General features: G+C 44.3%; 10 protein-coding genes and 1 long non-coding RNA gene across 18 annotated transcripts; 10 read left to right on the top strand and 1 right to left on the bottom strand.

The window, feature by feature from the left end:
- The first annotated feature begins 19,465 nt into the window (after positions 1-19,465).
- On the top strand, positions 19,466-23,175 carry LOC102454150 (interleukin-8). The gene is made up of 4 exons (XM_006125396.4): positions 19,466-19,605; positions 20,514-20,649; positions 21,504-21,587; positions 22,363-23,175. The coding sequence occupies exons 1-4, from the start codon at positions 19,542-19,544 to the stop codon at positions 22,391-22,393; spliced, it is 315 nt and encodes a 104-aa protein (XP_006125458.2). The 5' UTR covers positions 19,466-19,541; the 3' UTR covers positions 22,394-23,175.
- Positions 23,176-31,745: 8,570 nt separating this feature from the next.
- On the top strand, positions 31,746-36,523 carry LOC142818155 (interleukin-8-like). Its single transcript, XM_014574756.2, has 4 exons — positions 31,746-31,869; positions 32,804-32,939; positions 34,827-34,910; positions 35,692-36,523. Exons 1-4 carry the CDS (start codon positions 31,806-31,808, stop codon positions 35,696-35,698), a joined length of 291 nt encoding a protein of 96 aa, XP_014430242.2. The 5' UTR covers positions 31,746-31,805; the 3' UTR covers positions 35,699-36,523.
- An 8,337-nt stretch (positions 36,524-44,860) lies between these two features.
- On the top strand, positions 44,861-48,850 carry LOC102454632 (interleukin-8-like). The gene is made up of 4 exons (XM_006125397.4): positions 44,861-45,251; positions 46,193-46,328; positions 47,214-47,297; positions 48,061-48,850. The coding sequence occupies exons 1-4, from the start codon at positions 45,188-45,190 to the stop codon at positions 48,089-48,091; spliced, it is 315 nt and encodes a 104-aa protein (XP_006125459.2). The 5' UTR covers positions 44,861-45,187; the 3' UTR covers positions 48,092-48,850.
- Positions 48,851-55,357: 6,507 nt separating this feature from the next.
- Positions 55,358-58,862, top strand: LOC102454894 (interleukin-8-like). Its single transcript, XM_006125398.4, has 4 exons — positions 55,358-55,516; positions 56,701-56,836; positions 57,703-57,786; positions 58,568-58,862. Exons 1-4 carry the CDS (start codon positions 55,453-55,455, stop codon positions 58,596-58,598), a joined length of 315 nt encoding a protein of 104 aa, XP_006125460.1. The 5' UTR covers positions 55,358-55,452; the 3' UTR covers positions 58,599-58,862.
- Positions 58,863-70,100: 11,238 nt separating this feature from the next.
- LOC102453911 (interleukin-8-like) lies at positions 70,101-73,247 on the top strand. Its single transcript, XM_006125395.4, has 4 exons — positions 70,101-70,235; positions 70,652-70,787; positions 71,618-71,701; positions 72,357-73,247. The coding sequence occupies exons 1-4, from the start codon at positions 70,172-70,174 to the stop codon at positions 72,385-72,387; spliced, it is 315 nt and encodes a 104-aa protein (XP_006125457.2). The 5' UTR covers positions 70,101-70,171; the 3' UTR covers positions 72,388-73,247.
- A 1,294-nt stretch (positions 73,248-74,541) lies between these two features.
- On the bottom strand, positions 74,542-192,436 carry LOC112546177 (uncharacterized). Of its 3 annotated transcripts, XR_012903950.1 has the most exons (5): positions 192,297-192,436; positions 177,235-178,462; positions 145,289-145,369; positions 97,652-97,693; positions 74,542-74,720 (listed from the first exon to the last, which is right to left on the bottom strand). It is a non-coding gene; the product is annotated as an uncharacterized LOC112546177 (long non-coding RNA). The 3 variants fall into 3 exon arrangements; XR_012903951.1 differs by lacking the exon at positions 97,652-97,693 and having other exon boundaries at positions 177,126-178,462; XR_012903952.1 differs by lacking the exon at positions 97,652-97,693.
- LOC102459718 (alveolar macrophage chemotactic factor-like) lies at positions 124,421-126,995 on the top strand. The gene is made up of 4 exons (XM_075929378.1): positions 124,421-124,526; positions 124,733-124,859; positions 124,945-125,028; positions 126,574-126,995. The coding sequence occupies exons 1-4, from the start codon at positions 124,445-124,447 to the stop codon at positions 126,593-126,595; spliced, it is 315 nt and encodes a 104-aa protein (XP_075785493.1). The 5' UTR covers positions 124,421-124,444; the 3' UTR covers positions 126,596-126,995.
- Positions 139,962-142,176, top strand: LOC102453751 (growth-regulated alpha protein-like). Its single transcript, XM_075929379.1, has 4 exons — positions 139,962-140,277; positions 140,589-140,715; positions 140,811-140,894; positions 141,282-142,176. Exons 1-4 carry the CDS (start codon positions 140,196-140,198, stop codon positions 141,298-141,300), a joined length of 312 nt encoding a protein of 103 aa, XP_075785494.1. The 5' UTR covers positions 139,962-140,195; the 3' UTR covers positions 141,301-142,176.
- LOC142829514 (growth-regulated alpha protein-like) lies at positions 143,338-147,993 on the top strand. Its single transcript, XM_075929380.1, has 4 exons — positions 143,338-144,532; positions 144,678-144,804; positions 144,895-144,978; positions 145,457-147,993. Exons 1-4 carry the CDS (start codon positions 144,451-144,453, stop codon positions 145,473-145,475), a joined length of 312 nt encoding a protein of 103 aa, XP_075785495.1. The 5' UTR covers positions 143,338-144,450; the 3' UTR covers positions 145,476-147,993.
- On the top strand, positions 192,391-249,910 carry MTHFD2L (methylenetetrahydrofolate dehydrogenase (NADP+ dependent) 2 like). Of its 6 annotated transcripts, none has more exons than XM_075929377.1 (9): positions 192,391-192,526; positions 200,705-200,801; positions 210,971-211,155; positions 215,209-215,331; positions 218,397-218,549; positions 220,177-220,284; positions 237,377-237,469; positions 242,509-242,634; positions 248,306-249,910. In XM_075929377.1, the coding sequence occupies exons 3-9, from the start codon at positions 211,050-211,052 to the stop codon at positions 248,416-248,418; spliced, it is 822 nt and encodes a 273-aa protein (XP_075785492.1). In that variant the 5' UTR covers positions 192,391-192,526; positions 200,705-200,801; positions 210,971-211,049; the 3' UTR covers positions 248,419-249,910. The 6 variants fall into 6 exon arrangements, with proteins under 6 accessions (XP_075785492.1, XP_075785490.1, XP_075785491.1 ...); XM_025185809.2 differs by lacking the exon at positions 192,391-192,526 and adding an exon at positions 192,557-193,328; XM_025185811.2 differs by lacking the exon at positions 192,391-192,526 and adding an exon at positions 197,303-198,300.
- Positions 249,911-253,306: 3,396 nt separating this feature from the next.
- On the top strand, positions 253,307-277,197 carry EPGN (epithelial mitogen). Its single transcript, XM_006125394.4, has 5 exons — positions 253,307-253,445; positions 254,216-254,305; positions 263,606-263,723; positions 265,669-265,821; positions 266,223-277,197. Exons 1-5 carry the CDS (start codon positions 253,409-253,411, stop codon positions 266,254-266,256), a joined length of 432 nt encoding a protein of 143 aa, XP_006125456.1. The 5' UTR covers positions 253,307-253,408; the 3' UTR covers positions 266,257-277,197.
- Positions 277,198-286,681: the final 9,484 nt, after the last annotated feature.

The following is a 286,681-nucleotide window of genomic DNA, read 5'->3' as shown; positions in this document are numbered from 1 at the left end:
ATGCTGTAACCTTCCTCGTTAATAATGAGCTAATTCAATACCAAAATTGTTACCCTTGGCCTACTTGGATTTGCGCAATAACAAGACTCAACATCCTGTGCTAGCATAACTTCCTGTATTAGCACGAACCACAGCGCCAGAAGTCCTGCGGCCAACTGCTCTGCAGTGAAATCTGTGGACTCTCTCTCCCGTGCAATGCTGTTAGCACAGAACTAGAGCTGCAACTGGAAAATACCACAAGAAAGAAGGTGGAGATGGGATGGGGAAAGGAAATGAACTTCCAAAGCTTTAGGGGAATTCCATAGTGCCTTATCAGCATGCACGAGCCTGCTCAGCAGAAACTAAGTACACATCTGGAAAGGGAAGTATCACTGGAAATGCCAGAAATTGTGTCAGGTTATAGATACATAGCACCCTTTGGGACTACATTGGGATGGGGTGGGGTGGTGGGTGAGTACAGAGGAAGTTAATAGGGACTTCGGGTTAATAGAGACTTCGGGTTTCACAGTGTAGACATCCACAAGAAAGTAAAGTGAGATAACCTATTGAGATGCTTGGTCCATAACAGCATCATAAAAATAAATTATGTTAAAATGAAAAAGGTTCAATCTCTCCCATCCAGCCCAAAGGCAGCAGAGCACTGCCTTGTCCTTTAGAAAGGGCTTTCTGCAAATTACATAAACTACCCTTCAGGTTGCTGGCATCCTCACAAGCTTGTTAGTATAACTACATAGGTATTAACAGCTTGGATTTGAGAGTATTTCTTCTCTAAGGATTAACCAGAGTGTCTATCTTTTTTTTTTAACCCTTACCACTGAAATTGGTCACAACATAAAGAGTTATCAAAAAAGTGACCAAATGAGGTACCTGCATGTGGTCAAAAGTTTCTACCTGCCAAGACAGAGAATAGCCATCAAGGCCTTTTAAATTGACTGGACCCATTTTGTCATTGCACCAGTTGATATTATTGTTCTAATTGGCACTCCCACAAGCGGATAAAGTCTTTTCTTGCAGCTATATAATGGCCAAAAAGGTGTGACATTCTTTCCAACCTGTGAAACCACAGGTGATGCCTTTCCTGTTGCATCAGTCATGCTGGTAAAGTCATGCATGCCAAAAATTATCTAGCTTTTGGCAGGGGTTGGCCTAGACTGGAACACCAAATCCACTGACTCCTCCAAATCTGGAGCAAGAACAGATATGAATCCATTGCATCCAACACCCTGAGTGACATGAAAGGCCACTGCCTAAACCCAGTTTGCGTGCAACAGTTCTTATACAAACCAAACACCCAGTGCATTTCTGCCAACCACCCCCCCAAGTCCATTTCCTACACTGCCAAGCAGAACCAGCCCATCTACCACCGTCCCACAGAGGGTGTTACAAAACACTATGTTCCTCGCAGTGCAAAAGCTTTTTGAATAAAAAGGGAAGTGAAGGAATGTGCTTGTCCCCATGCACGTCTCCACTGTCAAAGTGGATTACAGACAGGCATTAATATATATCACATGGATTCAAAACTAAGACTTTTAAAATAAATTCTTTATTGAAAGGTATTCATAGAACAGCAATGAGAGAAGGTACAGTAACTGAGGCCATGTTTTCACCAAGCAGAAGATCAATGGTGCTGACCTTCTGTTGTTCGATTTAGCAGATCTAGTAAAGACCCATTAAATCGAACCCAGAAGGTGACCCCGTCAGTGGCTGGTACTTCTACTTTTGTGTTTTCTCCTATTTGCCTCCCACTGGGGGAGGAGGGGGTGGCAGAGAAACTTGAAAAAAGATATGTCGACTCCTGCTACATAATTAATGTTGCTGCATATCTTGATTTGACCTTACCCTTTAGTGTAGACCTGGACTGAGCGGCTGATTTACTAATCGCATCTCTTATGCTCCTTCCTGTATCTATCCAAGTTTAGAGAAAACAAGGTATAAAAATAACGATAGAGGGAGCCAAGAAAGAATAGCAACTCCTGAAATGTTAAGTGACAGCCTACAATTTTTCAATACAACACAGATTCAACTGACTAAGGCCCAATTTCTCAAAAATATTTAGGCTCCTAACTCCCATTGATTTCAGTTGGGAGTAAGGTACTTAAATGCCTTTCTGAATCTGATCCTAAGTATCTTAGGTACTTCTCAAAATGACCTTGCATGAACCATCCTAGAATTCAGGTTACAGGTCAGTCACCCAGGAGCTCCTACAGTTGATATCCATCCCCTGAAATATTCATCCCCTGTCCCTTCTCAGGTCTAATAGTCTAGTAAATTTCTAAGGGTATGTCTAGACTAGAGTTTTTTTTAAAAAAAGTAGCCTTCACCTGCAGCTGCATTCTTTCAAAAGTAAATTGAAAGAAGACGGCAGTTTTTTTGATTGTGGTAAACCTCATTTTATGAGGAATAATGCCTTTTTTTGAAAGTACTCTTTCAAAAAAAGGCACTATTGAATGCAAACTGTGCTTTTTGGAAAGAGAGCGTCTAGACTCTCTTTCGAAACAGTGGTTCGCTTTTTCAAAAAATCTGTTTGTAGTCAAGGCACTCTCTTTCAAAAGAGGCTTTTTTGAAAGATTTTTTTGAAAAAGCCTCTTTTGACAGAGGCTTGTAGTCTAGATGTACCCTTAGGGTACCCTAAGAGAAAAGGCTGGACAAAGACATGTGGCACAGAATATGGCAGGGGTTTTCAAACTCTGGGTTATGGCTTGTAAGGGTAAGTCGCTAGCTGGCCACAAGACACTTTGCCTGTACCTATGGAGGCACAGATAAACAATCACAGCTCCCATTGGCTGTGAATTGCCATCCCCAGCCAATGTGAGCTGTGGGAAGCGATGCTGACTGAGACACCATGCCGTGAATGGTGATCTGCGGACAATGAACGCTGCAATTGCCCGTACCTATGGAGGCATAGGTAAACAAAGCGTCTCACAGCCAGCTAGCAGCTTTCCCTTACAAGTCACAACCAGACTTTGAAAATCCCTGGAATATGGCATCAGTGCTTAATGAAATAAAGTAGATTTGATAATACAGATGCAGAGATACTTGACTGACGGGCACCAGTACAAAACCCTAACAAACAGATGGAATCAATTATTATACTAGTTGGTCTGCAGCCAACTTTCACTTTATCAAAATATACCACTGTAAAACTTTGCTATAGCAATACATCTTCATTGCTTTTCTTGCCATCATATTCCATATCCCACAGTCAAAGGCCATTATGCTGGGGGGAAATTTTCTCTCAGACCAATAAAAGAATAAATTACAAATGAGAGGAAATAAAAGCAGTCACACCCATTTGTACATTAATGTTTCTATTCTTAGCTATTTATCATTAAGAAAAGCCAAGGCTCAGAGATCATTATAACTGCTGCTTCTGTTTTGGAACCACCTAGAGCATTAGCTGGAAAAAGCATCTGGTGAAATAGGATGCAAAAAAGCCTATAGGAAATGATTGTTGATAAACAAGAGAGACAATTAAAATGAAGAACTTGTTCTCTGTTATTCCTCCTCTGTTAAACCATTAGCAGCCATCGTTTCAAAGTGTTTATTATAAGTGTTTATTATTTTATTGTATTGCAGCCCTAGTCTAAAGCCCTAGTCAGGATTGTGTCTGTGCTCTTGTTATTTGTATTGCAGTTTTGCACTTGATCTGGGCCACATGATGGTAGGTGCTGTAAAGCACAGCACAAAAACACTCCCCCAAAAAGCTTTACAATTAATTTTTGAAAACTTAATAAGATGCTTTGCTCATGTGTTTAAAATGATCATGTCAAAGAAGCACGTATCATCATATTGTCTGGAGCGGTGCATGACTGGGAGTGCCAACTTCAGGGCAGACTGAAAAAGCAGGACAGACACCCCAGACCAGTGGTATGTTCTATAATTAGATTTCACCAGCCCAATAACAAAATGTGAATTCCTGGATCACTGAAAGTGTCTTGCCATGGAATCACAGTCTCCTTAGGGTCTCCCATCTATCTTGCTGCCCAGACAAGCTGGACTTAGTGATAATTGGTTGCTAGACACTAAAGATCTCAAAAGATTCAGGTTGCTTCCAGTTGCAAGAGATCAGACACTTCCAAGTTCATTTGTAACTCAGATTTCACACCAGAGACAATGCTTGTGGCCAATCGATAGCAAAACTAATTAAGGGTTTATTTCCTCTCTCTCATTTATTTTTCCTTGTTATTTACAGGTTAATACAGGCAAACATATATGCACAAATGAGTTACCATCTATCGGTCCAAAAAGCGACAAGGGTTGTAACAAGCTGTCAGCACTGAACACCTTTCACAACTAACCCAGGTTTACTCTGGGAATCTCTGTTTATGTTTTGTAGCTCAGCGAGAGGCTAAATAGCAAGGAATGAAAACTTTTCTTGTCCACTACCTTTATTTCCTTTTTCCCGAATTCAAGCTGATGAAATGAGCCTTTCTGCATGTAGCCTCATTATAAGTTTGTAATTGTTTGTAAACACAGTACAGAAACATTTGTAGTTAGCAAAGCTTTTGTATTGTGCTGGCCCATTTAGTTTGATAGTCTTTCCTAGTAGATAAATCCCTTTTATAGGAATTTAGCATTTTGCATTAGATATAATTTTTTCTTGTTTGATGAACTACATAGTTTAAAATGAACAAACATTTTACAGCTATTTAGCAAGCTCTTAGGTTTTACCTTATAGCCTGGGATAGAGGCATAATTCAGATTAACACATGTAGCAACCTGGCAAGCAGTGCATAAAGCCTAAATAAGTTGCTGAAAATTCTATAGCCATCTTAGCTACCGGTGAGCTGGACTGGCTTCCAGCAATGCATTTGTCAGTGCTTGACTGAGGCTGAAGGTCTGGATCAGAGTGGGAGCTTGGTTGCCAGTATTGCAGCCCATAGGGTTATGGGCTTGGATAGTACAGTAAGCATACGGAAGGGTGAGACTTCAGTTACTGTTTCTGCAACACTTATGTCCATGATTATGGCACACAAAGGGCATGTGTACACTTCAGAGTTTTGTCAGAAAAACGGCCATTTTTCTGACAAAACTTGAGGAACATCCACACTGCAATTGCGTTCTTCCGCAAGAAAATCGAAAAAACAGAAGGGTTTTTCTAGCATTGGTAATTCTCATTCTAGGAGGAAGAAACCTTTTTGTGAAAGAGTTCTTTTGCAAAAAGGCATGTGTGGATGGGGAAGAGGGAGTTCTTTCAGAAGAAGAGGAAATAGGAAAAAGCATAGGTGCTCTGATGGCCATTCCATCCATAGCAATCACAGCTTACATGTGAGAGAGCGTCCATTCAGTCTGGACACTCTTTCAAAAAAGCAGATCTCTTTTTCGATGCACTTCTTACAGTGTGGACACTCTCTTTCGGAAGTTTTTTTTTCAGAAGATCTCTTTGAAAAAAGCTTCTTCCAAAAGAAGCCTGCAGTCTAGATGTAACCTAAGCTGACATGTGATTTTGCTATGAAACTGATATTCAGGCCTCCTCAGAAAAACGGAAATGTAGCACTCTGGATATCAATTCTTCCACTCTGCTCTGCACTGATTAAGCCTCATTTGAAGTATTATGTCCAGTTCTGGGCAAAACATTTCACAAAAAAAAAAAAAAAAAAAAAATGGAGAATTTGGAAAGGGTGCAGAGAAGAGCAACAAAATTGATGAAATGTCTAGAAGACATGATCTGTGAGGGAAGATTGAAATAACTGGGTTTATTTTGTTTGGAAAAGAGAAGACCGAGAGGGGACATGAAAGTACCTAAAAGGGTATTACAAAAAGGAGAGAGAAAAATTGTTCTCCTTGACCTTTGATGATAGGACAAGAAGCGATGGGTTTAAATTGCAGCAAGGCAGATTTAGTTTGGATATGAGGAAAACTTCCCAACTGCTGGGTGGTTAAGCGCTGAAATGAATTGCCTAGGGAGGTTGTGGAGTCTCCATCATTGGAGATATTTAAGAGCAGGCTAGATAAACATCTATCGGGGATGATCTAGATTAGGGCGAGGAACCTTTTTTGGGTCAGGGGCTGCTGACCCACAGAAAAAAAAAATCAGTCAGGGGCCAAGGACTTTGGGGGCACAACAGGCTCCCCAGTGCTGGGGGAGCCCTAAGCCTCGGGGCTGCATCCAGTCCCAGGCTTTAGGTTCCCCACCTCTGAGCTAGATGGTGCTTGGTTTTGCCATGAGGGCAGGGGACTGGACTTGATGACCTCTCAAGGTCCCTTCCAGTTCTAATGTTCTGTGATTTGCCATGTTCGATCTAAATGCAGGGCATGATCTTGATCACTCGAAACTGAATTTACAGATGATGATCCACTGATGTTAACTGAGTTTCTCCTGATTTACGAAATTGGGTATAAAATCAGAATTGGACCTAAACCTGTAAGGGTGTGGGCCATCCATCTCCCTGTAAATCACCAACCCGATAGCTGATTTGGAGTATGGCCTAGTTTCAGTTAGAAATTATTTTGATTTCATCATCATGCGGTGTAGTAGCTGTGGCTGCAAGCACAATTTTTGTAATAAGAATTTCACAAACATGCATAAATTAAGAACACACAGGCCCCAATCTACATGATAAGAAATTCAGCCCATGGTGCACACAAAAGACACTGAGCAGATACAGGAAATCTTTGAGTATCTTTTCCCTGCAATATTTAAATGAGCAATTTATCTGAGGAATGCAGAGTTTTTTGACTTCCAAAATGTTTGATATTTAAAAAAATATATATTTTAAAATCCTCTAGTCCTACCTTGGATTTTCTTTGATTATGTGCATAAAGAGCTCTGTATTTGATTTGATTCTTTCTGAAGCCACTTACAGAGGAGACCAAATTAAATCTGATCCCCACCCCTTTTTGATTTCAGAGAGGTCAGTCATTTGAACACTGAACCCTACAACTTATGATCTGCTCAGCTTCTAGATGGGCACCCTGTACAAATCCTACTACCTTTGTCTGTGAGGAAAGAGGCAGCAAAAAGCAAGGAAGGTGCTAGGGACAATTCTAGGCAGAAATACAGTAATGAGGCAAAACTCCAGCTGACTTCAGTTAGCCTGGAGTGCCTACTGATCTTTAGGTATAGAATACCCTTTTCCTTATTCTTTTCCTTATTCTAAGGAAGTTCTATCTTCAGAATTCTGTTTTCCTGATGTCACCCTCTCACAGTTTTGTATTGAAGTGCTGTGTCAGTGCTGTCAACAAGTACCGTTCCATGTTACCATAAATATCTGTAGCAATATTTGGTTCATCTCACTAAGGGCTTGTCCATGCAGTAGGGTAAAGCACTCTATGGGGGTGTGATTTCTGAAGTGCTTTTGTAATGTAGACCCTACGTATATGTTTGAATATAGTGCTGTTTGAAACAAATGATACCATGTTAAAGCACACTAGGGAGCCTTTTGGGTATGCCAGCACAACCTACCAGGACCAATCTACTTCTTCAAGACAGGCCCAACAAGGAAAACAACAGAACACCACTGGCCATCACCTACATCCCTCAGTTTAAACCCCTGCAGTGCATCATAGACAATCTACAACCAATCCTGGAAAATGATTCCTCACACTCACAGGCCTTGGAAGACAGGCCAATCCTAACCTACCAACAACCCCCTAACATTCCAGTAGCAACACATCACACCTCAGACACACTCACTCAGGAATCTACCCCTGCAATAAACCCTGTTGCTAACTCTGTCTACACATCTATACAAGCGACACCATCACAAGACCTAACCACATAAGCCACCACATTAGGGGCTCATACAACTGCACATACTCTAATGTGATCTATGCCGTCAAGTGCCAACAATGCCCCTCTGCCAAGTATACTGGCCAAACTGAACAGTCACTACAACAAAGGATAAATGGACACAAATCAGATATCAGAAAAGGTAACACATAAATCTGTAAGGGAACATTTTAACCTGCTGAGGCACTCAATCATGGATTTAAAAGTAGCCATTTATCTACAAAGGAATTTCACCAGCCAACTACAGAGAAAAAGTACAGAATTGGTATTCATCTACAAATTTGATACTATTTCTCTGGGCTTGAACAAAAACATTAACTGGGTGTCACATTACAAAGCCAGTCGCCCCAGCTTTTAACATCACATTTTTAAACATAAAAAAGCTAAATATGGGACACTTGCAGCCCACATAATTAGCCTCATTAGCACCAGTCCTACAACTGATATTTATAACAGAAAAAAGTACCTAACTTGGTTTCTGTTATTTCCACTCCAGGTCATTGTCTGATGAAGTGGGTTTTACCTATGAAAACTCATGATGCAATAGATCTGTGGTGTCCAACCGGTTCCGAAGCAGTAGCCACTGTAGTGGCTACTACTATAGTGAACTAGGCACACGCAGTTGGCCAAATAGTCACATGCTTAAATATTATTTTTTTTAAATCATAAAATGTTCTTGTAATGGAATTTTCTTGCGGAACACCTTTTGGGAAACACTGGTCTAAGGTGCCACAGGACTACTCGTTTTTCAAATTATGCATGTTAGTGTGCTTTAGAAATCACACCTCCATAGACAACGTTATTCCACCATGTGGACAAGCCATACCTCCCTACTGCCAAGTCAATTAATCGCATCCTCTAAAATTCCCCTGCCCTTATCTCTTTTCCTTCACCATCTCTCCATTCTAAAGAAAGGAAAGACAGAGCAGCAAAATAAGGACAATGGACTTTAAAAAAAAGCAGACTAAAATTCACAAAACTGATAGATAACGTCTCACAGGAAGAAAATCTAAGTGGAAAGGAGTTCAGAAGGGCTGGCAGTTTGTCACAGCCAATATTAAAAAGGCACAACTGTAAACTATCCCAGTATGATGGAAAGAGAGGTTGAACAGTAAGAGGCCAATATGTCTCCCTCAAGATCTCTTTAACCTAAAAAAATCAAAAAGGAATCCTACAAAAAGTGAAAACATTTTCAATTTCCTAAGGAAGAGTACAAAAGGACAGCACAAGCACACAGGAAGAAAACCAGAAAGGTAAAGGCACAATATAACTTACACCTAAAAAGGGGCTAAAGAGGCCATAAGGAGAGGTTCTTTAAGTTTATTAGACGCAAAAGATGAAGAAAAAGGTAGGTCCCATCTTTAGTGGGGAAGGAGTCCCTAATAATTGATGGCACCAAGAAAACAGATGTTTAATGCCCATTTTGCCAGTCTTCACTAAAGGCTAATAGGGACTCAACACAAGTAATATTAACAAGGGAGGAGGAATGGAAGCCAAAATAAGTGAAGAACAGGTTAAAGAATATTTAGATAAGTTAGTTATATTCAAATCTTCAGGGCCTGATTAAATGAATCTAGAAGTACTTAATGAACCAACTGAAGCAATATTACAACTATTGAAAAGTATCTTTAAGAATTCCTGGAGGACGTGTGAAGTCCCAACAGGCTGGAGAAGAGCAAACAGTTTCCATCCTTAAAAAGGGGGAACAAAGAAAACCCAGGGAATTACGTATCGGTCAGCCTAATTTTGATAACTAGAAAGACACTAACATAAATGATAAAAGAATCAGTTTGCAGACACTAGGAGGATTATAGAGTTATATCTGAATATGGATTTGTCAAGAAAAATTCATGCCAAGCCAGCCTATTTTTCCTTCTTTGACAGAGTTACTGGCCTAGTGTATGGATGGAAAGCAATAGATGAGATATATCTTGATTTTAGTAAGATTTTTGATCCAGTCCCATTTCCATAAGAAAACTAGGGAAATGTGGTCTAGATGAAATTACTGTAAGCTGAGTGCACAAATGGTTCAAAATCCATACCTGATGAGTAGTTATCAATGGTTTACCGTCCAAATGAGAGGGCATATCTAGTGGAGTCCTGCAGATACTAGTCAATATTCTTGGATAAAGGTGTGCTTACAAAATTTGGAGATGACACCAAGTTGGAATGATTTGCTAGCACTTGGAAAATAGAACTAGAATTCACTGAAACTGGAGAATTGGTCAGATGAGACTCAGCAAAGACAAGTGTGAAGTATTTCACTAATGAAAGAAAAAAAAAATCTAGTGTAACACTATAAAATGGGGTGAAATTGGCTAATCCTCCTGAAAAGGATCTGTGGGTTATAGTAGATCTCAAATTGCATATGGACCAACAATGGGATGCAGCTGCTAAAAAGGTAAGGTACTCTGGGAAGCATTAACAGGAGTCATCTGTAAGACATGGTACAGAGCTGTTTCACTCAACTCAGCAATGGTGAGGCCACTGTGTTCAGTTTTGGGGACCTCATTTTAGGACAGATGTGAACAAATTGGACAGAGTCCAAAAGGAGAGCAACAAAAATGGTCAAAGGGTTAGAAAGACTTAACTCATGAGGAAAGGTTAAACAACTGCACGTGTTTCATCTTGAGAAAAGACTGAGGAGGACTGCATAACAGCCTTCAGCTATGTTAAGAGTTGTTATCAAGAGGATAGCGATCTGCAGAGCCACTGAAAGGAGGACAAAATTAATGGATTTCATCTGCCTTGCTGCAGGAGTTAGGTTAGATACCTGAGGAAACATTTAACTTTAAGGGTAGTTATGCACCAGAACAAACTTCTAAAGGAAGTTATGAAACCCCTATCCTGGAGATTTTTAAGAACTGGTTTGACAAACATCTGTCATAGATAGATGGTCCTGCCAATTCTCAAGGTCCCTTCCAATCCTGCATTTCTGCAATTTTACCTTTCTTCTGCATCCTCCTTTAATCACTTTAATTCAGTTGAAAAGGATACACCACCAAAACAAACATAAGTAGCCACCTAATCTTATTTAGGTTCTATGCTCCTTAACCTCCAGTTCTATGCTCCTTAGCCCCCAGAACTATTTGTTGATATCATTTGTCATGCTATGTCTATAGTGATATTGTAAGCTCTTTGAGGGCAGGGACTATGATATTTGTTCTGTCACGTGCCTAAATATATAGGATACTTTATAAATAAAATAATAAAAACATATGGATATGTAATGCAAGAGTCTTGGAGGGGAAGTCAGTGAAAAAGAAATACTGGAAAATCCAAAAAATTTTCAGTGATAAGCTTTTTTCTTAAAATAATGCAAACACCCACGTAATCAGGTCAAAGGATTATTTGTTCTTTTCCCTTTTTTTAAAAACTGTTGCACGCATGAATACATGCCGACCAACACAGGCATCCTACTCATGTATCAAGCAAGCCCAGCATTTTGCCTATTTTTTTTAAAGCTGCTTCCTCTTTTTGAGATAACACCATAGGAAATGTAGTCATCACACAACAGAGGGAAAAACCCAGGAACACACTGACAGATATGACACATCCTGCAATAGCTGGATTAAGTTTAAGTGTATTAAGGAGTTTATTGTACTAAAAATGCCCCAGTGTTTATGTATCATGGTGGGATAGTATGGCTAATGTAAACTCTAATGGTGTGTCTAGACAACATGGCTCCATCAATGGAGCCATGTAGACGAGTTTACTCGATAAAGGGAAATGAAGCAGAGATTTAAATAATGTTTCACAAAGCATAAAGGATCTGCCGACAAAGGGTTCTGGGGTCAGCAGATCCCCGTCTAGACTGATGCGCTGTGCCAACAAAAGCTGATCGGCACAGTGTGGTGGCCATTTTTATGTAAATGAAGTGGCGATTATTTAAATCGCCGCTTCATTTCCCTTTGCAGAGTAAACTCATCTACGTGGCTCCGTCGATGGAGCCATGTAGTCTAGACACACCCTAAGATGTATTATGTACTTCAAAAGACTCTGAAACCACATACTAGACAAACAAGGGGAGATTCCTGAGGAGTACTTGGGAGGAAGGGAATGTAAATGACTTTCCTTTGGATCCAGCCTTTTGAAGCCGTGCCTTGAGCAGAAACTCATTATTCCAATTACTTATTTACCGTCACTTCAAAGACCCAAACTGGAGGGCTCTCAGTGAATCATGCGTCTGAGTTCTGAATGAAGCTGTTATGAACTGGTGACCACAGGGGAAAAGAACACCTGTGTGTGGGGACTGGAGTACTAAACAACAACAACTAAAGGCTGAGTTGGTGTTAAGGGATGATCTCGGTCAGCTGATTAGCATGTGTGTAGGTTCTTGTGTTTTTAATGTTTTCTGTAATGCTTTCACTTTCAGAATAAGAGTGATAGCTCTTTTTTAACTATGTGCTAACTCATAACATCCTAAACTCAAAATTCCAGTCATCTGAAGAAGTGGGCTGTGCCCATAAAAGCTCATGATACCATCTACATGTTTTGTTAGTCTATAAAGTGCTACCAGACCATTTGTTGTTTTTTAAATTTAATCATAATGGATGGTAATTGTCTTATCTGTTGTCTCTGAAGAGAGATGGAAAGCTGGAAATACCCTGGTCAGGAGGGAGACACACCTAGGATGGGTACTTTGTGGCCCACAGAGGAGGAATACAGGCGCAGTCGCTCTGATTTTGTGACACAAACCAAGCCAGATATGGTTCTGGTTTTCACCTTTTTCTGTCTGACATGAGCCGGAAGTTAAGTCTAATGATCTCTCTAATAGGACATTTGACCTCAATGCAAGGACTGACTCTTCAGGAAGTGGGCTCTGTGCTCTTGAATAAGTCTGAAAATTTCCCAACAGAATTCTTAAGTCAGCAAATAAGCATGTTGACTGAGTCTCCACTTCTGGTAATTTTCTAAAAATTAAGACCTTGTTCATAGTCAAAATAAGTCTGATGTTGTGGCTATTACTTGGGAGACAGGCAAATTAAGCCCTATGGATTGTAATAAGGCCTCCTTGGGAAGTAAGCTACCATTCAAACTGAGTAAGCAGCCTATGTAAATATCAATAAGCAAGCATTATAAAGGGGGTAGGTAGATGCAAAAGGGGCCAAATTAAAAGTCTGTTGATGACAAATGGCTAGCCAGATTTTGTATCTCTCTCTAAGTACAGGAGCTTGCACTGTACCTTTGGCACCAGAATTTTTTCAGCCTGAAACTTGGCACACTCCTTCATGGAATTTTCCTGTTGTCAGTTTAGCAAAAGGAAATAGACTAAAGGAAATAGCAATTGGACACACCTAAATTATTTAATTATAGGTGTGCCAGTCCCAGTCAAGGCAGGCAACCAAGTTATCTTGCTGTAGCTGAGGGCAGAAATTGCTTCACCGCTACAAGAAAATACGGCCTTTGGTAGAGGCAGAACAACAGGCTAAGAAAGAAAAAGGCACAAATCCAACATTTTTCTCTTTGGCAGGTCATTATTATGCATAGGTTTATGTGTTAAAAATATATGGACGTTCCAGATAATTTGAGAAATAATTTGCTTGAAAGAAACCAGTTGATTAAGTGAACTCATCTCTTGTTTATTGAATCTGCCATTATTTCTGAAGATTAAAAAAAGGAATTAATTGTATTCACTGACTCGTCTATTGTACCACTCCAGAATTTCTAAACGAAATCAGTCAGCTCTGAAAACCCAGAAAGGAGGCACTTTGGTCAGTAGCATTCTACAGTTTTATTGGAGCAACTGTACCCAGAGATGAATGCATGCTGGTCACCTGTCATGTGACTGTGATAGTAATAGAAGCAGCTGTAGCCATTTTGACAGCCAGGATAGAAAGTGTTTTGGGGGGAAGAGGAGTGGAGGCACCCTGGAAAAAATGCCCTGCTTGCCCACTCCTAGAACCAGCCTATGATAGAAACTTTCTCACATTGAGCTTAGTCACTTGACTATGGCTGGGAAATACAGTTCACTTTCTCCTTCTAAAATCCCTGCATGTCACACAATCCCACTGTTGCTTAATTGCTCACTAAAAGCAACAGGCACAATTGGATTTAATATGTATCAAGGTGCTACTGTTTCAGCTCTAAGGAGGGTGTAGAATATGTTGGCAGGGAGCTTTATTTTTCCTTCAAGGAGTGGCAATCACTTGATTTTTACAAAAAGTTTAGGGAGTTGGAAAGGAATTTTGTCTGACACTAGATGACACGACAAAATTTAAAGAGACCGCCAAAGCTAATTATAATCCTTGAAAGTTCTACCAAAAGGTGTTTGATTCTGACACTTTACTAGCCTCAAGCATTCAAAAGTCACAACTCAGATCCCCCAAAATCATGAGAATTAAGAAATAATAATTTGGGGATTCTTTTTATTTGCCTTCCGGCTCTTAAGCCTGGGAGGTTGGGGTGGCACATTCACAGGCTGTTTTCTGCAACCATGAGCACAAGAAACTCACTGGGTTTTAAAATGAAAGCTCCGGAAGTGATAGTGACTTAGTCTCTATAGTGGTTATATCTATGTACCACATTCGTTAATCATTAAAAATACATCCTTCATGATTGATTCCTGGGCTGTGTGCGATATATTTACACAAATACTGCACTAATGAAGACCTGCTAAATCAAATGCTGCGAGCATTCATCTCGGCTCTGGTACTCCTTGCATTTTGAGGAGTAAGGAAAGTCAACAGGAGCATTTCTCCCATTGACCTCTTACTCAGCTTAAGGCACATTGACTCCAGCTATGTTATTTACATAGCCTGCTTTCCAGGTGTAGTATGGACTGACCTAAGAGAGTGTGAAACAGCTCTTCCATACAAAGGGTCCAGTCAAAATTGTAGGTCTGGAAGGACTTCCAGAGGGCATCTAGTCCAGTCTCCTGCACCCATGGCAGGACTAAGTATTATTTAGATCTCCAAACGGTGACTAATAATAATAATAATAATAAATAATAATAATATCTGGCAAACTTATGAACTGAAGACCAGGCAGCTGTGCTACATATTTCCTGTACTGGAAGTTTAATGTAAGCATGCAAATCACAGAGCTTGATTTCTGGTAGAGTTCAGATGTTTGACAGAGTATTGTTCTTAATACCGGAAGTAGATCCAGTACCACCCCCTACCCATTTTGAAAGTCTTAGTGATGAAAAATTTACCATGAACAATGAAAAAAGGCCTTGATGTTTTAGGAAAAAATTAGTTCTACCTAATACAGACCAATGGCCTTCCGACTTAGAAGATAAGTAATTTAGAGGCAGAAAGTGAAGAATGAGAGTTTTAGGGAAAAAACTGGAAAAATGAATGAACCGATCACTATCAGATTTTTATATCACTCTTAGAATTAAATTACAGGTGTGGTCTTGTAATTAACTCTATCCACCTGAAAAAAATATGGGAATAAAGCACGACATTAAAGTCCTAGAATGGAGAGGATCTCTCTCATGGGAATAAAAATGTGGTCAAGCCCGCTCATAAAGTTGGTTCACGGGCGGATGAGAGAAAAGCCTGGCCCCTTCTACTGAAGGAAGAAATGCTGATATTGTTGCCAAATGGTCTTTGATTGAAGTGGCAGATATCTTTAAAGCTTTTAGGACTAAGAGGTCATTTGTACTAAGATCATCTTTAGACATAGACCATAAGGATTTTTTTTTCATTTTACAGTGCTTCTAGTCCTAGTAGATAATATTCTGCAAGGGATAAGAATGGTCTGAAATCTCTGTCTACAGAGTATTTCCAGCTATCTTCCTGGTCTTGATACAGAGCAGCTGGGTTTGGGTAGAAAGCCAGGCCAGTATTCTGTGATACCATCAACCTAAAGTAGGAAGTGTGACAAATTGGTGATCTGAACCAAAACTGGTGAGGCCCAGCAGGACCCACCTCTGTAATTCCAGAATTTTCTTGGCTTATTTTCTGTCACACTCTTTGAATCCATGGAAGTAAAGGGATGACATGTGTGCTTGCCATCACAAGTAGGTGTGATCAGATCATGACTGTGTCTGCTGGAGATCCACATCACTTTCCTGCTTCAGAACAAAATATCAGATTTTTCCTGTTTTGAATCATCACAAATAAGTCAGTCTGGAGAAGTCCACATTCTTGGAAAACGTAGTATTGCATTTTTCAATTCCCATTGGTGGAATGAACACAATTTCCTGCTCAGGGAGTCTGCTAAACTGGTGTTCTCTCCTGCAAGGAGAAGAGCTGAGACAGTCATATGATTCTGAATGCATCACTCCCGAAAGTTCCCCGGCTTCTTGGCAAAGAAGGCCTGATTTTCCTGTTTGTTTATGTAATGTGTGTGTGTGTGTTTGTGCACGCACCACAATTGTCCCTGAACTTGGATCGAAGAAAACGTTCTGCAAGCAATTTTCCCTCCAGTTCCCTTAACTAAACAGGCTAACCAAAAATGACAAGTACACGAAGTATAAAGTCTCAGAGGGGTAGCCATGGTAATCTGTATCTGCAAAAACAACAAGGAATCCTGTGGCATAAGAACATAAGAACAGCCATACTCAGTCAGACCAAAGGTCCATCTAGCCCAGTATCCTGTCTGCCGACAGTGGCCAGTGCCAGGTGCCTCAGAGGGGGTGGACCAAAGACAATGATCAAGCAATTTGTCTTGTGCCATCCCTCTCCAGCCTCTGACAAACAGAGGCCAGGGACACCATTTCTATCCCCTGGCTAATAGCCTTTTATGGACCTAAGCTCCATGAAATTATCTAGCTTCTCTTTAGTCTGTTATACTCCTAGCCTTCACAACCTCCTCTGGCAAGGAGTTCCATAGGTTGACTATGCGCTGTGTGAAGAACTTTCTTTTATTAGTTTTGAACCTGCTACCCATTAATTTCATTTGGTGTCCTCTAGTTCTTCTATTATAAATAACTTCTTTATTCACCCTCTCCACACCACTCATGATTCTATATACCTCTATCATAACCCCCCTCAGTCTCCTCTTTTCTAAGCTGAAAAGTCCCATTCACTTTAGCCTCTCTTCTTAAAAGAGACTTAGATTTTAGAGCCTAAGGGTATGTCTACACTACCCCGCTAGTTCGAACTAGCGGGGTAATGTATGCATACCGAACTTGCTAATGAAGCCCGGGATTTGAATTTCCCGGGCTTCATTAGCATAAAGCCGGCTCCGCCATTTTTAAAAGCCGGCTAGTGCGAACCCTGTGCCACGCGGCTACACGCGGCACGGGCTAGATAGTTCGAACTACGTAGCCATTCCGATCTATCTGTACACCTCGTTCCACGAGGCTGGAAGGAGGAGGAAGCCTGAGGCCTTTGCTCTTCAGGCCTGGAAAATAGGAGTGGAGCTGGGTGGGTCTTCATTTCCTGTAGTCTTCTCAGTAGCCCCACCCCCACCTCAGAGAAGAAAGGCAGCTTTCAGAGATACTGCTCCATTCCCCTGGGCAAGGTGGTTGTAATGGGAAGGTGGGAGCGTGGAGCTGAGTGGGTGCCAGCAGTGGGGGTGGGTACTGACAGGTTCCTCCGCGGGCAAGGCTGACAAAGCTGTGCTTCCTGATGTCAGCTACAGAGAGTGGAGGCTCGGCGGGTGCCAATCCTCTTTCCTAGGACGAAGGAAGTGGGTGACAGGCTGGGATAAAGGAGTTTGGAAGAGCTCTTGCTGCCAGGTGGCAGAGGGTGGTGTTGGCCCAGGGCACAGCTGTGTGAGGTGCTGGGGATAGTACTCCTGGGATCAGGAGTGGCTGACTCCCACGCCAGCCCTCACACCACAGCTCTCCAAAGCCCCATCGCTCAGAGACCCGCTCTCTGCCTATTGCACCTCGGACAGGTCCCATGGGAGACAAAAGAAAGCTGTCAAATGTGTATGGGGGGGATATTCCATGGGAGGGACAGCGGGATATGGGGGGGGGGCAAGGCAAAGCTTTAGCTCTGGGGAAAGACTGTTTTTAGAATAAAAACACACTTTCTCTTCTTGGAGAAATATCAAGACTGTCTGCTTGCCTGCCTTGGGGACCAAATAGGGATTTGTTTGCTTCAGCTACTAAGCAAATTCTTAGGAGAGTCTAGCCAACCCAACCACTACTACAGTGGGACAATATTAAAGGAAAATTGGAATGTAATGGGGGGCAGGGAGAGGGAGGAGCAGAGGCGCAGCATCCATGCAAGGCCCCTCATCCGGGCAACGGGGGCAGCACCATGCTCCTAGAAGATGCAGAGCTGAGGGCAGAATGGGTGGGGCTGGGAGCAGACAGCTCTCAGTGCCACCTGGACCACAGCACACCCACCATCCCCAATACTGCCTGGAATGTGCCATGTGGAACCCCCGCTTTCCCAGGCAGCCCTAAGATCAACCTGGACCATGGCACATGTCGCTCTGGCAGCAATTTAAAGAGCTCAAAGCCCCAGGCCCTCAAGCAGTTGCCCCTTTTATCCCCTCCATCAGCAGGCTTGCTGATAGAAATCCCCGTGATGCTGAAGTTGACCCAAATGGACGTGAATTTGGTTATTTACCCTCATTATGGGAAAGAATGAGCTGGCCCCTGAGCTGCTGTGATCAGGCCTGTGGCCACTGAGTTCAGGGAAGCTAGGCTGAGACTCTACAACTGAAGAGCTGGCCTGAAGCCTGCACTTTGGAGAGCCATTTGAGTGGCAGGAAATTCAGGACTCTCTGAAACAGCTGGGCAGAACAGGTGTGTGGGGTTACTCGCTGTCAAAGCAGAAATCTGCCCAGCCCCTGGCGACGGGAGGTCCCCACCGTGCTTCATAGGGACCAGGCGGGTAACCCCTCACTCCAAGCCCCACCACCCTGTGGGCGTTTGCTCAGCAGAATCCCTGGCTGCGCGCTGCGGTCCCCTTTCCAAGCCAGCCTCTACCCCCCCAGCATCGGGGGCGCTTCCTGGAAGGGCACAAGCCCCGGGCAGGCCAGCAAGGATCCCCGTGATGCTCATGGGCTCCCACCGCAGAGTAGCACAGCTGCAAGAAATCGGGGGGTCATTCCCCTGGGCCCCTCGTGTGTACTTGGCACCGCTTGTTACAGTCAGTCCCTTCCAGGCAAGGCCACATCCCCAAACGCAGCGGGCACTGCAGCGAGGAGCTAGCCCTGCCCCGGCCCGCCCCAGTGCCCCACCTGGGAGCGGGGGTGGGAAGAAGGGCTGGACACCTCTAGCGGCCAGGTGAGAACAGCCCCTCAGTGACAGGTGGCGAGTTGCGCGGAGGCCGGAGGTGGAGTGAGGGGATTTCAATTCTCCCACGCAACGGGGGAAGTTTCATCCCGACAATTTTTCCGCCAGACGGGCCCCTGCAGTGGGGTAATCCCCTTCCATTGCAGCGAGGGGCCAGAGTGGGGAGGGAAAGTGCCACTTGGAGGAATCTCAGGAGTTTCCAATCCGAGAGAGGAGCGGCTAAATCCGCTTTCCAAAAAACCCGGTGCTACCGCCTGTACTGAACACAGTGTCACAGACAAAGAAATGTGGAGGGAGAGCCAGGAGTCCAAGGTGTCCTCAACAGGAGAATACAATACAGAAAGTGACACAAGCCTGCCTGAGCCAGCTGCGCGGCGACTTTGCACAGCCTACTGATAAGGAGCTTGATGTGAGGGATGGTCTAAAGCCAGCTCCATGGTTATCTAGGAAGGGGTTTTACCCATGGCCACGTGATTCTGTTTGCTAGAGAGTCTTGCCTGCTTTGGGAATTTCCTCTGACACAATCTAGAAGGGGCACACCCAGGGCCGTGTATAAAAGGGGCTGGGTTACTAGCTCAGACATCAGACATCAGAGAATAAGCGAGCTCTCAATTCCTCACAAGCAGAGGCAGAAGGAAGAAGGAAACCTCCCCTCTCATCATGAACGGAAAAGTCCTTGTTGCTGGGTTGGCTCTTTTCCTGCTCTACGCAGCAGTGGCAGAAGGTAAGCAAAACCCTCCCTAAGGCTCAGATGACTTGGCTTAGGCACCTATGGTGCACCCTCCTATGTGGAGACATTTTTAGGCTAATTTTACAAAGGTGATGTTCAGTGAAGATAGTTGAAAAGAGAGCTCGACTAAAAGAGTTCTGCTTTTAAGAAGAGTGCATCAGTAACTGCTCTGCAGAGCTGCTGACACCTTCTGGAAAAGAATAACAGAAGCATAATTTTCTGTAGTATCGACCTCACTATATGCCTTTCCCCTAGATCTAAAGGTATTTGATTGCACACAGGATCGTCTTCTAAAAATGCTCACCAGCACCTCTTGCTTTGACCCTGCATGGGGTCACCATCCTGTTTGCCACCATCCTGACACATTCTGCAACCTGCATAAGTAATAAGAGCAGAGCATGTGAACAGAGAGTTGCCTCCAAATTGAAAAGAGGACAGATCTTGTCCTAAGTTACAGGATATAACAATCTAGGCTTATTGTAAATAGATCAGAATCTGGCCACAAATGCAGGTTTTAAATAAAAAAACAAAAAAACCAACAGACAGCACCCTGGATACTTCCAATAGTCTTTGCCAAAAATACAAACACTAGATTGCAGCATGAGCCTCTCTCTAGTCCTTTGGAGAAGGAGAGGAATTAGGTAGAGTCCTGAAAGGATAAAAATTGATCCATGGATATCTTCAGTCACGTAAATAGATGACTGCAGTAGCTTAGCGGTGTAGAGTCAGGTAGCTTAGAAGTGAGGACAAAGGCAACATTTTAGCCAAGACCTTTGGGGGAAAAACTAGAAAGCAAGTAGGTCTAATCAATGCCCCCCAGAAGCAAGACCATGAGTGCTGCTTCACAGGTCTAGACACTGAAATACTCGGCTGAGCCTGACACAACTCTTGTTCTTTTTCAGGGATGAGCCTGTCCCGGATGGCAAGTGAGCTCCGCTGCCAGTGCATCAGCACGCACGCTAAGTTCATCCCCCCCAGGAGCATTCAGAATGTGAAGCTGACCCAGAGTGGCCCTCACTGCCAGAACGTCGAAATCATGTAAGCACTTTTGTCAAATTCTAACTGCTGTCAAAGAGGAGGAGACTGCTGCTTTGCATTGTGCTGCTCCAGGAGCTTTTAAAGCCCCAGTCACTCAGGGAGAGTCCCCCAAAAGTGTTTCCTTTTAAATTCTTAAGAGATTATTTTAGGTACTGCACTTTTCATTTCATAGTGTCCAGTACCTCTGGGGTGGAAATATGAATCCCAGTGAGGAATAATGTACATTAGCTATAAAGTACTAGAACCTGCATTAACCCAATTCCTGAACCCCCTCTGCAAGTAAACCTCCCACTAAAAATCCTGATTGACCTAGTGTAAAACAGAGGAATGAAGCCATTGTGCAAGTCTAGGCAAGCTGTGATGAAACAATGAGTGGTCCTCCTGATAAGGACAAGTGTCCTGGACTTGGTTCTGCTCCCATACACTCTGTGGGAAACTCCCATGGACTGGAATGATACAGGATGAAGCACCTCATGCTTCAGTCCTTGCTCACCCAACATTCCCCACTGTGTCCTCAGGAGATTTCCCTGAAGGAGCAATGCAGATATCAGCCTCTGCCATGAAAAGCAACATCAGTATAGATAAACACACACTTTATATAGAATTTGAATTCATTAGAATATATAAGCAGGGCTTTTTCTGGCAAGCCTGGAATGCTTTCTGTCAACAAATGATTTGGGGCTAGACCCTAAACTGTGTAAATTGGTGTAACTCTCTAGTGAGATCAGTGGAACCCATGTCAATCCATACCAGCCATGCCTTGGTCTTAAAAGGTAGAAAGATCCCCTGATGCGATTACAGAGAGTCCACCAAGTAGGTAGATACTTGACCATCTTTGTTTACCTTCTTTGCAGTGCTACTCTGAAGGATGGCAGAGAAGTGTGTTTGGAACCCACCGCTCCATGGGTGAAGCTGATCATTAAGGCAATTTTGGACAAGTGAGTTGTTTGTCCTCAATTAGTTTAAAGGAATAACTAGGTACTTTTTAGCACAAACTGTTTGAGGGTTACTCGTCAGAGCATAGCAAGTTGTCACAGAACTTGTCTCTCCATCCAGACAAACAACAGCAATGTCCTACCTTAAGGGAGGGTTGGTGGTTAGATTTTAGACCTGAGGTTCTTCCTGTTCTCTTCTCTGCCCCAAGCTTCCTTGGTGAGCCTGGGTAAGCCATATGCATGTGGCAGGCGAGGGATCTTGTGAGGATTGCCTATTGAGATCCCTCTCCTTGGGGCATCTGGCATTGGCCACGTTCAGCAGACAGGATACTGGGGTATATAGACCTTCGGTCTGACCAAGTATGGCCGTTCTTATGTGCCATTAGCAATGCAGGGCTGCTGGTAGTATTTCTGGTGACAGTGCAACTCACAAGTGCTCAGTGCTTCTCAATATCAGCCCCCACTCTCCAGCCTGATTTCCCTCTTGGAGAGAAGCAAGAGTAACTATGCGAAAGTTAATTAAGTTTCACCATTGTGGTAGAGAGCAAGAGTTCTCATGTTCAGGTCAGCAAAATAGGGTGCTCATCCCAGCATCAGTACTTGTGAAATGTGGGTCTCACCTTCTGCCCCACTGAGGAACCAGCAGTACAAAGAAGCCGATAATTCTCGGGTCTTCAGCTAAGCTATTCGTATGCCTTCTGTTGAGCCCATGTGATTCTAACTAATGATAATTGTCCTGTCACCAGGTTTCTAAACTGTTCCTTTTCTTCCTTTACAGGGCTGAAGCCAATGGTGAAACAATGCTCTAAGAAAAGCCAAAGAAGAAAAACCACTGTTGTTCTCCAGTTTCCTCTTGAAGGAAACATCTCTGTGAAAATACTGGCTAGTCTATAAGTAGCCTGTTTCCATCTGCTAGCATCATCTATTTATTTATTTATTGAGAAGCATCGTTAAGAGACTTTTTAAAAAATGTCCTATAGAATATGGTACTTTGTAAAGCTGAGAACACTGGATAGGGAAAAGTGATTTGCTGATGAAATGAAGACTCACTGGAAATGACTTAGGCAAGACACAGTTTCAGGCGTGCAATGTACTTGCAGCGCAGCTTCATTTATTCTCAGCCAGGCTCTTTTGCCATTACAGCAGTACAGTGGCGACACTTACCCCTCCCCTGCACAGGCATGTTGAAACAGCTGCACTGAGTCTTGGCTAACCTGAGGCTAGCTCCTGACTGGGGTTTTGTGGTTTCAGAAATGAAGCTGCCAAAGTGCTGTTCTCGGGTGGGCATTATTTATTGTGCTGTAGCACATTGACTATTTTATAGCGGTCTCTACTTAAAAAGTTAATATTTGAGTCTAAGAACTCAAACTTTATTTATTTAAGTTATTTTGATTCATCTGGATTTTTTATGTAATATGCTAATTCCTTATGAAAAGGAAATATGTGAAGTTCCTGCTGTTATGTGAGACTTTTATGTTAATTTATTTAATTTTGTTCAACGAATGAAAAAATGTCAAGGCTCATATTTGAATTTTAATGTTCTTTTTGGAATTCCATCATTTTTACATTAAAGTGTGTGCTTAAAAACTGATGCATTTTCTTTTTCCTGGTTGTTGGCACTTGGCTTGATCTTTGTCATCAAATGATCAGGGTTCAAAAAAGAGCTAGATGAATTCAAGGACACTAGCCATCCTGGCTAATAGCCATTGATGGACCTAAAGATGGTTTCCCTACCCTGTGTTTGTCAGAGGCTGGGAATGGGTGACAGGGGATGATCACTTGATTATTCCCTGTGCTGTTCCCTGCCCTGGGGACACTTGGTCTTGGTCACTGTTGGAAGACAGGACACTGGGTTAGTCTGACCCAATATGTCCATACCGATGTATTTCTACCAGAAATCTGGAATCTGATAGAGCCACACTGCAGATCTGCAGCAGGTGGATGTAACCCAGTTAGGAGTAAGTTGGCATTTCTCAAACTGATGGCCAAATGTAAGCTCAATAAGCAGACAGCAGCAGAACTCATAGGACCTGGTCAGAGACACATGGGGATCTGTGTTGGCTCAATGTCATGCATACGCCAATTTTCTTCTCTGGGTGGTCTATGGGGTTTGGTCTCCACAGTTCTGAAATGGGTACAATCATGTTGTGGGAATGGCTGCTCTATACTTCAGCAGCTCCCAATCTTTCCAGACTACTGTACCCCTTTCAGGAGTCTCGCTTGTCTTGCAGGCTGCCAGTTTCACCTACCTTAAAACCTACTTACTTTAAAAAAAAAAAAAAAAAAAAGACTAGTCCCAGAGGGGTAGCTGTGTTAGTCTGTAACCAAAAAAAGTTAAACAATGAATGGTCCTGCAGCCCCTTAGAGACTAACCAAAAAATATTGATGGTATTACGAGCTTTCATGGGTGCAACAGGAAAATACAAAAGTGCCACTGCCCACTAATACTGAGCAATTGCTTATTTTCTCATAGCATTATAAAATAAATCAACTGGAAAATGCATTGATATATAAAATCAATATAGCATACTTACAGAATAATAAAGTCATTGTGGTATGAAGATTTACTTTGTACTCAATTGTGTGGTTTTTCTGTAGCCTATTATAAAACTAAGCAAATTTTTAGATAAGGTGATGTACTTGCTAGAGCTCTACAATCCCCCATTCCGGGATATACACATCGGCTGTGTCTACACTGGCCCCTTCTTCAGAATAGCCATGCTAATTTAGAACTTTGGAATAGGGAAATGCACGGGGGATTTAAATATCCCCTGCGGGATTTAAATAAACATGGCCACCACTTTTTTTCCGGCTTGGGGAAAAGCCGGAAAAGAGCGTCCAGACTGGCGCGATCCTCCAGATTAAAGCCCTTTCAAGTAGGAATAAGAGATCCTCCGGAATAGGGCTTTATTCCGGAGGATCGCGCCAGTCTGGACGCTCTTTTCCGGCTTTTCCCCAAGCCGGAAAAAAAGCGGCGCCCATGTTTATTTAAATCCCGCGGGGGATATTTAAATCCCCCGCGCATTTCCCTATTCCAAAGTTCTAAATTAGCATGGCTATTCCGAAGAAGGGGCCAGTGTAGACGTAGCCATCCTATGTTAGTATATAGATTCGTTTGTCAGCCTGAGATAGAATTGGGGTTTGTCTTTTTGATACTCTTTCACATTTACATTAATATGTGAACAAAGCCATTGTGTGCATTGCTTCTGCCTGGTCAGATGGGGTTGTTAATACAGGTTGAATGTCTCTAGTCTGGCAAAAAACCACGGGAGGGCAATATTGTCTGGCAGCATCACCAATGCTTCCAATGCTTACTGGGTTCTTAGAAGATATTTAAAGGTAAGATAAAGTTAAATAAAAGCACAGAACACAGAGAAGCAGGACTGATGGCTATAAAGAAAGTTTTATGAGATTGCAAAAGCTTGGCTGCACCCATAACAAGTGGACATCAAGCTAACTAAAATCATGCCGGACCAGAGAGTGTTGGAGAAGAGAGGTTCAGCCTGTATAATGGGAAAAAACAAAGGCTAGAACTAAAGTGTTACGGATATGGTGAGAGTGTAATGTATGAGCATAGGCAGGAATCCTCTCTCAAGCCACGTTCAAGCAACCGGTTGGGAGAGGCAAGGAATGCTAGGAAAGGCAGGCATAAGAAACCCCCAAAGCCCAAGGAATACCCGCTCCTGATGAAAGCATAAGCTTGCTACTTATGCCTCCCATGGGGAACAAAAGAGGTGGCAGGAAGACCCTAGAGTCATGACTCTCCAAAATGGAACAGGACTGTAGGTTGAAAGGGTTGGGACTGGGGCGTACATGGCAGATGTACTTAGGGCTGCCAAAAAGGAGGAGAAGGGATGAATGGGGACACAGGCAGGGCTCTGGTGTCACAGCTGGGAAGAGGGATAGAGGGTAAAGGTTCTGAGCATCAATGCTGGGAAACAGACTCTGCTGCTGTGTAGCGCAACAGATGTGCTTACTTGGAACTAACCCCAGTAATGTCGCTTTGTCTGAACTTCAGACTTCGGGTTTTCTGTTTTCTGTCTGCCTGGCAGGAGGCGATGAAAGGCAAGCATCTAACACGCTGGCTAAGAAACACTGCTTGACAGCATTATTCCTCCGCCTGAACTCACGGGCAAATGTTTTTATTGCAGGTGACCTCCATGAATCAGGTAAGCAGAGGACGTGTTTCTGGCATCAGGGCAATCAGATGTGGTGCAGTGGAGTGTTTGTTTTCAGGCAGGCACATTATTAGTAGTTGGAAAGGTTTTATCTTTGGACTTTAAAAAATTGCAGCCTGCCTACCCCAGAATCTTGCCAAGCACTGTTGAAGTCATGGGAATGAAAGGACTATACCTAATCAGTAGCAGATGCTTCCTAATACTATTTTTTGAGGGAATATGATGACAACTATTTCTGACCAGTGATGTAGTGGTAAAAAGGAGATGAACACCTAAAATACCTCCAAAGAGAAAGGCTAAACTCCATTTACCCTCACCTATGCTAATGTTTCTGACCCTGCCCTTCTTACTCTGACCACATTCAATGTATTCAGAAATACTGTGATACCTTTGGGGGCAGCCCCCAAAGAAGTACTAGTTAGCAATAAAATTCAGAGATACAAAGGAATGAATAAAGAAACATTAGTCAGAGCAGTTCCAAAGCGTTTGCAACAGATGTGCAAAAAGAACATTAGTTAAGCATTGTGCTGGTGAAATGACCAAGTTTCACAACTGTAATTGCGGACACGAGCTGGCCCAACTGACACTTTGCTCCCAAACTTAGCTATTGGTCCAGAGCGGGGACATTCAAACCCCAGACCTGAATGCCTTGGAACTTCAAAAAATTCAAAAAGCCAGATGTGATTGCTGCAACCGTGGCTTGAGTATCCTCCATCGTATTAGTAAGCTGCTGCAGTGGAGGGAAAACTTGAAGATCTGTGTTATGCCAGACCCTGGGTTTCTGTCTCTTCCTTTCCCCCAGATGCTCTTCCATCAAACTCTAATCCCCCCCCCCCATCACAACATACCAACACACAAAGAATTGTACAGCTGTGCTGCATTAACGGTGCACAACCCAACAAGTCCTTGCTCCAACTTCTGCCCTTCCCACTTGAGAAACCACTTCTGGTCTGTAGAGTGCAGCAAATCTGCAGATATCTGTACACACGTCACTCCATCAGGAAGAGAACGAGGATGAACCTGGAGATCCCATGGACTCACTGTAAAGATAAGCCCTTGTGCTGGTGGAAACGCTGCCACCAGTTGATCCTCTGGACATAGTGGAATGTCATTCTGGTGCCATTAAACAAGCACAGATTGGTGGAACCACACAGTGCTGCGGTTATGGGATGATCAGCCATGGCTGCAAAACTCTTGAATGCACAAAACCCCTCTCGCGGAACTTTGTGAATGGCTTTCCCCCATCCTGGAGCCCAGGGACATCTTTATGAGGTCTGCTCGGAACATGGGGAAGAGCGAGGCAATAGCCCTGTGGAAGCTCGCAACACCAGATTGATTCCCAACTGATTGGTAGCTATCTGGAGTGGGGAAATATACAGTGGGGATTGTTATACAAGTAGCCAAGGCCGTCAATACCGTTCTGTTATGGAAGTTAGTGACTCTGGGAAATGTGGATATCATAGTAGATGGTTTTGCCACAATGGGGCTCTCTAACTGTGGTGGGGCAATAGACGAAATGCACATCCCTATCTTGGTACCTGACCACCTTGCCAAAGAGTACATACACCACAAGAGGTATTTCCCAACAATGCTGCAGGCACTGGTGGATCACAAGGGCCATTTCACCGACATCAACATGAGATGCCTGAGAAAGGTGTATGATGCTCCTATCTTTAGGAAGTCCTACTGCTTCAGAAAGATGCACCCTGGAACTTTCCCCCCAGACTGGAAAATCAGAATTAGAGAGGTGGAAGTGTCAATAGCGATCCCTGGAAGCCAGCCTACCTCTTGTTCTTGTGGCTCATGAAACCATACATGGACAGCAGGGACTGCAATAAGGAGCACATCAACCACAGGCTGAGTAAGTGCAGAATGATGTGAACTTAAATGTGCTTTGGGGCATTTAAAGGGTGGGTTTAGGAGTCTCCTTACTAGGTTGGACCTCAGGGACTGCAACATTCCCTTTGTGGCACAGCCTGTTGTGTGTGCCACAATGTTCGTAAGAGCAAGGGTAATGTTATCTGGCAGGGTGGGAGCTGAGAAAGAATGCCTAGCCAGAGATTTTGACACCTAGGGTACGTCTAAACTACATGCCTCTGTCGGCAGAGGCATGTAGATTTGTTTGTTCAGCAAAGGTAAATGAAGCCGCGATTTAAATGATCGCGGCTTCATTTACATTTACATGGCTGCCACGCTGAGCCGACAAACAGCTGATCATCTGTTTGTCGGCTCGCCGCTAGTCTGGATGTTCCCCCTGTCGACATCAAAGCCCTTTGTCGGCATCCCCGGTAAACCTCATTCCATGAGGAATAACGGGGCTGCCGACAAAGGGCTTTGATGTCGACAGGGGGAACATCCAGACTAGCGGCGAGCCGACAAACAGATGATCAGCTGTTTGTCGGCTCAGCACGGCAGCCATGTAAATGTAAATGAAGCCGCGATCATTTAAATCGCGGCTTCATTTGCCTTTGCTGATCTGTCTAATCTACATGCCTCTGCTGACAGAGGCATGTAGTCTAGACACAGCCCTAGACACCAAGATGATGAAGAGATGACAGTGCAGGGCAGTGCAAATCAGAGAGGCCTTGAAAGAAAGTTTCATATATGGCCAGTTTTGAGATTCATGCACGTTTCTCTCAGTGAGGTGCCCCTGCTTTCAGTGTATTTGCCTGCAATCTCTGCAATACAAGCAATAGACTCTTGTGCAGAGATCATGCATTTGTATTTAGGGAAGACAGCAGGGACAGAAAAGAAGTTCATGATGGGACCCAAAGAAGGGAGGGGAAGGAGATCAGCAAGGCAAGAAAGACAGCATTTTGCTTCCTGAGGTCTGGGAGGTTGAATGTGTGGCTGCCCATTAAGTCACTCTCCCCCCGGGCCGTGTCGCGGGGTCTCTGAGGGTGAACGCTATGGAACTGGGTGAAGAGGGAAAGTTGTTGTGCACAGGATGGGAGGGTGACTCAATGGGCAGCCACACATTCAGGATCACTGCTCACTCCATTACAGTTTTCAGGGATGAAAAAATATTGTGCTGTTTCTTCAGGAAATCCTCCTGATGTTTTAGTTCCCTTCATGCTTTCTGGTCTTGCCTTTCCTATCCTGCCACTCCACTCATCTCTTCTAGGAGAGTAATCCTCCACTCCATGTGCTCCATTCGCTCCTTGAACATATATCCATTTTCGCTGGCAGGTATGAGAGAGACGGACAGCTGCTGGAGCTTGGGGAGGACATAGCAAGCTGCCTGCTATTCTGATTAACAAAAAGTTACAAGGGTACACATTGCACAGGGTCCATGTATGCCACCAGGGCAGGGTAGCAGTTCATGCAGTTTCCCTCCTGTGTGTCTGGCACACTCCTCTTCCTGGAAGAGTGCTACTTTCCCATTCCAGAAGAGTCTGAGGGGGCATAACAGGGTCCAGTCATGAAGGCCGAAAATCAGGAGGGAGGAAGGGGGTACCAGACGCTGAAGCCATTGTAGCAGAAGAGGCATCAGCCAACAACTTCCCCTCCTCCTTCATCCAAGTTGCCATGCAGGATATCAGTCTTATCTGAATCACACAGGTAGGGAGCTAATGCTGACTGATTGTGGCCAGAAACCTGGGCTCTATGCTGCAATGCTTTGTGCTGCAGTGACGCCAGACTGCTTACTGATGGCTTAGCATAAGAAAGTATCCTACCATGGAGAATGGAGTAAGGCAGGCTGTGACGACGCATCGGGGTTCCCCTGACTCCTGCACCCCTGTAGTGGCACGAACAGACTCTACCAGCCAGTAGAATAGAGGAAGTTTACTGCTTCTCCAGGATACAGCACAGTATAGATGTAATCCAGTTACAGGGCCAGGCCTAGGATGCCTCAGCCCCCCTTGAGATGGGAGAGACTGGGTCCCTAAATCACAGCCCCCTAGTTTAGGCTGCTTCCTCCATTATTCCAGACAAACTGACTCTCTTCCAGCCATGCCCTCTGGACAGGTGTTGGTCTCCGCCTTCCTCCCTTTGCCTCTCTCCCTGGGAGGCAACCTGTTGGACAGGTTGTGAGACCCTTGCCTAGTGACTCATCTGCTGTCCTGTTGGGCAGTGCTACAAATAGCTGCCAGTGGAGGTCACCCACTGCCCAACCCCAGCAACCAGAAAGGCACCATCATACCACCCTGGGTTATAGAGCAGATAGCATGCTCCCACTATGTCACAGCCACACAGGCCTCCACAGAAACCTTGTGAGAAAGATCAAAGTTTGTATCTGAGAGCTACATGGGGATATGCAGAGAGGATTCCCGCTCTATCTCCAGACATGATAACAAGCTGTTTCGGGCTGCCGGCACTGTGCAGACACACAGTATGCCACACATCACACCGAACTGCCTTAATCTGCTTGTAGTAAGAAAAAAAATATGAACTCACCAGAAGTGTCTTCCCAGGGATCAGTGCTCACCTGGGATATGTCCTGGGGGGAGAAGGGGGAGAATTGGCTCCAAAGCTATGAAAAGTTCTTGGCTCTCACCAGTTGCCAATTGGCCATTCTCCTCATCTTCCTCCTCCTCCTCCTCCCACTCTGCCACCGTGCTATCCCTCACGCTGCTGCATGTAGTGCCTTGGGAAGACTCCACTGTCTCACTTGAGAAACTGGTCAGGTCATCCCCTAGAATCGCATGCAGCTGGTCATAGAAATGGCATGTGTGGGATGATGCACCAGACTGTCCATTTGCCTCCTTTGTCTTGTGGTAGGACTGCCCCAGCTCCTTTATTTTAACTCCTCATTGCTGGATGTCCATGGAGTAGTCTTTGGTCACCATGCAGTTTGCAATTTTCATGTAAATATTGGCATTTCTTTTGCTGTTTTGGAGTTCAGAGAGAATGGATTCCTATCCCCACAACTCAATGAGGTCCAAGATCTTCTGCATGCTCCATACTGGTGTTCTTTTGTGCCCAAGGGAACTGGAGTTCATGGGACTTGAAGTCATGTGCTGATTACGTATGCTGCCTGCTCTAAAATGTGCTAGCAACCCTAGCTACAGTACATGGGAAATGAAATCGACACTTTCCTGGGACTTTATCTGTTCTCCTGGAGAGCAGTAAAGGTGCACGTTCTGGGCAGAGTGGTCAGAATGGGGCACTGTAGGATGCCTCCCAGAGGCCAAGAACCTTAACTTTCACACAGCTGCATCTACACTACCATAAATTCAACTAGGCAAGGCCAAAAAATTTCAGAGCTTTTTGTGAAAACACCAAAATGGACTTCAGTGGCCCTTGAGGTCAACAGAACAGGCTTGGTAGCATGGACACGTTGTTTAGAAAATTGACCTTCTGTGGCTATATTTGATATGAACTCCTAGTGTAGACAGGCCTTAGAAATCCTAACCCCATTGAAGTTGCTGTGAGTGTTGACATCAGTTTCAGTGGGGCCAAGATTTCAGGTGTTTAAAAACAAAGTAAGTAGAGAAGTAGAAGCTGACGCCACTTTAGAAAGAGAAATTTTATTTTATATGTATACTTTCGGAGTGTATGATAGGACACTGGATTGAAAGTACAATTTTATCATTTCTACTAAAAAAAAAAAAAAAAAATCACAGCCAAAGAAATGCTGAGGGAAAGTCAGGAGTTCAATGTATCCTTAACTAGCCACATGATAATAAAAGAGAATATAAAGGGACTGTAGGTTACAAAACAATAATAAGTTATACAAACCTACCTCTTCTCCTGAGGTAACTACACAATGATTTTGTACATCTTATTTTTTATTCATTTTTTATTCATTAATAAGGAGCTTGCTTTGAATGATAGCCTGCTTTGAATAATAGCCAACTCCTTGTTCATCTAGGAAGGGGATTTACCCACAGCCATGTGACTCATTTTGCGATAGCTTTTTGCATGCTTTGGGAATTTTCTCTGACACAATCTAAAGGGGTGGTGTTGCTGCTAATTATATCCCAGGAGGACAATATATAACGCTGGTTTACACAGCTCCAACATCAGAAACTGGAGACAAGTGAGCTCTCCACTCCTCGCAAACAGAGGCAGAAGAAAAAAGGAAACCTCTCCTCTTATCATGAACGGCAAGGTTGTTGTTGCTGTCTTGGCTCTTTTCCTGCTCTATGCAGCGGTGGCAGAAGGTAAGCCAAACACTCCTAAGGCTCACTTGACTTGTCGTATGCACCTGTCGTGCACACTCAAAAGGAAAGATATTTAGACTTTTTTAAAAAAAATTGATGTCCCGGTAAACTTTTTTTCAGTCTAACTTTCTTTTCAACAAGTTCTGCTTCTTAGAAAGCTGAAAATCAGTATCTGTTCTGTAGAGCTGCTGACACCTTTTGGACAACATTGAGACATAGTCTAGTTACAGGAGCATAATTTTCTATAGTATTCTCCTTACTATGTGCTTTCCCCTTCATTCTGAAGGCATTTAATTGAAGACAGGGTCCTCTTAATAAAATGCTGACCTATGCCTCTTGTTTCTATCCTGGATAGAGTCATAATCCTCTTTGTGTCACCATAGTGACACATGGAGGATGCAATCCCAGTGAAGAATAGAAGAGAACAGAACGTGATCAGAAAGTCGCCTCCAAACCGATGAAAAGGAACGGGCCAGATTGCTGTGTCCTTGGGTCCATGATTTTAAAATCTAGGCTTACCCTTGCAAATAAATCAGACTTTGGCCAAGAGCAGGTTTTAAAAAAAGCCCTAGTTACATAGAATTCTTAAGAAAACTCCCCAAACATTACTTTATAGAATGAACCTCTCTCCATTCCTTTGGAGGAGGAGAGGTTTTAGGTAGAGTCCTGCAGGAATACAAAATTAGTATCCGCAGAAATGATCCATGGATATCCACAGCCACATACATAGATAGCTGCAGTAGCTTAAAGGTGTGGATTCAGGTAGCTTAGAAGTGAGGACAAAGGCAATGTTTTAGCCAAGACCTTAGGGGAAAACCCAGAAAGCAAGCAGCTGTAATCAATGCCCCAAGAAGCAAGACCATGTACTCTGCTTCACAGGTCTAGACACTGAGATACTCGGCTGAGCCTGACACAACTCTTGTTCTTTTTCCAGGGATGAGCCTTTCCCAGATGGGCAGTGAGCTCCGCTGCCAGTGCATCAGCACGCACTCCAAGTTCATCCCCCCGAGAAGGATTCAGGATGTGAAGCTGACCCAGAGCGGCCCTCACTGCCAGAACGTCGAAATCATGTAAGCACTTTTGTCCAATTCTAACTGCTGCCAAATAGGAGGAGACTGCTGCTTTGCATTGTGCTTCTCCAGGAGCTTTCAAAGCCCCACACACACAGTGTTGTTTTTTTTTTAATTCTTTCTTGAGACATTATTTTAGGTTTTGCACTTTACTTTTCGGAGTGTCTAGCATGTCTGGGGTAGAAATGCAAATCCCAATGAGAAACAAAGGGCATTAGCTTTACAATATTAGAACCTGACAGGTTCCTGAAGTCCCTCTGCACGTAAAACTCCCACCAGAAATATTGATTGATTCTAGTGTCAAACAGAAGAATGAGGCCATTGAGCAAGTCTGGGCAAGCTCTGATGAAATAGTGAGCAGTACTACTGCAAAGGACAGGTATCCTGGACTTGATGCTTCTCCCATTTCCTCTGTGGGAAACTCCCATGGACTGCAACGGAACAGGACCAAGCGCCACATGCTGCGGTCCTTGCTCAGACAATATTCCCCACCATGCACTTAGGAAGTTTCCCTGCAGGAACAATGCAGATATCAGCCTCTTACATGAGAAGCCACATCTGTGCAGATGTAAGGGGACTGTTACCCCTTACTAAAACTCTGTGGGAGTTTTTTGGTTTACCAGCTTCAGAAGGGGAAGGGTTCATGAGACTGACAGACCCCAGAGACAATGGAAAGCAGTCAACACTCCAGCTCAGCCTGACTGACAGGTTGTAAGTGGGGATTGTTCTGGCTCTGTCTCTGAACAAACAAGCTGTGTGCAGAAGAGGTCCTGCAAAGACAGAGAGCTGAAAGAGGAGTACAAGAAGAAGTCCTGCAGCGACAGAACCAGACACAGACAGGCCAAGCAGGGCAGACCCTGTGTTGAGCAGCAGACTGGCAGTGCTCAGAAAGCCAAAAGGAACAGAGAAGCAACACAAGGAGCTGGAACTGGCCAAGCAGCACAGCCTGCAGCTGGATGTGGTGAGCTACTGGGACCTGCAAAGTGTGGGGAAAGGCTCTGGACTGGGAGAGGGGTCTGGCCACTTAGAGACTGAGGCTGTGTGGTCACTGCCAGTGCAAGTGTGTCCAGCCTGCAGCCCCTTGCAGCACATCCAGGGCTTCTAAGGAAGAGACTGTGAACTGTCCTTACACTCTGCAGACTGCTGTGTTGATGTCCCTGTGCTACAGAGCAGGGCTGTGTGTTCTCATTTAACCATTCTCATTGTTTCTTATTCTATTCTCTTTAATCAGTTGATGTTTAATAAATTGTATTTGCTTTGAACCTTATGAAGTGATCACTGGGCCAAGAAGGCCTGCAGTGTAAAGAGAGCACCTCGGAGTGGGGACACCCTAACTCCTGCCCCTAGTGACTACAAGGTCAGGGATTAAGCCCCAGGAAACCTGGGCCCAGCCTTGTTGGGGTTTCAAGGGCTCTGCTACTCAGGAGAGTGGAGGGGGAGCCCTCAGGATCAGGGAGCCATGGGGTAAAGGAAGTGGGAGCGGCGACTCAGATCCTTTCGCTGGTTCATTTCACCGGGGTGTATAGAAGCCAGGAAAGTTCCCCACAATAGCGGGACCATTCCCCCGCTTACACAGAGAAACACACACATACGCAGAGCGAGATACCAGGCAATATTCAAGACATAAATGCATTAGAATAGATATAAGGAGAGAGCTTTGCACTTTTATTCTCCTTCAAACCTGGACCACTTTCAGCCAAAAAATGACGTGGGACTAGACCCTCTGCTGTGTAAATTGGTGTAACTCTCTAGTAAGTTCAGGGGAACCCATGTCAATCCGTACCAACAATGCATATGTCTTAAAAGGTTGAAAGATCCCCTGAGGCAAGTAGAAGGAGTCCACTAAGTAGGTAGATGCTTGACCATCTTTGTTTCCCTTCTTTGCAGTGCTACTCTGAAGGACGGCAGAGAAGTGTGTTTGGAACCCACCGCTCCATGGGTGAAGCTGATCATTAAGGCAATTTTGGAGAAGTGAGTTGTTTGTCCTCAGTTAGTTTAAAGGAATAACTAGGTACTTCTTAGCACAAACTGCTTGAGGGTTACTTCTCAGAGCATAGCAAGTTGTCACAAAACCTCTCTCTCAATCCCGTCAAAAAACAGCAATATCTTACCTTAAGGGAGGGCTGGTGGTTAGATTATAGACCTGAGGTTCTTCCTGTTCTCTGCTCTGTCTCAAGCTTCCTTGGTGAGCCTGAGTAAGTCATATGTGGGTGGCAGGGGACGGATCATGTGAGGATTACCTATTGAGATCCCTCCCTCTGGGGCATCTGGTATTGGCCATTGTCAGTAGACAGGATACTGGGGTAGATAGACCTTTGGTCTCACCTAGTATGGCGTTTCTTATGTAGCCATTAGCAATGCAGGGCAGTTGCTAGTCTTTCTCGAGACAATGGGACTCACAGGTGCTCAGTGCTTCTGAATATCAGCCCCCACTCTCCAGACTGATTTCCCTGAAGCTGCTAAGCAAAAGTAACTATGCCACAGTGAATGACGTTTCACCATTGTGGTGGAGAGCAAGAGTTCACATGTTCTTAGCAGCAAAATAGGGTGCTCACCCCAGCATCAGTACTTGTGAAAATGTGGGTCTCACCTTCTGCCCCACTGAGGAACCTGCAGTACAAAGAAGCTGATAATTCACGGGTCTTGAGCTAAGGTATTCATATGCCTTCTGTTCAGCCCATGTGGTTCTAACTAATGATAATTGTCCTGTCACTAGGTTTCTAAACTATTCCTTTTCTTCCTTTCTTTACAGAGCTTAACCCAATGGTGAAACAATGCTCTAAGAAAAGCCAAAGAAGAAAAAACACTGCTGTTCCCTGTTTTCTCATCTCTGTGAAACATCTCTGTGAAAATGCTGGCTGGTCTGCAAGCAGCCTGTCTCCTTCTGCCGCACCATCTATTAATTTATTTATTGAGGAGCATCGTTAAGAGACTTTTAAAAACATGTCCTAAAGAATATGGTACTTTGTAAAGCTGAGAACACTGGATAGGGAAAAGTGATTTGCTGATGAAATGAAGACTCGTTGGAAATGACTTAGGCAGGACACAGTTTCAGGCGTGCAATGCACTTGCAGCGCAGCTTCATTTATTCTCAGCCAGGCTCCTTTGGTATTACAGCAGTACAGTGGCGACACTTACCCTTCCCCTGCACAGGCATGTTGTAACAGCCGCACTGAGTCTTGGCTAACCTGAGGCTAGCTACTGATTGAGGTTTTGTGGTTTCAGAAATGAAGCTGCCAAAGTGCTGTTCTCGGGTGGGCATTATTTATTGTGCTGTAGCACATTGACTATTTTATAAATTCCTCTATTTAAAAAGTTAATATTTGAGTCAAAAAACTCAAACTTTATTTATTTAAGTTATTTTGATTCATCTTGATTTTTATTCTAATATGCTAATTCCTTATGAAAATGAAATATGTGAAGTTCCTGCTGTTGTGTGAGGGTTTTATGTTAATTTATTTAATTTTGTTCAATGAATGAAAAAATGTCAAGGCTCATATTTGAATTTTAATGTTCCTTTTTGGAATTCCATCATTTTTACATTAAAGTGTGTGCTTAAAACCCGATGTATTTTCTCTTTCCTGGTTGTTGGCACTTGGCTTGATCTTTGTCATCAAATGATCAGGGTTCAAAAAAGAGCTAGATGAATTAATGGACGATAGCTATCCTGCCTAATAGCCATTGATGGACCTAAGGATGGTTTCCCTACGCTAAGTTTGCCAGAGGCTGGGAATAGGTGACAGGGGATGATCACTTGATGATTCCCTGTTCTGTTCCCTGCCCTGGGGACACTTGGTCTTGGTCACTGTTGGAAGACAGGCCACTGGGCTAGTCTGACCCAATATGTCCATACCAGAAGTATTTCTACCAGAAGTCTGGAATCTGGTAGAGCCACACTGAAGATCTGCAGCAGGTGGAAGTAACCCAGTTAGGAGTAAGTTGGCATTTCTCAAACTGATGGCCAAATGTAAGCTCAATAAGCAGACAGCAGCAGAATGCTGGGAGACTTGGTTGGCTCAGTATCATGCACACTCCAAGTTTCTTCTCTGGGTGGTCCATGGGGTTTGGTCTCCACAGTTCTGAAAGGGGTGAAATAATGTTGGGGTTGTGGGAATGGCTGCTCTTTACTGCAGCAGCTCCCAACATTTCCAGACTACTGTACCCCTTTCAGGAGTCTGGCTTTTCTTGCGTGCTGCCAGTTTCACCTCCCTTAAAACTTACTTACTTAAAAAAAAGGACAGGTCTCAGAGTGTTACCTGTGTTAATCTGTACCCTAAAAAAACAATGAATGGTCCTGCAGCCCCTGAGGGTATGTCTACACTACCATCCTAGTTCGAAATAGGGTGGTAATGTAGGCAACCGGAGTTGCAAATGAAGCCCGGGATTTGAATTTCCTGGGCTTCATTTGCATAAAGCCGGGAGCCGCCATTTTAATATGTCCGCTAGTGGAGACTCCGTGCCGCGCAGCTACTCGCGGCACAGACTAGGTAGTTCAGACTAGGCTTCCTAGTCCGAGGAGTAACAGTAGTTCGAATTAGAAAGCCTAATTCGAACTACCTACTCCGTGCCGCATGTAGCCGCGGGCACAGAGTCCGCACTAACGGGGATTTAAAAATGGCAGCGCCTGGCAAGATGCAAATGTAGCCCAGGATATTTAAATCCCGGGCTTCATTTGCAACTTCGAATGACTACATTAACCACCCTAGTTCGAACTAGGGTGGTAGTGTAGACATACCCAAGAGTATTACACTGTTCTTTCCCATCAAAAGAGGTTTTTGTTTTGGGGTTTGGTTTTTTTTATATCGTCTGTGTTTCATACACAAGAGATGTGATAGAAGAGTAAATATAGGAATGAATAAGTTATTTCTTAGAGCTATTTGGAAGAGAAGGGTTTTGCTGCCTGTAGGAAAATCTCAAGCTTTTAGTTAAATAAAAATCAAAAGTCAAAGGATTGCATCGGAAACCAAAATACTTATTTGGAAACATCTGTGTAGGCAGTAGCTGTTGGCGGTTGTAGTTTGGGTGCCTCTAGCTGCCATTCTCAGTAGGCCGCCTGATCTGGGGATGTACCCTGGCCAATCATGTACTCTTTTGTTACATCTGGGAGAAATCATATGAACATGCTCAGACTTTGCTGGGCCCTGGGACAAAGCAGAAGAGATGGCGGTGGCTTTGGGTCTATGAAAGGGGTGGGGTCTTAGGCAGTAGAGCAGAGCTTTGGGCTGGCTTCCCCCACCCAGCCCTTCAGCATCACTTAGGGCTCCAGCAGAGATTTAAAAGGGCTGGGGAGTCTGGCAAAATCCTGCTAGGGAGGCTCTGCCCATATCGGAAGATGAAACACCTAAACTGCAGCTCCCAGGGGGCACTACAGTGTCATTCTCTAATTAAAATATTTTGGTTTGTAGCCAAAAAAACATGTTATTCAATTTTTGGTTGATAGATTTTTTTTCACAGGAAGTTGAAATTTTTATGGATTGTTTTTTAAAAAATACCTTATTTTCAATGGAATATAGTTTCTTGCCAACCCTATTCTTTCTGCACCTTGCAATGGAATCACCTTTGCTTCTCTCTTCATCACCATAGAGCACAGCTATCCTTCTGCTTACTGAATGTTTGTTTGCTCAGATAACAGCGACAGGACTCAAAAGTTGACAATTTATAAGTGATAGTGCTTAGTATCTATAGTGGCTGTATCTACGTACCACATTCATTAATCATTAAAAATACATCCTTCATGATTGCTTCCTGGACTGCGTGCGATATATTTACACAAATACTGCACTATATAGCTGTGAGAATTTCAGACAAACTTTGATGTAGGGTTAAATAATTCCATCACAATCAGAAAAATTGACTTCTGCAACACAGTCAGGGCTCTCCATGGTTATAATCCCTTCCCTTGACCGTCCAGCCTTTAAGAAGATGCAAAGAATGGTCAGTTGAGTTCCCTAGTGGTGTTTCTTGGAGATTACAACACATGTGGATTTCCCAGTGCCCATGCGCCCGAGCACAGCAGACTGAAACATTTTCTCTAGCAGTGGCCAGTAGTGGTCTCACATGCACCCAGCATACCCTAACACCGCCTCCTCCCCACAGAACGAAGGTACAGTGACTTTGAACGCTAGTCAGTTCCTGCATAAGACTCTCAGCTGCCTGAATAGATCTTGGGTTGTGGGAGCCACATGTGTGGAGCATTTCAAAGAGCCACAGTTACTATCAGGTAAATAACAGTTTTCTGTTTCTATTTACAGCACATGTGAAATCCATTGAGGGCAATTAATCACCTTTAAGCACCTAGGAACTAGGAGTTATCTAAGGCCACGTCTCCACTTATCAGAGGATCAGTGCTCTGGCGATCAATCTTCTGGAGTTTGATTTAGGAGGTCTAGTGAAGACCTTCTAAATCGAATGCTGAGGGCATTCCTGTCAGCTCTGATACTCCTTGTAGTTGTAAGGAGTAAGGGAAATCAACGGGAGCATTTCTCCCATTGACCTCCTACTCAGCTTAAGGCACATTGACTCCAGCTATGTTATTTACGTAGCCAACCTTCCAGCTGTAATGTGAACCTGTCCTAAGAGACTGTGAAACAGCAATTCCAAACAAAGAGTCCAGTCAAAAGTGTAGGTCTGGAAGGACTTCCAGAGGGCATCTAGTCCAGTCTCCTGAACTCATGGAAGGACTAAGTATTATTTAGATCTCCAAGCGGTGACTAATAATAATATCTGGCAAACTTATGAACTGAAGACCAGGCAGCTGCGCTACATATTTCTAGTACTGGAAATCCAATGTAAACATACAATCCACAGAGCTTGATTTCTGGTAGAGTTCAGATTTTTGACAGTGTATTGTTCTTATTAATACCGGAAGTAGTTCCAGTACAACCCGCCTACCCATTTTGAAAGTCTTAGTGATGAAAAATTTACCATGAACAATGAAAAAAGGCCTTGATGTTTTAGGAAAAAATTAGTTCTACCTAATTCAAACCAATGGCCTTCTGACTTAGAAGATAAGTAATTTAGAGGCAGAAAGTGAAGAATGAGAGTTTTAGGGAAAAACCTGGAAAAATGAATGAACTGATCACTATCAGATTTTTATATCACTTTTAGAATTAAATTACAGATGTGGTCTTCTAGTTAACTCTATTCACCTGAAAAAGGTATGGGAATAAAGCACTACATTACAGTCCTAGAATGGAGTGGATCTATCTCACGGGAATAAAAATGTGGTGAAGCCCGCTCATAAAGGTGGTTCACGGGCAGATGAGAGAAAAGCCTGGCCCCTTCTACTGAAGGAAGAAATGCTGATATTGTTGCCAAATGGTCTTTGATTGAAGTTGCAGATAGTCCTAAATGCTTTAAAGATAAGAGGTCATTTGTACTAAGATCATCTTTAGACATAGTCCATCAGGAATTTTTTTCCGTTTGACAGTGCTTCTAGTCCTCGTAGATAATATTCTGCAAAGGATAAGAATGGTCTGAAATCTCTGTCTACAGAGTATTTCCAGCTATCTTCCTAGTCTTGATACAGAGCAGCTGGGTTTGGGTGGAGAACCAGGCCAGTATTCTGTGATACCATCAACCTAAAGTAGGAAGTGTGACAAATTGGTGATCTGAACCAAAACTAGTGAGGCCCAGCAGTACTCACTTGTGTAATTCCAGAATTTTCTTGGCTTATTTTCTGTCACACTCTTTGAATCCATGGAAGTAAAGGGATGACATGTGTGCTTGCCATCACAAGTAGGTGTGATCAGATCATGACTGTCTGCTGGAGATCCAGATCACTTTCCTGCTTCAGAACAAAATATCAGATTTTTCCTGTTTTGAACCATCACAAATAAGTCAGTCTGGAGAAGTCCACATTCTTGGAAAACGTAGTATTGCATTTTTCAATTCCCATTGGTGGAATGAACACAATTTCCTGCTCAGGAAGTCTGCTAAACTGGTGTTCTCTCATGCAAGGAGAAGAGCTGAGACAGTCATATGATTCTGAATGCATCACTCCCGAAAGTTCCCCGGCTTCATGGCAAAGAAGGCCTGATTTTCCTGTTTGTTTATGTAATGTGTGTGTGTGTGTTTGCCACAATTGTCCCTGAACTTGAATTGAAGAAAAAACTTTTTAAGCAAATTTCTGACCAGCCCCTTTAACTAAACATGCTAACCAAAACAGTGACAAGTACAGGATGCATAAAGTCTCAGAAGGGTAGCCATAGTAGACTGTATCTGTAAAAACAACAAAGAGTCCTGTGGCACCTTAGGGACTTAAATTTATAGGGCATAAGGTTTCGTGGGTAAAACTCACTTCATCAGATGAAGTGAAGTGGAAATTACAGAGTCAGGAGCATATACAAGAACAACAAAAGAAAGAAGTTACTTCTGTTAATGAATCTAATCAAGTCAGGGTAGGAGTACCTCATTCACACCATTTGGTGTGGAGATATGAAGACCAAGAGTGGGGAAATTCTCTTTCTAGTATGTAAACCAATTAAGATTCTTATTCAATTCTAAAATGATTGTACTGAATTTGCAAATGAACTCCAGTGCACCTGTTTCTATCTGTAATCGGGTTTTGAAATTCTTTTGGAGAAGGATGGTTACTTTCAAATCCATTACTGAATGTCCGGGGAGGTTAAAGTGTTTCCCCTATAGGTTTGTGTATGTTACCTTTCCTAATGTTTGATTCGTGTCCATTTATCCTTTGGCAGAGGGACTGTCTGGCTGGCCACTAGACATGGCAGAGGGGCATTGCTGGCCCTTGATGGCACAGATCACATTAGTGAAGGTGCAGGTATAAAGAAATTACTACCAGCTATCCGACTAAGTATTAAACACCCACATAACTGGAGGATTGGGGGAACAACACTGTGATATTGGGTGCACTGCCTAAGGAGGATACTGAGTGACAGATGGGAGGGGCTGTGAACTGAAAGCTGCCTGGGATTATTGATAGTCTCCTGCTGCCAAAGCTGGAGAATACAGAAAAACACCACAGATAAAAGCCTGGTCCCGCTCAAAGCAACACTCAGGCAGTATTGGCAAGATCTGGCACCACTGCATCTTCCTGCCGTGGAACCTGACTCGTAGGCCAAGATTTCCCTCAGTTCTTTCATCTTCTTAAACAAGGCGGAGGCTGGAAGGAGGAGGAAGCCTGAGGCCTTTGCTCTTCAGGCCTGGAAAATAGGAGTGGAGCTGGGTGGGTCTTCATTTCCTGTAGTCTTCTCAGTAGCCCCACCCCCACCTCAGAGAAGAAAGGCAGCTTTCAGAGATACTGCTCCATTCCCCTGGGCAAGTTGGCTGTCATGGGAAAGTGGGAGCGTGGAGCTGAGTGGGCGCCAGCAGTTGGGGTGGGTACTGACAGGTCCCTCCGTGGGAAAGGCTGACACAGCTGTGCTTCTTGACATCAGCTACAGAGAGTGGAGGCTCTGCGGGTGCCAATCCCCTTTCCTAGGATGGAGGAAGTGGGTGACAGGCTGGGATAAGGGAGTTTGGAAGAGCTCTTGCTGCCAGGTGGCAGAGGGTGGTGTCGGCCCAGGGCACAGCTGTGTGAGGTGCTGGGGATAGTACTCCTGGGATCAGGAGTGGCTGACTCCCATGCCAGCCCGCACACCACAGCTCCCCAAAGCCCCATCGCTTAGAGACCCGCTCTCTGCCTATTGCAGCTCGGGCAGATTCCATGGGAGACAAAAGAAAGCTGTCAAGTGTGGTGGGGGATGCCCCATGGGAGGGACAGCGGGAGGTGGGGGAGGGGGAAGCAAGGCAAAGCTTTAGCTCTGGGGAAAGACCGTTTTTAGAATAAAAACACACTTTCTGTTCTTGGAGAAATATCGAACTCTGCTAATGCTCCGTATTATTCCCCCTGGAGAACAGAGTTAGTCAGGTGAGTGCTGCCATGCTGATTAGCTCATGCATGCAGCAATGGTCTAGTCTGTAAGCTGCATTAGCACTGGTGGGGACTGTCTGCTTGCCTGTCTTGGGGACCAAATAGGGATTCGTTTGCCTCAGCTACTAAGTAAATTCTTAGCAGTGTCCAACCAACCCAACCACTACTACAGTGGGACAATCTTGAAGGAAAATTTGAATGTGATAGATGGGGTGGAGGGAGGAGGAGGAGAGGTGCAGCATCTATGCCAGGCCCCTCATCCGGGCAATGGGGGCAGCACCATGCTCCCAGAAGAGGCAGAGCTGAGGGCAGAATGGGTGGGGCTGGGGGCAGACAGCTCTCAGTGCCACCTGGACCATAGCACACACACCACCCACCACCCTCAACACTGCCTGGAATGCGCCATGTGGCACCCCCGCTTTCCCAGGCAGCCCTAAGAGTCAGCTGGACCATGCCACATGGCTCTCTGGCAGCAATTTAAAGTGCTCAAAGCCCCAGGCCCTCGGGCAGTTGTGCCTTTTGCCCCCACCATCAGCAGGCCTGATAGAAATCCCTGTGATGCTGAAGTTGACCCAAATGAACATGAATTTGGTTATTTCCCCTCATCATGGGAAAGAATGAGCTGGCCCATCAGCCGCTGTGATCGGGCCTGTGGCCACTGAGTTCAGGGAAGCTAGGCTGAGACTCGCCAGCTGAAGAGCAGGCCTGTAGCCTGCACTTTGGCAATCTGGAGAGCCATTTGAGTGGCAGGAAACTCAGGACCCTCTGGAAGGGCTGGGCAGAGCAGGGCAGGTGGTAAGGGGTGGGGAACCTGAGGTTTAGGGGGCCAGATTCAGCTCCCAGATGGCCTGGATCCTGCCCCACAGGCTCAGGGAAACCCCTCCCCACACTAGCATTGGGAACCCCGCAAAAGCATTGCCCAGATCCTCAGCCCCTAGCCCACTCCTGCCAGACCCCACAACCTGCTCCTGCACCCCCTCCAGTTCAGCCCCCTCCCCTCATTTTTGGGCCCAACCCAGAGCCTAGGGGGTCACAAAATCTACTAGTTTGCGGTGTGGGACCCCAACTGATTTTCTGTGGGGCAGCAGACTCCGACCCCCCAATAGATTCCCTACCCCTGAGAGTAAAAGCACGGGCCCTCTGGGAATCTGGCCAAGGAGGAGCTAGGTGTGCGGGGTTCCTGGCTGTCCAAGCAGAAATCCGCCCAGCTCCTGGCGACGAGAGGGACCAGGAGGGCACCCCCTCCCTCCAAGCCCTGCCACCCTGCGGGCGCTGGCTCAGCAGAGTCCCTGGCTGCGCGCTGCGGTCCCCTTTCCAAGCCGATCCCTGCCCCCCAGCATCGGGGGCGCTTCCTGGAAGGGCACAAGCCCCGGGCAGGCCAGCGAGGATCCCTGTGATGCTCGTGGGCTCCCACCGCAGAGTAGCGCAGCTGCAAGAAATTGGGCGAGTCATTCCCCTGGGCCCCTCGTGTGTACTTGGCACCGCTTGTTACAGTCGGTCCCTTCCAGGCAGGGCCACATCCCCAAAGGCACCGGGCACTGCGGCGAGGAGCCAGCCCTGCCCGGCCCGCCCCAGTGCCCCACCTGGGAGCGGGGGAGGGGGAAAGGGCTGGACACCCCCAGCGGCCAGGTGAGAACAGCCCCTCGGTGACAGGCGGCGAGTTGCGCGGAGGCCGGAGGTGGAGTGAGGGGATTTCAATTCTCCCACGCAACGGGGGAAGTTTCATCCCGACACCTTTTCCGCCAGACGGGCCCCTGCAGCGGGGCGATCCCCTTCCGCTGCCGCGGGGGGCCAGGGCGGGGAGGGAAAGTGCCGCTCGCAGGAATCTCAGGTGTTTCCAGTCCGAGAGAGGAGCGGCTAAATCCGCTTTCCGAAGGGCGTTTTCTGTGTACACACAAGCCGAGTGGGTGGCGGGGCCCTGGGCTGACAGCCCGGTGCTACCGCTTGTACTGAAAACAGTGTCACAGCCAAAGACGTGCGGAGGGAGAGCCACGAGTCCAAGGTGTCCTCAGCAGGAGACTATAAAGGGAGAGTCAAATACAGAAAGTGACCAAACCCGCCTGTTACACTGAGCCAGCTGCGCGGCGACTTTGCACATCCTTCTGCTAAGGAGCTTGATGGGAGGGATGGGCTAAAGCCAACTCCACGGTTATCTAGGAAGGGGTTTTACCCATGGCCACGTGATTCCGTTTGCTAGAGCGTCTTGCCTGCTTTGGGAATTTCCTCTGACACAATCTAGAAGGGGCACACCCCAGGGCCGTGTATAAAAGGGGCTGGGTTACCAGCTCCGACATCAGACACCAGAGAATAAGCGAACTCTCAATTCCTCACAAGCAGAGGCAGAAGGAAGAAGGAAACCTCCCCTCTCATCATGAACGGCAAAGTCCTTGTTGCTGGCTTGGCTCTTTTCCTGCTCTACACAGCAGTGGCAGAAGGTAAGCAAAACCCTCCCTAAGGCTCAGATGACTTGGCTTAGGCACCTGTGGTGCATGCTCATATGAAGAGACATTTTTAGGCTAATTTTACAAAGGCGATGTCCAGTTAAGCTAGTTGAAAAGAGAGCTCGACGGAAAAAGTTCTGCCTTTAACAAGAGCACATCAGTAACTGCTCTGCAGAGCTGCTGACACCTCCTGGAAAAGAGTGACAGCAGCATAATTTTCTGTAGTATCGGCCTCGCTATATGCCTTTCCCTCACTCTAAAAGTATTTCATTGCACACAGGATCGTCTTCTAAAAATGCTCGCCTGTGCCTCTTGCTTTGACCCTGCATGGGGTCACCACCCTGTTTGCCACCATCCTGACACATGAAGAATGCAATAGAAGTGCAGAATAAGCAATAAGAGCACAGCATGTGAACAGAGAGTTGCCTCCAAATTGAAAAAAGCAAGGGGACAGATCTTGTCCTGAGTTACAGGATATAACAATCTAGCCTTTCTGTAAATAAATCAGAATCTGGCCACATAAAAGCAGGTTTTAATTAAAAAACAAAAAACCCAACGCACATCACCCTGGATACTCCCAATAGTCGTAGCCAAAAATCCAAACACTAGATTGCAGCATGAGCCTTTTTCTAGTCCTTTGGAGAAGGAGAGGAATTAGGTTGAGTCCTGCAAGGATAAAAATTGGTATCCACAGAAATGATCCATGGATATCCTCAGCCACATATATTGATGCCTGCAGTAGCTTAGAGGTGTAGATTCAGGTAGCTTAGAAGTGAGGACAAAGGCAACCATTTAGCCAAGACCTTTGGGGGAAAAACTAGAAAGCAAGCAGGTCTAATCAATGATACCCAGAAGCAAGACCATGAGCACTGCTTCGCAGGTGGAGACACTGAGGTACTCAGCTGAACCTGACATGACTCTTGTTCTTTTTCCAGGGATGAGCCTGAGCCAGATGGCCAGTGAGCTCCGCTGCCAGTGCATCAGCACGCACTCCAAGTTCATCCCCCCCAGGAACATTCAGGACGTGAAGCTGACGCAGAGCGGCCCTCACTGCCAGAACGTCGAAATCATGTAAGCACTTTTGCCAAATTCGAACTGCTGCCAAATAGGAGGAGACTGCTGCTTTGCGTTGTGCTGCTCCAGGAGCTTTCAAAGCCCCAGTCACTCAGGGAGCCTCCCCCAAGAATACCTAACCCTAACCCCACATGCATCTGACGAAGTGGGTCTTTGCCCACGAAAGCTTATGCTCCTACACTTCAGTTAGTCTATAAGGTGCCACAGGACTCCTCGTCGCTTCCCCCAAGAATGTTTCCTTTTAAATTCTTAAGAGATTATGTTGGGCACTGCAATTTGCTTTTCATAGTGTCCAGTACCTCTGGGGTGGAACACAAATTCCAGAGAGGAATAAAGTACATTAGCTATAAAGTACTAGAATCTGCAGTAATCCAATTCCTGAAATTCTGATGAAATAGAGAGCAGCCCTACTGCAAAGGACAAGTGTCCTGGACTTGATGCTGCTCCCATTCTTTCTATGGACTGGAATGATACAGGATGAAGCGCCACATGCTTCAGTCCTTGCTCACCCAACATTCCCCACTGTGTCCTTAGGTAATTTCCCTGAAAGAGCAATGCAGATATCAATCTCTTACATGAAAAGCAACATGAGTGCAGATAAACACAAGCTATATACATAATTTGACTGCACTAGAAAATATAAGGAGGGCTGTGCTTTTTATTTTTTTGGCAAGCATGGAATTCTTTCAGCCAAACCAATGATCTGGGTCTAGACCCTCCGCTGTGTAAATTGGTGTAACTCTCTTGTGAGGTCACTGGAACCCATGACAATCTGTACTAGCCATGCCTCTGTCTTAAAAGGTTGAAAGATCCCCTGATGCGAGTACAGAGAGTCCACCAAGTAGGCAGATGCTTGACCATCTTTGTTTCCTTTCTTTGCAGTGCTACTCTGAAGGACGGCAGAAAAGTGTGTTTGGAACCCACTGCTCCATGGGTGAAGCTGATCATTAAGGCAATTTTGGACAAGTGAGTTGTTTGTCCTCAATTAGTTTAAAGGAATAACTAGGTACTTCTTAGCACAAACTGTTTGAGGGTTACTCCTCAGAGAATAGCAAGTTGTCACAGAACTTGTCTCTCAACGAGTCAAATAATAGCAATATCCTATCTTAAGGGAGGTCTGGTGGTTAAATTATAAACCTGAGGTTCTTCCTCTTTTCTGCTTTGCCTCATGCTTCCTTGATAAGGTTGGGTAAGTCATGTGAGTGGCAGGGGAGGGATCACGCAAGGATTACGTATTGAGATCCTTCTCTCTGGGGCATCTGGTATGGGCCACTGTCAGCAGACAGGATACTGGAGGAGATAGACCTTTGGTCTCACCCAGTATGGCCGTTCTTATGTGGCCATTAGCAATTCAGGGCAGCTGCTAATCTTTCAGGAGACAATGGGACTCACAGGTGCTCAGTACTCCACTCTCCAGACTGATTTCCCTGTTGGTGTGAACCAAGAGTAACTATGCCAAAGTCAATGACGTTTCACCAATGTGGGAGGGATCAAGAGTTCTCTTGTTCTGGGCAGCAAGATAGGGTGCTCACCCTAGCATCAGTACTTGTGAAAATATGGGTCTTACCTCCTGCCCCACTGAGGAACCAGCAGTACAAAGAAGACGATAATTCTCGGGTCTTCAACTAAGCTATTCAAACCTCTTCTGTGGAGCCCATGTGGTTCTAACTAATGATAATTGCCCCATCACCAAGTTTCTAAACTATTCCTTTTCTTCCTTTCTTTACAGAGCTGAAGCCAATAGTGAAACAATGCTCTAAGAAAAGCCAAAGAAGAAAAACCACTGCTGTTCTTCAGTTTCCTGATGAAGGAAACATCTCTGTGATAATGCTGGCTAGTCTGCGAGCAGCCTGTCTCCTTCTGCTAGCACCATCTATTCATTTATTTATTGAGGAGCATCGTTAAGAGACTTTTTAAAAAATGCTCTATAGAATATGGTTCTTGTAAAGCTGAGAACTGGATAGGGGAAAGTGATTTGCTGATGAAAGACTCACTGGAAATGACTTAGGCAGGACACAGTTTCAGGCGTGCAATGTACTTGCAGCACAGTTTCATTTATTCTCAGCCAGGCTCTTTTGTTATTACAGCAGTACAGTGGCGACACTTACCCCTCCCCTGTACACGCATGTTGTATCAACAGCGCTGAGAGTCATGGCTACTGTCTGGGGTTTTGTGGTTTCAGAAATGAAGCTGCCAAAGTGCTGTTTTCGGGTGGACATTATTTATTGTGCTGTAGCACATCATTTTTATAACTCTCTCTCTATTTAAAAAGTTAATATTTGAGTGTCAGAACTCAAACTTTATTTATTTGTTATTTTGATTCATCTGGATTTTTATTCTAATATGCTAATTCCTTATGAAAATGAAATATGTGAAGTTCCTGCTGTTGTGTGAGGGTTTTATGTTAATTTATTTAATTTTGTTCAATGAATGAAAAAATGTTAAGGTTCGTGTTCCCATTTTCATGTGCATTTTGGAATTCCATCATTTTTACATTAAAGTGTGTGCTTAAAACCTGATGTATTTTCTCTTTCTTGGTTGCTGGCACTTGGCTTGATCTTTGTCATCAAATGTTCAGGGTTCAAAAAAGAGCTAGATGAATTCAAGGACAATAGCCATCCTGGCTAATAGCCATTGATGGACCTAAGGATGGTTTCCCTACCCTGTGTTTGCCAGATGCTGGGAATGGATGATAGGGGATGATCACTTGATGATTCCCTGTTCTGTTTACTGCCCTGGAGACACTTGGCTTTTTTCACTGTTGGAAGACAGGGCACTGGGCTAGATTGACCTTTGGTCTGACAGAATATGGCCATAGTGATGTATTTCTGCAGCAGGTGGAAGTAACCCAATTAGGGGTAAGTTGACATTTCTCAAATTGATGGCCAAATGGAAGCTCAATAAGCAGACAGCAGCAGAACCTGGGGGGGTCTAGTCTGAGACAAATGGGGTACTGTGTTGGCTCAATGTCATGCACATTCTAAGTTTCTTTTCTGGGTGGTCCATGGGGTTTAGCCTCCACAGTTCTGAAATGGGTGAAATAATGTTGGGGTTGTGGGAATGGCTGCTCTACACTTCAGCAGCTCCCAACCTTTCCAGACTACTGTACCCCTTTCAGGACTCTGGCTTGTCTTGCAGGCTGCCAGTTTCACCTCCCTTAAAACCTACTTACTTAAAAACTTGGCTGCACACATAAAAAGACATCAAGCTAACTAAAATGATGCTAGACCAGAGAGTGCCAGAGTAGAGAGATTCAGCCTGTAGAATAGGAAGAAATAAAGACTAAAACTAAAGGGTGTTACAGAGTATGGTGAGAGTATAATATATCAGCATAGGCAGGAACCCTCTCTCAAGCCAAGTTCAAGCAACTGGTTGGGAGAGGCAAGGAATAGTGGGAAAGGCAGGCATAAAGCCCCAAACTCCAAGAAATGCCTGTTCCTCACTAAAGTACAAACTTGATACTTATGCCTCCCATGGGGAACAAAAGAGGTGGCAGGAAGACCCCAGACTCATGACTCTCCAAAATGGAACAGGACTGTAGGTTGAAAGGGTTGGGACTGGGGCGTACATGGCAGATGTATTTGGGGCTGCCAAAAAGGAGGAGAAGAGATGAATGGGGACACAGGCAGGGCTCTGGTGTCACAGCTGGGAAGAGAGATAGAGAGTAAAGGCTCTGAGCATCAATGCTGGGAAACTGACTCTGCCACTGTGTAGCGCAACAGATGTGCTTACTTGGAACTAACCCCGATAATGTCGCTTTGTCTGAACTTCAGACTTCGGGTTTTCTGTTTTCTGTCTGCCTGACAGGAACCCCGGGAGGCGATGAAAGGCAAGCCCTCTAGCACTCTGGCTAAGAAACACTCCTTGACAGCATTATTCCTCCGCCTGAACTCACGGGCAAATGTTTTGAGTGCAGGTGACCTCCATGAATCAGGTAAGCAGAGGAGGTATTTCTGGCATCAGGGCAATCAGATGTGGTGCAGTGGAGTGTTTGTTTTCAGGCAGGCACATTATTAGTAGTTGGAAATGTTTTATCTTTGGACTTTAAAAAATTGCAGCCTGCCTACCCCAGAATCTTGCCAAGCACTGTTGAAATCATGGGAATCAAAGGACTATACTGAATTAGTAGCAGATGCTTTCTAATACTGTTTTTTGAGGGAATATGATGACAGCTATTTCTGACCAGTGATGTAGTGGTAAAAAGGAGATAAACACCTAAAATACCTCCAAAGAGAAAGGGTAAACTCCATTTACCCTCACCTATGCTACTGTTTCTGACCCTGCCCTTCCTACTCTGACCACATTCAATGTATTCAGAAGTAGTATGATAGTTTTGGACTGCCCCCAAAGAAGTACTAAGTAGCAATAACATTCTGAGATACAAAGGAATGAACAAAGAAACTTTAGTCAGAGCAGTTCCAAGGTGTTTTCAACAGATGTGCAAAAAGAACTCTAGTTAAGCATCACGCTGGTGAAATGACCAAGTTTCACAACTTTAATTGCAGACATGAGCTGGCCCATATTGACACATTGCTTCCAAACTTAGCTATTGGCCCAAAGTGGGGCAAATTCAACCCAGAACTGAACACCTTGGAACTTCAAAAAATTCAAAAACCAGATGTGATTGCTGCAACCATGGCTTGAATAGCCTCCATCATGTTAGTATCAATGTGCTACTGTGTGAGCTCGTAGGAGGGTGTAGAATATTTTGGCAGGGACCTTTATTTTTCCTTCAAGGAACGGCAATCACTTGATTTTTAAAAAAACAGTTTAGGCAGTTGGAAAGGAATTTTGTCTAACCCTGGATGACATGACAAAATTTAAAGAGACAGCCGAAGCTAATTATAATCTTTGAAAGTTCTACCAAAAGGTGTCTGATTCTGACACTTTACCAGCCTCAAGCATTCAAAAGTCACAATTCAGGCCTCCCAAAATCAGCAGCAGCTGAATCAGGAGGCCTGGGGCAGAGCAGCTGGGGTGCTGCTGGGTTGGTCCAGTAGTGCCTAGGAGGGGCGCTACTGGACCAACCCGGCAGCATCCCAGCTGCTCTGCCCCAGGCATCCCCAAGTCAGCCACTGCTGAAACTGACCAGCGGCTGACTACAGGAAGCCCAAGGCAGAGCAACTCTTTTATAGACAGGTATAAACAACTTACATCATTTCTTTACGTACCAGGTTACCACCCTCTGTTGTCTAGTTACCATCCTTCACCTTATGGAAGGGGGGCTTACTTACTATCCTTCATGCTGTCAATTCCGACCTGGTCCTGAACCTAGGTCGGTATGTGCATTAGTTTTTAGGGAGTTTTTGTACCAAGACATTTCTTATTACAATGATCCATTACTCCCCTTTGGCTTACAGTCTGTACCCAGTGCCTCCCTGTGTCCTTCCATGCTTGACCTAACTTACACAATCACACAATTATCAATAGGGCTTTTTTCTTGGCTCCTGTTACTGAACCAAAGTCTTGCTCACTAGATTGCAAGGCCTGTTGCTGTTTTCATGTTACAGGCCTCTATTTAGGCCTGCTGACTCCATGTTACTGACCCTCAACTTACTACAGCTGCCTGCAGGAAAATCTCTAGCTTTTGGTTAAATAAAAAAAGCAAACGCCAAAAGATTGCATCTGAAACCAAAAATACTTGTTTGGAAACATCTGTGTAGGCAGACGCTGTTGGCGGTTGTAGTTTGGGTGCCTCTAGCCGCCATTCAAAAGTAGGTTGCCTGATCTGGGGATGTACCCTGGCCAATCATAGAATCATAGAATACTAGGACTGGAACAGACCTCGAGAGGTCATCGAGTCTAGTCCCCTGCCCTCATGGCAGGACCAAATACCATCTAGACCATCCCTGATAGACATTTCTCTAACCTACTCTTAAATATCTCCAGAGATGGGGATTCCACAACCTCCCAGGGCAATTTATTCCAGTGTCTGACTGTCCTTACAGTTAGGAACTTTTTCCTAATGTCCAACCTAAACCTTCCTTGCTGCAGTTTAAGCCCATTGCTTCTTGTTCTGTCCTCAGAGGCCAAGATTAACAAGTTTTCTCCCTCCTCCTTATGACACCCTTTTAGATATCTGAAAACTGCTATCATGTCCCCCCTCAATCTTCTCTTTTCTAAACTAAACAAACCCAATTCCTTCAGTCTTCCTTCATAGGTCATGTTCCCTAGACCTTTAATTATTCTCGTTGCTCTTCTCTGGACCCTCTCCAATTTCTCCACATCTTTCTTGAAATGCAGTGCCCAGAACTGGACACAATACTCCAACTGAGGCCTAACCAGCGCAGAGTAGAGCAGAAGAATGACTTCTCATGTCTTGCTCACAACACACCTGTTAATGCATCCCAGAATCATGTTTGCTTTCTTTGCAACAGCATCACACTGCTGACTCATATTCAGCTTGTGGTCCACCATAACCCCTAGATCCCTTTCTGCCGTACTCCTTCCCAGACCATCGCTTCCCATTCTGTATGTATGAAACTGATTGTTCCTTCCTAAGTGGAGCACTTTGCATTTGTCTTTATTAAACTTCATCCTATTTACCTCAGACCATTTCTCCAATTTGTCCAGGTCATTTTGAATTATGACCCTACTCTCCAGATTAGTCGCAACCTCTCCCAGCTTGGTATCATCTGCAAACTTAATAAGCATACTTTCTATACCAATATCTAAATCGTTGATGAAGATATTGAACAGAGCCAGTCCCAAAACAGACCCCTGCTGAACCTCACTTGTAATGCCTTTCCAGCAGGATTGTGAACCATTAATAACTACTCTCTGAGTAGGATTATCCAGCCAGTTATGCACCCACCTTATAGTAGCCCCATCTAAGTTGTATTTACCTAGTTTATTGATAAGAATATCATGTGGGACCGTATCATGTACTCCTTTGTTGCATCTGGGAGAAATCGTATGAACACCAGCCCGGACCCCCTAGTTTGTGGTGTGCCCCACAACAGATTTTTTTGTGGAGCAGTGGCCTCTAACCCCCCAAAAGTTTCCCAACTCCTGATAGTAACAGCACGGGCCCTCTGGGCATCTGCACCAAGGAGGAGCTAGGTGTGTGGGGTTCCTGACTGTCCAGGCAGAAATCAGCACAGCCCCAGGCAATGGGAGGTCCCCGCCTTGCTGCACAGGGACTAGGTGGGTACCCCCTTGCTCCGAGCCCTGCCACCGTGTGGGCACTGGCTCAGCAGAGCCACTGGCTGTGCGCTGTTGTCCCCTTTCCAAGCCGGCCCCTGTCCCCCAACATTGGGGGTGCTGCCGGGAAGGGCACAAGCCCTGGGAGGGCCGGTGGAGATCCCCGTGCTGCTCGTGGGCTCCCACTGCAGAGTAGCACAGCTGCAAGAAATTGGGGGGGTCATTCCCCTGGGGGGCCCCGTGTGTATTTGGCACTGCTTTGTTACAGTCGGTCCCTTCCGGGCAGGGCCACATCCCCAAACACAGCAGGCACTGCAGCCTGAAGCCGGGGGGGGGGGGGGACTGGACACCCCCAGAGGCCAGGTGAGAACAGCCCTCTCAGTGACATGCGGTGCAGGCGGCGAGTTGCGCGGAGGCCTGGGGGATGTATTTCAATCCTCCCACACAACATGGGATGTTTCATCCCGATGCCTTTTCTGCTACATGGCCCCCTGGAGAGCCCGTTCTGCTGCTGCGGGGGGACCAAGGCGGGGAGGGGACGTGCTGCTCCGAGGAAACTAAAACTCCCCTTGGAGCAGAGCCTTGCAGGCGATGAATTTGGACTCCGATTTCAGCGGTCCGGGATCTCAGGTGTTTACAATCCGAGAGAGAAGCGGCTAAGTCCGCTTTTCAAAAGGGACCTTTTCTGTGTACACACGGGCTGAGTGCAGGGCAGAGCCCTGGATTGGAAGCCTGGTGCTACCGCATCTAGGGTGTGTCTCGACTACAGGGTTTTGTCGACAAAAGTGGACTTTTGTTGACAAAACTCTGAAAACAGTATCACAGCCAAAGAGATGAGGAGGGAGATCCAGGAGTCCAAGGTGTCCTTAACAGGAGAGTACAGGAGAATATAAAGGGAGAGTCAAATACAGAAAGTGACACAAACCCGCCTGTTACACTGAGCCAGCTCCACGGTGACTTTGCACATCCTTCTGCTAAGGAGCTTGATGTGAGGGATAGCCAACTCCACAGTTATCTAGGAAGGAGTTTTACCCGTGGCCACGTGATTCAGTTTGCTAGAGTGCCTGCTTTGGGAATTTCCTCTGACACAATCTGGAAGGTTTCGGTAACCAGTGTTTGGTTCTTTAAAGGATTTTAAACCACAGACAGAGGAATACTTCCTTTTGAAGTTAAAGAAGGACTTAATTTCTACTTATGATTATTTTTTCATTTGAATCAATTCACTATCTTTGATACTTTTAAGACAGTGTAACATACAAATAAAGAGTAGAAAACCAGTACAACTAAGACAAGAATAATAACCCCTTCTACAGCTATACCCTCCAGAGTTACCTTTGAACAGTTTGTGGAGTTATCAGTCATACCTATATAATACTTACATTAAGACGGATAGAAGCATTGTTTAGATTCAGGAGATATTCTTTTCTTTATGTCTTTCCTTTTGGATTTTTCGTTGCAACTTACAATCAGTGTTCCCCTTTCGGAGCTAACAAGCAGAAGCAAGATTCAGTGCCGGGGAGGGAGCCCTGGTTGATCAGACCTGGCTTTTTCGGATTCACAGCCCATCCGCTCTTGGCCTGTTTAGTTCAACCTTATATGCCCTTGCCTGACTATGCTGACGTTAGTTTTTTGTTGTCTCATTTTGCCTTTTTTATTTTGTTTACCTCTTATTTGGGTTTATCAGCTCTTTGTTGCTTTTGCAATCTTTAATTTTTTCCTTCCCTAAAAGCAGGGTTATTGTCGGTCATCCAATCAAATTTTGGTTTTTTGCTCACGTCTCCTGTATCTTGACAATGTTGCCTTTCTGTTACTTACAACTAAATTAGTGCTTATTAGACATTTCATAGAAGAGTCACACCCCAGAGCTGTGTATAAAAGCGGCTGGGTTACCAGCTCCGACATCAGAAACCAGAGAAAAAGCAAGCTCTACTTCCTCACAAGCAGAGGCAGAAGACAGAAGGAAACCTCCCTTCTCATCATGAACGGAAAAGTCCTTGTCGCTGGCTTGGCTCTTTTCCTGCTCTACGCAGCGGTGGCAGAAGGTAAGCAAAACCCGTCCTAAGGCTGAAATGCCTTGGCTTAGGCACCTGTGGTGCATGCTCATATGGAGACAGATTAGTAGGCTAATTTTACAAAGGCGATGTCCAGTTAAGCTAGTTGACAGAGAGCTCGACGGAAAAAGTTCTGCCTTTAACAAGTGCACATCAGTAACTGCTCAGCAGAGCTGCTGACACCTCCTGAAAAAGAGTGACAGCAGCATAATTTTCTGTAGTATCGGCCTCGCTATATGCCTTTCTCCTCCCTCTAAAGATATTTGATTGCACACAGGATCGTCTTCTAAAAATGCTCACCTGCGCCTCTTGCTTTGACCATGCATGGGGTTACCATCCTCTTTGCCACCATCGTGACACATGAAGGTTGCAATGGGAGTGCAGAATAAGCAATAAGAGCACAGCATGTGAACAGAGATTTGCCTCCAAATTGAAAAAAGCAAGGGGACAGATCTTGTCCTGAGTTACAGGATATAACAATCTAGGCTTATTGTAAATAGATCAGGATCTGGCTACATAAGAACAGGTTTTAATTAAAAAACAAAAAACCCAACACGCACCACCTTGGATACTTCAAATAGTCTTTGCCAAAAATCCAAACACTAGATTGTAGCATGAGCCTCTCTCTAGTACTTTGGAGAAAGAGAGGATTTAGGTAGAGGATTTAGGTAGAGGATATAAAATCGGTATCCGCAGAAATGACCCATGGATATGCGCAGCCACATATATAGATACCTGCAGTAGCTTAGGGTATGTCTATACCTCATTTCACGAGGAGTAACGGTAGTTCGAACTAGGAAGCCTAGTTCAAACTACCTAGTTCGTGCCCCGTGTAGCCGCACTGCACGGGGTCCGAACCAGCGGGGTTTTAAAAATGGCGGCTCCCCGCTTATGCAAATGAAGCCCGGAAAATTCAAATCCCGGGCTTCATTTGCAAGTGCGGAATGCCTACATTACCCCGCTAGTTCGAACTAGCGGGGTAGTGTAGACATACCCTTAGAGGTGTAGATTCAGGTAGCATAGAAGTGAGGATAAAGGCAACCTTTTAGCCAGGACCTTTGGTGAAAACACAGAAGGCAAGCAGGTCTAATCAATGCCCCCCAGAAGCAAGACCATGAGTGCTGCTTCACAGATCTAGATACTGAGATACTGACACGACTCTTGTTCTTTACCAGGGATGAGCCTGTCCCAGACGGCCAGTGATCAATCCTGCCAGTGTATCAGCACAGACTCCAAGTTCATCCCCCCCAGAAGGATTCAGGACGTGACGCTGACCCAGAGTGGCCCTCACTGCCAGAACATGGAAATCATGTAAGCACTTTTGCCAAATTCTAACTGCTGCCAAATAGGAGGAGGCTGCTGCTTTGCATTGTGCTGCTCCAGGAGCTTTCAAAGCCCCATGTGACTCAGGGAGACTCCCCCAGGAATGTTTCCTTTTAAATTCTTAAGAGATTATGTTGGGTACTGCAATTTGCTTTTCATAGTGTCCAGTACCACTGGGGTGGAAACACAAATCCCAGGGAGGGGTAATGTACATTAGGCTATAAAGTACTAGAACCTGCATTAAACCAATTCCTGAAGTCCTTCTGCAAGTAAAACTCCCACTAAAAATCCTTATTAATCCTTGTGTATAACAGAAAAATGAGGCCATTGCACAAGTCTGGACAAGTGCTGATGAAATAGTGAGCAGCTCTACTGTAAAGGACAAGTATCCTGGACTTGATGCTTCTCCCATTCTCTCTTTGGGAAACTCCCATAGACTGGAATGGTACAGGATCAAGCGCCACGTTTCAGTCTTTGCTCACCCAACATCCTCCACTGTGTCCTTAGGAAGTTTCCCTGAAGGAACAATGCAGATATCAGCTTTTCCAGAAAAAGCAACATAAGTGCAGATAAACACACCCTATATAAATAATTTGACTGCATTAGAAAATATAAGCAGGGCTGTGCTTTTTATTTTCTTGGCAAGCCTGGAATGCTTTCAGCCAAACAAATGACGTGGGGCTAGACCCTCCGCTGTATTAATTGGTGTAACTCTCTAGTGAGATCAGTGGAAACCATGTCAATCCGTACCAGCCATGCCTTGGTCTTAAAAGATTTAAAGATCCCCTGATGCGAGTACTGAGAGTCCACCAAATAGGTAGATGCTTGACCATCTTTGTTTCCCTTCTTTGCAGTGCTACTCTGAAGGACGGCAGAGAAGTGTGTTTGGAACCCACCGCTCCATGGGTGAAGCTGATCGTTAAGGCAATTTTGGACAAGTGAGTTGTTTGTCCTCAATTACTTTAAAGGAATTACTAGGTACTTCTTAGCACAAACTGTTTGAGGGTTACTCCTCAGGGAATAGCAAGTTGTCACAGAACTTGTCTCTCAATCTAGTCAAATAATAGCAATATCCTACCTTAAGGGAGGGCTGGTGGTTAGATTATAGACCTGAGGTTCTTCCTGGTCTCTGCTTTGCCTCAAGCTTCCTTGGTGAGCTTGTTTAAGTCATATGTGGCTGGAAGGGGAGAGATCACATGAGGATTACCTATTGAGATCCCTCCCTCTGGGGCATCTGGTATTGGCCACTGTCAGCAGACAGTATACTGGGCTAGATGGACCTTTGGTCTCACCCAGTATGGCCGTTCTTATGTGGCCATTAGCAATGCAGGGCAGCTGCTTGTCTTTCTGGAGACAATGGGACTCATAGGTGCTCAGTACTTCTGAATATCAGCCCCCACTCTCCAGCCTGATTTCCCCGTTGGTGTAAATCAAGAGTAACTATGTCAAATTTAATGATGTTTCACCATTGTGGTGGAGAGCAAGATTTCTCATGTTCTGGGCAGCGAGATAGGGTGCTAACCCCAGCATCAGTACTTGTGAAAATATGGGTCTCACCTTCTGCCCCACTGAGAAACATGCAGTACAAAGAAGCTGGTAATTCACGGGTCTTGAGCTAAGCTATTCAGATGCCTTCTGTTGAGCCCATTTGGTTCTAACTAATGATAATTGTCCTGTCACCAAGTTTCTAAACTATTCCTTTTCTTCCTTTCTTTACAGAGCTCAAGCCAATGGTGAAACAATGCTGTAAGAAAAGCCAAAGAAGAAAAACCACTGCTGTTCTCCAGTTTCCTCATGAAGGAAACATCTCTCTGAAAATGCTGGCTAGTCTGTAAGCATTCTGTCTCCTTCTGCTAGCACCATCTATTCATTCATTTACTGAGAAGCATCGTTAAGAGACTTTTTAAAAAATGTCTTCTAGAATATGGGACTTTGGAAAGCTGAGAAAACTGGATAGGGAAAAGTGATTTGCTGATGAAATGAAGACTTGTTGGAAATGAAATAACAGACGCTGTTAAGACACGGTTATTTTGAAAAAAAACCCTTCTCTCGAAATAACCCTTATTCCCAGGGCTCAACAATTAATGTAATCTACACGCCCATGTTTAGTAGATTTTAGCCTGGCGTGGCCAAGCAGAGCAGTTAGCGCATGCACAGCGCGTGGAAGTGCGTGGCTTGCGAGCGAGGCTTGCTGTTGTTTGGCGAGTCCTGCTTATTCCTCATACAACGAGGTTTACCAGTTATTTTGAGAGAAAGGTTTTCTCTTGAAGTAACCACGTCTTAACAGAATATGGGTATGTCTACACAGCAAAGTTATTTCGAAATAACAGCCCTTATTTCCAAATAACTTTCCTAGCATCTACGCAGCCAAACTGCTATTTTGAAATAAATAAGCGGGCGCTTATTTTGAATTTGGTAAACCTCATTCTACAAGGAATAACGCTAAATTCGAAATACCTATTTTGAAATAAGTGCTGTGTAGACACTTATTTCAAAATAGGGTGCCTCCAGTATTCCGAGGGAGCCCTGGTGGCCACTCTGGCCTCCACCAAGAACACTCCACTCCCTCCCCCGCTCCCTGGAGCCCTTAAAGGGGTAGGCTGTGGCCACAGTGCCTGTTCCACCTCCAAGCCTGCCAGCCCAGAGCCAGCAGTCACTGCCCCTAACCCAGTGGTCCCAAAACATGAGCTAGCAAGCCACTGGCATCAGCCCTCCACCACTCCCCAGGAGCAATCTGCCAGCTCCCAGGAGCTTGCCAGGTCCAGGAGAACGTGGGCGTCTTCCTGGTCTAGGGTGGAGATCATGGACCTTATTCAGGTTTGGGGGGGTTGCCCCCAATGTCCATGATCTCTGCACTAAATGGAGGAGTGCGGCCGTCTATGGCAGGATAGCTGCCAGCCTGGCCACCAAAGGCCACATGCGAACCCAGGAGCCTGTTCGCATGAAAATCAAGTTGGTCCAGTGAGACCCTGAGCCCTGAGCTTCCCCTCCCCCTTCTGCTCCTTGCTTCCCCCTTCCAGGTCCCTCCTCCCAGGTTTCCCCTCCCTTCTCCCACCCTCTCTTCTCCCCTCCCCCGCCTCCTTTCCCCAGTCTCACTGGAGTTTCATTCCCTCCCCCCAGTTTTGCTAAATAAAGAGAGCTTCTGTTTATGAAAATACGTGTATTTTATTTGACATCAGGAAGGGGGGTTAGGGAGGGATAAGTGGACGCATGTGAGGGAGGAATGAGGCACAAGCCCCCAGTGCAGAAGACCAGGGAGGCTCTTAGTGCTTCTCAGTGTGGAAGCTCTCCCGCAAGGCCTCTTGGATACTGACAGCCCCCCGACGGACCTCCCGGATGGCAGCCTGCAGAAAGTGCAGCCAGGCTCACAGCAACACATCCAAGAGAAGCACCAGAGTGCCCAGGGGCAGCTCTGGCTCCATGTTGCAGAGTGCTGTGGTGTCCCAAGTGAGGGCAACCAGAGCACGCAGAGACAAAATGCTTTGCTGCCCCTCATCAAGGTAAACAAGCAAGCAGGGAAACCTGAGATATGGCTGTCCAGGCGGGTCCCTTTAAGCACAGATCTCAGATAGCCTCAGGTAGCAGCCCCACACAGTAAGTCCTGACCTAGTACTCTGCTGGACCTGGTTCTGGCCGGCCTTAAATACGATTCAGAGTCCACTCAGTGTGGACGCGCTATTTCAAAATGGCAAAATGCTATTTCAAAATGCATTTTGTGTGTAGACACGTTATTTCAAAATAAGCTATTTCGAAACAGCGCCATAACGCGAATATGCAAATGAAGCGCAGGATATTTAAATCCCAACTTAATTTGCAATTATGAATGTCTTCATTTGCAACCCTCTCTCGAAAGAGGGTGTAAGTGTAGACATACTCTCCGGGTACATCTAAACTACATGCCTCTGTCGTCAGAGGCATGTAGATTTGTTGTTTTGGCAAAGGCAAATGAAGCCGCGATTTAAATGATCGCGGCTTCATTTACATTTACATGGCTGCCGTGCTGAGCCGACAAACAGCTGATCAGCTGTTTGTCCGCTCAGCGCACTAGTCTGGACACTCCCCTGTCGACATCAAAGCCCTTTGTCGGCAGCCCCGGTAAACCTCATCCCACGCGGAATAACAGGGCTGCCGACAAAGGGCTTTGATGTTGACAGGGGAGTGTCCAGACTAGCGCGCTGAGCAGACAAACAGCTGATCAGCTGTTTGTCGGCTCAGCGTGGCAGCCATGTAAATTTAAATGGAGCCGTGATCATTTAAATCGCGGCTTCATTTGCCTTTGCCTATGTGTCTAATCTACATGCCTCTGACGACAAAGGCATGTAGTCTAGACACAGCCTCAGAGACCAGCTCTCCGCCTATTGCAGCTCAAGCAGATCCCATGGGAGACAAAACAATGCTGTCACGTGTGTGTGTGGGGATGCTCCGTGGGAGAGACAGTGGGAGGTGGGAGGGGGGAGAGAGAAAGCTTTAGCTCTGGGGAAGGAACATTTTTAGAATAATAACATGCTTTCCATTCTTGCAGAAATATCAAACTCTGCTAATGCTTCATATTATTCCCCCTGGAGAACAGAGGTAGTCAGGTGAGTGCTGCCGTGCTGATATCTGGTGCATGCAGCAACTGTCTAATCTCTAAGCCACATTAGCACTGGTGGGGACTGTCTGCTTGCCTGCCTTGGGGACCAAATAGGGATTCGTTTGCCTCAGCTATTAAACAAATTCTTAGCAGAGTCCAACCAACCCAGCCACTACTACAGTGGGACAATCTTAAAGGAAAATTGGAATGTGATAGACGGGGGGGGGGGGGGGGGGGAAGAGGGGCAGGAGGAGAGGGGTGGCATCCATGCCATGCCCCTCATCTAGGCGGGGAGGGGGCAGCACCATGCTCCCAGAAGAGGCACAGCTGAGGGTAGAATGGGTAGGGCTGAGGGCAGACAGCCACCTGGACCATGCTGCATGGGGCTCTGGCAGCAATTTAAAGGGGTCAGAGCTCCAGGCCCCTGGGCAGATTTGTCCCCTTCATCAGAAGGCTTGGCGAGAGAAATCCATTCTACTGTTTGCATGCAATCGTACAGAGAAGTGGATGGTTGCTGGATGTTTCTTTATTAAAACATTATGGGAAGGGCCCTACCAAATTCACAGCCATAAAACTGTGAAATCTGGGGTCCTCCTATGAAATCTGCTCCTTTGCATTCTTTTACCTTGCACTGTACAGATTGCACGGGGAAGACCAGAGTCTCTCTCAGGGTATGTCTACACTACAACGTTAATTCGAACTAACTTAGTTCGAATTAGTTAATTCGAACTAAGCTAATTCGAACTAACGGATCTAGACTAAAAAACGCTAATTCGAACTAGCATGTCCACATTAAGTGGACCCTGAACCGGGCTTAAGGATGGCCGGAAGCAGTGCCGGCAGGGCATCAGAGGAGGACTTAGAGCGTGGAGATGCTGTCTCAGGCTAGCCGAGGGCTGTGCTTAAAGGGTCCCGACCCCCACCCCGGACAGACAGTTCTCAGGGGTGCCCCGCTTGCAAAGCAGTCCTGGCTTGGAGTGCCCGGACGACCCATACTGGGCACATCACAGCACTCGGCCATCAGACTGGCTGCACTTGCCGCAGGCTGCCATCTGGGGAGAGGGGAGTGAGTTGTTTGTCCTCAATTAGTTTAAAGGAATAACTAGGTACTTCTTAGCACAAACTGTTTGACGGTTACTCCTCAGAGCATAGCAAGTTTTCACAGAAATTGTCTCTCAATCCAGTCAAATAACAGCAATATCCTACCTTAAGGAACGGTTGGTCGTTAGATAATAGACCTGAGGTTCTTCCTGTTCTATAGAATATGGTACTTTGTAAAGCTGAGAAGATTGGATAGGAAAAAGTGATTTGCTGATGAAATGAAGACTCGTTGGAAATGACTTTGGCAGGACACAGTTTCAGGAGTGCAATGCAGTGCAAGCGCAGCTTCATTTATTATCAGCCAGGCTCTTTTGCTATTAGAGCAGTACAGTGATGACACTTACCCCTCCCGTGCACAGGCATGATGTAACAAAAGCACTCTGGAGTCATGGCTACTGGCTGGGGTTTTGTGGTTTCTGAAATGAAGCTGCCAAAGTGCTGTTCTAGGGCGGGCATTATTTATTGTGCTGTAGCACATCATTTTTATAACTCTCTCTCTATTTAAAAAGTTAATATTTGAGTCAAAGAATTCAAACTTTATTTATTTATGGTATTTTGATTCATCTGGATTTTTATTCTAATACGCTAATTCCGTATGAAAATGAAATATGTGAAGTTCCTGCTGTTGTGTGAGGGTTTTATGTTAATTTATTTAATTTTGTTCAATGAATGAAAAAATGTCAAGGCTCGTTTTCCAATTTTCATGTGCATTTTGGAATTCCATCATTTTTACATTAAAGTGTGTGCTTAAAACTGGATGTATTTTCTCTTTCCTCGTTGTTGGCACTTGGCTTGATCTTTGTCACCAAATGATCAGGGTTCAAAAAAGAGCTAGATGAATTCATGGATAATAGCCATGCTGGCTAATAGCCATTGATGGACCTAAAGATGGTTTCCCTACCCTGTGTTTGCCAGAGGTTGGGAATGGGTGACAGGGGATGATCACTTGATGATTCTCTGTTCTGCTCCCAACCTTTCCAGACTACTGTACCCCTTTCAGGAGTCTGGCTTGTCTTGCAGGCTGCCAGTTTCACCTCCCTTAAAACCTACTTACTTAAAAAAAACCAGACAGGTCTCAGAGGGTTAACTGTGTTAGTCTGTACCTTAAAAAAACAATGAATGGTCCTGCAGCCCCTTAGAGACTAACCAAAAATGTTGATGATATCATGAGTTTTCGTGGGTGAAACAGGAAAATACAAAAGTGCCACAGCCCATTATTACTGAGCAATTACTTATTTATACATAGCATTATTAAATCAACTGGTCAGATGGGTTTGTTAATACAGGTTGAATGTCTCTAGTCTGGCACCAAACCACAGGTGGGCAATATTGTCTGGCAGTATCACCAATGTTTCTACTGCTTACTGGGTTCTTAGAACACATTTAAAGGTAAGATAAAGTTAAATAAAAGCAGAGAACACAGAGAAGCAGGACTGGTGGCTATAAACAAATGTTATGTGATTGCAAAAACTTGACTACACCCATAACAAGTGGACATCAAGCAAACTAAAATGATGCCAGACCAAAGAGTACCAGAGTAGAGAGGTTCAGCCTGTAGAATAGGAAGAAATAAAGATTAGAACTAAAGGGTGTTACAGGGTATGGTGAGAGTGTAATATATCAGCATAGACAGGACTCCTCTCTCAAGCCAACTTCAAACAACCGGTTGGAAGAGGCAAGGCATGATGGGATAGGCAGCCATAAGAAACCCCCAAAGCCTGAGAAATGCCTGTTCCTAACCAAAGCATAAACTCGCTACTTAGGCCTCCCATGGGGAACAAAAGAAGAGGCAGGAAGACCCCAGACTCATGTCTCTCCAAAATGGAACAGGACTGTAGTTGTAAGGCTTGGGACTGGGGCGCACATGGTAGATGTACTTGGGGCTGCTAAGAAGGAGGAGAAGGGACGAATGGGGACACACGCAGGACTCTGGAGTCACATCTGGGAAGAGGGATAGAGGATAAAGGCTCTGAGCATCAATGCTCGGAAAAAGACTGCCACTGTGTAGCACAGCAGATGTGCTTACTTGGAACAAACCCCAATAATATCGCTTTATCTGCACTTAAGACTTCTGCTTTCTGTCTGCCTGACAGGAACCAGGGGAGGTGATGAAAGGCAAGCCTCTAACACCCTGGCTGAGAATCACTGCTTGACTGTATTATTTGTTATTCTGAACTCAGGGGCAAACATTATGAGCTCAGGTGAACTCCATGAATCTGGTAAGCAGAAGAGGTGTTTCTGGCATCAGGATAATCTGGTGTGGTTCAGTGGCGGGTTTGTTTTCAGGCAGGCACTTTATTAGTAGTTGGAAATATTTTATCTTTGGACTTTAAAAAACTGCAGTCTGCCTTCCCAAGAATCTTGCCAAGCATTTTTGAAGTCATAGGAATTAAAGGACTATACTGAATTAGTAGCAGATGCTTTCTAATACTGTTTTTTTGAGGGACTAAGACTACAATTAAATCTGACCAGAGATATAATGGTAAAACAAGGAGGTGAAGACGTAAAATAACTCAATATTCTCAGAAAGAGAAAGGGTAATCTCCATTTATCCTGAACTCTGGTACTGTTCCTGGCACTGCATCCTTCAAGTGACCAAATTAACAGTATTCAGAAGTTCTACGACAATTTTGAACTGCCCCCAAAGAAATAACAATCAGAGATACAAAGGAATGTTTATTCAGAACAATTCCAAGGCAGTTGCAAAAGATGTGCAAAAAGATTGTTAGTTAATCATCACACTGGTGAAATGACCAAGTTTCACAACTGTAACTGCAGACATGAGCTGGCCCATACTGACACCTTAATCCCAAATTTAGCTATAGATCAAAACATAGGGGCTGGCCCCACTTTCAAAGTGGGGCAAATTCAAACCCCGGACCTGAATGCCTTGGAATTTTAAAACGTTCAAAATGCCAAATGTGATTGCTGCAAACATGATTTGAATAGCTTCCATCGTGTTAGTACACTGCTGCTGTGAAGAGAAAATTTGACTATGCATGTTTTGCCAGATCCTGGGCTTCTATCTTGTTTTTCCCCCCCCGATGCTCTTCCCTAAAACTCTAATCCTTCCATCACGACATACCAATGCACTGTGCATGTGTCTACACAGCAAAGTTATTTTGGAACGATGTCTGTTATTCCAAAATAACTATGCGAGCGTCTATACAGCAACTCCGTTATTTCAAAATAATTTTGAAATAATGGACGGCTTATTCCGGCTTCTGTAAACCTCATTCTATGAAGAATAAGGTCTATTCTGAAATAGCTATTTTGAAATAAGGCACATGTAGATGCTTCACTGCTGCTATTTCAAAATAGCCCCTCACCAGGACCATTCTAAGTTATCCTCCTGGGACTCTAAATAGAGATAGCACATCTACATTAGGGAAGCCAGCCTCAGACTCATTTTGAGTCTTCCCTGCAGTGTAGATATTTTATTTTGAAATAAGCTATTTCAGACTAACTATTCCAGAATAGCTTATTCCAAAATAACTGTGCAGTGTAGCCAAAGAGAATTGTACAGCTGTGCTCCATTAACCCAAGAAGTCCCTGCTTCAACTTCTGCCATTCCCAATTGAGAAACCACTCCTGATGTGCAGAGTGCAGCAAATCTGTGGATATCTGTACACACATTACTCCAGCACGAAGAGGACGAGGATGAACCTGGGGATCCTATAGACTCACTGTACAGACAAGCCCTTGTGCTGGTGGAAACATTGCCACCAGTTGATCCTCTGGACACAGTGGAATGCCAATTCTGGTGCCATGAGACATGCACAGACAGATGGGAACGCACAGTGCTGTAGGTATGGGATGATCAGCAGTGGCTGTGCAAGGCCACTCTCATGGAACTTTGCAAATGGCTATTCCTGGCCCTGAGGTGCAGGGACACCCACATGAGATCTACTCTGACTGTGGAGAAGCATGTGGCAATTGCCCTGTGGAAGCTTGCAACACCAGACAGCTACCAGTCAGTTGGGAATCAATTTGGAGTGGGGAAATCTACAGTGGGGGCTCTTGTTATACAAGTAGCCAAGGCCATCAATACCATTTCGGTAGTGACTCTGGGAAACATGGATACCATAGTGGATGGCTTTGATATGATGTGATTCCCTTACTGCGGTGGGGCTATAGACCCAATGCACATTCTTATCTTGGCCCCCAACAACCTTGCCAAGGAGTATATAACCAGCAAGAGATAACTCTCGATGGTGCTGCAGGTGGTGGTGGATCATATGGACTGTTTCACCTGCATCAATGTGGGATAGTGAGGAAAGGTGCATGATGCATGCATCTTTAGGAACGCCTGCTTCTTCAGAAAGATGCACTCCAGAACTTTTCCCCCCTGACTTGAAAATCAGAATTGGAGAGGTAAAAATGCCAGTTGTGATCTTTTGGGATCTAGCCTTCCCCATGCTCCTGCAGCTCATGAAGCCTTACATGGCAGCCTGGCCTGCAATAAGGAGCAGTTCAACCACAGGCTCAGCAGGTGCAAAATGGTGGTTGAATGTGGGTTGGGGTGTTTAAAGGGAAGATTCAGGAATCTGCTGATTACATTGGATCTCGGCAAATGCAGAATTCCCTTTGTGGTGCAGCCTGTTGTGTGCCCCAAAATCATTGTGAGAGCAAGGGGGAAAGTTCTCTGGCAGGGTGGGGAGCTGAGGCAGTGTGCTCGACCAGAGATTTTGAGAAGCGAGACACGAGGGCGATAAGAAGAGCACAGCACAAGGACAGTTTCAGGCACAAATTAGGGAGGCTTTGAAAGAAAGCTTTATGAATGGCCAGTTTTGAGAGTGCTCTCAGTGAGGTGCCCCTGAATTCAGTGTGTTTTCCTTCAGTCTCTCGCCCTATCCTTACAATACCAGAAATATAGAGACTGTTGTTCAGAGTTCATGCATTTTTATGTAGGGAAGACAGAGAGAGAAAAGAAGTTCATGGTGGGACCCAAAAGGGGGTTGGAGGGGATCACAAATGCAAGAAGGACAGTCTTTTGCTCCAGAGGTCCTGGAGGTTGAGAGTGAGGCTGCCCTACAGTACCCCCTCCTGCCCTGTGTCCTGGGGCCCTTGAGGGTAGAAGCTATGGAACTGGGTGAGAAGGAAAAGTTGTTGTGCATGGGGTGTAGGGTGCTCCTCTCCATGCTCTCTGCAATGCACTCCATTACAGCCATCAGGCACAAAAAGATATTCTCCTGTTGCTTCAAGATATTCTCTGTAAAACCAATAGAGATGTGTTCCGTAGAAGACCAAAGTTAAGCTATAAAGCCGCCACTGTACAGTAGGTACACGGCAGAGTTGCCAAGGGAACCTCTGGCGGTTTTGTGGCAGGCATGGTAAGAAGCCTGCCGGATAATGATCCTGCAGGCAGGACTTGGGTCCATTTATGCTAGCAGGGCAGGACAGCGGCTCATGTGGCTTCCCTCCTGTGTGTCCAGCACATCCCATTTCTTGGGAGAGTGCTACTTTCCCAACCCACAGGAGTTGCGGGGGGAAGCTGGAGTTATAGTGTCTGGTCATGTGGGCAGGAGGGCAGGATGGATGGAGGGAGTGCTAGAGGCTGAAGCCATGGTAGATGCAGAGGCCTCAGCTAACAACTTCCCCTACTCCTTCATCCAAGTTGCCATGCAGGATAGCAGCCTTATCTGAATCACACAGGTAGAGAGCTGATGCTGACTGAATGTGGCAAGAAACCTGGGCCATATGCTGCAATGTTTTGTGCTGCAATGACACCAGACCATTCACTGCTGCCTTAGTGTAGGAAGGTGTCTTACCATCGAGGATGGACTACGTCAGGTCTCCCCAGAAACCTTGTGTGAAGGATCAAAGAGTTTGTATCTGAGAGCTTCATGGAGATATGCAGAGAGGATTACCACTCCATCTCCAGACATGTTAACAAGCTGTTCTGGGCCCCCGGTGCTGTGTAGGCACAGATTACGCCACACATCACACAAAATTGCCTTAACCCACTTGTCGTTAGAAAAATATTATGTACTCACCAGAAGTGTCCTCCCCAGGTTCAATGCTTGACTGATAGACATCCTGGGATGAGAGGATCAGTTCCTAGATTATGAAAAGTTCTTGGCTCTCACTGATCATTGGCTGGCCATTGTCCTCTCCCTCCTCCTCTTCCTCAGCCACTATGCTGTCCTCCATTCTGCTACCTGGAGTGTTTTGTGAGGACTCCATAGTCAGGTTTGGGAAGCTGATCAGGTCCTCCTCTGCAATCACATGGAGCTGGTTGTAGAATCAGCATGTTTGCTGCAATGCACCAGACTGTCCATTTACACCCTTTGTCTTGTGGTAGGACTGCTTCAGCTCCTTTAATTTAACTTGTCACTGCTGGACATCCATGGAGTACCTTTTGGCCACTGGGCAGATTGTAATTTTCACCTAAATATCAGCATTTCTTTTGCTGTTTTGGAGCTCACAGGGAATGGATTCCTCTCCCCATGCTTTGATGAGGTCCAAGATCTCCTGCATACTCCATGTTGGTGCTCTTTTGTGCCCAAGGGAACTGGAGCTCCTGGGACTTGAAGTCATGGCCACATGTGCTGCTCAGGCACGTTGTCTGCTCTAAGGTGTGATTAGAAGACTGGCCAGATGGGAAATGAAATTCAAACTTTCCCGGGGTTTTACCAGTTCACCTGGAGACCAGTAAAGGCACAAGTTCTGGCCCAACCAGGACACTGTGGGATGCCTCTCAGAGGCCAGGAACCTTGACTTTTGCCACACTTCATCTATACTACCGTAAATTCAACCAGTCAAAGTAAAACATTGTGTTACGTCTTGTGGAAAGCACCGAAATTAACTTCAGCAGCCCTTAAGGTCGACAAAATGAGCTTGGTAGTGTGGACAAATAGTTTAGAAAATAGATCTTCTGTGGCTAAATTTGATCTAAACTCCTAGTATAGACCAGGCCTTAGAGACCCTAGCTCCATTGAAGTTGGCATGATTGTTGACATCGATTTCAGTGGTACCAGGATTTCAGGTGTTCTTTGATTTACAATCAAAGTAGAAAAGTAGACGCTAACTCCGCTTTCACAAAAAACAATTGTATATGCATGATAGATAGATAGATAGATAGATAGATAGATAGATAGATAGATAGATAGATAGATAGATAGATAGATAGATAGATACCTTTACACTGTGTGTATGACAGAACACTGGATTTAAACAGAATTCTATCATTTCTATTATTAAAAAACCATAGCCAAACAACTGCTAAGGGAAACTCAGGAGTTCTTTGTGTTCTTAACATGCCACATGATAAACAAAAGAATATAAAGGGATAGTCAAATTAGTAACAAAACAGAAATAATTTATACAAACCCACCTGTTACACTGAGCTAGCTACATGGTGACTTTGTAAATCTTATTTTTATTAGTTGATAAGAGACTTAATTTGAATGACAGCCAATTCCATGGCCATTTAGGAAGGGGTTTTACCCACAGCCACGTGACTCATTTCACAACAGTGTCTTGCATGATTTGGGAATTTCCTCTGACACAATCTAAAGCACACCCTCGGACAGTATATAAAGCAGCACGGGTTACACAGCTCCAACATCAGAAACCTGAGACAAGAGAACTCTCTGCTCCTTGCAAGAAGAGGTATAACCAGCAAGAAGGAAACCTCACCTCTCATTATGAACGGCAAGTTCGTTGTTGCTGTCCTGGCTCTTTTCCTGCTTTACGCAGCAGTGGCAGAAGGTAAGCAAAACCCTCCCTAAGGCTGAGATGACTTGGTTTATTCACCTATCATGCACACTCATATGGAGACATATTTTTAGGCTTATATTAAAAAGTTTATTTTCTGGTAAAATCTTCTTTCTTTCTTTCTTTCTTTCTTTCTTTCTTTCTTTCTTTCTTTCTTTCTTTCTTTCTTTCTTTCTTTCTTTCTTTCTTTCTTTCCCAGAGATGTGGATACCTGCAGATTTGTAGGTTCCAGTTTTCAGTAGCTTAGAAGTGAGGACAAAGGCAACCTTTTAGCCAAGACCTTTGGGGAAAAACCCAGAAAGCAAGCAGGTCTAATCAATGCCCCCAGAAGCAAGACCATGTGAAATGCTTCATAGGTCTAGACACTGAAATACTCAGCTGAGCCTGACACAACTCTTGTTTTTTTCCAGGGAAGAGCCTGTCCCGGATGGGCAGTGAGCTCCGCTGCCAGTGCATCAGCACGCACTCCAAGTTCATCCCCCCCAGAAGGATTCAGGACGTGAAGCTGACCCAGAGTGGCCCTCACTGCCAGAACGTCGAAATCATGTAAGCACTTTTGCCAAATTCTAACTGCTGCCAAATAGGAGGAGACTGCTGCTTTGCATTGTGCTGCTCCAGGAACTTTCAAAGCCCCACATCACTAAGGAAGACTCCCCAAGATAATTTAAATTCTCTCTCAAGAGATTATTTTAGGTATTGCAATTTGCATTTTATAGTGTCCAGCAGCTCTGGGGTGCAAATACAAATACCAGTGAGGAATAATGTACAATAGGTATAAAGTACTAGAACCTGCATTAATCCAATTCCTAAAGTCCTTTATTTTAGTGGGTAAAACTTCCACTAACAATCCTTATAAGATAGAAGAATTAGGTCATTGTGCAAGTCTGGGCAAGCTCTGATAAAATAGTGAGCTGTCCTCCTGACAAGGACAAGTATCCTGGGCTTGATTCTGCTCCCATCCACTTTGTGGGAAACTCCCATGGATCAAGTGCCACATGCTGAGGTCCTTTCTCAGACAAAATTCCCCACTGTGGACTTATGAGGTTTCTCTGAAGGAGCAATGAAGATATGAGCTTCTTCCATGAAAAGCAATATCAGCGCAGACAAACACATACATACACATATATATAGAGAGAGAAAAGAGAGCGAGGGAGCTTTTCACTTTTTTTGTTTTTTGCAAACCTGAAACCCTTTCAACCAAACAAATGATGTGGGGCAAGAGTGAATTGGTGTAGCTCTATAGTGAGGTCAGTGGAATTATTTGATCCATACCAGCTATGCCTACATCTTTAAAGGCTGAAAGATCCTCTGACAAGAGTATAGAGAATCCATCACGAAGACAGACGTTTAACCATCTTCCTTTTATTTCTTTGCAGCACTACTCTGAAGGACGGCAGAGAAGTGTGTTTGGATCCCAATGCTCCATGGGTGAAGATGATCATTAAGGCAATTTTGGACAAGTGAGTTATTCATTCTCAATTTAGTTTAAAAGGAGAATTAGGTAGCTTCTTAGCACAAACACCTTAAGGGTTACTCCTCAGGGCATTGCAATCTTTTCCCAAAGTTGTCTGTCTCAATGCACTTAATAAATAACAATAATATTCTACCTTGAGGGTGGACCGGTGGTTAGGTTATAGGACTGAGGTGATTCCTGTTCCCTGCTCTGCTCCAAGCTTCCTGAGTGAGCTTGGATAAGTCATCTGTAGCCATTAGCAATACAGGGCCACTGCTAGTCTTTCTGGAGACAATGGGACTCACAGGTGCTCAGTGCTTCTGATATATCAGCCCTCACTCCCCAGCCAGATTTCCCTGTTGTTGTGAACCAAGAGTAACTATGCCAAAGTTAATGAAGTTTCTTTCACCAATGTGGTGGAGAGCAAGAGCTCTCATGTTCTGGGCAGCAAGATAGGGATGCCTACCCCAGGACCAGTACTTGTGAAAATGTGGGTCTCATTTTCTTTGTACTGCGGCTTACTTAAAGCGACAGAGACAGGTTATACATGAGTTTCAACAGCTTGGCTTAAGACTTTTTTTGTTGACCGCATGTGTTCTAACATATGATAATTGTGCCATGAACAGGTTTCTAAATTATTCCTTTTCTTTTTCTCTCTACAGAGCTCAAGCCAATGTTGAAACAATGTTCTAAGAAAAGCCAAAGAAGAAAAAACCACTGCTGTTCTTCAGTTTCCTCATGAAGGAAACATCTCTGTGAAAATGCTGGCCAGTCTTCGAGCAGCCCATCTCCTTCTGTGATCATGTTTTCCAGCAGACTGCTGCTAGCAGCATCCAGTTCCTATTTATTTAATTTATTTATTTATTTATATATATATATATATATATTGAGGAACATTGTTTTAACAGACTTTTTTGAAAAAAGCTGTTATCTATAGACTATGGCACTTTCTAAAGCTGAGAACACTGAATAAGGAAAAGTGATTTGCTGATGAAATGAAGACTCGTTGGAAATGACTTAGGCAGGACACAGTTTCTGGAGTGCAATGCACTTACGGCACAGCTTTATTTATTCTCAGCCAGGCTCTTTTACTATTACACCACTACAGTGTCGACACTTACCCCTCCTCTGCACAGGCATGTTGTAACAACTGCACTGTGAGTCAAGGCTAACCTGAGGCTAGCTACTGACTTGGGTTTTGTGGTTTCAGAAATAAAGCTGCCAAAGTGCTGTTATTGGGTGGGCATTATTTATTGTGCTATATCACATCGACTATTGTATAGCTCTCTCTATTTAAAAAGTTAATATTTGAGTCAAAGAACTCAAACTTTATTTATTGACGTTATTTTGATTCATCTGGATTTGTTTCTATGATGCTAATTCCTTATGAAGACAGAACATGTCAAGTTCTTGCTGTGGTGTGTTTGAAGATTTTATGTTAATTATTTTATTTATTTTTGTTCAATGAATGGAAAAATGTCACGGCTTATGTTCCAGTTTTCTCATTTTGGAATCCCACCATTTTTACATTAAAATGTGTACTTAAAACTAGATTTATTTTGTCTGTCTTTGTTGTTGATGATCTTGGTCATCAAATGATCAGGGTCCAAAGAAGAACTAGATAAATTCATAAAGGACAGGCCCATCAATGGCTATTAGCCAGGATGGGCAGGGATGGTGTCTCTAGCCTCTGTTTGCCAGAAGCTGAGAATGGTCTTGAGGATCACTTGAGGATTCCCTGTTCTGTTCACTCCCTCAGGGGCACCAGATACTGGCCACTGTAACGATGATACCAGGTACTGGCCACTGTCAGAATAATGGACTAAATGAACCTTTGTTCTGCCCCACTGTAGCCATACTGATGTATCTCTACCAGGTTTCTGAAGTCAGGTGGAACTCAAGTGCAGATTTGCAGCATGTGAAAGTAACCCAATTAGGAGTAAGTTGGCATTTCTCAAATTGTGATGGCCAAATGTAAACTCAATAAGCAGAATGCCGCAGAATGTAGTGGGCCTGGTGTGAAACACATGGGGGACTCTGTTGGCTCAATGCCATTGATGCTCCAAAGCTTCTTCTCTGGGTGCTCCATGGGGTTTGGCCTCTACAGTTCTGAAAGGGATGAAATAATATTGGCATTGTGGGAATGGCTGCTATTTATAGCAGTGGCTGCCAACCTTTCCAGACTCCTGTATCTCTTTCAGGAGTCTGGCCTGTCTTGCAGGCCTCCAGTTTCACCTCACTTAAAACCTACTTGTTTGAAAAATCAGACAGGAAAATACAAAAGTGCCACGGCACACTATTAATGAGAAATGCTTATTTTCCCAATTTACCATTTAATTAAAACAAATCAATTTGAAATTACCCTGAAATATACATACAATATTTATAGCATCCTGGACAAAATAAGCAAGTCATTTTCTATATGGAATTTTACCTTGCACTAAGTTCATGAGTACTTTTTATGTAGCCTGTTATAAAACTAGGCAAACTTCTAGATGAGTTGAGATACACCCTGGATCTCTACATAGCACCCCGTCCCCCGGGGTATACATAACCCTGTGTTGGAGTATAGGCTTATGTGTCAGCTTGAAGTAGAATTTTGGGTTTGACTTTTTGATGCCCTTTTATATTTACACTAATATATGTGACCAAAGCCACTGTGAATGTTGCTTCTACATAGCTAGATGGGTTTGTTAGTACAGGTTGAACCTCTCCAGTTTGGCATCCTCGGGACTTGTCCAGTGCCAAACCAGAGAATTTCCCCAACCACAGGAGGTCTATATTGTCTAGCAGCATCACCCACACTTCCACTGCTTACTGGGCTCTTAGAAGACATTTAGGGGTAAATTAGAGCTAAATAACAACAGCACAGAACACTGAGAGCCAGGACTTGTGGCTGAACACAAACTTTATGGGGCTGTGGGACACTTGGCCACACCCATTGTAAGTGGACATCGAGCTAACTAAAATCATGCCAGACCATCGATGTTGCCGGACCAGAGAGTGCAGGACCAGAGAACTTCAACCTGTATAATGAGAAGAGATAAAAGCTAGAATGAAAGTGTTACATTCTTACCAAAGCCTGTAATATATGAGCATAGGCAAGAAGGCTGCCTGACTCCTCTCTCAAGCCAAGTTCAATCAACCAGTTGGGAGAGGCAAGGAATGATGGGAAAGGCAGGCATAAGAAACCCCCAAAGCCCAAGAAATATAGGTAGCTAGAAATATTTTGTCTTTGGACTTTGAAAAATTGCAGTTAGCCTACCCAAGAATCTTGCCAAGTATTTTTGAAGTCATAGGAATTGAAGGACTATACTCAATTAGTAGCAGATGCTTTCTAATACTGTTTTTTGAGGGAATAAGACTACAATTATTTGTGACCAGAGGTGCAGTGGTAAAAAGGAGATAAACACCTAAAATAACTCCAAAAGAAACAGGATAATCTCCATTTACCCTCTACTATGCTACTGTTTCTCATTCTCTAGTCATTGCTCCTCCCCACTCTCAGCCCCCAAGAGCTCTGATTGCTTTCCTTATATAAGGAAGACCTGAACAGCATAGCATACAAGTTATTCTATGTGGAAGCACGTAACATTTTCATTCATTAGCAATAACAATGGGATTTTACTAGAGAGGTACAAATAGAAAAAGTAGGTTCTAAATGTCTCCACATTTGGGGAAATTGAGGTATCGGATGTTTTTTCAGACTCAGTTTTGATATTTGAAATTGGATTAGTTTAGCTTTTCAACTTCCTGAACTTTGCTTTGTGAGTTGTTACTACTGCACTTATGTGGAAATCCGGTAATTCTTTTAGTCACATGGGATACATCTCAGAAACAGTCTTTTATGCTTTTGCTCTCTTTTTTAAAAATGTGACTCAGTGGCTAGATTGCCTGACATGTCGTGGAAGGCAAAGTCCTCTCTCCTGCAGGCCAATATCAACAAGGTGCTTGACTCTTATGATCTTACTGAAGATAAAATGCTTTGCATTGCAATGTTGGAAATCCAAAGTTTTCTCCGTCTAAGGATAATTCCCAAGATAGCCTCTTAAAACTAGTCAAGTGGGCTGAGTCACAACGCCAATTTCTAAAATCTTATGTTCTCTCTAGCTATTTTGTTTGCTTTTTAAAGAGTCCGGTAGCTCAAGAGGAATCTGATTCAGATCGCAGCTATGCTAATATAATTCAGAAGCGTGTTTCCGTTGACATCAGGAGCATTCAAGGGAAGATTTATGAGGGCATGACACTTCTCATGGGATTTTCACATGCACCCAACCAGGCTAAATGTCTAATTCTGTTGGTTTCAATGAGAGTTAGGAATTTAGCCTGCTGCAAAATTCCAGCTAGGCACCTCTCTTCATCTTTAGGTCCCTTAGGACTCTTGTGTTGTGCCTGTCCCCTGGGATATAGGCATCGGGGAGATTTTGAAAATTCTTTTAGGCAATGTTAGGGGCTTAGATGTCTTCAAACAGTTGTCCCTGAGTGCTGGTTTGTAGGGAGAGTTGAAAAGGTGACTTCACACACTTTTACGTCATCACACCCCTCCCAAACTGGAAGCAGAGCTGAATTGAGCTGGTGTCCAGCCGCAAATAAAAGTAGCCTGAAATGCACAGGCAGTACCAGAGACCCTCCGTTGCAACTCTTGTCATATAAGAGCTGCTACAAAGGCTTTGCATGGATCACAGCAATTCCCCAGTGAATGCAATGATCTTTCTGGGAAGGCACTGTTGTAGGCAGGTGCTCATCACAGGTGACACACAGCTGCCACAGCACAGGAGAAGATGAAGGCCACAAACTCATGTGGGAATCAGATTCCGTGTGATGTGCTTGCCCTTGGCCCCACTATTCTTTCCATCTTAGACCTTCTTCCATTAATTAAGAACTGTGGTTGAGGCCATTAATAGGGTTGACATTCTGAGAAGAATAGCTTTTTCTAAGTTATGCTTGGGACTTCAGCTCCCAATACACTCTATGGAAAAATAAACTTAAACAACAACAAACAGTCTGGTATCACTTTAAAGACTTACAAAACATGTAGATGGTATCATGAGCTTTCGTGGGCACAGTACAAGCTCATGATACCATCTACATGTTTTGTTAGTCTTTAAAGTGCTACCAGACTGTTGTTTTTTAAGTTTATCCTGTACAGACTAACTAGGCTACCCCTGAAGCTATGGAAAAATAGTTCACATTTCTGGGCCCTGGATAGGAATGGACTATGCAACAGAGAGCTGATTTACCATTCTCCTCTAAATGAACCCTAGTAAAGGGATCTTAATTGTCCATTACCTGCAATAAAGAAGACTAATTCCTTAAGTAAATACTTACAAGGGGATACAGCAGAGAACTGATATGTTTCATAATCTAAATGCACCCTGATTAATAGCTGATAAACACAGGCATAAAATAAACCATCTAAAAGTATTAACCAAAGGCAGCTGTTCAATGTACAGATGCTTATCAGAAGTTTTTGATTGTACTTAACTTTACTACAGTTACCCTAACATAAGTAGGATTACTTGTGCTCCTATGAATATATCATAGGTGTTTAGCTTGTGAGCTCGTTTAGCATCGGTAAGATTACAGCCAGGTCTACACTAAATGCTAAAGTCACTTAGAGGAATGATGTTTTTCCAACATTTCTAAGCTGGCAAAAGCCTTAGTGTAGATTCAGTTATCTCAGCAAAAATGTCCTCATGTCAGCATTAGCTGATTTTGGTCCTGGAACGAGTATAAGCTTCACTGACCACAGCCCCTTTTTGCCAATATAATATTCTTCTTCACTAGGACTACTTGGCAGTGAAGCTCTTCCGGTGCAGCTACAATAGCAAGCCTAGCCTAAATGCTGAGCATACTCCTTTCAGAATACCAGCAGTGAGCTGGTAAAAATGGAGGAAACGCACAGGTTGTGTAGCTTTGTAGAATCTGCATGGGCCATACTGAGTCATCGAGGGGCAGATGCTTTCCACTTGCCCAATACAGTCTCATCCCTTCACTACTCCTCACACTCTTTTGACCAAGTTGAATATTGCCCTTTAAGCACTAAATTTGCCTTAATCTGCATGAGGAGATCAAACACACATTGAAGGCACTAGCCAGCAACAGTTCTTGGTAGCACCCCCTTCTAAACTTTCATTGGAACACCCAGAACAAAAGAATTACTTTGGGAATAACAGTCTGCAGGCCAGATTCCCCCTGGTATTACATGGGTTCATAAGGCGCTTTACAGATGTAACCCACACACCTAGTGGGTGTGATTCACTGTTCCATGTAGTGGAGATAAAAATGAGTTTGCTCTACAGCCTTAGCTAAGCACCAGCTAGCTTTATAGCTCAAGCTATAGAAGCCTATGCACTAAGCTTTAGAGATTCCAGGTTCAATTCTGCTAGCCCATGGTTCCACAGGGGACTGCTTCTTCCCTACTTCTTTGAACATGAGTAGCATCTGAGAAGGGTCAGGTAGGAGGCTATAGATATAGCATCCTGCAGAGGTGGTAGGTCATTGCTGCACCTTATGTAGGGGATTTAAAAGCATACAGAGTTTTGGGTGATTGGAGCTCTGGGAAATTTTTTTCCTCATATAATGAGTTCTACCTCATGGACAATGAATTCTATTTGAGAGAAGGAAGCGTTCCCATTTTATGCCAGGTCTGAGGTTATGAAACATAGACTATTATTCTCTCCTCAAAAACCAACAACATCCACCTCCGTAAAGGAAGAGACACAGAGAAATCTTCAGCTTGGGAAAATCCCAAATCAGATACCGAGAGCAGAGGGAGTATAAAAATTATGGCAGTGTTGACTATGGCATGTTTCCAAGCCTAATTCTGATTACATAAATACCGACGCAGGAAACAAGTGTTCTATTGTTCAATTTATGCTCTAATTTAGATGTATACAAAAAAAATAGCAATGAATTATAAAGCCTGAAACTTTTATTTCCATGCATCTCAAAGCCCTTTATGAAAGCTGGGGAGCATGAATACATTAGTTCTATTTTTTGGGAAATGGAATTATAAGAAAGTGAAATGACTTGCCGTAGATTACACAATTAGTCTGTGAAAAAAATAACTCACGTTTCATGACTCAGTCTTTTGCCTGATTGATTATGCATGCACCCCTGCCCAAAATCTTCTTGGAAATAATGTCCCCAGTCAGAGAAGCCTTCTACACTGCCCTCCTTCTCCTCAGTTTTCCTGCTGCACCCTTTGTTGCCAATAATACAGTGCTCAACCTAGGCCTTTAATGTATTGCTTGGACTGTAACCTGTACACTACAAGGCTTCGCTAGCATAGCTATGTTGGTTAGATGTGTGAAGAAGAAAACCCCCAATTCCCTCTAACCTGATTTAATTATGCAAGCAAAACGCACAGGCTACATCTACACTATGAGTTTTCTTGGCTAAAAATATGCTAATGAGGAACTCATTTGCATGAGTTGTGATCTCATTTGCATATTTTCTTCCAAACCATTTTTGCACACGGGTTTTTGTGCAAACACAAGCAGTATGGATGTTTTCTTTTTGTGCAAAAAGCCCTTTTTCCACAAAATCGGTAAACTTTTTTTGGGGCACTGCAGAAAATATGCAATGAGATCGAGACTCATGCAAATGAGCCCCACATTAGCATATTTTTTGCCGAGAAAACTCATAGTGTAGACTTAGCCCCAGTATAGATGCCATATGCAGAAGAGTGCTTTTGTCAGCATATCTAATGTCACTAGGAAGGTGGTGTTCTTATGCAGCCAGAAAAACTCCTTCTGTTAGCTTACACTATGCCTACAGTAAGGAATTCCGCTAGTGTTAGTATAGGCCTGTGACTTTTCTCCTGTTTCTGCCTTCCTTCAGGTCAGGAAACAGGAGGCCATCTCCTTTGTTTTGCTCAGCTGTGCTTGGCACAGAACCAAAAGGAGGGAAATAGTTGAAAGCCACCTTAGTGTTCCCCGGGTTGGCTAGATTAAAGTGTCACAAAACTACCGGTTCGCATCTTTAAATTGCAATCTATTTAATTAAGTTCCTGATCCAAAGGCTGTTGTCATGTTTTGGTGGGGGTTTTTAAATGAAAGTTGAGAGTCCCACCTAACCCCATGATTTCAGGAGCTGTAGCTTTAAGAAAAAGTTTCTAGGCCCCTTGATGGCAGAGGGGGAAAAAAGAAACCTGAAGCACTTGAAGCAAACTAAAAATCATGAGATTTAATAAAAATAGATTCAGGGCATTAGTAAGCCAATCTCATGATTTGTAGGGGGAGGGAGGCATTTCCATTTTTGAACACATGAGCTTGTAAATTGAGGCCCACACTGACTGAAGCCCACTGAACACACCGAAAAACCTTTGCCCATATTAAAACATTTTTTTGCTCACAAACACTTTTTTTGCATTATAACCCATAATGAAATCCACCTGGCTTACTATTAACATTTTGGGGGTGGAATCTAACCTTCTGGATGGTCTTTCTTCAAAGGACTCTTTCAAGAACGGTCTTTGAAGGTGATAAACGAGATCTTCTCTGCCAGAACAGTCAGCAAGCACAGGGAGGGAGCTACAAGGAACAGGGGTGAAGGGAAGAAACCTCCTCCAGGCCTCAGAGTAGCAACAGAACTGCTTTGCAGTCACATTAGCCTGAAGATGGGTCTAGCTATCACAGGTTTTCTACCATCCCAAGTCCCAGGTTTGTACTTACATGGCCACCTTTTCATGGGGGAGAAAGTGAATCTGCACTGATGTGGATTTTTCAAGCCACATCGTGGTCCTCCACTTGGCCAGCCCCAACCCTCTCGCTTGCTGGGGTTCAGGAAACTGCTGTTTAGCTCCATAACAGGCTTGGGTTTCAGAACCTTTGGCCACAGTCACAGCTTTCTACTGATCCTCAGACACCCTGAAACACAGCAGCCAGTCTATTGCAGCCAGGGACCTCTATGACCACAGTGGAGGGGAGATAGGATTTGACCCTAAATCTTTACATCAGCCATGGGCAACCAAAATGAGTGAGTGAACTGCATGAGTGGACCTCCTTTGTCTCAGTGTGCCACAATGGTAGGCAACTTGTGCCCTGCAGCCCACTGGGGTTTTACCTGCAGCCTGCATACACACTCTCTGGTCCCTTCCTTGACATGCCTCTGGGGCCCTGCACTTCCTACTCCTCCCCTCCCTCCCAGGACTTTTGGAGCACCAGGAATGCACTGATACATGCTCTGTCACTGCTCCTCCCCCTCCGTCCCAGAGGTTGGACAGCCATGAACAGTGGATTCATGGTGCTCTGAAAGTGCTGGGATGGAGAAGGAGGAATAGGAAGTGTGGGGCTGCAGTGTCCCAGTACCTGAGAGGCACGTGGGGTAGGAGGACAGATAGGAGGTACGCAGGCCACAGAGTGTCCACCACTGCTTTACATTGCATCTGTTTGGGAAGTGGTGCTGAGCTTCTGAGGGACTCAAAAGGAATTAGCCAGGGCATGAGATGTCATGGAGATCTCGGAAACAGCTTCATTTCTTCACCAAAATCTTCCCAGTCATGGTTGGGAAGTAAAGAAAAATAATCCTACGCCTCAGCAGAGTAGTTTACATAGTGGAGTATGTGCTTCTTCCTGAGCCAAGAACTTCCTCTACTTACAGGCTATTGTGACTGGCTTTGGAAACAAATGAAATTGGATCATGATGCTTTCCACAAGAAACCAAGAAACTCATTTGCATGTAACGGAAATGGTGCTATCTTGTAATTTATAGTTGGGCCCTACCCAAATGTCAAGTTGAATAACCTAAGCCTGAGAGTTTTATTTGCACAATGAAAGGCAGGACCAACGGTGTTCAGAGAAACGCCTGACTGTAATCAGCCATACAAATAACCATTTCCAGTTAGCGGCTTAGCTTTGATGCTAGAAATACGACCAGAGTACAATCACCACGTCCAAACAAATGCTCTTGTTTGAGCTTTGAACGGACGCTTATTGGTGCACGGAGGGAGTCACAGGAGAGGTCATGAGCAGTTCATGTCAAGCAGCCAGCCTGTGTGTTTTGCGCTTAAAGCTCTGGCTGGCATTTTCAGAAGCTCGCATTGTCCAAACTGATAGTTTTGGTGGCCTACAGCATCCTCACACTCATCTCCTTTAGATGCTCAAGGCATTTTCAGTTGTGTATATACTTGTCAAGCTCCTGGGTACTGGGCACTCTGTCTGAGGGCAAGTCTAGGGCCTGGTTAAGTGCCCATTGGCACCCTGTGAGAATCCTTTGCCTAAAGCACAATTACCCAAGGAGTCACAAGTAAACAGCCATGCCTCTCCCCTCTGAGCTGCCCACACTAATTCATGAAGCAGGACATATGGTATGTTGGCTCAACCCTTCCTTTAACACCAAGCAGCCATGCACGGCAAAAGGGGTAGTAGAAAGCAGCCATTTTATTTAAAACATCAGGTTAAAATACATGTGCATTCTGTCTGAATCGAGGTTAAATTTACACTTACTGAGACTGACCTTCATCTTTTTTCTTTCTTGTGGTTGTCAACTCCATTCCCATGTTGAGAGTCATGGTTAACAGCCTGCACCTGATGTGTCATCCAGGCAGCATATGTAGATTGGGGCACCAAGTGCCTTCTAAAAGTGCCTCACCTTCTCCATGAACTTCCCTTCTTGCACAGACCTCGTTAGCATATAATGATGAGTGATTTCTATATGATAATGAGTTTCAGATGGGTGAGACATGCAGGGATGTGCGTCTCAGTCATTATCTTCTCTTTTGACCATTTTACCTCTCTTAGCAAAGCTGAGTGTGTCTACAAGTGCTGAAATCCTAGCACCCCATCATCCTAAGAAATCGCACCCTTGGGCTTCAGCTTCTTACAGCTCTCAGTGCATCCAGGACAATCAGTGCTGCATACCCATATTAGCCACCTTTTCAAACCCTTTATGCTACCTATTGGTAGCCTGTATACACAAGGTTATAGTCAGGGAACACTTGGAGAGCTCATTTCTAACACATGAGTTAGATATTGGCTTATTACTCCATCGTAGGCTATGACCATCCTATAGTGTCCCTTAAATACAGTACTGCCAGCACTCCCTGCCTCCCTTTCCTTCCCCAGGATGGGTCTCCTCAGCATTCCACACAGGTCAGTGATGAAGATATGGCTTAACCCTCTGGCTAAGGCTATGCCCCAACTACCACTTATGCCGGCAACACTTAAGTCACTCAGGGGTATGACTATTCTGTTCTCTTAAGCAGGGAAGTTGACAAGGATCACTGGGCTCCTTGGAAACGTGTGTGGGCAGGAGCTCTGCACTCCCAGAAGGAGCAGGGCCTAGCGCAGAAGGGCTGGGGCAGGGGCAACCAGCCCCCAAAGCTGCCTGGATGCCACCTCTCCATAGGCCCTCAAAGCCAGCCAGAGTACGTGGTGCAGGGTTCTGGAGTGTGCTGCATGATGCTCCAGTGGCAATTCTAAAGGGCCTGTGGCTCCAATCATCACTTCTTGTGCAGTAGCAGCAGTGGTGGTTGAGAGCCCCAGGCCCTTTAGAATCATCTAAGTCCTGGGCAATTGCCCCCTTGGCCTCCACCCCGTCAATGGGTCTGCTTCTGAGCAACATACGTGTCACCATAAGCACTGGTGTGCTCAGCACTACGTCAGTGGAAAAGCGTTTCCCACCAGCATACCTTCTCCCACTGGCAAGGAGGATTTTTTACTGTGGAGAGGAGTGCTCTCTCCTGTCAGCACAGAGCATCTTCATCTCACTCACCACAGCAGCACAGTATGTGCAAACCTGCCCTATGCCACAAACAAACGTAACCCCTTCTGGGGCAGCACCAGTAAGTCCCAATGCACCACAGGTTCTCCCACTTGTCATGGGCTTCTCAGCCCCTTTCTGGGCTCCCTTTCGGTGTGTCTACACTGCACCATAACTCAAAATAAGCTTCGAAATAAGTTTCGAAATAGCTTATTTTGTCATTTGGTGCTGTCTATCCAGTGCAAAATTCCGAAATAAAGTGCTATTCTGAAACGCCCCTTGCTCTTGGTAGAATAAGGTTTACAGGGATGCTGGAATAGTGATCCTGAAATAACGGGCTTTCTGTGAAGATGCAGGACAGCTATATTGGGATACTTTGGTATCCTGAAATAGCAGTGCAGTATAGACGTAGCCTTTGAATCTTTCCTCTGTTTCTCTACAGAGCGCTTGGCCCTCTGGCTGGCCCCCAGGCTACTGTACACTTACAGTGTCTTTCTGGGTTCTGTGCCTGGTGTTTTTCTCTGCTCCTGGCCCCCAGGTTCCCTTCCTGGGCTCAATCACTTGTACCTTTCCTTGCTCCCGTTAAGAGCACTGGCTCCCCTGGAGTACCCCATCTCTTACAGAATTTGACTCAGGGCCTTCCACAGGAGCCTGCCTACCCCTTGTGGCTCTGTAGCCCAGACTGCTCGCTCTCTGAGCCCTCTTCTGAGGCCCATGTGTTCATTGCCAGATGGCTCTCCTTAGTGCAATCTCCATAGGCGGTGAGTACTTATGACACAGGCGGGGCTGGTCCTACCTCCCTTTAAAGGGGACTATCACCCAGTGCTAACCTCCCATTGCCCAGACCATGACATGAACATACGGAAAATTAGAAACACCGCCCCAGCCAGGGTGGGTAACTTCCAATTGGTATTCACAGAGACCGCTTCAACCCCCAGCACGAAATCTTTGGTAAGTCCAGTGTGTCCCAAACTGAGCACTCTGTTCCCCTGCTTTGAGCTTATTTCATCACTAATCTCTCTCTTAATCCATATTCAAGGATTGTTCATCAATGATAATTTAATATTCATTCTTCCTGAGATCTGTGTAAGTTTCCATTGATCTTAGTGATTTTGCCAAAGCCTCCTTAATAATTAACCCAATGGGCCCTTCTCCAGAAAGAAGATTTGTTGGCCGAGTCTAGTAAGGGAAGGAAAAGAACTGAAATCAGTTGCAATGCAATGGTTATTCTTAATAGTGTGGCTTTTCCTCGGGGGTACACTTATTACTGGACTCTTCTAGTTCACTGTTATCGTTGCTCTTCAAGAGCTTTCCCCCTTTTTCATACAGCTGTTGCAAATTAGTAATGTGACCATTTTACTTCTGGGAAATCTTCCCCATCCAGCTTTACAAGATGGTACAAAGAACTTCCCTCGCCTGCCTCTCCTATGCAAAGAAAATTGTTGGGAAAAGATGGGCTCCTAGCTGTCCCTTCCTTATAACAGCCAGAAGAGCTGGCTTGGGTCAGAGAGGAGCCGGCTGCAGCCTGCACACTCCCGCTCTTCTGCCTGGAACACTGAGATTGTGGAGCACTGATGTGGCTTGTGGCTAAATGGCTTATCCATTTAATTGACTTGTCCCAGGTCATGGGAAGTCAGAATATAGCCACTGTTTGTTTTTTTTAACTCAGAACCTGCCCTGAGAATTGCACGGGCTAAGTTTCATGCTCTGCTGCCAACGATGAGTAATACACAATATTTACTTTCTGTGATTTTATTTTGAAGAAGGAAACCAGGTTGAAGTAGAATAATAGTCCTTTGTAAACACAAATTCTAATGGGCTAATTCAGACAGTGTGCTTACCCTCTGGTAGCATGAAGGGATTCAAACAATGTAAAGTTAAACATGGGAAGGCTAGTGAGGGTTTTCCAAATGCAGGGAAGAATATTTATTTTAAAATAAGCAAGAACAGTCTTTCTTCATAGAATCACAGAATCATAGAATACTAGGACTGGAAGGGACCTTGAGAGGTCATCGAGTCCAGTCCCCTGCCCTCATGGCATGACCCAGTACTGTCTAGACCATGCCTGATAAACATTTATCTAACCCACTGTTGAATATCTCCAGCGATGGAGATTCCACAACTTCCCTAGGTAACTTATTCAAGTGTTTAACCACCCTGACAGTTAGGAAGTTTTTCCTAATGTCCAACCTAAACCTCCCTTGCTGCAGTTTAAACCCATTGCTTCTTGTTCTATCCTCAGAGGCCAGAAAGAACAATTTTTCTCCCTTCTCCTTGTGACACCCTTTTAGATACTTGAAAACCGCTATCATGTCCCCTCTCAGTCCTCTCCTTTCCAAACTAAAGAAGCCCAGTTCTTTCAATCTTCCTTCATAGGTCATGTTCTCTAGATCTTTAACCATTCTTGTTGCTCTTCTCTGGGCCTTCTCCAATTTCTCCACATCTTTCTTGAAATGTGGTGCCCAGAGCTGAACACAATACTCCAACTGAGGCCTAATCAGCACAGAGTAGTGCAGAAGAATGACTTCTTGTTTCTTGCTCACAACACACCTGTTAATGCATCCTAGACTCATGTTTGCTTTTTTTGCAACTGCGTCACACTGTTGGCTCATATTTAGCTCATAAATCCCTTTCTGCAGTACTTCTTTCTAGACAGTCACTTCCCACTCTGTGGCTACGTCTAGACTGGCCACATAAGACGGAATAGGCATGCAAAGTTTTCAAGGAGGAATAAGAGATCCTCCGGAAAAGGGCTTTATTCCGGAGGATTGCGCCAGTCTAGACGCTTTTTTTCCGGCTTTTCCCCAAGCTGGAAAAAAAGCGGCGGCCATGTTTATTTAAATCCAGCGGGGGATTTCCCTATCCTGACTTACCTGATTTGCATGGCTTTTCCGGAAATTGTGGCCAGTGTAGCCGTAGCCGTAATGTTTACATTTAAGAATCCTTGTATCTCAGGGTATGTCTACACTACAGCACTAATTCGAACTAACTTAATTCGAATTAGTTAATTTGAACTAAGCTAATTCGAACTAGTGCATCTAGACCTAAAAACTAGTTCGAATTAGCATTTTGCTAATTCGAACTAGCATGTCCACATTGAGTGGACCCTGAACCAAGGTTAAGGCTGGCCGGAAGCAGTGCTGGCAGGGCATCAGATTAGGACTTAAAGCGTGGAGCTACTGTCTCAGGCTAGCCGAGGGCTATGCTTAAAGGGACCCAACCCCCACCCCGGACAGACAGTTCTCAGGGGTTCCCTGCTCGCTTCTATAACTCGATGAGGGGCAGCAAAGCAGTCCTGTCTTGTAGTGCCCTGAATGCCCACACTCGGCACATCACAGCACTCGGCCATCAGCCCGGCTGCACTTGCCGCAGGCTGCCATCCGGGGGGTGGGTGTGAATTGGGGGGCTGCAGGAGAGCTTCCACCCCAAGGAGCCTGCAGAGCCAACCCAGTCCTCCCCATCAGGGGCTCATACCCCATTCCTCCCTCACCTCCTTCCACTTACCCCTCCCTAGCCCCCCTTCCTGATGTACAAAATAAAGGACACGTGTGTTCAAAAATAGAAACTCTGAACAAAACTCGGGGAGACTGGGAAAAGGAGGTGGGAGAGGGAAAGAGAGAGGGTGGGAGAGGGGAGGAGGAAACCTGGGAGGAGGGAGCTACAAGGGGGAAGCCAGGGGAAGAAGGAGGAGGGGAAGTATCAAACTATGGTAAGCCATAACTTCAGTACTGTGTACAGATGTGATCTTCTCTCCCCAGAAAAGATATTTTGGCCTTGGAAAAGGTTCAGAAAAGGGCAACTAAAATGATCAGGGGTTTGGAACAGGTCCCATATGAAGAGAGGCTAAAGAGACTGGGACTTTTCAGCTTAGAAAAGAGGACACTGAGGGGGGATATGATAGAGGTCTATAACAGCACGAGTGGTGTGGAGAGGGTGCATAAAGAAAAGTTCTTCATTAGTTCCCATAATAGAAGGACTAGAGGACACCAAATGAAATGAATGGGTAGCAGGCTTCAAACTAATAACAGAAAGTTCTTCTTCACAAAGCAAATAGTCAACCTGTGGAACTCCTTGCTGCAGGAGGCTGTGAAGGCTAGAACTAGAACAGAGTTTAAAGAGAAATTAGATAAATTCATGGAGGTTGGGTCTATGGAATGGTATTAGCCATGGGGTAGAAATGGTGTCCCTGGCCTCTGTTTGTGGAAGGCTGGAGATGGATGGCACGAGACAAATGGCTTGGTCATTGTCTTCAGTCCATCCCCTCCAGGGTACCTACTGTTGGCCACTGTCGGCAGACAGGCTACTGGGCTAGATGGATCTTTGGTCTGACCCAGTACGGTCATTCTTATATTCTTATGTTCTAAGCTCAGGGCTCAGGGTTGGGGGTCTCACTGGACCACCCTGATTTTTATGCAACCTGCTCCTGGGTGGCCAGGCTGGCAGCTATCCTGCCCTAGACGGCCACTTTCCTGTGCCTAGTGCGGACATCGTGGTTGAGGTCCACGATCTCCGTACTAGACCAGGCGGGCGCCTGCCTCTTGCGGCTCTGGGCAGGCTCCTGGGAGCTGCCAGCCTGGTCCCGGGAAGAGGCAGAGGGCTGGGTAGCAGCGGGTGGCTTGCTCATGCTGTGCCAGGTGCAGGGTCTGCTGGCTGGGTGCTGGCAGGCTTGCACCTGGCACGTGCACTGTAGCCAGACAGTGCCCCTTTAAGGGCTCTGGGGCCGGGAGGGGGGCAGAAGAGTTTCCCTGGTAGTGCTCAGAGTGGCCACCAGGGCAAGCTGGGGAGGGCTAGCCTCCCACTAGTTCGAATTAAGTGGCCACACAGCCCTTAATTCGAATGACTTAATTCGAACTAGGTGCTAGTCCTCGTAGAATGAGGTTTACCTAGTTCAAATTAAGCGCTCCGCTAGTTCTAATTAAGTTCAAACTAGCGGTTTGTATGTGTAGCGCCTATGAAAGTTAATTCGAACTAACCTCTGTTAGTTCGAATTAACTTTGCAGTGTAGACTTACCCTAAGAGACCAGACATCATAAAAGAGATTCAGTTTCTCCTTATCAGGAATGTTTATCTTTTTCTTTCCAGAGTTCAAAGCTGATAGGATGAGTTCTTGTGTATGTCTCTCCTTCCTGGGGGGAGTTAGATTTCCATCAGAAAAGTCTCTGTCCTTTGATGTTACACAGTGGGCCATTCTTGGATGCAGGTAAAGCACTTTATCTTAATCAGAGCCTTTCTTTCTTATATAATGACAGGGGTTTACAATGCAAACACTCAATATAACTTTATACCATGGGCTAGAGAGATCATAAGTGAGATCATAAGTGAGATCAGTGAGAGCAGGACCTTATAAGCATTTTATAAAGTCTAAAACTAACAACTTTCTTGTCAAATTCACCTATAATATCTATTTTGATGATGCTAACACACTGGTAAAAAATACTTATTTCTAGCTAGGCACTTATAGGTGTTCAGTGGGGCCTTGGCATGAGCTGGCACCTGGTCCGCCAGCACCACAAATGAATGACAACAGCCTCTGTGGTGGATTTCCCAACTCCAAATTGATTCCTAACTAACTGGTAGCAATTTGGTGTCGCAAGCGTGATCCACGGTGTGACCACTGCTCATTTCTCCACTGTCAGCGTGGCTCATTTTAGTGTCCTGGTGTGAGGCACAGTTTGGTCAGATCCGGTTTGTGAAGCCAGAGTTTTGTCTGGAGTTACACCTATGGGCTGTGTCTAGACTGCATCCCTTTTACGGAAAAGGGATGCAGTCTAGACACAGCCGTAAAATCTGACAAAGGAGGCGTGCAGGCTCCACTGTCAGACAGGTGGTGAAAGTTCACCGCTTACTTCACCTCGTTTTCACAAACATCATGACTCTGGAACATGCATTGCACTGAAAATGATTACTCTGCAATTTCTTATATATCCCCAGTTTTACTTATGCTTATTCTGTTAAACATTATCAGAAGAATGTTATCTTAATATGTACTGCAGGCTTCTGTCAGGCCTAAATAAGCTTTTACTCCCAACACTGGAGCTTTAAGAAAAAATACCAAATATCCTGAAATTCACAATGAAATCATGAGAATTGTAATTACTCCAGTTATATTAGTTCATATTAAAAGCCAACCTTTCTTTCAGGGTTGAGTATTCAAAAGTATTTATCTCTAGTTCCACTACATATAATCAAATTATATTACAAACTGTCAGAAACGTTCAGCAGCTGTGAAAGCAGTGCATCCTAATGGAGTGTGTCCTGGCTCGGGCCCCCCAGAGACTTGGTTTCTACTCCTTGGCCTGCTGGATGACCTTGAAATGAATTGCTTCCCAGCTCAGTTTTCCAATGTGTAAAATGATGGTTGTGATGCCTAATTCCAGGTGACCAGGGCTCAACCCCACACCTCTGTGCTCCAGAGGCTGATGCCCTAGCCCTAGATTTACTGGAGATCCCCCTTTCCCTGCCTACTGTCAGCTGGTCCCTTATCCTGCGTTGGCTGTCTGGTCACAGCTTTTTCCCTGGATCCCTTCTGGGACTGATTTATCTTCATTAATGAAACTTTTGCATAGCTTTGCTTTGTTGAACTTCACGGGCTTTTTTCTAACAAGGGGTTCGAACTAGGGGGGTAATGTATGCATACCGAACTTGCTAATGAAGCCCGGGATTTGAATTTCCCGGGCTTCATTAGCATAAAGCCGGCGCCGCCATTTTTAAAAGCCAACTAGTGCGAACCCCGTGCCGCGCGGCTACACGCGGCACGGACTAGATAGTTTGGATTAGGCTTCTAATCCGAACTATCTGTACGCCTCGTGGAACGTGGAACGAGGTGTACAGATAGTTCGGATTAGGAAGCCTAATCCGAACTATCTAGTCCGTGCCGCGTGTAGCCGCGCGGCACGGGGTTCGCACTAGCCGGCTTTTAAAAATGGCGGCGCCGGCTTTATGCTAATGAAGCCCGGGAAATTCAAATCCCGGGCTTCATTAGCAAGTTCGGTATGCATACATTACCCCCCTAGTTCGAAGTAGGGGGGTAGTGTAGACATACCCATAGAGTAGGAACACAATGTTACTCTTCAGATAACCCATTGCCTTCTCATGCCTTTTCAGTCCCTAACCTTTCCTGTGACCAGTAATAAGGATTAGTATTACTGCCAAATGTGCTTATGGTTTCAGTGATGGACACTTGCCCATTAAAACCACTAAAAGGCCAGTAATGGTGGCCAGGGCTTTCATGTGGTTTCTCTGGGAAGCAATCCTGCTTCCAGGGGTGGGAGAACTGTGAGCTGCAGTCCTGCTCCTTCACACTGCCATGCTGCACTGAGCAAGGATCCTCCCATCCCTGGTGACAGGCTTCACAGGCTGACTGTGCCCAGAGGAGCTCTTTAACCCCTTCCTGCCTGGGATGGGGAACTACCTTGTCCCATACCCGAGGAGCATAGGATTCCACTGACTGAGACTGACTCCCCCAAATCCCACAGGAAGAAACTCTCATGGCTGTTTTTTTCCTATGTGGTGATCACCGGGTCAACTAGTCTGACCTCCTGTTTAGGTCAAGCCACCAACACCAGCACCTGCATGTTAAACCTAACAACTGAAATTAGATCAAGGCCCTGACCCGTGCTCTGGACTAAACAGCTTCTTGGTGTTTTGTGCTTTCTCTTTTGATGGAAGGAATTTGCAAATTAGACATGAGGCATATGTTCTGTTTTAGAACTGTCCATTCTGAGGTGAACTGTTCAGGTGAGGTAGGAGCTCAGTCACACAACACAAATGCTGAATAGTAGACAGCTTACAAGGAATTCACAAGCCTCCTGGATTCTGAAAGTTGCACATGCAAATTATTCACCTGCCATTTACAAAGAATACAAATATTCAGAGAAATCTGGAGTGGTTCATGAATTAGTAACCATCACACTGGTATGCAGAGCTCTGCTCAGCCAATAATGCTCACAGCCATAAGACTCTCCTTTCCCTTCTCTCCCCAACAGAAACATTCAAAATGCCAAAGCAAAAGTGATAACTGACTCACTTTACATTTCATAGCCCATATAAATATTTATCCATTGGGTGAATTCAGGTTCCTAAAGTTTGGGAATGTCTATGTACTTAAAGGTCCCATTATGAGAGGTACAATACTCAATCCTGGGATTTAATCTTGACCTGCTTAGAGCTCAGCCCTGGCACAATTCCTATCCTGCTGGTATGAGCCTCTTTTTGTTTTCCCTCTCTCGTCCTTCTCTATGTCACTTCACCTCTGTTAACAAGGAGCCCAATTCTGTAACCAATGGGGCTATTTGCAGGAGTAAGCAATGCTCATCCTCAGCAAGGTTTGCAAAACAGGCGCTAACCAACCTGCATGCATATGTAACAGCCGCACTGAATCCTATAACACGGCATGAGACCAACGACCTGATAATGAATTTCTTACATACCCTAATCTGCCACTGAAGTCCATTGAGGTTTGGGAAGAATATGGAATACAGGACAGAACTATAGATCAATATTATTATGAACTGTATTACAGGAGCACCTATACCCTGGCTCTATTGTACAAGGTGCTCTGCAAACACACAGCAAGATACAAACCCTGAGCCAAAATAATAACAATCTCAATAAGACAAACCAAAAAAAAGAGAAACACAGACACATGGTGATTTTGCCCAAAGATACACAGGAGATCACTGATAAGACCAGGAATCGATTTCCTGATTCCCAGTCCTAACCCACTAGACCCCAGATCTGTTTTTGCCTCTCAGTAAGGTTTCTTTCTCTCAGATCCCTCTCTCCTGCCCTTGCAGATGTACGGATTCACTGAATGCTGCAGGTTTACAATCTGGGGAAGATAGACACTGACATGATCAATCATCCAGAGTTTGATTTAGCAGGTCTAGTTAAGACCTGCTAAATCAAACTCATAGGGTGCCCCTGATAGAAGCTGGTACTCCTGCTCCTGCAAGGAGTCTGAAAGGAGCAGTTACTATCGTTGGCCTCCCACTGTGGGGATGGCAGCAAAACTTGAGTCAAGGTATGTTGAATCCAGCTCCGTAATTAACATAGATGGAGTTGTGTATCTTGATTCCACCTTCCTTTTTAGTGTAGACTTGGCCTCAATCTCATCACTTCTGCTCTCAATCGCTTTCCATCTCTCTCTAGCTCTATTTCCTTGTGAAACACTTTCATGCTCTGTAAAGGATAAACACACTGATGCTAATTATGGGATGAAAGGGAAGAGTGAGGCTACAGGGAAAACAAACCCAGATCTTTAGATCTATTGTAGAAGACACAAGTGCAGTTCTGATTTGCTGAATGGCCTGAGTTCATGCTTTTTCATCACCATGACAACGTGCACACAAGCCAGAGAGAGGAGCTCTTAAATCCTTTAGTACCCCCTCTTTGAGTAGGCTTGCTGGGCTGAGACAGAAAGCATGGAGAAATTCTAGCTATAGTGTACAGGGCTTAGTGTCTTAGGGTACATCTACACTACATGGCTATTTCTGGATACCGGTGGTAACCCAAAATAGCTACCCCACATCAAAATAAATCCACCTTTATTTTGAAATATTTTTTGAAATAACAGGCATGCTATTTTGCCATCCTGGGAAATCTCATTGCATGATGGTTAAGGGCTGGCTCAAAATAGCATGCTAGTTCAAAATTTGGTGCTGTGTAAATGTACCAAATTTCAAAATAAGCTATTTTGAAATAGATTTGAAATAAGACATGCAATTTCTGAAGGGCAAATTGCATGTTTTATTTCAAGTTTAACTGTGTAGACACACCCTCAGAGAACTTAGTTTGCCACACCCTAATGATGAACTTCTATGAATTTACAAGTTTGTAGGCTGGATCCCTCTTGTTTAAATGCTACTTCCTCCCTGAAGGGGCCAACAAAGTGTTTTCAAAACTAAAGAGAAGCAAAGGGGATACCATTCAGCTGGCCAATCAAGCAGCAATGCTTGATTAAAGAAGTCCTCTTAGGCCATGTCTACATGTCATAGTAAACATGTGTCTGTGCACCCATACATGCAAACCTGCGCTTTCCAAGCACATCTTTGGCCGTCTCCGCTGCATTTCCAGACATGCTTTATATCTGCTCTTAACCCAGCTAGCACGTTCATTCTGTAGTATGTAGACATGTGTCTCGTCCTGTGACTTCTAGGAGTAAATCCCAAGGTTCTTAGCATCATTGTGAGCTGTAGCTTCTCTAGGGCTTGGTTCAAGGTATATTGTGGGATAGCTTGTCTGGCATCTTTAGACACTAACTGCGGTTCTAATAAAAAGTTAATGTTTGCCATCTATTGAATTTGTTTTCCAGTCCCGGATTTTGGATCTCAGGTGGTACAGGGTTGGGTTCACAGAGATGTTGTTTTCATCCTCAAAAGAAGCAAAATTCACCATTCCCCTCCCCCCCGTACATAGTAATAATTGTATTAGTCATGACTATAGTCATCTCATTTCAACTTTTTCTATTAATTAATATACATAACACAACATAGAAGTCAGAACACTCCATTTTGATTTTATTGTTCTGACTTTTATCAAAACAAAAAGTTTTGATCTTATTCCAACAAGGTTTTAATAAAGTCAAAACAAAATATTTTAGAATTTTATGTTTTGTGGGGGGGGAAATTAGATTTCAAATTGGAGATTTCAGATTTCATCCTGATTTAGGAATAGACCAAATTTTGAAATCTCAGAATTTTCTGTAGGAAGGAAATGTCTTGTGTTTTGGCCAACTGTATTATTCTTAACCACCCCCGGAAAAATTACAGGAAACATCAAACAGATCTGTGATCTTAAATGCAGGGCAGTTTATTTCCTGTCTGTTAAGAAAGATATACAAGGTGCTGATGTCATCCATACGCTATTAATTTTGGTGCCTTCATGGCTGTTTGTAAGTTTCCTATTATTTTTGCCTAGAGAGAGTGCATGGATCCTTGTAAAAATGGGCAATTTTACGCTTAAATCTTAATTTAAATTTTCCCTAAGTGAAGGGGAAATGTAAGATAACCTGTAACTTTCCAGTTACAAGACTAACAATAGTGTCTCCGATCACTGTAATATGTATTTATAATATCTGTATTTTTCTCCAAATGAAATGAAACTCTTTGATTTCACCTAATTAAATCTCATCTAAACTCATACCTATAGCAGTGTGGAAGGAATTCTCCATTCTCTTTGTCAATACTGCACTTTGCATAAGGAACAGTGCATTAAGGGGAACTTTTCCCTTCCTTTAAGTCTAACATATAAATCATCAGTTACTGCCAGAGGCAGGTTGCCACATTAGACGGGCTGATGGTCCAATGCAAATCCTTCACTACATTCCAGAGGATGATCTCACACATCTGATTTACAGTAACTACCTTACCGTGTCCAAAAATGGCAACTTTGTTTTCTTATAATATGTATGAGTCAAGGTAAAGATATGATCCTCTGAAGCAATTCAGCTGTTCCCTCACTAGAGCAAACCACACTCAAGGACATGAACATTGTCAAAGGTGAAAGCCAAATTAAGAGTTCCCAGGCTTTTAGGATTGGGGGATTCCAATGCCCTTTTGGGCTGCACATTCCACTGACACTGGTTTCTCAACAAGTGTCATTGCTCAAAGGAAAGACCTAAGGGTGCAGAACAGTTTATCAAGATGCAGTCAGTTCCACTGGATCCGATTCCCTACAGGGAGTTGGCTCACAAGTTTGTGCCCAATATTCCACTCTTCCCCCCAATTTCCCTGTAACAGCCCAGTGTTGGTTCCGGCACATAGTGTGTGTGGGAAGAAAAGGGTGCGCACGCGCGCGTGTGTGTATGTGTGGTGGGGGAAGGGAGAATGCTGTGCTGGTGCTGTTCACTCAGGATCTTTGCTTCCAGGCTTAGCCAAAGTAGATAGGGAAAACTTGAAATTGTAGAGGCGATGGTGTGGCTTGCCTCTCACAGGGCAAGGTAATCGGGACGTTCATTTGTGATCTTTCAGTGCCTGATATTAAATGCTGAGCACTTCCCAGGGTCGTGCTGTACACGAGCCACAGTATAGACATATTTCAAAACAATTACAGCTAGTGGCTTATTCATAGAAGATATATTTGTGTCATGGGCTCTTCTCCTGTCAAGCCTATGCCGCGGAATGCAAGACCCGTGACCACAATCACTATCTGTCTGCGTCTGACATACAAACGACTATTCTCTCTGCCACCTCTTGCCTAAGCACTCGATTACTGCAATAGACTTTTTTCTAGTCCTGACACATGCAATCTTGTCTGCATTTGTATCCATTCACAATGCTGCTGCTGTGGTTACTCTCCTGGCCCGACATTTTTATCTTTTCTTGCTTCTCTTTGGAGTAGAGCAGGGGGATGAGCACGCCCCAGCTAGATGGGAAGTTGGTGCCTATCTGCATGCCCCAACTCTCAGTAACAGTGTGTTGCCTTTTGTCTTATACTTGGAATGTAAGCTTTTGGGCAGGGACCAGCTTTCTGTTCTATGTATAGCGCCTAGCACAATGGGATCCTGCTCTGTGACAGTGTCTCCTGGGCAGCCCAGTAATGCAAATAAATGACACCACAGCTCAAACACTGACCCTTGGCAGTCTGCACAGTGAGAGCCCCTCAGCAGCTTCATGATGAAGAGAGGTACCACTCCCCTGGACATTTTCACAAAACCTGAGGGGGGAGGTTTACTTCCCTGGGACTCATACCTGCAAGGTGCTGAGCAACTCCTGGAAGGTGCTGAGCACCCTCCCTGCTTGTTAAAGTCCCTGAGGACACTCAGTACCTTGTAGTAGTGTTGAGGACTTTGGATGTTTGAAGCTTACGCAGCTGTGCGGCACATGCACAATAACCAACCTCTCCCTCTCGCCAAGGGCTGAGTATATGACTGTCAGCCTGACTGGAATATGGAGTAACAGGTTGGAGTAACTGGGGCAGGCTGCACAGAGACTTGGGCAGAGTGTAGGAAATCTACTCATTTAAATGAGTTACTCACAATCCAAGCAGCTCTATATCATCTGCCAGCAAAATAGATATGAGTTCCCCCTCCCCTTTACCCACCATACCCAAATGCACCTAGTCACTGGTCTCATGTGTGCAGCCTTTGGAGGTTATACTCCTACACAAACACAGGAAGCAGGGCTAGAATTTGGCTTTGACAAAGTCCCATTTGCGAGAGAAATAAAAGCAGCACTTGAAACTTGAAAGGTGTGAGATGAGGGTCACCAAAGGAATTGCATTCCTTTTAGCTTTGCTAAGGAAATGCGGCACAATGTTAGCATAAGGTTTCCGCAGGTATTAGAAACACCTGGGTGTATTCCATGGCATGTTTGCTCAGGCTCCCATCCACACTCCAAAGCAGTGATGGTATTTGGAATTTCTGCTAAATCCCTGTTCCAAAGAGCAGTAATAACCTCTAGAATTTCCAGTGTGTTGAAAATATAGGAAGATATAAGGAAACAGCCAGTACTTTCAAGGGAAATTCCAAAACTCTCCATCATTTACAATAGCCCAGATATTAGCCTTCACTTCACAAGAGAGAAAAATGGGCACAAAAAGCCTTGCAATATATGAGACTGTATTTGACAAAACTGAAACAAGATCCTTCACAGTATAAATTGGACAGATGGAAAGTTTCTATGTCCATACAACTGAGCTGTTATTTACAAAGTAAGAAGAGTTGGGGACAGATCAAACTAATTTTTTTCCAATATGTAAGAGAATTACGAAGTAATCAGATTTTTGGCTAAAAAAACAACAACAAATAGTCACATTGGATGTTCTTTCTCCTACAGAACTGCAGAGCAACTAGATTGGGAAAAGGAAAAGAACCAGCAAATCTTTCCAGAAGAATGAAATGATACAATACTGGCTCTTTGAGTCAGGAATTGGCTTTGTTTGTGGGTTTATACTACGCTTAGCAAAATGAGACATGATCCATGATGAGGGCTCATACATGGTATATACAACCCCATCACAGATCAATATAGAAAAATAATATCCTTTCATGGAGCGAATACCAGCTGGCAACAGTAATTAGATATTTTCATAGGCCTGTCTTGCAAAATTAAACAGACACAAAATTCACATCAAAGCGGTAGAAGGGATTCTTGGCTGTTAGGAACCATCTTTGTATCTTCTGGGACTAACCCAAGTTAAAAGGGTTTTCATTTGATTTTAGAAAATTGACATAAAAAGTATTTCAGGGCTATATCCCTCAAACTCTTATTACTAAGCTATTAAGAAAATGGGGAAATTAAAAAACAGATACCTCTTTAGTGGTCCCATGACTGCCGCCACTAAATGTGTACCACTGTGGATGAAAAAACAAATATCACTTGTAGAAATGTGTTTGAGAAAAAAAAAGAATGAAGTCAAATGGTATGTCTTACTGCCTGTAAGAGCTTAACAGCTGAACAACTTGAAGAAAGATGAGTCAGATGGTCTGATTCAAATAAAATCATTGGCCTAACTTTAATAAGCACTCTGTAGAGCTAGTGTAACTCATAAACTCATTCCTTGGGGACAGCATCTTGACAAGCCTGGTGTGTACCAAAAGCCCCAAAGCCCAAAAGCTATGCTGGCAGGATTTTAAACTCACAATAGGGCCATTCTGGACAGGCCAAAAGGTAAACCACTTGGAAATTGGACTGTCCTTTTGGTCTGTGTTTGTACAGCACCTACACAATGAGGGAGTAGCCTATGACTAGGTGTGACAGTGCTGACAGCTAGTAGCTGATCAGCACTATGATCACCTAATCATTCATTAGTTTCACCAGAAAAGACTTGAGAGAGAAGTGAAGTACTTAATTACCTAATCAAGGGACTAATGAGCTAATAATCCCATTAGTGGAAAGGGTAATTCAAAAGCACTGGAGGGAAGTGTAATGGGGAAGCCAGGAGAGCCCAGGGAACTAAGATCTCAGGGTGATGGACAAGAGAAACCCGAAGCGTTGCTGCATGGGATTGTGACGGTGGTTAGGTGAAGGTAATGCAAATAAAGCTCACGGAGGTGCTAAACAGAAAGTATCCCAGGTTTTTGGGTAGGAACTCAGAACAGGAGTGGTGCCTTACCTGATACTCCAGGGACCTGATAAAAAGCGATGCACAGATCGCCGCCTTGCTGGGGGCTGAGCGATAGCCAATGACCTAGCCTCACAAAAAAAAGGCTACATTACAGAATTACTAGGCAGCCATTCCAGGAAACAGCAAGACAGGCAGGGATGGCAGATCCTCTTTTGTGCCCTAAGGTTAGATCTACTTGGCAATTAAAAACTTGTGGCTGGCCTATGAGGCTGACTTGGGTTTGCAGAGCTCAGGCTAAGGGGCTCTTTAACTTGGATTAGGGCCAGAGCTCTGTAAGTCTTAGAGCCCAGACTCCAGCCTTAGCCTGACTGTCTACATTAGGGATAGGCAAAAGGGCCTCCGTGGGCTGGATGCAGCCCATCAATCAGGTCAATCCGGCCTGCGGAGGCCCTGTTGTTCCCCCTTCTGCCCTCAGGCCAACCAGGGCTTGGGGGTAGGGGAGTGTGCAGTCTCCTCCCGCCCTGCCAGGGGCATGGGCGCCTAGAGGGAACCTGAGGATGGGGGGTATGAGCCCTCATTGTGGATCGGGGAGGCAAAGATTTCACTCTCGCTACCCAACCACCAGACAAATCATGGTCTGTGGATGGGGAAGCAGGAAAGTGTCATGGCCCCACCCCTTCTGGTGCAGCCCGGGGCCACTTCAAAAATTTCTGAAGTGGACCCTGGTAAAAAATGATTGCCCACCCCTGGTCTACATCATGGGTGGTAGATATGCTAGGATGGGGAAGGCATTGTCTTCCCAAACCACCAGCCTGGCCCACCCATATTCCAGCTCCAGAACACTTACAGTAGGCATACTGGGGGAGGAGTGTTGCTGCTCCTGAGTACCTGCCCTCCCCATGCTCTGGGGTGAGAGAGGCTTGGTCCACATGCTGCCCACCTTCCCATGATAGGGTGCAGGGACCTGGGATTGGGGTTGGGGGCTTTACTCCCCCAGTCCTACCTTCACCCACTGCCCCTGGTCTACATCACATTTAAACAGCCCCTTACTGTGAGCTCCATAAGCCCAAGTCAGCTGGCATGGGCCAGCCATGGATCTTTAACAGCAGCATAGTCATAGTGGCATCTGATGGGCAGGAAGAATCCAGATTCAAATCTCAAAGCTTACACTGCCCTAAGATGCGCTGAATTACCTTCCGATTTGTCCATGCCACTGTTTCAATACTGACTTAAGAAAATGATGTATACTGTTCACAGTTCAGTTTACCTTCTATAAAGTTACTAATAAAAAAGCACTGGACGCAAACACTCATGAGTAGCTTGTCTGACACCTTTCAGATTGAGAGAGAACTCCTAAGTGTATATTCTTCCTTCCTAGTGCTTTACAGGTGGAGGGTTTTCAATATTGCAAATGCAAATTAATACCCAGTGGGATTTGTCTAGATTTAAGGATCTGCTCCCCTCCCCATTGATGTCAATAACATAACTTCTGTTGGGTAAGATTTTGTTGAAGTGCTCACTGCTGACCTAATTCTGATCCTAATAACTTAAATGGTATGGACTAGTGTCACACCCTAGACTGAGGAGACGAATGCCTTCAAAAGCAAATATTTAAACTCAGAAACAAAGCAAATATTCGCAGATCTTTGAATGCCAAATATCTTACTGTAGAAATTACAGGATACTAGGACATTGTGGGTGGGGTGAATGTAAGATTGTCTTTATTTCCTGTGTACATGGATTCTTACCTCCTTATTATATGCTCCCTAGCAGCCATACTGAGTAGCATCTCTGAATATTCACTGCTAACACTACACTGACCTAGTGACAGAATAATGGAAATGAGCCAGGTGAATCTGAACATTCCATGAAAATGAGTAAGTACAAAAAACTCGCACAACAATGAAAGGGAAGAAAACACCAAGCTACCTAGTTCGTGCCGCGTGTAGCCACGAGGCACGGAGTCCGAACTAGAGGACATTTTAAAATGGCGGCGCCCGACAAGATGCAAATGAAGCCCGGGCTTCATTTGCAACTCCGGTTGACTACATTACCACCCTAGTTCGAACTAGCCGGCTTTTAAAAATGGCGGAGCCGGCTTTATGCTAATGAAGCCCAGGAAATTCAAATCCCGGGCTTCATTAGCAAGTTCGGTATGCATACATTACCCCCCTAGTTCGAACTAGGGGGGTAGTGTAGACATACCCCTAGAGCTTAACACATCTTTCTTTGGAAAATGCCATTTTAGTGGAGTCAGAAGACAGCATGGGGAGTGTTGATTCTAATTACATTTTCAGTGGAAACATTTCTAAACAATTCCTTCTCACTTCCTTGTATCATTTTGATAGTTCCTTGGGAGTGAGGGATCAAATTTTGAAATGTTGGAATTTCCCAGGAGGTAGAAATTCCATTTTCCACACAGTTCTATCCCTGGCAGGAATTCAGTGATGCTTATTCAGTCTACTGCAGGATCAGGGCCTAGGCCTCTGTATCCCCACTTACCCCCAACCTGCAGCTTATAGGTTAGATTCGTTTCATCTTGGAATTAGGACCTGTGTTTTGTTGACAGTTGTATTGGGTGTTTCCTTAGCTCACGAAATGTTGATGGTTGTTCAGGAATTCTAAGTTAGCCATTACTTTTCAGCCTACTGATTTTAATTCTCTCCATGTGGTATGATGGAATGGTATTGCTATGCTGTAGTATGTATTTGCCTTATTTGTATTGGCTGACCCATAGCTTGGTACATATGTTCTCATCACTCTAGAATATCCCAAGCTTGTGAAAGACAATGCATTCATGAATTCTTGACACAATGTCCCTGTAAATCAGAACACCAAACCTTCATTTTCCTTTTGAGAACAACAAGCAGTCCTGTGGCACCTGATTAGAGACTAAGAAAAATATACAGTCTCACGAGCTTTCATGGACAAAACCCACTTCATCGGATGAAGTTCAAGTTACAGACTAACGTGGCTACCTTTCTGACTTTTGAGAAGAATTTTCTTACCCTTCTACTTATGTTTTCAAAGGCCATATTTATCTCCCAGGGGAAAATGTACACACTTGTATTTTTATATTGTTCTGTACTGAAAAGAATGCAGGGAACCTATTAATAATCAGCAGGATAATATACTGTACTCTGAGTTGGAGGCTGCCAAAGTAAAAAGCAAAAGGAGATGTTAACACAGGGAGGGGAGTTTTTATTGTTGCATGGAATCACACTGCACAATCCTACCCCACCAAGAAGAATTTTCTTTAAAAACTGACAGGAAACAAATCTAAGGTACTCTGAATGTGTGACATGGAGGAGGTTTTTCAATTCTGGTGAATCAGTGAAAATTAGAGCCACAGCAGTGGCACAGCTTGACTCTGCACTGGAATTTCCAACACTTCCTCTGAGGTCACGTTGTTCGTATAATTCAGGTCACACTCCCAAAAAAATCCATGTGCGGTGCATTTTTCATTTCAGGAAATCATCAATCATGCAAGAAAAAGCTTTGCTATAGACAGACTGTGATTTTTCTAGCTAATCAGGAAGTGGCTATGAATATGTTGCTTCTCTTTTATTTCTGGCATGTTAACACTGTCATTCTTTCAAGCTATTTTATTCCCCAAAAGCTGAAGGATGTTAGGCCAGCTCAACTGATCAAAAATAGGGGTTATATTAGAAATCCACTTCCATCCTGTATTTCCTTGCTATAGACCATGTGATGCCATCTGCTTTTAAATAAAATGAACACCCCCATTGACATGAGTAGGGAATCCTGCTTTAAAACTGAAGACCTATATGAGCCCTTGATCCCATCATGTGAGACACAGACCACTAAAAGAAGTCATCTTCGATCCTCACTTCTCAGACAACTGAAATCCTTCTGTTAAACTGTGTGTGTTGAATTCTGCCAAGTGACTCTTTTCCTGAAGTGACAGGAGAGTAGTTGCTGTGGCTAAGAACAGGCAACAGCCCACAGGTACAATGAGGGAACTAATGGTGCAACAGCCATCGAGACATCTCTGTTGGCAGGGAAACCAGAAATCACCCAGAAGACAAGTTGTTTCCCATGTACACCCTGAGACTGAAGGGATGCAGCCATTCCTAGCAGACCCTTTGTTTTCCCAAAGTTGGCTGCATAAGCTCTCTTCCCACTCTACGTGGCTGCTGCTCCTCATAACGGGGGAGAATTCACTGGTTTCTCTGCAAGAGCATTGATGGGGACAGATGGTTTATCTGCCTGTGCTTGCACACACAGAGTTGAGCTGGCCAAACATGTGTAAGCAAAGTGCCACAATCCACAGGCACAAATTGTTTGTTGGCATGTGACCATGGCTGATTTGGCAGCTCAGAAGTTACAGGTGCATGTAAATGGTCACCAAGTTAATTTCTTAGATTGTCCACGCTTAATTTTGAAAGCTGGACCCTGAAGTTTTTTATACTTACCTTGTTTGCATTTTGTCTCCCCCGTCCCCAAAAAGGGGATGAGATAGTTTGTATAATTTAAAATAGTTCCATTAGATAAAAAAAATTCAATATTGGATTTATATGAAGCAGGAAATGCTAGAATTTATTGGAGGATCCAGCCCTGTATTAAAATGTTACATTGTTTGTTTAGTGTATTTAATAATTCCTCCATTAGTAAGTTTTTGTAGTATTGGTGTAAAACCCTTAAAATGCAAGGGGGACTGTAGAAATGGCATAGTGGGATTCTGTGAATGATTCCCAGTAATGGGTTAACTTTACTGGTGAGACGATGTCTTCTTGTAACCGCTGTTCCTGCGAACTGAACAGCTAAGCTGAGACTCAGACTGGGTTCTTTCCAGCTGTGTGCATCATCACTAATCAGAAAGGTTCTGTAGGCTGAATTACGTGCTTGCAGTAACATACATGCAGCCCCGCTGACTACTGCAAGTTTGCACAGGTGTAACTGACTGGTGCTTTGTAAATAGTGATTGATGATGATGATGATGATGTCAAATTCCAGGCAAATGTCATTCTCAGGTGCATTAATTTACACTTTCTGTTTCCACTTTTGGGCACCCCACTATAAGAAAGATACAGACAGATTGGAGAGAGTCTAGAGGATAGCAACATAAATGATATAACATGACCTATGAGGAAAGGTAGTTAAAATAATTGAGCATGTTTAGTTTTTAGACTAGATGGCTGGGGGGCAGGGGAGGAGGGATGTCAAAATACTGCTCAGATAAATAAAAGTATCTTACAAAGGGGATGGTGAATAAGAACTATTCATTTCCACTGGGGGTAGGACAAGAAGGAAAAGGGTTAATTTGCAGCAAGTGGGGTTTAGGTTGGATTCCAGGAAAAGCTTTAACTCTAAGCACAGTTAAACTCTGGAATAAGGTACCAACGGAGATTGTGGAATCTGGCATTAGAGGTTTTAAAGGACATATTAGACAGGTTAGACAAACATTTGATAGGGATGGACTAGGTATACTTATCCTGCTTCCCAGTGGTGGAATGCAAGATGATCTCTTAAGATCTCTCCTAGCCCTAGATATCTATGATGAACAAAAAGAACTAGACTAATTCACTCCCTTTTAGCTTGGCTGCCTCTATGGGGCTAGTACAGTTAAAATCAAACCATCAAACTCTAAGAATGTTTAGGCCCCATTCTGTAGCTGGGTGGTTGTAAGAAGCCTGCTGCTCCCTAAGGCCAAGTGTGTAGCTGGAGTTGGCTTATCTTAAGCTAAGTATGGAACCATCTTCACAGAGGGAGGCTGATGTGAGCAAATGCACCCCTCAGCTTCCCTTAGTCCTCGAAACTGCCAGGAGTACCAGTGCTGACTGGAGTCACTCTCAGCGCTTGATTTAATGGGTCTTGACTATACCCATTAAATCAAATGCCAGAAGATTGATCTCTGGTGTGGCAAGTGGCGATATGTCCTAACAAATTGTCCATGGGCCTTGTCATGAAATAGGAGTCTTAATAAAAGTAGTGGATCAGTTGTGCAATAAGCTGCCATTTTTATATTGTCACTTTCTGGAGAACAACCGCAATTAAAAAGTTGTTTTGGTGCTGCCTACATAAGTAAGAACTACTATAGTGTGTTTTATGCCTGGTTGATCATTCAGAATGTCATATCAACCGCAGACATTCCTTAGCTATTACCGTTTCTAGAATTTCCTCAACTATCTCCTGGAGTTTAAAGAGCAAGGCTGGTGGAGCAGCACGGGCTAGATAGTTCGAACTACGTAGCCATTCCGATCTATCTGTACACCTCGTTCCACGAGGCTTGTTTATAATAGCAGTATCCTGTGTTACAAAGTAATATGTAAGTGTTTGCTCTGTTATTCTAAGAATGTTTGCTATCAAACTGGAAAATCCACAGTCTGGAAAGGAACACAAGGAAGTATGAAATAGGAGTTGACCACAGGAGGTCAATGAAATAAGGTTTGTAAACATCAGACCAGACACTGGGGAACATCAGTGAACAAAGGACTTGGTTGATTGTTGTCTCTACACCCATGAACAGAGGACATCCATGAATGCTCATCCTATCACAACTGGAGCTCTGTGGGAAGGAGATCAATAGCCCTGATCCAAAGGAATTTTATATCTATGCTGCTTGAACCCTGATAGGTGAAACTTTCTAGGCATAAGCAAGAGACCCATTGCCTTTTTAGTGTGGGTTAGCCCTAAAGAACATATAGAGCTTATATGTTAGAATAGCATCCATTACCTTTCTGAAACCTCATCCTGTACTCATTTGTGTATGCTTACCTGCTTTAATTTTGCAAATAACTTTCATAAAACATTTCCTAGTTTATTATAGGATTCACTATAGGCTTTGTCTTTGATGTGAGATCTAAGGCACAAATGCTCTGGGATATGTGACTGGCCCTTTGGGACTGGGAGTAACCCGATTATTGGTGCAAGGCACAGACTACTACAAAGGCAAATTTGTAGATACGGGGACTCTCTGTGACTTCCTGGCAAGTCTGTTACAGTGCTGGGGGAATTCACACTTGCTATGTGATTGATGAAATCTAAGTATAGAACTCACAGCCAGTTTGGGATTCATGCCCTGGGGTTGGCATACATGGCAGTAAGCCACTCTAGGCAGCTTGACAAGTTTCACTGGACGCATGGGTGTGAAACACCGAGCCTCCTTACACTCCCTCACACTGCCTCGCATGTCATCTCTGAACCTGAACTGTACTTCCTCACGGATTTTCCTAGTCACCTGTGCACAAGGATTTACAGCAAATATTACAGGGTCTCCCATGGCAGATTATCTTTACCTTCCAGCTTCCACTTCTTTTCAGCAAAAGGGTGGAATAAAATTCACAGGTCAGCAGATGGCCCAAAAGGGCATCTGCCCAACGAACAAGAAGAAGTGCTGGATTAAAGGGATGAGGAACTGAGGGGGCAGCAAGCCCAGGCCTTCTGCTTTCCCAAGGCCTCCAATCCTTGAAACAAAGGAGATTTTGATTATATTCCTACTACCACTAAAAAGAAAAGAGCAAAAAAAGAAGTTACTCACCCTGTGAAGTAACGATTGTTCTTCGAGATGTGCCCCGTGGGTGCTCCACTCTAGGTGTCGGGTCCCGTCCCAGCGCCGCGACTCTGAGACTTTTCATAGCCGTGCCCCACCGGCTCGCGCATGCGTGGTTCAGCAGGGTAGCGTTCGTGCCTTTGATCAGCCGTGCACGAGCCGGCAACCGTCAGTTCTTCTCACCCGCTCATCTGAAAGACAAATTAAGAGAGAAAAACTCCGGAGCGGGGAGGACAGGCGGGTCGTGGAGCACCCACGGGGCACATCTCGAAGAACAATCGTTACTTCACAGGGTGAGTAACTTCTTTTTCTTCTTCGAGTGGCCCCGTGGGTGCTCCACTCTAGGTGACTCCGGAGCAGTACACGGAACAGAATCAGGGCGCTCCGGAATCAAGACTACCAGCACGGTATAGAACTGCCGTAGCCACAGAAACATCTGAAGCAAACTGATCAACTATAGCGTAGTGCTTCATAAAAGTCACATTAGACGACCATGTTGCCGCTCTGCAAATGTCACGAAAGGACACTCCACTGAGGAAGGCTGTAGTAGTAGCAACTGCCCTAGTTGAATGAGCTTTCGGAAGAGAAGGGAGAGGCTTCCCCCGTAATGAATGGCACATGGATATACATGAAACTATTAGTTTCGAGTTACGCTGAGAAGTTAGTGGTTGCCCTTTTGACTGACGTGCTAATGATAGTAGTAAACGGTCTGTTTTCCTAAAATCCCGTGTTCTGTCAATGTAAAACCCTAAGGATCTCCTCACATCCAGCGTATGCAGCTGTGCTGCTTGTGATGAGGAGTGGGGTTTCGGGAAGAAACATGGTAAAACCACTGGCTCGTTTATGTGGAAGTCAGAGGAAACCTTTGGAATAAACGCCAGATGGACTCTCAGTGTCACCGATTCCTTCGAAAAGACTGTATAGGGCGGTGAGGCCATAAAAGCTGCTATCTCACTCACCCTGCGAGCCGACGTAATGGCTAGGAGGAATACTAGTTTGATAGTAAGTAGGTGCAATGACACTGTAGCTAGGGGCTCAAAAGGGGGACGAGTCAGAGTTTGAAGGACTAAATCCAAATTCCATAAGGGAGGAGGAGGCCTTCGCGGGGGGAGAAGGTTCGAGAGCCCCTTCAGAAATCTTTTTGTAGTAGGGTGCGCGAACAAGGAAAAATCACCATCCCTGTGGTGGAAGGCATTAATTGCTGCCAAGTGCACTCGTAGAGATGCAAGAGCCAGGCCCTTGTCATGTAACTGCAGGAGGTATTCTAATATACAGGGTAGGGTTGCAAAACGAGAGTCCACATTGTTGTCCGTACACCATGCTTGGAACTTCGACCACTTAGCCGCATAAGCGGTTCGTGTGGACTCCTTTCGACTGTGCATCAGCACCTCCTTGACTCGCCGAGAACATGATTGTTCGAAGTCGGTGAACCAGCAAGCATCCATGCGGTGAGGTGTAGAACTTCGGGTCTCAGGTGCCTGAGGGCTCCGTTGTCCTGGGTCAACAGATTCGGAAGAGGAGGCAGAGCATATGGCACTCTCACTGACATCTGGTGGAGCATTGAGAACCAGGGCTGACGAGCCCATGACCGTGCTAGAAGGATCAGCCGGGCTTCGTCCATGTTGATCTTTTCCAGAACCCTGGGAATTAACACTACCGGGGGAAAGGCGTATAGTAGCGATGTGCCCCAGTGGAGAAGAAAGGCATCTCCCAGGGAGTGGCGTCCTATTCCGGCTCTCGAGCAATAAGCGGGACATTTCGAATTGAGTTCTGTTGTGAACAAATCTATTGTTGGAAATCCCCATCGATCGAAGATACGAGTCAGTACGTCCGTACGTACCTCCCATTCATAGTCGTGAGGAAAACGTCTGCTGAGAGAGTCTGCTATTAAATTGTCGATGCCTGGAAGGTAGGATGCTGTGAGAACGGTGTTGTTGGCAATACACCAATTCCATAGACGAGTGCTCTCTGCGCAAAGAGAACGGGATCGGGCACCCCCTTGTTTGTTGATATAAAACATAGTCGCCATATTGTCCGTTAAAATCCTGGTCGTTGTATTCTGAATGTGGACTTGGAAATGTTTGCAAGCATGTCGTACCGCTCTTAATTCGAGCACATTGATATGCAGTAGCATCTCTTGTGTCGACCAACGTCCCTGAACCGTAAGGTTGCCCATGTGAGCTCCCCAACCTGTAAGGGAGGCATCTGTAGTGATTTGTGTTGAGGGTTGTGGTCGATGAAATGGAACGCCCGTGAGAAGATTGGCCGGGTTGATCCACCACTGGAGGGAATCCCAGACATACCGTGGCACCACTAGTGGCCTGTGGACAGAGTGCTTTGACGGAATGTAAACCGTGGCTAACCAATGCTGGAGGCAACGAAAACGTAACCTTGGGTTGCGCACTACAATGGTTGCGGCGGCCATGTGTCCCAACAGCTGCAGACAAACATGTGTGGGAATTGTTGGAGCATGCACCACGGTGTGTACCAGCTCTTTGATTGCTGTAAAACGTTCTAGTGGTAAGTATGCTCGCGCTGCAGTTGAATCGAGTCGCGCACCTATGAACATCAGGCTCTGGGAGGGAACTAACGATGACTTCTTTGAGTTTATGAGGAGGCCCAGAGCTGCAAATTTGTTGGATACTGTCCGGACCATGTGACATGTTTCCATATACGTTGCACCCCTGAGGAGACAATCGTCTAAGTAAGGAAATATTGTCACCCCCAGTCTGCATAAATGGGCCGCGACCACCGCTAATGTCTTGGTGAAAACTCTCGGAGCACATGCTAGACCAAATGGTAGGACCCTGTACTGATAATGCTCGCTCCCCAACTGGAAACGAAGAAAACGTCTGTGTGCCACGTGAATCTCTACGTGGAAGTAGGCGTCCTGCAAATCGAGGACTGCAAACCAATCCTTTTTGTTCAACGACGGAATGATGGTTGATAAGGTTACCATCTTGAAACGGAGCCTTCGAAGGTACCAGTTCAGCTTTCGAAGGTCTAGAATGGGTCTCCAACCTCCCGACTTCTTTGGGGTGAGAAAATATCAGCAGTAAAACCCCCTTCCCCAGAACTGTTTGGGGACGCCCTCTATTGCTCCGATGGCGAGCAAGCGTTGAACTTCCTGCTTCAACAGTTTCTCGTGAGAGGGGTCCCTGAAAAGGGACGGGGGAGGGGGAGTGGTAGGGGGAATAGAGAGAAAAGGGATGGAGAGGCCGGACCGAACTTCTTCTAGTACCCATCTGTCCGTGGTGATTGCAGACCACCGGTGATAGAAAGAACGTAGGTGATGTTGAAAAAGATGATGATTTTCCGTGTTGATTAAAGGTAGTTGGCTTGCGTCCTCGACAATGAAGTCAAATTTGCTGCTTAGTCGATGACTGATTAGCTGTACGATTCTGCTGTGGCTGCTTGCGTTGAGGGCGCTGTTTAGGGCGCTGGTTGTCGAAGGGACGTGTCTGCTGTCTAGCAAAATTGAAATCATATCTCCGTTGATAAGGGAAATAATGTCTGCATTTGAAGGAGTGAGTGTACATCCCAAGCGTACGTAGAGTTGTACGGGAATCTTTCCCCAAATGGAGAACCTCATCAGTATTTGCCGCAAAGAGTTTTAGTTTGTGAAACGGCAGATCCTCGACCTTATTTTGCAACTCCTTTGGAGCCCCTGCCGATGAAAGCCAAGATGATCGCCTCATGGCTATACCTGTAGCAGCGGCTCGAGCTGCTGTGTCAGCCACATCTATGGCAATCTGTAGTGCAGTACTACATGATGCGTATCCTTCTTGAACTATTGCTTTCAGGAGTGGCTTTTTGCTGTCTGGCAGATGGTGTAACAGCTCTGTTAACTTCGAGTAATTATCGAAATTATGATTCGATAGATGGGCTGAGTAGTTTGCAATTCGTAACAACAGCGTGGCTGAGGAGTAGACTTTCCTGCCAAAAATATCTAATTTTTTATTCTCCCTGTCTGAAAGGGTATTTCTGTATTGTGGCGCCTTATTCCTACGTTGAGCCGCGTCTACTACCAACGAATTAGGTTGGGGATGATTGAATAAAAAGTCCAAGCCTTTTGCTGGAACAAAATACTTCTTGTCAGCCTTCTTACTCGTAGGGGTAACCGATGTTGGGGTTTGCCATATCTCATCCGCCACTTCCATTATTGCATCATCGATTGGTAATGCGACCTTTGCATGTTGTTGTGGACGAAGGTTTTTCAAGAGGCGATGTTTCTTAACTGGAACATCCTCCAGCTGTATTTCTTGCGTGCCTGCCACTCGTTTGAAGAGATCCTGAAAGTGTTTCAGATCATCCAGCGGAGAGATGTCAATCAGGCATATCGCCTCATCCAGGGAAGACGAGGAACAGTCTGCTGGAGGAGTCCCTGGCTTAGGGTCCTCTGTTTCAGACAACTGTCCCTCTTCGGGTTCAGATTGGTCCAGCTGGATCGTTGGACTCTTAGCTGGAGAAGGCGAATGTAATGGCTGTGATTGGTGAGGTAAGTATTTCGCTGTGGGTGATTGGCGGACGCAGGAAGATCCTCTGCGTGATGATGGAGTATAGTCACGTTGGGGACGATCATAATATGATCTATGATAGCGGTCATAATAGCGCTCGGAGCGCGACGGGGAGGAGTGCCGAGAGGAACGTGCACTATCATGATGGATATAGTAGACGCGGTATGGAGAACGTCTAACAGACCCGTACCTCGAAAAACGGGAGGGTGAACGGGACCGATGTGTGTCTAAGTACACTGCATCCCTGTAGTCATGGCGGCTGCGCCCAATTCATGAAGGAGATATGTAAATACGATAGCGATCATGAATTCCCGATGAAACAGCTGGAGAAAGGGATCTGTCCCTATAATGAGTCTTGGATAGTGACTTTCTAGGTGTAGAAGCCCCATCCATCCCCAGACGCATGGGGGAGCCAGGCACCGAATGAAAGTGAAGCGGTGCTGGAGAAGTCAGCTGTTGTGGTACGTCCGGTGCCGTGGTTAACAACGGTGCCGGCCCTGAAGCATCAGCCGGTTCTGGCTCAGGCGGTGCTGGAGGGGGCGATGTCGACGCTGGGGCAGGCAGGATAGGCACCGATGCATCAGGCGCTGCTGAAGCCGGTGCGGAGAGGCTGGTCAGTTGCAGTCCCGGCGTGTTTGTCAGTTTCAGGGAGCGCGCTGCTGAAGCCGGTGCAGACCTGTCGGCCAGCTGCGCTGCCGCTCCCGATGTCGGCGCTGAAGCCGATCTCCCTCTGGGCAGCGGGGGTTCTCCCCTATCAGCCCCAGCAGGGTTACCAGAACTCCGGGGGGTCTCCTTGGAAGCTCCTGCCGACGCTGTGGCTGCCGCAGGGAGAGAACGCGTCGGGGATGGCTTTGTTGACTTGGAGAGAGCCGACCCCGGAGAAGCCGCTCTCCTCTTATGCCCCGAGGCTTTTGTGGCTGCAGGAGGGATCGGATCAGGCTGCAGAGCCTTGTCAAACATTAACATCCTGACTTTCATCTCCCGCTCCCTTCGGCTCTTGAAGTTAATTTTCTACAATGAGTGCACTTGTCAGGGACATGAGTTTCCCCCCGGCACCTGATACAAGTGTCATGGCCGTCAGCCGTTGGCATGGCTTCACGGCACTTTAAACATTTTTTGAACCCAGTTGAGCCAGGCATTGCCACCAAAAGTAAGGGATGCCTGTGTAATCCCCCGGGTAGTCAATTTCACCAGCACTGTGAGGCGGCTTTCGCCGAAGTCTTGTGAGAAGTTTCTTCTTCTTTTTTTTTTTTTTTTTTTTTACAGAGAGAACAAGAAAAGGAACACGACTAACACTAACTTTAACTGACTCTAACTATTTACAGTGGAGAACTATCTAAAGAAACCATCAGTGAAGAGAAATCAGGGAGCTCCGACCGCGACCTGAGGCGGTTGAGAGGAACTGACGGTTGCCGGCTCGTGCGCGGCTGATCAAAGGCGCGAACGCTACCCTGCTGAACCACGCATGAGCGAGCCGGCGGGGCACGGCTATGAAAAGTCTCCGAGCTGCGGCACCGGGACGGGACCCGACACCTAGAGTGGAGCACCCACGGGGCCACTCGAAGAAGAACTATCATTCATGCCCCTGCTGACAGTGATTTAGGCACAGCTTCTGAAGCTTTCATAGTTGAAGTTTAATATCTTTCAGATTTTCAGTTGCTGGGGATGAGGTTGCAAACTGGTGATGCTAGCAGCTGATCACTGGTTGCTAAGGACAGCACAGCAGTTTGTTTTCACCCCACTCCAATGAAATATGTGATCAATAATTTCCAAGCAAAGCATCAAAAAGAAGAGATGCATTAGAAAGAGAGAAAATTGTAAGCAAGTTGCCCATATGTATTACCGCTTTCTTTGCTGGTACTGCTTCAGAATCGCCTGCCAAAGATGCTGGATCATCTTGCTGGGAAAACAATCATAAAGGTGAAAATATGAATATGAACTTATTCCCTTGGGAGAGAGCAGAAGACCAGACAAGCTTTCCTGACATCCAGAACAAAAGTAATCATAAAAGAGATGACCCACTTTTCCTTCCACTTAACCAAAGAGAAGGTAGAAAGAATAGCAGGGATAAAGAGGAGAGAATCCCACTGTCGTGACCAAATAGCCTTCTTTGAGGGGGAGTTTCATATTAAGTGTATTGAGAAAAGTTTATGCTATTTTTAGAGTTCTAATGACAAACCTTACAGCCTCTAAGCTGCAGTATCAATCAGAAACAGTCTCTCTCCTCTCTTCTTGAACAAAAACTACCAAATGGAGAGTGTTGATGAATTCTAAATCCACAAGAGGGATCTTCTGTTGTATGTGAAAACTCTTCTCATTGCCTAGCAATCTTAACACCTCCATAGCCCCCAGCCTTATTAACAGGACAAAATGATACCAGAGAAGATTTGTTCTTATGAAAATAGTGTTGAACATTGCAGTGTAATGGTAATATGGCTGGTACACAGGGCAAGAATTGCATCAACTGAACATGGTTGGAAGAAAGTATTAAGGAACATTGTGACAGTTGTTAAGCTTCTTGCTGAACAGTTTAGCATTTAAAAGAAGGGAGGAAGGGAGGAAGGGAGGGAAGGAGGGAGGAAGGAAGTGATCAGCTTTTCTCAGAATGGAAATTACCTAGATATTCTTGAAGCCATTACTGAATTTGATATTAAATGCTATGGAAACAAAGGGAAAGGTTATCCATCCTACTTGTCAGAACTAATCTGCGATGAATCTTTTGAGAGAATGGTTATAAGAGTTTAGAATTCATTGCAATTGAAGTCAAATAGGTGAAGTACTACTCTTTGGTAGTTGGCTTAACTTCTGATATCAGTTTGCTGATCAGTTTGCTGTCATTTGACTATGCTGCTTACTTGGTGCCATCCATGAGTGTCTCATTGGGTTTCTACCAATTGAAAGTTTATACAGGCAGGTGGCACTTCCACCATGAAGTCTTCATGGCAGAGGTGGGGAATCTGAGGCCCAGGGGTTGAATCAGGCTCCCAGCTTGCCTGTATCTGGACCCCCAAGGCTCAGGGTTCCACACCATTGGGTACTCCACACCAGCATCACCCAGCCCTCTCCAACCCCCAGCCTACTCCTACACCCTACCACCTTACCAGACCCTCAACCCACAGACTGCTTCTGCACCCTACCTCCTGCCCAGACCCTGCACCCCCAATTTGCTCCTGCATCCCCATCTGGCTTAGACCCCTCACTGCCAGCTCACTTCTTGGCAGCCCTCTCCCACACACTAAACCCCTCATTTTTGTTAGCCTGGTGGGTCTCACAAAATCCACTAGCCTGGGCCCCCCTAAGTTCTGGAGTGTGGGCCCTGACTGATTTTTTTGAGGATCAGCGGCCCCCAACCCAAAAAAATTCCCCACCCCTGCTTTATGCAATGCAGAACACTGGTATGGAAAACTGCAGAGGTCAGTCATTCGATAACGCAAGTAACATGTTTGGAAAATCTTGAAGCTCAGATCAAACAACTAAACCCACTACCTCCATGTGTGCTATGCACAGCTCATCTCTGAGCTTAGCTGGAAGGTAAAGCATTGATTCTTACATGGATGCCATAAACTTTTTCAGTTTTGTTCAGTGACTATATGGTTTTCTTGCAGAATCAGCTAAAAACTGACAGCAGATAGCCAGACCAACACGCTATAATTCAAAGTAGATGATAAAGAGTATAAAAATGTATTTAGTGCTTCAGCATCATGAAAAACTGATGGGATATTGCATGAATAGTTTTTAATTATCTGCATCCTGCTAAAACGTAGTAGCAAACATCTGCATTGAATATATCCCTGTAATGAAATAACTTGTCAAATGAGAAAGAAGCTTTGTTTAGTGACCAAAGACTTTGTAAAGTGCATTCCTTCCCTCCACTCCTCTTCCAGGAATAAAGGATCTGTGTAAGGACTGTTTCTATCAGTTTAGTTTCTGTGAGAAGCTAAAAATATGGACACACGGGAAATAAATCTTTATCTCTGGACTGTTTGGATTTTAATAGGGCAGAATGACAGAATGAGAAGATAGAGATCCCTAGAGTTACTTGTGATAGCCCTAAAAGACTTTTGGGAAACTGGCAAATTATATCTCTGCCATGTTTTGAAATTACAGATTGACTTACTTACACATCTATTTTTATCTGCTTTAACCACTCAGTAATTGTCTTTCCTTTTTCTTAGCTAATCAACCTATACTTAGCTTGTTACAGAGTTGACTACCAGCATTGTTTTTGATGTGAGATCTAGGATGTGACTTGCCCTGGAGAATTGATTGCTTTCTTAGGACTGGGTGTAATCTGGATATTTTGTGATTTTTCATGTAAGTGACCATTTATCACATAGTCCAGCTTGCCTCAGTGTCTAAGACTAGGTCCACAGTAGACCCAGAAGGCTGGCTTTAGGTATGCAACTCTAGCTACATAAATAATGTAGCTGAAGTCAATGTACCTTAAGCCAAGCATGATGCCATCTCCACAGCCAGAGGTCAATGCTCCGATCAGCTTCTCTTACTCCTTGCAAATTGAGGAGTACCAGCACTCACCAGGGGCACTCTCAGCATTCAATTTAGTGGGTCCTTACTAGATCCACTACATCGAATACCAGAAGATTGGTTTCCAGCGTGATAAGTACAGACATGGCCTAAGGGGACTTCTGTGACTTTTTTGTATAAGATATTGGAAAAAATAACCCCAACTATACATACAATATGATGGGAGCTAATTTAGCTACAACTAATCAGGAAAGAGATCTTGGAGTCATTGAAGATAGTTCTCTGAAGACATCCACGCAGTGTGCAGCGGCAGTCAAAAAAGCAAACATGATGTTAGGGATCATTAAAAAAGGGATAGAGAATAAGAGGGAGAATATCTTATTGCCATTATATAAATCCTTGGTACACCCACATCTTGAATACTGCATCAGATATGGTCTCCTCATCTCAAAAAAGATATATTGGCATTGGAAAATGTTCAGAGAAGGGCAACTAAAATGATTAAGGGTTTGGAATGGGTCCCATATGAGAAGAGATTAAATAGACTGTGACTTTTCAGCTTGGAAAAGAGGAGACTAAGGGGAGGCTATGATAGAGGTCTATAAAATCATGAATGGTGTGGAGAAAGTGAATAAGGAAAAGTTATTTACTTGTTCCCATAATATAAGAACTAAGGGCCACCAAATGAAATTAATGGGCAGCAGGTTTAAAACGAAAGAAATTTCTTCTTCACACAGCGCATAGTCAATCTGTGGAACTTCTTGCCTGAGGAGGTTGTGAAGGCTAGGACTATAACAGGGTTTAAAAGAGAAAAGAGAGTTACTCACCTAGTGCAGTAACGTCTGTTCTTCGAGATGTGTGTCCCCGTGGGTGCTCCACTCGAGGTGCTGGGCTCGTCCCGGCGCCGCAAACCGGAGGAATTTTCACTAGCAGTAGCCCCCCTGCCGGACCGCGCATGCGCGAGCCCCCCTTCGCGCCTTTCATCTGAGCGCGGTCCGGTCTCGTCAGTTTCCTCCCAACCGGAAGCATCTGAAAGACATAAATAGAGGCTCCGAAGCAGGGAGGAGGGTGGGACGTGGAGCACCCACGGGGACACACATCTCGAAGAACAGACGTTACTGCACTAGGTGAGTAACTCTCTTTTCTTCATCGAGTAGTGTCCCCGAGGGTGCTCCACTCGAGGTGAGTACACAGCAGTGGTCCAGCGTGACTTGCGTGCTTCGGACCTATCGCTTTCGGGCTGTAGACAAGACAGCCTGAGCTACCCTCGAATCGGAGTTAAGTATGTTCGCAAGGGCATAGTGCTTAGCGAATGTGAGGGTGGACGACCAGGTTGCTGCACGGCATATGTCCTGCAATGGTACTCCACGAAGATAGGCAATGGATGTAGCTATACCCCGGGTGGAATGAGCACGAAGACCGCTCGGAAGAGACTTGTTGCGCAAGGCATAACATTGCGTGATGCAAGCAACGACCAAACGGGAAATGCGCTGTGCAGAAAGCAGTTTGCCTTTGGAGCGTTCGGCTGTAGAAAGGAAAAGCCGTTGAGATTTTCTAAAGACTCGAGTTCTGTCGAGGTAAAAGGCCAGTGCTCGCCTGACATCTAGTGTGTGTAGACGTACTTCTTCCAATGAGGAGTGAGGCTTCGGGTAGAAAGTCGGTAGAATTATAGGCTCATTTATATGGAAAGCAGAGTTGACCTTTGGCAAAAACGCTGGTTGGACACGCAGGACTGCCGCATGACTGAAGAATTGCGTATACGGCGGATCGGAGGAAAGAGCTGCTAATTCGCTCACTCGACGCGCCGACGTAATGGCAAGCAGAAACACAGTTTTCATAGTGAGCATCCGTAGATCACACGTTGCGAGCGGCTCAAAGGGTGTGCGAGTCAGAGCGTCCAATACCAGAGGTAAGTCCCAAGGCTCTGGTGGGATCCTGTGGGCCGGATACAAGTTGCCTAGCCCCTTCAGGAATCTCTTGGTGATAGGGTGGGCGAACACTGAATAGCCGTCCACGGGAAGACGGAAGGCTGAAATTGCCGCTAGATGCACCCTCAGGGACGAAATAGTTAGCCCCGTCGTCTTTAGATGCATTACATAATCCATTATCTGTTGTATAGACAACAAGTGAGGGTTAAGATCCTTAGCCAAACACCACGAGTGGAAACGGCGCCATTTATAGAGGTAGGATTTACGTGTTGTACTGCGTCTACTGTTAACCAATACGCGTCTCACTTCTTGGGAACATAAAAGTTCCGAAGCTTGGAGCCAACTAGGAACCATGCTGTGAGGTGCAAACGGTCGATGGCTGGGTGAAGAACCGTGCCGTGTTTCTGGGATAGCAAGTTGGACAGTTGCGGTAGTCGTCGTGGGTAGGCCGCTGACATTCTTGACAGCTGCGTTAACCAAATCTGTCTGGGCCAGAAAGGTGCTATCAGAATCACTGTTGCACCATCCAGTGCTATCTTCTCCAAAACCCTTGGAATGAGTGGGAGAGGAGGAAAGGCGTACAGTAACTGGTGGTGATCCCAGTCCAGAAGGAAGGCATCGCCGAGGGAGTTCGTGCCGATGCCTGCTCGTGAGCAATACTGAGGACATTTCCTGTTGTGTCGAGTGGCGAACAAGTCCACTTTGGGAAAACCCCATTGCAAAAAGAGGTCGCGGAGCACTTCGGGATGCAATTCCCACTCGTGCTGTGAGAGGAAATGCCTGCTCAGAGTATCGGCAATAACATTGTCCTTGCCAGGGAGGTATGCTGCAGTTATGGTGATACCTTGTTGAATAGCCCAATTCCACAGGCGCACAGCCTCCGCACATAGGAAGCGGGAGCGTGACCCCCCCTGCTTGTTGATATAATACACCGTGCATATGTTGTCGGTGAGAATCTGTATGGAATGTCCTCGGATGATGGGCAGAAAGTGCTTGCAAGCCTCGAAGACTGCTCTTAGTTCGAGAAAATTTATATGCTGAAGCGATTCCTGGGACGTCCATAGACCCTGCGCACGGAGCTCCCGAAGGTGGGCGCCCCAGCCGAGTAGAGAGGCATCTGTAGTGATTTGTAGAGCTGGTTTCTGGGCATGAAAGGGGACCCCTATTAGCATGTTGACGGGGTTGTCCCACCATGCCAGGGAAGATCGCACCTGACTGGGCAGAGAAACCACTCTGTTCGTACTGCGCACCCGGGGCGTGTACACAGTGAACAGCCAATGTTGAAGACTTCGCATATGGAGTCTGGCATGCGGAACCACATACGTGGTGGCCGCCATGTGTCCCAGTAGTTGCAGACAGGTAAGTATTCGGGACTTTGGAGAAATTGATACTGATTGCACGAGGTCCTGTATGAGTTGAAACCTCTGTACCGGCAAGTATGCCCTCGCGGTTAGGGAGTTGAGTCTTGCGCCGATAAACTCCAGGTCGCGAGTAGGTGTTAGGAAGGACTTCTCGACATTGATTATGAGCCCTAGGGCTGTGAACAAAGCAGTAGTTGTAGACACTGCCCTTGTGGCCTCGTCGAGTGTGGGAGCCTTTAGCAGGCAATCGTCCAGGTATGGGAAGATTGTAATATCGAGACGTCGCAGGTAGGCCGCCACTACCGCCAGGGTCTTGGAGAAAACCCGTGGGGCTGCCGATAGTCCGAAAGGCAACACGCGATATTGATAGTGGTCGGACCCCACTGTGAACCGCAGGAATCTTCTGTGCGCCGGGTGTATAGTTATGTGGAAGTAGGCGTCTTGAAGATCGAGGGACGCGAACCAATCCCCTTTGTCGAGAGCCGGGATAATTGAAGATAACGTGACCATCTTGAATTTTTGCTTTCTCAGATGTCGGTTGAGCCGACGTAGGTCCAGGATAGGCCTCCAACCCCCTGATTTCTTCTGGGTGAGGAAATAGCGAGAGTAGAACCCTCTCCCCAAAAAGGGTGTCGGCACCCTTTCCACTGCCCCTAATATGAGAAGGCGTGACACCTCTTGACGTAGCAGCGTCTCGTGAAAGGGGTCCCTGAAAAGGGACGGGGCAGGAGGGGAGGGAGGGGGAAGAGAGGTGAAGGGGATGACATATCCTGAAGTAATTATGTCGTGAACCCACCGGTCGGTGGATATGACAGCCCAACGATGCTGGTAAGGTCTGAGACGATGATGGAATACGCCTTTTGTGATATCCGGAGTCTCTGTTAACGGGGTGGTCCGAAGTCCCTCGATCAACCCATCAAACCTGCTGTCGGCCCTGCTGCTGGACAGGCGTCTTGTTGGGTTGCTGGCGACGCTTTTGGGGCCATTGCCTAGGCCTCTGTTGCTCGTATGGCCTGGCGCGTGGTGCCGCATATGAGAATGGTCTTTGTCTATTGTAGGGTATGTATCTCTTACGTCTGTAGGGGGGAGTGTACATCCCCAGCGTCTTCAGAGTCGTACGTGTGTCCTTGCCCGAGTGGAAGACCTGATCTGTCGACTGAGCAAAAAGCGATTTGCGATCAAAGGGCAAATCCTCCACCTTGGCCTGCATCTCCCTCGGGACAGCGGCTTGGTGCAGCCAAAACGCCCGACGCATGACTATGGCCGAAGCTGCGGATCTAGCAGCTACATCAGCCGTGTCAAGGGCGATCTGCAGGGCTGTTCGGGCGACTGTGTAGCCCTCTTGTATCACTGCCTTAAGCAACTGACGTTTGGAATCCGGCAAGTGCTCAAATAGAGGGATCAGCTTCGAATAGTTATCGAAATCGTGGTTTGCCAGCTGTGCCGCAAAATTACACATCCTCAGGGCAGAAGTAGAGGAGGAATATACTTTCCTGCCCAAGATATCCAGTCGTTTGGCCTCCTTGTCATTTGAGGGATTCTTGGTGTGAGATGATCTTGTTCTCTGTTGTGCGGCATCCACGACAAGGGAGTTAGGCTGAGGATGTGTAAAGAGAAACTCCATATCTTTCTGAGAGATGAAGTACTTCTTATCCGACCGCTTGTTAGTTGGTAGTGAAGTGGCCGGGGTCTGCCAGATGTCGTTGGCGATCTCAAGTATAGCTTCATCAAAAGGAAAAGCGAGCTTCGACTTTTGTGAAGGTTGTAAATTTTTGAGCAATCCATGTTGTTTCTGTTGCACGTCCGCGGTCTGAACGTCCTGGGATTGCGCAACTCTCTTAAAGAGCTCCTGGAACTGCTTGTGGTCCTCCGTAGTAGACAAGTCCGGAGGGACCACTGCATCATCCTGCGAGGATGAGGAACGCTGCGCCGGGGAATCAGGGCTCTGCTGCCCTTGAAGAGAAGTGTGTTCCTGCTTATCCTCGTGATATTGCGAATCCAGGTCCCCAGCCGAGGATGGTGGCGGTACATAAGGAGCAGGCTCGTCCAGACCGTGTGAAGATTGACGCTGAGAAGAATGCGGTGATCGCGATCGCGAATACCTTCTGCGGCGAGATGAATGAGAAGAGTACTCATGATAATAGCGGTCCTCCCTCCGACTGCGACAGGGAGAGCGGCTGTATCTTCTCAATGTGCCATATCGCCGATGGTAGTCTGTACGGCGTGGGGATCTTGGTGAAAGGGACCTCCTATAGTAGTGTGAGGGCGACCCCGAATAGCGATCCCGATAGTATCGACGCGGCGATGAGCGACGAGGTGACCTATAGTAGGGCTCCCTGGAGGTCGAGTAGCGGTGACTGTGACGATGGTAATCAGCATTGGACGAGGTAGGTGAGTCAGGTCCAGGTGAGAAGGCGACACTGTCCGGAGTTATTGATGGTGTCCGGACCCTGGCAGTCTTTTGCTGAGCTTTGGTTGGCACCGAGGCATCGCAGGCAGGCTGCAGAGGTGCTTGCGTGAGAACAGCTGACAGAGGAGAAGCCTCTGCCACTTGAACGTCTGCCACATGAACGGCAGAGTAAAGGCTCGGTGCAGCTTGATCCCCCGACAGGGTGAAAGCAGGAGGCTGGGCTGGCAGAGACTCCTGCGTGGGAGGTGCATCCGGTGCCGATATGCCCGGCACCGAGGAGCCCAGGGTGGCACCTAAGGAAGGCGCTGCGGGTGCCGTCATGGCTGGCTGCGAGCGCGCATGCGCCGGAACTCCCGGTGCCGGGGCTTCCCTTGCCGGTTCCGCAATCGCCGTTAGAGCCGTTGCCGGCACCGACTCTGCTCTCGATCCCTTCTTGAGCATCGGATCGGAGCTTTTGGGGCCGGCTGTAGTTGGGGCAGAAGAGCTACGGCCCTTGGCTGCCTTGCCCGCGGGGAGTCTCGGCTCATAGCCAGAGCTCCCCGGCTTGCCTGCATTGGCGCTCGGCGTCCCGTGGGTCCTGGGGGCTTGCCCGGGTTGCTGAGGAGATGCAGAGTGCGGCTCGGAGACCTCCGGAGCTTGGAGAGCCTTATTGAAGAGAAGGACTCTCAACCTAAGCTCCCGATCTTTTCTAGCGCGAGCTGTCATCTTCGCGCAGTGACAGCACTTGGTCGGGACATGAGTGTCCCCGAGACAGCGGACACAGCGGGAGTGTCCATCTGAGATGGGGATAGCCTCCTGGCACTGGAGGCACTTCTTGAAGCCGGGTGATCCTGGCATTCTTGAGTCCTTTCCTTTTCCCTTTTTTTTTTTTTTTTTTTTTGTCAATTTCAGTCAGGGAAACCCTGACCGGCCGCTGAAGAAAAGCGGCTTTTCTTTTCTTCTTTCTCTTGTTTTTTTTTTTTTTTTTTTTAAATAAAGGGGGAACTACAACTATAACAGATAACTACCTAACACTAACTAACAACAACTAGGATGGTTCTTCCCTTCCCCTCAGAGAGGAGAAGGGAGCCTACACTAACTCTGTCTGCGGCTGCGGACGGTTGGAGAGAAACTGACGAGACCGGACCGCGCTCAGATGAAAGGCGCGAAGGGGGGCTCGCGCATGCGCGGTCCGGCAGGGGGGCTACTGCTAGTGAAAATTCCTCCGGTTTGCGGCGCCGGGACGAGCCCAGCACCTCGAGTGGAGCACCCTCGGGGACACTACTCGATGAAGAACTAGACAAATTCATGGAGGTAAAGTCCATTAATGGCTATTAGCCAGAATGGGTAAGGAATGGTGTCCCTAGCCTCTGTTTGTTAGAGGGTAGAAATGGATGTCAGAAGAGAGATCGCTTGATCAGTACCTGTTCAGTTCACTCCCTCTGGGACACCTGGCATTGGCCACTGTTGGTAGACAGGATATTGGGATGGATGGACCTTTGGTCTGACCCAGTATGGCCATTCTTATGTTCTTATGCTGTAATATTTTGGGAGTTCACATTTGTCACTGATTGGTAAAATCTAATTACAGAATAAACCACCAGTTGGGGGTGTTTGGCCGGCTTTTGACAGTCTGGCCGGAGACAGTTACTTACTGTCATCCTAAGAGTGAGTCCTAGCTAAAGCATACAAACATACTGAAAAGCAAAACCTTCCCAAAGGCACGAGTGGCTTCCTTTGAGGAAGAAGGAAATTGGAGGTTGAGTGGTTTTATGTTATTTGACCTCACAAGCTAAGTTTGGAATGAAAACAAGTCAGTCAATGTAATGCTGAACTAGCCACAAAATTTGTGTTCTTTGTATCTCTTGACCAAATATGAAGTGAAGAGGAGATTGAAATATGCTTTGAGGAGGTGCTCTAGGCTCAGCTGAAAGATACAGAACCTGAACTTTTGGCCCCAATGTGCCAATTTTCAACATTGCTAAGACATTGTGACACGCAGGATGAGAGTGCTACTGGAGTCATCAAGAGTTTGCATGACAAAGATCAGAGTAATACCCTCTGGAATCGTTTCATTGAGCTGAGACTGTATTTGGTTGCACACACTGCCAAGTACAAGGCAGTGAATTGTTCTCGATGCTTGATTCAATAAAAAAAAGTATTTGAACAACTATGGTAGGAAAGGCTTTATGTTCATTCTGTTCTCTTCATCGAATGTGATTTCCTTTGCACATTGTTGTTCGAGAAATAACGGAATTTATGTCACTTTGCAAGATGCCAGTTTAAACATGCCGCATTTCAGGATCCTTAATGTTTAATATTTTTATGTTTGTTCGACCAGTATAAAACCTTAGGGTATGTCTACACTACCCCGCTAGTTCGAACTAGCGGGGTAATGTATGCATACCGCACTTGCTAATGAAGCCCGGGATTTGAATTTCCCGGGCTTCATTAGCATAAGCGGGGAGCCGCCATTTTTAAATCCCCGCTGCTTCGAACCCCGTGTAGCGCGGCTACACGGGGCTCGAACTAGGTAGTTCGGACTAGGGTCCTATTCCGAACTACCGTTACTCCTCGTGAAACGAGGTGTACCGGTAGTTCGGAATAGGCACCCTAGTCCGAACTACCTAGTTCGAGCCCCGTGTAGCCGCGCTACACGGGGTTCGAAGCAGCGGGGATTTAAAAATGGCGGCTCCCCGCTTATGCTAATGAAGCCCGGGAAATTCAAATCCCGGGCTTCATTAGCAAGTGCGGTATGCATACATTACCCTCCTAGTTCGAACTAGGAGGGTAGTGTAGACATACCCTTATTGTGTTCATTTCCTTTCAATCAGTGATATACATGACTGCTGATAAACTGGATACTCTTTTGCTTTCATGACAATCCTATTTATGAACGTAATCTAATGGTGATGGTAAACTGAAATAATTAGCTGATAGCTTAATGCTGCTAGATTGCAGGGCCATCCTTACCCATACACAGAATATGCAGCATGGAGGGCACCAGAAAATGTGGGGCCCCATTGGGTCTTAATATCCACCCACCTTTCTCTTCCTATCCCTGTTCTGTGGCTCTGCTTCCTCTGGAGAGGATCTAGTTCATTTAAGAGTGAAAACCCCTGCCAGAGCTAGTAGCAGAACCTGTGAAAGAGCCATGTTGGTGGTAAGGAAGTCACTTACCAGGCATTTGCCAGCCTCAGGTATAGACTGTCAGGTTCTGAATTTACTGTGTTAGGCTACAGGACCTTAGTTTAAAATTTGTTTTACAAATACGTCTTTAGGGTGTTGCTGAAGACTACAAAATCACAGCTGTAAAAAATACCCCTAGGTTGCCCTGGGGCATGGGGACACCAGTTCAGTAGTACCGGATAGGGCCCCATAAGTCCTAAGCAGGGCCCTGCTGGCTGGCCATTTGTATGGCTTTGTAGGAAGGGATTATTCATAGTCAGACATATGGATGATTAATGAGCAGGCGTTAACGATCCAGTTTGGGGCCTGGGCTTTACACCTGCTTGTAAATGTACCTGTAACATGCCCGTAGTGCTTTGTTCCCCAGGACGGAACAAGCGGGCCAGCCCGAGGGCAGGGTGGCGCGCACACACACACCGCCTGACGCGGTGAGCAAAGCGGTACCTGACCCAGCTGCGGCCCATGTCACCCTCGGGCCGGACTACCTGACTTCCCTCCCCCAGTGAGTGAGCCCGGCATCACGGGATGGGGTTCCCAGGAATTCCCCTCGGGCTACGGGGTGCCGATCCCGAGTGCGCATAAAAGCGGCGGCGGCTGCGGTGGCTCAGAGCTGAGCTTAACCTCCGAGCCCAAATTCCAGAGCGCTAGCCCGCACCATGAGCCTCCCCCGGAGCTTCCTCCCCCGCAGCCTCCTGCTGCCGCTGCTGCTGCTGGCCGCCTGCGCCGCACTGTGCCGGGGTAAGGGGCTCGCTGCGCAGGGGTTTGCCTAGAAATCGTGGGGGGAGTCTCGCTCCCACTCGGCTTGGGAGGATGGGTGGGACCCAGGTGTCTGAGAGCCGGCCCTATGCGGGAGGCCCGGGGGATGCATGGGATCCGAGTGGTGGCGGGGGAGGGGTGTCCCCAGACGCCCCCTGCAGAGATCTGAGTCTTTCTCCCTCTCCCAGGGGCGCCCCTGGCCAGCGAGCTGCGCTGCCAGTGCGTGCAGACAGTGTCCGAGATGATCCACCCCAAGCGCATCGCCCACGTGGAGCTGATCCTCGGGGGGCCCCACTGCGGGGTGCCCGAAGTGATGTAAGTGTCGCGTCCCGCTGTCCCCGCCCCGCTTCTCGCCTACGCCCCCCGCCCGCGCTCACCCCGCTCCTCTCTGTCCCCCCAGAGCCACCATGAAGCACGGCAAGAAAGTGTGTCTGGATCCCGCCGCGCCCTGGGTCAAGCTGATCATCACCAAGATCCTGAACAGGTACCGGCGGAGGGGGGCTCGGTTATCCTGCGCGCAGTAGCAGTCAGCTCCAATCTGGGCGCTGCCGGTGCCCTGTACATTGATTCAAGCATCAGCCCAGGTCCATAGGGAAAGCCTGTTAGGAGGGGGCCTCTAGGGCAGCATGAGACATTTCTAGCCTTGTGATGAGCTGCCCTGTATTCCCGCATGCAACTTGGTATTGGCTGCCACGCTCCCAAAGCCAGAAGATCCGTAAGCGACATTTCCCGCCCTCTCCAGCACCCTCCCTGCCCCCCGCCCTCCGTTCACCGCTGCTCTCGCTGACAAATGTTATCTACATTTACAACTCAATAGAAAAAAGGGAAGGGTCTTCCAACACCACATGCAAATCAGGGCTTTCTATTGATTTTTCAGATATCCAGAAATCTGATTAGTGTGACTTTCTGCGATTCAGAGCCCATTCCAGGAAGCTGGTGTTGGATCCAGTTCTACAAAACACTTACACCTCTGCCTTAGTTACTAACTTAATGAATTACTGTGCATTGCAGAATGGGATCCTAGGTTGTTGTCTTAAGAATTCCGCTTGTTTAGTTTAGAAAAGAGAAGACTGAGGGACATGATAGTGGTTTTCAAGTATGGAAGGGTGCGTCTACACAGCAGCCAAAACTTGAAATAAGATACACAATTTGTGCTACCTGAATTACATATCTTATTTCAATTGTATTTCAAAATAGCTTATTTTGAAATTTTGTGTCTATACAAAGCCAAATTTCGAAATAAGGTGCTATTTCGAGACATGCCTTAACCCTTGTGGAACGAGGATTACAGGGATGCTGGAACAGTGCACCTGTTATTTTGAAAAATATTTTTAAATAATGGGCACGTTTAAAAGACACGGGGTAGTTATTTCAGGATACCTGCGGTATCCTGAAATAGCTCTGCTGTCTAGACGTACCCTAAAAGGATATTAAAAGGAGGAGGGAGAACACGAGGAGTAACAGTAGTTCGAATTAGGATCTTTAATCGAACTACCTACTCTATGCTGCGTGTAGCCGCAGGCACGGAGTTCGGACTAAGGGGGATTTAAAAATGGCAGCGCCCGGCAACATGCAAATGAAGCCCGGGATATTTAAATCCCAGGCTTCATTTGCAACTCCGCTTGCCCTAATTACCCTACCTAGCTCGAACTAACGAGCTAGTGTAGACGTACCCTAACTCATCCTGAGAAGTATCTCATTCCCCCAGACGTTCTCACTGAAGTCAGCTATTACTGTTTCATGTCAAATATTTCTCATTTGTATGTCTGGCTGAAACAACCTTTACCAAATAATGAACCCAATGACTTCAATGGGAGAAAGACTGGATCCAAAATGTTCATTGTTTATAACAATATATAATTGAGGGTCATCAGTTATTTTGGAGTTCTCCTTTTGGTTTTCAAAACACTACATACTGGGATAATGCCATTTTTGCCAAAAACTATATTCCTTTTAAGCAAGTCTAGATCTTATAACATTGGCTGAGTGCATAAGTGCTGATCTCAACTCATTTCATTTTTTTTTTCAGTGCACTGCCAAAAAAATCATGAAGAAAGCTTCTGGATATGCCCTGCCAAGAAAAAGGCATTTTTGTGAGCCAGAGACTGCAAGAAAATACTTTATTTTTATCAGAGATATACTGAATTTGTGCTCCTCCTATTTATTAAACATTGTATGTAATACAGCAAGATTTTTACTGTATTTAAATACTATAGTTTTAAAATTATTTATTATTATTCAAATTATTATAGATTTTTTTAGATTTTAATTTTTTCCATAGGAGCCAAGGGAAGACAATTTGTCTAATCCCCAAACATCTGAATAGCTGATCAGTTATGTTCTGCACACCTGATGGTGAAAGGAAAAATCTTTCCTAACTAATATAGCAGTGTTTTTCAAACTGGGGGTTCTAATCGAAAGGTGGAGGTCACAGGGGAGTTGATCACAACAGTGTCACGTGTTATGTCTTTTAGATATGGCACAAATGTCATTTTTCTATAAAAATGCTGTGCTGCTATTGAATGATTCATTTACTGTTCAAGGCACATTTTGGTGATTAAGTGGACTTTTTTATTATGAAATTTCCATTGTATGCTCCTAATAGATTTTCAATTTTTTAATAAATAAATGTTTATTAAAATGATCTTGCCTTTATTTCCATTCATTAATACATATTATATATCTTGGTCTTAAACTGTGCATGAAATTACATCCTGTGAATTTGGCCAAAAGCCGGGTTACTCTGTCTAAATGGGAAGTGTTATGGAGTTATGAGCCTGAGTATTTAGGATGAACTTCTAATCATCTCCCTGGGACTTCTGCACTCAATGATGACATGGTTAGGCCCTGTGTTGTTAAAGTTCCATTTCAAGTGAACCAAAATGACTTGGAAAGTTGATATTTAAAACAGCTACATTATTAGGAGTATTCACTACACTCTGGAAGATAAATGTAGGTATAAGCATCAAAAAGAGACAACTTCCTGTCTCTGAACTAAATATTAAAAGTATAGTTTGTAAGCACTCCATCTTAGAACACTTTCCCAGACATAAACCACGAAAAGCCACCAGCCGCACTTCGCGCATGCGTGGTCCGGCAGACTACAGCTAGAAAGATCTCTGATCTGCGGCGCCGGGACAAGCCGACACCTACAGTGGAGCACCCACGGGACACTGCTCGAAGAAGAACCATAGAGCTGGAAGAGATCTCAGGAGGTCATCAAGTCCAGCCCTCTGCCCAAGGCAGGACCAATCCCAACTAAATCAACCCAGCCAGGGCTTTGTCAAGCCGAGACTTAAAAACCTCTAGGAATGGAGATTCCACCATCTCCCTAGGTAACCCATCCCAGTGCTTCACAACCTTCCTAGTGAAATAGTTTTTCCTAATATCCAACCTAGATCTTTCCCACTGTAACTTGAGACCATGCTCCTTGTTCTGCCATCCCTCACTACTGTGAACAGCCTCTCTCCATCCTCTTTGGAACCTCCCTTTAGGAAGTTGAAAGCTGCTATCAAATCCCCACTCACTCTTCTCTTCTGAAGACTAAACAAACCCAAATCCTTCAGTTTCTCCTCAGGTCATGCGCTCCAGCCCCCTAATCATTTTGGTTGCCCTCCGCTGGACCCTCTCCAATGCATCCACTTCTTTTCTATAATGGGGGCCCAGAACTGGACTCAGTATTCTAGATGTGGCCTCACCAGAGCCGAATAAAGGGGAATAATCACTTCTCTGATTCTGCTGGCAATGCTCTTCCTAATGCACCCCAATATGCCATTAGCCTTCTTGGCTACAAGGGCACACTGTTGACTCATATTCAGGTTCTCATCCACTGTAATCCCCAGGTCCTTTTCTGCCAAACAGCTACTTAGCCACTTGGTCCCCAGCCTGTAACAATGCTTGGGATTCTTCCATCCCAAGTGCAGGACTCTACACTTGTCCTTGTGAACCTCATCAGATGTCTTTTGGCTCAATACTCTGATCTATCCAGGTCACTCTGGACCCTATCGCTGCCCTCCAGCGTATCTACCTCTCCCCATAGCTTAGTGTCATCTGTGAACTTGCTGAGGATGCAATCCATCCCCTCATCTACTTCATTAATAAAGATGCTGAACAAAATCGGTCCAAGAACCGATCGTTGGGGCACTCTGATAGAAACCGACCGCCAACCTGACATTGAGCCGTTGATCATTACCCATTGGGCCCGACAGTCTAGCCAGCTTTTTATCCTTCGTACAGTCCATTTATCCAATCTATATTCCCTTAACTTGCTGGCAAGAATATTGACTTAAATGATGAGTTAGCATGACAATTTATCTTTTATAGAATGGGGAGGAAATCTTCTTGCATAAGTCAAAATAATTTCCAGGTCACATGCTGATTAGATGGGTCTTTTCTTACAGGAAGTAGGTCAGAAGTGAGGTCAGACTCAGATACTTGCTGTCTCAGAAGGCCTAGAAACACACCCGCAATTCCAACTCTTCCCACCTATGTTCCTGCTTCCATTCTCTCTGATACAAACACATCTAATGCTATGCCCAATTCAGCAGAGAAATCTCTCTCTGCCTGTGATGCAAAAGATTTTCTCTCCGCGAGTGCCGTATGAAAGCAAATGGTAAGAGAACTAGCTTTGGCCAGATAAAATATGACTAAAGGGAGTGCTCATGCTGCCAGCGCATCTCAGCCCTGGCATGTAACACACCTGTTCTTCAGGCTGACTCTCTCCTGAGCAAACCATCACTTGTGCCAAATTACTGGGTGGTTTCATGAAGTGGGCCAAGCAGCTTCCCAGATCTTCTGACTTGAGGGGGTTGTTTTTCATTATGTAAAGTTCAATCATTTCAGAACCCAGTTAGCATTGCCCATAGGATAGTCTCCTGAATCATTTGTTCATGAGCTTAGGGGAGTCAGACATCTGACTGTCCTAATGGGAAATGTGACCTATAGACAAGCTCTTCTAGCAGACTGCGTTCATTACATCACTGGCTGGCAATGCCACTGTTTCCTTTCCAAGTGAGTATGTCTGTTTCACTGCACATAGGTGTTTAACACTGATGAACTGGAGAAGGCATTATGTAAGATCTCTGGAGCAGCGATTATCTTCTTGCCCTGAGTTTGTACACTACCTAGCACACTGAGGTCCTGCTCCATGATTGGGGTTCCTAGGCATCACTTCAAAGCAAATAAATAACAGTCAGCCTGTAAGAGCCATTCCCCGGAAAGACCCTGCGCTGGAGGCTGGAGGAGGAAAGGAGCCCACTGGCCAAGACAAGATGAGCTGAACAGTAGGAGGACAGATACTTTGCAGCCAGCTCTGCCCACCAGCAAGAAAGGAGGCATGTAATAGGAGAACATGGCTACTTAAGGTATCAGCCTGTAAAAAGAGACTAAGACTTTCAGTGAAACATGGGTCTAAGCACTGCAAGGGAGAGAACAGAAGTTCTTTGACTGCAGCACCCCCTGGTTCTCGGCCTCAGTGTCTCCACTACTGCATTGGGGTCTGCCAGCTTGGACCAGGAGACCTGCTGCTGCCTGGGATCCCAGCCTCTATTGCCAGCCTCTATGGGGTCCTGGCCATCGGTCCCACTGCTGCCCTGGGTCCTGTCCTCTGGCCCTAAGTCCTGGCTGCCGGCCCCAAGAGAGGCTCTTCTGCAGGCCCTCGGGTCCTAGCCACCCCCAATTGTGGCTTCAGTCCTGGATGGTGAGGGACACAGATGGCATAAGGCAGGGTGCAGCTCAGCAACCCCGCCCTAAAAACTGTTCCAGCACCACTGTAAAAGACACACATTTTCATACCATAGAATGAAGCCAGGGACTTTGATTTCAGCACCACAAAGCTCACCTGCCGCTGGTAGCTAAGTAAGCGTATTGGTCAGTTGCAATCTTTCCCATCCAAGCATGGATTTTTTTCCACCCATGTGAGGAATACATTTTATGTGCACCACCCACAGAAACACAAAACCTAGCTGTGGGTGCTGTGCTAATCAGTTGTGCAGCATTTGAACCTCTCTCAACCAGCTGCCCAAGCACCCAGTTTACAGGGAACACTGGTCAGCTGTGCTGTTCATATTATGGATTAGGCCAGGGGTGGCCAACCAGTTAGAGATGAAGAGCCAAAATAGCTGTGGCTAGAGAGCAAAGAACCATGAATTATATATTTATTTTTATATATTGATCGATCGATAGATCAATAGATAAATGGATATAGTATACAAAATGTAGTGATAAAAATAACATTACAGGATATTTTGGACAAAAACCAATAAAAAAGTCTCTAGTTACTTAAAAAATTCACAGCCAGTCCAAAGATCTTCAGAGAACTTGACAAGGAACAAACATCAGATAAAAAAAAAAGCCCCTTTAAAAACACAATAATATTCTCTCACTAAAAAAAATCATCCCCCCATGTATTTTAAATGTAACACTACTGCCCTATTATGTCCTGTGAGTTTTTTTTAAATTAAACAGACCTGAGAAGTAAATTAGCACAATTTGAAGTGCCAGTTTCACTCCAGCTTATTGATCTCTAGTATGGGTTCCTCATTTTTTTTACTTATGAAGAATATGGCTTTTCTATAGTTCTAAAAATTCAGGTCTGTCCCAGACTGCAAATATGAGAGGTTCAAAAACAATAAGGGAGAGACTCATATCTCAGAATAATTGCATCATCCTGGCAAACAATAGCCTTTGAATTTTCTTTAAAGAAACACAGTGTAAACTAGTTACATGCTGATTCTTTTTTTGCCCTGGAATTTAAATATGACATCTGTGTTGGCTACCTTATTCTGCATCCACGAAGACTTTGAGTTTAAGGTGCTTCATCTTCCCTCCCCCCGCTCTAATCTAATCCCCCTTCTCTCCCCCAGAGCCAGGCACTCACAGCCCCCCTGCTCTAACCCAATGCTATCCCCCCCCCCCACTCTAACCCAATGCCTGCATCCTGGAGTTGCTGCTACCGTCACACGCTTCTCCTTCCAGGCACTAGGGCGTGTGCACAGAGCAGCCGGCTGTGAGCAGTCTAGGCACACAGCTCAGAATTAGCAATAGCTGCATTTTTTTAAGCAAAGAGCCGTGGGTTGGCCACCCCTGGACTAGGCTATGTACGGTTGCGGTCATGAGTGAGCCACATAGCTGTGCACACCTGAGAAAATCTAACTTACAGTTGGCATCAATACACATGCACATTTAACCAATTATACATATTGCAGAAATTAAAAGGGGCACCTGATAGCCTATTAAGTGTCCAGATAACAAAAACTACCAGCAATATTGACTATATCTGCCAAAAAAAAAAAAAAAAAACCCCTAAGGCTAGACTACACATGGAAACTGTCCTCTCTTCACTAGAGATCCTTTTTTGAGATCAGCAAAAAGAAGTGTGTAGAAGCTGAGCTTATCACTGGTAAAGAGAGAGCTTTGGTCTACTGGGCTACTCATCCAGTTTTTTCTCATGAACACAGGTTTTAAAACATTTGAGTACATTTGGTAATAGATGACTTTAGTGAAATGTAGCTTTTTGCTCTGTTTCCAGAGCTTGGAATGGCAGCTGTGCTAATAGTGGAGAGACCAGGGTGAAAGATTCCAGCCCAGGGGTGGAGGAGAACTCCATGAATAGAATAGAATAGAATAGAATAGAATAGAATAGAATAGAATAGAATAGAATACATGTCTATTCACTATCCTGCTCGTGTTGCCATTCAGTACCACACCCAGGGCCGGATTAAGGAGGGGGGCTAGCCGGGCAGCTGCCTGGGGCGCCAACCTATGGGGGGAGCCTGATGGCAGCTATAAGGGGCGCTGCATACCCAGCCGTGCGGCACCCCTTAGAGTTGCCATCAGGTGCCGCACGCCCGATTGCAGCTGTAAGGTGCGCAGCGCACCGGGGGACAGAGCCGTGCATGTGCCATGCACCCGGGGGCGGAGCTGCGCATGCGTCACGCACCCGCTGCCTGAGGCACAGGAATGGCTTGAACTGGCCCTGACCACAACAGAAAAACTACAGTACTTTGGGCAAACTCTAGTGTCAATGCAGTCAATGTTGTGTTCTGGGAGCAATTCTGAAAACCAAGTTACTTAATACAGGCAATTAAATATGTATTTAGGATCATAATTTTAGGCACTGTTAAAAAATCCATGGCCTGTGTTTCAAAGACTAATGGGCCAGCTTTTCAATGGAGTGTATCACGTGACAGCTCTTGGTTTGATAATCTGGGCACTCCCTGGGTGTTGGAAGTGCCCATAATCTAATGTATCTGCAGAGGGCAGAAGTATTTGGGAAATCTGGCCAGGTAGGTGTCTGAGTGGGAGCTGAGCAATTTTGAAAATTCAGCCCAATGCTGCTTTCAGCCATATTCTCCTGAGCGTACTCAAAGTATCCACAATAATGGCATTCATTTACTAGGGGCCGGGAGAAGGTCTGTCTTGTTCTGTGTCAAGGATGAACAACATTAGCACAATAACTTTTGATGCCCTAAAAAAAGTCTTCATTCCGTATCCAAAGTGTGACAGTGACATGAAACCAACTGCCAGGAAGTGGAAAATGTGGTTTGCACATTTATCCCTCGATTACAACATTCAGTTTGTCCTCCTGGTGTCATCATTTCCAGTTGTTGACACACTAACCTCCTGCGAAGATGCATGCTTGGGCAGTTACTCCTGTTCTTGTGGTCTACCCGGCTGCAGACTCTTCAGCATGTCTGAACATGAAGTCTGATCCATGGACCTCTGTTGTGCCAACTATACAGATACCAGCTATTAATGTATTCATTGCTTCTCACCACTTTAATAGGCACTGACCCACCCTGTTGCTCTCATATTTCACCATCTCCTTGATGTATAACCAAGCAGAGGCATACATTGAAGATTCTGCTTAGAGAGTGGAAGAGACTAGCCATGACTTCATCCCACTTTTGGAATCTAAGATATGTGCAGATAATTTTCTATTGTCATGCAGCTTGGATCCTTGCAGGAATTCACTCTTGCAGGATGACCACTCCATTGTGATTTCTATTTAACTTTGTGGACAGTGCGTAAGCCGAGGTGTCGGTTTCATTGGGATGAGCAAACTGCAAGTGATTTGAAGGTTCCATATCTGAACTCTTTATTCTGTAATCTAAATTCATTATCATTACAACACAGCACCACAAATCCCTAGTCAAGGGCCCCATTATAGTAGATGCCACACAAACATGGAGTAAAAAATAAAAAGACAACCTTTCTGGCCCCACAGAGACTCCATGGGTTGGAGTCAAGGCCCTATTAAAGTCAACAAGAGTTTTTCCATTTGATTCAATAGGGCAGGGTTTCAGCCATGATGTGCAAGGAAAATGTACACAAATGCCTTTGGAGTAGTAAACTCACAAGAGCAGATGCCCAGGAAGTTTCTGTGGTGGGAATGGGTATTTGCCTGCTAGAAAAAATGGAAAGACAATAGATAAATGTAATGTCGGTCATAAAAAATATTTCTAGCTCCTCTGAGATCCTGTTCCCCACCTTATAGTGAAGATTGTCTCGTCTTTCCATCCCATCACAGCTGACTGACCACATGCTACAGAACCCTTTGCTAGGGTATGATGAGGTGCCATGACAGGCAGCTGTGAAGTGCTGGGATAACAAGAGTCTGCCTGTGTTAAGTAGGATGTCTTCCACGTAGGAGCAAGGTCACACAGGACTTTTCACCAGGCTCTGGGAAATGCACTTTGCTGTGCCATCAGGCAGCACATGAAGCAGCACACCGTTAAGAGGTAGGAGATGCACATGCACAGCTTTTGTGTGATGAGGAAAGAGCACATAATGTGGGGAGATGGAGGAGGATGGAGCAGGGTAATAGCCCAAATGGAAAGAAGTTGGGAGAACCACAGCAGAGTGGATTGGAGAGAATAAATCTGGGCATGAGAAGAGAGAAGGGATTCAGCTAGGGATGGTTAGAGATGGGGGAATGGGGAAAAGGTGGCAGGAAACAGAAACGGAGAGTGTGGAGACCACAGGGGATGGGAGTGGGCCTGGCAGGGCAGAGATGAAGTGTGTGCGGCAGAAAAACAAGGGCAATGGAAGCAGAGGAGGAAAAGGAAGGAAGGAACGGATAACAGGAGATGTGGGGGAGAGAAACGAAAGATTCACCCAGAAGCAAACAAGCTTCTCAGTCAGGCAGGAGGTGTTCCCTCTACAAGAGCTTATTCAACTTTCAGAGACAGAGAAGAAGGGGGGAAGGAGTTCAGCCACATGAGCTAAGGCAGAAAACCCGGACATGGGGTGGGAAAACAAAAGAGACACACAGGAGAGAGGAGATGTGGAGAGATCTCTTTATTCTGGGCATGGAGAGATCCCTTGAGTGCTTCCCTCTATCCAAACCCAGTTTCTATATTTGGCTTAGCTTCCCTTCCCCACCCACCACTCATTGCATTTGAAGAAAGCTGCCTCACTTCTGCCTGCCTACAACTCCCTGGCAGACTTCAGGCACTCAGCTTCCTTTTGGCCGCTCGCCAAGTTGTGTAACATGACTATTGCTGGCTCTGGCTCCAGGGTAATGTGCTTACTGCATTTTCCAAGCTGAGGTTAAATAAATGCTGTTTTCTTGATGGCTAACTGTTTTGGCTTCTGCGGTTATACACCATGATCTCAGTTAATTTGAGTGATCGAGTTACTACTGTAATCATTACTAGCTTGTTCTTTGCCTCCTTGCACCTTTTCTGATCACCAGAATCTGTTGCCAGTGTGCTGGCTTTGTGTAAAGACTAAACCTATAGCATCCTGTCCTAAGACACTGCATCATTACACTGTCATGACTCTAAGAGGAGCTATTTCAGAACTGTGCAGTAGAAAACCATATAGAAAAGTACTACAAGGAATGGCACACACTGGTCCTCACTAGCCAGGGAGAAAAGATAGCAGTTTCTAGCCAGCAATAGCTCATTTAAACTTTTTTTGAGTGCCTCACAAGTGCTATACACATTCAACTTTCAGCAAAAACTGGACAAAACGTAGTCTTAAAAAAAAATTCCCCCAAACCTTTTCGTCACCAGCATCAGCTCCTTCATAGCACAAGTCTCATTAAAGAACATTAAGCACAGACCTCTGCATCTACTTACAGCTCCCTAAAAGCCTTCAGTGTAATCTCTGGGGGGGTTTCTAATACCATTTCAAAACCACAATGAACCGTGCAAGCTGGTTTTGGTTCATGAGGACAGAGAGGGTAATGCTCATTACCAGACATTTCCTGTCTTGCTATTTCTAAATGGTTTCCACTTAACCTGATTTTGACCACATTGTGGTTTGGGCCAGCTATCAAGGACACTAAGCACTGAAGCCCAAATCTTGAGCCCAATATCAGAGCTGAGAAGCTGGGTAGATGTGAAGCTATGAGGGAGAAATTCTTCTTCCCAAATCAACTGTGTACATAGGGAGAGTTACCTTGCTCCCCCTTGCCTGTTTATGTAATACACTGCAGCAACATTGTCCGTCACTATGCTGACAGTGGCCCCCGTTATGTATGGATGGAAGTGCCTGTATGCATGGAAGATGGCCCTCAACTCCAGGAGGTTTATATGTAGGCGCCTTTTGGTAATCGACCATTTGCCTTGTGTCCTCTTTGCATTCATGTGTGCACCCCACCCGATGAGGGAGGCGTCTGTTGTTATCTGGGCAGATGGTTGCGGACAGTGGAAAGGAACTCCTGTCATGAGGTTGTGTGGTTTCGTCCACCAGCAGAGGGACGTGCGAACATGGGTTGGAGGAGACACTATTTTGTGAATGCTGTGTCTTATGGTCATATACACAGTTGCCAACCAGTGTTGTAGGCACCGTAAGTGAAGCCATGCGTGAAGGACACGCTGCATGGCCATCTGAGGCCAGCATCACATCCTGACATAGGGAACATTTTTTAAACCCTGGTGAACCAGGCATAGCAGGGTCCAGAGTTTTAACGGAACCCTATGGTAAACAGCTAAGAACCTAACTATTACTACACTAATGAAAAAAAAATTTTTTTTTACTATTAACTATATAACAAGAACTATACAATGAGAGGAAAACTACTACTAATTAACTAACTATATAACTTTTTGTCTTTTTACAGATAGATATTTAGTCAAACTGAGGAGAAGAAGGGAGCTCCGCCAGCAACCGAGGATGGTTAAGAGGAACTGGCGGGAGCCGGACCGTGCAACGGAAAGGCGTGAACGGCGTGTGTGCTAACCGCGCATAAGCAGTCTGGCCAACTATGGCTGTAAAAACCTCTCAACAGCGGCGCCAGGACGAGCCCAACACCTAGAGTTGAGCACCCACGGGGACCACTCAAAGAAGAATTGCATAGTAGGTATTTGTAGAAGGTCTCCACACTGGTTCAGGGAAGATTCAACTTTCAGGCAAAGGTACTGGTCAGTTCTTGAGCAACTAAGACACTTTGTTCACAGGATTAAGACATTCTGATGTGTCATAATTGTCCTGCCTCGCATGATGGTAAATGTGTTTAGTTAGTTACAACACAGGAAAGTAAACCGGTAGTGATTGAGGAAATAGGCTACTGCTTCCTGAATAATATTGCTGAAGTTACATGTTTGGTGGCAAGTCATGTTTGCTGAGCAAGAAGGTCTTCCTTCTAAATGTAATTAAGCAATTCCTGAGGGTCCCTTTTAGGTCCTTCATGCAATGAGCTGTTGCTGCTTCTTTCGTGAGTTAAGATGACCTCATTCCCGGAGGACATTTGCATTTATTTTTTAAAGGTGAAATTGAGTTTATCTTAAAGAGAAGCTCTGTTGAACTAATGCTGAATCATATTGAAATTCATCAAAAAGCAAGTTACTGACATTTTTTTTCCAGGATGAACCTTCTAGTAAGAGTCAGCTGAAGTAGTAAGGATGATTTTTCCTTAAAAAATGCACTGACATATTTTGTCCCACATGGTAACCATTCAGCAAGGTCTATAATATGTGTCAAAATAGGTCTTGCCAATTCTCCATTCAGCTATATGAGAATTTACAAAGCTGTTAATGGAAATGCAATTATCCCATTAAAATACGAAGTCCCAGTCTGCATCACTAGGGAATATCCCATTGTCCAAGATTTGGAAATAGCATGGTTATTTTCTTAAAAGTGACAGAATGTTTCATAATTCCTAGCAAAACTCGATTCCACTGCAGGTGGCTTGGTTTTGTTTTAACTTGAAGAGAATTTGTTATATACTAGAATTTTCCGCTATTCTTGCATTACAAAATATATCCCTTGCTGCATTCAAAAGGAGGACAATAAATAGTTTTGCTTGGTGCATTGTTGCCAGAACAGGCCCACCATGTATTGGTCAAAAACTTTCAATAAAATACAAATAAAACTTGCTGCATTTAAGCATCAATTGTTTCTTCATTCTTTGTCCACTGAAAGAGCCAACAACTAATGTCAATAGTGACCCTGTGGAAGTCCCAGGGAATTTTGCCACTCTTTTCAGTGAAGCCAGAATTTCATCTACTGGCCCATTCTGCTCCTATTAAAACCAAAGGGAGTTTTGCTGTTAATTTCCATCGGACCAGGATTGGGTCTCAGAATAGATTTGCAACCGTTTTGTCATTTTGAAACTGGGAAAGATGTGCATGGAACCTATTTGCTGCATAAAGAAAATTAAACTGAAATTTTCCCCAAACAAACAGAACTTGACACATTGCCAAATATTAACAGGTTGGACAGAAAGACCTACAGGATTGTCAGAATTTCTCTACCTTTGTATAATGCTTAATAGAATAATATCTGAGGGAATGGAGATGGGGTTTATGCATAGCTGCTTATGTGTGTGTAACTCTTCCCTACAGTTTTGAATGTCTGGTAATTTTCCGTTGTTTCTGTAATATGCCCATATGGCTGCAGAGCAAGAAATATTTAAGGGTACCCTAGCTTTTTGATTAGATAGGCAAAATCTCACAAACTCTTAAGATACACCTTAGGCATTTGTGCAATACAAATAAATAATAAGGTTATATCAGTGGTCTGGGCCAAATGATTTCTCCCCTCTTATTTTATGCGCCCAGCAATTTGCAATAAACCAGATCCTGGGGCAAGACTCCTAGATCAATTGAACAGTTAACTGTGCTTGCTGTGCCAATAAATACATGGCCTCCCAAACATTGGCAGGCTGCTAGAATGTTTACATTCTTAGCTTCTTCTTTTCTGTAAAAATGTTGCAATTATTGAAAGTGTAAAAGTGCAGATTAAAAACAAACTCTGCACAGTCATCTTAAAATGCAGGGCCCATATTGCTTAATATCAAATAACGCTGATGATGCAGATTTGTATTAATGGTGCTGTTCAGTGTTAGAATAAGTGAAGCTGTTTAATAAGCAGAGCTTTAGGAGACTAATAAAAAGCCATGCTGCTTAAATGGAACAGCAATACGCAGTGCATAAGATCCCAAGAACTAGCTTGAGCAGGGAGAAAGATGGTGACTGCACCTTAAACACAAAGGACAAATCTACTTCTGTGCATTCACCCATACTGGCTTCACTGTAACCAAGGCCAGAATTTGGTATATGGTGTTATCCTCATGCACACAGACCAAACCATTCCTGCACTAACATGATGTGGGTCTGATCCTACTTTCATTACACAAAGGGTAAGGATCTGTCCCTCCACACTGCAGGGCAGCTTATTGTGTCCTAATTACATACTATTCCAGTAGGAAAATGACTTGTACAGCAGGAATACTTCTCCAAACTCACCATAGAGCTCTCTCTCCACACTCCCACCTAGAAGTGCTATCTCGTACAGAGCTGAATATTTTGGAACCGAATGCTTTTGGAATCCACAAACTCCCACAGCATTCTGGTCTGCACTAAGTCTTCATTCCCCCTCAAGCTTAACAATAACAAGTGGGGGCATATTTGGAACCCACAAATTGGTGGCTGTGCCCATTTCCTGCTCTTGCAGGGCAACGGGGGCTCTGACTGGGTTGCTAGGCTGTCTGGCCTTGTGAGCTGACAGTCTTCTAAAGTTCAAAAGTCGGGTGCAATTATCCAGCACTACAGGAGGTCCTGGTTCAGTCCAGAAAGAGGGGGGTCTTAGGCCTTCGGTCCTACAGGGTGTTTTGGGACTTCAGCCCTGGAAGGGAGGGGTCTTGTGCCTTCAGCCCTACAAGTGTGGGACTGGGGGCTTCAGCCCTGTGACAGAGGCGTGGCAGTGTTCAGGAGTTTAGCCCAGCTCCCCCTCAAGCCGCAAGCCCTGAGACCCCCTCTCCTGGGCAAAATCCCCTCGCCCCACCACGCCAGTGCAGAAGCCCAGAGCTCCCGGCCCCCAGTGCAGTAGCAGGACTAGAGCTCCCCCCCCCCCCCCCCGCGCTATGACACTACACAGACCAGCCCCTTGTCACAGGGCTCAGCCCAGCTGCGGCTCACGCCCCGGAGCTCCACGCGGGCGCCGAGCTCCTGGCTCTGCACTGGCCCGTGGCAGCGAGACAGCGACTGGCGAGATTTCCGGGCGGCGATGAGGCTCCCAGCCATTGGTCACGTTTCGCTGCCCGCTCCGCCTCCTGCATCCCGGGAATTTCCAGGCCGGTGTAGCGACACCGGCTCCAGCTGCAATAAAAGCGGCGGCGGCGCTACGGAGCCTCAGAGCTGAGCCGAGCCGAGAATCAGAGCCCAGATCCCCCAGCACCAGACCCCGCCGCTAGCCCGCACCATGAGCCGCTTCCTCACCTTCGCCCCTCGCAGCCTCCTGCTGCCGCTGCTGTTGCTGGTCGCCTGCGCCGCGCTGTGCCGGGGTAAGGGGCTTGCTGCGCCGGGGTCCCCAGTCTGCACAGCGGGATCGGGGGGGCTGAGCTGTGCTTCCTGCTCGGGCAGCACCCGTAGATGGGGGCTGAGAGCGCGGGGGGAGCCTTTGGGCCAGGAGCGCTCTGACCCTCCGGGAGCTGGGGAAGGATGGGACCCAGGTGTCCGAGAGCCGGTGCACCGGCACTAGGCGGGAGGCCCGGGGGATGGATGGGATCCGGGTGGTGGCGGGGGTGGATGTCCCTGGCCGCCCCCTGCAGAGATCTGGCCGCCGGCAGGAGCTGAGTCTTTCTCCCTCTCCCAGGGGCGCCCATGGCAGGCGAGCTGCGCTGCCAGTGCGTGCAGACAGTGTTCGAGGTGATCCACCCCAAGCGCATCGCCCACGTGGAGCTGATCCCCGAGGGGCCCCACTGCGAGGTGCCCGAAGTGATGTAAGTGTCCCACCCCGCCTATGCCCCCTGCCCCGCCTGCGCCCCTCGCCTGCGCCCCTCGCCCGCGCTCACCCCGCTCTTCTCTGTCCCCCCAGAGCCACCATGAAGCACGGCAAGAAAGTGTGTCTGGATCCTGCCGCGCCCTGGGTCAAGCTGATCATCACCAAGATCCTGAACAGGTACTGGCGGAGGGGGGTCGCTGTGCGTGGTGACAATGGGCCAGATCGGGCTGCTGAGTCTGAACCACTGGATACTTCTCCTCACAAACAGCTGGCCCAGTCAGTCCAGCTACGGGATGGGGTGGGGGGAACGAAACCCAGTTGTCATGTAGAAAAAGGAGTTTCTATAAGTGTCTGTGCTCTGAGCCATTTCACTGGGTTGCAGCATGTGGCTAGTGGGGTCCCTGCCTCTAACTGCCATGGATCTCACCTGTCTCATCGCTGCCCACTGGTCCTGGGGACACACACACAGCGCCCCCAGAGGGCAGCTGTAGTGCACAGGCAACGCAAAAAGGCAAGAGTGCAATGAGGCTTCCCTTGTAACGTCTATTTTCTTTTCTTTCACAGTAAATCAAACAAACTGTGAGGAGAGAAGAGGAACTAGGAACTACAACAGAAACTACCTGTGTGTACATGGCAAGAAAAGCGTGGCGGAGAATGGAGAACTAGTCAGGGTGAACGCTGCTTTTGAAGGTCTGATAGACTGCACTGCATTCAACTTCAACGCATTCCACTGACTTATTGCAACCTCTTCTTATTTATGTATTTATTCATATATCTCTATAGAGAGCTAGCTCTTCAGTGGCTAAGTGTTATTGTTAACCTCCTTAGGTTTTGTGCAGGGGGGCACCGGAGATATCTTGTTGTCAACCTTATACACCTTCTACCGAACCTCAGGTACTCTGAACAGGTCAAAATGGACAATACTGTGACCTGTGCCTTGTGGACCGGCATGATGCCCTCTGGTTTGTGGAGAACCAGAGACTCACATTCTGGCACTGCCACCCATTTAGCCTTTGTGCGCAGAGATATTTAGGAGGATTATAAAATGAAATCCACTTAGAACAAACACAGTAACTTGCTACAGTCCTGAAATGTGTTGCCAAGACAGGTGTCCTTACGACACAGAATCGTGTGTTAAGTTAGGTGAAACAGACTCACTGCTGTTCTCCTGTAGAAAGCAATCTTTAGGAAGATGTGGCTTCCAGTCACCAGCTGAAGTTGGTGCAAACTCTTTGGGTTCTCTTTTGATGCGTGTTAAATTATTTTTATACAATTTAAATATGTGGCATTTATGCTGAAAGTTTAAGAACAGTAATGTTCTGCACATCCTTGGACATTTTATGTCTTTGCTGTATGACACACTGTCATGTTTTGTGAAAAGCGGTATTATTATACTGTACTAAAATGAAGTAATTGTAATAATGGAGGGAGTTATAAATAAAATATTTTCTGATTAAAAGTGGTGGAGTCTTCTGCTCAGTTCAAGTTAATGAACATGCATCTGTCACAGTGGGACCCCTGGAAAAGTGTAGTGTGGGTGGGACTAGGTATAATTTACACTCTGGCCTTCAAGCTTCCCTCTCTTCCTGGTTTTAGCAGGCTTTTGTCTGCATTTAACATACTCTTGGAGCCAGAGTTGCAATATTTAAGGTCATCTTCTGGAGGCCTCATCATGAAGGGAAATCCAGCCTTGGAACATGGTTTTGTGAGGATGGAAGCTGCAAGGCCTTTCACATTTGTTTAACTTTCCATGGGACTACTCTTGTGTAAAGCACTCTGCAAGATACGCACATAATGATTCTTTGCTGCTACTGGAAATAAGACAGCTCCAAAGAAAGCATAGAAGACAATTGTTTATATAAAACGTAATGATGCATCGGTTATTAAAGGGCGGAAGAATTGTTCGCGCCCCAGTAGCTAACTGCTTGAGCCCTGGCACTTCTGTGGTTGCAAATGAAGCGCTGCCACTGCCTTGCTGCGCTGAGCACCAGGGTGCATCAGTCCTACCCTACAGATACTCCCGTTAAGGAGCGAATAGGACCCCTATACTCCAGTTGTTTCGGTGTTCCGTGTCCACCTAAACACCCCGTCCCTGGTGAGCCCTCGGAAGTCCAAGGGAGCTTCGCCAGCTGGAGCCAGACTGCGTCTTACACGCCATGGAACTGTTCTTTTTAAAGGCAGCCGTGTGTTTTTGCAGCCTACTCGCTGCGCAGAGGAAAGCAAACGGAACCGAAAACGTCCCTTTGATGGTCACTTTCTCTTCTGCCGAACAAAGGCAACACAGGGAACGCGGGGGCTCGCAGAAAACGAGATCATGCTCTTCACATTTCAAGCGCAGCCTTGCGGGACTTCCAGTCCGGGCGGTGACTTGTCACTGTGCAAGTCTCCGCTACTCTTGGCCAGACCCAGAGAGCAGGGAACGCCACTGGGGACAAAGGGTTGTTCCGAAGTTTTGGTGATCGGGGCTGGAGCTTGGAGCTCTCGGGGAAAACTGCCCTGACTGCAGAGGGAATTTGCGCCCAAGGATGCACCATCCATCGAGCCCGTTTCTTTCGTGGCAGAGTCGGGTGAGGCGCAGATGGACAGAAAAACAGCCTCCTAACCGCGCCAGCTTGTAAGCTCTTCAGTGGCCTGATTCCGGGGGGAGGGGGGAGAGGAGGTTAGGCACGGCTGCTGCTTTGCGCGTGTCGCTGTTCGCGCTGGTTTGAAGGTTTGCTGGTTGTCCCGGCTTCTCTATCTTGCCAGAGCGAGCCTGGCTCAGAAGCGCTCTGGCTTCCACTCCCCGCCAGCAGGTCTCTCTCCCTGTGCTGAGTTACACGCGAGGCGTCCCTGCATGTAGCTATGGAGCGCGGCCAATCTCACAGCCCGGCACTGCTCGCTTTGGGCCCGAGGCAATAAGCCAGAGGGAGCATTTGGCACAGGAGTGACCGAGTCCACAGTAGAATCCGAGGCCAGGCTGCAGCTCAAGGGGGGATGGAAACGGGCTGCGGGCCCGTTCGCTTTCTTAGCTTCCACTCCGGGGGGAAAGTTGCTTTGTGCACAGTGGCTCTGGCAGCCGCCAGACTCCTGAGTAACCATGATCAAAAGGGGAGCAGTCAACTCAGCAGGGTCCAGCCCCTTCACAGAGGCTCGCGCCGCTGGGGAGCTGTGGGATCCGCGGGGAGCAGCATAAACACGAGGCGGGGCCCAGGATGCTCGCACCGACACCAGCTTCGCTGCAGCCGAAGGCGGGATCTGGTGTGGGACGCTGTCCCTTTTCGCCGGACAGACCCAGTCCCAGCCCGGCTGCTCGCTGCGTGGGTCTCAGCCTGCTGTCCGGGCCCGCGCTCTGCCCCAGGCTGCAACCCGGCCCCTCTGCTTTGCAATGAACGACCCCGCTTGAGCCGCGAGGCTCTGCGCATTCGGACACCCATCGCCACTCGCCTTAGCCCGGCCCTTCCAGGGACAGATTCCTGCCCCGCGCGGATCGCTACTCTGCAAGCCAGGGACCGCTAGGAACTTGGGGCGGGCATCCAGGCTCCCAGCCATTGGCCGCCGGCCGAGCCCCGATGCCCGAGCAGGCCCTAGAGTAGGGCCCGCCTGAGTCACGTTTCGCCGCCTGCTCCGCCTCCTGCAGCCCAGGTAATTTCCCGGCCGGCTCCCGCTGGGATAAAAGCGGCGGCGGCGCTGCGGAGCCTCAGAGCTGAGCCGAGCCGAGCATCAGAGCCCAGATCCCCCAGCACCAGCCCGCACCATGAGTCTCTCCCGCACCTTCGCCCCTCGCAGCCCCCTGCTGCCGCTGTTGCTGCTGGCCGCCTGCGCCGCGCTGTGCCGTGGTAAGGGGCTCGCTGCGCCGGGGCCCCCAGTGTGCACAACGGGGTCGGAGCGCTGGTGGCGGGGGGGGGGGGGAAGGGGGGTCCCCAGCCGCCCCCTGCAGAGATCTGGCCTCCAGCAGGAGCTGAGTCTTTCTCCCTCTCCCAGGGGCGCCCCTGGCCAGCGAGCTGCGCTGCCAGTGCGTGCAGACCATGTTTGACGTGATCCACCCCAAGCGCATCGCCCGCGTGGAGCTGATCCCCGAGGGGCCCCACTGCGGGGTGCCCGAAGTGATGTAAGTGGCTCCGCTGCCCCCGCCCCGCCTGCGCCTCCCGCTCGCCCGCCCCGCGCTCATTCCGCTCCTCTCTGCCCCCCCCCCCCCCAGAGCCACCATGAAGCACGGCAAGAGAGTGTGTCTGGAGCCCACCGCGCCCTGGGTCAAGCTGATCATCACCAAGATCCTGAACAGGTACTGGCGGAAGAGGTCTCAGTTACCGGCGGGGCGAGGTGTCGCTGTGCGCACGGGAGGGGCAGACTCAGTCTGGCGCAGGGGTCCCTTTTGCAGTGATAATGGGCCAGACCAGGATGCTGGTTTGTATCCGAATTATCTAGTGGTTAAGACTCAGCGACCACTTGGGAGTTCAGATGAATTGTGGGGCTGGACAGCCCAGGAGATCTGCAGCATAACAGCTTCCATACAATGGCTGTTCTCCTACCCATCAAACTGGGCCGAAGCATGTGGCTGGTGGGGGCCCTGCCACTAAGTGCATTGATCTCACCTGTCTCATCGCTGCTCACTGGTCCTTGAGACACACACAGAGCTCCCAGAGATGGATGCACAGGCAATGCAAGCTCAGACCCTGTAGGGAAAGCAAGAGAGGAATGAGTTGGGGGAGGTCTTTCAGGGTTTCCTTTGTAACCTGTATGCTCTTGTCTGACTGTTGCAGTCAATCTAGCAAGATGTGAGGGGAGAAGTGGAAATGTACGAGGATCTACAACAGAAAGGACCCTGTACAAGGCAAAAAATGTGATAGAGAGGGGACCCCGAGCCTGGAGGAACAGCTATGGTCATCCCTTTCCTGTTGGAGGTCTGAAAGACAGCTGCACCCTATTCAACTTCTTCCTTGCAGTCCTCTTGCTTACTACAGTCTGTGTATCCACCTGTTCCTATGTGTGTATCAATCCAAGCCTATGCAGTTATGGATTCTGTCTAGCAGCTACAGATTCGGGCAAGCCCCTGAATAATTGAACCTGAGTCCTGGGAAAAGTTCTCTATATAAATCTTTTGCCTGATTATGAACTGATCTTTTGCCTGATTATAAGCAGCAATTGCTCAAGAGTGGGTTCTTTGTTAATCCAATACATATGTCTAAAGTACTCGTCCCGCAGACAGTCTGAGAAAGTGAGGATCTCTCTGACGCTGTGCCTTCCGCATTGTGCTGCTGTGCAGAGTCTGGCTTCTGGGGTTGCCAGGTATTTAGGGTTACAAAGTAAAAACCAGTTGGAGCAAGTGTCACTTGCTAAAGTCCCGAAATCTGTTGAGAGTGTGGACTGGACACCTGATCAGATGTTAGTTTTGTAGTCTGTTTACCATAACTGTGATAAGGGGAGACTAGTTAAGTGATCTTCATGGAAAAGTGGCGTCCATGCAGTAGCTAAAATGCTATAGCTGTACAAAGACTTTTGATACAAATGTTTTTAATATTTTATATGAATTATAAATATGTGATATTTATGCTGAAGGTTTAAGAACAGTAATGTTCTGAGCATCCTTAGACATTTTTATGTCTTTATTGTATGACACACTGTCATTTTCTGTGGAACAAGTGGTGTTGCTAATTCTTCTATTCTAAAGTGTGATATTTATGTACTGATGGTGTTTTAAAAAAATAAATATTTTGTTTATTAGACTCTACTGAGTACTCTCTTCAATCCAGAGTGAAAATGAACAGGTTAGTTGGGCTACCAGGAAAAAACCCCCACAACAGCTGAATAATGTGCTCAGTGTGCATCACAACAATCATAGCCTCATATGTATTCATGCTTCTGGAGTGTGTGCGTGTTTTTTAATATGTTTATCTGTATTAAATTACACTTGTGGACCCAGAGTTCCAATATTTATACCCTCCATCTGCATATTTCATTGTGCAGAGAGATTACACCTAGGGATGTGGCTTTGTGTTGGTGTAAGACCGGATGTAGCCAGGAGTTGCACATATCCTTAACTTTCAGAGGGACTAGATATGTGTTTACAGCACTTTGAGGGTTGGAACCATAAGGTTCTTTGCTATGACTGGAATCAATTTAGGAAAATAAGACCTAGAAAAGACACCTCTTTATATATAAAAATAGTATTCTGGGCATCTGCAAACCCTGGGTGTAAACATGTCAATTTTTCAAAAATCTAGACATTATTTTAAGAGGGTAGCATCTGGTTACATCATGATTGTATTCAATAGGGGGCATTTTCAGAGGGAAGTGTTAGACCTATTGGTCAAGACATATGACTTAATACATAGAACTTCAAGTGGGTAGAAAAAATATTTGCTGACTGTTTATGTAATTTGGGTTCTATTAACATACATAGAAGGAAATGGAAGTCTTGCTGTTTTATTGCCTATAAGAGAGACCACATGATGGTGTAATACAGAAACCTTTATCAGCATGAGTGTGGGATAGTCACATTGCATAGCAAATCAGTGCCAGGAAAGCTTTAGGTTCTACCACCAAGCAGCCTTGGACACAAATATGGGAAAAGGAACTTTGTTTTCACTCATCCCTGGACCTGAAGAACTAGCACTATATATCCAGCTTCTCAGGGCTGAACAGAGGAAAATTCTAACTGGCATTGGAAGTTTTTTTGAAGTGATGTAAAATAGCTTTTCTTTAGATAACATGATTGTAAGGTCAAACACTTAGGAGCTTTCTAAGATTACACGTAAATGCTCTCTCCCTTAGAGGGGGTACTCCTGATTAACTAGTGATATATGGTTCACATCGCTAGCTCCGAGAGGTAAAATGCTTAGTGTACCTTACACCTGTTTCTGGTGCAAGAATTCATGTTGCTTATCTGACACTACGGACCACTGAGATTTTGGGGGGCACTGAGTGAATGGTAGAAATTCTCCATTTGGGAGGAAAGGAGGACACAATTAGTGTCTGTTTGAAGCTTCTAATGTTGGCAATGCTCCTCCAGCACCCCAAAACTCTCATCCCCAGCCACACCCCAGAGCCTGCACCTCTAGCCAGAGCCCATGCACCCCAATCCGGTGCCTCAGCCCTGAGCCACCTCCCACACTCAGAACCCCTTTGTCCCACTCCCACCATATGAATTTTGTTATGTGCACCACCAATATGAAGGTGATGTGTCAGAAATTACTCCATGTCACACATCACCTCCATATTGGTGTATATAACAAAATTCATTCGGCTCAGCAAAAATTAGAGGGAACACTGCAGTCAGGGATGGACTAGGTTTATTTGATGAGGTAGGTATCTATCAGCCTGACAAGCTGGACTAGTTCACATTGCTTATGTCTACACAGCAGCATTATTTCAGAATAATATCAGTTATTCTTACTCCGACTCCTGTAAGCCTCATTGTATGAGGAATAAGGGAAGTCGAAGGAAGAGTGCTCTATTTCAAAATAACTGCTGTGTAGACAGCTTATTTTGACTTGAGCTATGCTGCTTGTGTAGCTTATGTTGCATAGCTTATCTCAAGCTTAGCCCTGCTGTGTAGACGTGCCCCTGTTGAGCTTCCTTCTCTCTAACCCTATATTGCTGTGATTCTGTACCCTGATTGTGCACGTTTAAATTTGCATAGTAAGCAGTTCCACAGAGGACTCTGGGATTAGTCACAGCAGATATAGTTATGAACATGTTTAAGCCTTACCAGGCTCGGAGCCTATGTCTGATAATTAGACAACTCTTCCATCTGAATTATTTAAAGTTTTAATTTAATTTTCTATTATTCATGTATGTCTTATTTTAGGTGTATTTGACTTATTGCTATACCACTGTAGAGCAAACAGGCAAACAAGAGCAGAAGGTGACAACAAGTTCTTGAAAACTTGTTTAGTTCACCATAATGATAGACTACCAGATCAGAAAAAAAAAGCTCAGATTTTGGTAATGAGGTGGTTTGTTTTTTATTCCCCTGTCATTGTCTGGCATAGCATCTACTCCACTTCAGTCACTGGTCTGGTTCTCCACTTAGGTACACCATCCATGCGCACAACTCTATGAACTTGTCTGTGATTACTTCTGTATTACATTATATCAGTGACCCAGGAAAGAGCTGAAATGTTCAGCAGCTGGCAAACAACACAGCACAAAGCTCATTTGCTTTCATCACAGCATTTTAAGTGTTTTTTAGAGCCAGGAAGGACTTAAAGCAAACAATAAATCGATTTGTTTCTGGATTGTTAATCTGTCAGAACTGTATACTCTCTGTCACATCTTAAATCTTCCCTCACACACATCACATAACAGAAAAGCATCAGAGCTATCACATAGGTCTGTAGTTGTTACAGAATTGATTTTCAGCAGCTATTTACCACACGAAAGGCAAGAAACAAACCAGCAAGAAAGTCTTGGACAACAAGATCACATTCTCCCTCCTGCTGCTTACTCTCACAGGCATCTGTCATAAGTGAATCGAGTACACTTAGCCTTTTCCCTTGCCTCTTGCCTTAATGCCTTTTGTAGTATTTGTGGACAAGAAGTTACTATTTTTAATTCAATGGTGGATTGAACTAGTGAACTGCTTTAAACTCACCACCCACACCATTTACTATAACAAATCACACAGAACACATGCATCATTTAAATCAGACCAGCTATGGCTTCACTTCTAATCTCAGACCATTTTTAAACTAATGGAACTCCACTGCCTTTGGTGAAGGGATACCCGACTTACACAGATGCAAGTGAGATCAGAAGCAGGACCTGAATGCAGGCACAGTGCAGTGTGCTTCATTTCTGGTATGCCAGAGTCTTTGCCCTGCTTCAGTTGTTTATGAGAACAGTCATTCCAGGAGAGGCAGAGTCTCAAACTCAGCTGTTGGTCCATTATTAAAGGGAAAACTGATTCTCAACTCTGTTTTCAGTTATTTCAACTGATCTACTTCAGTCTTTTAGGGTCCTACATTCTATTTACTTATGAGGTGTGGAGGGGAACAAATCAAAGACAGAAAGGCCAGAACAGCCTCACAGATGGGAGAGAGAAAAGCTGATCTAACAGTGAGTGATTCTCATTTTCTTCTGTGAAGGCTCCAGTAGACCCTCACTGAATTGGGAACTCTATGGAGACAGGTCAAGTGTAGAGCCATGGAGCAGCAACTGAATGCTGCTGGCAACTGAAGTGGATGTTTGGCCAGAAATTAACTATGGTTCTAGCAACATTAGTTTCTGCCTCACTCCTCTGCTGTTCTCAGACAGGGAGGTAGAAGAAGAGCTCTGTGCAGCTGGAAAACTTGTCTCTTCTACTAGCAGAAGTTGGTCCTGTAAGACCTTCACCCTCCTGTCTCTAATATCATGGGACCAACAGAGCTACAGTCTCACTGCAAGCAGGGTCAGGTGTAGACCGAGAAGCCAATAGCGGTATTGTCCCCAGGGGATCGGTGAGGGGGAGCAGAGGGCCGGGCAGCACCATGGTAAGAGTTTGCTTCCCTTGGTTCATCAGGGTCCCACTTCTCAAATTCTCTCTCCTGAGAGGAACAGGACATTAGTCACACCACAAGACAAGGGGAATCTTATTGGACTTCCTGACTCCTTCATCCTGCTGTTGCAGGCTCTGCTGGTTAAGAGAGGGCACCACATGGCCCTTATTGGCTGGGATCCTATCTGGATGGTTATGAGGTTTGTGTCTTGTATCAGAGAACATGAGCTGATCCATAAAATATAAGTCTGAGGTGTCTTATTTAATTCTCCTTTTATGCAAGCATCTGGATTGTAGCCATGTTATTGTGTGTGTGTGGTGGGAGGGTGGATGTACAGCAGGGCGTGGAAAGCTACTGTGTTCCCGTGAGTAGGAAGATGAAGTTAAGCAGATCATGGTAGTCAGTCTCCAGCAGCCCCTTGAAATCTCAGCATGCAACTTGGTGCTCACGTCCCTGCCTCCTCCCTCAGGCTGCTTTCCAATTGCTAGTCCCACATCATTTGACAGCTGTGTAACAGCAGGCTTGTTCCTGCATGCTTTATGTCATGCTTGCCCTTTTGCTTACAGCTTATACTCACAAGCCTCTGTTGCTCCCTCCTTCCCCAGCTTTCCGTTTCCCTTGCACCAATGACATTTCATAGTTTGTTCAAATGATGAGCATTTAAAGGTGGATGAAGTGGATTTTTGTTCATAAGAACAACACTGGAACAGCCAGGTTAGCTAACAGCTGCAGTCCATTGAGCCCGCTGGTAGTCCAGGAACCAAAAGACAAACATTCAAGTCCCTGCTCTGACAAAGACTTCTGATGTGATCTCAGGCTCATCGCTTAGTCCTGTTGTGCCTCAAGTCCCTAGCTGTACAGTGGAGATAATGGGACAGCTCTGCCTCACATGTGTGACAGTAGAAAGAATTATAATGTAAGAGAAAGATGAATTGTGATATAATAATTGAATAAGTTGAAGGAATACTGTTTGTCTCTGAACAGGAAGAAGCAAAGTATGTTAATGTTGTTTGTAGTTATGCAGATCAATGTGCTAGCCAGAGTTAATAGGAAAAGGAACATTAGGTGTTAGAGAGAAAGCAATTGAGAACCAAGTAGATATGGACAGGAGATTGCTGTGTGCTTGATGTGGAAATGAAGATACTTGACTAAGTCTCACACTAATCATGTGAAGCTTTGCCCCTCCTTTTAATCCTGTTAACTTGACTTTTTTGACTGTATAAATCAAGGGGTTTGAACATTTTATGGTGCTCACATTTTCTGGATGCATTTTAGCAGAGCTTTGCTGAATAAACAGAGCGGTCTGACAAATCTGTGAGTCCTGTCTAACTTTGACACATGGAAAAAGGCATCACAGATTGTGAGGTACTATGGTAGTCTAGTACCTAAGTATCATCATCTAAATAAACCATCTTGTTAATCTTTAAAGTGCTACATTGTCCTGCATTTTGCTTCAGCTACCCCAGACTAACACGGCTACATTTCTATCACTATAGTACCTAAGGGTATGTCTACATTTGCCCCCTACTTCGAAGTAGAAAGGCAAATGAAGCATACCAAATTTGCAAATCAAGCCCGGGATTTAAATATCCTGCGCTTGATTTGCATGTTCCCGGCCGGTCGCCATTTTAGAAATTCACTAGCCTGGAGTAACTGTCTACACACGGCAGTGAAACGGGAGTCTGATTTAAAGCCCTAACTCGAATTAGCTGGTATTCCTCCTGCAATGAGGTTTACCAGCTAATTCGAATTAGAGGCTTTAAATCCGACTCCTGTATCACTGCCGCATGTAGATGCGGGCAGTTACTCCAGGCTAGTGAATTTCTAAAATGGTGACCGGCCGGGAACATGCAAATCAAGCACGGGATATTTAAATCCCGGGCTTGATTTGCAACTTTGGTATGCTTCATTTGCTTCCCTACTTTGAAGTAGGGGGCAAGTGTAGACATACCCTAAGGGAGATGATAGTCTGTCTGGGTATGTCTACACTACCACCCTAGTTCGAACTAGGGTGGTTAATGTAGGCAACTGAAGTTGCAAATGAAGCCCGGGATTTGAATTTCCCGGGCTTCATTTGCATCTTGCCAGGCGCTGCCATTTTTAAAGCCCTGCTAGTTCGGACTCCGTGCCCGCGGCTACAGAGTAGGTGGAACGAGGTGTACCGGTAGTTTGGAATAGGAAGCCTAATCCAAACTACCTACTCTATGCTGCGTGTAGCCGCGGGCACGGAGTCCGAACAAGCAGGGCTTTAAAAATGGCGGCGCCCGGCAAGATGCAAATGAAGCCCGGGAAATTCAAATCCCGGGCTTCATTTGCAACTTCGGTTGCCTACATTAACCACCCTAGTTCGAACTAGGGTGGTAGTGTAGACATACCCTCTCTGACAGTACCAGATGCACAAACCCTAGAGATGGCAGGCCTGGTATAATGTACAGCCTTACGGTGTGTCTACACAGCAGGGCTTTACTCAAAACAAGCTATGCAAATTGAACTATGTCAATTGCATAGCTTATTTCAAAATAGCTTATTTCGAAATAGAGCGCTGTTCCTCTGACTTCACTTAGTCCTCGTACCATGAGGGTTACAGGAATCAGAGTAAGAAGTCCTCCAGCTTGACAATATTTCATCATTATTTTGAAATAACTACCCGCTGTGTAGACGCGGACTAAGTTATTTCAAAATAATGTTGCTGTGTTGATGTACTGTAAGAAGGTCTTGTCCTAATCCCCATTAGTTAGAGACTGACATGTTTTTATCCCTTCCATACACTTTTCGGAGTGTTAACTTAGGGTAAGTCTACACTACAGAGTTTTGTCGGAAAAACAGCTGTTTTTCCGACAAAACCTGATTAACATCCACACTGCAATCACATTCTTTCAAAAGAAAAAAAAGAGGGTTTTTTCTGGCATTGGTAATCCTCTTTCTACGAGGAAGAAGGCTTTTCCCTAAAGGCTCTTTCAGAAAAAGGCGTGTGTGGATGGGGAAGAGGGAGTTCTTTTGAAAGACTAGGAAAGAGGAAAAAGCACAGGTGCTCTGGTGGCCATTCCACCCATAGTAATCACAGCTTACATGTGAGATAGCGTCCATTCTGTGTGGATGCTATCTGTCGAAAAAGCAGATTACTTTTTCGATGCACTTTCATAGTGTGAACGCTCTCTTTCAGAAGAAGTTTTTTCAGATCTCTTCCGGAAAAGTTTCTTCCAAAAGAAGCCTGCAGTCTAGACATAGCCTTAGCACTGGCGTGCATATGGGGTATGCTGGGTGTGCCAGGGCACACCCTAATGTCTTAGGGTTGCCAGGTGTCCGGTTTTCTACTGGACAGTCCAGTTTTTTGGGGCTCTGTCTGGTAAAAAAATCCAGAAAATACCAGACATGTGCAATGTCCGGTATTTTCTGGTTTTCCGACTGGGCGCCTAGAAGCCTAGCGGGGGGAGTGGCTGGGAGGCGGGGCGCGATCAGCGCAGGGAGCCCTGGTTGTGTGTAAGAAGAAGGGGCAGCCCGGTCTGTGCTCCTGTACGCTGGTGAAGCACGTGGTGGAGCCACAGCTGGACTGACTCGTGCTTCGCCTGGACCTTGCGGGGGGCAGGAGCGCCCTGAGATCTGCACTGCCCGGGTCAGTCCTGCTCCCCACTGGCTGATACACTCCTCCTCCCCCGCCTCTTCCTGGCTGGCCAGTTGGTTCTCCCCCACTTCTCCTCCCGATCTTCCCCGGCCAGCCCTGCTGCACCCGCCGCCAGCCCCGCTTCCGGCGGCCAGTTCTCCCCTCCTCTCCTGAGCTCCCCCTGCTAGCCCCGCTATACCCAACCCTTGCTCCACCACCAGCTCTACCTCCCACCGGCCGGTTCCTCCTCCCGATCTTCCCCAGCCAGCCCCACTCCACCCGCCGCCAGCCCTGCTTCTGGTGGCTTTGCGTTTTAATTTAATCGCATGATACGCGCTTTTAGTTTTAAAGTATGGATTGCTGTATTATGCAATAAGCGCCGAATTGCACATGTAAAAAGCAAACTAAGTACAATGTCCCATACTTAGGTTCGTATTTTTTAAGTAAAGTTTAGTTGTTAATTTAAAAAAAAGTGTAGTTAAGTTTTAGTTTCTTTAGTTTGTTTGATGAATAAAAATAATGTCCTTTATGATTGAGTATTCAATAAATGTTCACCTTTAAAAAAAAATTCCCTGGGTGCACACCCTAATGAAATGTGCTGCACATGCCTATGAGCCTTAGTTAAGTTCCTCACTCAATGAGGCCCCTCACTGACCTTCTCTCAGTCACCGCTGGGTGGAGAGTTGCAGTGTCAGTGTCTCCACACTGTCTTGGGCTTGATGTCACCAGAGCACTTGGTACATGTGGAAATCATTCCCAAAGGCCCACAGGGCAGCATGCAGGAGCCATGTAAGTTGAAACCACAGGATTTCACAAGCCACTAGCCATGTGATTGTAGTGCTTGTGCGAGATTGACAGCGTTTGGGAATGAAGCCCTTGCTTTATCCCCAGAAGACCCTTCTCTTACCATTTCCTAGCTACTCTGCTCATCCACCATTTTAAGAGCTCCACCACCATTTTAAGAGCAGATACACTGTTGTGGATGAGGAGGAATAGGCACCTGACATGCAGAGCTCTTAAATCTCACAAGAGCAGAGCTCTGCTCCTGTATAGCTGAGGAGGGCACCTGCCACGTGGCATTTCCCTCTGCAAGTTAGGAACCCCGAATGAGAAATGGCTGCTCTTTCAAGCATCTGATTGGTCACACTCCAGATTGGGTAGTGAATCGTCCAGAGGCCAGGATTAGCCAAGAGACACAATCCCTTTGTTGCAGTTCCAAGTCTTCCTCCAGCTCCTTAATAGCATGGCTTCTATGGAGTCACACTGACAGAGACTTCCCTGCTCACTGACCCCGACCCCACCCCTATCCCAACCCTGAACTCCTCAGCCCATATCTCCACTGCAGACAAGCCTTTTGTAGCCCAGAATGCACCCACTGGATACTTCAGCCTCCCAACAGAGTCCTCTCTGGTTAAGGTGGGGAGAGAAGCTGTTGGTACAGGTCTCAGCTGGTCACTAGGGCCCTAAAGCATGTGTGTGTGAGCCAGATACAGCGCTACTGAAGGAGCTGACACCCATATTTTCAAGGTACACATAGGTAGCTTGAGGTTACCTTCTGGTGCAGGAAAACAAACCCAGGCAGTTTGCCTCTGTATTTGCCAGGGAGTTTAATATTGGGCTGTTCTAATTACAAGATGGCATATATTATATTGTGTAAAGAATCCATCCTAGAGGGAATTAAACTGACATAACACATCTCTCTCCTTTAAGACAGCCTCAGGAAAGGAGCAGTGCAAACAGAAGTTCATAAGGTCCTTTCCTGATAGCCCTTGGTTCAGGGTTTTCCAACTGAACCAGCAGGAACTTGGCCTTGGCCAGATCCTAGAACAGCGGTGAGGAGCCCTTTTTGTGTTAGGAGTCATTGACCCACACAAAAATCAGTTGGGACCCACACACAAGTGACAAGAAGAAAACACTTCTCACTGACCTGAGCTCTCAAGTGAGGAGAAAAGAAAAAAAACTCACAGATTCCGCCAATGAGAGCAAGGTGGGGGGGAGGCAGTGCCTGCATGGAGTGCTTCCATGAAGTGTGCAGAGCTGCAGATACAACCCTGGCTTGCCTGGACCAGGTCCGTGAGGTGCAGGGTGAGCCCCAAGCCTCTATGGGGCACCAGTGTTGGTGCTCCAGTCAACCCTGTATGGGAGGGAATGAGCCCCAAGCCTTGTGGGCCAGTTAAAGGCAAGCTGCAGGCAAAATCTGGCCCACAGACCATAGGTTCTCTACCCCTGTCCTAGAGTCTGAGAGGAAACAACAGACTGTAACAGTGTGCTTAGCTTCTACTTATCCCAGCTTCCCGTTCCTTTTAAGTCATGGGTTCCCAAACTGGGGGGGTGTGCCCCCCGGGAGGGTATGAAAAAATTCCGGGGGGGGGTGCGAGGCGACCCAGCCTCCCCCCCATCAAGTTTTGCTGCCCTGTTCATTTTCTTTTTTTCCTTTTTTTTTTTTTTGCTCAACAAGTGTTGCTGCTATTCGGGGGGGGGGGGGGGGGAGAGGGCCTGAGAGTTTTTCAAAAATCAAAAAGGAGAGTATGATGCCAAAAAGTTTGGGAACCACTGTTTTAAATTGCCCAACCACAGGGGATCCTTAAATGCTCTAAAGCTCACTTCAGCTGTAAGCACCAGTTTTCTGTTAAGGGGCAGTATATCTGTGTCCTGCCCAACAAAGAGATACTTAAGATTTCAAACTATGTCTTTCACCAAAGCAAGACCCATCGCTAGATGGATTGTCATTATATATAATTCACAGTGAAAATGCAAAATGAAACTTAGGCCAGATTTTCAAAGTGAGGCATGCACCAATGTAGACACTGTACATTAGCATATAATTTTGAACAACCTTTTCCGTGAGGGAATTGTAAAGGACAAGCGCATCCTTGTGCTCTCACGTACCCCACTGTATGGCAGGACTAACAGCACTAACATCAATGGAGTTACACTGATGCATAATTAGTGCAAATGAGATCAGAATCCATCTCTAAGGGTATCCATCTCAAAACCTGCATTATGTCCACACTGCAATCGCATTCTTCCAAAAGTAAATCGAAAGAACAGAGGGGTTTTTCCAGAGTTGATAATCCTCTTTCTATGAGGAAGAAGCCTTTTTCCGAAAGAGCTCTTTTCAAGTCCTTTTCAAAAGCCATCCACATTTCTGGTTAAGTCAGTCAAATCCCCAGCTACCTCAGCCAAAGGCAACTGTGACATTATGAGTATCATGGATAGAAAACCAACATCACATGCATACAAACACATACAAGAGACTAGTTCACAGCTGTTGGAATAAAATATATATTTGTTTTGAATGTAACCCAGGTGTTATTATCTGGGATTTAGTGTAGTAGCTGAAGAAATGTAGAGCCTGAGACATGATAATTTGACAAAATTTTAAAAAGTGAATTTTCTATAAAAACTTTTTCAGATAATCATGTGGCGATTGACTTTATTTTGGGACCTTGATGAACATCTTATTAATCTAATCCCAGGTAGGGGCAGTGTTAGCCATGCAAAAGATTGCATGGATATAAGGGTCTCTTCCGAGGGGAAAGAGGTTGGGAGTTGCAGACCACTCCTGGCCAGGAAGGATATTCAGGAGGCAGATCCCCTATTGCACCCCTTTACAATATATGGTTCATTAAAAGGTTTCTGTGATCCACTCTCCTTTTTAAAATCCAAATGTAGTTGATAACATTATTGAAAAACATCCATGGAGCATTACTAGCATCATATCATATCATCCTTTTCCCAAAAAGGTGAGAACTTTCACTGGTCTTTGCTTAATATTCTCTAGGACTTATTTATTTTGAAGTTAAGAGCTTTAACATAAGGAATAGATTTGCCCTCTGCTGGGCATAATGGATAATGCAATAGATTAGATGAGAGTTTATTCTGGGTTTGAAAAGCATGAGATTACTTCATCCCAAATTGTTGCTTTGCCAGAATATCACTGTCATCCTCCAAAAGTGGTGCAGTAGATAAAATACAGGATATAATTCCTGTGCTCAAATATAATTAATATGAGACAAGGCTTTTAGCAAAAGGGGGAGATTTAAATCCACTGATTATTTGCAAAAACTTGCTTAAAATTATTTCAACAAATTTGTGGTCACCTAAGAACTTTGTTGAGGTCACTGTACAGCCACTCTGGTCACTCAGAACTTATTGGGAAGAGCAAGAGAATCCAGGTCTAAAAAGCCCAGACTTCTACCACTGTATAGAAAAAGAGCAACCATGAGCAGGATAGACTCTATGATACACCACTGAAAAATTGCACTTCTATACAGCAGAGGGATGGATTGTATATGCCATTATTTTACATATGCCAGATAAGATAAAAATCCCACATCCTAAGTAGCACATTAGACTTAAACTGTGCCAGAAGGCCTGATCCATGCAGCACTGTGGTCCTAAACCATCCCCTTCTCACTGCATGTCTGGAAATCCACAATGCTCTGTCATTTTAATATTAAATTCAGTTAATTTGATATTGCCCCAACATTTTTTAATGTACTGCATATTTTGGCATTGAAAGGGCATTAACCATCGCATAGAAGTTGCTGGGAAAAAGCTGGAGGTTTTGACCACCAGAGCTTTTGGCACCCAGGAAGGAGGAGGTTGCAGCTTTGCTTATTGGTATGCAGGTGGCAGCTTAGGCTTTTGGAACAGGGAGGAGATGAGTCTCCCCTCTCCCTCTTGGGCAGAGGAATCAGGACTTTCACATTTATGTGCAGGGGGGCTACAATTCCTCACATCCATCCGAGCAGTCCTTGATAGTACTAGCTGCCCTATTTGTATTTCATCCTGATATCTACCATTACATCCAGCAAGAATGGAAATCCACTGATTTGGTATTTCTGTTGATATAATAAGACTGATGTAATTAAAGATGGCACTTACATTCTTATCATTAGGCCTCAGTATTAACAACCTAATTGAAGCGAACAAGAGGGTTAATACCTCAATGAGAGCTATTTTGTGGTTGACTGAAGATCCAGGCATTCTTTGACAGTAATTTTTGTACGTAATGAGTTAGAAACAATGAACAATCCTGTGTCACCTTAGAGACTAACAAATATATTATATTATTGGCTTTCATGGATAAAACCCACTTCATCAGATGAGTTGCTACAGTTCCAGAGTAAGGGCATGTCTACACTGAAAGATTATTTCAGAAAAAGCTATTCCGGAAGATATCTTCTGGAATACCTTATTTCAAAATAGAGTGTCCACACTACAGGGAAGCCTCAAAATTAGTCCGAGGCAAACTTCCCTAATGTGGATGCGCTATCTTGATTTAGAGGCCCAGGAGGCACTGGGGAGGAACAACTTAGAATGGCCCTGGTGAGGCGCTATTTCGACATAGCAGCAGTGGAGCATCCACACACACCCTCTTCCAAAATAACTATTTCAGAAGAAGCAAAATGCAGGACAATGTAGCACTTTAAAGACTAACAAGATGGTTTATTAGATGATAAAAATATGGAACGCTTCACGAGGCATTATTCCTCATGGAATGAGGTTTACAAATGTCAGGAAAAGCCCTCCATTATTTCGATTTTCTTTCAAAATAACACAATTGATGTGTGGACGTTAGTATTGTTTTTCTGGAATAACAGCCATTATTCCTGAATAACGGTGCAGTGTAGAAGCATCTTTACACAGCTACCTCTCTGAGACTTTTTAAATGGGTTAAAGACTTTTTAGAAATATAAGCTTAGGAACAAAATTTTGCAGTATGTTTTTCTTTTTTTAAAATCTAGAATTATACTGTTGTTTGACAGACACATAATTGCACTGCACAAGGGCTGGGATATAAAGAGAGAACAGCTGTTCTTCAGACATTAAGTAATCTAAGCCTGACATATCTTACTAATATAAGTGAAAACGTTTTTCACTTTATTTTTCTGGTATACACATTTCCATTCTGTTGCAAGGGTTGTGACATTCTTTTGTGAGCTGGTTGACCTCTTGGTGCACTGAAACATATAACATGTTCCAGCTGCAACAAATCAGCTAAGTTGAGTAATTCTTCAGCAGAAAAACTTCTTCCAAAAGACAGCACCCACACTGCAAAAGCACATAAAAAAAGCTATCTGCTTTTTCAAAAGATAGTGTCCACACTGATGGACGCTATCTTGCATTTAAGCTGTGATTACTATTGATGGAGTGGCCACCAAGGCACCTGTGCTTTTTTCTTTTTCCTCTTCTTTCGAAAGAACTCCTTCTTCCCCATCCACACATGCTTTTTTCTGAAAGACCTTTCGGAAAAAGGCTTCTTCCTCATAGAAAGAGGTTTACCAATGTCAGAAAAACCCCTCTGTTCTTTCGATTTTTTTTTCGAAAGGACGCAATTGCAGTGTGGATGTATGTGAAGTTTTTTCAGAAAAATGGCTGAAAAAACTCTGCAATGTAGACATACCCATATATGGTTTCTGTCTTCAGCACCTCCACTATAAAAATTTTTCCAGCACTATTGTTCATTTTAGAGATGCATATGACACAAAATTGATAATGATTTAGATGCATTTTTAGCATGCCACAGGATATGAGAAATGCAGGATAAATGTATTATTTCTTGGTGATACATACCAGTATAATGTCCAAAAAATCCTCAACCAATGCAGTTTCAGAGGATTTATTCCTCGTAGAAAACCAGATAAGTGCTATACTAGATTTGGGAGAACTTTAAACACATGAGTAAATCCTACTGAAGTCAAAAGTTTAAATGAGTACTTAAGTGCTTTCCTACACTGGGGACTTAACATCAGTCACAGATATTCTGCTACTCTTTGTAAAGAAATCCAGTAAAGAAAAAGTATGAACAGAAACTCCATTCTGGATAGAAAGCTGGAATTAAGTACTTGGAAGGCCAAAAATTCAGAGACCTATATAAAAAAATACAGGTACATGTGACACTTTGCCAAAAGTAGAAGTGCGCTGAGCCCACCTACAGCCAGAGCTGCTGAATCAAAAGGTGTAGAATAGATCTAGCATGACTCCTGCCTCTAGCATGCCTACTTGTGTGAAAATCAAACCCTATTCTCCAATGTTGCATTAGTGCTCCATCCAGCATCTCAATCAGTGAACACGAAAATGGCCTTCCTCTCCTCTGATGTTAAGAAATCCAGTCAGTGGCTTAATTTCATTCTGAGGAACACATTTGCCATGAAGTTGGGGAAATTCAAGCTGTGATTGTATTTCCCAAATGCCAGGGCAAGGACAGTATTTTGGCTATAGAGCTGAATCAACAGGTCAAGTTGCAGAGCTGGCAGGTGGCAGCAGGAGGATATACTACTATGTCCAGTCACAACGGGATATGCTGACCAGTGAGTCTCATATCTATGCCATTTTTCATTATTATGTTACATTCAAACAGTCTAGGGTTATCAGCCTTCTAGGCTTGGCATGGAGTCTTCAGGAATTAAAGGTTAAAGATTAATTAAAGATTATATCATGTGATGAAAACTCCAGGAATGCATCCTACCAAAATTGGGAACACTAAGATAGACAGACAGACAGACAGGCAAATGTCATGATGTTATTGTAGGGTTTTGCTTTTCCAATGAACTTTCAGATAGACCACCTCCTTTTCCCCTCTGAACATTATGTTTAGGTTTAGAAGATAAAAGATAAAATAAACTTTACATAAGAACGGCCATACTGGGTCAGACCAAAGGTCCATCTAGCCCAGTATCCTGTCTACTGACAGTGGCCAGCACCAGATGCCCCAGAGAGGGTGGACCGAAGACAATGATCAAGTGATTTGTCTCCTGCCATCCCTCTCCAGCCTCTGACAAATAGAGGCCAAGGACATCATTTTATCCCCTGGCTAATAGCTTTTTATGGACCTAACCTCCATGAAATTATCTAGCTTCCCATTAATTTCATTTGGTGTCCTCTAGTTCTTCTATTTAGGGAACTAATAAATAACTTTTCTTTATCGGCCCTCTCCACACTCATGATTTTATATACCTCTATCATATTCCCCCTCAGTCTCCTCTTTTCTAAACTGAAAAGTCCCAGTCGCTTTAACCTCTCCTCATATGGGACCCGTTCCAAACCCCTAATCATTTTAGTTGCCCTTTTCTGAACCCTTTCCAAGGCCAAAATATCTTTTTTGAGGTGAGGAGACCACATCTGTACACAGTATTCAAGATGTGGACATACCATAGTTTTATACAGGGGCAGTAAGATATTCTGGGTCTTATTTTCTATCCCTTTCCTAATAATTCCTCGCATCCTATTTGCCTTTTTGACCGCCGCTGCACAGTGTGTGGAAGTTTTCAGAGAACTGTCCACGATAACTCCAAGATCTCTTTCCTGATTTGTCGTAGCCAAATTAGCCCCCATCATACTGTACGTATAGTTGGGGTTATTTTTCCCGATGTGCATTACTTTACACTTATCCACATTAAATTTCATTTGCCATTTTGTTGCCCAATAACTCAGTGTGGTGAGATCTTCTTAGAGTCCCTCACAGTCTGCTTCTGTCTTGACTATCCTAAACAGTTTTGTATCATCTGCAAACTTTACTACCTCACTGCTTACCCCTTTCTCCAGATCATTTATGAATAAGTTGAAAAGGATTGGTCCCAGGACTGACCCTTGGGGTACACCACTAGTTACCCCTCTCCAATCTGAAAATTTACCATTTATTCCTACCCTTTGTTTCCTGTCTTTTAACCAGTTCTCAATCCAAGAAAGGACCTTCCCTCTTATCCCATGGCCATGTAATTTACACAAGAGCCTTTGGTGAGGGACCTTGTCAAAGGCTTTCTGAAAATCCAAGTATACTATATCTACTGGATCCCCCTTGTCCGCATGTTTGTTAACCTCTTCAAAGAACTCTAACAGATTAGTAAGACAGGATTTCCCTTTACAGAAACCATGTTGACTTTTGTCCAACAAATTATGTTCTTCTACATGCTTCACAATTTTATTCTTTACTATTGTTTCGACTAATTTGCCCGGTACTGAAATTAGACTTACCGGTCTGTAATTGCCAGGATCGCCTCTAGAGCCCTTTTTAAATATTGGTGTCACGTTGGCTACCTTCCAGTCATTAGGTACGGAAGCCGATTTAAAGGATAGGTTACAAACCACAGATAATAACTCAGCAATTTTCCATTTGAGTTCTTTTAGAACCCTTGGATGAATGCCATCCGGTCCCGGAGATTTGTTAACATTAAGTTTTTCTATTTGTTCCAAAACCTCCTCTAATGACACTTCAATCCAGGACAGTTCCTCAGATTCATCATCCACAAAGGACGGTGCAGATTCAGGAATCTCCCCTACGTCCTCAGCCGTGGAGACTGAAGCAAAGAAATCATTTAGTTTCTCCACAATGGCTTTATGCTCCTTTTATAGCTCGATCATCTAGGGGACCCACAGGTTTTTTAGCAGGCTTCCTGCTTCTAATGTACTTAAAAACATTTTGTTATTTCTTTTTCAGTTTTTGGCTAGCTGTTCCTCAAAATCTTTTTTTGCTTTTCTTATTACATTTTTACACTTGATTTGACAGTGTTTATGTTCTTTTCTATTTATCTCACTATGATTGGACTTCCACTTCTTAAAAGATACCTTTTTGTCCCTCACTGCTTCTTTTACATGGTGGTTAAGCCACGGTGACTCTTTTTTAGGTCTCTTGCTATGTTTTTTAATTTGGGGTATACATTTAAGTTGGGCCTCTATTATGTTGTCTTTAAAAAGTTTCCATGCAGCTTTCAGGGATTTGGCTCTAGTCACTGTGCCTTTTAATTTCTGTTTAACTAACCTCCTCATTTTTGTGTAATTCCCCTTTTTGAAATTAAATGCCAGGGTGCTGGACTGCTGAGGTGTTCTTCCTAAAACAGGAATGTTGAATGTTGTTATATTATGGTCACTATTCCCAAGCGGTCCTGTAACGGTTATATCCTGGACCTGATCCTGCACTCCACTCAGGACTAAATCGAGAATTGCCTCTCCCCTTGTGGGTTCCTGCACCAGCTGCTCCAAGAAGCAGTCATTTAAGCCATTGAGAAATTTTATCTCTTCTTCTCTTCCTGAGGTGACATGTATCCAGTCAATATGGGGGTAATTAAAATCCCCCATTATTATAGAGTTCTTTATTTTGGTAGCCTCTCTAATCTCCCTTAGCATTTCAATGTCAGTATCGCTGTCCTGGTCAGGTGGTCGGTAATATATCCCTACTGCTAATTTCTTATTATTGGAGCATGGAATTACTATCCATAGCAATTCTATGGAACATGTTGATTCACTTAATATTTTTATTTCATTTGATTCTACATTATCTTTCACATACAGTGCCACTCGGCCACCCACCCGGCCTGCTCTACTCTTTCTATATATTTTATATCCCGGTATGATTGTGTCCCACAGATTTTCTTCATTCCACCAGGTTTCAGTGATGCCTATTATGTCAATCACCTCATTTAATACGAGGTACTCTAGTTCACCCATCTTATTAGTCAGACTCCTAGCATTTGAGTACAAGCACTTTAAAAATTTGCCACTGCTTATTTGTCTGCCCTTCCCTGATGCATTGGATTCCTTTGTATGCAGTTGTTTGTCTGCTCTGGCCCATGGTTTGCCCTCTCCCCTCCTCTCTTTCTGACTACAGCTTAGAGAATCTCTATCAATGGATTCTCCTCTAAGAGAAGTCTCCCTCCGATTTACGTGCATCTCCGCACCAATCGGCTTTCCTCCATCTCTTAGTTTAAAAACTGCTCTACGGCCTTTTTAATGTTTAGTGCCAGCAGTCTGGTTCCACCCTGGTTTAGGTGGAGCCCATCCTTCCTGTATAGGATCCCCCTCTCTCAAAAGTGTCCCCAGTTCCTAATAAATCTAAACCCCTCTTCCGTACACCATCATCTCATCCACGCATTGAGACTGTGAAGCTCTGCCTGCCTACCTGGCCCTGCGTGTGGAACTGGAAGCATTTCCGAGAATGCCACCATAGAGGTCCTGGATTTCAGTCTCTTTCCTAGCAGCCTACATTTGGCCTCCAGGACATCTTTCCTACCCTTCCCTATGTCATTGGTACCTACATGTACCACGACCACCGGCTCCTCCCCAGCACTACACATAAGTCTATCTAGATGCCTCGAGAGATCCGCAACCTTCGCACCAGGCAGGCAAGTGACCATACGGTTCTCCCAGTCATCACAAACCCAACTATCTATGTTTCTAACAATCTAATCACCCACTACTAACACCTGACTCTTCCTAACTGGCATTCCCTCCCCCTCGGAGGTATCCTCAGTGCGAGAGGATACCGCAACATCCTCTGGGAGGAGGGTCCCAACTACGGGATGGTTTCCCTCTTCTCCCACTGAATGCTCTGTTCCCTTGAGACTTTCATCCTCCTTAAGAGCACTGGGGCTCTCAGACTGGAGGTGGGACAGTACTACAGTGTCCCGGAAAGTCTCATCAACATAGCTCTCTACCTCCCTTAGCTCCTTTAAAAGTTTAAAAGTCAGTTCATTTATCTAAACCCAATTTCTAATTACCAAATGGTATTTTTACTACATTCCTGGGCAATGCTGGAGAAAATCAATTACAGTACAAAACTATGATGTGTCTTGGGTATGTTGTAGGTGTCTCCATTTAATGCTTAGTTTGTTTCCACAAGCTAAATCAAACACTTAAAAGGCCAGATCCCTGGTCCTCTCTGAGTATATAGAAAGTACACATGTGCATAAATCTGAGGCATAAAAAGTACACTTATTAAGTTTGCAGATGATACCAAGCTGGGAGGGGTTGCGACTGCTCTGGAGGATAGGGTCACAATTCAAAATGATCTGGACAAATTGGAAAATTGGTCTGAGGTAAACAGGATGAAGTTTAATAAAGACAAATGTAAAGTGCTCCACTTAGGAACAATCAGTATCACACATACAGAATGGGAAGCGACTGTCTAGGAAGGAGTACGGCAGAAAGGGATCTAGGGGTTATAGTGGACCACAAGCTGAATATGAGTCAGCAGCGTGATGTTGTTGCAAAAAAAGCAAACATGATTTTGGGATGCATTAACAGGTGTGTTGTGAGCAAGACATGAGAAGTCATTCTTCCGCTCTCCTCTGCGCTGGTTAGGCCTCAGTTAGAGTATTGTGTCCAGTTCTGGGCACCGCATTTCAAGAAAGATGTGGAGAAATTGGAGAGGGTCCAGAGAAGAGCAACAAGAATGATTAAAGATCTAGAGAACATGACCTATGAAGGAAGGCTGAAAGAACTGGGTTTGTTTAGTTTAGAAAAGAGAAGACTGAGGGGGGACATGATAGCCGTTTTCAGGTATCTAAAAGGGTGTCATAAGGAGGAGGGAGAAAACTTGTTCATCTAGGCCTCTGAGGATAGAACAAGAAGCAATGGGCTTAAACTGCAGCAAGGGAGGTTTAGGTTGGACATTAGGAAAAAGTTCCTGTCAGGGAGGTTAAACACTGGAATAAATTGCCCAGGGAGGTTGTGGAATCCCCATCTCTGGAGATATTTAAGAGTAGGTTAGATAAATGTCTATAAGAGATGATCTAGACAATATTTGCTCCTGCCATGAGGGCAGGGGACTGGACTCGATGACCTCTTGAGGTCCCTTCCAGTCCTAGTATTCTATGATTCTATGATTATATGAGTGCTTTAAGCACTACTGGAGTGGTGCTAAGGTCTTTTAAAACAGCCTCAAGCAAGCAGCCAAGGACTCCTCCAGGCCTGGGGAGTCCTCTATCATTCTGCATAATAAAAGTGCCAGCACATGGAGACTAAATGTACCAGAGATGTGGGGAGGCAGTGGGAAGAATAGGGCCAGAATGCACAACAGACTGGCAGATCTTCATATATATATATATATAGGGCAGCTTTGTGTATGTGTGTTTGTGTGGGGAACCAATACAGTACTCAACCCTTTAGAGCCTGGTCTACTTTAGAAAATTAGGCGAGTTTAACTATACTGGCCACAGATGTGAAAAAGTCACACTCCCTGAGCAATACTGTTAAGCCAATTTAAGTCCCCATGTGGACAATGTTGAGTTGATGGAAGCATTCTTCTATCAGCCTACCTAAGATGATGGGATAGGTAGTGTCTACAGTGAAGTGCTATCATAGTGTAGCTGCAATGGTGCAGCTGTGCTACTATAGCATTTAAAGTGTAGAGAAGCCCTTAGCTAAGTTCATGGAGGAGAGATCTATCAATGGTTATTAGCCAAGACGGTCAGGGGCACAACCTCATGCTCTTAATCTCTGATTATTAGAAGCTCAGATTGGATAACAAGAGGATGAATGACTAATTCCACTGTTCTGTTCATTCCCTTTGGGGCCTCTGACACTGGCCACTGTTAGAAGACAGGATACTGGGCTAGATGGACTTCTAGTTTGACCCAGTATGGCCGTTCTTATGTTAGGTTCATTATATTCACAAAGTAACTGTCTGAGATATTGTCATATGGGCTGGCTTTCACTTACTACAACACAGGATTTTGTACATGGAAAAGAGATTCCCCTTTACTTGGCTATCCTAAAAACTAGACACATCTTAATGCTGGAAAATGTCTTTGAACAAATTCTGCATTGAGTTAGATGCTTGTAATCCTGTTGAAGTGCTTTAACCTCCATTGGGCTGCATAATCTTCATGGAAGAATTTCCCCCTTTGTATTGGAGACAGCCTTCACAACTGAATAGGGAAGAGTAGCTAGTTGATCTCCCAAGTTGGATGGGAGACCTGACTCAGCATAGGTCAGTTGTGCTGCTGCCTTCAAGTCCTGGAATCAAAAGATGAAAATCAATTTCAGTGTATATAGGAGGCTACAATTCAACTTGTAGCAAGGTGATTTAAAGGGATATCATAACTTGTTAGATAAGAGCAACTGGCTGGTGATGATAGAGGAATCTCCCTGCATTGCAACACTTGTATTGAATAGTGTAAGAAATACCGGAAAAGAGACATGTTTTCCTTGATTATCTCAAGACAAATAATGAACATATATAGTTCCTGCTACCTCAGCCTACTGGCCTGATATCTTCCCTTGTTTCAGAGTTTTAGGAAAGAATACACTACAGACCTGCATCGGTATAACATCATTGTTCATGGGGTATGAAAAACCCACACTTTTGAACAATGTAGTTATACCAACCTAACTCCCCATGTAGACAGTACTATGCAGAAAGAAGCTATGTGGACATAGAAACTTGGCAGGTAGATTAACTGTGCTGGCAGCTCTCCTGATGATGTAGTGGCATCTTCAATAAAATGGCACTGCAGTTGAACTATATGTGAAGACAAGCTCTGAGTCCTTGTTCCTTTATTTCTGGTCAGTTTCTAATAACCTCTCTTAGCCATTTACTCCCACTGAACTAATGACATTTTTCTCCTTTCAGATTCAAATTATTTGCTATATGGCTAACAATGAAATTTGGGATTCCCATGGGTAGTAATTGGTACATTTGGTTTGCTCCTCCACAGTAATGTTTTCATATTCTATCTTACATGATACTGCAATGAAGACATAAGTAGTGATAGGAGAACCTCAAAGATATGTTCAGATGCTTTTTAAACTACCTTGAGCTGTCAGAATCTCACAGACTTTTCTGTTCTTTCAAACTATTGTATAGTGGCATTCAAAATTATTTTCCTTTTCTTTTATAGACAATATTTCTATACAACTTCTAAAAGTTATTTCTTTCTTACAAAATCTTTTAAATCAGTATAACAAAAAGTTTCCAAGGCAAAAAAAGATAACCCCTTTATGTTTTCCCTGTTTATAGCTATGCAGTAGCTTATGAAGTAGTATTGAGAAATTAATTTTAAACTATTTTGTATGCTACTAAAATCATTGCCACATCAGTCTGAATTCTTCCAAATTTTATCATTCAAATTTAGTACAGTATTGCCAAATTCACTCTTAGCTCAGTAGGGGTGTATCTAGACTACACCTCTCTGTCGACAGAGAGATGTAGATTAGGCACATTGAAATTGCTAATGGAGTGAAATATGTAATTAATTTCTGGGCACGGGTCAACTATATAACCCTGGAGGACACAATTAATGGTACCTTCTTTGAACCCTGAAAGTGCTGGATGCTCTTTACGTGAACAAAGAAAAAACAACAAACTCTAAATATTTTTTTTAAATATTGGCAGTCTGGGCTTACTGATGTTGTAAGATAGTTATGCTGATTTGTTTTCCTTTGGAGTTTCTGCTTCAACATATGCTAAAACACCATAAAGTCTCTTGAAACTAATTTCAAAATAACAAACCATTCCTTTTTGCATCACTTCCTACTTTCAGTGAAAATAATTGTTTATAATGTAAATAAAAGATCTAAAGATCTGAGCACAGACCGCATTCACACCTTGGGGAAGGGCCTCACCCAGTTATGTAGCAACCTTTCTATGTGTCTCATGACAGGAGAAGCACTAATGAATTCCAAGAGGAGCTATGGTTAACCTCACTTGATCAGAGAAGGGATAAATATCAAATCTCAGGGCTCTGAGTTTGGATGGACAAAGAGAAAGATGTTGTCCTTTTCAATGAAAATGTCATCTTCACAAAACAAGCACAGATTTTTAAAATAAGCACCAAAGAACAAAATACAAAGAGGACAAGACAGGAAAACAGAGATATGGGAGGAGGCTCCAATTGACACATATTCAGCACAGATTCAGCGTATTCATGCTAATTTTTGCACAGGGATGGTTTTGAGCATTATCACCTGAGCCCTTAGAGACAGAATGGACATGTGCAAACCCAACCTGTCAAAGGGATAATCTTTCAAATGTTTGTACTGGCAATAGTTTGAGCCAAAAGATTGACATAAATAGTCCTTTCTTGGCTCCGAAACACTGATTTTACTTCCCTGAGGCTACTTTCCTATTATTTTTATTATGCTTAAAAATAGTGGATCAATGATTGCTCTTAGACATACTTTTATCTTCTCCTTTTCTCCCTTCCTGGTCATATGTTCATTATTGCAACTTGTTTAGCAGATTAGTTTGGGGTCAGGAAGTATATTATTGTGCAACTCTGGATTTTTACCACCATTTCAGCAGTTGTATATTGTTACTGGAACAGGAGTTCGTGACCTAAGAGCAAAACCAGCTAATGGCACTGGAATCATAAATAAATTCTCCCATGTATTTAATAATTGTCTCTAACTGGTTAAAAGTGCTGCTAGTTCCTAAAAGCATTAGTTTCCTTCTTAAAAGTGTAGTGCTTTTTTTGTGACTGTACGCAGTGGTACAGCATACCATCAACTTTTTTTGGGAGCACTCGCCGCTTTCTCTCCGCACAGTCCCCAGCCGGCCCTGGAAGCACTTGTGCCGGACACAAGCCCGCTCGGGAAACACGGCAATTAAAGGGGCCCCCACCTCTCAGGTCTCCCTGGTTACTCCCTAGCACTTTTTTTTCCTAAACAAATTATCATATTTTTAAACCATCTGGCAACCCTAGTACCGGCACTTTTTTTTAAACAAAAAAAGCACTGTAAAAGTTCATGTCTGTACAATATTGGGGGAAAGTATTAAGCAAAAATATATAGAACATACACTTGCAATATATAGGAAGTATATGCTGTAGCTTGTAAAACCATTTGAATCATCTGAATATATTAACCTAGGCTAGGCCAAACCATGAGATCACAAAGCCTTTGACCAGAAATCAGTTGTTGCATGTCACTTAACACTTGTGGTCATTTTTGTTGAGCTAAGTTGGTATACCTGGAAAGTAGATTTCTGGTCAGAATTTTGTTTTGTTTTGTTTTGTATAGTAACTAATGCAAGGGGCATTCTTGATTGGTCCCCAGGTATTATGATAATAAATATGCTCAATAATAAACACCCATTTGTAAAGAGATAGTTTGAAACATACAAAATATAGAGGAATAACTGAAAAGAACACCGGAAACTTTTGCTCATTGGTTGCCAACACTAGAAGCTAAAGAATTATCTATTAATTATAAACAACAAATTACTAGTTGTACAAGGGATTTTTTGGAGCTGGAAGACACTAATGCCACTAAATACATTTTTGCTGTAATTATTTAAGTTGGGGTGGGGAACCTTTTTTGGGCTGGGGCCACTGACCCACAGAAAAATCTATCGAGAGCTACACACAAGTGAGAAACAAAAAATCCTCAACCTTTCACTGACGTGGCCCCTGACTGAGAAAGAGAAAGACACTCCCCGCATTCCCCTTGCACACCACAGCCTAGGGGGGCCCAGACTAGTAGATTTTGTGTGCTCCAGCCCCATGAAGGAATGGCGAGGGGGCTGGAGTGCCAGCACAGACTCCCCAGTGCTGGGGGAAGCCCTGAGCTTCGGGGGCTGCATCTGGCCACTGGGCCTGAGGTTCCCCACCCCTGATTAAAGTGAATATTTATTTAAAAAATAGTTGAATTCTTGAAACTCAATTGAAGAGTATAAAGTGAGGCTGATGCTTATGAAAATCTCCCCAGGAAAAAAAACAATATTTATGATTAATTTTTAATTGAATCATCAAATGGTTTTTTTCCACAATTTAAATGAAGAAAAATTTTAGAAGTTCCCAGCAAGGCCTGACAAAGAGTCAAGTTCTTGGTCCAGGTGAGTTAAATAAGAAGGTATGACTGATTCTTATTATCTTCATTGCTGCACTCAATATGCATAGAGGAAAAAAAGAAGGTCTACTGCTTTCAAAGAAGCTATTCTTGGAATGGAACTATAGTAGAGAGAAATCTGCCCTTATGTTTTCTGGCCTTGCATTTCACACAGTAAGAAGTTACTCACCTTCATGCAGTAACGATGGTTCTTTTAGATGTGTCCCCATGGGTGCTCAACTCGTGGTGTCAGGCTCATCCCGGTGCCATAGATTGGAGACTTGCATAGCCGTGCTCCACTGGAACGCTCATGCGCAAGCAGTGGCTCGCACCATTCGCACCTTTGATCTGTTGCGCACGGTCCAGCCCCCGCTCAGTTCCTCCCAGCCGCTCAAGCATTTGTAATGATAAAGAGTCAATTCTGAAGCGGGGAGGAGGGCGGGTCATGGAGCACCCACGGTGACACATTTCGAAGAACCATCATTACTGCACGAAGATGAGTAACCTCTTCTTCGAGTGGTTCTCGTGGGTGCTCCACTTGTGGTGACTTTGGAGAAGTACCCACACCAGAAACACGGTTCAGAATTACAGTTTATTAACAGGAAGGAGTACTGCCGCTGCCACCGAGGAGTCTGAAGCCCAGTGATGCAGTATTGCATAATGTCTCATGAAAGTTTCATTGGAGCACCACGTAGCTGCTTGGCAAATGTCCCAAAACGGTACTCCTCTTAAGAAAGCTGTAGATGTGGCCACTGCTCTTGTGGAGTGGGCTTTAGGTTGGGCTAGGAGTGGTTTGTTACGTAGAGAATAGCATGTAGTAATGCATTTCACTATTAAATTTGCGATGCGTTGGAAGGACGATGGTTGCCCCTAGGAACGGGCCGCCAGTGAAACCATAAGGTAGTCAGTTCTGTGGAAATCTCGCGTTCTGTCCATATAGAAAGCAAGAGTCCTGCATACATCAAGAGTATGTAGAGTTGCCTCACATTATGACGTATGTGATTTGGGGCAGAAGCATGGAAGCACAATGGGTTTGTTGATATGAAAGTCCAAGCATACTTTAGGAAGGAATGCTGGGTGAGACCTTAATGTGACCAAGTCTTTTGTAAATACGGTATAAGGCGATGATGACATGAGGGCTGCCAGCTCGCTCACTTTATGTGCTGAAGTTAAGGCTAGTAAAAAGAGAGACTTAAGTGTAAGCAGGTGCAGTGAAGTTGTAGCCAATGGTTCGAATGGGGGACGTGTCAACGTATCTAGCACCAAATCGAGATTCCATGAAGGTGAAGGCCTCCGCGGTAGGTTAAGATTCATAAGCCCCCTCAGAAACTGTTTTGTCATGGGATGAGAAAACAAGGGAAAACTGTCTATCGTGTGGTGAAAGGCAGTAATCACTGCTAGATGTACTCGTAAGGAAGCTATAGATAGACCCCCGTGTTGTAGATATAGTATATAATCGAGTATCTTATGCAATGGTGAAGTATGGGGGTCGATATCATTCTCGACACATCAAGCCTGAAATCTAGTCCACTTAGCAGAATATGTGGCCCATGTAGAGTCCTTACTGCTGGACATTAGTACATGTTTGACTGGATCGGAACAGAGGTTCTCAGATGTTGTGAACCACTTAGCATCCAAGCAGTCAAATGTAGGATTTTGGGTCTCGGGCGCCATAGAGAGCCGTTCCGTTGAGTTAGTAGGTTCAGCACAACGGGAAGATGGTATGGGGTTTTGATCGACAACTGGTGAAGCATCGAGTATCATGGTTGGCAAGCCCAAGCTGGAGCCATGAGGATCATGCGAGCTGCGTCCATTGTGATTTTTTCTATGATCCTGGGTACAAGGACCACCGGCGGGAAGGCATAAAGTAGAGTGGGTGTAGGTTTTTCAACAGGCGGTGTTGTTTCATTCGAATATCCGCTAACTGTACCTCCTGGTTATCTGCAACGCATTTGAAGAGATCCTGAAATTGTTTCAGGTCATCTAGTGAGGAGACGTCACCTGGGATCACCGCCTTGTCTGGAGAGGATGAGTGGTCTGTTGGCGATGTGCCCTTTTGAGAGTCCTCTGGGCCAGACAATTGTCCCTCTTCTGGCTTCAACTGTTCCAACTGAACCACTAGGCTCTTTGGAGGAGGAGGTGTTGAATGATCACGTTGAGGCACTAGAGGTAAGTGTCAAGAATCGGGAGATGAACAACAACATGTGCGTTTCCTGTAGCACTGGGAGGTCTGACTGTGATGGGTAGGGTCATAGCATGCCCTATGGTAGTGACCATAGTATCGTTCTGAGTGTGCTGGGGATGAGTGCTGAGAAGATAACACACTACTATGCCTTGTATAGTAATGACACCTTGGTGATCGGATAGGCGATCATGAAGAATGTAATGAACGCCGTGTCAATAGGGACCATGAGAGAGACAGCCTCTTCTCTATATATTTTGGCTCCCTATAGCAGGAGTAACAACTGGGAGATACTGGGCTGTGTGCCCAATTGTGATGCCGATGACGTAATTGCGGGGAGGCGGATGGCCCCAGAGAGAAAGTTGGGGAAGGAGAAACGAGCCCTGGATGCAAGATCGTATGTGCAAGGGCTTCCTCCGGTGCAGCTGTGATATTCCTCTGCAGTGGTGCCGGAGAATGCGGTGCCAAGCGCACTTGCTCCGGCACCGGTGAGGTTATGGTCTGAGGCTTAAAAGTTGCCGGTGCAGGCGGCGCCGGTGCTCAGGCACTGAGGCTGTTCCTGCTGCCGGCACCGATGCACCCGGTGCCACTGTTGCGGCTGTCAGTTTTTGCAGTGCCGATGACACCGGTGCCGATTGCGCTCTCGGTGCCACAGGCGGAGGTTTTTTCCGTTGGTGTCCAGCACCTGCTGAGACCCTGCAGGGGCTGTCCCTGACATGCCTGGACCATCTTTCAAGCCCTGTCCAGTACTAAGAGCCTCTGAGAGAGACCGGGTTGGGGACGGCTTGGACTTTTTGGGGGCAGATGTTTTGCTGCTAGAAGTAGTACCCAGAAGGGGTAGACAACTCAGCAAGCTGTAATGCCTTATCCATTGAAAGCATTTTCAAGTGCCTCTCCCAGCCTTTATGGCTCTGGCTGTCAGCTTACAGCAGTGCTGACACCGCTGTGGTATGTGTGCTTCTCCCAAGCATCGTATGCATACCTCATGCCCATCTGACATTGGCATGGGCTCCCGGCAGAGTGTACATTTCTTAAAGCCTGGGGAACCAGGCATTCCTCACGGAGAGTCTACTTTTCGTTGAGTAAAAATATTATTTTTTTTTAGGAAGAATGTTGAACAAGAACAAGAAACAGCTAAGGGTAAATTAAACTTGATATGCTACTAACTATTTACAGAACAGAGGTAAGGAGAAACCCTGAGGGAGAGATGGAGCTCCGTCCATGACCGAGGGCTTTTGGAAGGAACTGAGTGGCGGCCGGATTATGCGCAACAAATCAAAGGCGCGAACGGTGCAAGCCATTGCTTGCATATGCGCAGTCCAGCAGAGCACGGCTATGCAAGTCTCCGATCCGCAGTGCCGGTGCGAGCCCAACACCACGAGTGGAGCACCAACGGGGACCACTCAAAGAAAAATGAGAGGTATGAATTATATTAATCAGAGAGGGAGTCCTCACCATTTCAGAACCTTCTTTCACATTCCCTCTTCTGTCAACAGCATGACTCTCTATTCTAGCCCCTTGCCAGCATCCCAGTCCCTTCATGCTCCCCACTCCAGCACAGATGATCCCAAATAATTTAATTTGTTTGGCACTTTCAATGTTCCTTCTCATCAGCTACAAATGTATCTGTGGGTTACTGATTTGTGCGTTTTACATTTTCTGCATATCCTGAACAGATTCCTCTCTATTTCTTGAGTGTGGGATCAGTGCCTTTTTGAAAAAAAATGCTAATTTTCTTATTTAACTAACAAAATGTAAATGTATCTACTTTACATATATTAGGTCAGTATTATACAACACCATACATGATTGTATCAAGTATTATGTATTCTTATAGTGAATTGTCTCTTTTCCTTAAATACTTATTAAATTTTTATATGTTCATGTTAAGGTATTAATTCTCCAGTTTCAAAACAGTGTGATGCTGTTGCGAAAAAAGCAAATATGATTCTAGGTTGTATCAACAGGTGTGTTGTAAGCAAAACTCGTGAAGTCATTCTGCCACTCTACTCTGCGCTAATTAGGCCTCAGCTGGAGTACTGTGTCCAGTTCTGGGCGCCACATTTCAAGAAAGATGTGGAGAAATTGGAAAGGGTACAGAGAAGAGCGACAAGAATGATTAAAGGTTTAGAGAACATGACCTATGAAGCCAGGCTTCATGAACTGGGCTTGTTTAGTTTGGAAAAAAGAAGATTAAGGGGGGACATGATAGCGGTTTTCAAATATCTAAAAGGGTGTCACAAGGAGGAAGGAGAAAATTTGTTCCTCTTGGTTTCTGAGGACAGGACAAGGAGTAATGGGCTTAATGTGCAGTAGGGGAGGTTTAGATTGAACATTAGGAAAAAATTCCTAACTGTCAGGGTGGTCAAATATTGGAATAAATTGCCAAGGGAGGTGGTGGAATCTCCCTCTCTGGAGATATTTAAGAACAGGTTGGATAGCCATCTGTCAGGGATGGTGTAGACGGAGCTTGGTCCTGCCTTGAGGGTGGGGGGCTGGACTCGATGACCTCTTGAGGTCCCTTCCAGTCCTATTATTCTATGATTCTATGATTCTATGAAAAGAGAACAGGATTTAATCCTGCTGACACAATTAAAAATAAATAAATGTTTATGGAATTGAGAATAATTTTTTAAATATAGATATAAACAGAACTCCTTTCAAATGCCCTTTTTGTTGTAATTTGAATCTGCAGTCACTTGATGTTTCATTTTGCCCAGTGTAGCTTTACTGTCCAAGAAAACTCTGGAACCCAACAACTACGTTTTTACTCGTTTTTCCCTACCCCACCCCAAGTTATATAAATAATCTGTTTTTGTTTCATGACTGATAATGGAACTTTCCAAAAGAATTATTCAGAAAATTCTAATTTTTCCAAAGACAGTGTTCAAAATCAGCGGCGCGTTTTCACATATTCAAACCAATTCTATTGTCTGAATTTCCCCAGCTGATCATAGTTGACTGTATCTGCACCAGGTTACTGAATCAGCAAGCCACCATACATCTCTCTTCCAACAAGTATCCAACCACCATTACTTTCCCCCCTGCTCTACTCTGAAAACTCTCTCTCAACAAGAACTAAAATTGCAAAAGACATCTCCCAGGGTATGTCTACACTACCCTCCTAGTTCGCACTAGGAGGGTAATGTAGGCATACCGCACTTGCAAATGAAGCCCGGGATTTGAATTTCCCGGGCTTCATTTGCATAAGCGGGGAGCCGCCATTTTTAAAACCCCGCTTGTTCGAACCCCGTGCAGCGCGGCTACACGGGGCTCGAACTAGGTAGTTCGGACTAGGATTCCTATTCCGAACTACTGGTACACCTCGTGAAATAGGAATCCTAGTCCGAACTACCTAGTTCGAGCCCCGTGTAGCCGCGCTGCACGGGGTTCGAACAAGCGGGGTTTTAAAAATGGCGGCTCCCCGCTTATGCAAATGAAGCCCGGGAAATTCAAATCCCGGGCTTCATTTGCAAGTGCGCTATGCCTACATTACCCTCCTAGTGCGAACTAGGAGGGTAGTGTAGACATACCCCCACAGTGTTATTTTGAACTTGTTCTAGGCTTTTTCTTTCAGGAGCTAAATTAAATTTAACATCTTTACCCCTCCAATCTCTTACCTGATTGCTATGAAAGTTCTTATGGGTAGCAACATGGTTCTGAGAAAGGACTGAGGTGATTATGATAGAAATGAGCACTTTGAAGAACTGGCAACAACTTCAATCATACCTTCAACTGAGAATTCGTACCACTAATTGTCAAAGTGGTGTGCAACTTTTTGGTTCTCTTGGATTCATTGTTGCTCCTGAACATCCAAAATGGCAATTGTAATAAAAAAATCAGCCATTTTCTGCTAGTAAAGTGTTTTGGTGCTGTCCTCTTGAAGACAGCTGCAGTGATCTGTGAATTTGCCTCCTTCAGGTTGGGACTGTTTCAACTCTCTGTACCTGGAGCTGATGAGGAAGTCCATGTGGAAATTGCAATTAGTCCATCACTAACAGGAGGGCCATGTGGCTCTCAGCTTGGTCGGTAGGCAACCTAACAACTTGAGCTGGGCCCAATGAGCTCCCTTCAGATAGTTGTGCTGGTTGCTCAAAACATACTATGCCTGCAGCTGTGCTTACACGTCTCTCACTTCTGCTTTCTTTTCCAGTCCTTGGTCCAAGCCCTTCTTCAGCCCCAATTTTCCTGTCTAGGTTTCTGACTCCTGGCTCCAGCTCTCAACTGTGTCCCAGACTGATTCCAGCTTTCTCTTCAGCTCAGACTTTGACTTCTAACTCTCAGCTCTGACTCCATGGCTGTACTTCTGAATATGATTCTGGCTTACCTATAGTCTTAGACTTTAGCTTCTGATTCTGGTTCTGATATTCAGCTTCACCCCCAACCCTGATTCCAGCTTCACCCTTGGATTAGTGTTTGATCCCTGAATCTTTGCTTCTCATTAACCTGTCACCACAGTCATCAGGAAAGGTCTTACTTCACCCACTTAGGTAGGCTGCCTGTACTCCAGCATCTTACAGTCACTTCCCTGTGGTATCTCACTTCTTGAGCATGGCAGCGCAAAAGGAGCATATAATTCCAGTGCTCTCCAACCAGCATTAAGTTCATATTTATTATTTAACCAATCTCAGTTGTCCATATTATGAACTAGGCCAGCTCTCTCGGGAATCCTATTTCCTACCATTCTGTTTCATGGAAATTTTTGATTGTTAGCATCCTATAGGTTCAGGCTATTGGCAGAGTCTTTTTGGCATAGGGATCCAAAGACTGAAATTTCATATGAGAAGAGATAATGCAGTACAAAACATCCTGTTCAGAATTTTTGAGGTGTTGTTGGTAGCCATAACGGTCCCAGCATAGAAGAGAAATAAAGTGGGTGTGGGAATACCTTTTCTTTGATCAATTTCTGTTGGTGACGAAGGCAAGCTTTTGGATTTTACAGAGCTCCTCTTCAGGTCTGAAAAAGATAACAAGAGTATCACGGTTTAATACAAGGCAGGACAGAACATTAAACATAAGTGGGTAACAGTTTTATATGTGGGCAAACATTTTTCACAGAGTGATCATTCTATATCTGACCTCTCAATCTTAGTCCTCAAAGGAAACCTACACAAAAACTTCAAAAGATGAGCAAGGTAACTTGAATTCATAACTCTACTAAACACTAAGGCTATGTCTACACTACAGGGTTTTGCTGGCAGAGAGCATGCTAATGAAGCGCTCGTTAGCATTTGTCGCGCTGTCATTGGTATATTCTCTGCCTGAGGCTTTTTGTGAAAGAGGTTTTTGCACAAAAACAAGCAGTGTAGACAGATCCCTTTTGCGCAAAATCCTTATGCTCCAAAAAAGGAGGTATACAGATCTTGCGCAAAAGGGAGTTTTTGTGCAAAACAGATCCGTCTACACTGCTTGTTTTTGCGCAAAAAGCCTCGGGCAGAGAATATGCTAATGACAGCGCGACAAATGCTAATGAGCACTTCACTAGCATACTCTCTGCCAGCAAAACTCTGTAGTGTAGACATAGCCTACGTGTCATGTTTTCAAAAGAGACATTGGATTTAGGCTCTTAACAACAATTTGGAACTTACTAATCCTCCTTTGTCCTATGATTCAGAGACACTGTCTATTTCATTTGAAGCATTTTTGCAACATATGTTAACTGCTTATACTGAACAATCTATCCCATCTTGTATTTAGCTGTGACACTCTGGTTACATTTTTCAGACCTAAAGAAGAGCTCTGTGAAGCTTGAAAGCTAGTCCCTTCCACCAGCAGAAGTTGGTTCAATTAAAGATATTTCCTCATCCACCTTGTCAGCTTTTTCATGAAGGCATTCTCCAGGTAAAAGAACTGATCAAAGACCCAGCATATTTTGTACAAAAAACAATCTGTGATGACTAGGAGAAATGAATTAATTTGATTCTAAGTTGGACAAAAGTCACTGAGATTCTTGCTCAAACACAGTAACAATGTCTGCATACTAAGAAGATGGCACTCTATTGTGATAGAGCATACAGACATCTAAGCACAGGAACAAGATGGTAGCATACAACAGGGGTCTCCAACCTTCTTAACCATAAGATCACTTTTTCAATTTAAGTGCAATGTAAGATCTACCTCAAACCCAAATTCCCGTGCCTGGCTTCCTTCCCCCGCTTCTCTGAGGCCTCGCCCATGCCCCACCCCTACTCTGAAGCCTCACCCTGTTCACTCCATCCCCCTTCGTCCCCGAATCTCATTCACTTTCACCAGGAGGGGATAGGGGGTTGGGGTGCAGGTTCCGGTCTTGGGCCAAGGCGTTTGGAGTGTGGGAGGGGATGCCCTTAAGGTAGGGAGATGAGGTGGGTTCTGGAGTGGCCTAGGGGATAGGGCATTTGCCTGGAGAGTGCAGGGTTGGGGGCTTGTGGCCCCCCCTTCCACCCAGCCTGGGAGCAGCCAGACAGCCAACACAGGCTGCCCCAGGGATGGAGCTGGTTCACGTACTTGGAAAGCAGGATAAGGAACCTGCTGAAGATAGTGAGGTGGGGTGAGTTCCGGGGTGGTCTAGGGGATAGGGCATTTGCCTGGAGAGCGCAGGGTGGTGGCGGCTTGAAAGCCTGCCCATAGTTGGACAGCCAACACAGGCTGCTGTGTTAGAAAAGCAGGATAAGGGACCTGCTGAAGACAGGGAGGTGGAGTGGGCTCTCCAGTGAAATTAGGGATAGGGCATCAGCCCCTGGAGCAGAGGGTGGGGTGGGTTCAAGTCCCGCTACCCTGGGAGCCACTGGACAGCCAAGACAGGCTGCCCCAGGGATAGACCTGGCTCCCGCATTAGGAAAGCAAGATAAGGGACCCTCAGAAGGTAGGGAGATGGAGTGAACTTGGGGATAGGGCATCAGCCTCTGGAGCACAGGATGGTTGGCTTGATCTTAGCCTCCTCCACCCATTCTGGCAGTATCTGGGCAGCCAGCACTGGCTGCCACAGGGATAGACCTGCCTCCCACATTAGGAAAGCAGCATAAGGGACAGCATGTGGATGCCCCCTGCTCTCCCTTTCCCAAGGACTGCAGGGCCATGCCAACACTTCCAGGAGCAGCAATTACCACAGGGATAATGGCTCCAGCCATGGCAAGTTAGGCATTTTAGAACTCACTACTCAAAGAATTAAATGTAAGTGTAAGAGAGAAATGAAAATGATGAAATGCACAGGCCAGTCACAAACCAAAACTAACCCACTTTGCAAGCAGTAAAAGTAATAACAACCGCACAACACAAATATATGCTGGGTCAGGAGATGAGTGAGGGATAGAGTGTGTTTGTGACTGACACACACACATACACACACGCTGTGTGAGAGTGACAGAGATTTGCATTGTCACACTCCCTCCATCCCCTTCTCTCTGTGGAGACAGGGTGCGGGAGTGGGGGGAGAAGGGATACCCTGATATCAGTGCCCCCCTTCTCCCACCCACACCCTGCACAGCAAGCAGGAGGCTCCCAGGGGGTTAGCTCCAAGGCAGAGGGCAGGAGCAGCATGACACTGAGTGGAGGGGCAACTGAAGTGCCCGCACTAGATAGCTTTCCGGCTAAACCAGTCAGGATCATCTGTCAGAGGCTCCAAGATCTACCGGTAGATCCCAATCTATTGGTTGGTGACCATTGGCATACAGAATATGAACTGCACTGAAAATGATATAGAATTTTCAGACTTGCTTGGGACAATAAGGATATTTTTCATGTAAAAATGCCTCGTGCCCAAAGGTTAAGATGATAATTTCTGAAATACAAGCAGATTTTCATGATTACCATGCACATGGAAGCTGTACCCTTTCTGAAAACCTGGCCTTGTAATTGTTTTTAAAATGGATTGTATTAGAGCTGATCCCTTTATAAATGAGTTGGAGACAACTTTCTTTGTGAGATCATGCTGAGTTCTTCATTCCAAGTCATTGCTTTCGAAATCAATGTTTTGGCAAAAGTTATAGACATTCTGTAATTAGATTTATCACAGCCAAACAGTTTGAGGGGAAATCTACAGAATGCTTTGCATTGGATGTAAAGAAAGAAGGTCTTGTTAGAACATAAGCTGATTAAGGAATATGATGTGAGTTTGACTTCAGGATTTTTTTTCTTTGTTTTACATTTGTAATGACACCTTCCTTTTATGTTATTAGTAATGCTGATTGAATTTGTATCCATATAGTAAAATACATTGATGTCTGCCAACAGGACAGCTTCCAGTATAACTTTTCTCTGGAATTTAGAATTGAGAAAATAAACTGTGTTATAATGCTCACATTAGATGTGAGTTCTGATGAGTCATGCATATTTTGTATACATTTTACTCTATAATTCAACAAATGACATAAAATAATGACATAAATATTTGTGTTTGTTAATGACATAAAAATGATGAAAAAGAGATTACAAAATAAATATGGAACTGCTTTGTGTTTTAACTGAAGCCCTTAGACCAGTGTTTCCCAAATGGTGTTCTGCGGAACCCCAGGGTTCCATGAAGTGAAAATAAGGGTTCAGCAAGAAAATTCCATTACAATAACATTTTATTATTTTTAAAAAATTAATATTTAAGCATTCATTAATTTTATTGAAAACAATTTTCATTTGTGTTCACTTCAGACGGCCAATTAATACACAAATTTAAAGTTTTTATGATTACATTTTGGGGCAGCTTATGTCAAGAACATTCAGTTTTATCGAGACGTGCAATTCGTCAGTTGTTACACCCTTCACCAGCACATACTTGTGTGAAACTGGGTTCTTGAATTATGCAACAAAAACGAAATTCAGAAATCGACTGAATGCCATGTCAGATATGCGAATCCAACTTTCCAGTATTAAACCAAATATAAAAAGAATTTGCCAAGAAAAGAAGAAAAACCACTCTTTGCATTGAAAACTGCCAATATAATGCATATTAGTTTTTGAGCTTTATTTTTTGTACACATTAAATGTAATTTTTGTTTTTAAATATGTGCAATTAAACTAAATGTTGATCTCATTGGTGTAAATTCTGATGACAGTTAGTAGTTAGATGATTACGGAGATAAATATTTTTTGAAAATATTTTGAAAAGGTGTGCTTAAAGTTTTCCATCTACATCTGTGAGCCCCGAGACCTGTGTATTCAATCGAGTGGATATAATGTATATACCTTGTGTATTGGAGATATTCTATCATCTTTTTCTTCTGGGATAGGGTGGGCAAATTGATATTTCACGTGTTGACCTTTTCTGATTCTTTACAATATATGGTTTGGCCCCATATCTTGTCACCGGTTATGAGTTTTAAAACAAATGAGCCGGAGACAAGATATGGGGCCAAACCATATATTGTAAAGAATCAGAAAAGGTCAACACGTGAAATATCAATTTGCCCACCCTATCCCAGAAGAAAAAGATGATAGAATATCTCCAATACACAAGGTATATATATTACATCCACTCGATTGAATACACAGGTCTCGGAGCTCACAACCTCAATGCTCTGGCTAATAGGAAGCCTCGAGGAATGGTGAGGAGATCCCTCGATGATACTCCGGATCATCCGGCCTGGCAGGTGCAGATGTCTGGACTCCGTAGCGAAGGGCCTTCCGCTCTCCACGTGGTAATCCAATAGGGTGTAGAATAAACTCTCAGTAGCCAACCCTGCGCTGGGCTATCGTTTACATGGGACTTCTCCACAGGAAACTAATCCCACTGGCAGGACAACCACTACCCACAGCCACATGGTCACACTATTCAATCACTCTTCCATACATTTAATGACAAACAGGAAAACATACTACTAGCATACCTACACAACAACACAAGCTGAACCCAAAAGACCAATCCCAAAAGACAGAACCCGCCCTGAATCACAGCTAGAGTATTTATAGACAAAAAGGAGGGAAGATGTTAGTAGGGCTGAGTGCAACACCATTTGGGCAGTGTGCAAAGCTTTTTGGATCGTGTGCAGCTCTTTTGGGATGGAATGCAAAGCATCTGGTAATGAGTGCAAAGCATTTGGTGATGGGTGAAACCCTGTAAGGGGCGGGAATCTTTAGACAGAAAAACCCCTCACCCCCCTCCTTTGGTTGGGCTGACAGGATTGTATACCAATAAGGCTAACTCACAGACTCAATTTTAAAATCCAAATAAACTCCAGCCCAATTATACATTTCCATAGATTACAGTGGTAACAAAGAGGTCATCAAGTCCACTTCCCTTTACTCATGGTGGGACCAAGCACTGACAGAAGTTTATCTAACTTGCTCTTAAATATCTCCAATGATGGAGATTCCACAACCTCCCAAGCCAATTTATTCCAGTGCCTAACAACCCATATAGTTAGGAAGATTTTTCTAATGTCCAACCTAAAATTCCCTTGCTGCAATTTAAGTCCATTGCTTCTTGTCCTATCATTAGAAGTTAAGGACAATAATTTTTGTCCCTTCTCTTTGTGACATTTTAGGTACTTGAAAGCTGCTATCATGTCCCCTCTCAGTCTTCTCTTTTCGAGACTAAACAAATCCAGTTCTTTCAGTCTTCCCTCATAGGTAATTTTGTTGTTCTTCTCTGGACTTTCTTCAGTTTCTCCACATCTTTCCTGAAATGTGTTGCCTAGAACTGGATATACTGCTTCAATTGAGGTCTAATCAGTGCAGAGTAGAGTGGAAGAATTACTTCTCGTGTCTTGCTTACAACACTCCTGTTAATAAATTCCAGAATCATGTTTGCTTTTTTTTCCAAGTGTCACACTGTTGACTCATATTTAGCTTATGCTCCACTATGACCCCAACATCCCTGTCTGCAGTACTCCTTCCTAGACTGTCACTTCTCATTTTTGTATGTGTGAAACTGTTTCTCCTTAAGTGGAGTACTTTGCATTTGTCCTTGTTGAACTTCATCCTATTTACCTCAGACCATTTCTTCAATTTATCCAGATTATATTGAATTATAACCCAATAAAGAATTTGCAAACACTTCCAGCTTGGTATTAGCCACAAAGTTTATAAGCGTACTCTCTATGATACTATCTAAATCATTGTTGAAGATATTAAACAGAACTGGTCCCAAAACTGATCCCTGTGAAGCCCCAGTTATGTCTTTCCAGCATGACTGTGAATTGATAACTACTTTCTAAGAACAGTCATGCGACCAGTTATTTACCTACGCTATGTCTAGACTACAATGATTTATCGGAAAAAGGTACACAAATTTGGAAGAGGCTTTTCCAAAATTTGGCCAGTCTACACTGGGCCAAATTTCAGAAAAAAACTCTTTTGGAAGAGCCCTTCTTCCTCATGGAATGAGGAAGACAGAGCTTCCAAAAGAGGGTCTTCCGCAAAAAAAAGTGGTAGAACAGATGTGTTCCCTGGACATATCCCAGAAAAACCCTGTAGTGTAGACATAGCCCTACCTTATAGTAATCCATATATGTTGTATTTCCTTAGCTTACTGATAAGAAGGTCATGCGAGACTGTATCATATTGTGTAGCCTATAGTTGTCCTCGCATTTAGATATATTACTCTGCCATTATCTATCAGAAAGATCCTTATGGAGAATATAATGGTAATGCTAGCAGAAAGATTTGATGATGTAATTTCTTGTGATTTTCTCATTTTGCATCATGATGGTCTTAGTTAAGTCCACTATTACTGTAGAATGTGTGACAGTTTTAAAGACCAGTTTGTGCATTTCATGTTTTTCCAAAGTATTGATTTTTTTCCCAAAAAATATTGATGCATAGAAAGTTGCACAAGAACTGGAAATATGCAATAGTGTGGATCTATAACATAGCCTTTGAACTCATGCAGTTGATGCCATCTAGTGTTTAGTTTAATACCATGCATTGTGTTCTAAGATCTGACAAGTATTTTGATTTCTGTAATTATCCCATAATAGAAGCTAGCTTAATGGGGGGAGAAAGTGACAGAAAAGTTGCTGTGATATAAAATCGCAATTACTGGAAAGTAAGGGATCACGCTGACAGTGTAGAATGGGAACCTTTAGACCTTGCTTTGCCATAACTCTTAAGATTGAAGGTCCAAAAACCTGGAGATTTTTTGAGTAATATGCATTTTGACTCCCCCAGATTAGTGACTCCTTCATCTTGGGAGGCATCATTAATCATATATTTAATCTGTGTTTTTGGTCTGTAGATGGTTTCTAGCTATTCTCGCAGGCATTGCATGTGCAAGTGCACATTTAATAAGACACATGCATGTTGTCATGTGGCCCAACAGTTGTAGCCATGTATGCGGTGTTCCACACTGTGGCTATGAGTACCTTTTTATCATGTTGAATCTGTCTTGTGGAAGTGCTGCTTTCACTGCCACCGAATTGAGGTAAGCACAGATGAATTCTAACTGTTGAGCTGATTCCATTGTTGATTTCTTTTTATTTATTTGTAAATCAAGACTCTGGAAGAAATCTGTCATTGTTTGGGTAGAGCAAATGGTGTCTGAGCAAATGTTTAACTTCAAATGACAGTCCTCCAAGTAAGGGAATATTATTATTTCTTGTTTTCTAAGTGTGTCATTACAATGAGGATATTTGAAAAAATGCAGGATGTGGTTGACAGGCCAAAAGATAAAAGCTTGCATTAATAGTGGTCTGCATCCAAAGTAAATCTCAGAAAATGCCTGTGGATATCTTAACATGAAAATAAGCATCCTATAGGTCGAGGACTGAAAATCAGTCCCCTCACTCCAGTACTGGTGTTGTTATTAAGGTGACTATCTTGAACTACTGCTTCTTCCCAAATTTGTTCAGTCACTTGAGGTCAAGGATAGGTTGCCATCCCTCATTTTTCTTTTGTGTTAAAAAGCAGTGGGAGTAAAATCCCTGCCCCATGTTGTATGGGAACAGTTTCCACTGCCCCTAATTGGAGATGATCTACATCTTGGCTTAGCAAATATTTTTGAGTGGGTCACTAAATAGGGATGGGGAGGAGCAGTGGGTAGAGGGTAAAGACAGGAAAGGAAGTTATAGCCCACTTGGATGACTTCTTGGGTCCATTTGTTTGTGGTGATGGCATGCCATTTCAGGAAGAATGGAAGCAAATGGCATACACACAGATGGGTGGATGATGTAAACGCTGGGCTTTCAGATTTGTTTATTAGAGGAAGTAGGTTGAGATACTGCTGGTGGACTGGTCTTTGTGGTCTCTGTCTGCTTTTGTTCGTAAGGCCTCTGGTGTTGCTGTATGTATGTTGGGCATTTTTTCCTCTGATGTGATTGATATCTGAACTGTTTCCTTCTTGTCGCAGGTGTATGAATGCTCAAGGAACAGAGATCAGAGGCACAGGACAACCATCCCCACTCTGAACCAATCTCCAGTCTGGCCCTGGCCTCAGCCCTGCCCTCAGCCGAGGTCCCGACTTCAGCTCCTGCCCCCAACCTTACCTCCTGACTGCAGCCTGGCTCCCATCTGCAGCTCCTGCTCCCAGCTTCTGGCCTTGCCTCACTCTTGGCCACAACCTCTGCTGTAGCTCCAGCGCCCAACCCCATTCCAGGAGCAGGCTCCCGGAAGGGTGCAGACACATTACATTACAGGTATGGGAGGGCGTGACATAAAAAGTTTGAGACTTTTTTGGTATAGAGAGTTAAAGATCTTATATGGGTTTTGGCACTTCCCCTGCAACATTTGAAGTGTGAAGGGAACCCAGGCAGCCTGGCCCAATCATGGTTTGGTAATTCCGCTCACTAACTCATCACCACTTCCTGTCAGGCAAAACCAGACAAGAGATTGTCAGGAAAGTGAATGCACTCCTCCGTACAGAATTGGATGCAAATTGCAAGTTATCTGCATGAATTATGTGACCACTGAAAGCAATAATGAGCTGGAAAATGAATGAGTAAACATAAACTATTTTCATGTAGATTTTGGCATCCATACTATCTTTTAATATGGCGAATTTGTTCTTTTAGAAGGATAGCTTGAATTTTCTTCTCTGGAGGAGTCAAGTGCAGCTCTGTTGATGAACCACTTACTTGTAGTTTTGCAGGCATGGAAAGTAGCAGAGACATATTGTTTAACCATCCTTTTCAATGCCTCACCATTTGCATGATTCAACATAACAAGTATCTCTGAGATATTAGCCCAAAGAATGTATACTTGTTACTTTTTCTCATGTGCTTTGAATTAATGAGATGTAGAATGATTGACATGCACATTCCCATCTTATATGGGCACAAACCTTTCAGGTCCATAACAGACTTGGTTATCCCCAACCCTTATACTGCTGCTTTTTTTCCCCAATTCTTCTGTAGAAAGAGGTTTTTCCAATATTTGGCCTGTCTAGACTGGACCAAATGTCAGAAAAACCCCTTCTTTTGGAAGCCCCCTTATTCCTTGTGGAAAGAGGAATACAGAGGTGACCAAAAGATCATGTTTGCTCTTCCACTAAAAGAAGTGGAAGAACAAATGCATCCCTGGATGCAGAAGAGTTTTTCTAGGATATCTCCGGAATCCTGAAAAACTCCTGCAGTCTAGCCGTAACCTTGCTGGGTTGAGACAGGATGTGTAGGCTCTGGGGTGGGAATGAGGGATTTGAGTGTGGGAAGGGGTGAGAGGTGCAAGCTCTGGGAGGAAATCTGGATGCAGGAGAAGGTGGATAAGGGGACACTGGCTCGGAGAGGGGGGCGCCAGGCTGGGCAGTGCTGGGGTCAGATGTAGTAGAGTACTAAGCAAGCCACAGACTTCAGGATGTGAGGGTTCAGGAATTTGGGTTGGGGTATGTGAGGGGCTCAGGGCAGGGGGTTCCAGTGTATGATAGGCTCAGATGTAGGGTCTGAGGGAAAGGGGAGCACAGGAGTGTTATGATGCTGTGGCCAGATGGGGGCTTGGCCCCAGTTTGGGGTTTGTTGGCCAGGCTTCATTTTTAAATAAAATACTGTGTCAAACAAAAAGTTTCTGCATTGTCTTTATTTCTGAGAAGGGCAGGTAACCTGTCTTGAGTCAGGGGTCACTGACCCAAGAAAATCAGTTGGGGCCACACAAGTGAGATGCAAAAAAACCCTCCTCTACCTCCCCCCACCAAGCTTCACTAAAGTGGCCCCAACTGTGTTGTTGGGAACAGGGGACATAGTACTGGGGAAGGGTGCTAGTGGGTGCTTTGGCAGGGGACAGGGTGCCAGTGGGGACAGAGTTCTGTGGCTCGGGACAGGGGAATGAGGGATGGGAATGGGGACAAAGTTCTGTGGCTGGGGAGAGGGAACTGGGCGGTGGGGAGTGGGAATGTGGGAGTAGGAATGGGGCAGTGAGGACAGGGGGGGAAGTGGAGGCAGAGAGTCCCCTGCATCTGCCTCCTCCCAGGATTCTCTCTCCCTCCCCCCGGGAAACCAGTGTGTGCCTCCTCCGGGCCCAACTCACCCCCCCACCCCCACGCAGGGAAGCTTCGCGCACACCTGCTCCGGGGCCGACCCCCCCCCCCCCGGCGCAGGGAAACCCCAGGCGCGCCTGCCCCGAGGCCAACCCCTCCGGTGCAGGGAAACCCCGGGCGCACCTGCCCCAGGGCCGACTCCCCCAGTACAGGGAAACCCTGCGTGCACCTGCCCCAGGGCTGACTCACCCCTCCTGTGCGGTGCAGGAAAGTCGCTGTGCTTCTACTCCGGAGTCGATGCTCTCTCCCGCAGTACGCCCAACAGAGCAGCTAGCACCACTTCCGGAATCGCCGGAAGTGGCGCTAAGCTGCAGGACTTCTGTCCATCCCTGGGAAGCTGATACTACCTCCATTTTCACTTGAGGTAGATAGTGGGGCTTCTCGGGGGGGGCAGACAGGATGCCTCACAATCGACTGATTGAGACGTGTTGGTGACCACGGATCTAGATCATCCCTGACAGATGTTTATCTAACCTGTTCTTAAATATCTTCAATGATGGAGATTCTACAACCTTCCTAGGCAATTTCTTCCAGTGCTTGGAATGGCAATAAATAGAAACACTCCACTGGAAGATGAAGCTGATGACTGACTAAGTGAAGTGTACTGTGTCAGGACTTGACTATACAGGCAATTTACAGTATAGTAAATCAGCTCAAAGTTCTCTAACTCTCAAGATATTCACACTCACAAAGCAGTTGGTGCACACTAAATCCACTGTTGCTGTACTGGTAGATGTAAAGCACTGGTAGTTACAGCGCTGCTTAGAGTTCTGCAGGAAAACAGCTGTTGTGTGTGCACTAGGGATGTGAGGGTACATCTAGACTATGTTTCTCTTTTGCAATACCGAAGCACCGCATCTTTAAAAGTGCCCGCTATTTCCCAAAATAGGACCCTATTCCAGCATCCCTGTAACCCTCGTTGCATCAGGGTTAAGGGATCTGTCAGAATAGTGACTTATTTTGATTTAGACTCTGAATAAGCTACGCAATTCGTGTAGCACAAATTGCATAGCTTATTCCAACAGAAAGGTGCTGTGTAGATGCACCCTTGGTGTGAAAAGATACATCTACCCAGCAGCGTTATTTCGGAATAACTAACGTTATTTTGAAATAACAAAATGCGCATCTACATAGCAAGCCATTATTTCGAAATAATGTCGAGATGGAGGACTTCTTACTCCAACTCCTGTAACCCTCATTTCACGAGAGTGTTCTTCCTTTGACTTCCTGCTGTTTAGACAGCGCCAAAAGCCAAGTTAAGCTATTTAGACTTCAGTTACGCATTTGATGTAACTGAAGTTCTGTATCTTAATTCGACTTTTGCCCTGCAGTGTTGACAAGCTTAACTAACCATTTAACCAATAAGATGATGCTTATCAATTAATGGTGTTGGTTAAACTCAGCCAACTCCCAGGAAGGCAGCTTTGCTAAGGCAGGGCAGCAAAGCCTCCTGCCCAGAGCTGAACGGACAAGGACTCCACCACAGGGAACTCCACTCCCGGGGAAGAGGCTTCCTTGCTGCAGTGAAGCCTCCTCCCCGGGAGCTGGACAAGCAGCAGCAGGGAAGTTGCTTCCCTGGGGAACAGAGCTGGCAACGGCTTCTCTGCAGCAGGAGAGGTTTTGCTGTAGGCTCCACACCATAAAGTTCAGTGAGCAACAGAACTTTCCCTCTGACAGTGTAGATAAAGCCTCAATTTGGATGAAGGCAAAGGAATAAGCCACAAAACATAATTTGAAGGTACACTGGTTAGATGGTAGATTTTCTGTCTTGGCAGTGGGTTAGACTAGATGACTCTTGTGGTCTTTTTTAATCCTATGATTCTATGACTTTGAAATTAACATTCTCAAAGTCACATTCAAATGGTTTTAGTCAAAACAATAGTGTTATATGGCAAATGTTGTGCAATAAATTAAAAGCAACAGCTTAACAATATACTAAAAGAGTGCATTGCAGAACTGATATGGCTGTTCAGTGTGTAATGTCATATATATACAAGCTGACTTTATGTCTAGTGCTGGTCTCTACACACATTAATAAGCCCTATACTTAGAAATCTGTATAATACAAGTGGAAAGGACCACAAATCAGGAATACATCAACAAATAGTCTCCGACTTCCTTCTCCACTATGCAGACTAAAATGTATTTAGTGTGTATATTGCTTTCTCCAAACAATTTTAAAGTAATAATTTGTTAACTTAGAACAGTAAGAAATGCAGAAATAATAAAAAAGGGTTTATATATAATGAAAATGTATTTAAATCTTAAACCAGTGAGGCACTATGTAACGAGATGCAGCCTAGTGTAATTTCTAGAGGCCTAAGTATACACAATCTCAATATATAAGTGACTACTAGACATCTTTAGGTATCGGTGTATTGTACATACACAAGTATAATTAGAGATCACAATGTGAGAATATGCTGCTCCCCCTTCTTTCAATGACAGGATATGAAGCCTGGTCCTTGGTTTATCATTGTAAGGTTATTTATCATAAAATGTTAGCAGTAGTGATCCCTGCCTCTTCTGTTTAGACACTCATTTTTGCACAAGAGTCCGGAACTTATTCTTTAAATCATACAATTTTAAATTTTCTTCCCCTTTCTATATACTTGGGAACTATTAACTACTGCAGGAGCATGTTTAAGCCTGTATGACTCAGAAGTTTGCCAATATATAGTGTTTTATTAATAGCTGGCAACATGTATGACATCACTAAGCACAATGGGGCCATTGCGTGCTGGAGGCTACTACCCAGCTGGCACTTGTTCTGTGGCATCTGCAATACAGACATACCCTCTGCTTTTATTCTGATCTTGCTTGTGTATTTCACCCTGTTAAAACAATGCAAGGGGCTGGACTAGATGACATGTAGGATCTCGCCGCTCTTTTCAGCCATATATTTCTAAAATAGCAGGGCAGTGGAATTCGACTCGTTTGAAGGAAGATGCCCTTGCTTGGGAGAGATGTTTCCCCCTATAAGGACAGAAGGTTGTGTGTAGACTATGTCTGAGGTGGGGGGTTTTGAACAGGTATTTTCCAGCTCTCTCTGATCCTCCAGGCACTTCGCACAGGTCAATAAAACACCTGCGGCAGACCCGTTGGGCTGGTGAAGCCAGGCTACCACACCGCAGCGTAGCCAGATTTGGGCGGGAGCCCGGGCTCTGGGACCCTTCCCCCTTGCAGGGCGCCAGCGCAGAGTCAGTCGTGTAGCCCCAGAAGCCGGGACCAGCCCCGGGGCCTTTCCCTGCACTGCAGACCAACTGCGCCGAGCGACCTGGGGCACGGGCTAGCGAGGCCAGGTGTGGGCTGCCTACGGACTAGCCCCCGCAGCAGGACGTGCACACCTCACAGGCGCTACGGGCGTTTATTCTGGCCCAGCCCACAGGCGCGCCTGAGGCGCCGGCTGCTCCCCGAGCCTCACCTGGCTTTGCGTTGACACCTGGCCGGTGGCTCCTCAGCCACTGGGCCCGGGGCGCGGGAGGGAGGCGGGGCCCGGCCGCTCGGGGTGCGGGGATGAAGAGCGGATATGGCGGCGGTCGCTGGCGTCTCCGCGCTGCGCTCCTGCCTGCTGCGGCCGGGGCGATGGCGACGCCCGCCCGGCGGCGGAGCCGGCTCCAGCAGCAGCTGCTCCTCGCCGCGGAGAGCCGTCAGGTACTGGCCCGTCCTAGGGCGGGAAAGCTCGTTCCCCTCGCGCTCCACGAACGTCGCCTGCCGGGCGAGGAGTGGGGGGGGGGTCTCAGCGGGGTGGCGGTTAACGGTTGGTGGGCGTTCGAACCTAACGGCTGCCCCCGCGGACGTTCGGGGCTGCGCGCGCGGCGGGGCAGCCCCAGCCTCAGGGGCGCTTCTCACCCCCTCCCGCGCTCAGTCAGTGCCTCAGGGGAGTCTAAGCCCACGTGACCTCTGCTGGGAAGGGGGCACCCCTTTGGGTGTTTGCTGTGCCAGACAGGTGGTTACCAGCCTGGGGCTCTGTCTGCACCCTCGGGAGAGCCAGTGCGGGTGGCCTAGGCCAGGTGTGCAAAGAGCCTTCGCCTGGGAAATCCTGCGATTCAGCCTGGAAATCATGAGACTTTTCTTTGTGCCCCAAAGATTCCCTGGGGTTGCTCTGCAGCCAGAGGAGCTACTGGTTTTCTTTTCCCAGTGAAAGCTGAGAGTTGTGTGCACTCCCCTGACTCCAGCAGGTGGGGCTTTAAGTAAAACAACAAACCTTGGCAGAGGGACAAATACATTCCAGTGTGCCTGGCTGAGAGAGAAAACACAGGAGCTGGGAACCTGTGTAAGCACCTACATTTGGCAGTTGAGCTCCCTGAGTGATCGCTCCATGCAGACACTGGATAGGCCTATACTACAAGGACTGTATTGGCTTACCTACACAGCCTACAGCAGGGCTACTTAACACGCGGCCCCTTTTGTTTGCGACCCGCGGTGTGGTTGAGGCTCAACATGTGGCCTACAGGTAGGAGCCAAAACCAAAAAGTAGTCAATACTTGTAGTCTTCTATTGATACGGATTTTAGTAGTTAAATTCCTGGACTGTCATTGCTCATTAAAAGTGCTGTCATATGGGTGGAAATCGGATAAATATTGCATTTTATTAATATCAGCAGAACTGACTTAAATGGGGCCTGTGTGTTGTATAGTCTTGCCTTAATCTTTGTATTTATGCCCATCAGTGTGAAAGAAGCTATTTGCATATATTTGCATATATGTTTGCATGTATATGCAACCACACTTAAGTTGCAGTCCTTGTCATGAGCTGTGAGTATCATTGTGGCCCCCAGGGCTTCCAGAGTTGAGTAGCCCGGGCCTACAGTGACAAAGAATTTTTTTTCAGTTGGTTTAGGAACTCTAAGGATATAAAAATTAAAAAACAAAAAAAGCCCTAACCATGTAACTCTGAGGTGGGGAACCTAAGGCCTATCTGACCCTGATTTTTCTGTGGGTCAGTGTGTTCTCCACCCCTGGTGTGTATGACTGAATTTCAATTGGTTAAACCAGCGTTTCCCAAACTATGGGCCGCGGCCCAGTGCAAAAATATACTGGGCCTCAGCGTGACTGCCGAGGTGTTCAGGCTCCAAGCAGGCCCGTGCGGCTTTGCGTCCCCAAGCCCTGGCCTGGGCTGCACGGAGGATGCGGCTGGGAATTCCTGCCTCCCAGCTGGCCCGTGCGGCGCCACATTCCTGAGCCCTGGCTCTGGGCTGGACGGAGGATATGGCCGGGAGTTCTGGGCTCCTGGACTGCCCATGCGGTGCCGCATCCCCAAGCTCTGGCCCGAGGTGGATGGAGGATGCAGCCAGGGTTTCTGGACAGCGGTTGTCTCCATGGGTGAGTGGTGGACTACTTCCTGTGGGATTTCAGTGGCTCCTCCAGGGGGCGGGCTCTCTGGGGCAGCACAGTGCTTTGGCAGTGCCGGGGAGCGCAGGCCACCTGGTAGGGGCAGGGAAAGGGCTTCATCTCCCAGGAAGCACATGTTTTTTTCATGCAGCCAAGCCTGTGTCATTGGTTTTCCTGTCACATGATACAGCAGCCTCAGCTCGTTTCTGCAAGTGGGATAACGTGCACGTCCTCTGAGTTTAACTGCTTAAGCTTTCTTCATTTATTTTCAATAACATACCCTCTCATTTTCATCTTCAATATGGATAAATGGCTGAAGAATGTGACTGGAAATACAACTAAAAAATGTTTGAATGATGTGCAGCCTAGTACCAGTGTGCAGCCTAGTACAAGTGAGAGTAAGAAGATAAAAACTCCTTGGACCCGCAATTATTCTGATGAGTATTTGAAATTTGGTTTTATAAGTGTTGGTAGTGATAATCACTTGCCATTATGCCTAATCTGTTACACACAACTGTCCAACGAGTGCATGAAACCATAAAAACTGAAACACTATTTGGAATGCAAACATCCAGAATACGCGAGTAAGCCCATAGATTTTTTTTTTTCATAAATAAGATAAATGAATTAGCTTTTGCTTAAAAAAAGCATGAAAAGTACACTTTCAATGGGCTCTTCAAATGAAAACTTTGTGTTGGCTTCATATGAAGTTTCAAAACTAATAGCCAAGACAGGTTACCCGCATACTGTTGGTGAAAGGTTAATACTTCCTGCATTGAATATTATTACATTCCGTATTTATGGAGGAAAAAAGGGAAATCAGTTGGGTTCTCTGTCTTTATCCAACAATGCAGTGAAACGTAGAATTGAATAAATGGCGAAAAATATTGAAGAAATGCTCATTCATCGACTACAGAATAGTCAGGTTTTTGCAGTACAAGTGGATGAAAGCACAGATATAGCTGACGCTGCCAATTTTATGTGTTTTGTTAGATATGATTATCAAAGCTCCATTCAAGAAGATTTCTTATTTTATAAACCACTTCCAACAAGAACAACAGCTGCCGAAATTTTTAAGCTAATCAATTATTTTATTATTCAAAGCGATATTGACTAGAAAAAGTATGTAGGACTGAGCAGTGATTGGGCTCGAGCAATGGCAGGGTCTCGTACTGGGCTTATCCCACGGATTCAAGCTGTAGCACCTGACTGTGTATGGGTGCACTGCAGTATTCACAGAAAGGCACTAGCTGTGAAAACTATGCCATCGCTTTTGAGTTCCACTCTTCAAGAATGTGTGAAGTTTATAACTTATATAAAATCTCATCCTTTGAATTCCAGAATCTTTACTGCTTTGCTGCTTTGTGCAACAAATTAGGAAGTGAACATGAGAATCTCCTACTACACTGTGAGGTTCAATGGCTGTCAAAAGGAAACATTTTGAAACGACTCTTTGATATGAAGGATGAAGTTTTATTGTTCTTGGAGCGACACCCTCCATCGGCAAAAGATATTATATTTACATTTAAAGATAGGTTTCATTAATTTGATTGGTTAACAATGGTGGCTTACTTGTCACATATTTTGTCTTTTAAATGATTTAAGTTTGAATTCACAAGGCACTAAAATTAATATTTTCAAAGTTCACAAAAAAGTTGAGGCAACAATTAAAAAACTTCGTTTATGGGCACAGCGAGTTAACAAGAGAAACTTTAAGTCTTTTTGTACTTTAACTGAATTACAAGAAAAATATGCTGAAACTAATATCTCAGATGAGATTTCTGCAGCAATCCAAGAACACCTTTTGGGGCTAACATCAAGTTTAAATGAATATTTTTCCTCCAATTGATGCCAGTAAAATGTGGATTAAGAACCCGTTTACTGTTGACACTGAAAATGAAGAAATACTACAACTGAGTGCATCAGAAATGAATTCATTAATTTAACTTTCCTGTGACTCTGCCTTAAAAGAGAACTTTGATAAACTCTCCTTGATTGATTTTTGGTTGAGCTGTAGAAATGAATATTCACATTTATCTGAGAAAGCAGTCAAATTCTTAATGCCTTTCGTCACGACATATAAGTGTGAAACTAGTTTCTTATCTTTTGGTTTTCTTCAAAAATAATTATAGAAATAGATTGAACATTCAATCAGATTTGAGGATAAAACTTTCTTCTTTTGCTCCTGACAGAAAGTTGCTATGTGATGCAAAACAATATCACCCTTCCCATTAGTTCAATTATAAATAAACAGACTTTACAACTGTTAATTACAATTTAAACCAGTAGAATTTTAAGATTTATGTTATGTACTGTTATTATTGTGAATAAATAATACACAGTGAAAATGTATTCATTTTTCATTCTTTTTCTTAATATGCATTTATACTTTTGGGCTGCAAAAAACTACTAAGAAAATGGGTTCCAACTAGAGTAAAAAGTTTGGGAAACCCTCGTCTAGCCAGCTTTCTATCCATCTTACAGTCCACGTATCCAATCCATAGTCCCTTAACTTTCTGGCAAGAATATTGTTGGTGACCGTATCAAAAGTTTTGATAAAGCTGGCACTGACGGCTTTGGGAGGACCAGAAAGTTATTTGCTTAATGAATATGTAGATATGCAAATGAATGTTACCGATCCTCCAAAAGCTCGTGTATGAGACGGGGACCCATAAATCCAAAGATTGGGAACCCCTGGGTTAAACACTCCACCGGCTGCTAGACCTATGGGCTGCTGGCTTTGGACAGGAGTTCAACTGATAAGGTTAACTGATAAGCTAATGCTTATCGGTTAACTGTTTAATTGATTAAACTCTAGTATCCCTAGTAGCAACAACACGTCCCCAAATGATGGTAGCTAGATCAACAGAAGCAATTTTTCTATTGACCTAGCTGTGTTTACAGGGAATTAGATCAGTACAACTACCAGAGTCAGTGGTGTGGATTTTTTTCATAGCCTTCACTGATATAGCTATGCTGATCTAACATTTAAATGCAGATTAGTGTTACAGGCTATTCAGATATTTTGAATGAGAGAAAGAGAATTGCAAAATATTTATTTTGAAAATGGAGCTGTTAATGGATTTATTGAAATTTAAGAAAGTCCTTAATGCCCAGAAGCAGACACTGAACTATAATTACCCCTCTGGGAGGAGTACTTGGAAATTGATTGGTATTTTTTAAAGGTTATACTTGACCTAGAATTATTTCTAACTACCATTTGTTTGGAGTTAAGAATTGTTTCTCTGTTATAGCGCACAAACTAATATTTTCTCTTTGTTAAAGAGTGTTCTTTATAGAAAGACGGTATAATATTGTGACACTTGTTTGTACTTTTGCATAGGTCATGAAAAAATACTGTAGTTGGATGCCTTGTGTTTTAATATCATTTGTTCAGAAACATCATAAAAAAAGGACTAAATTTTTGTGGAAAGTTTTGTTGAATATACTATAGTGATCAACAAAAAGTCTTGTTAAGTCTCCTACCTTGACTGTGTAACACATGGTTTAACATACTCAGCTGCATACTTAATTCATAAGTACTTTCGATACCACAGTATGACTACTTTTTGCTATTGTTGCATGGGAATGTGGGATTTTAGTCAGTTTCTTATCAGAGGTCTTTTTAAGTCTGTTCTGGGATAAATATTAGTATTGTAACACTGGACTTTAAGTACATCATATTAAAAATATCCAACATGGAAACAATGCTGTTTGCTCTTCACTAATTCTAAAATAAAACAATCTGCCAGCACTACTGTGCCATATTAAGTAAATGTCCACCCAAATAGCTCTTCTTTCATTTTTCCAGAAAATAGCAGAAAGAACCAATCCTATTGTTCCTGAGATGGAGGTGATTAAGAACATTGTCTAAAATATTGCCTTTTTCTATTAATAGTTTTTTGGATATATGATGCTTTTTCTTGTTATCCTTTTCCAGATCTTCCAAAAATACTTGTTCCTGTGATAATTAATTCAACAAGTCGCATAGTTCTGTGTGTATTGATTTTAAGGGCATTGGCATAAAGGGACAAGATGTAATGGACCATATGATCCTCCTGGATTTGGAGTATTTCTGTTTCTTTTTAAATTGATGTAGGAGAACTTTATCTTTGGACTTTGTCAGTTACTGTGTTTATTATTAAACATTCACTGTGTATATGGTAGTGCTGTAAATGTACACAAACTTTATAAACATAAGAGTATGTTATTTCCTTGCTGTGCTTTCTTAGAGCTCACTCATTCCAGTGGTCTATATTGGGGGGGAAAGTACATAGTATAACCTAAGCAGTGAGGTTTAAACTGATAGTATAATTGCCCAGTGTAGACATCCTCACTCTCACATAAGTGTCTTTCTTGGCTTAATTTAGCTTAAACTCCTTTCCCAGGAACATGAAACAAGCTGCTCTTACACTGGAATAAAAACATCCACATAAGGTGTTACTCTGGTAAACCATATGAAATATATAGCTAGTTGAACTTTCCAATGTAGACAAGGTCTAAGAAAAAGGTTTGTTTTCATCTGTTACTTTCATTGACTTGTTCAGCAGACAGAAGTGCAACTTGTGGGTTTTTTTTTTCACCCCCTCTGAAGTGTTAATATTTTGTTTCTTGACTTAGTAGTTTAATTACATGTGTTAATTTTGCCTTATTTGAAGTCATCTGTATTTTGACCCGAGTAGGCTAATAGGAGGAAAATAGGTTTTTAATGTTTAACTTTTTTAAAAATCCCGTTCCTGGATGAAAAGTCATATAAACTTTTCTCAACAATATCATCACTCACAATAGAAGGAAAGAAGTTTGAGAGTATCAGGGTGTCAGAGGAAGGCAAAATAGCAGAAATTTTCATTTGTTTTTCTGTTTTAAACCAGTGGTTCTCAACCTTTCTGGACCTACTGGAACCTCTTTGATTTATTTTTCAAATGACCAAATTTCATATAGCTTAAAAACGACTTGCTTACAAAATCCGACCTAAAAAAGTGACACAGTATGTTATCGCTGGAAAAAATGCTTACTTTCTCATTTACCATAAAATTAATAAAATCAATTGGCATATACATAGTTTATTTACACTTCAGTGTATAATATAAAGCAATATAAACAAGTTATTTGTACTAACTTTGCTAGTGCTTTTTTATGAAGCTTTTTGTAAGACCAGGCAAATGTCTAGATGAGCTGATGTATCCTCTAGCACAGTGTTTCTCAAACTAAGCTCGGCAGAGCCCTGGGGCTCTGCGAGACATCTCCAGGGGCTCCATGAGGTTGACAAACTGGAAACATTGATAGGTACAACACATACAATCAGTGGACCACTGGGGCTCCACAAAAATTTTTACACATGTAAAGGGCTCCAGAGCCCAGAAAGTTTGAGAACCGCTGCTCTAGCATATGTGTCCCCCAAGTGGACAACCACTGGCATAACCAGTATCTGGTAGACAGAATGGGTAATTTAAATAATTTATAAGAGTTTGCTGGTTTAAATGCAAACGTGACAATATTTTCTGACTGTTATAAGAGGGTTTATATAGGTGCCTCAGTTATAAAGGAAATCTCTGGAGAGCTGGCTTCAGAAGAATAAGTTAGAGATGTGTGATGCAATGTAATCATCCTGTTTGAATTCAGAAAACCTGACTTTTTTAGTAGCAATCCATGCTTGCTTTATTTTAGAGAATTAGTCTCCTAGATGGTGTCTTGAATTAGGAGATGAACTTATTTGGAATATTTGTGTATTGGGATGACTAATACGAGAGAGTGTGTGCAGCTGTGTTACTATTTTTGTATATCTCTCATACTGTATTTGTCACCATATCCTTTAAAGTATACTGAGACGCCTTTTAGCAATAATAGCAATTATAGTGTACATTCTTTTAGATTATTTAAGAGTCTGTGGATTTCTAGTGAGAAATAATGGTGGAAAACTTCATCTTTTAGATGAAAAATAGAATTTACATTACTTGATCTTTGCTTTCAGTATAACTGGTATTTTACATTTTTTTATACATTTTTTTTATTGTGGTTTTTTTTTTTTTAGAATGTCTGCTGCAGATGTGAAAGACTAATCTTGAAGAAAAATACACAAATATTACTAATATCACTTAAACATTAAATGGTGTGTTTAATCATAAAGGGACACGGCCAAGTAATACTTTACAATAATTCTTTGGATATTTACGTCCATATGGACACAGGTTTGCAATTTCTGCTCATACTACTGTAGTCCTAAATAATCACTTTCTACAAGCTGATTGATATTAGCTGGAGGCTTAGAAGTGATAGTAAAAATTTGCAGCTTAGATATGCTGAAAAAATGCTCATAAATAGAATAATGCTATAGTGATAAAAGTGCTATGTTTATTAATATAACAAAAGTTATGCAAAACCATACAGTGCCACAAAGAAGTTGAATCACATTGTAAATGGTGTGATGCCGAGTTGTGGGACAAGGCTGAGGTTACAAGACAGTGTGTTTATGCTTATTTGTTTCTCTTTTCTCTTCTAGGATCAGCACAGAGAAGAGAGTCTTTCCAGAATTCACCACTGTCTGCTTTCCCTCATATTCCCTAAAACTGCTTTTAATCATTAAAGGGATTCTGCCAGTAATACTTTAAAATAATTCTTAATATTAATTTTACCCTAAACTGTGTTTAATTGCACTTAATCTTCTGAGAAGTCTAAACATCTACAGGTAGTCCCCGAGTTACGCGGATCCGACTTAAGTCGGATCCGCAGTTACGAACGGGGATTTTCTCGCCCCAGAGGACTGAAGCGGCGGGACGCCTGGTCCCGCCACCCGCCTCCTCAGGGGCGAGAAAAGCTGCTCCCCATCTCCCTGGTCTGCTGCGGGGGCCAGCAGACCAGGGAGACGGGGAGCAAAGCGGCGGAGGACCCAGGGCCGGACCCGCGGCCGCTTCCAGATCAGCTGGAAGCGCCGCGGGTCGGGCCGGGTCCTCTGTGGCTTTGCTCAGCGTCTCCCTGGTCTGCAGATCTGGAAGCGCCACGGGTCCGGCCCCGGGTCCTCCGCCGCTTTGCTCAGCGTCTCCCTGGTCTGCAGCGGCTGAATCTGGATGCCAGTTTCGACTTACATACAGATTCAACTTAAGAACAAACCTACAGTCCCTATCTTGTACGTAACCCGGGGACTGCCTGTATTGTCTATGCTGATTTTAGATATTTTTATATATCTTGAATCACCAACAATGTTCTTGTTGTTTTAGTATTTTATTGTCATGCCAAAATGTCTTTATGACTATAGCCATGTACTTAAGCTTCAGGGGTGGCCTAGTTAGTCTGTACAGGTACTAGTTGATGTTAAGACTAGGGATGTTAAAAATCGTGTATTTATGTAAATATATAACCACTGAAAATTTTAGCGGTTACATGTTTACATGAAGGATGGCAGGTGGATGCCAGTGCTCCTTGGGAGCTGGCTTTTAAGCTGGTCCCCCACCTCCCCAAGCACCGACTCCTGTGCACCCGTGCTGCTGCCTCCAATACATAGACAGCAGCACGTGGGGTGGGGGAACGCAGCTCCAGGAACCAGCATGTGTAGGGGATCTGCTTCTCCCCCCTTCCCCCCCCCGAGTACCTGTCCTGCCTGCTCTATCCCCTACACACACACTTTGCTGCCTCTATGGGTGGCAGCAAAGGGGGCAGAGGTGACTCTTAAAGCTGGCTTAAAACCCAGCACCAGCTCCCCACTCCACTCTCCCCTTTGCTGCCTCTGATACAGATGCATCAAGAGGAAGGGTGCGTTAAGGTTAACCCATAAGTCTGGGCTTATTGGTTAATATGTAAATAGCTATACATTAACTTCCCTAATTAAGATGGCTATGAGGAAGTAATGGCTGTGTTGCTTTAGTAGAGAATGCATGCAGTATTAGTTTTAGAAGACTTGCAGAAATATTGCTTTCTCTAAATAAATGCCTTGTTTGAGCAGTAATAAACTTAAAAATAAAATGAATTCAACAGATTGTACATCAGACGTCAGTTTAAAATTGGTCAAAATTATTAATTAATTTAAAAACTTTGACAGTGTCCCTTTTTAAAACTTGTTAATGTCTTTGTAATTAAAATTAACATTTTCAGGTGGTGATTTTTAAATTTTGTACATGTATTTGGGTGGTGGTTTTGTATTGAACATACAGAGTGGTTACCATCTATCCCTCCAAAAAAACATATTTATTGTTGTCACAAAATATGTGAGCAGTTTATTATACTAAAGGATAAATTAAAAACCAGTTAAACTATCTAGGTTTTAACTGAAGTTATAGCAATACATTGTGCAAATCTGACTAATATAATTTTCCAAGATGCTTTGGACTTGAATGTTAAGACTGTACTTCTAAGGTGAAACTCTGACTTCACTGAATTCCATGGGAGTTTTGCCATTGATTTCAATGGGGCCAAAAGTTCAATCATAATTTTTCTTTTTCATAATGTCCCTGGCATATTTATCAAACAGAGCTTAAACTGAAATACGTAATATTCAATAACAAAGCTCTGACAATAAATTTAAGTAGAAAAATCTTAGTCAATATTGCTATTGCGCATTATAAAACAGACAAATGAAGAATAAGTTACCACTCCACGGTACTGACACTTGACATGCACAAGTCGATTTCTTTTTTAAAAGGTGAAATAAATAAAAATTGTTGATGTTATAGCTAAGGTGCATCTCCTATAGTAGTCTCAGGAGTTCTTGTTTATGTAACTGAGATGTCTCAACACATATGGAAAATATGGCTAATTGTGAAAATATATTAATATGTTCTGTCGGTGTGCATTCTATTTTCTTAATAAAACATGATAAAGAGAACGTGTTTATGAATAATCTCAGATAATTTAATATCTGGACTTTTAAAGAATGAATATAGTAATGCTAAAAATCAGTGTAATAGTCTACACATAGCTATTCTTTCTGTGTTCTTACCTTGATCTGAAATGATTTAAGCCTAAATGGAAATTGGGCAACATTTCTGCTGGCTTTTTGGCCAGTAAAAGAAAAAGATGGAATAGTTTGCAAGGGGGGAAAAAAAGAGGTGGCCTGTGATTATTTTGACAAGACTGTACGCTTAGTTTACATGAAGAGTAAGCAAGCCCCCAAATGTGTGGCTTTTTTTTCCCCAAATTATCTTTTATCCTTCTGGAAGAAGCTTCCTTCAGGTTGTGGTGTTTGGAAATATAACTGTAGGCATAACAAAAAGCGAACTGCTGCACCAAACACTGATTTGTGCCACAGAACTATCTACATTTTGCCTGCTGTTATGTCACATCATGTATCGTTTCATCTGACAACTGGCCCAGTGGATTAGGAACATACTTTTGATTTAAAAAAAAAAGTCTTAGAGTTAGTCATGTTAGTCTGTAATTTTAAAAACGAGTAGTGCTATGGTACCTTAGAGACTAACACAAATATATAGGATCATGAGCTTTCATGGTTAAAACCCAGACTCATGAACCTATATACTTTCGTTACTCTCTAAGGTGCCACAAGACTTACCCTTTTGATAGTCTGCAAATCTGGGAGTTGTGATGTTGGATTTCTGAATGAATCAAATATTCGTCTTTACTTTTCATGGAATTTGTATTGATGACATTTGTGCTGAGGTTCTGTGAACTATAGTATGGCTAAAGCTAAAGAATATACAAAATGTAAAATATTAAGGTAGTGTTAAAATTCTAATGTTAAAGACATGAAAGCAAACCCTTTCCAAATAGAGCTTTCCTGTCATCTCAAAGGTACAATGACTCTGAGTTCTGCTAGTCATAGATGGCATTACATAAATGTAGTAAAAATAAAATGTGTGGATCCAATGGACCATGCCAAAGATTAGAGGTGAATGCCTGGCCACTTTGAAATCCATAGGGAAACAAATTTCACAGATAACCAAAGCTTAGTGTGCTTTATGGCAAAGATTAGGAATTAGAAAGCTAAAACGTTTTCCTTTTACATCGTTTCAGACTGAGAGTTTAATTTAAAATAGAGATGCATATCTAACAGATATAATGTGTTTCTGCAGAAATACCCCAAAAGTACCTAAAATTGAGCTATGTCCTCGGTACATATTATATTTGTTACCAACTCTAGCAGTGACATTTACAAAAACATGTATGTTTTCTGATAAAAGAGAAGTTACAGAAATGAAACTGATAATACAATCATTTGAGCATCCTTAAAATAATTCATATTTATAAATTAAAGAATATATTGAGGAACCAATTTGGGGAAAGATAGGAATTTTCCATCATTTTAAAATGTAATTCCCCACATTTAAATAATTTTCATGACCTATAATTCCCTTTATACACCAATAAGACCCTGGTTTTCCAGTAGTCATTTTAGGGTTTTTTTTCCCCAAACTTGATTAAGGATCTTTCTGCAATTACATTTGGGACTTAGAGGTTATTCAAGTGTTTTGAATCTTTAAGGTGGAAAATGTTATCTGTATTTAATTCTTGAAAATTCTGCCTGTCAATTCACCTAGGATGTTTATATATAAATATAAATATTATTTTGGTCAGGCATGTAAAATATCATTAGTCCTATCGTGGTAAAGGTGAGAGAAGATTCGGTGCATAGGTTGTTACGTTTTCTTCAAAATGCTTTTATTTATTTTCTACACATGTTCAGGTGTTTTTCTTTGGCTGCTGAGTTCTAGCAGATCCATCCAGCTTTGGCAATTTTTAATATAATGGCAAATCTTATTTATTTTCTGCCCCTCAAATGTATCTGTTTACAAAGGAACCAGACTCAGGGCTATTGGAAGGTTTAGCAAGATTGGGTTGATTTGTTTCTGAAGGGCAACTTAAGTTTCTTTTTATATAGAGAGTATGAAAATAGCCTTTAATGCTCATTCCCCTGAGGTCTAATGATTTTCATGTTGATTTGCATTTTGAAGTTTATCTTCACCAGGAAAAAGGCTGAAATCTTTTAATCTATGCCAAATTAGATTTTTTTTTTTAACATTTCTACGTTATCCCATATTATCAGGTTCTACAGTGGCACACTTGTTGGGGTGTAAAAGCCATTTCCACAAACAAATAGCAATAAGTTCTCCCTACTCCTGTAATCTTATCTTCAATTTAGAGAGGATTATTTTAGATAAGGCCCTCATTACTGTTTGAGTTTATCTCTTCTTTGGACTTTCCCCCCCAGAATTTCTACAGAGTTCTGGAAGTAATATCTATGAAATTGGGCATGGTGTTCCAGGTGGGCCTGTTCATGGACTTTTATAGTGGTATTGTTTTGTTTGTTTTGCTTTATGTTTATTTACAACTTCAGATTTACCCTGCAATTCCTTTGACCTTTTGTGCTTTAATTGAACAAATTGTGTCCATTTTCATATTAGTGCTAACTTTGAAACTTTCCTTTCATTGCCAGTACATTCCAGTACTCCATCCTGCATGTTATTGCTTTGCATTACAGTTTTTAAGCAATCTATCTCGACTCTTCAGTTTGCTCATTAGTTGTTTTATAGTTCACTCTCTTAATGTACTTCTTCTTGAAAATTACCCTTCTGCTTAAAACATTAATGATATTTTGAATATAAGAGACTTCATCAAAATGCTCCATTAAGCAGGAACAGCTCTGGATTAGGTTGTTAAAGTATGCTATAGTCTCCTGTGTGAGCTGTTGCTATTTACAATTACCTTTTGCTTATGCTTGTATGATTTGAGGTGGATGAAGCTGCTCTTTTTTATTTTTATTTTTTTTAACAACTAACAATCGTTCAAAGCATAGGCCTTGGTGATGATGGATTTGGTGATGATTGGGGACTTCCAACAACTATCGAGACCGTCTACTGAGAAAATAACACAGCAAGGCATAGAATATCCAACAAGTCCTTGAAATATATTGAAAAAATTTTAATTTCAGTAGGTGCAGAAAGCTACTAGGAGGAAGGCTGTTCTAGATTTGATTTTAAAAATAGGGAGGAACTGGTTGAGAGTTTGCATGTGGAAAGCCACTTGGGTGAAAGTGATCATGAAGGAATGGTAGGAGGGAGAACAGCAAAATAAAGACAATGGATTTGAAGAAGACAGACTGTGGCAAATTCAGGGAGTTGGTAAGTAACTCCCATGGGAAGCAAGTCTCTGAAGAAAAACAGTTGAAGACAGTTGGCAGTTTTCCAAAGAGACATTATGGTCACAAGAGCAAACTATTCCACTGCAAAAGAAAGATAGGAAGTATGGCAAGAGACCATCTTGGTTTAACCAGAATATTTTGAATTATCTAAAAATCAAAAAGAAGTCTTACAAAAATGGAAATTAGATCAAGTTACAAAGGATAAATACAAACAAATAACACAAGTACATACAGACAAAATGTGAGAGGCCAAAGCAGAAAGTGAGATCAAACTAGATAGAGACATAAAGGATAACAAGACAACATTGTGCAAATATATTAGATGCAAAAAGAAGACCAAGGGTAGGGTAGGTCCATTACTTAATGCAAAGGTTAAAAACAATAACAGAAAATGTGGACCTGGCAGAGGTGCTTAATGACTTCTTTGTTTCAGTTTTCACCAAAAAGGTCGGTGGCAATTAAATGCTTAAGGTAGTGAATGCTGCTGAAAATGAGGTAGATTCAGATGTTAAAATAGGAAAAGAACAAGTTCAAAATTACTTAGCCAAGTTAGATGTCTTGAAGTCACCCGGGCCTGATGAAACCTATCCTAGAATACTCAATTAGCTAATGACTCAGAAACCTCAATCCACTATTATTTGCGAAAAGTCACAGAAGGCGGGAGATTCCAGAATACTGGAAAAGAGCAAGTATAATGCCCATCTGTTTAAAAAAAAAAAAAAAAAAGGAAATAAGGACAAACCAGGAAATGACAGACCAGTCAGATTAACTTCTGTACTAGGAAAGATAATGGAGCAAATAATTAAGGAATCCATTTGCAAACATCTGGAAGATAAGGTAACACCATGGATTTGTATAGAACAAATCATATCAAACCAACGTGATAGCTTTCTTTGATAGGAAAACCTAGTGGGTAAGAGGAAAGCAGTAGATGTGATATGCCTAGACCAGGACTACTCAACTTCGGAAGCTCCGGGGCCACGATGATACTCACAGCACATGCCGACCATTGCAACTTAAGTGTTGTTGCATATACATGCAAATATATATGCAAATAGCTTATTTCACACTGATAGGCATGAATACAAAGATTAAGCCATAAGCTGGGCACCAGACCCAAACATGGCCAGTGTGAGCCAGTCTGCATCTCTCAGGCTCTGCCCACAAGGCTAAGCAGCCAGCACTTCCCACAATGCCCCGGCACTCCTGGCACCTCCTCCCTGGGGGCTAGAAACACCGACATCCTGTACCCATCTGTTCCAGCCAGGCCTTCCACTTGAGGCCTGGGAGACGCCTCGCAGTTGTGGAGCGTGTTCCCAGTGGAGGCCATATTCAAAGGATCCCACCCGTGGGCCATATGTTCAGCCTTGCGTAAACCCAAACCGCACCATGAGCTGCAAACAAACAGGCCATGGGCCGCATGTTGAGTAACCCTGGCCAAGATTTTAGTAAAATATTTGATAAGTCTCACATGACCTTTTATTAATAAACTAGGAAAATACAACCTAGATGGAGCTACTATAAGGTGGGAGCATAACTGGTTGCTTAACCATTTCCAGAGAGTAGTTATCAAGGGTTCACAGTCATACTAGAAGAGCATATAAAGTGGGGTCCTGCAGGGATCAGTTTGGGGACTGGTGATGTTCAATATCTCCATCAATGATTCAAATAATGCTTATAAAGTCTGTGGATGATACCAACTTGCAAGTGCTTTGTAGGATAGGATTATAATTCAGAATGATCTGGACAAACTGGAGAAATGGTCTGAAGTAAATAGGATTAAATTTAGCAAGGACAAATGCAAAGACCTCCACTAAGGAAGGCACAATCAGTTTCACGCATACAAAATGGGACATGGCTGTCAAGGAAGGAGTACTGCAGAAGGGGATATAGGAGTCGGAGTGGACCACAGGCTAACTTTGAGTCAACAGTGTGACTTTGTGGCAAAAAAAGCACACATTGTGGGATGTATTATCAGGAGTGTTCTAGGCAAGACAGGATAAGTAATTCTTCCACTCTGCGCTGATTATACCTCAACTGGGGTACTGTGTCCAGTTCCAGGCACCACATTTCAGAAAAGCTGGAGAAATTGTAGAAAGTACAGAGAACAACAACAAAAATGATTAAACATCTAGAAAACATGATCCGTGAGAAAAGATTGAAAGAACTAGGTTTGTTAATCTGGGAAAAAAGAAGAATGAGAGGGGGCCATAACAGCTTTCAGGTATCTAAACTATTATAAGGAGTGAGAAAAAGTATTCTCTTTAACCTCTGATGATAGGACAAGGAGCAGTGGGCTCAAATTACAACAAGGGGGTTTTAGGTTTGACAGGAAAAGCTTCCTAACTATCAGGATGGTTAAGCACAGGAATAAATTGCCTAAGAGGCTGTGGAATGTCCATAATTGGAGATTTTTAAGAGCAAGGTAGACAGACACCTGTCAGGGTTGGTCTAGATGGTGCTTGGTCCTGCCATGAATATAGCGGAATGGACTTGGTGACTTCTTGAGGTTCCTTCCAGTTCTATGACTCTATATTAGGGAGTCCTAAATATTTTGTTGTGTGTAAGGTCATACTTAAATGATGATAGCTCTTTTAGACCTATGTTGTGGGGTGGTGGTGGTTGTTCTTGAAAGATTAAAAACTTGCCCTTAGACATTTTAAAAGGTTAGACTGTATATGTCAGATTAAGTTAGTCCTCTGATACAATTACTGTGAAAACTAGGAAATGAGATTTCACTTATGTACAGTATAATATAGTGTTGTACAAATCATATTAAATACAGATAATATTGTCAAACCCATACTTCATTGGCATACCAAAGCAGAAGAAGAGAGGTCAGTGCTAAAGAGGTGTAATAGCTAAATGCATGTATGTGTAAGATGAGAGCCATGTGAAAGGGAAAATAAGGACATGTCCTTAACTGAGAAACATGAAAATACATCTCTCTCCTATCTCTAGCAGGAAGGATAGAGTTTGGGAGAAAATGGCTAAAACCAGCTTTTTGAATTAAAAGAAAACACCGGCTGTATGTTAGTGGTTCCATTGGAGCTGGTACATGTTTATCATTTTATTTGTTTTGATATGGAACAAATGGAGTTTGATTTTTGGCAGGCTGTTTATACCAAACACTATGACCTTTCAACAAAGCTGCACACGCAGTTTTATATCTAAAATGAAGTATTTCTGTCACTATCAGGGACAATTTAATGGCACAGTGGACACACTTTTCATGTTGCTTCTTCTTATAAAATGCAGCTCCCATTTTCCTCATACATCTTTTGAAATTAGTAGCGAGGGTTTGGATTGTATAAAATGTACTGGGTTGTGCCTTAAAGATTGGGGAGTTGCTTTCTATGAACTGCAATACTTTACTTCAGCTGACTCCATTCTAAGAAATAAATGCGTTATTTTAAACATGTTATTCCTAGTTACAAATGAAGTCTGACCTCCAGTTGCGTGTGTGAACGGAGCAGAGGGGAGCTGTTTCTAAATAATAGTATTTAGAACCCACTTACTCTGCCTCTGATTCTTACTATTTAGGGGAGAGTTTAGTACTATCTTATCAACCTGCTCTGTGGCCTAGCTTTATTTTAAATTCATCTTATTATTATTTTGCATTATCAATGGTTACCTATATCAGTTTGGAAAAGTTCTGGGGAAGAAATTGGTCATCTATGCAGGACAATCACATCCCCAGTCAGATTTCAGTTCCTTGAATTGCTTCATCCTGTGAAATAATATCCCTTCTTTTAACTAGCTTGTTCTCTTGCAAAACCTTATCTCAGGTAGGCCCTGGGAAAGCAATGGCACCACCTACATCTGATAAAAGGGATTATAGAATAAATAACAGGACAATTATAGCGTTTTTTATCTAAATATGGGACAGGGCTATTCCTACTGCAGGGGTGAGGAATCTCAGGCCCAGGGGTCAGCTGTGGCCCCAGCTTGTCTGTATCAGCGTCTGAGAGTCAGAGACCCACCCCAATATTGGGGAGCCCGTGCTGGTGCTCCAGCACCCCCCTCCACTCCATTGTCTCACTGCAGGGCTGGAGCACACAAAATCTACTAGGCTGGGCCCTCCTCAGGCTCTGGTGTACAACGGACATGTAGGGACTCTTTCTGCTTCTCAGTCGGCAGCAACATCAATGAGGGCTGTTTTTGTTGTTGGTTGGTTGTTTTTTGCTTCTCACTTGTGTGCAGCCCTGGCTGATTTTTTTTTCTGTGGGTTAGTGGCCCCTGAGCTAAAAAAGGTTCCCACTCTTGCTCTACTGTGAGGGGAGCAAAAGCCACAAGAAGATTTTAATGAAGGATATCTCCAACTGCATTCCCTGGGGCTCTGTCCTCAATCCCATGGATTTCTGGGGGATTAATATGAGGATACAGCTAGCTGTCTGCTTTAGGAAAGGGAGGAACAGTACTAACACAGTGGCGGAGCAGCTGTTCTGTATATATAGTGGGTCTCTGGACTCATGATTTTTCAGCTTTTGATGGTTTAGAAAGTATGAACTGCAGACTAACCTCTATACAGCCTTCAAACATTAGGTCAATCTCCAGTGGTCTCAACATTTGTCAATATATAATATAGTAGAGCTGAATATTTTAAGTATTTTGATTGTGGAATTTTTCACTTATGATTGTAGGTTTTCAACACTTGAATTTGTATCTTTATCTTTGCAGTGATGAAGCAACTGTTATCTCAGGGACCCTGCTTGCTAAACAAGTCTATAAAGAAGTCCAGAGGGATGTAGAAGCATGGATGTCACTTGGGAACAAGAGACCTCAACTCACTGTCATTTTAGTAGGAGACAATCCAGCCAGTCATACATATGTAAGAAATAAGATGAAGGCAGCTGCTGCTGTAGGTATGTAATGAATTAGAATAAAATTCTATATATAAGCACAAGATTTTTTTTCTGCAAAATAAACAGTAATTTGGTTGCATTTTGCATCATTTTCCTTTCTCCATACCCATGATTTACATACTGTGGATAATCTTTGTTGTCATACTGCAGAAATACAGTTAAAAGACAAAGAACTATTTTCATATTCTATTAGGTATGGGTATTGTATACCTACTGCGAAGTAATTTTCTACTGTAAATGTTTTTGAATAAGGTATGTGTATGCTTTCTCTCAGATCAGAAAGTAAGGGAAATCACAGGGGAAAATGCTTATGGCTTCTAAATTCTTTTGTATGGTGCTTTATGGCAATGCCCTATATTTGCTTGTTCTGGAAAGATAGAATATTAAGGGTAATCAAGTGGCAGTCACTCCAGTTTTTTGTCCTCCTCACAAGCTACCCCAGAATAATTTTTTTAAAAACTTTTAGATAGATGTTAAGAGATTGGAAAGGTAATCTGAATTAATCTTTCTCTATAATTAGTGCAACCACCAGAATCCCCAGAAACAAGTTTTGATACCCTAGAATTTGAGGAAACCCAGCTTGTGAATTGACACATCTCAAAATGAGTAGCTACATTTTGTCAGAAAATTTCATATTCTAATATCATGTTTGCCAGACTTGGTTTTAGCCACTGAAACTTGTGGAATTCTTGTTGCCACTTTCTTCTGGATTCATAAATAAAAGCAACAATGTTGCACCTCTAAATCCAAAAAAGCAACAGCCTGAACATTAAGAATAGTGTAACTAGCTCAAACATTCTGCAGCCTAGTACCCAATGAATGGATCACACTGACTCACCACTTTTTCCCATAACTCATTTAACTCTTTTGATTAAAATTCTGGAAAACTTCTGTTTACAGTTCCATCTTGGAGGTGTTCATTCCCAGTGGGATCCACAATGCAAAAGATGCTTCAATTCTTCACATGGAAGTTCTCATTCTCATTCACTTGTGAAAGTCAGGCCACTTGGGCCATGTCTGCACTAGGGGTATGTCTATACTACCCACGAGGTGTACCGGTAATTCAGACTAGGAAGCCTAGTCCGAACTACCTAGTTCGAGCCCCGTGTAGCCGCGCTGCACGGGGTTCAAACCAGCGGGGTTTTAAAAATGGCGGCTCCCCGCTTATGCAAATGAAGCCCGGGAAATTCAAATCCCGGGCTTCATTTGCAAGTGCGGTATGCCTACATTACCCCGCTAGTTCGAACTAGCGGGGTAGTGTAGACATACCCTAGGAGATTAGTCCAAATTTACTAAGTTCAACTTCTAGGCACCTGATTTAACAAATTTTGAAGTTCTATGTCCTCACTATGCGGAAGAACTGAATGTAGTCCAAGGCAGGCTCTGTTAATGTGGATGCACTACCTCAGACTCAGAACTGTGGGAGGCCTCCCGGAGACCAATATGTTAGAATTAGCAGCACAGGAACATCCACACGAATGTTGTTTTGGACTAACAATTTTGGGAATAGCATTATTCTTCATGAAAAGCGGGACACTAGAGTTTGAATTCCATGATCCTTTATTCCGGAATAACAGGCTTGATAGAGTGAACACACAGCTTATAAATCCAACCTTGGATGGCTAATTTTGGACTAAAGTCCTAGTGTAGACCAGGCCTTACTTATCCTAATTAACCTCCCTGGTCTGGCACCCCAGGAGAATCTGCTTGGACAATCCATGGTGATACTGGACCATTTATGTTGCCGGGCTACATAAATCCAGACTAGAGAGATCCAACCTGTATGATTAAATAAGGATTTTGTTGCCTAATTTAAGATGTGTCTCTTTCTGGAATCAATCCCCTTTAATAGCTTCATGTTCTATAAATAATATCATTTATAGCAATAATATCATTGGGTAGGATTAAATTGCCCAAACATCCTGAATAACTCTTCTTTCATTATTCCTTAGAGCGGGCTTAGGATTCTTGTGTAAAGAAGGTACCTATTTTCATAAGACAAAGCACGTCCTATCTTTGGTTCAAATACCCTTATAATAATAAGAAATTACATGAAAATCACAAAGAATCTCACCAAAAATCACAACTTTATCATCCTCAGGCAAAAATAAAGTACATAAAGTCATCTAGATCATCTTCATGAAAAATGAGGGAGGAAAATGATCCAGGTCTTCCCTAACAACCTTTTAAAAATAGGTTAAAATCAGTTTTTATACCCTCAGTTACAGTGTGACTGTAAAAAGTAAGATACACCTTGGCATAAAGAAAACTGTCATTCCTAGCAATATCTGTAATGCACCCAGTTGCTCAGCTACAAAGATATATTCATTTTACATGAGACATGCTGCTTCTACAGAGGCAGAATTTCACCTCCTACCTGACATCAGTGTTTTGATCACAGTCAAAATTCGGTAGCAGTGAAGAAAGGAAGAGGGCTCACCAAATGAAATTAATAGGTAGCAGGTTTAAAACAAAAGGAAGCTTTTCTTTATGCATCACAGAGTCAACCTGTGGAACTCCTTGCCAGAGGATGTCATGAAGACCAGGACTTTAACAGGGTTCAGAAAAGAACTAGATAAATTTGTGGAGGTTATGTCCATCAATTCTTATTAGCCAAAATGGGTAGGAATGGTGTCGCTAGCCTCTGTTTTTGTCAGGGGCTGGAAGTGGATGACAGGAGAGGGATCACTTGAGGATTACCTGTTCTGTTCATCCCTCTGGGGCAACTGGTATTCGCCACTGTCAGAAGACAGGATACTGGGCTAGATGGACCTTTGGTCTGATCCCGTATGGCCATCTTATGTCCTTAATAACAAGAGAAAATTAATTAATTAACAGTGCTACCTGGCTGAGTGTCCCCACTACTTTAAAGGGGGCAGACCATCTTTTACAGTCAACAGTCTCTTGTTTTCAGATTTGACTTCTTCACTCTTCTTGGAAAGGATTGTAGATTATACTGTGGGACAGGATGATCTGACATCATGATGATGGTGTGGTATAAGAATATAAAATAGATAGCGTGTGGGTATTTCTTTTAGGTGTCCTTAAGAATATGTACTTTAAACTAAAATCATTATCTTGTAGTTTATTCCCAGTAACAGTGAAAAGACTGAACTGGCCTACTAATAGTCAGTTGGGGTATGTCTACACTACAGGATAAGGTTGAATTAAGATATGCAACTTCAGCTACAGTTAATTACGTAGCTGAAGTCGAAGTAGCATAACTAGACTTTTGGCACTCTCCCTTCAACTTCCCTTACTACTCGTGGAAGCAGGACTACTGTCATTGACCAGAGTGCCCCTTTCAGTTCAAATTAGCTGTCTTTACTAGACCTGCTAATTTGAATCCTGAAAGATCGACAGTGCAACTTCAATCTTCTCTGTAGGGTAGACATCCTTGGTTTTATTTATTTATAGATTAAATTGTGTTGTTCTGATGCATTAGGTTTTATATTAAATTAAAAATAAAACAAAAAATTAAACTGCTCAGGTATGTCATGTGATGTTGTAAAAATCTTTATTTCCCTCTATAATTTTATTATTTCAATTCTAAACAAAATTAGAATTCTATTCTGTTGTCTCATCAATGGACAAGAATTACTTCTAAATTATTTTTTTCTAAGATCTCACAAAAATATATTTAATAATGACAACATTGGAAGAATAAGCAGTTCTCTTGAATTAACACCATGGTCTAAATAGAAATCTGAATCACTTTGACATAGCAATACAGTTACAATTGTATGATGTTGTTTGATAAATTATTTGATTAGAATTTTCCAAACATTTATAAAATCTGTTTTATTGTTGCTAGACTTACTGAATTAAGACCTTTAGCTTCTTATGAATTTCTTTATAAGATTAAACTGACCTATAGTGCATACTCTTTAACGTTAAACAGATATGGTGAGATTTGCAGAAGTGCCCGTTGAAGACAGTCAATGGGAGCAGAGTTGGAAGAGTACCTCTGCTAAGCACTTTTGCAAATCTCACCCAGAATAGCTCACCTTAGAAAAAACTTGCACTACACAAATATCTTTGTTTTTGTATTAGGCATTTGTAGTGAGATAATATTGAAGCCTAAAGACATTTCTCAGGAAGAACTTTTAGATTTGACTGCCAAATTAAACCAGGATTCAAGAGTTAATGGTATATTAGTCCAGCTACCTCTTCCAGGTAAGTAATTCAGTATTAATAATATGCTTTAAATTTGGACAGCTGTAAGAGGAAAAATTGTGAACAACATGTCTATACAAGCTGCACCCCATTTGTATAAAAGCACTTCAGAGAAAATTGCTTATTATGAGTCTCCTGTGTGATGCCTACTCCTGTTATTTAATACGGATTCCTTATTTTAGCCTATATCTCATGAACAAAACAGCTGAGGTGTCTTACCAAATGCACAAATTTCCCTGTTAATCGGATTAAGAGGATAGGTATAAGTTTATGCTCTGAAATATTGTGCATCTTTCATATTTCCTCAAAGGTGGACAGGAATTATTGATCAATTATAAAATGGGCAGACATTCTCCACTCTTTTCTGTGTGTGGGTGGAGGGTGTGTGGGAGGGAGGGAGGTTTTACTCCCTGGATAGGGAAGCTGTGACACATCTGGTTTCTATCCAGACTAATGAGTAGCTGTGTTACACCGCCCTGTAACCTGAAGTGCCCTTTTCAAATCCATGCTGCTGTAGCCACCAGCTTGGACTGCTCACAAACAGCCTCCAGCATGTAAGTCACTCCCTGCTATTTCTGAGTTTGTGCTGCTGATGACCCAGCAATGCATCAGCTCTTACTAGCCTTAAAAATCCCCACAGGGTGACCTCCAATGCATTCCCAGCTCCTCATTTCCCACCAGAATAGACTTTTGGGTGGGGAAGCCACTGACCCACAGAAAAATCAGTCGGGGACCACACACAAGTTAGAAGCAAAAACCCTCACCCTCACTGATGTGGCCCCCAACTGAGAAGGAGAAAGACACTCTCCACGTTGTCATTGGCAGGGGGTTGGAGCACCACCGCAGATTCCTCAATGCTGGGGGGGGGGGACCCTGAGCCTGGGGAGCCAGATCCAACCCCTGGGCTTTAGATTCCCCACCTCGTGTCAAAACCATCTAAAACAGCTATCCGGCCTCCTTTTGAAAACCTCCATTGAAAGATCTTCCACATCCTACTTAGGCAGTGTCTTCCATTGCCCTACTGCTCTTAAAGTTAGGAAGTTTGATTAAATCTCAGGGGGGAAAAAAACTGTTGTGTTGCAGTTAGAACTCACTGTTTCATGTCCTGCTCTCGCTGTGGCAAGAGAGAACAACTCCAACTGTTTTATGAAACTAAAGACAGGACTATGCAGCACTTTAAAGACTAACAAGATGATTTATTAGATGATGAGCTTTCGTGGGCCAGACCCACTTCCTCAGATCAAATTGTGGAAGAAAATTGGCATGCCCATAAGCTCATCACCTAATAAACCATCTTGTTAGTCTTTAAAGTGCTGCATAGTCCTGTCTTTTGTTTCAGCAAGACCAGACTAACACGGCTACATCTCTATTACTATCCATCTGTTTTATGGCAGACTCTCAAATATTTGAAGACGTCTGTCACGTGCCACCTTAATCTCCCTTTTTCCAAACTAGACATAGCCATTTCCTTCAGCCTTTGTTCATATTGTATAGCTTGTATTCCATCCCTTTGATCATCTTTGATCCATCTTCGAGAAAAATTGTTCTTAACCACTGAGGGTAGGACAAGAAGCAATGGGCTTAAATTGCAACAATGAGGTTTAGGGTGGACATTAGGGAAAGCTTCTTAACTATCAGGATGGTTACGCACTGGAATAAATTGCCTAGGGAGGTTGTGGAATCTCCATTGTCAGAGACTTTTAAGAGCAGGTTAGATAATATCTGGATGGTGCTTGGTCCTGCCATGAAGGCAGGGGACTGGACTTGATGACCTCTTGAAATCCCTTCAAGTTCTAGTATTCTTCGGTTCTATGCAATACAAATAATAATACAGCAAAGAACTGTGAGTTAAGTTTCCACCTTTGACATGAATCTTGCTTTATACTTCAAAAAGGATTTGGGTGTTTAATATGTGTACATTGTCTTGAGATTTGTGACTAGAAAGTGTTTTTTTTAAGTGCAAAACTTTATAAATGTTAGCAGTTTTCAGTCAGTTAAAGGAATTTGCCACATGAGGGTAGTGTAACATAAGTCAGGAGGACAATGTGTAATTTACTGAATAATGATTGGCTGTGGGAATAGATTGGCATGTGCTATACAATTGTTATTTTTGTCTAAAAAGCAGCAGCTGAGATATTCACAGATTCAAGGATGGAGCTGAGGGTTATTTGTTAAATATTTCCTGTGAATTCAGAACTGGTGAAAGGTGCCACATCAAAGTCTGGGGTTGGAGCCTTCTATATGTACTCAGAATAGTTAAAGCTTCTATAGTGGCTTTGCAGATTTCCCTTTCTCTTGAAGAACCCTATCACAGACCTCTGCACTGATCTGAGGGGACTACCACTTAAGCTCTCTAGTGAAGAGAGCCTACAGAGGCACAGATGAAAGGATGCAGCTGCACCACTGTGGGATAGCAGTTCTATGCCATTGTCAGATGAAATTAAACCATCCTCCACCAAACAGCACTGTCCACACCAATATTTGTGTCAGTGTAGTTTATATCACTCAGGGAGGTGTGAGGGTTTTTTCCTCACACTTCTGAGTGACACAAATTCTGCCAATATAAGTGGTACTGTAGACATAGCCTAAGAGAGCAAGAGTAAGTCACTCTCTTTTCCATTTGGGTCTTGGCCACTCTGTTTATGCTGTCATCCAGTTTGTTATTTGATAACATTTATGGTGATGGTTTCTGCGATCAGTCCAAATCTGGACTGAGACCACTATTTTATTTTCACACAGACCAGAACAGCTGTATTTCAACAACAGATTTAACTCGCTAGGTATCTGAGCTTGTCTATATTATAAAAGTGGCAATAGTTTAACTAAATCTATTTGAAATAGATCTGTTAAACTACTGATCACTGTATAAAGGGGTTAGGAAGGAATTTTCCTCCAGATTAGATTGGCAGTGTGCTTATGATGAATAATACCTAACTTGTGATCAGACACTGTTGAACAGAATAAAATACATGTGACTTTTCTTAAAAATAAAATAATTGGGCCGAGAGCAACTTTTGTGACTGGCTGCTGAGAAGAAATATAACTTTCAAATAACAATTTTCCAGATCATATAGATGAACGAACAGTCTGCAATATTGTTGCACCTGAAAAAGACGTAGATGGATTCCATATTATCAATATTGGACGACTATGTCTTGATCAGCCTTCTGTAATACCTGCCACTGCTGCTGCTGTTTGGGAAATTATCAAAAGAACAGGTAGGAAACTGAATGTCTATCAAAATGCTCCGAGAAATCATTCAGGGGCCGCAAACAAGTGAGAAGCCAAAACAAAACAAAAACCCTCATTAAAGTGGCCCCTGACTGAGAAGCAGAAAGATACTCCCCATATTCCCTTTGCACACCAGAGCGTAGGGGGGCCCAGGCTAGTAGATCTTGTGTGCTCCAGCCCCGCAGTGGGCAACAGGGGGTGGAGTGCCAGCGCAGGGTCCCCAATGCTGGGGGATCCCTGAGCCTCAGGGGCCGGATCCAGGCAAGCCGGCAACCGCATCTAGCCCCGGGCCGGAGGTTCCCTACCCCCGATTTAAATAAACTATTTTAATTATGATTTGTTTTTATTTTTAGCTATATCCTAAGGAAAGGCTGGTTGGTAACTTGTATAACAAGTTGAACTGCAACTAATATAGCCTATCACTAACTTCTGTGCTTCTTTTTGCTAACCTGGAGGAGGTTCAATATACATTTATTTAAGCAATTTTTTTTTAGTTTTAATACCTATTTATTGAGATTTTTTTTTTTTGTATATTGTATTATATTAGAAAATAATGGTTTATGCCTTTCTTATTTATTACACGATGATTGATATATTACTTGTGATTTGTGCCAAATTCTATTTTATTAAGAAATTCAGATTACATTCAAAATGAAGAAAAACAGAAAATTGATTTTTTTTAAATATAAAGCTACCTTAAATATGTTGACTGAATAAGAAAAAAGTTTTAAATGTAAAATGAAATTATTCAAAATGTAATTGAAATAAAGTAAATCTTGTCTGTAACTAGTGACTTGAACGGATAGCTTCTGGTCACCATGTGCTTCTAGATTTTAGAACTACAAGATACCATGTACTTTATTCATAGATCAGAAGAGGAAAAAGGAGCTTTCCTTTTTTTTCAACTCCCAATTGATGTCTTAACTTTCAGTGAACTAGTCATTGAATTTCACTAGTTGAATAAATTGAAATGAAAGAAGTTTTTTCTCTGCACTGCTGAAGAGCCTACTGTTGTTCAAAGTGTATTTGATACTTCAAACCTTGGCAGCAAACATGTACCACTTCATTTTTTTTTTTTTGTTACTGTAGTAGATTGAGCAAAGGATTAAAAGAATATTTAAAGAATGCAAAGATGAATGGAACAGTAGTTTGCAGCTAGAATAAGATATTTAAAGCCTGTAGATGAACAATGAATTGATCACAGAGAAAATAATCAAACAATTCACTTATCGTTAATGATATAATTTTATGATCACCAATATATTTTGCATATGTTTATGATATCATAAGCAAATACCTGTGCTAGAAATTGTCTGAATCTCATTTTTCAGTAATGGAAGATAATTTAAGTAATAACTTAGATTAGCTCTACAGAACAATATAAAATCGAGGGCAAAAACTATTATGAATACTCCTATTTTAGTGTTAAAATATGTAAGAACAATGTAGATCAACTATGTATGCATTAAATTTAACTTTGAGAGGAAATTTCAGTAGGTGATAAAATTGTTCCTTTGCTGTTTCAGGTGGCTGACATGTGAAGTACAAAAGGTGTAGGGTTTTTAGGTTTTATAGATTAGATTAATTATTTTTTATTTTGTTTTTCCTTGTAAGGAATACAAACATTTGGAAAAAACGTTGTGGTAGCTGGAAGATCTAAGAACGTAGGAATGCCTATTTCAATGCTTTTACATACAGATGGAGAACATGAAAGGCCTGGAGGTAAGTCCAATGGTATTATGATTTCCTTTAATAACCTGATCCATGAAAATGACCAAAATGAGGGAGAGGCAAAGGGAAGGGAGGCAGAAAAAAAAAGAGTTCATTTTATTTGTACTCCTATTTTCCTGTCTCTCTAATATGTTTGGGTTAATAATGTTTCCTTCCTGCTTCCATGAAAAAGTCATCATGCTCATCATCTCATGAAAATGTTCTTGCAAAATCTCGAGCTTAATTGTTTAAACTCAAGAGGTTCAGATTGTTTGGATAGAATTTGAACTTTTGGATACTTATCCAGATTCAGCCTGAACTCTGCACTTTTGAGGTTCACCAATCCCTACTTAAAATAAACATGTTGGATTTGGTCAGGGAGCTGTTGTCATTTTTCGAACATATCCTAACCATCTTGTTAATGTGTAGTTCCTAAGTGTACATTGTTTAGGTGATAACTAAGAATCTGTACTCTCCAACAGCTCTATTCCACACAAACACAGAAGCAGCCTCCTAATTTGACAAGCACTGCTGAAGCAGTTAGTAATAGAAATGTAGCCGTGTTAGTCTGGTGTAGCTGAAGCAAAACGCAGGAATGTGATTTGTCCTTTTCGTATGTGTTCATTTTTTTTAATTGTATCCTTTGGTATATATGGTTGTGACTATTTTCTTCCACTATTTGATCTGAGGAAGTGGGTCTGGCCCACGAAAGCTCATCATCTAATAAACCATCTTGTTAGTCTTTAAAGTGCTACATAGTCCTGCATTTTGCTGAAGCAGTTAGACAGTGGTTAGACAGTGGTCTCTAACAATCTGTTGAGGAAGGGGTTGATTAAAACTCAATTAAATTTTCAATAAGAAATTAACCATAGAAACTTTAAAAATGGTATGTTATGTGTGACAGAGATCCCCTTGAGACTATCATTTGATGTGCTGAAATACCAACTTGTCCTGTTGAACCAGGCTCTCAGGCCCCTGGCAGCGCTGGCACAGATATGGGGTCACAGCCCACAGCAGGGTTATATGGACACCGAGGCCACATCTAGACTTGTGGGAAGATCAATGCTGTGGGCATCCCTATTGGCATAATAAAGACCCTCGCTAAATTGAACACTAAGCATGCCCCGATCAGTGCTGGTACTCCTCGATGTCCCGAGGAGCAAGGGAAGTCAATAGGAGCATTTTTCCCTTCGACCTCCCGTTGTGGGAATGGCACTGAATTTTGGTTTAAGACGCATCAACTACAGCTATGTTATTTACATAGCTGGAATTATGTACCTTAAGCCAACTTTTCCCTATATTATAGACCTGGTCTCAGATCAGATCAGCTCTACAAAGGCTCCATCAAAGAGACTTGCCATAGCACCCAGGTGCTTAGCCCTAATGGGACCAGAGCCCCAGGTAAATCTGTCTGTCTTGTATACAGTTTTATACAGAGCAAGCTTATATTGTCTGCCCTCTTTCTTACATAAAGAGAGAGAGAGAGAGAAACAGCTGCTCGCCCTCTCCCCCAAGTAACGATTACTTATGCTGGGTTTATTAATAAACAAAAGTGATTTTCATTAAGTGTCAGAAGTAGGATTTGAGTAGTTGCAAATAATAGCATGCAAAGTAAGTTAATAAGCAAAACAACACACACCAGTCTAAGCCTAATACTCTAGGAAATTTGTTACTTTGCAATATCTTACCCTAACAATAGTCCTAATAGCTTCAGGGGTAGCCTAGTTAGTCTGCTACAGAAAAAGACAACAAATGGTCTGGTAGTGCTTTAAAGACTAACAAAACAAGTAGATGATATCATGAGTTTTCGTGGGCACAGCCCACTTCTTTAGATGACCGGAGTTATGAGTTTGGGATGTGAACACTCAAAATAAATAGGAGAGGGGAAGGGGCGGGACAGAGCATCAGTAAGTATCTGGAGATGGGTACTTAAACCTAAGCAGATAAAAATCGAAGTCAATAGATAGATTCCCATGTCAGGAAGGATACTACTCAGAGACCTCTGATGCTCTAAGTACCCATTCTCCAGATCCTTACTGATGCTCTGTCTTCCATCCCCCTTCCTTTTTCTCCTCCCGCTCCTTCCTCTCTCCTATTTATTTTGAGTGTTCACATCCCAAACTCATAACTCTGGTCATTAGGATCAGGCCCTCCCCTTTTGCTTCCATAACCTAAGAACAAAAGCCCTGATTCAGCAAAGTACGTGCACATGTTCTTAACTTTAAGCTCACAAATAGTTCCACTGACTTAAAAAAAGGATGTGTTTTAAGTTATATTAATGAGAAAATGCATCCAAATATATTGCTCCAATATAATTTAAAAGTGTTGATGATGATTATTTTTTGACATATTAAAATAGCATCTCCTGTCAGTTATGTTGTCTCAGTTATAGGGTGAGATACAATTTAAACCCCTTTTAATCTCTCTCAACTTGCACCTCTTTGGGGAGAGGTTTAGCTACCTTCACCCTTTTCTGAGTGAAACCATATGGTCCTACCACTCTTAGACTTGAACTTCGTGCTTCAGTTCTGTTTATTAATCATGTAAACCCAAAAGGGCCAACTGTGTTGGCACCTGTAAACTGTTTTCCTCTGGGAGCTTGTAACAGCAGCTGATTGAAGTGACTCAAAAATATTTCATTCAAAACAAAGCCTTATTTATTCAGCCAAATGTATAGAGCTCATACAACAGTGGATCATAACAAAACCTTTTATATGCATAGTTCTTTACCTACACTGTAATCTTTCCTTGCAAGTTTTTGTGAGTTCCGTTCTGGCTGACTATCTCCATCTCTGGTCTGGGTGAGAGAGCAGGTTTGCTATAGTTTTTGTGTTGCTTTCTTGGGGTACGTCTAGACAGCGGTGCTATTTTGGGATACTTCTGGTATCCTATAATAGCTATTCCATGTCTTTTGAGCAAGCTTATTTCAAAATACATTTCAAAATGATGGGCTCACTATTCCGAAGTCCCTGAAACCCTCGTTCCATGAGGATTAAGGGATATTTTGGAATAGCAGTTTATTTTGAAATTTTGGCGCTGTGTAGAAATTAGATGGAAATTTTGAAATTAGATTGAAATTAGATATGCAATTTGCATAGCTCTAATTGTGTATCCTATTCTGAGATAAGGGTGAAGTGTAGACACACCCTTAGTGTGTCTTTATCAGAGTCTTCTCCCTCCCACCCCCAGATGGTTCCTGAACACCGACTCTGCCACCACCTTAAGCCAGCATCTTAAAGGTTTTATCATCCCCTGTGATCCTAGGTATGGGCTGGGAAGAGTAAACTTTGCCATCCTAGTTGGAGTCTGGCCCAGTGTTCTTCCCCAATTGATAGCTTCTTCATTGTTTCCTCAAGGAAACCTGGCATTCTCTGGTTCAATTTATTGTTCCCCCTGAAAAATAAAGGAAAATAAGTGTTTGTGATGGTAACACTGATGCTTCCTTAATTATAGCAGCTCTGATTTGCCGTCATAATTGCAGTGTAAAAAATAACAAATGCTGTTTAATTTTAAGTAAGATCAAAACAATGTTGCAATAGTATAATATGCTAGAACTGCAAAAGTGTCATTTATAAATTAAGTAAAAATGGGTATTACTAAACATTTCAATCATGTTTAGTAGGAGTGTAGTAAAAATGTATTTATTAATATAATGAAATGTTGAAAGCTTCTTACTAATCATATACAGGCTGAAACTCTCCTAACCTCAATTCTCTGGTCTGGCAATATCCATGGTCTGGCATGGATGTTGCAAGACCAGAGCGTCCCGGTGGAGGGCCAGCAGTAAGGATCCCTGTGGGGCCAGCAGAGCAGTGGGCTGCCTGCAGGAAGCTGATGGTGGGGCCACTCAGGGAGCTCCTGTTCGCAGCTGCCCAGTGTGCCGGATTTCCCGGCAGAGCTATGGCTGTGATGGTTGCCCAGCAAGTTTGTAGGGCGGTGAGGAGCTGGCTGGGAGGCCAGAAGCAGGGCAAAGGGGGCTGATGGCAGGAATCCAAAACTGACCTCCCTTGGTCTGGCAAAATCCCTCATCCAGGACCAATAAGGTCCCGAGGGTGCTGGACCTGCAGTTGTTTGGTTTTTTTCCAGGAAGTCTCTGGGAATGTTAGTGTTGGGAACTGCTCTATAGTCTGTGTAGTAATTCTAGTCAGTGAAAAGCTTTGCACTCAGTCCTGCTCGCATGAAAATCAATGGGAGTTTTGCCATTCATTGATCTGGAAGAAGAATTAGCTCACAAAAGCTCATGATACTGTCTACATGTTTTGTTAGTCTTTAAGGTGCTGCTAGATTATTTATTGTTTATTTTAAGTTTCTCTCTTGCATTGTTATTTCTGAGGTTTAATGAACTAGGATTAACTTTCCAAGTTTCTGTCTATAGTGCAGATATAGTTAGAGCAGTGAAGGTTTGATGGGCAAAAATACTGTATAGTTGTTTGGCTTCTACCATCCAAGATTCAGAGTTAGTGATGTTAGACTTTCTGATTGTAAAACAAAAAGTAATTTACTCTGGAATTAGTAATAACATGTTTCACAGCTTAGGTATTCGGGTCAGTTAAATACCCCATTTTTCTTCACTTGTATTCAGGATTTGCCTCTCTTCTCCCATGGTTAGAATGGCTGATATTTAAATGAACCAGTTCTCCCAGTGTTTTCTTTGTAGCAACTGCCATATGAGTTTATTTGCCCCAGTGAAAGTTTGACCTGCTACCCGAGCATCCTGTTGCTTACTCCTGTTGTCATTTAGGCCCCTGAAGTGAGGCCTAAATGACATGAAAATGGAATTAAAAATCTGCAAAGCCACATCCATAACTGATGTTGAACCTTTTTCTTAAATCTGGGCATTCATTACTTCCTGATGTGCAGTGCAATGAAGCATTCATTTTTAGTTACAGATAGGAAATTCCTAAAATCTGTCCTTTGCTGTTGTTTTTGGTGCACCATCATTGGCAGTAAAAGCAGCAGATCAATACTGATTTTATGCAAGAACTTTTTTATAGAATTTCTAAATCTCTATATTCTTTTCAGAGAAATCGTCAACATTTTCTCCTTTGACTGTTGCGAAGTGGTATAACCACTAAGGGTGTGTCTAGACTACAGGGTTTTGTCGACAAAACTATACCTGCGTCCACACTACCACTGAGTTCTGTCGACATAACGTCTACAGAACTCAGCAGTTTTGTCGACGCTGGTAAACCTCATTTTACGAGGCATAACGCCTTCTGTCGACAGAGTTTCTGTCGACAGAAGGTGTTATTGTATGTAAACTGTCCTTTGCGTCTACACTACCATGTCGACAAAGCAGCTTGCTTTGTCAACAGAACTCAATGTAGTCTAGACGCTCTTTGTCGACAGAAGCCTGTAGTCTAGACATACCCTAAGTAAGAAACTTTCAAAGAAACCATTTATGTTGCATAATTCCTCCAATGCTTATAATACAAAGTGATTTACACTGATATCAACTAACATTTTAGTTGTTAACTTTCTTTGAATGTCAATGTTGCAGTTTTTTCATAATTCAAGCTGTAAGTGGCAGGTTTTTTATTTATATAGAGAGAAACACATATTTATATATATCATTTGCATATCAACCTTCTTAATGTCACTATTGGTTTACCTTTCTTGGTTATTAACAAATCACAGTACATCTAGCTAAGTTCTTAACTCTTGAAAGTGTACTCCAGATATCACCCTCTCACAAAAACACAATACTTTCTCTGATTTTATTTGCAAAAACTATCAGACTTTTTTTATGCACCTTCAAATGGGTATTTGTTTGCCAAACACTTGCACTTCTTTGTCCCTGCATTATTACATCAGAAAAGCACTTTGAATTCAACTGACTCTTAAGAAAAAAAAGCCCAAACATATGTGATATCTAGAACTGGGTAAACGATTTATAGCAAATAGTTTAGTTAATTTAGTCCTTTGTCTGTTTGCAGATTTATTTATTTGAACTTCATTTTCCAGTTATTTCATTAGTGTTTTATGCACACATCTTTCCATTGATGGGCTTGCTCACAAATTATAAGCAATTTCTGTTCATTATCCATAGTAATTATTTATGCTATATGACTAGGCATCTGAGCCCCAGGTCTATTGTTTCTCTTCCATGATTGGATGTCTGCGTTTATATGCAGGAGGAGGGCTTGAATAAGTAATTGGAAGTATTTAAGTCAGTTTCCAGTGGGCACGTGAATGCATAACTGGTTAACTGGGCAAGTTGGGGGTTGCTCCAACCAGGCTGGACCAGTCTCCTGCCTAAGATCCCACTTAACTGATTAAACAGTAACTGGGATCTCAGGTGGTTAACTGATTAAACAGGATTTTTACATGTCTAATTTCCAAATGACCATGCAAATGCTTCTGTCACAAAGCTTTGCAACAATATTTGCACAGGTATTTGTGAAGCTTTTGTTTTCTCTGAATGTTCTTGCACGTGAAAGTTATTTGTATGGATATTTGTGAGAAACAAATGAATTACCACTGAAATACATGTATGGAAAATGTTTGCGAATGCTGTTCTCACTCAGCTTGCTGAAAACTTTCTTCCTGGAAATATTTCTTGTTTCACCCCAAAGGTATTTAAAAGCTATAATAACACTTTCCCTTGTCACCTTTTCTCAAAACATATCTTAAAATCAATGAGTCTTGCTTCATTAGAAAATCTTTTTCATGCCCCTATGCTCTTTTTTAAAATTCTGTACTCTTTCCAGAACTTGAATATCTCTGTAGACTCAATATTCTTTTCTATATTGTACACAGTACACTGTCACCCAACAATGCTGTCTAAAAGGGAAGCACTATCTTATGTGGCTTTTAAATGTATATCTTGCACATACTTTACAGGAATTTATTTGCTCATACAGTATTAGTTAGTGATAGAACCTCAACTTTCTGACAATTGCTACTGTTAGGTCCTTTTCCTCCTGTGTTTCTCTACAGAAGAATAATTGGCTTTTTCATTGGCTCTCAATTGAAGTAAGACTTTATATTTATCAATATCTGGAAAATGAAGCAGGGGGACAAGACAGAGGACCCAGCCAAAATCTTTACCCAGTCACTGAACAGAATCCAAAATATTTTTGTGCTAGCTTGATAGAGGAGATCACCATCACGCCCTTGGCCCCTCCTGACCTTTATTTCGAGTTTTCTTATCCCCTAATCATAACTCTGGTCATCTGAAGAATTGGGCTGTGCCCACGAAAGCTCATGATACTGTCTACATATTTTGTTAGTCTAAAAAGTGCTACCAGACCATTTGCTTGCTATTTTTTTCTGTAACAGACTAACTCGGCTACCCCCTGAAGCTACTCAGCCACAGTAGCTGTTCCCAACTTGTGCCTCCAACCTACTCTTCCCTTCTCTCTCCCCATGTTGAGACTCCCAATGTGCTCCTGGCTGGCACAGATACAACATGCTGCTTTCCTTCCAGTCAAATGTACTTTACTACTAGAGAGAGCCCTTTGTATTTTCTAGGGTGAATGGTCTATTCTTTCAGCCAAAGCATCCGTAACAAAACAGGTGTGAGAATGAAAGGAAGATGGATGTGTAGGTGTGTAACAGGGCTTTTGCCAACCCAAAAGAGCTAGCTGTACCTTTGGAATTGGGTGACGACTTAGAGGATAAACTAATAGAAGCATCTTTTATTCAATCCTTATTTAGCTTGATAGGAGCTGTGTAGATGATCCAAAAAATTATCTTTGTAGGCATGACTTTAACCCCTATTTAATCAGGGGTGATTATAAATGGTTTATATAAAATGGTTAAATTACTGACAGAAGAGGCTAGATTCTGCCCTATGCTGTTAGTCCTGTATGCTGGCTCTGTGAACTTGTATATCTCCCCACCAGGGAAAGCTCCCAGTATTAGAGGGGATTCCCTGGAGGCATGTAGCTAGGAGAACAGCATTATATTCCCTCTTAGTTAGTCCCCATCATAGTGGTGTGGAGTTATGCACTTCATCTACTCTGTACTGCTGGGTGGCTGTATTAGGAGTCATTGCAGTTCAGTGTATTTAGAGTAACCCTTGTTGTAGCCTAATCTGGGAGGTGCAAAAGTATTGTACAAACATCTTTGTACTGCCAATGCTTCTGCAGCCTCAGCTCAGCCACAGTCCAGAATCAGAGGGAAATGATAAAATGAGGGAAGTGTCATGCTATATGAGGACTGTCAATTAAACAAATAGTCTGGTAGCACTTTAAAGACTAACAAAACATGTAGATAGTATCATGAGCTTTTGGGGGCACAGCCCACTTCTTCAGAAAAGTTAATGCTCACAATTAACTCAGAAAAATGAATCATGATGAAAAAAATGTAATCACAATTGCATATTCAAACAATAGAAAACCACTGATTGAAATGTATTAAACATTTTTGGGTTTTTTTACATTTTTTAATATTGATTTCTGTTACAACACAATACAAATATTTGTTCTCTAAAAATGATCATTAATATTTTTCAATTAATCCCTCCAAGTACTGTAGTGCAATCTCTTTAGTATAAAAATTCAACTTGCATAAGCAGATTTTCTTTCATTACATAACTGCACTCAAAAACAAAACACTGTAAACCTTTAGAGAGTACAAGTCCACTTAGTCCTACTTCTTGTTCAGCCAGTTGCTAAGACAAACATGTTTGTTTACATTTATGGGAGCTAATGCTGACTGTTTCTTATTTACAATGTCACCTGAAAGTGAGAACAGGAGTTTAAATGGCATTTTTGTAGCCGGCATTTCAAGGTATTTATGTGCCAGATATGCTAAACATTCATATGCCTGTTCATGCTTTGGCCACCATTTCAGAGGACATAATTCCATTCCATGATGCTTGTTAAAAAAAATAATGCATTACATTTTTAACCAAACTCCTTGGGGGAGAATTTTATGTCTCCTGTTTTATGTTACCTGCATTCTGCTATATGTTTCATGTTGTATCAGTCTTGGATGATGATCCAGAACATATTCATTTTAAGAACATTTTCACGCCAGATGTGACAAAATGCAAAGAAGATACCAATTTGTGAATTGTAAAAGTAGTTACAGTACTAGACCCAAGTTTTAGGAATCTGAAGTCCCTTCCAAAATCTGAGAGGGACAAGATGAGGAGCATGTTTAGAAGTCTTAAAAGAGCAACACTCCCATGTGGAAACTAAAATTTTAACCACCAAAAAATAAAATCAGCCTTTTACAGATGGCAACTGACTGAAATGATGAAAATGAACATGCTTCGATCCATTCTGCTTTGGATTGTTATCAAGCAGAACCCATCATCAGCATGGACACATGCCCTTGGGAATGTTGGTTGAAGCATGTCGTGACACATGATTCTTTTGTGACTCTGGCACATAAATATCTTGCGACTAAAGTTTCATGTGAATGCCTGTTCTCACGTCCATGTGGTACTATAAAGCAAGAAGCAGGCAGCATTATCTCCTACAAATTGTACCCATACTTGGTTGTCTAAGCAACTGACTGAATAAGAAATAGGACTGAGAGGACCTGAAGGCTTTAGAGCAGGGATGGGGGAACCTTTTTTTGGGTTGGGACCACTGACCCACAGAAAAATCAATTGGGGGAAAGGGCCTATGGGAAGACTGCGGGGGGCCTAGAGTGTCAGCACCAGCTCCCTAATGCTGATGGGAGGCCCAGAGCCAGGCAACCCAGGGGCTGTATCCGGCCTCCAGGCCTTAAGTTCCGCAGCCCACTTCTAAAGTTTTACATTGTTTTATTTTTAATGCAGTTTTTTACATAATTCTACATTTGTAAATTCAACTTTCACAGTATAGATAATTCACTATAGTACTTGTATGAGGTGACTTGGAAAATACGATTTCTTTTGTTTTTTACAGTGCAAATATTTGTAAAATCTATTATATATTTTAGAGAGTTTGTCTGTTTGATCAAGAGCTCCTCCTAAATGGTAAGACCTAGGTCCACCAATTCAGTATATAGCTTTCTTTAATAATTTAAAGCGGTGTAAGGCTTTGGCTGTGTCAGGAAAACTGGATGTGCCTGGAATGGGATTGTCTCATTTCTGTTTGCTTCTCATAAAACCAATCACCAAAGCAAGTGCAGTCCTTAAAAAGTACATAACTGAGCAAATGTTGACAGACTGATCCAAGATGAGCCAGAAAAATAGGATGAACCTGAAATAGGCTTACTTCACAGGAAACCTTACAGAAAAGAGGTAAAATGGAGAAATTTTGAGTAGTGCTCTTGGCACAGGTATATCAATGCTTAACCTTTGAAAACTAGAAGAAAATGTTGTTGGAAACCAAACTGACTCTTGCCCCTTTTGTGGGTTTTGTTTTTTTTAAGTGAATGATAACTGTTCATAGGAATGAAGAAACAAACACTAGATGGAATTCCTAAATTATGAACCCAGACAATGCTGAGTAAATCTGCTCATCAAAAATAAAGTGAGCACTACTCAGTTTGTATTCTGTGTTGTAATTAAAACATATTTATTTCAAAATGTAGAAAATATCCAAAATATTTAAATAAACGGTATTTTGTTGCTGTTTAAAAGAGCGATTGTGTGATTAATCATGATTAACTTTTAATTACTAGACAGCCCGTGTGTGTGTGTGTGTGTGTGTGTGTGTGTGTGTGTGTGTGTGTGTGTGTGTGTGTAAATTAAAAAAAAAGCGATGAAAAGAATTTTAGGACACACACGAATGTGTATTCACACAGACAAAAATATGGGCTACATATATACAGGAAACATTAAATAGGGATTTAAACTATGTACACAGTAAGAGGAAAGGAAGGAGAAGCATTCAGTGTACACATCATAGATAATTAATGTCTCTGTCTAGTTTAATAGATATTTGTAATCTGCAACAAGTTTCATATACAGTATTTGGTTATAAAACAAAGTGAAGTTCCTGTGTGTAATATTGTAGTATTTACTGCATTGTAAACAAGTTATCCAATGCTCAAATTATCAGGGCAAAAAGAGAGTTGCTATTGGAATCTTCATTTAATTTTCTATTTAATTTGAAATCTCAAACTGCTTATATACACTTTCCTTGTTTTAATACGTAAACAAGAGTGGATATGCTAACTGTGGTGAAATGATATAGTGGTATAAATCCTTTTAAAAAGTGTTTGTTTCCTGGTTATATTCAGGGTTATAATTTGTCATACAATACTTGAAGCTATCCACATAGACCAACTACCTCTTACCCTCTGACTTAAAAAAGGTAAGATAGTAGTCAGAATTTTCCTCTTGCAGTGATACCCACTTACTTGACAAATCAAAAACTTCACAGTGATATCCCAAGACCATCCATACCCAGGATGACCCACTTAGCATACAGCAACTTGTTGTTAAAGAACATCTCGAATCCAAATGCACGCCATTTTGGGTTAGAGTAATTGATGCTGATGAAGTTTCAGGGGATAGCTGAGTTAGTCTGTACAGGATAAACTTAAAAAAACCAACAAATAGTCTGGTAGCACTTTAAAGACTAACAAAACATGTAGATGGGATCATGTGCTTTCGTGGGCACAGCCCACTTCTTCAGGTGATCCCAGATGATGATGAGTGAGGAGACAAGAAAAAAAGCCTGTCTTTCCAATCTCATGGAGAGCTTGAAGGTCTAACATTTAAAAAATGCATATTTTTTACTTATAAAATTCTCCATTTTATCTGCAATCAATTAAGGACAGTAAGCATTTAGCCCCCACAATGTCATTTTTGCAGCCACTGTTAAGTACAGAACCACATTTCAAATTTATTGTCTCTTGTTGGAACATCCCCCGTTCCTTGCCTAATCTCACTAAAGTCCAAGTCCATACTTCTCCTGAGTGCTTCTTTCTCTGACAACAGTAAATCTTCCTCCACCAATAAGGGTGAAGGCCAAAAGTAAAAACAGCTACTCTCAGTTTCTCCTAAGAATAAGACATCTGTTCCCAAAAACCTCCAAACAAATCCATAGACCAGTGGTCCCCAACCTTTAGAGGCTCCCGGGGGCGGGGCCACTCACGCACCAGGCACCCGGGGGTGGAGCCACTCATGCGCCGGGCACCCGGAGGGTGGGGCCACTCATGCGCCGGGCGCCCAGGGGCGGGGCCGTGCGTCCTGGGGCACGCCAGGGGCGGGGATGCCCTTGCACCCAGCGCTGGCATGTGCCTCAGGGCCGGGTCCGGGACCGCCCGGGACCGGCGCCACCGCACGCCTGGGGCCGGCACCGGCGCCGCATGTGTCCCGGGGCTGGGGCTGCCAGAGCGCACCAGGCGCCGGTGCGTGTCGCATGCCTGGGGCCCGCGCCTCCAGTGCGCCGGGGGCGGGGCCGGCCCAGGTTGTCAGTGGGCGCGCACAAATGCCCCGGCGGGCGCCGTGGCGCCCGCGGGCACCGTGTTGGGGACCACTGCCATAGACCTTCAGTAGAAACATTAAAAGGCTTTCTTCTTCATCCTAAGAACCCAATCACTACAATAAATGCAAATCCTTAAACAATGAATCTTTGAGGAATGTAAAACTGGATGGTATCAGTAATCTGATTGTTATTTTCTAGAGATTGACAGGTTTCTCTTAACGCTGAAAAATTTAGGGACACAGAGTTATCTTTGTAGAGAGATACAAAAACTTGTTTAGCTTCATCCAGTCAGGATTAGCTTGTATCAGTGTTCCTGATGAGGAGTCTCCCATATCTAAAAGTTTTGATAAATGGATACAAATTCTTTACAGACTTATGGGTCTCTCTTCCTGTACTGGATTCAACTAGAATGGTATATTTCTGGAAATCCTTCTGTCCTGCAGATGGCGACACCTCCCTATATGATCTCTCTGACAGGAAAGTTGACATAGGCCTTGGAAAGGCAATTGTATTCTTCCCTAGAGCCTTGTTGCTGAATCACTCCACCAGCCCACAAGAGTGCGCATGTGCGTGCGCGTGCACACACACACACACGTTTATTCTTGCAGGTTAGATAATGGTGTATAGAAAATATATAATGGCGTATAGAAAATATGCTGTTTTAACCGAACCACAAAATAAACAGAAAAGCTCCCTACTTTTAGGTTCATACAAGTCTTGTGGTAACTTCTGTGCAATCCAAGTCCTCGTTCTTTTGCTTTAGGGATTGCCTAAAGACAAATCCTTCAGGGATTGCCTAAAGACAAATCCTTCATCAGAAGCTCTAGGGAAAGCCTGCAATGTTCATCCTTGAAAGATTATTAAGTTTTTAGCCTATTGTTAACTTTGCAGCATCTACAGCCAGTAAACCAGTAGCTCAAAAGGCTGTGAGATTAAGTACATGAGAGAACGTTTTTTGTTTTTTGGGTGTTTTGTTTTCATAAGCAAAGCTGGCATTTCCTGTCTTCAGAGAAAGTTTCTTTGATGAAACTAGGTGTGGAAGGAGAGAGACTTTTCAGCTGTATAAAGTCTTCCTTTCTAAAATCCTAATGAGAACTGTACCCATATTTCTGGTTGCAAAGGTAGCTCTTCTTTCAGCTACACAGCTATGTTTCTCGGTTCTGGATTCTGTAATGTCAGAGTCTATATTTCCAAGGGAATGGGAACTGGGGACAGCGGTTTCCAATTGCTGCAACATGGATACTTCCTCCTCTGTAGCTTTGTCCCTTTTGATCTTCCCCAAAAAGAGGACAGGTCTACAGCAGTGTTTTTCAACCTTTTTTTAAAAAAAAAAAAAAAAGTACCCCCAGAGCCAGGCACTCTCAGCCTCCCCTTCTCTCCCCCCCCACTCTAACCCAATGCCCTTTCACTCCCCCAGGGCCATGCACCAGACATATAGTAACCCTACCTTTGAAGTGCCTGCTCCCGCTGTCTGGCCCTGCCTCGGCGGCTTGTCTGCAGGGAGCAAGTGGCCCACCAGCGCCATGCTCACCGTGTGGAGCTGTGCACTCCCACCCCAGCCTGGCGCCTCCTCTAGAGCAACTGCCCCCGCTCTACGCCACTGATGGGGAAGGGGGGAGGTGTCCTTTGGAACAAAGCTCATTGTGCCGCTTCACCACCTTTTAGCTCCTCTCCACAGCGCCATGGGGAAGGGGCGATGGGGATGCATTGTAGTGAGCAGCTGGCCGGGGTGGAGGTAATGGTGCGTCTCCAGCTTCAGCTGCCCTGAGATCAGGGGTAGGGGCAGCTCAGCTGGGGCATGACTTATGCTTGTAGGAGTTGTGTTGCACACATTCCAGTAGCTCCACAGCATTATCAGTTCCCGCACTTGGTAATGGGGAATGATTGGTACCAGCATAAAGCTCTTTCATTCCGGATAGCATCTGTACCTCAGGCTGTTTTCCAGAGTCTAGACTGTCCTGGCAATGTGAAGCAGTGAGTGTTCTCTCTTGAAGTCTCAGCAATTATGGGTCAATGCGGACCATTTATATCAATGGGGAACATGGAAACCCATAGTGCTAATTTCCTAAGAGGAGATCTGGTTCTTCTGCAATTTGGGTGAAATAATCAAAGTCAGCTGCAGACAGGCTTTGTCCTTGGATCCAGAATTTGATTATGGAAACCATCCACCCTCTCTTTAACCCCCTAATCATTTTTTTTTCTGTCCATTTCCTGTCACCTAGAATGATGTTTAGCCAGCTATCCAGATTTCCCCCCCCAGGGACCGCATCAACAAAAAACCTAAGTGCTGAGCAATTAGATCAGATCTGTATGCTAATGTCCAGAGGGTACAATAGGGGATTCACCCTTTCCAGTTTCTGTGAGTTTATGCTTGTTTGTTTCCTTTGGACTTGTTTGGCTCTCTCTTTTTTCTCTTGTTTGTTTTTAACATTGGTTATGGATAAGCTTTAACAGATAGATGGGTTTTGCAACCGCTTTTTAAATTATCTGTGTAAGCTCCTCTGGTCCACTGATTCAATGAAACTGTTCCCACACTCTGGGTGTCTCCCTGCCGCCAATTACTGTAGTGTTCATGATTCACTCCTCCTGTGGGAGAGCACAGACAGTACAGGCATATACTGGAAGAGGGAGTGATCTTCACATTAAGGCAGATACATGAAGGATGGATCAGGAAGAAGAGCAAGGAATCCAGTGAGGGCGTAATTTGAAGGCAAAGGAAGAAAAGTGTGTCAATGAGATGAGGTGCTGATTTAGTCAACAATACATGCTCCTGAGGGGTCAGAGCAGGTGGCAGGGGCTGAAATAGTGAAAATTATCATCTAAAATTTTAAGAGGAGATGGAAGGTAAAAAACATAGGGTGAAACAGGTTCAGCATATGCAGGGAAGATAGCAAAGTGAAAGAGAGCTGGCATCGGCGCCGCGTCTTGGAGGAGTCTACTTTGCTCACTGTTACCTTCACTGCTTTCCCAATTATCTCCTTGCTTTTGGAAGACAATCAGGAAGCTTGGTTGCCATGCTCACAAACGTCCTCAGGTTTGCGTGATGGGATGCTCTCAGGTTTTCTGTCAGGAGCCACACAGAGTATGGCTTTTCACTTAGAATCATAGGGTTGGAAGAGACCTCAGGAGGTCATAGAATCCAACAGCTAGCAGTAGGAGCCATGCAAGTACTGTCCTGGCCCAATTACATACACCCATACAAGAACAGGTCTCCAGAGCTTCTGAGTTTGGCCAAAAGACTGTAGGCCTCCATTTGCCATGTGTGCAAATTCTTCCTATTGTCTCTAGCACAGATGAGTGATCAGCTCTTTGTTTGAGAGTAGATGGAGCGGAGATGGTGGAACAAGCAATGGGGGGGAGCAGAAATTGAGATTTGGGAGGCATTTTCTTTCCTACTTTATGGTATCTCTATTAATGGAATAATATGTGTCTGGTCAGTATGAGACGAGCTATCCTGGTGCTACTCCTGGTGTTTAGGAGAGGAAGGCATAGCACAGGCAAGGTGCTTCACTTGATAATACTATGTGTTTTGATCTGGCTGATTTCTTCCCTAAGTGGGCAAAGTGACAGGCATTCTCAAGACAGCCCAACAGGAATTTTAACACTGTTGTTAATTGTTTGGGGTATGTAGGTTTCTAAAAAAAATCCCTCACCTTTCTGAAATCTACTAGGGCCACTGCAATCAACAGGAATATTCCATGTGCTCAGTGGAGCTGACAGCCTCCGTGGGCCCCTGAGCAAGTCTGGCTCTGCACTCCTGGAAGTGAGGGGGCTGAGGGTGGAAGGGGTGGAACCAAGGGCAGTCAGCCCTCAGCGCTTCCCAGAGCCTGGCACAACTGCCCCCCAGCCCTTAGCACTGCCGGAGCATGTCGCTCTCCTGCAGCAATTTAAAGGGCCTGGAGCTCTGGCCTCCACCTTTGAATCACCAGGCCCTGTGGCAACTGCCCCTTTGTTCCCCCTGTTGGCAGGCCTGCATGCACTGGCCTCCAACATGAAACCATTGGTAGCTGGGGCAGAGTTTTTTGTAAGCAGAACATCCTTGACAATAGGCTTCCATATTGCTGTCATAACTCCCAGCAATCCCCGTGCGATCCATAGAGCCCTGGATGCCTCCTTCCGATGTGAGGAACCATTTACAAATCTGAAGGGAAGTATCAGCAAGAATGGATGCTGTTCCTGTTGCTGCTAATTACCACTGGTTGCCCTTTTGTATATTCTAACCTCTCCAAAACATATATTTAAAAACTAAACTCAAACCTGCAGGAAATGCAGAGACATGAAGGTAACTCTGCTGTTGCCTCAAGTTGTTGACTAGAGAAATCCATGTTCTCCCTCAGAATTTGTGCCATGGCATGGCAGGAGAGGCGGACAGCAGGCGCAAAGAGAAAAATGACCCAAAGCAGATGAGGAGAAATTATAAACATAATCCCCTTATATCAAACGTTTTAGGTTGTGATAATTGAAAGAGTCTTTAAAATGCTAACCTCATACCACATAGGGCCAGATTCATTCCCATGCAATTCCATGAAATGCAGTACCATTAACCCAGGAAGAAATTTAGTCCACACTGTTGAAAAGCATAAAGCAAGTATAGTTGTTTAAGGGTGAGAGTTATGTGCTTTGCTCTTCTTTGTATGTGTGGGAAGGCAAACAAGGTATTCTGCATATCCTGAAAAAAGGGGTCAGATCATAAAAGAAATATATCTGAGTCATTTACACATATTAATAAATACTTTGTGGGAATTTTATAAATGACAATAAATTGTGAATATTGTACATTACAGGTGATGCTACAGTGACGATTACTCACAGATATACTCCAAAAGAGCAGCTGAAGATCCATACCCAACTAGCTGACATTATAATAGTAGCTGCAGGTAATACGAAGTGTCCTTAATACCACAGTGGCAAATGTTAAAAACTGACTAGGTGCTAATTTTACAGTATAAAAGTGTTACCTAAGCAGGTTATGATCCTGCTTGCTGAGGGAGCTTCGGTGGGTCTGCTTGTTTTAAGTAAGGGAAGATATGTGGTCCTCAGTTCTTGCCTGCATATTTGCAGATTCATAAACTAGTTTCTCATCATGAATGACACCTTTCCTTTAGGGAAGCTTAAGGGTGAACTCAGGAATGGAAACCAATCAGTGCACAGCTTATACGGGTATAATTATATAAACTAAAACACTTACTGTGCAGTACAAAAATGGTGACTCATTTGACTTCTGACAGTAGGGTTTCCTTAAATCAGCTAGAGGCCACGTTCGGGTAACAATGGTATCTTTCTTTCGCTTATTGGAATTAAGGGTAGTCTTGGCAAATTAAATGAGGTTGTTTTGATATGGTGTATTATTCATCCCTGGTTGGTGCAATTGCAGTATAAAGAGGTAAATGGAAGAATGGGCTGTCAACAGACTGGAGCTTCTATAATTAGTAACCAGCAAGTTTAGTGGTTTGGTATTACTGAAGATATAGACAGAAATACTTGCCTTTTGATTTGGCTTTTCTTTACTAAATAACTAATCAGAGTTCCAACTTTGGGTGGCAAACCTTGTTGGGTTAATCATGTTTTTAATCCTAAGAAGTTTATAAACCAGTTTGGCCAATGTCTGTTCAGTTCTATTTTTTTCACAGCGGTCCTTCAGACCCCTCTTGGAGCAGGCAGGGTTTGTGTCCTTCCGCTTTCCCCATCACTCCTCTACACTTGAAACCCCAAGTCATGCTAACAGATGAATAGGGATGGGTATGGCTTACTCAGACACTTCTCATTGCTGTTCCATTTTGCAGTGAGGTGCCGCTTTCCCTCACAGGCTAAATGTATTTCCTTCTTCACATGCCAGCTTAGGAGCAAGAAAACAAGCTCAGATCTCCCACATGGTGGTTACTAGACTGTGCACCAGAATTCTCAACGAATAAGTGGGAATTACTAGTGGACATGGAATCGTTTTCTTTAGCATGGCCATGTAGATAAATGCTTCTCAGCAGTTCTTGAGAACTTACAGTCAGGATTTAACTGAACACAGTGTGTTGCTGGCCATGCTTGCAATTCAGCTGTGTTCAGGATCGATTCAGTGGCCCTTGTGCCTTGCGTCTTTTCATCATGTCACTTGTCATGTTCCTCTAACATCACTCATTACACAATATGAGGTATATCTGGAATGATGAAAAAACGTCGGGCTAGATTGTGCAAAGTGCACACAGTCCTGCACTGGGTGTGGCATGGAGCTGCACAGCCGCGGTGTAAGCTCAGGGGGAGAGTGCGCCTTGGGAAGGCAAAGTTCCTTGAAGTTTCCCTGAGTTCACAGGAACTGTGTGGAATGCATCTTTCTCTGGGGTGGTATGCTCTTCCCACTGATGTGCCTGGCTTGCTCTGCTGCTAAGACGAAGGGAGTTCAGGGCATGAACCTACTTCCTCCCCACTCCTTTTGTGGTGGGACCACAGTTGTGGGAGGTCTGTATGTGGAAAGTGCCAGGCAGAGGTGGCAGGCTTGCAAAAATGTTTGTGATGCCCAGAATGCCCAGAACCTGCGTCCCTCCCCGACTCAAACTCTTCCCCCTACTGCCTGCCTAAGAATGTGGGTGGGGGAAGGGTGTGTTGCTCTGGGAGGGAGTTTGGGTGCAGGCTCTGGACTGGAGCAGGGAATGTGTGGACTTAAGGGGGGCAGGCTCTGGGAGGGAATTTGGAGATTGAGGTACAGGGTGGGGTGCACAGGGTAGGCTCTGGGAGGGAGGATGCATGCTGGCTGTGGCCTGGGGCAAAAGGTGGGGGTCCTGGGAGTAGGCTCTGGGAGAGAATTTGGGGACTGGAGGGGGAGAGGGAATTTGGGGTGGGATGGGGACATGGAAGAAGAGGGTGCAGGCTCAGGAGGGAGTGGAGTGCACTACAGGGTATGGGGGGGAGTGCCCCACTTGCATGGAGGCACCCTCCTCTGGCAGTGGCTCTTGGGAAGTTGGAGATGTCTGGGTGCTGCTGCCCCCAATGTGCTCCCTGCCACGCTCCAGTGACCCTGCTGGCAATGCAGCGGGGTTAGAGCAGCTTCCAGCCACTCGCTCACCTCCACTGCTGACATGTGCGTCCCTCTCACCGGGGGGAGCAGGGCCAGGGTCTCAGTGTTCTGCTTCAGTTTTCGTGGAGCCCAGCACTGGACCAAGAATTTCTGGTGTCAGGTCTCCACGGGCCCATATAACTTACCACCTATGAAGTTGTTGGCCTATGGGGTTAATAAGAGTTGTAGAATAAGACTTTATCCCTATGCCATTCAGATATTTCCCCCATAAGACTTACCGGTACAACTTCCAATGTATCGTGCAGTGGTTTGATGAAATAGACATAGGCCACCACCTCTCAAAAGTTATTGGAAAGCATATTAGAAAATTCGCCTTTTTCAACATTGTACCTAGATTTTCAGGCTCATCTATTTACAGTATAGAGAGAGAAATGTGTCCCCCCATCTCTCACATAGCATTCCCTTTCTCCTCTAAAACTGGTTGCATACAGAAACACTCATTTTTTTGCTTTCTGTGTTCCTGTTTCCCACAGGTCTCTCAAATCATTCCTGCCAGCTAATTGGATCAGAGAAACCCATTACATAATACCTCTGAGGGATACTGCAGATGTTCATTCAAATATTGTAAAATAGAACATATTGCTAAAGAGTGGCAGAGTCAGAAGTTAATGGAAGTGTTCCCATAACTCACAAAGCAGGGTGTATTTTATTTTAAAGATGGGTTGATCTTCTCCTTTAAAAAGTGGGGTGTTATGTAATATAATTGGTAAAAAAAAATTGAAAACAGCTTTGAGTGGGTACCCTTAAAGGAATTACATGTTATTCTTATTAGACCATGTAAAATAGAATGTGTAGGTAATGTACAAGTGTTTCTATACTTTATTTTTCAATACCATATAATGGTGTAGGTGTCATATAACATTTGTCTTCACAGTCATGGGAACTGTTAGTTAACCATCTACCTAGCTAAGAACAAGCTGATGTCTAGTCCGGAGGTGACCCATGCCTACAGAAAGAGGGAACAAAGTGAGGCCACCCGGATTCAGCAGTTAAAATCTAGAGGGGCATATGACCCATCTAGGGGGGCACATATACCCCATATCCTCCTACGCATCCTATGTTGCTAGTCAGATCAGTTGCTGTTGTCTCTAAAGTCATAGCAATAAGTTACATTACAAATATAACATATTAGAAGGTTTACTTGGCATTGCTCGGGTCCTTAACTCAACTCAATTTTTGTTTTATTGGAAAATACAATGGAGATGTACATCCTCCATTTCAATCATTGCTTTGGGGCGGGGCTAAGCGTGCAGGTGGCTCCAGCGAGAGAGGACTACCCCAGCCCTCTCTCACCACAGCAGCCTGGGACCAGGTGAGAAGCGCCTCTCCATGGCTGCTGCGGCTCCAGCCAGCACAGCCAGAGGAGGGGTGCACGTTCCCTGGATTGGACAGGTCCAGGTTCATCTGCCCACTGCACTCTGCAGCCAGAATGAGGAATGGAGCAAATTGTGCACTTTCCCCTCGCTCCCTGACAAAGGGGAACAGCCAGAAATGTTCCCGTATGAATCAGGGAGAGAGGAGGGAGGGGAGCTGCAGCCCCTCCCATCCTCTCTAAAGCACATCTATAGAGTGGGAGACTCAGGGCTGGGGCAGCCCTAGATATGGGGGGCGGAGGCATACTCCCATCCAGCCCCTTTGACCCACTTGGTAATTTTTGTCTCGCTTCTATATGGTTTTAGGAGAAGCAGTCCCATTTCAGGCACATCCTGTTTTCCTAACATAACCAAACCCTTGCTTTAAGCTATGGTAAGAGGAAGCTGTATACCAAATTTGGTGGTCCTAGCTCTTGCCATTTCTTGAACAAATGAACACAGACAGACAAACGCTCAAATATATTATAGATTAAGTGGCCGAACTATCATCTCTCATGTGTGGTTCTTTCATCTTCTCTCTGAGGTGGGGGAAAATAATGTGAGGCTTTGTCTTTATATTTATTATGTGTTTTTATTAGTGATGGCTGATTGAAGATGTGCACCTTGCACTTGAATTGAATTCAAGTTTCTCACTTGCTCAGGGCTCCATGCCCTGGTGGACTGAACTGCTATAGTCCAGCTAGAAGACGATGAATGAATGTATTACTGAGGCCAAGTAATCATCCAACAGGATGGGATGCAATCTCCTAACTAGCCATAGGTAGTAGCATGATTTATTAGTGTTATAGAGGTTGTTCTGGACATGCTTAGCATCAGCATGGAATCCAAGAGCACTCCTAAATGTGGACTGTCTAACCTGTGAGCGTGTGTGTATCTTCAGCCACAGGAGATTGTTTCATAGCTGCAAACATCTTTGTGTTTACTTCTGCCAATAGCATAACATCAACTAGCTGAGGTTTATAGTTGTTCTTCATCCATGAACTGATCTCAGTCAGGTACTGGGTTAACTTTGTGACAGTGGTGTTATAGGTAGTGAAAGATAAGAGTTGTGTGTCCCCTGCATATCTTGAGTCCACAATGTCTTGCTAGATCTCATAGTGGCTGCATGTAGATATCAGACACTTGCAGTATTTTATCTGCTTCTAGAATAGTAATGTTGCTTTGACACAAATTTTAAGTTAACAATATTGCATGCTGTTCAGGCAAATGGTTGGAATGTCAAGTGTCTTACAGTTAAATATATGAGAAATCAAAGAATCCAGGAATGTGCTGTAGAATTTTGATATAGCCTAATTTAAATTATTTACTCAATTTAGACACAGCATCTTGACATCTTTTCTGACCCTCATAGACACTTAACCTCCCCCGCCCCACCCCACCCCGTCCCAAAACCAGATTTCCTGCTTTTTGCTATAAAAAAGAGCAGATTACCTAAGTCTGTATCTGGATGTGTTAATCAAATATTTTTTTATGATTTCAGGTATTCCAAAGTTGATTACAGCTGATATGGTTAAAGAAGGTGCAGCTGTAATTGATGTGGGCATCAATCATATCCTTGACCCTCTGACCGGGAAACCCAGATTAGTAGGGGATGTGGACTTTGAAGGTAAGAACTGGATAAATTGGGTTTAAGGTATCTAGTTATCTTAAATTAATTTCACTTTCTCTCATTTTTTGTCAAATAAAATGTTTTCTTCTCATCTGAAGAAGCATATTGAAGAAGCCAGAAGTTGTATCTAAGCTTAATAGGTACTCCATTAAAGAGCCAAAGTCTGATTGTTTTTAAAGGAGACTGGTCTGTATAATTATAAAACACATGCTGGCACTGAGGGGAAGCAATGGCAAAAGTCTGTGGTGCCACCTGCTTTCCAAGTTTCCCTGCTCCCTTTAGACCTCTTGTGTCTATGACCACTAAGGCCATACAACTGTAGCCCATCGATCTAAGTTATACAGCTTCAGCTACATTAATAACATAACTGAAGTTGCCGTACTTAGATCTACTTACTGCAGTGTCTTCACTGTGGTGAGTCTGGCAGATGCTTTCCCGTCAACTCTGCCTATGCTCTTTGTTTTGGTGGAGTACTGGAGTTGGCTGGAGAGTGCTCGGTGGTCAGTTTCTTGCGTCTATAGTAGACGTGATAAATCAACCCTTGCCAGATCAGGCGCTGCCCATTGATTCAGTGGGTACTGTAGACAAACCTAAGAGAAACTATTCCCATGCCTCAACAACTTAGGGACTCCTGTGGCATATAGTATGTATTATGGTATCACTGGTCAATCTACTGCTGTTAAGGTTTTCTCCACACTTCCACTGGAATACTGTATTTTGCTTAAGTAATTTTCTCCTACTAAGACTTGCTATATATAAATAGTTTGTTCCAGAAAATATCCATGCAAACAACCCTATCTTAGATCACAAATGACAATGTGCACATGGATCTCGTTTTACTTTCCTATTTTATGCAATATATTGCCAAACAACTGCACAATGCGTCTTCTTTAACAAAGTCTGCTTAAGAGAAACTCTAGACTGGAATAGCAGGATTGTTACAGTTCAGAATTAAAGTTTATTAGCAGAGCTGTGTGTGGGAAGCTTGTGCCTATCCATATTCTAGCTTTTGGTCCCTCATTTTGAAATGCACAAAATTCATTTACATGTTTTTTAATTAGTCTTGGCATACAAGCTCTGAGTCCAACAGCACAATTGTATTCAAAATGTTTATAAAAACTACTATAGCTTCACATACATTTAAACTAGACAATCTCCTGTTTGTTTTACTCTCACACATAACGATCTATCGAAATCAATGAAATTACTCTGAGTAGAGCAACAGGTTTCATCCTAGATATATTTTGGACACATGTGTATTTGTATAATTGCATGTTTAAAATAGCGATGTATAGAACATTATAACTGTAGCAAATAGCTCTCTTCACTTTCAGCTTTATATGGTACCATTTTACCATTCTTTACTTATTACAAAAAATGTTACATAGATGTTCAGAACTGCAACAAAATGTAGTAAAGTTCCACAAATTACTATTATGTACAAGGAAACATAATTTGCTTAAACACATTTTAAATGTGTAAGCCACATTTCTCTTGACTTCTTAAAAGATTTGCCTGACACTCTGAATACAGTATAAAGCTATATCCAGATGTCCAGGTCATGATTCAAAGTTTCTGTATATGCAGACATATTGCTGTGCTGTGTATGTCTTGACAAGTTCTGCTGTGGGTTGTTCCTCAGGATTACCTGGGGTGAGGGAAGATCCCAGAAGGAGGGAGGAACTTTGTTCACTTTGTTCACTTGAGTTATGCCACTGAAGTTACAGGTAGTACTTAGTTGCATATTGCCATAGGGAAATTATTTTGTTTTGATTAATGATTTAGTGAAACTTTCACCGATACTAATGAACCAGCAACAATCTAATGCACATAGGCTGTAAAATAAAACTTTTGTATACAAATTATTTGACTTAGAGGTTAAAAAGTAGAGCAAGCCATTATAGCAAATGAACATTATATTGTAATCATATTCTGGGTTATTAAATATTTCCATTTTTCTTTAAGGTGCTTAAGCTACATATGAGTTTTTACTAATAATAGTATCTTCAACTGATCAGCGTATCATACTGCGAATAAATTGATTCCCTGAATTATAATCCGTTAGTATACAAATCTGACCATTTGGCTGAATTTCATATTTATATACATCTGATATTTTTTAAAGTTGAATATCAGAAGCTTTAAATGGCCAGCACCAATATGCAGTTAGAATTTACAGTGTCACCTGGCTCCATCCTCCCAGCCTCCCTGATCTTTGCTGTTCCCCATGATTAATCCATCCTTTATATAGAAAAATATGCATTAGAACTGAAAGAGGGGAATTAACTCTCTTTTGGCAATCCAAATGTAAATTTCCTTTAAGAGAAAGGTATAAGTGTGGCTTGGATTAATCAAGCAGAATGCTTTGAGGTCACCTGTGGCATTAGTACCCTTTAACAGTAGGGTAGTTGCCATTTCATAGCTAACATCTTGGATTCCCTGCTCTGACAATACTGAAAGATGCTATTTTAAAGTAAAATAAGCTTTTGATGCTTTAAAAGTAGACAGAGGGGTGAATACCCACCTCTGAGGGAGGGAGTTCGGGGTGGTTCTCTAGACCTATTTTTGAAGGTTTTTATAAAGTTTTACTTTGTGGTATTTATAAAGCTTATCTCTGTGCTCAGGAAAACTACAATACAACAAAGCTTTCATGCTGCACAAAGCTTTCATGCTGCACATTTGAGTGAAGATAAGGATCAAAATCATGAGGTGTTCATATTTATTTCTCCCCCACAATATAAGGAAAAAACAGATATCTGATGGAACTTAAAGGAAACAACCATACAGATGGTGATAGGGAATAGTTGTGCAACATACAAAACATTGTATCATTAGCCTGTGGCACTCCTTTCCACAGAGCATCATTAAAGTAAATAGCTTAGTAAATTTCAAAAGAGAAATAAGTATTTTGGTACAGCCCAACACATGCAGCACTTTATCGTGCACCAAGTATTCTGTGTACAGGGGTTGATGTCGAAGGATCACTGTGTTTGCATTTTTAAGTATTTCTCATTTTTACTCCTAGGGGAGATTTTCAAAACCACCTGAGGGGCTTAAGCACAGGTTCCACTGGCTGTCAGTGAGACGTGTGTTCCTAATCCCCTTAGATGCTTTTGAAAACCTCCACTCCTGCAAATCAGAGACAAGTGAACTCTGTCCCCTTCTTCCCCCACAAGTTCAGGTTGGGTCTTTTCTCAATACTGACTTTTAATGTGCCTAGGATATCCTTACCTAAAAACCTTCTTTTCCCTTCCTTCTTCCAGTGTCTGGGGTACCATAGATTTGGCAGGAAGGCTGCAGTCTGTATCAATAAGGACGTTGTAGCAGATAGTAAATTTGATGGCTGCAACAATTCAATATTTGTACGAACGCTTAATTTGGCTCAATATACTTACTACAACCCAAACCTATTAAAGCCATTTTTCTATCTAGATGTTGCTCAAATTCACACATTCACTCACTCAGGTAGTTCTGATTCTGGATCTGTTCTTTAGTACCAAAAGAGACAGTGCCCTTTGAAAGCAATGACAGAGGTGGCTATTGGGCACCTCTGACAATCAGGTCTTAGCTCCAAAGAAAAAACTTCTGCTGGCCTAGCTGCGTTGGTCAGGCATAGGATGATGTGTGACCCCAGACAGAGCTATGCTGGTAATAGCCCTAAACTGGCAAAACTGAGCTTTTGCCATTATAGCTTATTCAGTCCCCACCCCTTCATTCCCAAACAAACTAAGGTAAAAGCTCAGTTTTGCCATTATAAGCTGCCTTCACACTAGGAGCGAATTGCTGGGCTAGTATATCAGACCCTAAGTGCAAAAATAGTGTGGACAGATATCTTCATTGATAATTAATTGTTTGTAACATTAAAATTAACATCCTGTCTATTAAATTAACATCAACCCCTCATTTCCTCTCTCAGTGGTTTTTTCAAGATATTTTGTGTTACTTACCAACTGAGCACCAGATACATATAAATTAAATTTTATTCCTCATATTTTTGCTGCCTAATTTTCTAGCCTTTAATCTGCATGGATCTCATATAATGCTTAATTTGAAAATAATGGTACAATTTCACCCCATTGTTGACTTTGGTGGGATATGCCTATTTACATCAGAGGCAAACATGGTCCACTTAGGAAAAAGAGATGCTGCTTCTTAATCCACCTATATATGCTGTGAATAGATGCCTTTCCCAAACTGTTCTCCAGCAGAGTCCACACGTTATGCAGAGTTCAGCTCAGTGGCAAATGCTGTTTAGCAATTTCAGTTCATTCTGTTCTATTTAATGCATTTGGCAGGAACAACAGGGTTTGATATTTCTGGCAGTTACTTAAGAGCTAGCAATACCAATTCTGAAGCTGGTACTAGGGAGGTGAAGATATACAACCTGAAAAAATCACAAGCTCTCCAGCATTCTGGAAAGTTGTGTGCAGAAATAGAGATGTCACATAGAATAGCCAGAACTAGCACATAAGTTAATGGTTGCATCATTTGATGGGCTTTCCAAAAGTTAAGTGATTCTCTTGCAAATGCTGATCCCGGAGTTCTATTTGTTAACCTTATGCATAATATACAAGTACAGATTGAACCTCTCTAGTCCGGCACTCTCTGGTCTGGAAACATCTGTGGTCCAGCATGATTTTAGTTAGCTAGATGTCCACTTATCATGGGTGTGGCCAAGTTTCCCATGGTCCCATAAAGTTTGTTTACAAGCCACCAGTCTTGGCACTCAGTGTTCTCCGCTGTTATTTAGCTCTAATTTACCCCTTAATGTTTTCTAAGAGCCCAGCAAGCAGTGGAAATGCTGGGAATGCTGCTTGACAATATTGACCTTACGTAGTTCATCAAATTATCTGGTTCGGTACCGGTCAGGTCCTGAGAGTGCTGGACTAGAGAGGTTCAACCTGCAGCGTATTGTGTCAAGAAATTTCATCTCCCAGTGCCAACAGGTTAACATGACCCTGTGTTTTCCATTTCACCTGTGTCCTTAAGGCAATTTTTTAAATGTCCTGGATGCTGACATTAGTATTTCTCATGAGTAATGAAAGAATGTCCTAATCCTGTGTAATGTTTCAGGGTTTGTGACTGGGCTGCTGGTGTAGTTTGCAACTGCTTCTTTGATTTGAAATTTTGCTGGGACTCTGCACAGGCATACGGGTCCAGTCTGCGCGCATAGTCTCCTCTAGAACAAACTGATCATGTAAAACTGATAACCCCGTGAGAATTTATTACTTGAGATACTGGATACGTTCAGCCCCAAGTTTGTCTTTTGGTCTTATCCCAGATCTCTAAGCCATGTTAACCAGTAAATTCCTCTCTTTTTTTACTCCTCCCTTTTCTTTGTTGGACAATAAGTATTCTGGCCGCAGGCAGTAGGACAGGTTGAGGAGAGGGGTTGGACTCACAGGACTCAGTCCTCAACTGCTTCCTTGCTGGTTGTACCTTTTTAGAATGATGGTGGTGAAGGCCCCTCTGTTGCTCTGTCCAACAGTCAGGTGACTTGGACTTCCTTATTTATTTCCCAATTGAGATTCCCAAACTTTCTTGAGCTGTACCCCTGATTTCCAGCTGACGACATAGTAAAATCATGCACACTTTTGATATAGTAGAGCTTTGGAAAATGTATTGTTTGGAAATATTTTACAGTAGGCTCTCTTTTTCTGTTTATTAGAGGTAAAGAAGAAAGCCGCCTTTATAACTCCAGTCCCAGGAGGAGTCGGACCTATGACTGTCGCCATGCTCTTGAAAAACACACTCATTACTGCTAAAAAGCTCATTTACTAGAAATGTACTGCAACATTGCAAAATGAATCCAAGTTATTCTATTTATTGATACACAAATCATTTATTTTTACTACAAATATATTTATTTCTACATTGTATTTATTTTTTTTCATTTAAAATATTATGAATCGGATGATTTACAAAATGTTACAATACCTTATGTTACCTCCCGCAGCTGAATTGTGAGTAAAACAAAGCGCAGTCACAGCTTTCACATGTTTGGTTTTTCCGTGGGTCAATCTTGTTTAGAAAGAAATGATTAAGAGTAAACATTTCAAAAGCATCTAAGTCCTATTTTCAAAAGCAATTAGTTAGCAGTTCTTAATCAGCTATGAACCTAAACTTCATTGAAATTTAATGAAGCCACTAAGTGCTAGATCACTTTTTGAAAATTGAACTTCGGTTTCCATGTCATGTATTTTGAAAATTTTATTCTAAATCTTTAAATCCAAAACTTCTTTTGATGTCAGTTGGAGGTTGTGCATGTACAAGAAATGCAAGGTTCAAACCTAAGATTCAACTGCATGTCAGTAATGCAGAAATCATAAAGGGCTCACATTCACCATGTATGGTTTTAAAATTACAATAAGATTATGCACAAAAGGCCAATTTCTGATCTTATAGACATACCCAAACATAAGTGGGAGCTACGGGCACTAGAGTGGGAACCAGAATTTCGTCTACTTCAAAATCCAGGCTTTGTTAACCAAATGTATTGATACGCATGCAGTGTGTTGTATTCTTTTAAGCATGCTCAGTGTTTGATATGTTGTGATCCCACAATGTGATCCTGCCTGGATCACGTAGTAGGATCAGGACTGGGATTAATAAATGTAAATTGTAACCTAATATGGAAATGTGTCACTGGTAACATAAAAGGGAGAAAAAGTTCAACCAGAATGAAATAGTTGTGTTTAAAATTCTGAACTACATTCCCTCTCTCCTTCTGAGATTAGTTTATGTTCTTAATCTCTGCCGTAAGGTCCTATCCTAGACCCATGGGAGTTTTGCTATTAACTTTAGTGACCACAGTTACATACAGAAGGATGACATTGGGAAGAGGACACTACTGCTATAAAAATAAAAGGTAAACTGGGGAGAATAGGGAATATTTATCTGCATTCAAAGAAGGAATAAAAATGTTGATGCTCGCTTATTCGTTCCTTGAGAGAGAGGATCGTTTCCAAAACTGAATTAGTCAACAAATACAATGTAAAATTAAAATGGGAATGCCAATAAGTACCAATAATAAGCCATTCTGATGATTGCATATATTAACAATACAGAGTGCCCACTTCAGCTTCCTCTGAAGTCAGAATTGGCCATTGTTTACATCTCTAAATCTCTGTAGAGACATCTTATGATTTACTGTAATCATGAGCCACTGATGTTTGCCAGTAGTTTGTAGATTGTATGAATGAAAAAAAGCCCAAATATAATGCTGACTGTTTCTTCAATTTAAAAATGCACTTTATAAAATAAAGAAGTTAGAAAATTACATTGTACTGATTTTTCTTATGATGTTTTTTCTGTTTGGTTTTTACACACCAACTACCTGATATTTTCTCCAACAGTACATACAATACAAAAATATAAAGTAAAAGCATAGATGTATGCTAACATTTTTCTGCATATTTAGAAAAATTAATGGGAGTAAAATTAATGGGAGCCAAAACAGTATAAACCAAGGAAACAAAATTGTTCTGCCAAATGAAGAGAATAAAATTATAATATCGGGAATATGTGTTTTGTAGGGAGAACATTAGGAGTCTCAGGCATAAACAGTGGCAACACCCATGCGCAAATCTGTCCCAGTCCTGCAGATACCAGATTTTGTCTACGCTAGCACTTTAATCTGCAAAACTTCTATCGATCAGGGTGTGAAAAACAGACCTCAGACCAGCATAGGTTTCACCGATAAAAATACAGGTGTGAACAGCACTTTGCCTTCAGGACAGCGTCTCCTGACAACATAGCTACCGTGGCTCATTGGGGTTGGTTTCATTATGCCGGCAGGAGAGCACTGTCCTGCCAGCATAGAGCAGCTACACAGAAGACCTTATATCAATGCAGCTGCAGTGGTACAGCTGTGCTGCTGTAAAGTCCATACTGTAGCCTTAGGCATGGGCTTCAATTTAAATACACACACAAGCATGTGCAGGATCAGGAACAATCCTATTGAACCTACTGATGATAAAGAAGCCATCTTGTGTGTACAGTACTAGTACAGTAAAGTCCCTATTGAGTGAGTAGATGGGTGGATAGATTTAGAAAGTAAAGCTCGCTTGATCCAGCAGTGCTCCTGAGTTGTGACTTACTGGCAAGGGTTATCCACATAGGCAATAAAACACAAGCTGCGCCCCATGAATGACTCAGCACACCTTCAAAAGGTAAACACCTATTGGGTGTATTGTGTTCCCAGGAAAGTGAATTAGAATGGACAACGCCAGCATACATTTCTCTCCCGACAGGTGAAGCTTCTGAATCTAATCCCTTGGATCAGTGAAAAGTACACAACACAGAGAAATAACCTGAGATAGTGAGACTTGTATCACGGTATGTTTACATTGTGAAATGCTAGTCCCTCACTGGAGCTCTCTGTGGAGCAAGTGGACGTGGCTGCTAATGTTCTGTATGACAGTGTACGAGAGGAGCGATGAGACTTCTTGCACGTGTAAGTGCTTGGCTGGCTCAGGGTGTAGTTTAATGCATCCGATTAAATTAGTGACCCTGGCAGGGACCGGTCTTAATTGTAAACACTAATAGAAATGTAACTGATGAAGGACTATCTTCCAGGTATCTGGCCCATCTTAGGTACTTCTGTGGCTGGTTCCTGGTGTCCTTTTGGCCTGAGCTGTTAGCCAATATGCAGGGCCTGGCAGGATTGTTTCCATTAGGAAATAATGGGTGTTACGAGTGAGATAAATGTGTCAATGCAACCCTGTTTGTTTACAAAGAAGGTAAAGGGAGTCCTGTTTCCCTGCACACAATAAAAGCAAACAGAAGGAGTCTGTTTTCTCTCTCGCACCATTTCTACATCTACCTTCCTGTCCTGCCCGAAGAGACGCTCACTTGGCTTCCTTCTGAGGGAGGTCATGCTAACATTTCCTCTCTGGCTTTCTGCTTCTCATCTACATAACTCCAATCAAAGCATGGCTCGGTGCCTGCATTTTCAGGCAGTTCCAAGGAAACTTCTTGGCATGCATGGTTCATGGAATTGTAGAAGATTAGGGTTGGAAAAAGACAGAGAAGGTTACCTTGTCCAGCCCCAACTAAATCATCTCAATAAGAGATGGCCATGTCAAGCCTGGTTTTAAAAACCTTGAAGGCAGATGCCCCTGCCTTTCAAGGTAACCTTTTCCAGTACTTCACCCCTCTCCCAGTGAAATAGTTTTTCCTAATATCTAACCTAGACCTCCCCCACTGCAACTTGAGACCATTGCTTCTTGTTCCAGCCTATGGGTGGGCAATAATTTTTGAGGGGACACTCCAAAATGTTGGGAAGTGGTTAAGTGCTCCACTTTTCTCTGGAAGGGGTGCAGGATCTGGGGCAGAGATTGGGTGCAGAAGGAAGCTTGGGGATGGGGTACAGGAAAGAGTGTGGGGTCTGAGGGTATGTCTACACCGCAGAGTTTTTCTGGGATACCAAAAAACTCTGCCACATCCAGGGAACGCATTTGCTCTTCCGCAAAAAAAAAACCCAGAAGAGCAAATGCGCTCTTTTGGGGAGCCAAATGGCGGAGAAGCTTCTTCTGGAAAAGCAATCGGAAAAAGCTATGCAAATTGTGGAGTGCAATTTGTGTAGCTTTTTCCGAAAAAAGCCTATAGTGTAGACCTAGCCTGAGAGGGAGTTTTGGTGAAGGAGGGGGTCTGCAGTGCACAAAGCTTCCTCCAACCCCTATCACGAAGAGGCAGATGGAGCAGCCAGCCGCTCTGAGCTCTGGGGCTGCTCCCTGCCTGAGGGTCCAGTGGGGTGGGCCACAAGCCAGATTTGAGAGGGCTGGCAGGCTGGATCTTGCCCCCGGGCAAAATCTTACCAATCCCTGTTCTAGCATCCTTCTGCCAGCGAATAGCCTAGCTCTATCCTCTTTGGAGCCCTGCTTCAAGTAGTAAAAGGCTGCTATCAAATCCCTCTTCATTCTTCACTTCTGCAGACTAAACAAGCCCAAATCCTTCATCCTCTCTTCGTAAGCCACGTGCCCCAGACCCCTAGTCATTTTTGTTGCCCTCCACTGGAGTCTCTCCAGTTTGTCCACATCCTTTCCGTGATGGGGGATCCAAAACTGCACACACTTCACTAGTGCCAAATAGAGGGGAATGATTATTTCCCTTGATTGGCTAACAATGCTCTTACTAATGCAGCCCTTTATGCTTCTGCTCAGGCCGGAGATGCAGCCAGTACTTGAGTGATGGTTTCCTATTGTTTCAACTATCACTAAACAAAAGGCTATTTCATTGCTCCCTTATTATCCTGCATGAGAGATGGCTAGCACACCCATCAGCTACAGAAAGATCTGTGTCTTCCAAGTGTCCAGCTAGTGTCTTAACCACTGGCACGTCCATCCTCCCCAGGAATAATATGTCTCCCAAATACAAGCCACACACAAACTATTGCACATTTTTAAGTGGTACATGTGGCTAGTTTCACCGATTTCCACTTCCCTGCGCCTTGTTCCATTGTTTGAGGGATACCAAGTTTCTCCACAAAATACTGTCTTGGACTCTGAACAATTATGCCTACAGGTAACAGGAAACTGGTGTTTCAAAAGAAAACCTGAACAGATTGCTAGATAATGGTAGTTTGCTAAGTGAATGTGTGCTTGCCTTGAGGCTTTAGGTTGTTGCCAGATGCACTTTTTTTTTATTGGTAAGACCAGCAGGTGACGCTTCATGGTATATAAGTGCAAGAAAGACACAGGAGCACAGGTAAGCAGAACCAGCCAGCTGTCTGTCAAGAAGAGAAGAAAACACTGTTCAGCAGCGGGTTAACATGGCATTTGGAATGCTAATCTATATTTTGTTAAAAGGTAGGTTGACTGGGGGTTTTATTGATGTCTTGTAGACATAGAGTTTTGTATTTCTACATTTGTTTAAGAAAGGTTCACTCATATTTTCTGTAATAAGCTGGGAAGGGGGAACAGGGGAGGAGACAAAAAGCTCAAAGGAATTCAGAAATTAAATTAGTCTCAATAGTTTCTGACATCACAGAATTTTTGGACAGATATGATTTACAGTTTGAGTGATTTTTTTAAAGAGAATCTATCTGTCAGTAGATATGTCCCGTACAGCCTGTTGTAGTGAACTGTATTGTACACAATATAAAGTAGTTACAATGGGATTTATAACAGCATGGGTATCTATGCTGACACTAAGCAAGCAGTAGCTAGTTTTCTGTTCCCCACAGTCATAACAGAATTGTGACCGAAAGAATTCAAAGAGGCAAGAGCACATTGAAAAAGAAATTTTTATTTAAGCTTATTCATACAAAAGCCCATTTAACGGGCACATTTGTACAGATCAGTGGTTCCCAACCTTTTTGAGCATATGGATCCCTTTTCAATCTATTAAAATTTCATGGATTGCCCCCTCGGGGAGAGGGGGAAAAAAGAAAAGGAAAAGAAAAGTGCTCCATGATGGGCCTGATCCTTATTTTTAAACTTTCCATGGACCCCATGCAGTACCTCCATGGACCACCAGGGGTCTGCAGACCACAGGTTGGGAACCACGAGTATGGATGAAATAAGCTTCATGCAGAAGTGCTCTCCCATTAAAGCCAATATGTGTTTGCATTACACAGCAATGGTAGCACCGGGTGAAGAGGCCGCTAGCACTGTTTCATCGCTAACCACAGACTTCTGGAATAGCTGGGCAAAAAATGCCACAGAAGGTATTTCTTGTCTAGTCTGTATTGTTTCAAATCAGCGTTTGTGGACTGAAAAGAAAATCCTATCTACTGAATGTAGCTGAATTGATAACTTCTCTTAACGTGGCTGCCATCGTGTTTATTGTCATTGGACCATTTCTCTACTAGGAAATTCTTGCTGAGACCACCTCCTCATTTCAAACAGGCCTCAGAAAGGAGCCCTCAATGATATCAACATTCACTGGCTCCATCTGGATCTGAAGTGAGCCAGTGACGGAGAAGTGAAAGGCTCCTTATCCCAAGTCATACAGGTTTTTTTTTTTTTTAAGTATTTAATAACCAGGTACAGTAGAATCTGTGCATTTTCCGAAGGCCACTCCTGCCAGCCCAAACCATTGTTCATTGTCTGTCTGTCAGCAGCTATTTCTTAACTCTGAATTGTCATGTCCAGTGTGAATACAGCTGATACACTAATAGAGGAAAACTCCCGACTCCCCTCCTTGTTACTGGATAGCTTCTTTGTTGTAGTCTGGGCTTTGGTTGCCTAGAACCCTACGACAGCAGTTGATGGTGTCCTTGTGTTCTTTTTCTTGTTTCTGTTCAATATCTGTCTGCTGAAAGGTGAACATGAAAGGTTGTAAAGACCCGAGCACCGTGCTTGTATTTTTTCCTGCCAGCTGCATTCTTGATGCTACCGTAGGTATTAGCAATTTAATTCCTTGTCATTTAGGGAAATGAGGACTCTTGAAATCAGGTCTTGGAAGGTAAGTGAAGGAGGAATGGATTTTTTACGATTGTTTTAATAAGATGTATTTGTTTTTAGTTTTTAACGCTACACATTCATTCTTTTGAAACAACCTAAACAATTCTAAATAGCTTTTTAATCAATCTGTAATTCTTTTCCTCCCCATCACCCACAGAGAGTCAAAATATGATTCTGCTGACTGGTATCAGTCAGTCATATAAGGGCCATCATGGGCATCAGGTATGTAAGGCAGGAGAAGGCTCTGCCTTCCCAAACCGCCAACCAAAGCCCCGCCTACACTCCGCCCCCAGAGCACCTATTGTAGGCAATTTGGGAATGGAGTGTTGCTACCTTCAGCGCCCGCCTGCCCAGTGCTCTGGGGCTGGGGAGGCCAGGTGTGGCGTGTCCTCCTCCCTCCCCCAGTGCTCAGGGATTGGAGACACTGGACTGTGCAGCACAGCACACCCTGCCTCCTCCCTCCCCCAGTGCTCAGGGATTGGAGACACTAGACTGTGCAGCACAGCACACCCTGCCTCCTCCCTCCCCCAGTGCTCAGGGATTGGAGACACTAGACTGTGCAGCACAGCACACCCTGCCTCCTCCCTCCCCCAGTGCTCAGGGATTGGAGACACTGGACTGTGCAGCACAGCACACCCTGCCTCCTCCCTCCCCCAGTGCTCAGGGATTGGAGACACTGGACTGCGCAGCACAGCACACCCTGCCTCCTCCCTCCCCCAGTGCTCAGGGATTGGAGACACTAGACTGTGCAGCACAGCACACCCTGCCTCCTCCCTCCCCCAGTGCTCAGGGATTGGAGACACTAGACTGTGCAGCACAGCACACCCTGCCTCCTCCCTCCCCCAGTGCTCAGGGATTGGAGACACTGGACTGCGCAGCACAGCACACCCTGCCTCCTCCCTCCCCCGTGCTCCGCATGGCCTGACCAGCCCAGCCTCTCCAGCCCCAAGCTCTGGGGGACAGAGGAGTCAGGGCACATTGTACTGCCCGCCTGGCCCAGCCTCTTCCCTGGTGCTCGAGAGTGTTGGTTGGGCCGTGTGCCTTCCACCGGGGCTGGGGAAGCTGTGGTGCATGCATGCCCGCTCCTCTCTCCTCCCCTCCCCATGGCTGGAAAGGAGGAGCACGCATGTGGCATGCTGCCTTGCCTCCCAGGGGGTGGGGAAGGGTGGGGCCTAGCAGAAGGGGCAGGGCTGGAGGTCGGGCTGGTGACTTGCCTCCCCCAGTCCTGCCTTCATTGACCATCGATGACGGCCATAGTGGTGTGCAAGTAAAGAGATGCATGGTACTTTTTGGCCTGCTTTGTAAGTGCAGATTGAACCATTCTAGTTGGGCACACTCTGATCCGGCAACATCCGTCATCTGGCATGATTTTAGTTAGCCAGATGTCCATTTATCATGGGTGTGGTCAGCTTTCCCATTGCCTCGTAACGTTCGTTTACAGCTTCCAGTCCTGGCTCTGTGTTCTGTGCTGTTATTTAGCTCTAATTTACCCCTCAATGTTTTCTAAGAGCCCAGTAAGCAGTGAAAGTGGCTGTATTGCTGCTAGACAGCATTGACCTCCCGTAGTTTGGAAAATTCTCTGGTTTAGCACCAGTCAAGTCCCCGGGATGCTGGACTAGAGAGGTTCAACATGTGCAGTGCTTTCTTTTAACAGTGCGGATGGAGCCTGTGACCTGGCTTTAGCGTGTTTCTGTGTGGCATGGGTGTTCTTCCAGGGTTGGATATTAGGGATGTAAAGTCCTGTTTAATCAATTAGCCAGTTAAACATTATGTTTAATCGGTTGACTATGTGAACAAGATGGGCACAAGGCTGCTTCAGCCCAGCTGGACCACTAGTTAACTAGTTAATCATTGATATCCTTATTGGCAGTAGAGGAAAAAATGGTTCTTTTTTGCTTCACATCGCTATAGACATTTATGTGGTGATTCATTGAGTAGCCTTGCTCTCTCCAAAATTGTTTGTATTAGAGACAGAAAATGTATTATGGGCCAGATTTTTACAAATTCACTTGCATGAACAAAGCCGTGGGTGCGGCTGTACCAACCTCAACATGCAGTTGCTGACGTTATGGATATAAAATGGATATTTGCAGTCAGCAATACATTGTCTTTCAAAATTGCTCCCAAATGCCGGCATGTACTTGCACACTTGGTTTTGTAGTGACAGACCCAGGGCAGCTGGCTACCATAGTTTGGTGGGGGGCAGGCATACCAGGAGCTGGGTGAATGGTTTTCTCTTTCCTGAATAAACTGCCAGAGACTGCTGCCACATAATCAGGGCAGGTACCTGAGGCTAATTCAGAGCTTGCCTGAAGCAGCAGGCTAATCAGGCACCTGCAGGCAATTAAGACTTGCTGGCCTACTTTAAAAGGTTTCCCCTCAGGTAAGGGGGGAAGGAGAAGAGCGAAGGACTGAGAGGAGGAAGTGTGTTGCTGGAGAGCTGAGGACTGAATAAAGGAAAGTGTTTGTGTTGAAGCAGGGAAGATTCGCTTAGGTACCAGGAAGAAGGTACTAGGGGAGCATTTGGGGAAAGTGGCTCAGGGAAAAAGAAGCTGCTTTGGGATTAAAAGTAAAACACTGTTAGTTCCCTCTATCTAGGGTTCCTTAGCTAGAACCCGGAATAGTGGGTGCTAAAAAAATCTGTTCTCCCCACTGCTAAAAAATCTGTTCCTGAAAAGGGAGGCCAGGATTATGGAGGGTTTCCCACGCCCCAAATCCTTTGACTTTGCCAGTGATGAGGATGGATCAGTAAGCTATGACCCTGGCCTCTAGAAAAGGTAAAAGGTCAGGGTGGAGGGTCACAGCGAACCTCTAAGGCAAACAATAACCACCTAGAAGTGTAGCACCCACGAGGCATGGCCAGAGCTTTGCCACAGTAGATATTATTGGTCCTCTGCTTTTAAAAACTGTAACCCTTTCAGAGTTAGAAGACTGGATTTGGGGGTGGAAGGAAATGTTTAGAAAACTCTTTTATGAATCTGGTCACATCCCTTTACTCCATCCTTCAACTTCCATTTCTAGGCAGGAGGAACAGTCGTTCAATAGTGAAGAAAGGAAGCTCATACTCAACGCATGTTCATCGCAAACTCTTAGGAAATTAACTAACTCCCAAGGAAATGCCAGATTGGAATTTAGAGTATCCAGTGGAATTGTGGGGCCACAGCAAGGTGCTGCGTGAGGGAAATGGTGGGTGTCAGCCAATGAAAGGCAAACGTGTGCTGATTCCCACCCCATCAACCAAGAACCTTCCTCCTTGGCTAGTCTGTGTGTTATATACAGTCGTCTTCAAGTGTAGAGAGCAGGGGTTGGTGGGTCACCTGCAGAGGCGAGGTCAGTGAGAGGAGGGAAACAACATGGAGAGAGAGGCAGCTGGGCTGGCAGCTTCCTGAACATTGATAGGGAATATAAGTTTTCCTTCCTGCTCGAGGGGGGATGTTCTCCAATGTTCAGTGGGAAGGAACTGGGCGGGTGGGAAGGGTCTTGTCGACCAGAGTGGGCTGAGGGGGCCAGAACTTGGGAAGAGCTACTGGAACTACATGGATGGATGCATTGTCCGCGTCTCAGAGCCAGCAGCTCCTGGAGAATGCAGCGGTGCTGAGTTCCTAGGAGGAGCTCGACCCCCCTCTCTGCCCCAGGCACCCATTGTTTTTTCTGTGACTCAGCATCTAGGGGTGCACATACTGCTGTTGTCCTTGGTGGCAAAATGCAGGAGAAAGAACGGGCAAAACCCACCAGCTCTTGCCAGCTCATGGTCTGCTTACACAGCCTACTCCATAGAGCATGGGTTCCCAAACTGGGGGGGGGGGGCATGAAGAAATTCCAGGGGTGGTGCGAGGCCACCCAGCTCCCCCCCATTAATTCCCCCCCCCCCCCAGTTTTGCTGCTATTTTTGTTTTTCGGCCCCAGTCAGTTCCTTTTTTTTTTTTTGGCTGCTATTGGGGTGTGGGGGGGACATGAGGGTTTATCAAAAATCTAAAAGGGGGCGTGATGCCGAAAAGTTTGGGAACCACTGCCATAGAGCACCCAGAAGTGAGTCAGCTGCTGTACTGAAGTCAGCTTAGTTCACCGCTGCTTTTATCAGCACCCCTGGGGAGGAGGAGTTTCTCATCGTCTCAGAAATGAGGCAATAGGCATAAAAGTTACCTCTGAAGAAATGATGGGCCTCTGACACTCATGCTGATTTTGTGTGTACACATATGGCCTCACTGTGTGTGTGTGTGTGTGTGTGTGAGAGAGAGAGAGAGAGAGAGAGAGAGAACACAAACATACGTGTGGTACCTGTAGCATATACACTTAGTTTTTCTTTTACAGCCACTCAGTCATTCTGTGTCAAACAATAAAATTTGTCAGTTTTGTCCTGGCCAATCCCGTCTGCCACCCATTATTTTGATTTCATGTCAGATTAGGTCAAATTCATCTCTTCTGTGGCAAACATCCACATGACTTAAAGAGCAAACAGGTATTAAGAGCTGGTTCTTATCCGAGGCTTTTTATTGGTGGATCACAAAATACTTTGCAAAGGTCACAATCGCTATGTGCTCTTAAAATAGCTTATCTAGTGTCTAGGTGGGTAAGATGATATTTAAATTGATATAATAGTCTCCGTATTGGATTAGAAAACAAGTTTTTCTCTTTTTTTCTGATTTTATAATTCATTTGAATGTCACTACTCTGAAATTATCCAGTTACAGTATTTAGCACTTTTAACTTTTATGGCTGGGAACTTGCAGCCCTTACTTAGACAAAACTCTCATCACTGTCAGCGGTACGCATGTGTGTGAAGAATTACAGTAGGACTGAACCCCTGAATTACAGAACTTTTCTCTCTAAGCTTTGTCTCAAACCATTTTCTAGGCATGTTTTCCTTCTCGTTTTAAATGCATGTGGAATAACAATGTGAGGTCGGAATTAGCTATTTTGTACTTTGCATTCTATGAAGATGGAATGCTGCCACCTTTTGGCAACTTGCAGGGATATATCAAACCAGGAAGTGTGTGGTGGTGGTTTAACACAGAGCGAAAATATTACAGGTTTATTCAGACACCTGGAGATTTTGTGCTTTTTTTCTATGCAGATAAAATTTACTAATGATAAGTTTTTCATGTACTTTAACCATCATACCACGGCATTCAGTGACATACTTAGCAAAAGAATCCTACCTCCCTGGCATAACTCCAGTACATGACATTTAAAATGAAAGGCAGAGCTTAACTCTCTTGTACCATGCGTGTTTGCTCGTATGCTCTATTGTTGTGGTTTGTGTGAATTAGTACTTGAATATGCTACAGGAAAGCAGGAATGCATCAGAGCTATTTGTGCTTCTGGTTCCGTATACGGTACTTACAAATTAGTATTATTTCTCTTGTGTATGATTTTTTTTTCGCACAGCGTGGAATCGTACAAACCTCGTTTAGAGACCCACGTCTTATCTTCACTTCATTTTTCTCCCATAACCTTTTGGCCAACATCTACTTCTGTGCTGATCCCTCCTGGCCAGCAAAGCTGGGACCTGCTCTTTCCAGAGTATGTCAGCACACCCCTTGGCGTGAGCTGCAAGCATTGCTACCGAGCGACGTGGCACAAAGGGAATGGCTACGCTGCAATTAAACAGCAGAAGCTGGCCTATGCCAGCTGACTCAGGCTTGGGTGTCTAATTGCAGTGTAGACAGACCCAAAGTGCTCCTGCAGTCCAGGGGCTGAGTGCATTGTCAGCCACCCTCAGCTAACCTGCTGTCATTCCTGTGCTTTGTTGTACTGTCACTTGGTGGCTAGGCCAGCCTCTGTTAACAGGGGTGTAGTTTACCACGTGTGGCATTATACTCTGATTCTTAGATGAAGGGTCCAATTCTCGGCCAGCATAAGTCATTGACTTCAATGTTTAGAAGCAGAGAATTTCCCTTCCCCACCTAAAAAAAAGGTCATTTTAAATTGAGGTGGGTTCTTTCCACTCTGGTAGCATTTCCTGACAGGGAGGAATACACCACCGACTTCTTTCAAGAATAGATGAGTATAGGTCCTTTTGTCCCCCAAACACCAAAGTGCTGAAGAAACCTTGCATGGTGTCAAGTATCAGAGGGGTAGCCGTGTTAGTCTGAATCTGCAAAAGCGACGAGGAGTCCTGTGGCACCTTATAGACTAACTGAAGTGTAGGAGCATAAGCTTTCGTGGGCAAAGACCCACTTCGTCAGATGCATGCATCTGACGAAGTGGGTCTTTGCCCACGAAAGCTTATGCTCCTACACTTCAGTTAGTCTATAAGGTGCCACAGGACTCCTCGTCGCTTCTGAAGAAATCTGTGGCTTGATTCTGCTACCTGGACTCCTGCTGAGTTGCACTGTTGTCTCTCTTTGTCTGGAGCAGCAATCTGAAGCCCTGAGGATGCTCCACTGGGAGAGGAAATTGGTGAAAACAAGTATTTCTCTGAGGTCGTTTTTGTTTACAAAGAATGTACCAAGTCCTATGTCTCTGAGTGAGTGGAGAAAATATTAAATAGCAGGAAACCGCTTCTTGGCTTACAGCTCCAAGCCTCTTCAGCCAACAGCTCCAAAAACACTCTCCCTAGTTTTTCCCAGGGTCACTCTCTACGCTAGAGTCGCCACCTCCACCTTTCTAATTGCAGGCAACCGGACTTCGGATGCCCCGCCCCTTCTCCCCAAGGCCACACCCCCATCACTTGTTCCTCTCTCTCCCCCATTACTCACTGGACCATCTCCATATCCCTCCTTCTCTCCCCCTCTGGATCCCCTGCTCTCGGGCTGGGATGGGAGCTGTTGAAACCTGACAATCAACCTGCTTGCAGATAGGAGGAGCCCCAGCGGAACAGGGGCTGGTGCGCGTTAATGACTCGGCGCCGCCTCCTTCCCCGTGGTAACCGGCCTTTTGGTGGCCAGTCAGTACATCTGTCTGGGCACTGCCGGGTCACCTTTTCAGCTGGACTTCCTGGTTGAAAATGGGGCTGCTGGCAACCAGATAGAGAAGCCAAAATCTGGGTTGCCTGAGTAAACCCTGGATGGCAGCCCTACTGTATTCTCCAGCTACTGCTGGGATTGCGGCTTCTTCTTTTTTTTTTTTTTTTTTTTGCCTCTGCTTGCCTCTGTGTTTCATCTGTTCCAACCTCTCTCTCTCTCCATAGCTCTCCTCTGCCTACTCAGTCCAAGCACCTGGGCAGGTTCACAGCTTCCTTTCGTCTTGGGTGCGGGGCTGATGGCGGAGGGGCTTCGGATTAACTCCCCCCAACGGGGATGTTAATTGAAGGGGGAGTTCACATCCAGTCTCAAAGAGGTACCTGACTGAGGCGGTCACCAGTCCCTCTCCACATAACAGTGTCTTGGATGGCAGGGGGACTGCTCCCCAGCCGGAGTCGCGGTGACAGAATCGGGCCTTTTGTACGTAGTCATCACTGATGTGCAGACATAAGGGGCTTACGACAGGTGACACACAAGAGCCATCGAGCGCTGTTTTGAATAGGACGAGAAGAGGAAGAGCTGAGGACACAGGGGGGAGACGTAGCCATGCAGCATAGAATTGGGTCAGGAAACGGGTTAATAATGTGACTCCTGTAGCGTCATGGGATCGGTAGTAACCGCAAGTGGTCAGGACAAGACGTCGGCCTTGGGCTCCTCTCTCTGACAGCACCTCCAGCAACGCAGCCTACACGAGCGCCCTGTTGGGCTTTGTTTCAGTAGAATCTCAGCAGGAAGCGTCCACCTGCCCTGAGACCCAGGCCAGATGCTAGTTACTTTGAAGCAGGATTGCTGTCCTCCTGCACGTTGTTGTTTTTCTTGCCATCCGGGCGGAAAGTCAGTGTTGTCCAATGGGCGGGTAAGAACTCACTCAGCTGTGTCTAAAACAATCCCCTGAAACGACCGGCATTGATTGGTGGCTCTGCCCAATCAACAGCTCCCGCAGTCTTGAGGCTTGTTCAAAGAAATATTCCCTCCCGCTGGCAAGCCTTTGAGCCCTTCCCTTCTTTTGTCCCACCACGCACACCCATCCTGAGGCCCACGACTGTTGGTCACTGGCTCCGTTCTAGTAACAGTTCTGAAGAATGATCCCGATTTGTGCCATTTACGGGGGGAAAGTTGGCTGCGAGTGGTGGGGAGAAACAATGGGAAAGCTGCCTTAAAGCAATGGTGTTTTGCCCTTTTGATTAAAAATTAATCCCAGCAGAGCAGATTCAGAAGCACCGGCTGACAGCAAGGTAAATTACAGCCCTGTGCCTGCCAGTCTCCTTGCACTCCTGCCCTGCTGAGTTTCAGTCTGTGTAATGCCGACGTGAACTTGGAATGAATCTAACACATTCATTAAACTGCTGCACGTTTATGAAGAGGAAATCGGGATTTGAAAAAACCTCCATGCTAAGGCATTCAGTGCATCTGTCCTATTTATTTCGCAATGGCTCTATTCGCCAGTAATATTTACATCACGTTAAACAGGGTGTGCAATGGGTTTTCCTCTTGTAAATGACTGTACTTTTTTGCATGATTGCATGATTAATGTTTCCAAACAAATTTATTTCTTCACATGTAACGTTTCCTCCTCCCCATCATCTTTCCCAATAGACTACTCAGAGGAACCTGTTGCACTGAAGCTTATACAGTCCTGCCTTGAAGAGCACAACAGTTATTGTATTAATGGCCTCTGTGCTTTTCATAATGAACTCAAGAAACCCATATGCAGGTAAATCGTGTGTTTAAATGCATGCCCTTGGAGAAGTAGGCATTTCTATGTGTATTACACTAACTAATATCTCCACCAGTATTCCCTCTAAGTTTTTCCATCCATATACCGAATACATTTTGTTATGTGCACCAAGGCATGTGTGGATGTGCACCACCAATAGACATACATGCTGTGGGATGTGGGCAGTGGTGGGCACGCTGCTAATCAGCTGGGTGGCATTTGAATCTCTCCTAAGTGGCTGCCCAAGCGCTCAGCTTACAGGGAACATGAGAATCATAGAATCTTAGGGCTGGAAGAGACCTCAGAAGGTCATCAAGTCCAGTCCCCTGCTCTAGGCAGGACCAATCCCAACTAAATCAACCCGGCCAGGGTTTTGTCAAGCCGAGACTTCACCCCCTCCCTAGGTAACCTATTCCAGTGCTTCCCCACCCTCGTAGTGAAATCGTTTTTCCTAATATCCAACCTAGACCTCCCCCACTGCAACTTGAGCCCATTGCTCCTTGTTCTGCCATCCATCACCACTGAGAACAGCCTTTCTCCATTGATCCCAACCTATAATCTGCTCTGCATGCGGGCATCAGTATCACATTCAAGTACTTCCCCTGAAGCCACTGGGCCATGTATACATGCTTCACGTTAGGCGCCATGCAAATCCAGGTTCTCGATAATGAGACCTAGAGCTGTGGGAACACTCTACTCTTGGGAATTAAAGTTTGCTGGAGAAGGCAAAAAGATAAAATGGCTGGAAGCCACTCTTGACACAGTCTGATCTCAGAACTGCAGCACCAAGCTGACGTCTGAAGCTAGGGCATTTGATTTCCATCTGCGCCCATTTTTTTGACTGCTGGGCCCAGGGCAGGGGCCACAAAGGAGCTCTCTGTGGAGCCCTGCAAATCCACACGTTTTCTGCTTTGCATCTACGCATGTCCGCGTCCGTGGATGTGGATATCGGTGGATCATTTTTGCAGATGCAGATACTACACAGGGCTCCAGATGTCTGGTTCTGGGCATGGTCCTGCACCAAATCCAAATCCAGCTGTGGGGCACTTCAGGGCTTCATAGAGTTGTTATTAGCCACTAGGGATACAGAGACAGCAGCACAGGGTGGCAGCAGCCCCTGTTCAAAAGGATCCGGAGTAGCTCCTGTCTGCGAGGGTCCAGAGCAGCCTCTATCCACAGGGAGCTCAGACCCCCCACCCCCCATGGACAGAGGCTGCTTCACAGCATCCTCCTCTTCCCTGCTCCCCCCCTGCGCTGCTGCCTCTGTTTTTAAGCTGGCTTCTCATACCACCAACTCCTGCCTGCACCTGCTCTTCCTCCCCCCGCCTCTGCAGGAGGCAGCAAGCGGGGGGAAGGGGACTGTGGAGCTGGTACATGCGGGGAGCCTGCTTGAAAGCTGCTCCTCACACATGTTGGCTCCAGCCTGGCCCCCTCCCCCTCCATGTTGCTGCCTCTCTATCAGAGGCAGCAGTGCCGGTGTGAGGGGGCAGGTGCATCCAGTGCTTACAGGGAACCGGCTTTTAAGCCAGCTCCTCTCGTGCACCGGCTCCCACTCTCCCCTTGCTGCCTCTGACACAGAGGCAGCAATGCAGGTGGGGGAGTGCGTGGAGTAGACAAGATTAACTGAAAAGCCCAGGCTCCTCGGTTAATCGTGTAGTCGTCTGCAAGCTGATATCCCTGTTGGCTACCTTCGGGCCCAATGCTCATTACAACAGCTAGGTGTCGCCAAAAGGCAGTATTCTGCCTCTCGGGGACTCTCAGCAGGCGAGATCCTGCAGCTTCCTGACCTACAGGGTTCTGACTGCAAAGTAGAATCTGCCCTGCCCCTTTTGGCTTCCTTCCACATTGCCCATTGTTTCAAAGCCATCAAAGGGAATAAGCATCTTACAGTTTCAAGTTAAGATTTTCTGGATACTCCTGTGGGTTGCTTTTTTCGTTTTAGGTGCCTGACAGGTTACAACGGAGAAAGATGTGAGCACTTGATATTAAATTCTTATGTGCTTAATTCTTATGACCGCTATATTGCCGTGGGTATTGGCGCTGGAATAGTTCTGAGCGGGATCGTTGCTCTAATCTATTGCTATGTAAGAAAGAGGTATGGAAAGGATATTTTCTTGGCCATGAGGCTTGCTAAGTGCATTTCTAAACTGTGTAGCATACCGAGAAGCGTGTGCATTCTTATGTCAAGGATTTTAGTTAAATATGGTTCCTTTGCATGATATTAATCTGAACAGTCTGACCCATTTGGGGGTATAAAGCAGAGGACTCTGGAGTTTGTCCCTGCCTCTGTCACTCATTCATCCTCTGACCTTAAACAAGTCACTGAATTGCTCTGTGCCTCGGTTTCTCCACCTGGACCATGTAAAATGGTTCTGAAACTGCCCAGCCACGCTGACTCCCTAGAGACTGCGCGAGTAGGATTTGGCTGGATTTCTGTCATGGCAGGAAGTTCTATCCTGGTGCGATTAGACTCACCACATCTGTTATCCCTTTTAGATGCAGGAAGTTGAAATCGCCATACAAAGTCTGAACCGGGGCAGCGACATTGTGAAGCTCTGGCACAGGCCCCTGATGGACGTGACTGTGAATTAGAGGTGGTTCGACGCTGAAAGAACTTCCAGTGCCAACAAAATACTAGCAGGTGCCACGCCTTGCCTGATAACCGGAGACAATGGAAATCAAATAGCTGGTCAGCCTAGCCTTCTTCTGGCTACCCAGGAGCCTACTCTATGGCCCTGGGCCATGTGAATACTGCAGATTTGACAAGTGAGTTAAATGCAATTTGCGTTTCTTTGCCACAGTGGATAAAGGCAAGAAATCTTTGGACTGGGAGATGAGTGAGCACAGAAAAGATAGAATTAAAACGAATGACATCTCTTTTCACATGGACTCTGAAAGTGTACCTTTAACCTAGCAGCTCCCCGCACTCCCAGACTTGTCAGCCTGATGTCTTCTCACCCAGTGATGGACGCTGCTGGACAAGAGGAACAAGACTGGAGCTGCTATAGAAGGAAGCTTCAATTTTGTTGTAACGACCCATTAACACAGTTCTACCCAGCAAGATTGACTCTCATGGAGTGTATCGTATTTCACCATCAACGCATGAAATGGACAAAGGAAATGTGCTCAAAATATGACCGTAATATGCTTTGTTTTTCTTCATCACACTCAAAAGATGTCTTCAGATGAGATTTGTTCTGGGGAAATCAAATGGATTCAGAGGACAATGGTTTTTGAAAGACTTTGCAGCTTCGAACCATGGGTTTTGGAATTAAGAGGCTGATCATTTTCAACATTGCTCAGAAGGGGGTTCGTTTCAGGCACACTGTTCATTGTGGATCCAGATTTCAGCTGCATTTAGACCCCTGGGGGGGAGGGAGGGAAGGCATTCAAGTGCCTAAATGTGTAAGGGCAGATTTGTAGACATCATTTGCCTTTTGAAAATTGGGCTTTCTTGTGATGGGTATTCACTTTTTCCAAGTGGTGTGTGCCATGTTTTATTTATGTAATGTGCACTAGTGCTCACTGCAAATGATCTAAGAAAAGGTCCAGTTTAAAAGGGGAAATGTGCATTTTGACCACTGTCCTATAGCACGACTTGATTAGAAATGCCAATGTAAAATGAATTTAGTGGCAAGGAGTTTGCCATTCATTTCCTTTAGGTGTCAGAGAGCATTGCACAAGGTATATTGGTTTGGTTTTCCGTAGCCCTGCCTTGCTAGTCTCCATGTTCTCCATGTCCTCGTTAAACACTCTAGCTGTCTTGTTAATTATCTTACATTATTTTTTTTCTATAGTTTGAAGGGCAATTTCTGTTCTCACAATTGTTCTGTTCAGAGTAAATTTATCAGCCTGAATCATTTTCCTTTGGCTTTGTATGTTTGCAGTGGGAGCAAAATTTGGCTCAGAACAATTAAATCATTTGGGCAAATTCTGCATGTTCAAAACCTGTGCTCAGCCTGGAGACACAATGGGTTGGACATTTTTTCACCAATTCTGATCTCTCCCATGAAAATGGCAATGGTCTCACGGGTCAAAGGAAAAAGACCTCATGTTTGTATGGATTTATCTGTTTACACAGCAATGGTCTATATGTACACACACACACATGCCTTATGCAGATTGCACTTGATTTGATCTGTGTCCAGAATTGCTGCATGCCAGAATATAGACCTGCATTAACAAGCCTTTTGAAGTATGGATGTTTTGTGTCACGAACACCAGCAACTTATAACCTTAAAAGGTTTACACAGAGAGATGTGCTTTTGTTTGTTTTAACATCCTGGCTGGAATTTTTGCAGCCCATTGGAGTGAGCAGCTGACTTGGCCAAGTGGCTAAGTTAGTACTTAACAGGGTGCATAATTAGCTTTCAAAAGGATGCCAAGCAGTGTTCCCTGTAATCTGTTTGCTTGTATGGCCATTTAGAGAGATTTAAATATCACCCAGCTGATTAACAGTGTTTCTGTAGTTCTACTGGTGGTGCACATGCTTTGGTGCACATAAGACTTTATTCCGCACATGGATGGCGAAAATCTGCATATGGATGGAAAAGTTGGAGGAAACAATGCTGTCAAGGTACATAAGAGTTTTGTGTGCCTAAAAATGCGTACACCTGGTTCTTGTGTTTTGTGAGTACAGCCTAGTGTATGAGCAAATTGGGCAGGGATATGGCTGAGCAGATTGTGTGACCTGAAATAAATGCATGTTCAGGACACACCTCACTGGTTAGGTTCTCTTCCCGGTGCCTTTCTGGCGACAGGGAGCACTAGAGGGGCTGCCTAGGGAGACCCTAGGGTGCAGGCTCTGGTCTTGGATTAAGGGATCTGGAGTCTGAGGGACTCTGACCTGAGCGAGGGGCAGGCAGTTGGGATGTAGGAGGTTCTAGGTGTAGGCTAGATTTTAGAAAAGAGGAGACTGAGGGGGAATATGATAGAGGTCTATAAAATCATGAGTGGTGTGGAGAGGGTGGATAAAGAAAAGTTATTTATTAGTTCCCATAATAGAAGAACTAGAGGTCACCAAATGCAGTTAATGGGTAGCAGGTTTAAAACTAATAAAAGAAAGTTCTTCACAGTGTGTAGTCAATCTGTGGAACTCCTTGCCAGAGGAGGCTGTGAAGGCTAGGACTATAACAGAGTTTAAAGAGAAGCTAGATATTTTCATGGAGGTTAGGCCCATAAAAGGCTATTAGCCAGGGGATAAAATGGTGTCCCTGGCCTCTGTTTGTCAGAAGCTGGAGAAGGATGGCAGGAGACAAATCGCTTGATCATTGTCTTCGGTCCACCCTCTCTGGGGCACCTGGTGCTGGCCACTGTCGGACAGGCTACTGGGCTAGATGGACCTTTGGTCTGACCCAGTACGGCCATTCTTATGTCCTGGTTAGCAACAGTCACTCCAAGTCCTTTTGCTTCCTTGGAGAGTTGCAAATTGAAGTGTCAGCAGAGGAGGTTTTGGAACAAATGGATAAACTGAAGAGTACTAAGTACCTGGGACCAGACGGCATTCCCCCAAGAGTTCTGAAGGGACTCCCGCATGAATCTGCAGAATTACTGACACTGCTTTGTAACCTCTCCTTCAAATCAACTTCTGTGCCAAACGACTAGCTAATGAGATGCCCGTTTTTAAAAGGGGCTCTGGAGCAGGGTTCCCTGGAGCCTGGCTCCTGTCCCAGCATGAGCGTGGCCCAGCCCCTGGGAGCAGCTGGGGCCGCGTCTGCTTGGCGGCTGGCGGGGCCAGGACCGTGGTACATAGTCCTTCGCTAGTGCCGTAACTATGGGATCATCTTTCCACTGACTGGGAGTTTCCTAATGGAAGTGCAGTAAAATACTCATCTAATGCTCTAGCAGCAGCTCACAAAAGGCAGAGAAGGGGAAAGAAGGAAGGAGATTATCGCTGTCCAGGGCATGCAGTGTGGGAAGACCAAGCCCAAATATCCCTTTGTTGGAATATACAGATGACGTCTGCATCACTGTGGTAAGACTTGATATTTGTAGCAGTTCCCTGGGCATTGTCATGACCAACTGGCAGGATGTACCCAAATTATCCCTTGAGGCCTAGCGAAATAAGACTGGATTCAACCACCTTGACGCCACTGGTTCCCAGGGCCACACAGCAGAAAGGAGCTACGTGGAGCAGGTTAGCATGGCTGGTGTGGCCCCGACATACGCATGAAAAAGCGGTAGAGGGGAAAATCAGGCAGTAATCTGTTCTGTTTCACAAATCCTAGCCTTGGCCCGATTAGTATTACTAATGTGCAGAGAGACTGCAGTACAAAGGCCAACATGGGTCAGCCCGCTCTGAACTTCATCCACCCTCTGTGTTTGCAGCATCATTTTCTTGTGGTTGCATTTGTCTGGCAGGTCACATCCCACTCCCGGCGTGTTCCTGTAGGGGTCCCCATTGTACTGTAAGTTGAGGTAAATCATTTGAGACTCCTCCTTAGCAACCCAGGCTGAGAAAGGGATGGCTGCTTCAGAGTTCAGTGTAAACAGCCATTAATTACCGTGGCAGCAATTGAATCTGGTCCTTTGACTACTTTCTGGACCTGATTCTGCTCTCTCTGAATTCCAGTGAAGCAAGGCCTATTAGAATGAATCCTTATTAACCCTGGGGGAGCTGGAATAATCCCTGACTCACAGTTTGGTGGCTTGGTTGAACTCGGTGCATCCTGCAGAAGAGACACCCACAGCAGACTGACAATTATGGCTGCACCTAGATGCCCCAATCAAGACTGAGGTCCCGCAGTGCAAGATGCTCTAAAGTACGGCCCCTTAAAGCAGTGTTTCTTAAGATTTTTTTATTGAGCAAAAAAAAAAAAAAAAGTCACCTGCCCCTTTAAGGGTGGCCATTTTGAATTCTGATTGCCGTGGCACAGAACACAGTTTAAGAAACACTGCCTTAAAGGGAAGTCAGTCCAGCCTCAAAGAGCTTATAGTCTCAGTGCACCAGACAGACAGATGGTGGGAGGGAAACAAGCACAGAGAAGAGAAGTGACCAGGATTGGAGAATGAATTAGGAACAGAATCTAGGACTCCTGCGGCCCAGTCATGGTTCCAGTCCATCGGCCCTACTGCCAGCGTTAAGGCTCTGCACATGTGTTAGCCACCACAGAAGAGATTCGTTGAGTGCAAGAGTCCACAAAATAAATGTGGAGCCTGCATCCTCTGGTCACCAATGTTGCACCCCACCTTTCTGAGCATTATGAAGGTTCTTGCAGGGCAAATAGGTATTTTCAGTGTCCATAGTTTTCTTAAAATCGACCAAAACAAAATTCTCAGCATTCTTGTCATAGCTGCTGCTTTCTGGGGACTGCAAGTTGATAACCTTTCTGTGACTGACTGGGTTTATCAGAAGGCAGGTCTTTAGAGTATGAAGGACTTCAAGGGATCTGTGATTCATCCCATTCTTGTCCTTCTAGTTCATTTCACTCTACCTCTTCTCCCCGTTCCCCAAAGCGTTACGGTCCCAATCCTGCCATCAAAGCCACGGGGGGACACTCTAGTTCTCATTGTGAGACTTGGGCCATGGTAGGCTAGCTTATGCAACTCACTCATTGCTTTGGGTGGAGAAGAATCTCAAACACAAATGAAAATTAAGACTCTTGTAAATGCCCATCCTTCAGCAAAAAATTAGAGAAAGGTTCAGATGTGCCTCCCTGCTCCAGACTTGTCCAATTGTAGAGAACTGGATTTCACTTGTGGTTTCAGAGTTGAATTCTTCACCCACACAAAGTTCAGAGATGTCCAGGTCTGAGGTTTTGCTTTAGGCAACTACTTAAATGTTGAGGTTCACAAAAAGTTTGGCCGTGAATACTTTGTATGATGACTGTCAGATTGTGATTTCCTCATTTTTTTATTATTCATTCTGTTCATCTTTTCCCCATCTTTTACTAATGGGTGAATTACGAATTGTTCACAGTGCACATTTAATATTGGATATTTAAAGGTGGAGCCATGTAATTAAGGCTAGGTCTACACTATAGGTTTTTTTCGGAAAAAGTTTTACAAATTGCACTCCGCAATTTGCATAGCTTTTTCTGATCACTTTTCTGGAAGACGCTTTTCCGCCATTTGGCCCCGTCTAGACGGGGCCAAATGGCGGAAAAGCCACCTCCTTTCAGCGGAGCCCTTATCCCTCATAGAACGAGGGATGCAGGGCACCCCAAAAGAGCATGTTTGCTTTTCCACAAAAAAAAAAAAAGCAGAAGAGCAAACGCGTTGGACACAGAAGAATTTTTCTAGGCGGTATCCCGGAAAAGCCCCGCAGTGTAAACGTATCCTAAGTCATGACTGGTCAGAGAAGTTAAATAGTATTGTTTCTGTGCCCTGGTTAGATGAACATTTAAGTACTTCCAGCACAAATACTGACACATCCAGTTAACTTTTCACATCCCCAGTAGAGAATGTCTATAAGTATTAAGCCTTTGAAGGGCATAAGACAGTACAAGCTTTGTTATCCAGCATGCCTGGTGAAGGGAGGTTGCCGATGAATCAAATTTGCTGGTTACTTGACCTTTACACCGATGGTTCACAAATTTTTCACCGTACACCAGCCATCATTTCAGGATGGGTTAGATAACATCCGCTAATGGTATTATACACAGAAGCACGACACAAACAAACTTTTCTGCCACAAATTTGCAAACTTGATTTCTGCAAGTGCTGGAAAATGTTGAACAATGATGCTACATGGCTATCGTAATTTTTCTGGATAACTGAATTGTATTGCCATCTGTGACATACCCACGTTTTCTGGATATTAAAGTACCGGATACCACAGCTTGTACTGTGCACCTGAATGCAGGGGGAAGACTGCCTTACTACACCTGTCTCGGACACAAACGCAACTATCCAGAGTGCAGTGCAGGTCAGGTTATAGACCTGCATAGAAAACCTCTCTCCCCCGACTAGCTGCCTCTGCTGGCTGTGCCTTGTGCCTTGCCTTTCCACTTCCCAGAACTGGAGCCAGATTACTGCTGCTCCCTGTGCTGGGAATTCTGTACCTTTTCCCTTTCTACTGTTATCATTTGGCATCATTTTTAAAAGAAGCATAAATCAGCCCAAATAATTCCTCTTTTAAGATGGTGCGGAAAGACGATTCTAGCTAGAAAACGTAGAAAAATCCAGCACTGTGTGGATTAAGAGGAGGAACGACTTTGCTATCTAGAAGTGTATGACTAACCCAGGCAAAGCTAATTAAGTTATGATGAAGTATTTAAATTGAACTACCCAGAGATAAGAAAGTGTATTTGCCTCTTATTGTTATTGCAAGACAATAATGAGCTGCGTTTTATTGAATTCTTGAGCTGCCTAACATGGATCAATGGAAGATTTGGATTTGGCACACCTTCCAGGCACCCTCCCAGGGAGGGGTTAGTAGTGCAAAGCTTAATGGTAGCTAGGCAACAAATAGATGGGTGAGAGGACTCAACAGGTAGTCACTGCAGGCTGTTTTAGGTAGCAGGGAGGATCCACGTGAGTGAATGGGTCCTCACCTTGTAAGCAAGGTCGTGCTTTCAGAACAGGCACCCACTACCCTGCTTGTGGGTGAGCAGAAGCAAGCTAACCCTGCAGAGAAGGGTGTGAGCAACTCGGATCCCTGACTCCAGAGCCAGGCACGCTAGATGGGACGTTCATTTTGTGGACAGCTTTGTGAATGTCTAGAGTTTGCATATGTGTTGAAGAGCAACTCTCTGGACACACAGGGACTCCATGCTGGCCACCGGAGGCAAAGGCCTTGTCTGCCTTTGTGCCCTTTGGAAATTCTCCACTCTCATCTGTCCCTGGCGGGGCCCTGCTTGGGGTATCAGCTGATGGGAGTGTGAGGATGCCATGTGTGGTCACCCCCCAGACATCTGGACCTACTCCGAGCAGACTCGTGTGACTCAGGCTATGTCTACACTGCACGGCTATCTCGAAAAAAGCTATTCTGGAATAGTTCTTCCGAAATAGCTTATTTCCAAATAGCACTTCCACACTGCAGGGAAGCCTCAAAATGAGTCCAAGGCCGGCTCCCCTAATGTAGACGTGCTATCTCGATTTGGAGCCCCAGAAGGAATAACTTAGAATGGCCCTGGTGAGGGGCTACTTCGAAATAGCCGCAATTGAGCATCTACACACATTATTGTGAAATAGCTATTTCGGAAGAGGCGTTCTTCCTCATGGAATGAGGTTTACACAAGTTGGAATAAGCCGTCCGTCATTTCAAAATCACGGAATGGCTGTGTAGACGCTTGCATTGTTATTTCGGAATAACGGCGCAGTGTCGATGCACCGTCCGTGATTAAAACAGCTACGTCTTGTCTGCTCTCGCACACCACTGCCAGAGCAGCAGGGGCAAATGTCTGAAATGGGGTTTGCCCACTGTCCGTGTTTTTGTTAGTCTCTAAGGTGCCATAGGACGCTTCATGTTTAAAGTTACAGGGTAACGTGGCTAGCACGCTGAGACTTGAAAACATCTCATCCAGCCACCGCCAGGGGGAGTGTCGGCTGGTAAAGACAGAAACTTGGGTGTTTGAACTGGAGCTCTAACGGGGAAGTGTCTCTGTGAAGGTTTGAGGTCTTTTCCCTGGCTTTCATTTATGCCAGAAGAACATAAGAATGACCATGCTGGGTCAGCCCAAAGATCCATCCAGCCCCGTGTCCTGTCTGCTAACAGGTGCCAGTGCCGGATGCTCCAGAGGGAGTGAACGGAACAGGTAACGATCAAGCGATCTCTCTCCTGCCGTCCATCTCCACCCTCTCACAAACAGAGGCTAGGGACACCATGCCAGTGGAGGATCTGGCCCAATGTGACTACAGGTTGGTTGTCCCTGGTCCGGCACTGTCCGGACCTGACTTGTCCCAAACAAGAGTATTTGCTGGACCAGGGGAGGTCCCCTACCAGTGGTCCCAAGTCCACTGCCTGCTGCCGGCACCCTAGTACAAGGCTTCAGTCCCCTGCTCTTCGGTACTGCTGGGGGAATCTAGCCCTATGCTGCCATGGGCTGCCTGTAGACTCTGGCCCTGGCTACACTTGCTGCAGGCTGCTGGGGGCTACCACGGGGCTTTGGCCCTGGTCCCGCACTGCCCACCCTATTTCCCCCAGCCTCGGCTGTCTCTCCTGCTCTTAGGTTCCTGGCTCTCTGGTCCAGAAGCATCCGGGGTTCTGCCAGAGTAGAGACTGCCAGTTTTCAGAGGTGCAACCTGTACTACAAATTCTGAGAAGTATCCAGGGTTTCTTTGCCACTCATTTCCCTCCCATGAGAAAAAAAAACAAAAAACCTCAGTCTAAAGTCCCAGCTTCTTATCTGCTTGGCAGGCAGGATGGTATCTGTTTACCTTGGGCCTGATCTTCCTGTTAAAATCAGGAACGGATCCTAATGCAACAATAAGAGCAAAATCTGGGGTGTGTAGTGGCTGCCTCTGGTGCAGGGGGACTGTTGCAATCTTTACAATTAAGGTTTCCACGAATAAATGTTACCATCGTGTTTGCAGTTGTGTTGCTTAGGCAAAAAGACTAATATTTAAAGATCTGAAAGATACGAGGAGAGAGTAATAACCCTGGGACTTTTCAACTTGGAAAACAGATAACTCGGGGGATATGATAGAGGTCTATAAAATCATGAATGGTGTGATGAAAGTAATTACGGACAAGCTACTTATTCCTCATAACACAAGAACGAGGAGGCGCCAAATGAAATTATTAGGCAGCAGTGAGGTTTAAAACAAATAAAAAGGGAATATTTCTTCACACAACACACAGTCCACCTGTGGAACTCCTTGCCAGTGGATGTTGTGGAGGTGAAGGCTATAATGGGGTTAAAAATTAACTAGATAAGTTCATGGAGGATAGGTATTAGCCAGGATGGACAGAATGGTGTCCCTAGCCGCTGTTTGCCAGAAATTGGGATGAGGCAATGGGACAGTTCACATGATAATTACCTGTTCTGTACATTCCTTCTGGGGCACTTGGTATTGGCTATTGTCTGTACACAGGACCTCTGATGGTAGGACAAGAGATGGTCTTAAACTGCAGCAAGGGAGGTTTAGGTTGGACATTAGGAAAAATGTCCTACCTGTCAGGGTGGTTAAACACTGGAATAAATTGCCCAGGGAGGTTGTGGAATCTCCATCAGTGGAGATATTTAAGAGCAGGTTAGACAGACACCTGTCAGGGATGGTAGATGGTGCTTGGTCTGGCCATGAGGGCAGGGGACTGGACTTGGTGACCTCTCAAGGTCCCTCCCAGTTCTAGTGTTCTATGGACCTTTGGTCTGATACAATATGTCCATGTTCTGTTCTAACCACTGAACACACTACGTAGCCCACCGAGCATGACTAAGCTATTGCTGGGCTGCTGGCTGAAGCGTGCTGTCCTTAACAAGCCTTCCTCATAGTCACTCAAGACCTGGTCTTGCATCATTGAAGTCGAGGGGAGCAGAGGTCATCTGACGTCACGCCACTCAAGTCAATGCAATCCGTGCAGCTTTCCATTAGCTGCAGAGCTGGCCTCTGTGATGCAGGTGTCTAAACAATTCAGCAGTGCTTGGGGTTGCTGGAGTATTTTTAAAAGGAGAAATGTTGCCTGCACCCCTCGGATTAGGGTTTGTTGGTAGAGGGGTGCTCACGTCCTCTTAAAAGAGCTAGCTGGGGTGAGACAAGTTGACATATGCACCTGCGTCATGGCTACAACAACACTGCAACCTGTACATACACTTGCACCTGCGTCACAGTGGAGTAGTCTACCTAGCCTCACATTCAGGTATCTTGGATTGTGTTGAAATAGAGCAACGTAAGCAGGCTGTCTAAAGATGCTGAAAACAGGAAATTCTATTTCTCCCCTGACCCCGTTCCCCTGCCTCATTAGAACCATTCTTGTTTTTTTCCTAGTCACACGCTCGTTACTTTCACACACAAGCATTCCTGAAAGTACGTCAGCAGAATGGTTCTTTTCCCTCAGGCTTGTCAAGAAAACTCCTAAATTCTTTCCTCCATCTCGATCTGCTTTTCCATCAAGATTAGAGCCACAAAAATGTTCTCCGTTGAGGCTCGGGGCCAGATGCTTCCCTATGCGTGAAAACTTGTGCAGGAGCCTGCAAATTCCATCAGCTTCCTCCTCCTGGATCCCAGAGGTGAGTGTGAAACAGGTCAGGGACTGGATTCTCCAAATACAGTACTGTCTTGAGCTCTTCAAAGAAATCCCTTGGACCTCAGGATGGCAGTGAAAGCCAGGGCTCTCGTCCCCTATGGTAACATGGCTACCTCTGGAGCCATCCTTTGGTGGCTGTTCCAAAGCATCTTCACCGTGGGCAGATGTCTCTTGGTGCAAAGAAATTCATTGGGCCCCCTTTGTCTCTAATGAGGACATCCCCATGGATATGCAGTGGGACATTTGCCTTGCCCTGGCTCTGAATCTGCCCTTCTAAAAAAGCAAAGCCATGCCCCAGTGGAATGAAGAGCAGGAAGACTTCTGCAGGGGTGGGAGGAAGGGGGGGGAACATGCCATATACTTACTGCTTCACTCGTTAGTTGACCTCTGGCCAGTTTTCCCTGGTTGTGACACCCCTCTGCTAACTGTAGCAGAGGGAAGTAAAGTTCCTTGCGCTGGTGATGGGGCACTTGCTACGTCGCTATCACTCTGTGATGCTTCAGCCTAACTTCCAGTAAATAAAATCATAGACTCAGAAGACTGGAAGGGACCTCGAGGTCATTGACTTCAGTCCCCTGCACTTCTGGCAGGTCTTAGTGCTAGCTAGACCACTCCTGGCAGATGTTTGTCTAAACTGCTCATAAAAATCCCCTGTGACACAGATTCCACGTTCTCCTGAAGCAATTTTCCAAGGTTTAACCAGCCTGACAGGAAATTTTTCCTAATGTCCATCCTAGACTACCTGAGCTGCAATTTAAGCCCATTGCTTCTTATGCTAGCCTTAGAGGTTAAGAAAAATTGAATTTCCTTCTCCGTGTAAAAAATCTTTCATATATCTGAAATGTCTTATTCCCTCTCCATTTTCTCTTCTTCAGACTAAACAAATCCAATTCTTTCAGTATTCCCTCATTCGCCCTTTCTTAATTCTGTCCTATTACCCTTCACAACTGCTGTTGCTTCTTGGTGTTTACACCTTTCAGATGTTTGTGCCTGGTGCACTCTTCGTTTTACCCCCTAGTTGTCATTATAGGCAGAGGAGGCTATCGTTAAGGTTGCCTAATACTTTCCATCCTATAACACTGGTGTCCATTCTTATAATTTTGTCAAATGTTAACCATGTGGGTTGAAATTTTCCATGCCGGGTGTCTGATGCTGGCTATTTTGGAAATTTACAGCAAAATCAGTTCGGCTGATTCAGAAAATGAGACCATGGAAGGTATTTTTGTCCATTTTAAAAAAAAAATCTTACAGTTGTTAAATTGAAATGCTCTAGCTCCTGCATCCTTTGGAACAGGCACTTGAAATTTGGTGAAGAGGTTTTCTTCATCATGGGATATTGTCTCTGTAAATGTCTCTCTCCACATTTAATTCATCTAGAGCCAGACCTTCAGCTGGCAAAACTCCTATTTACAACTTTCTTCACATGCTAATGAAACTCCCCAAGTAATCTCATATGCCCGTATCTACCATGAAACGAAACTGTATTTCCACCTATCTATCAAACTGCTTGTGGTTTCCATTTCAAAGTAGGTGGAACAATAGTAAAATATGGACCAAAGTCCTTATGTATCTCTTGCGTTTTAACAAATAATACATATTTTAAAATGTCGTTGACCCATTGGCTCTTACTAAGCCTTTTTATCATACAAGAATAGAGAATGATTTGTTCATCCATTAAACATTAACTTGCCTCGGTAAACCTAGAAATCATAGTGCTATCGAACTTGTGTACCAAGCTATGCTCCAGAGCAATGCACTTGTACGTTGTAGTAATTGACAAAGCCATCGAGACGGATAATAAAAAGGCACTTTAAAGGTCTGCTGCTGTACATGTGTAATTTCTGCTATGCCTCATTATTTTTAGTGTCCCGGGCTACCGCATGCAAATACATAATACAATGTGATAAAATGCATTCCATAGCCAGGTATGTCTAATTTTAGTATGCATGCCACAGCCTATGCTCAATGGGCTGCCCGTTTCAGGGGCAGAATGATGTGAGCATGTATTTGCTGTACAAAGTGCAGCGAAGGCTGGACCCAGCATGTATATAAAAGGTAGCCTCCAAAGGGGCAAACGAGGACACTATCCTATTATGATTTTTCTAAGGGTGTGGGGGGCATCTTTTCTTTATCTGTGTGTACAATGTCGAGCAGGGTGGAAACCTGATCGGGGGTCTCTGTGTGCTACTGCAATTCATATCATTTGAATAATACAGTTATATATCAATGGCACAGGTTTGTCTCCTTTTGTGTCTTCCATAGTGGGAGAGAGAGTCTGAGTGGTGGTAAACTTAAAAAATGTTTCCACTGCAGGCTGGGACCTAGATTTTAAAAAGCAGAAAAAACATAAGAAAAGGACCGAAACCTTAGCCTTAATTCCTATGGGAACACTTCATTGATGTGGAATTCAAGTCGTCCAACTCAATTACACGGGGGAAACCCCAGTGGAGACTGCTACCACGTTCTTAGACACCACCCCAAATAAAAGCGATCTTGGAAATGTCACATTTAAAATAACCCTTTTTCCCCCAAGGTGTGTGGGGGGGGGGGGGAGGGAGGAGAGGGAGAGAGAGCGAAACAGTTGCAGGATCAGACCCTATGTCATGTAACTTCTAGCATATGGACATACTGCTGTGCTCTGGTTAAGCCCCGCTGTAATCCCATGCATTGCAGATATTAGCCAGTGCACGACAGGATGAGTCCAGCATGAACCTTTGGTCACTGTTCCTGCCCAGCCCGGGACTGGGTGCAGATGGTCCATCTAACTATTACAATGTGAATCTATGTAGATGTTCCAGGGGATAACGGGCTGAGTCTATGCCACACCAGCACTTCGTGGAAAGGCTTTGCGAGCCAGGCAATCAAAATCAGACTCTGAAAGTTCTTGGGGAAACCTGGGCCATTGCACTGATAGGCTGACCCCTTTTAGAAGCAGGTTCGCGAGCCTGGCCTGCAATGTGTGTGTGCAGCTGTGAGGGGAAAGGCACAGGCGTTGCAAGCATTTCTGGACCGAGATGACGTGTGTCAAAGGCTGAGAAGAGCTCGATTACTATGGGAATAGGGCCATGTGATAACAAGCCCTAGTTTTACATAGCACTTTTCATCCTAGTCACTTCGGAGTGGTGCTAGCCAGGTGGCTGATCCCCACCCCGGTTCCTCCTAGTCAACCTTGGCACCATCCCAGTGGATTGTGGGCAGGCTGGGGTGGTTTAGTGCAGTGGTTTTTAGGTGGTGTATCCCTTCCCAAACAACATTCTCTACCACTTCCCTCCATCTGAGGCTGAGTCATAATAGACGTATGATTACATTGCCAAGTCTGACCATATAACATGGCTACCTTGATGAGAGCTCCATACCCCTACAGCCTAGGGATATGCATAGCCAGTTTGAAATCCCCTATCTTGGTGGCCCCTTGCAATCTCCCTAACCTGCCTGTCACAGCTCCCTCGCTGTCTGCTGGTAATCAACGTTCCCTTTGAAATAGGGATATAAAATCCCATTTGTTCCAGTAACTGGTTAAACATGACGTTTAACTGGTTAACTGCTTACACAGCCCCCTGCCCTCGACGTCGCATGGTGGGCCAGGCCTGGCTAGAGCTGGCCGGGTGCTCTGCACAGCTGGCTGCTCTGCCCAGGTCAGGCCCGATGCAGGTGGAGGCTGCTCTGGCAGGGCTGGCTTGCCCCCCCTACCTGCAGTGGGGTGGACCCCATTGGGGTGGAGCATCCCGCTGTCCGAGCTGGCTTTGTAACTGACTTTGTTTCCCACCGCCCCCATCACCCAACAATGTGGGGGAGGGGAGTTTCCCAGTGGTCTGAATGTCCCAGGGTGGTTTGGCGTTAATGTTTGTCCAAGGAGCTTTCCCCAACAGTCAGCCTGTTGGCAAGAGCGGTGAAGCAAACCGCTCCCATCTCCCGTCAGCCCAAGGTGTACAGTGAGCCGTGTCTGCCTTGGGGGTCGTGTACTGAAGAGGCTCCAACCTGCTGCTCCAGGTTGTCTGGATGGCTGGTGTGGGATGCTGGAATACAAGGGCAGCCTGTACCTCCGGCTCCACCCACCCGGTGTTCCCAGCGACACGGGCTACCCAAAGACAGCTGGGCATTCTGAGCGGGCCGGCAGCATCCCTTCCTTTGGGCCAGGCATCCCGGCAGTGTGCTTAAGCCTCGATTTCCTGTCTTCGGTGAGCTTGCGTCACTCCCGTGTGCACTATTAGAATGGGGAGGTTTGTTTACCCTGCGCGTTGCCTTGCGAGGGAAAAGCAAGCAGCCTTTATGCCTGAAATACCTCCCATAGCTCCCTGAGGGCGTTTGTGGTTATGCTATTCCTTGGCGCTCGCTCCACTGAAGTGGGTGTGGTGGGACAGTTTCCTCCTGCTGTACCGGAGCAGCAAGCTGGAAATACACCCTGTGAAGGCCTGTGGCATGTAGGAGAACAATAGGCAGCAACTTCTCCAGAGCTGAGCTAGTGCCAGCATAATGCTTTCGGTCAGACCAGTATTTTCATCTAAGTTCTAAGAAAGAGAGAGAGACAATTGGTCCCGTAGAAAGTGAATATCCCTGTCTAGGATAGCTCTACAGGAAGTGCAGAACAGCTGGAACGACTCTACCCTTGCCCCTGTTCTCATCCTCAATCATGGGAGGTGTGGAGAGGGTTCTCATAAGAACATAAGAACGGCCGTACTGGGTCAGACCAAAGGTCCATCTAACCCAGTATCCTGTCTGCCGACAGTGGCCAGCACCAGGTGGCCCAGAGAGGGTGAACCGAAAACAATGATCAAGCAATTTGTCTCCTGCCATCCCTCTCCAGCCTCTGACCAAACAGAGGCCAAGAACACCATTTTATCCCCTGGCTAATAGCCTTTTATGGACCTAACCTCCATGAAATTATCTAGCTTCTCTTTAAACTCTGTTATAGTCCTAGCCTTCACAGCCTCCTCTGGCAAGGAGTTCCACAGGTTGACTACACGCTGTGTGAAGAAGAACTTTCTTTTATTAGTTTTAAACCTGCTCCCCATTAATTTCATTTGGTGTCCTCTAGTTCTGCTATTATGGGAACTAATAAATAACTTTTCTTTATCGTCCCTCTCCACACCACTCATGATTTTATAGTCCTCTATCATATCCCCCCTCAATCTCCTATTTTCTAAACTGAAAAGTCCCAGTCTTTAACCACAGGGCCTAGAGATGGCTAGATTGTAAATTAGGGTCTCCCAGAGGCTGCTCTAAGTTACACAAGGAGGCGAGTATGCTCTGAGTTGCAGGTGCCAACGCCATGGTGCTCCAGGGCTCAAGCACCCACAGAAAAGAAATAGGGGGGCTGCCAGCCACAGCTGTTTGGTGGGGCTACCAGTCAGCAGTACGGCAGGTGACTGGAAGTGCTCAAGGGAGGGCAGAGATCAGGAGGGCCAGGGGCCTCAAGGGAGAGGGCAGGAAGGAGGAGAGTCAGGGTGTGGCCATGAGGAAAGGGATGGGGCAGGAAGAGGCAGAGTTGAGGGGTGGGACCTCAGGGGAGGGGTCAAGTCGGGATGGGGCCTTAAAGTGGAGTGGGGGTGGAGCACCCACCAGGAAAAATACAAACCCAGCTCCCGTGGCTGAGAGAACATGGGGAGCCACCTTTGCTCTCCTCCCATGTGAGCTCTGGGAGAATGGAAGAAAAAGGACATCAGGGCCAGTGTTACCATGGCAACGCCATAGCGTGGGTTACACTGGGAAACACGTTTAAAAATGTGGCCTTCAGTCCTGTTTTCATTCCGCACGGAACAGTTCTCAGCCCACTGCCCCTTCCTCTCCCGTAGCCTTTCAGCGCCCCACTTTCCCAAGCCACGGATCTGAGCCGCGTTTGGCTGGCTGGTGTGGTCCATCCACGGTAGCACTGTGGGGAACTGGACTGGTGGTGCAGAGCAAAGGAGCCATCGCGATCCTCCCAACAAGCAAAGCTGGGGGAAAGTGAAAGGAAAGGAAGAGGCGAAACAAGCCCCTTCCCCTCAGCTGAGAGTAGAAAAGAGAGTGAGACTGAGGCATTGAAAGGAACCGCGGCGACTCAAAGAGCCATGATGGGGAGGTGACTTGGTGGCGCACTGTCCGACAGCACCATGCAAAGGAATGTGGCCATGGTGCCTCATGGCCCTCATGGACTCCCCTCACCATCCACACTGAGCAAAGCCAGGGACCTAGACCCTCTTCAGCATGGGCTGGATTTGGGGCAATACGACCTTGGCTCTGCTTGCCGGAAGGATCGGACTGGACAGAGCTGCAGCCTGTGATGGAGTTTCTCTGTGCAGGTCCCTGCGGTGGGAGGTTGGGTTGTCGGTCACCCAGAGGGAGAGGCTGTCCAGTGGAGGCCACTAGCATAGAAAGCTGCTGGGGAGACCTGGGAGAGGGGACCCCAGTTAGACCCCAGGATCTGGTTCTGCCCAGTGAGGGAGAGAGGCCTTAAAGTTGGAACTCCAAGGCACAAGGTTGGCACGGTACATGTGCCTCTTGCATTTCCCCCTGGGGGTTTGGTGAAGAACTTGCACTGGCTGCCTGGCCCAGTTGTGTGCACATCCAGTTCCCATTCAAGAAAGCGGGGCTGCAGATTTGTTCTTGCCTATGCCAATGTGCAGGCTTCGTACCAGAGCTTTCCCACCCTTTTTAGGCGTTCTTGGATGCCATTCACATTCAACCTGTTTGGGAGACTTCACTGAGACCACATACGGCCTAGGCTACGGCAATTTTCCTCTGAGCCAGTGTCTCGTCAAACTACCAAGTGCCAACACACTCACAGTAGTCTCTGCAGAAGGGAATTAGGAGCAGCAGAGCTTTGGATAGTTAATTCTTCTCTGTCCACTATCGTCCAATCAGAGGCTCTCTTAAGTCAGGCCTACCCTAAAGGGGAAAGTCAACTTAAGATACACAACATAATCTTATCTTAGATAAGAAACTTATCTTAAATCACTTTCGTGCCATCCGCACAGCGGGAGGTTAACGGGAGCAAACGCTCCTATTGGCTTCTCTTATTTCTTGTGAGGAACAGGACTACTGGGAGCACGCTCAGGTAGAATTAACGGGTCTTCTCTAGACCCACTGATTCGAATCCTGGAAGATTGACTATGGCAATATTATTCTTCTGTAGACATAGCCTCAGAGCATTTGTATTTTCTTCAATACTGAAGAGTCTCCATATATGTAGGCAAAAAATGCCCATCATTTGGAACTACCCAGGGGCGAACCCAGTCTTTTAAGTAATTGCCAAAAATCCAGGTTGGCTATGTTCTGTTTTCTAGTAATGAATACACTCAGTAGTAGAGGGACAAGCTGGCTGAGGTAATAACTTTTATTGGACCAACACCAGGTAGTCCACCCCGAAGAAACATTTCACCTCTCATTTGTCTCGAAGAGTGTTGTGTCAAAGTACAGGTTGATGGAACACACTGGAATGTGCTAGCATCTTTATTAAAAAGTATTTTACATTTTATTGCAGAAGAACATAGTGTTTATGGGCCACTAAAAAGTTATCCCACCCCCAATCAACTCCCATTCAGCAATGGTTTAGGAAAATCTTAGCAAACTCATATAAGGCAATGAGTTAATAGGAATTCATGCTGACATACACACGGAAGAGAACCTTTATAATCTCCCAGTCTAGTCTCAGAGCAAGTTATCCTGAAATGAACTCAGCACAAGCATGAGTCAAACTGTTTTCTGAAGGAGAAGCTGATCAGAAATTAAATAGACCCTTTAAATCCTTGAAAAATGAGGGTAGCAATATTGTATTACAGGTTGAATCTCTCTGGTCTGTGACTCTCTGGTCCAGGGACATCTGTGGTCCAGCAGGACCATGGATGTTGTTGACCACAGAGCCCCTGGACCGGAAAACCCCAGTGGCCGTCAGTCGAGAGTCTGGAAGTAGAGGGACTGGCAGCCTCATAGGCAGCCTCGTAGCGCCTAGCCAGCAGCCCTGGGGTAGGAGGCAGGGACCCCAACTGGTGGAGTGGTGAGCTGGGATCACAGCTTGGCCAGTGGCCGGATGGGAACCTGACCAGTGGGCTGAGACTGGAAGCAGAGTCTGGCCAGCCCAGCAGCACTTAGGAGCTGGGAGAGGAGCCCAGCTGGCAGCCACTGGGGGCTAGTGGCTAGAAAGGGAGAGAGAGTTCAGACCTTCCTTGGTCCAGCAAATTCCCTTGTTCTGGCTGGGTCAGGTTGTGAGGGTGCTGGACCAGGGAGGTGCAACCAATACTTCAGTTAATTAATAAAGCTAGGATTTATAGTCCCCAGCTAACTAGTGAAACCATTATTTATCGTTCCCACGAAACACTGTAGAGGCCCTCTGACTCACATGAGCTGTAACCTTTCCAATTCATGAATGAAAACAGTGAAATACGTAAAACTGGAAGCAGATGTCATTGTTAGCCATGATTGTGTAACTTGATCAGTGACTTCTTAATACATGGAGGCAAGTAACACACTAGCGTATTTAAGGGAATCTCTTTTGACGCTGCAAATTCACAGCTGATGGAATTTCCAACCGGATATTTATAATTTGTTAATATCCTGTTTACAAAAACCTGTGTAAACAGTAGAAGCCCATTACCCAAAGATCCACAGAAATGACGCTTCCAACCTTTGCAAGACAGATGGCAATGCAGATGGATGTGATATGGCTGATGCATATTGTAATCAAATGATGCCCCTACATAACCAAGGGAATGTTGCAATTTGCACTGTATTGCTCAAGAATGATTTGCAAGACTTAGATCAACGGATTTCCTTAAAGATGATATTTTATGTGCATTAAACCTCTGTGCCCTTTACCATCATGCAATTGGAAGGATAAGAAATAAGTCTTGTACAATGTGACTTGAGCACCAGCCATTCAGGGGCACTAGCTGATGCTTCAGAGAATGGAAAATTGTAAGCTACAAGCAGAGGAAGTGACGGGCGATGAGGTAGGTCGGAGAAAGACACCCTCAGCTGCAGTGTTCTGCAGGATTTAAAGGCTGGTAAGTCACTTGTTTATTCTGCCCAATCCCTGTACTAAGTCCAAGGGTTTTTTTGTTTTGATTTTTGCACTGAGGTTGTGTGTGTGTTTAGTAATGTGTGTCTCGGGCAGGGTAGATTAATCAGAGTGTGGAGTTGGACTGGGAATACGCTATGGGAGGGACAAGGTCTGCTCTTAGACACATGTGCAGAACTCCTGCTGAAGTAAAAGGCTTCTCTGGGGGAGAAGATCTAGCCAAATATCTTTAATCTATTTCCTCTTTCCTGGTAGCTGGCAGCAGCCCAGCCTGCAAAGGAAGGGAGACCAGTGCCTGAGGCCATGTCTTCACTTACTGTGCCAGAGATCAAGCTTCTGGTGTTTGATTTAGCGGGTCTAGTTAAGACCTGCTCAATCGAATGCTGAGGGTGGCTCTAGTCAGCACCGATACTCCTTGCAGTTGCGAGGAGTAGGGGGAGCCGATGGGAGCATCTACTCCTGTCGACCTCCCTCTGTGAAGACGGTGCCAAGCTTGGCTTATGTTAAGCTGATTCTAGCTATTTATTTTATGTAGCTGGAGTTATGTACCTTAACCTGACCTTCTGGGTCCATTGTAAACCTGGCCTCAGGTAGCTAGTTTCCATGTGTGAGGAAACAGACTGTTGCCTTCCTGGCTCCCCACTTCTAGAGGTGTTTGTGGCCTTTTTTAAGGAGGGGATGGTTAGGGCCAGGCCAAAGCCAAACTGGGTGACATCTTCTCTTCAGGCAGCTAGACACCCCAGGGATGCCCGGCCTGCTGGGAGGGGGCGGCAGGTGCTCTGACAAGAGCTGTGGTGTGGGGGTTCTGGCTCTAGTGAGACTCACAGGAGTTGG

This window comes from Pelodiscus sinensis, chromosome 5, assembly GCF_049634645.1.
Source record: "Pelodiscus sinensis isolate JC-2024 chromosome 5, ASM4963464v1, whole genome shotgun sequence".
Classification (NCBI taxonomy): domain Eukaryota; kingdom Metazoa; phylum Chordata; order Testudines; family Trionychidae; genus Pelodiscus; species Pelodiscus sinensis.
Note: the sequence above shows the minus strand (reverse complement) of the source record. Positions and strands in the feature narration are given on the sequence as shown.

Excerpts from the sequence above, each read along its gene's own strand:
- LOC102453911 (XM_006125395.4), top strand. The coding sequence starts at position 70,172 with ATGAACGGCAAGTTCGTTGTTGCTGTCCTGGCTCTTTTCCTGCTTTAC. Across the intron at positions 70,236-70,651 it reads TTACGCAGCAGTGGCAGAAG|GGAAGAGCCTGTCCCGGATG; the intron begins GTAAGCAAAACC and ends GTTTTTTTCCAG. Across the intron at positions 71,702-72,356 it reads ATTAAGGCAATTTTGGACAA|AGCTCAAGCCAATGTTGAAA; the intron begins GTGAGTTATTCA and ends TTCTCTCTACAG.
- LOC102459718 (XM_075929378.1), top strand. The coding sequence starts at position 124,445 with ATGAGCCTCCCCCGGAGCTTCCTCCCCCGCAGCCTCCTGCTGCCGCTG. Across the intron at positions 124,527-124,732 it reads CTGCGCCGCACTGTGCCGGG|GGGCGCCCCTGGCCAGCGAG; the intron begins GTAAGGGGCTCG and ends TCCCTCTCCCAG. Across the intron at positions 125,029-126,573 it reads ATCACCAAGATCCTGAACAG|TGCACTGCCAAAAAAATCAT; the intron begins GTACCGGCGGAG and ends TTTTTTTTTCAG.
- LOC142829514 (XM_075929380.1), top strand. The coding sequence starts at position 144,451 with ATGAGTCTCTCCCGCACCTTCGCCCCTCGCAGCCCCCTGCTGCCGCTG. Across the intron at positions 144,533-144,677 it reads CTGCGCCGCGCTGTGCCGTG|GGGCGCCCCTGGCCAGCGAG; the intron begins GTAAGGGGCTCG and ends TCCCTCTCCCAG. Across the intron at positions 144,805-144,894 it reads TGCGGGGTGCCCGAAGTGAT|AGCCACCATGAAGCACGGCA; the intron begins GTAAGTGGCTCC and ends CCCCCCCCCCAG.
- LOC102453751 (XM_075929379.1), top strand. The coding sequence starts at position 140,196 with ATGAGCCGCTTCCTCACCTTCGCCCCTCGCAGCCTCCTGCTGCCGCTG. Across the intron at positions 140,278-140,588 it reads CTGCGCCGCGCTGTGCCGGG|GGGCGCCCATGGCAGGCGAG; the intron begins GTAAGGGGCTTG and ends TCCCTCTCCCAG. Across the intron at positions 140,716-140,810 it reads TGCGAGGTGCCCGAAGTGAT|AGCCACCATGAAGCACGGCA; the intron begins GTAAGTGTCCCA and ends CTGTCCCCCCAG.
- LOC142818155 (XM_014574756.2), top strand. The coding sequence starts at position 31,806 with ATGAACGGCAAGGTTGTTGTTGCTGTCTTGGCTCTTTTCCTGCTCTAT. Across the intron at positions 31,870-32,803 it reads CTATGCAGCGGTGGCAGAAG|GGATGAGCCTTTCCCAGATG; the intron begins GTAAGCCAAACA and ends TTCTTTTTCCAG. Across the intron at positions 32,940-34,826 it reads TGCCAGAACGTCGAAATCAT|TGCTACTCTGAAGGACGGCA; the intron begins GTAAGCACTTTT and ends CCTTCTTTGCAG.
- LOC102454632 (XM_006125397.4), top strand. The coding sequence starts at position 45,188 with ATGAACGGCAAAGTCCTTGTTGCTGGCTTGGCTCTTTTCCTGCTCTAC. Across the intron at positions 46,329-47,213 it reads TGCCAGAACGTCGAAATCAT|TGCTACTCTGAAGGACGGCA; the intron begins GTAAGCACTTTT and ends CTTTCTTTGCAG. Across the intron at positions 47,298-48,060 it reads ATTAAGGCAATTTTGGACAA|AGCTGAAGCCAATAGTGAAA; the intron begins GTGAGTTGTTTG and ends CTTTCTTTACAG.
- LOC102454894 (XM_006125398.4), top strand. The coding sequence starts at position 55,453 with ATGAACGGAAAAGTCCTTGTCGCTGGCTTGGCTCTTTTCCTGCTCTAC. Across the intron at positions 55,517-56,700 it reads CTACGCAGCGGTGGCAGAAG|GGATGAGCCTGTCCCAGACG; the intron begins GTAAGCAAAACC and ends GTTCTTTACCAG. Across the intron at positions 56,837-57,702 it reads TGCCAGAACATGGAAATCAT|TGCTACTCTGAAGGACGGCA; the intron begins GTAAGCACTTTT and ends CCTTCTTTGCAG.
- EPGN (XM_006125394.4), top strand. The coding sequence starts at position 253,409 with ATGGCATTTGGAATGCTAATCTATATTTTGTTAAAAG. Across the intron at positions 253,446-254,215 it reads AATCTATATTTTGTTAAAAG|CAATGGTAGCACCGGGTGAA; the intron begins GTAGGTTGACTG and ends TGCATTACACAG. Across the intron at positions 265,822-266,222 it reads TATTGCTATGTAAGAAAGAG|ATGCAGGAAGTTGAAATCGC; the intron begins GTATGGAAAGGA and ends TATCCCTTTTAG.
- MTHFD2L (XM_075929375.1), top strand. The coding sequence starts at position 192,402 with ATGGCGGCGGTCGCTGGCGTCTCCGCGCTGCGCTCCTGCCTGCTGCGG. Across the intron at positions 211,156-215,208 it reads GAAGGCAGCTGCTGCTGTAG|GCATTTGTAGTGAGATAATA; the intron begins GTATGTAATGAA and ends TTTTTGTATTAG. Across the intron at positions 215,332-218,396 it reads AGTCCAGCTACCTCTTCCAG|ATCATATAGATGAACGAACA; the intron begins GTAAGTAATTCA and ends ACAATTTTCCAG.
- LOC102454150 (XM_006125396.4), top strand. The coding sequence starts at position 19,542 with ATGAACGGAAAAGTCCTTGTTGCTGGGTTGGCTCTTTTCCTGCTCTAC. Across the intron at positions 19,606-20,513 it reads CTACGCAGCAGTGGCAGAAG|GGATGAGCCTGTCCCGGATG; the intron begins GTAAGCAAAACC and ends GTTCTTTTTCAG. Across the intron at positions 21,588-22,362 it reads ATTAAGGCAATTTTGGACAA|GGCTGAAGCCAATGGTGAAA; the intron begins GTGAGTTGTTTG and ends CTTCCTTTACAG.